The sequence below is a fragment of the Miniopterus schreibersii genome, assembly GCF_964146895.1.
Source record: "Miniopterus schreibersii genome assembly, chromosome: 6".
NCBI lineage: Eukaryota > Metazoa > Chordata > Mammalia > Chiroptera > Miniopteridae > Miniopterus > Miniopterus schreibersii.
Window position 1 is genome coordinate 74,202,244 of NC_138107.1, and position 267,683 is coordinate 74,469,926.

The window sequence follows — 267,683 nt, forward strand, 5'->3', positions numbered from 1 at the left end:
TGAAATGCAAAATTCTAAGTTTTTTAAAAATGATATTGCCAAATGCTGCCTTCCAGAGATTTTGTTCTAATATGAACTTCCACCAACTGTGTGACTGATCCATTCTGTAATCTCTTCTCTCCCCCGTCCCCCCCCCCTCTCTCTCACACACACACACACACACACACACACACACACACACACGCCCCAGGACTCTAAACTTGAATCATTAAATGGAACAAAAAAACTTCCTAAAAGTTTCACTAAAACTACCTGGGAAAACTTTTTGCAAAATCACCCACACTAGAAATTGCTGTGCTTGCTCCCACTGAGTTGAAAAGAAAACATAAAAAGTGTTCTTTCCTGGTACTTTTCAACAAGATGTCTAGAGCATAAGACTGAATTTTTGTTTCTAAGGTAGAGAGAAGCTTTTTATTTTATCACGTCTGATGGAATTCCTTCATGTATTATTTCTTTGTTTCTAAATATAAGTATGACAAGCTCAGAGCTGTCTGTGGTTACACAGGGATTTTTGGAAACAGTTTTAACTTTGGGCATACCCCTGAACGTGGGCAGCGCCCACACATTGTCATCTCAGCCTCCTCTTACCCTTTTGGGAAGTCCTGATACCCTTATGAGGAGCTTTTTTTTTTTTTCTGCTTTATTTTACTATTCTCAAATCAATGGGGGGTTTCCTGTACTCCCCAGCCCAACTTTAACTTACACAATTTTAATAGCCAGCACTATGTTGAGAAGGCATTGCACTCACCTCTGGCTCCACATTGAAGCCACGGAGTGAGTTTTTAATATGCCCATGCCTGAGCCAGACCCTGATGTTCAGGTTTAACAATTCTGAGGCGTCTGCCCAGCCATGGGGGTCCTAACTTGCGTTCTACCCCAACCATTCTAGATCATCAAAATGGACCTTCCAAAGGAAAATGAAGCTAGAACAGGGAAAGGAATTGAGCAGGAGAGAGGATGCCCACGAAGCAGGAGTGGGAATCTCCTCTTGTAGTGAAACAAGATGTTACATGAGAAGAAGGTGAAATCATGTTGGTTAATGAAAATTAGATAGCGTAAGCCTTTCTTCATTTCATCATCACGTTTGGAACATCCGTTTCAGCTCAGTAACCTGCTTAATAAATCATGAGTATCTTCAAATCATGGTATAATTTCACAGTTTATTACTTTTGATTTCCCACAAAGGAAGAAGGGAAAGGGGAAAGAATAGAGAAGAGGGGGGAGGGAGAGGGAAGGAGGGAGGTCACAGCAAACGTCAAGGGCACAGATGAGAGAAAGGAGAAAAGGTGTGAGCAGAACCAGCCGGAGAGCAGGAAAGTCCCCACAGAGGGTCAGAGCAGTGGCAGAGAGGAGACACCCTGTGAGGGGCAGGCAGGGATGCCCGTTAAGCTCCTGTTGATGAAAACTAGGTGGGAAGAAGGGCAAAGCAGAGGAAGGCTGATAGAAAATGCAGAGGAGACGCATGAGCGCCAGAGCCTGCGCTCGCTTCAGACAGAAAGAGGAGCCTCGATGCAGGAAACCAAGAAGACAGCCTTCGCCTTTGCTCCTGTGTTCCTCCTCTTATAGTTCAGTTACCTTACCCTCTCAAAGATACGACAAGCCCACCTCCAACTCTCAAGGCTAGGATTGCCAAGTGGAGATGCTCTCAGTTTCCTCACTGATCTATTTATCTCACTGTTCAATTTTCCTTAACTCTTCTTTTCTTTACTGATGTCTGTGCATTCACAAATTAAAAATAGACATTAATTATCAATCTCCTTTTGTACCACATTAGCATATATTGAAGTATTTTTCATACAACGTCCATCTGCCTTAACTCGAGCAGTGAAATGAGAAGGTGTGGGTTTAGAAAAAAAGTCAATGTGAGAAAATCTTGCTTCTACAAGCTGGCATTTTTCTTCATCCTTCTACGTGAATTAAGGATGCTCCTAATGACATACGTAGAAAGACCCATGTTTTCAGTCGAGCTGTTTACAAGAAGCCTGGAATAGGCACTCCAGGGTTCGCGGGGTGGCTCAGCGCCTGCTGGCTCCCAAGCCACGTGTCTTTCTTCCTGCTCAGCCGCCCTCAAGGTGGCTGTCTTTGTCCTCTGGTTCTGTTATAAGATGTTTGTCCTCAGTTCAGCATCTGAAGCAGGAATCAAGGACAAGGGAAACTTTCTGTCCTTTTGGTTAGAAGGCAAAATATCTTTCCCAAAAGTCCCTCTGCAAATCTACTTAACGCCTCTTCACGAGAAATGGGTCAGATAGCCACTCTCAGTTCCAAGGGAGTGTGGGAAAGAGACTCTGTGGCTGCCCTGCTTCCATGATGTGACAAGAAACAAGAGACGGGGGATGAGGGTGGCTTGGGGGAGCCAACCCAAAGGGACTTCCCCCCATTCCCCTTTTGGCTGCTGTCCTGTCTATTCTCCTCTCCTCCATCACAATTCCCTTTTATAGAAACACAAACCTATGGAATTTCCATCAATTAAAATCTATATGCAGTTTTAAGATAAGTTTTATCATACCTTACTATGTTTTCCTGGGGGTATTACTTACCTAGTAGGTTTTCCAGGTCCCTGGCCTGTTCCTTGGCATCTACCACCTTTGAAACTCCCGGCTTCAAGTATAATGTGGCTGTAGCTATTCTTGCAGCAGGTATGAACAAGTCATTGGAGGGTTATTTATTGCTTTCATCAGTTAAGCGATGCACCCGCAAATTCTCTGACTTCTTGAAAAATCTCCCTCTACCCCAGTAATCACTTTTTTTAGCAAAAGGGAATTTTCTATTCCTATCAATAAACAAAAGCTGTTGTTTTTATTTGTCAAGAGTACCCTTTATGGGCATGCAATGCCCACTAAGAAGTCTTCCATGACCCCCCAAGGGCTAGAAGGCTTGGAAGGGTTGGAAAGTGGGCCCTGGGCCCTCACTGTGTTCTCAGAGTTTCCCATGTTTCCATCTCTCAGTCATGTGTATTGTAGACCCCACAGTGCAAGCATGCTGTAGTCTCCTCGTAATCCCCTGAGCTCAGCATAACCTCCGGATTAGAGTGGGGCCTCCGTGAAGACACTGGACAAATGCTGATTGCAGTAAATGAAGGGAAAGGATCTGAAATGCTCCGCCTGGCCTTCTGACTTTCAGCCGGTTGCAGCTGATATGCCCAGACCAGGTGCCAGTCTATAGTCAGTCCTTCTGTAGCTTCAGTCAGCCACAGTCTCTCACCGGGCTTTTCTTCATCAAAAAAACTCCCCTCCCATCCAGTCACACAGAAAAATAAGCAGATTTAGGAAATGAATGAGAGTGAGGATTGATGGCTAAAGCTCTGCTCCTTTTTGGCATCTTCCCAGCTCATTTGTTCCGGGGAAACACCTTTTTGCTACAAAACAGGTCCATTGGCAAGAGGACAGGCAGGGAATATGTTAGGGAAACAACAGAATCCTGGAGCCAAGTGTCTTTCTCCTGCCCCTTCAGCTCTTCTTCTTTGGTGGCCATTCTTTTATTTCAATTATTTTCCTATTTAGAGATTCTTCCTGGGCAGGCCCTGAGGGCGTCCTAACGAACTTGTCCGGCAAGCACAATTGCTTCCTTTTTGTCAGCCTACCCGATCCTCTATCATTTTTAACTCTCTCTTAATCGAACTCTTTGAAATCATGTTGAACTATATCCAAAAGCAGTCTAGGCTTTATCAGTAGAATTGAAATGTGCCTCTCGCTGAAAGACTCATCTAATTAATCCACCCTAACTTTATGATCACCCCTCAATGTATCTCCTTAGCATTTATATTCCCACTGTCCTCCTTCAACTTTTTATTATTGGAAGAGAACCACCTATCCCATTAGAAAGTTGGCTTCTTGAGAAAAAGACTGTGTTGTGTTCTGTAATTTAAACAAAAATTTTAAAAATAAAAATTAATTAGTTAATTAATTAATTTTTTAAAATCCTTCTGACAGTATTGTTCCCCCACTAAGGCACTCACCATTCTATTAGTCTATGCAAGGAATGGTCCTGCAATGGATTTAACCTGACCCTGTCATTGACCAATCCTGACCTTGGATCCACATGTCGTAAACACTGAGTACTACTAACTGTCTGTTAGAATACAAATCAGGTCAGATGATTGAGAAATGCATTTCTTGAGTGTGTACTCTATTTATTGAGGATGACCACAGATAAATTAAAAGCTTTATTTGAGATTTAATGTAAAAAGTGTGTCCTTTTCCCTTAGTATACTTTTCCCTTCTTTGTTCTTGATGTACTCCCTGTCACTGGTTCAGTGCTTATGGATCTGTTGGACTGAGTGAACATTAACAGAATGTACCCAGATATGAGAAAGCCAATGGGCAGAGCCTCTTTCTTCAAAGTTTCAGTGCCCATTTTTCCAGCCTAGCTTCTTCACTTGGTCCTGTTGACAATTCCAGTGATCTAAGTATAACATATAGAGTCCTGAGAAAAATGCAGTTAGTGATCAGGGGGCATGCAGAATTGGAGATGGGAAACTAAGTAGTCACTATGCTAGAGGTTTTACACATGGGAAGAGGTGGGGCAAGAGATCAGATATCTTTATGAGAGGTTTCTAAGACAGGCAAGCTTTGAATGGATACATTCAACACCATTTCCCAGCCCCTTTCTCCCTCTGCCAGCCCTCCACTCTAGAGGCTGGGACATGTAAGAGTATCCAATTCCTATATCCATAGCCAATGAGATGGAAAGGGAATTCTCTGAGAGGGCCTCTGCCCCTTTCCACATCACACTTGATGTGGCAGGTGCCATCCTCTCTCCCTTTTTTCTTCCTAGACTGTAGATGTGGTGAATGGCCTGGCCATATTTCCATCTTGAGCCAACTAGCATGAGGACCAGAGGGCAGCCCACTAAAAATTATGGAACTCAAGGGTAGAGAGAGCCAGCGTCTTTGATGATGTCTTTGATAATGATTCCAAGTCTCCAGACTCTTGTTATGTGACATAATTTAATATGGGCTTATTATTAAAATATTGCCTCATTTACAAAATTTCCTGAGGTCAGCATTGGTTTTTATGGTGTCATCGTCACTTATTAACAGCAGATTTAGTAGCCTGCTTGCAAAACTCAAGCCCTGTATTTCTGCTATACCATTGTGGATCTCAATATTTTACTCTCCCTTAGATAGTTATTTCATTTCAAAATAAATTTTACTCCAACGTGGGTTTTGGTGTGGAACACAGACTTTGCAAGACCTTCCCCCAAAGTATCTTCATTTCAATTTGAAAAGGAGCACAATGTTTCAGAAAGATTATGGTTTTGAGAGTCAGACCCAAGACACATAAAATTGGGCACAATATTTAACCCTTGTGGGCCTCCATTTCCTTAAGTTTAAAGTGGGGAAAGTACCAATCTTGAAAAGTAATTATGAGGATTGACAATAATGTCCATGAAGAGTCTGGTATACAAGCAGTACTCATAAAATGAATCTAAACACAGACCTTACACTTTTCACAAAAATTAATTCAAAATGAATCATAGATCTAAATGTAAAACACAAAACTGTAAAACTTCTAGAAGATAAATATAGGAGAAAATTTAGGTGGCTTTAGGTTTGGCAATGACTTTTTTTTTTTTTAATTATATTTATTGATTTTAGAGAGAGAAAGGCAGAGACAGAGAAAGAGGAAAAGAGAAAGAGAGAGAAGGGGAAACATAGATTTGTCATTCCACTTATTTATGCATTCATTGATTGATTCTTGTATGTGCCCTGACTGGAGATAGAACCTGCAACCTTGACATATCAGGATGACGCCTTAACCAACTGAGCTACCTAGCCACGGCTGGCAGTGACATTTTAGATACAATACCAATAGCATGATTCATGAAAGAAAACATTGCTAAGGTGGATTTCATTAAAATTAAAAAGTCTGCTCTGTGAAAGCACTCTCATTGCTGGTGGGAATGCCATTCGGGAGGATAGTTTGGAAATTTCCTACAAAAATAAACATACTCTTACCGTACTATCTAGCAATCATGCTCCTTAGTACTTACCCAAGTGAGTTGAAAACTCTGTCTACTAAAAATCTACACATACATGTTTATAGCAGCTTTATTTATAACTGCAGAAACTAAGAAGCAGCCAAGCTGTTCTTCAGTAGGCGAATGGATAAATAAACTGTGGTACAGCCATACAATGGAATATTATTCAGTGCTAAAAATAAATTTTATCAAGCCATGAAAAGATATAGAAGAAAGTTAAATGCATATTGCTAAGTGAAAGGAGTCAATCTGAAAAAGCTACATATAGTCGGAGTCCAACTATGACACCCTGGAAAAGGGAAAGCTATGGAGACAGTGAAAAAGATCAGTGGTTACCAGATGATTGGGGGAAGGAAGAAAAAGATGACTGGGTGGAGCACAGTATTTTTAGGGAAACTATTCTTTCTATGTGATAGTATAATAGTGGGTACATGTCATTACACATTTGTCAGAACCCATCGATGTACAACACAAAGAGTGAACCATAATGTAAACTGTGAACTTAAGTTAATAATAATGTATCAGCATTGACTCATTGATTATAACAAATATACCACAGTAACGCAAAATGTTAATAAAAGGGGAAATTAGGTGGGTGAGGGAGCATATGAGAACTCTCGGTAGTTTCTGCTCAATCTTTCTATACACCTAAAAATGCTCTAAAAATAGTCTATTAATTTTAGAAAACTAATGTATATGGAGTGTCTGGAGCACTGGGAACACTCAATAAATAACAGCTGCTATTATTCACTGTCTCCCTCGCGCTTATGTCCATGATGCAACCACTTCCATAGCTGGCTAAGGGTCCCCTTTCTGTTTGTTTCTCAACTTCGGAACTATTGGCATTTTGGACTAGATAACTTTTTACTGTGGAGAGCTGTCCTTGTAGGACTTTAGCAGCCTCTATTTTCTCCGAAATCAGAGAGAACCTGCCCCACCCACAGCCGTCCACATTCTGTGACAAAAATGTCTTCACACATTGTCAAATGTCCCCTGAAGGGAACAAATGCCCCCAGTTGAGAACCATTGCATTAAGTGATCCAAAGATCTTAATATTGGCTTCTGTCGCTTTACAGGAGAGTTTCCAAACTCCAAATGTAAAATGCATGCCACTAGAAATAAATTATCTGCTGGGGATTATTCATTTTATGACTTTGGCCTTGGGACTAAAATAGGCTGGGGACAGAAAATAGAGGCTGCTAAAGTCCTACAAGGCTCAGGACAGCTCTCCACAATAAAAAGTTATCTAGTCCAAAATTTGAAAGCTGGGGAGCTAATCAATCTCTGCTTTTGGAAGTTTCTGTCCAAACTGATCCAAAACAAAACTAAAACCATATGGCAAGAACAGGAATATTATGCTCACCTTTTCCCCTCATTCTTTTTGAAATAAACACAGGAGCCAAGAGTGGCAAATCCCTTTGCCAAAAGATCACTTTCAGCCTAGTTTATTTTTCGTTTGTTTTGTTTAAATAACTGCTTAGTACATTTTGATACATCATGGCATTTTCCTCCCAAGAAAAAAATTTTCAGATTAATAGTATTTCTCTTCACTAATCTAAGTCTTAGCCACTAAACCTCAATCAAAGGGTCTGGAGAAAAGCGAAAGACCCTGTTGTTTGTTATTTGTTTGGCTAAAAGGGGATTTTAATGTGTGTGCCTTAATTGGGTCGGATACCCTATGACTATCTTATTGAAGTTTGAAAGCTGGGAGTTTCCAGGAGATGTGCTAAACTTGATTTGCCAGTATGAGTTTTTATTAGGTACCAGCCAAAAGATTTTATTTATTTGTTTATTTATGTAAAGAATGAGGGATTTCGGCAATAGGCGCCAGTCCAGGGGAATTCACGGTTCAATAAAGACAAACAACCCAGACAAGGCTAGTACTTCCCCCGCTCGATTTCTCTGGATTCGTTATCAAAGGAAAACAGGCCTTCTAAGAATGAACTTCAAATGAATCATTCCTTTTCACCAAAACCTCCTAGCACAGCCAAACGATACTTTAGCTAGTTTGGGGAAGCAGGAGAGAGTGGGCAGAAGATAAATAAGAACATGTATGAGATGGGGGCACAGGAACCACCTTCTCTGAGATGGAGCCAACTGATGCCATTCAAGTCCCACAGAAATTCAGCAATGTTAGAGGTGGGCCGATGAATTGTTAGGAGTGTTTAGGGTTGTCCTGGCCGGGTAGCTCAGTTGGTTAGAGCATCGTCCTGATACACCAAGTTTGCAGGTTTGATCCCCAGTCAGGGCACAAAAAAGAAACAACCAATGAAGGCATAAATAAGTGGAACAACAAATAGGTCCCCCCCCCCCTTCTGCCTCTCAATCTTTAAAACTCAATCAACAATTTTTTTTTTAATTTAAAAGAATATTTAAGGTTATGGGTTGTATTCTAGGCCAGCACTAGGCGACAGACCTTAAGCCGCAGAGCCACCCGTGTGCTCTTCAATTAACTTATATTTTGTGTGCTTGTGAAACACTGGGCTCGCTAAAGGACAGGGCCGGGATGATTCTCACACTAAAGAAGTACGTACTGTAGGTCATCTTTATCACCAGAAGACTCCTCCTCGGAGATTTCAATGAAGGCGGCAAGCAGCGACCACCTCTGGCAGAGCAGCAGAACACCTGCGGAATTTTTTATACTACGGGCACCCACCGTCTGCTCCAGCTCTTCATCAGATCTCTCGGGGTAAAGTTCAAGCATCAAAGGTAGTTTGAGGTTGGAAGCCAAGATTACGTAGGCTTTGTAAAAATAGTAGTTGCAGAAGGTCACCCAATCGTGTGTTCTATCTGGACTCCTGATGAGTAACAGAAGCCCATGTCATGCCTTGTCCCAGGTAAGGACACCAAGCAGAGAACAAAGGGTGCCTTTCTTCCTTAGTTCACCTTGGATGACCAACTGCCTCGAGCTTCCCAGGTTATATATCTTACTCTCTATAAAACTATTATCATTGTCAGTTTAATATATTAACCAGTTAAAGCAGTAGATGATTATTCCATTCTCTAAGTCCCTAGTTTAGTCTTCTCCATCAGACCCTAAAAAAATAGAAGAGGCAACAAAAGTTTGAGATTCCTGAGGGATCTAAAATAATCTCCTATGGGAAAAACTAGTTCTTATAACGGCTTATATGTGTGAAACCTGGCAAAGCCCTGCCAGAAGGTGACCTAGTTAGGGAGAGGTTGAGCACATTCAGAATTTAAAAGATCCTTCTATTTAAATAAGTATGTTATGTGAAAAAAGTTTAACTTTTTGTTTAAGAAGATTCTTTTAAAATTGAACTAGAGAAATTGCATATTAAGCAAGATCCCTTTGGTCTGGAATAGTAAAGAGCTGGAGGTGCCAGCTCTCAAGGTGACAGTAGAACCAGCCAAAATGCTTAAAATGTCTGAAGGATGGTGCTCAAGAGGGAGTTGGAGAAATAGGCACGGGAGTTACAAATATGCCTCACAATGATGGAAGTGATGGCCTATGGCTTCTAAGGCATGCACGAAGGAAATGAAAGAGGGAGGTGCTGACAGAGAAAAGAGCAAGTGGTGCATTGGTGACCTGTGCAGTGACCCACCGCTGATGAAATTGAGAGCTGTTGGAATGAGTGTGCTCAGAAGATATGATTTTCTCCTTAGAGAAGTTTTTGTTTGAACTAGTCATTGAGGCGGCATCCAGGAGGTGGCAATGGAAGTGGATGGCAGAGATGGAGTGCCATAGAAATGTATTGGCAATGAGGAGGTCATAGAAAAGAGCCTGTCAAACGAACTCTATGCTGAATGGGCCTCTGGATATCTACATTTCTTAGGATAAAAACTGGTCCAGGGCTAAAGTCTTCAGTAAGTGAGAGGAATTGACCAGGAGACTTGCAGACAATCTTCCCATGCCCTGGGGAGCCCCTAGGATCTTTGCCAAAGCAGTAACAGTATTCACAGCTCTTTCAACATTGTAGATACCACACTAGACTTAAAATCAGAAGACCCAGGTTCAAGTTCTGGTCCTGTAACTCTCTAAATGTTCCCTTTACCTTGGACATGTCACTCTGAACCTTTGGTTCTGGGTTTCCTCATCTGTGAATTATACAAGTGACCTTCAGAAGGTGGGTGGGAGGTGGAGAAGGAATGACCTGCCTCTCTAGGGAAGTACATCAGTTTCTAAGGCAGGAGTTGTCAACTCTCCTCACACATGAGAACCATCTGAATTTGGTCTAGGTTAGGCCACGCTTTGGAAATTTTTGAAAGGTCCCCCAGTGATTCTAATGAGCAAAGTTTGAGAACCACTCACTGTTCAAGGGAAACAGATGTCATTTGAGAAGCATATTTTATATACACCACTAGAATATAAGCCCTATTTTTCTCTTTTGCCACTGAAATTACTCTAGTGCCCATAATATCTGACACATAGTAGGCACTCAATAAATTGTGTTTGGGAAGTATCATGATTATAAAGTAAATCAGAGCACTGTCCCAGGAACATAAATAAAGTTAAAATTGTTGCTGAATTTCTTATTTAATTACCTAATTCTCTGGTCAGTTCTGGCCAATAGAACTGTAGATGACTGTAGACCCAAACATAATTCTAAAATATTAAGTTGGATTTGTTTACATATAATGAACCTCCTTCCTAATGCCCCCCCCCCCAACACATACATGCTCATGTAGCTTTAATTTCATGAGGGGTTTGTATCCAGGGAATTTCTTTTCATCACACCCCCTGGGAGGCTGAGGCATCTTCCACTTTGAACCTGTTTCGTCCCTCAGCAATCACATAGTGTAGAAATGATGTTTGTAAATGTGTCTCCCTCTGTCTCCTCCCTTTACATGAAGTTCCCTGAAGACAGAGAGTCTGTATTTTTGTAATTCCAGCACCCGTTGATAATGATGATGATAACCATGTCTCTGGCATGGAAACAATATTTTATCATTTAATGAATAAGTTTGTATACTGTCTGGAACACATTGGGGATTTTCCTCCACTGAATTTCCGCTCAAATAGGGAAAGAACCAGGATTACACCACAGAGGCCAGCCAGAAATGTACTTGGTGGCCAACTGTGGGAAAACTTAGATGTTTATACTTTCCTGAGATAAAGATAAAAGTGAAGAGGTAAAAGAAAGCTTTGGCGGGCATTGGCCCCTGAGGATAGGCTGGCGGGCTCAGGGTACTGGCCTCTTCCCAGCCTACACGAGGAGGTCAGCCAACAACCTTGGCACCAAAAGCACCATAGTAATAAAATAAATAAATAAGCACCATAATAAAGTTTAAAAGAAGGAGAACTCTTATGGGGTCACAGGTGTCCCTAGCTGCAAATTCTTCCACTGTGTGGTCTCCCAGAAAGAACTGGAGAATGAGACTTTAGAAACTCAGTCTCCTGTCTTCTCATGAACCAGCTGAGCGATATTGGGCAAGCCACTTAACCATCTATGGGTTAGTCTTTTTATCCATAATAGGAATGGCTAAAAGCTGTCGCCTTGCCCACAGTGTAGTAAAAACTAGGCAATACCTGTAAAACCTCTTTACAGTGAAACTCTTCATTGCTACACAAAGTGATACAGATAGCAAAGCGCTACTTCTACTTATTAGTCACTCAGGTGCCCAGGAATTTGCCACATAAGCTCCAGAGACAAAGTCCTTGTGTGTAGCCCACAGATCTAGCACAGGGCCTGAAAGTAAGAATTGGTAAAGGGTCTTGCCCATGTTGCCTGTCATTCTGGCTGTGAGTGGTGCTATTGTCTCTTGAGAGAACAGGTAAGAGCCCAAGGGAATCTCGAACTTTCCAAGATACTTTAAGCTATTCATTTCCTCCCTTATCTGAGCCCCCAGCTATAAGGTAATAATCAGAGCCTCTTTGAAAATGTTGAGTTACCTGCCCAGGCCTGCTATCTGTGAATGCCCAGGACACATCTATGAAGGACCCTGAAGGCCTAGGCATCAGCCACAGTGGCCTTTGCCTGTCGTTGTCCTTCACAGCTATCCCTCCACATCCACTTTGGTACATGATGTAGCCCCTAACTGTTCCTCTCCATCTCTCTTGATAAAATCCAAATTGCCCAATAGCAGTTAATCCGCATGAGCAATTCCTTCTTCAGAGATCCCTCCTTGACCAAGTAGCCTACCTCCTCCTACTTTAGCCCCTACAACAGTCCACTCTCCTTCTCCAAGTTAGCGGCTTCTTCGGCCTTTTCATGTCTGGCATCCTATATAAAGGCTTATTTATGTTCATCGTATTCTTGCTATTTTTCTTTCTCTGTTTTAAGGGGCCTAGATTCTCTTTATGGAAAGTGGGTGCCAGGATAAGGAGGACATGATATTTCTTATTTTCTGACTTTCTTCCATAGTCAGAAGGAAAAGGGCAGGCTTCCTTCTCTTCTCGCTGTTGTTGTTATTTAGATGGGTCTGAGCCTTGTTTAGGAGAAAAATAAAAATAAAAATCTTTTCCTTCTACCCATCTTACATTCTTCAGCTGGGGCCCTGAACATTGGGCTTACGAGAGACGGGTTAACAAGAGAAAAACAAACAGAAGTTTATTAGCATGTGCATCACACCTACATGTGGGAGCACTCAGTGATGAGGGGCTCAAAGGGGTGGTTAGAGTGTGGGACCTATGTATCTGTCTGCCTTGGTAGGGGAAAGGGAGGGGAAAGGGCACTTATGGCAAAGCAAATGATTTTTTTGGAAAGATAAATGGGCTCTTGGGAAAATAGATGGGAGATACAATGATTTGTGAGATGTCTGCCTGGATGTGTGCTAACTCTGTCTCCAAGAAGAGTAGACTAGAGTTATCCTGGAAGGAGATTTATGACAATTGATTTCCTTTGGGAAGCTCTGCTTTTAGGCAGATAAAGGATGTCAAGAGTTCAAATGCCTTTGGCTCAAAAGAATTTTTATGTCAAAGTGGCATGTTCGGAGGTGGTATATCCTGCTCCCCTTCAACCTTCTATGCCAAATTACTATGCTTTGTATTATAGGATTGACTTTTAGGACTATACAAGTTTTAGACCTTGCTTTGGGCAGGGCTGGTACTAGAATGAGACAAGTGAAACACTCACCAGGTTGCAAAATTTAAGGAAGTGACCAAAAACTCAGTTAAAATCATTATTTTAATGCAACATTTTAAAAAATATAAATAAAAAAGACCCATTATGAGCAAAATATGAAAATTTTAGATTAAGCTAGGATCAGTGTTATTGAATATAGGTCACTGGCTTTAGGGATCTATTTCTGATACTTATGTACTATACTGACTGCTTCATTGGCTGGGCGCCTACTTCCAGTGGGGATTTTCCTAACCCACAGACAGCATCCTTGAAAGTCTCCAATATGCTTCTCTTCCTCCTTCATCTGTGATTCCATCCTCATGTGCTCTGTCACAGCAGCCCACATTTCTCAGCCATGTGCCAGGCACTGAGCCAAGATCTTCACACTCATTATGTCAGGTGATCCTCATAATCTGGATACCAATAAAGTAGGTTCTGGCTCAGAATAAAGTTGTTGGGCTGGGAAAAAACGAGGTAGGGTGGGGTCTCAGCTTCAAAGAGAAGATCACTTCAGAGTTCCCATTTGCTTTCCCGTACAGTTCTGGGTGCCAATCACCATCTTTGGACTAGGACCACTACTACATGGAAAGGTCCTCCAACATCCAAAACCTCTCTTTATCCTGACTTGCCAGTTCCCTTCTACTGTATGAGCTGCTGTGACAGTCACTAGAATCAACATAAAGCAGGGGACTTACAAGTCTTCATTAAAACACTCCTAAATTCCCTCCCTCTCATTCCCAGAAGCTCATTAATAGACTGGTCAACTTCTTAGAATATGCTTTGGAAAGAATAAAATAGATGAGAGGAAATTTCCATTAGGTGAGAGGAGTCCAGAGTCTAAAGTAGCCTGAAATGGCCTCTTATTAGAGATTGGCAGGCTCAGTTGCTGCATTGCTACTGATGGTTCCTAAATTCCATCCACAGGGATAGTATGAAGTTTACCCAAAAAGACTGCCTGCTGGGAATGTTCCTGTTTATTCTGCAAATGATTAATAAGTTAAGAGACAAGAACCAGAAGACTTGTTATAAAACATTCTGTAGAAACTTGGGAGGGGGAATTGTACCATAATAGAAGGAACTGGTCATTTCAAGTGGATGGTGCTCAAGGTGACACTTTAAAATACTTGATGGAAAACTGTAACCACCAACCTGTGAATTTGGCGTCACTGTTCCAAGGAAGTGGACAGAAGGTCCACTCGCTTCTATGAATCTAGGGAACAGTGGGAGAGCTTCACCCTCTCAGTCCTTGTCTCATTCCACCATCTCCATGCTTGGGCTGCTGAGAGGCACAGAACCTCACAGCTGTACAGAAAGTCATTTGCAGAGAGGATAGAAAATAAAATGGAAACTGAATTGGGCCGACCATGTGCCTCCCAGATCCAAAATTAAATCAACCATACATGGTCTCTCTGCCCCTCACCTTGCAGGGTAACCAGAACACCAAATAACTCTTGCTGAACTATATGTGAGCTATCCTCGAACCTTCACGCAAAGCCCATCTTTAAAAATCAACCTTTCTTTATGAGGCTTTTCATTTTAAAGGGATTTTTTTTTCTTTCTAAAAATGCCTTTATTTTTACTTTTTAAGAAAAAATGCTCATAATAGAATTTTTTTTTTTTTCTTGGTGCTAGTTTTGTATTATGTGTAACTGATATTCTAGGTTACACGGAGATTCTGTGGCCTGCTGGCTCCAGACTGAGTCTTCATGGCTCCCCGAACAGGGGAACCAGGGCACAGCTTTACAAAGTCAGAGCCCCCTGAGAAACCGCTGCCCAGATCTGGGACATCTCCTTGGGTGAAAACCACAGTCTAGAAAATTTGAAAAGTACAGAGAGGCCTAAAGAAGAAAAAAGTCCCTTATCATTTCACCACTTTCAGCATTTTGATGAGAATACATTTTTGTCGGTGCAATGGTTGCTTCATACTTTTTAAGAAAACATCTTGATTTCCAATGGAACCCTGGGGCTCAGTTAGACCATCTGAAATTTGAAGACTTGTGGACCATGTTGCAGATGGACTTTAGAAGCCATGAGGGGGGAAGGGAAAAAAAAGCTTCTAAATATAAGAGACTTCCCAAAAAGGCAATCTTAAACCTAACTGAAGGCATACTATTTTTGAAAGTGGAAATCCCCTCGTTCACCACACAATTCAGTGGTCGAGCCATCTAAGAATTCAACTTCTGTGTCGGCAATAGGACAAGCTCGTCCTCTGGTGAATGCCACATTACTCCTCTTCCTTCCTGTCACCCACGGGGTCAGTGACAAGCTATCAGTGAAACGTGACACCTGGTGCCCACAGGCTGGTGCAGTTCTCCCTTCGAGGGGATGCTCCCTTGGAAACAGTTTTCAGCCCTCATTTAAGTTCTTATACTCGTTTCTGGGCTTTTGCCAACACTTCTCCATGAAACAGCGTGTACTTGCTTTAACTTTTTTTTCTAAAAGGCTTATATTTTGGAAAATACGCTTCATACGTGTCTCTAACCTTTAACGTGGCCTGCAGGAGAAATGTAGCAGTTTCTTTTTGTAAATGTTAAGCATAGGCTAGAGATCAGTCATTTTATAAAGAAAGCCAAGCTTGTTCACATCCTTCCACTCTCCCCCAAAGTTCATTTTCGCGTTCAGTCTGACTTGGGCTAGATTCAGGGTGTCAGTTCGCCTGCCCGGGACATTTCTGCGTCCTTGATGCTCTGGGCAACATCTGCAGGAAATGGTTTCCAGACAGGCCCCGCCGTCCACAGCAAGGCTCCAGCACCTTCTCCCCGCCCCTGTGGCCTGAGTGACAGGGGGTAAGCGCGGGACCCCTTCAAAGCAAGCTGCTTTCCTTACATACTTACAGACTTCCTTTGAAAAGACTTCATTTTTTTTAGAGCAGTTTTAGGTTTACAGCAAATTTACAGCTATTTCTCATCCACCTTCCAGTCAGTGTTGAAATAGCTATGCTTCATTTATTTTCACCGCTAAGCCCTGACACGATATCATAGTCTCTCAAAAGCCCCTAAGTGTTCAGAGAAGGAAAAAAAAGATCACCTTTTACATAACTGAAGACAGAAGCCTCCCACTGCCTATTAAGGCCCATCACTCTCTTTCCTCACTGGGTAAAGCGCTGTGCATTCCTGTCGTCAGACTGAGCTTCTGGCTTGTTCAGCCAAGGATCGGAAAACAAGTCAGGTGACCCCACAAGGGAGGGCAGATGCAGCCCCTCAGTCCACACTGTGTACTTTTAACAATTACGTTTTCTTCTGGACTATGTAGGAAATTCAAACTTTTGGGAAATATTTTAAAGAACATAAAATTACCAATATAGATAATCTCCCCAAAATTGTCACTCTAAACATTTTAGAAAATATTCTTGTCATTTTTGTGTGTGCCTATAAACACACGTTGCCCCTCCCCACTCCCCTAGTTAGGATCATGTTAGATGTACTGTTTTATAACATACTTTTTTTTACTTATTATATTATAATCATTTCCCCATCATTAATTTTATCTATCTGTTGTTTTATTTGTCATTATAAAAACCCAGGAAAATAGCCAAGGCAATTATTAGCCCAATTTTACAAAGTAGGAAATGAGGCACAGAAGTGACTATATTAAAGTCATGGAGCAGCTCAGTCTAGTCTCCCAACTGCCAATATAGTGCTCTTCTCCTACATCAAATTAAAAGGGCAGAAAAGCACAAACTAGGGTATCATTGATATTCCTTTGCAAGGATTAGAGGATTAACGATAGGTAGTTACTATAGTGAATTCTTAGAGAAGAAAAGCGAGATTAAAGTAAATAGAGTAATTACAGCTATAAAAATACCAGTGAGAGAAAACACAATGTTTTCATGGATTTAAAGGTATTTGGGAAATGTTGGTGAAGATGTGGAATTCTTACCCATTGATGGTGGGAGTATAAATTGGTACCACTGTTTTAGAAGATGGTAAATCATAATTAACATGCCACCTTCCTAATACCCAGCATTTCCTATTCTAAGAGCAGAGCAAGGTTCAACAGACCATGCTGTATAGACTAAATCTGGTCTTTGTAAGTAAAGTTTTATTGAAACGAGCCACGTCCATTTGTTTATGCATTGTATGGGGGCTGCTCTTGCACTATAACAGCATAATTGAGCGATTGTGCCAAAGACTATGTGACCTAAAGTATTTGCTATCTGGCCCTTCACAGAAAAAGAGTGCTGCCCCCACCTAAGAGGGAAAATGCACATATTCTCAAAAGGACATGAATGTGAACATTTATAGCAGTTTTATACACAATTTCCAAAAGTGAAGCCCACCTAAATGTCTCTCAATAATAGAACAAATAAATGTTGGTATATTTATATAATGTAATACCCATAAAATAAAATAAAAACTATTGCTACCTACAATACAACATAGATGTACCTCATACACTTAATGTTGAGTGAAAGAAAGCAGACACAAGAGAGTATCTACAAAATGATTCCATTTGTACAAAGTTCAAAAACAGTCCAAAATTAATCTATGGTGACAGAAGTCAGAATAGACTGGAAGGAGGTACAGAGAGACTTCTGGGTGCTGGAAATCTTCTATGTCTTATTCAGTGAGATAGTTAAATGGATGCTCCCATATTTTAAAATCCATCAAACTCTGCACTTGAAAGTATGTTAAATCTGAAAAACAAAATTTTTTTAAAGAAAAAATTTTAAAGAAAACTTGTAAAATATCAGAAATTATCCAAAAAGTTTGTAAAAGGAGTACAGAAAAAAATTCACTATGATATGGTCAGATGTGAAGGTTCCCACTGTATTAAGAGAGAGGCCTCTGATTAGAATAAAGTGACTATGTTTTGTCAGCAAAATTAATGGAACAATATGAATGTAATGAAAGAAGGTCACATTAGCAAGAGATAAATTTGTTGGCCTTGTAAATGTACCTCACTGAACAAAATGAAGGGCCTAGAGCCCGCTCCAGGAGTGGGCAAAATCTCCGCGCTCAGAGACTGTCTGGGGAGGATCCTGAGGGCAGGCAGGGGAGGGACTTCTTCAATGCCACTCAAACTACTGTCTTCCAGGCAGAGCTGTATGGGCCCATGGGTGATTTTATGGAAAAATAAAGAAATCATTTATCCAAATCTCTGGACTCTGTGAGTATTAATGATAGACCAAAAGTAAAACTATCTTTCTGATAATTGATAGGACCACACAGCCTCCCAAGTGTTATGGACATAGGGTCCCATGAACCGAATATATGAACGAAGGAATTCAGCAGAAAGGAAGCTATAAACCTTGGGAGAGAAAGGTGCAATCTGCATCCATTCTTCTTTTATCAGCTTCTTTTTCGTTATTGAAATATAGTTGACATATAACGTTGTGTAAGTTTAGGGTGTGTAACATTTGATCTGATACATTTACATATTGTGGTATGATTGCCATGGCAACCTTAGCTAGCACTTCTATCACATCACATGATTATCATTCCATTTTTGTGGTGGGAATAATTAAATCTAGTGTTTTAGCAAATGTGATGTTTTTCTATAATCTCATTTTATAAGATTATCTATAAACACTACACTGTGCATTAGACCTTCAAGACTTCTTCATCTGCTAGTGGCAAGTTTGTACCCTTAAACATCTTTCTTGTCCCCTTAACTTCTGGTAACACCTTTTTACGAGTTAGGCTTTTTTATATTTATATTCATCAACTACTTTATTGTTATCTATTTATATGTATTTATATTTATACTGGCTCTTTCCTATGCCTGGAACTTTCTTCCCCAATAAACAAGTGAATAGGATTCCTCCGCTTCCTTCAAGTCTTTGCTCAAATTTCACTTTCTTGTCCAGACCTATACAGACCCCTTATTTAAAACGACAGCTTACACTGACATCTCAATATTATAGATTTTCCTTACTCTGCTGGGGTGTTGTTGTTTTTTCCAAGTGTACATATCACTTGCTTATATACTATGTAGTTGGCTTATTGATTATGCCTATTATCTGTCTCTCTCCCAATAAACTGTGAACTCCATAAGAGTGGAGGCTTATTTCCATCTTATCCATGTCTGCACCCCTGGCATAAGGTGGCACACAAGAAATATTTTTCATGAATAAGTGAATTAAGATGGACAACCATCCTTTCTGACACTAGTATTTAGAATTACTATTGTGATCCATAGATTCTTTTCAAAAGGATTTCAGTAATTTGTACTCCCAACTAGCAATATATGAATACGCTTATTTCCCCATATTTTTATTAAAATTGCATGTTATCAGTCTTTTTCATCGTGGACTATTTATGAGAAACAAATACATTTCTCTAGTCTTTTAAATTTTTCATGTTTATTCATCATTTGCATTTTTTACCTCTAGAAATTGCCTGTTTATGTCATTTGGCCACTTTTACTTTGAATTGTCTTTCTTTAAACTTAAGCATCTCTTTTATAAATAAACTTAATCCTTTATTTATCACATATAGCCTAAATATTTTAGTCCATTCCCTTTGTCTTTTAAAAATTTGATTTGAAGCATTTAGAGTCTTTTCTGTTCAAAGAAATGTAAGAATATGAATGTTTCCTTTTATTATCTAGATGAAACGAAAGATGTTTATTTTATAGCCAAACTTGTGATGCCTTTTTGCAGGAAAGGATTATTTTCAGGGATCAAGGTTCTTAATCAAATTGCAGTTGTAGTTAGTAGCAAGGACAGGAAACTGTCAACAGATGACTTTGCACAAAGTCTTGCCTCTCAGGAAAAGGGAAAAAGAAAGATAAGTAATAGGCTAGGTTTTTAAATCGTTTGACTGACAGGACAACTCTTAACAAATTTGTTGTTTTTTTCTTTTCTGTTTTAGTAAAACAGAAAACCCAATTAGTTCTAGTATAAACCAAGCCATAAGTCTGTGAGCAAAGAACAATTGTATAAAAAAATAAATTTCATTTGTATAATGACTTACTCTTTCCATGTGCTTTCATAAAGATTATCTGATTTGAGCCTTAAAACAAAACCATCTTACAGAAAAGTAAATCCAAAGTTCACAAAAGCAAACTCTGGCAACGGGGACCCCATGCTGAGTTCATGCCCCAAGGCAGACCCCAAGGCTACTATGAAGGATTTCCTACGTACCTGAGTTTCAGTAAATCAAAATGTTAAAAGAAAATGATATTAGGAATATAAAGTTGAACAAGTGGGGCCTAAAAATAGATTTTCCTTTTTGCTTTAATGAAAACTTTTAAGTTCTTTTGCATCTCATCCTGTTTTGTCAAAAATCACTGACATTTACCTGGTGCCTATGGCTGCCCCGAGTCAGTACTTACTGCTCACAGAATATATACATGCAGGTCAACAGTATCTGGAGAAAAAGGCTTCTGGCGAATATTACCCTATTATTTTATAATCCCTTAAATTTTGAGCGCCTTATTTCTCTACAATACATTCTTCTTGGGTTGGTAGGTTGAAGACATTTTTTAAAAGACGTAAAAAGAATATTAACTATTTAGATAATAATCGATGCATTTTTATTTTAAAGGTATATGAGAATACAAAATAAAGCCCATAAGTGTATTTGAAGGCTCTTGATACATATCCAAATATATGTGGCAATCCTATTTTACATACTTCTATTTTCTTAAGGAAGTCAGTGTGAAAACTATAATGAAGCTAAACAGAAGTTTTCCTTTACAGATATTGCCGGCGAGGTGTTAAGGCCCTGACACCTGCATGTGGGCTACAGTGCATATTCCTGCAGGAGGGCTCATTCGTATGCTCTGAAACACTTGGTATCCCTTACTTTACTAACCAAGCTTAAATCCATGTCCACCCACGTGTTCCTCACTCGGCTGGCCCCTGCCATTCTTAATTAATCCAGTTTGTGCTGGATATTTTTAATCTTTTATGCCATCTGTTTCCAAATACTGTTTTGGTCAGGTCCTGGCTGGGTTGCCACACCATTCAACCTTTCCTATTTTTGCTTCTCAATTTTTGATTGCTGCGTTTCAGTGTTTGTTTCATTACCTCGAGTTACAAACTCAGCAGAGGCACCAACTTTCCCCTTATTGCAAATATTTCTGGCCTTGGACACTTCCTTGATATTTTGCCTGAGAAGTGAGAAGACCTTCCTTTGCCAAATAAGAGAGCTGGCGGCCAGGCTGTGTGTCCACCTCAGTCTGGAGAGCAACTCATGTCAACATTGCCTCGTGCCAATGAGAAAGGACTTGAGGCAGTCCAAGGGAGAAGTTCAGAGAATTACGGTGTTTTTCTTGTGCCGCAAATGAACAGGGGACTTTTGCTTTAAAATCACATGTGAGACTTGCTCACGCGAATTTGTTCCAGAATATCCATTTTTCTACCAGTAACACCCTACCAAAAAAATAGAAAAGACATGTAGAAGTTTTCTTAGGATGCCTACAGTAGCTTTCTATTAAAATAGCCTTCTTCTTGCATAACTTGTTTTTCTTCTAGAGAAAATGTGTTAACCCATATATTTCTGAATGGTAGCTGAATTCAATGCTAGTCTCAGTCAGCAGAAATTTTTGGGGGGTGATAGCATGGCAAGAAGGTTGAAAATAATATTGTCGTCTAAAAACCAACTTTGTTGTTTGTAGAGTTATAGCTTTCCTCAATTTAGGTCACTGTTAGCTGCCTAGGATTTTACTAGCTAAGGCAGAGACCATATCTGTTTAATTTTTTTCTCCTGAGACCTGCCCAGGACTTGGAGATATTATGTGATAACATTATTTGAATATTCAACCATAGTGCTTTTGTGCTTTATCAAATTGATGAATAGACTTCTTATATTAGGCAAGAGAACAATGGAATTTATGCTTCTATCTCTCCTTACAATGTAATTCCTTCCTAATATTTTTTACTGACCTTTTATTTAATGAGCCTCATGAGTTTCCCCTTCTCACTTCTGTTCTTCCTTTATGCAAAACAAAACAAAACTCCATAAATCTATTATCTTCATTTTCAGGGGGGATTTTTACCAAGATCAGGCCCATCTTTTTGGAACTACCTAATATACCTAGGTGGTCTCCCTGCTTTCCCTGCCCCACCCACACTGTCTCTAGCATCCCTTATGTAAGTCTGGCCCCTTGTGTCCTGCTATTGCCAATACAAAGTGAAGAAAAAACTTCAACAGGCTTATATGCAATTCCCGATCTTACCTGAAAGTAACTCTGCTTTACACTCTCTAACAGTTTTCCTAGTGGTTTACTGAGTGCAAGTGCCTGTTAGAATATCTGCAGAAATAGGGTAAATGCCCTTTCACTTCCTCTTCATTGAAATTGATCATAGAACTTGAAGCGGTTGACCCCATGTACTCATCAATAAGTCATCAGTTTTACAACTGAGACTTCTCAGCGGTTGAGGGGGACTCCTCCCACATCTTCCCTAAACCCTATTTTAGAAAAGGGAATTATAGGGGAATTCTCGTTATAACACCCCCTCCCCAATCTCCTCCGGAAGCTGCCAATGTAGTATCTCTAGAAACCTCAGACAGGTCTCAGAAACCCCTGATCCAACACCTGCCATGGTTTCAAAGGGCTCCTATAGGTCAAGTCATAGCAGGAATCTCTTGTCACTCTTTGGACTATTTGGGCTTAAACAAAATCAAGAATAAGTATCAGATCATCCTCACAGGGCCTTCACTTTCACCGTTGCTCTTATCTGGAATTGAAAAGAAATGAGTCCCGTTTCCAGACCCAGTTCAGCTGCTCCTAAGAAAACCTGAGAATCCAGGATCCCCTTGAGAGACTTTTCCTAAAGACACTACAGAAGCCCAGGAAATGAAGTGCCCCCAATACAGACAGTCCTGAATTACGATGGTTCGACTTATGATTTTTCAACTTTATGATGGTGTGAAAGTGATGGTATTCAGTACAAAGTGTACTTCAAATTTTGAATTTTGATCTTTTCCTGGGCTAGTGATATGTCAGGTCCTGGACAGTTGCTGCTTCCCACCAGCCACACGATCATGAGGGTAAACGACTGATACTCTACAGTGTATTCATTGTTAGATGATTTTTCCTAACTGTAGCTAATGTAAGTATTCTGAGGGTGTTTAATGTAGGCTAGGCAAGCTACGATGTTTGGTAGGTTAGGTGCATTAAATGCAATTTTGACTTAACAATATTTTCATCTTATGATGGGTTTATAAAGACATCACCCCATCGTAAGTCAAGGAGCATCTGTATTTAAAGGTCTCTTTTTGTTGGAAGCAACTGGGCCACAAGAGGGACACTGAATTATAGTAGATGATTCTATAGGGACAATTTTCACATCCATTCATATTCAGAAGATTTGGGGAATGAAGTGTTCTGTTTAATTATTAAACTAAAGCTTATTAGAATATTGGTTTGGCTGCAGTAACATTGAGATTCAAAATAACAATGGCTTTAAAGACATAGACTTTCTGCATCTCTCCAACATAGAAGTGTAAGCCCGGCTAGTGAGGTGGCTCCCCAATCTTTTTGTTGCTCTTTCATCCTCAAACACTGGTTTCTATGTGAAAATCAGTAATGACTGATTTAGCTCCCATCCCCACACCTGCTTCCCACCAAAGGGAGGAGCACAGAGATGGAAGGCATCCATCCTTTCCCTCTAAGGGCAGGGAGAGCAGCGGCCCACAGCACCTCCGCTCACAGTCCACCAGCCAGCCCCTGGGTGCACCGGTCTTCACGGAAGACTGCACAATGGAAACTTGAGCTGGGTGCCCACGAGCCCTTTTAAAAGGAGAGAATGGATTTTGGAAGGCGACTATTAATTTGGGCCACAATCCACCTTCCAAAGATTAAAATATAACATACATAATCAGTAAAGAGAGTGGTTCTGATATTAACTTCCAATCCCTTTTCTCTAAGGAATTGGTGAAGTCATAGTCTGGAGTTACTCTGTTTTCCTTGTGATGACTCCAAATATTTTTCCTAATCCTATTCTGTGGCCCACATGTGTTTACAAGCTGTGTTGATCTAAAAAGTTATAATCGTTTCTTTACGTATTCTTTATATACTTTTATACCAAATACAGAATTTGTGGTCTCTCAGTCAAAAATTTCTAAATGTTCAGGTTAAGGTAAGACTCATTAACTACATTTCTGTAGATACTGATGATCCTGATTTAAGAGCATCAAACAATGTGTGAACTTTAGGGAGACAGTTTGGAGGGATGCAAATATTATGAAGTTAAGACTCGGATTTCCCTATTAAAGCTCAACATTTTACTAATTGCCTTTCTCTTAGACAAGTTACTTTACCTTTCTGAGCTACATATTTTTGGGTTTTAAGTAAGGAGTTGGAAATACCGCCTTGCGAGGTTATTATAAGGATTGAATGATCTATTGCATAGATCTATTGTCTAGCACGGTGCCTGCTCGCTAGCAGGTGTTCCATAAACGGTCATTCTTTTTGCTTCACTTCTTAACACTCTTCATAAAATTCCTGCCATAGTCCTTTGCTTAGAAACGATTGCCCTCCCTCTCTGCTCTGTATCATGAAGAGTTAGACAGGCCTGACTTTTTGGTGACTCAATCACCACTTGAAGGTAGCTTATAGTCTGAAGAATTCTTTCCCAGAGCGCGGAAATCATTTGCTCTATGAAACTAAACTTTGCCATCTCTTACATTCCTTCCCCACTGGTTACAGGAGAGCTGGACTTTGCCCCTTTGCTGTTTCATGATAAGTGTGTCTGACCTTAGTGTGCTCAGGCAAGAAAATAGTTACTTACCAATTTATATCATTTCTCAACATGAACAGAATTTCAGGCAGCTTATAACGATACATCTAGTACAGTCAGATAAAAAATGATTAAAAGAAAAATTTTTTTAAAAAGAAACAAATGGAAAACAAAGAATGGCATATAAATAAAGACAGAAGTAAAATGAATGCTCAAATATATATCCTCGGAGCTCATAGGCCCCTCCCTCTGTCCTTGAACTAAACATTGTATATTATTTTGCTAGGGTTGCCATAACAAAAGACCACAAACTGAGTGGCTTAAACTACATGAATATATTATCTCACAGTTCCGAAGGTGAGAAGGCTGAGATCAAGGCATTGGCAAGGTGGGTTCCTTCTGCAGCCTGTGAGGGAAGGAGCTATTCTAGGCCTCTCATCAAATTGTAGACAGCCTTCTTGTCTACCTTGTGTCTTCCCTGTATTTGCGGGTACAAACTGCCCTGTCTTATAAGGACAATAGTCACATTGGATTAGGGCCCACACTAAAAACCTCTGTTTAATTTGATTGTCTCTGTGAAGACCCTGTCTTCAAATAAGGTCATAGTCTGAGGTACTAGGGGGTTAGGACTCAAACACATATATTTTAAGGGGACACAATTCAACCCATCATAACAAGTGACTTCCAGTGGAACAAACTTGGAGCTTGTTGTTTTGTTTCACTTTGTGTTTTATGAGTTTTAATTTTTCAAAATCTTGCTTTGGGATTTGACACTGTCTTAGGATGATTATTTACACATTAATTACTGCGTAGAAGCCTAGACTGAGACCCCAATCACGTGGGTTTGCTGCCCCTCCCTTGGTTGAATTAAGCTCCAAGAGCCACTGGTAATAGTTGCTTTCTCAGGTCTCTTGCTCTATATCTCTTTATTCCTCCTCTATAACTAACATACATAATATTTTCTTCCACCCTGTTCCATTGCACTCTCTGGTGTTCATGACTACTTCTGCATTCTCGTAGTTTCCTAGTAGTTTTTGCTGGATGCAATAATGTATCAAAATATCTATACAATTTGGGTAAATGCCCTTTCACACCACTGGGAGAGATATCAGTCAAGAATCTGTCTGGAAACCCAACAAAACAGAGAAAGGTTTGTGCCTTTTTAAATTTTCTTAGTGAAAATAACAAGACACCACAATCCAATCTTTGTGGCAGTAATGCCTCAACATTCTTAAGAGAGCAGGAAGTTGCGATAATCAAAATTTTAAAGTCAGAGGCCTTAAATGTCATCTCCTTCGTCATTTCCAGGAGAGAGAATTAAGGCCAAGAAAGACGAAATCTCCCAGCTCCCTATCCAGTCATCTTTCTATTACACTTTCTTATCCCTGTCAAACCCATACATTACTGCTTCAAACACCACCTACGGATGGAACATGAGAACACAGGACAGGTGCCCTTTATCTGAACCTTTGAGGCCATAGGTGTCTGAATTCAGAAAGCTCTTGGAGTTCAGAAAGGCAATTCAGTGCACATATCATACATCCCATAACACCCTCAGTTGGTTTGGGGCAGCAGCTTCTCATCAAACACATTAATATTTCTGCAATGAAGCATGTGAATGTTCACAATTATGTGCAATAAATAAGGATCGTACATAGCTTCATGGCACTTCATGGGTCAGATTTTTTATTCCAAAATGAGTTATGAAAATCTTACAATTTTCAGAGTTTTCAGTCCTCTTTGGAGTTCAGGATTAAAGAAAAGGGATTGTCAGCTCTCCTTCCTCTACAAGAGAAATTCTCAAGCTTGGTGTGCAGAGGAACCACTCAGGGTGCCCTAGCCCAGAAGCACTAACTTGATTCTTTGGGGTGTGGCCTGGGAATTGGGATTTTTGATGAACAACCCAAATGACACTGATGTAGAATGGTAGGGAAACACACTTTGAGAAACTCTGCCTCGAGCTCAGTGTTACAGCATGGGAAATAAGTGGGAACCTCGGCAGGGCTATTTTTATCACATGCCTCTCCTGACACCTCCCTTTGACATTAGTTTGACCCTGCAGTCAAGTTTCACAGAATTTTTCCATGACATTTTGATGGAAAGTGGGTGTCCAAAGGGTTTGTATATGCAAATAATCAAAGGTACTGGAGAGAAAAACCAAGCTGACTGACGAGAAAATTGCTATTCTAAGAATGCTTGAGCTACAATCTAGTCCCCAGATTATGTCACATCTATTCATTCATTCTTCATTGAGAGCCTGCTGTAGGTCAGACACTGGTACAGGTACTTGTACAACCACAGAATAGTTCTATATAAAGTAATCTGATTTTTGTTTTCTGTTTGCTTTTTGTAATTCTCCTTCTCTTTCCCCATACCTCTTCTTGATAATGATTATTTTATTTTATTTTTATTTTTGAGGGGTGGGCAAGAGCCACTGAAGCATATTGAGGCCCTCCAGACTATAGCTCCATCTGCTGGAATATAAGGAAATTATTCTTTGTGTGTATTAAATCATAATTCAATTTGACCATGTCAGTTTTGCTCATGGAAGGTATTTGGTTGCTAGATGTAGGTAAGCATGTGAGGGAAATATCTATTATCCCCATCAGAGAACATTAGCCTAATCTACATGGTTGAGAAGGCTTTAGTGGTAAATAGGTTAAGACCCAGCAACACTCCCCTAGTATAGCCTGCCCTTGCTGGGGGTGAGGAATTGACCTTCATTGCAAGAGCCTTCCTCTGAGCCTGGGCTCCTGAGAAAATCCCTGAGTGTGACTATCATTGCCTCTCAGTCTTGGCAATAGGAATGAGCTGAGCATGTGAGCACAGAATACCACCAAAAGCTCTTTAGTGGTCCTTCTGGGTTTAGCAGTATATCTGAATAGCCTAAAGTTGTTTTGCTGAACCCTCCCTTACACTCTGACCCATCTCATCTATTACTGTTCATTTTCTCTACAATACCCATTAGCCTCTTTAAATTCTGTTTTTTGTTTTACTCAGCAAAGCTCATGCTCCCACCCCCTCCTCTTCCGAGGACCTATTTCTCTAGGTTTCTCTGTTTGTATCTGTTTGCACTTGGAGATCTGATGATCTCTGCAGAGATTTCTCTGTTGATGTCTCTGTTTGGAGCAGGAGCTCTGTAGGTAGATGTGTATCTCTGTGGGAAGGAATGGAGGAGAGATGATGTTTATGTTCAGATACCTCAGTGCTTGCCTGTGGGAACATAACATGTTATTTGTAGACTGGTCTCTGTGGAAATGTAGGATTTGAATAAGTGAAGGGGAGGAAAGAGAAGAAGGAAGAAGAATGAACATTTGTGGAAGGGGAATGGATAGGACCCATGGAGGGACCCATAAAAAAAACCTACATTAGAGAGACCCCTCTTCCCAATGTCAGTTCCACAAGAGCAGAGGCTTACTTATTTTGTCTTCTGATGCCTTCTCAGGGGCTTGATCATGGCCTGACACACAGCAAGCTCCTAATATTTGTGAAATGAATGAATGCTATTGTTGTGGTGGTTACTGTTACCTAAAACAGTACCCCACAAGTATCTACAACTTTGTGAGTTGCAGAGTGTTTCTTAGTCAACAAATATTTAGGAACATCCTTGGTGCCAGAAATGGGTTGGAGAAGTAAGATTGAATCAATGAAGGTTGGCTTTGAATGTCTAAGGAGGAGTTTTGGAGTTGGAAGGAGCTGCTGCAGTAATTCAGGTTGTACAGAAGGGACTTTCTATGTGCCAGACTCTGCAGGACTCCTCCCAAATGTTGCATCAGTAATCACAGTTCAGCTTCTTACTAACTTGGTGACTTGGGACAAGTGTCTCTTTGCTTGTCTCTGGATTCTTCTCCTCTACCTGACCTATAATTTATAAATGTTAACGTTCCTTGGTGCTCAGATCTAACACACTTTCTCTTCTCTGTGTATATTTTCTCTTCCAGGTCCATGGCTTTGAAAACCACACATATGTCAATAATCTTATATTTTTATCTCTAGCCAGACTTCTCATCCAGATTCATTATCCAACTGCCTAAATAACCTCTTCATTTGGATGCTTGATATTTTTTTTAACAGCCAAAATCTAACTCTTCATCTCATGTCCCATTTCTCTTTCTCAAAATCTGCTTCTGCTCTGGTTCTCCCAACTCAGTTATTGGCCCTGCCATTAGCCCAGTTGCTTCAGCTAGAAACCTCTTTTTGGATCCTTCCTTGTCTTCACTTTCCTCCATGTCTACCAGCAAGTCACAAAGACTTTATCTCAAAAACAACAAAGAGCATCCATCTCCACTCACTCTTTTAGCCCAAGCCCCCATCATCTCCTGTCTTGTCAGCCACCGTGACCACCCATCTGCTCTCCCACAGTCCACTCTTGCTCCCTTATAAGCCTTTTACCCCACTGAAGCTTGAGTGATATTTTACATTTTAACTTAGATCAGTCTTTCCACTGCTCTGCTTTAACTCTCTTTAGCCCTCCTATTGCATTAGAACAACTCCAAATTCCTTACCATGGTGCATGGGATCTCCATCTTCTGGGCCTCTCCCACCACACTGTCCCCAACTCCCCCACCCCCACTTTGCTTCAGCCCTGACTGTCTTTAATCTTAAACATGCCAGCTCCTTCTAGTTTTGAGGACTGTGCACTCTCCCCTCAGTCTTTTCATGACTGAATCCTTTCTCATCCCTTACATCTCAGCTTAAATATCACCTAGTTTGAGATGCCTTCTTAATTATTCTATCCAAAGTAGGACAATCAACCTATTCCTCTCTTAGACAAAATTATCATTTACTTCATAGCACTCTTCTATAGTCTGTAATTATTTTATTTGTTGGCTTGGTTATCCCCAACGAGGCTGTAAGGTCAAGGACCATGTCTTATATACTGGTGAATCTCCAGCTCTTAGAAAAGTGCTTGGTACAGACTAGGCATTTAGTAAACATTTGTTGAGTAAATGGGTGAGCCTCTGTGGGACTCATTATCTTATGCTATAACCTAAATATAAAATTAGAACCTGCTTCACAGAGTTGTTATGAGAATTAAATGAGAAAATATTAAGAGATCAATATATTTAGTCACTACTATTATTACTAATACTATTCTTCATATTATTACTAATAGTACTAATAGTCACAGTAGTAGTACCATTATTCTTTTCAAAAACCCTTAGGGAGTAGTTAAAATTAACTAAGGTTGGCAGATAAGGAAATGAAGATCAGAAATGTAAATAGCCTACTCCAGATCCCTTAGTGTACATTAGAGCTTGAATTTTAAGAGTAAAGAGTTGGAAATGACTACAGATCTCAAGCCTGAGCGATTAAAGGAAAAGTGTTCCCAACAGCACGAGTAAGTTTTGGACAGAGGTGGCTCTAAAGGAAAGATGTTTTATACTGCGTGGATAGCTGGATGTCTAAAAGTGAGATAAAATAAACTATTGGAGATACAGAATTTTTACTAAGATGAGAAGTCAGGAGTTTGAGATTTGAGCAACAAAAAAATATAACCTCTCTATTGTGATCACAACACCATATCTTGAAAGCTGTGCAGTTAGAGCGTGTTAGCAGAAACACACACAGACACACACACACACACACACACACTCTCTCTCTTTGAGGCTGAAAGATGGTATGTTCTCCTCAGATGGGCCTCTCCCTCTCTCTAAGATACTCACCCTTTTATCCACACTGCTGCCTATTGAAATTTCCTTCAGTATTTTCTACCCCTAGGCCCTTCTTGGCAGTATCCTATATCCATTTTGGAGGCTCACTATGAGGTCCTCAAGAATGTGACAGACTTCAGGGCTCTAAAGTAGGTCTGTACTCTCTAATGTAGGATAGTACTTGGGTGTTGTGAATTTTTTAGATTGAAACAGCAAAACAAACAACAACAAAAAATCTCTTTCTCCTCTTATACTGATATCTCTAAAAACAGCTAAAGTTTATAGAGCACTTATCTTGTACCAGTCACTAATTAACTAATTTATCCCTTATCCCAACTCTATAAGGTGGATACCATCATTTTCTCTATTTTACAGTGGAGGCTGAGACAGAGTGGTTAAGTAACTTGTCTAATGTCACAAGGCGACTGAGGAAAGCTGGGGTTCTAACCCATGCAGCAGGGTTTTAGCATTGTGGCTCTAAGCCGTTAGGTCACACAGTCTCATAGTGTGGGCTCTGTCTCTCCACTCATCTCTCTAAAGACCTACTTTCCATATGAAATGAGAGGAAAGAAAAGAGTGTTAGGGAAAACTATCCTGCCACAGATGTGTAAATGTTATGCCTGAGGCCCTGAAAAGAAAGAACTGGGAAGAGAAACTAAGCAGTTCAGGAAAGGGCTTGAAAATGTTTCTGTTAAGGGATAAGGTAAAGAAAGCTGATAAATAAAGGAGACAGAATGAAGACTGAAAGACTGATGGATACAGGAGAGCATGGGTCAGGTAGTGCCCTGGAAGTCAAGCACCTCAAGAAGAAGCAGGAAGTCAGCAGTGTCAGAAGTCTCTTAAGTTGGGGGAGGAAGATTAGGTTCCCAGATGACTACAGAGGCATGATTTAATACAGTAGAGAATTTAGAAGCTGGGTTACTAGCAAAATATGTGATGAACTGTAAGCTGAAGGTATAGTCTTTTCCACACATTTGATAGCACACAGAAGTAGGCAAGTATGGTTGCTAGAGAAGACAGCAAGTAAAGGGAAATATTTGCTCCGTTTGGGAAACCTATGAAGATGAAAAGGTAGGATTCATGAGCAAAGCGGGTGGGAAGAGAGTCAGTATGTGGCAAGGGGAGAGAATGACAACAATTACAAATGCTGAGCTGAGACACAAGAGATCTAGAGACGTGTTTCTTAAATTTGAATGCGTATTGGGATCACCTGGGTGCATTAAAAACAATTGATGCCTAGATCCCACCTCCAGGATTTCTGATTTCATTGGTCTGGGGGTGCCTACTGTTCTAACATGCAGCCAAGTTTGAGACTCACTGACATAGGACACAGAGAGACCACCTCTTCTTGAAATGTAAAAATAATAACAAAGAAAAAGATGTAGAGAGAGATCGTTTAAACTAAAGAAAAGTTTAATTGATGAAGCTCACACATGTTGGTTTGGATCATCTTGGTAAAAAAAATTTAAAAATTAGGCGATTTGATTATCTACGGAAAGGGAAGAATGGAGTTTAAACACAGAGGCCCCTCAAAGAGCCACTGTGAGAACACTAAAGAGGTTCCCTCAGCAGAGAAGTGATAGGCAATGACACTGTTGTGTCTGAGCCTTCATTGAGCCTGACCTTCATACTGGTCCTCTTATAGCTGTGCTACATAGACAGACGGAAATGTAGCGAAAGTTGATGGAGGGTGATCTATAGTTGGGTTGGGCTCAGGAAGGTCAAAGAAAGAGGAAGTCAGTTGACCATAAAGTACAGTGTTGTGCTACGATTGGTTAGAAAACAAGTTGAGTAGATTTGGAAAGTGGGAGAGAAGATCAAGAAGGATGTTGTGGTTAGGGAAAGGAACATTCAGAACTGAGGTCCCAAATGGGAAATAATCCTTTGGAATCTACAACTCTTAGGGAACATAAAACTACTAAAAGTGCTAGTACCATGGGGGACCACTTTGTAAAGTATATGATTGTCTAACCACTATGCTGTACACCTGAAACTAATACAAAATAATATTGAATGTAAACTGTAATTTAAAAATATTTTTATATGCAAGTACCATGTTGCCTCTAAAGTTCAGTGAAGTTTGGTAAAATGAACAATAGACACAAATTCTTCGATCAGTGACTAGACATAGCTCTGCCAACAACCAGCTATGAGATTTTAAGCAAGTTCCTCTGTAGAGCTTCAGGGCTCAGTGTCCTCATTTATACTAGGAAGGGGCTGCCTAGATAACTTCTCAGGACTTGTATACCTGAATCACTGCATCAGCTTGTTAGGTTGCTTAGCTGCATACATCATCAACCTGGAAAAATATTCCTCTTTATCATGAGTTCCTTCCTGTTCCTTCCCTACCCCAAACATTTTTTCTCATGTCTTCTCTTGTCTCTATTTTCTCACCCCCCAAATAGTTGTAGCAATCTTGATATTAGAAATAGGCATCTTGAGGGGAAAAACCTCAAGGTTCCCATTTGTTTTCTAGCATTAAACTAGCACAAGAATTTACTGGTAATCCACTTAGAGAGATGGAGCCTTATTAAAACCAAAAACAAGCGGCTCATGGGAAAGCTTTTGTGCACTGGCGCGTAACTCCTCATTTGTGTCAGCCAAAAGTTGTGTTGCCTTATATTATCAAGCATTTTAACCAAATTAAGGTATCACATTATCATTGCAAGTTTCACAATTTGTATCCTAGAGTTTTCTTCTTTTTTTCTTTTACCCAAATGTTGAGTTTAAGGTAAAATGTTAACCTGCAAAGCAAGCAGGCTCACCTAGTACACTGTCAGCTGACACACTCATTTCATTTCAAATGAAACTAACCTTTGTTCTTAACTCTCTTTCCTGCTTTCCTCTCCCCTACTCTTGTCTGCTTCCTGGAAATGTCACTCAGGTCAGAGTTCTCACATGCAACTTGAGATGGTTTTTATCTTCCCAGCCAGGTGCAGCATTCGGGACTTTATGGTACTGTGGCTGTGATGTTTAGACACAGGTTTATGAGGTAGTAGAGTCTAATGACAGAATCTCCTAGATAGTGCAGACATCACAGAAATTTTGCTTAGTTACCAGTGAGCTTGGTTATAAAAATATGTATCTATATGTATATATCCATCCCACTAATTTGCAAGTGAAATCTACTGAAATGCAAAGAAAACCTTATTTTAAAGTTATGTTATTATGAGCAATTGCAATAATGATGATTTATACTGTGCCATACACTTCAACATATGCTGAGTATGTGTTCTTCACAGTAATCCTCAGACTGTGCAGGAGCTAGCTGAATAGTAATTCACTCATTCATTCAGTCAACTGTCCTATCTTGCCAGAGGGGCAAAAAGCCAAGCTGCCCTTCGAGCCAAATGGACAGGTAGTTTGAGGAAAGGCAGGTATTTATAAAGCTTGATTGCATCGTGGGACTCAGAAGGTCGAGAAGTGATGCACAAGGGATTCAAGAGTCTCCATCACAATTTATGCCAATGATTTGTACTAGAGTGAACAGCACAAGATTTACAGAAACCAGACAGCTGGACAGGGAGGATGCTATTTTAGAACCACCAGGTGGGCATCACCTGGGATTCACTGTTGGCAGCTTGCTGGAGCTACATATTCCCAACTTGTCAAGAAGGACCCATGTTTAATATCAAAATATTTTGGAGATCCCAGTGCTATTTGTTGACCCTTTTGTATCTCTTCATTGAGAAATGCGTAAGGATAAAAATCAGCTAGGAATCACTAAAGCTTTGAAGTGAACTTGTACTTCACTGATTCCAGCAGTATTGTGCCAGTTTTCAATGTACTGCCTCTCAGTTCCCAGTTCCTTCCATAGCTGCTCTGCACAGGTTTTCTGGTCCCTTTAAGCATCCCTCCTTTACAGTGAGTACAATGTAAGCTTTGTTGGGGAGGCCATGCACTGGAATGACTTTACAGGACAGGAGCTTCTCTTCCTGCTTCTGATTGTGCCCCATTTTGCTTTTCCTTGTTCCTACCTAATGATTAGCCAGTAGTGCCATGTGTACGGCCTTCCAGTGGTGTCCTGCCTCTGCCACATGCCCAGAGGTATGGTCCCTCAGCCACTCTTTAGCCCTAGCCTGGGCCTAGACCACCGTCCCATAGCCCTCCAACTTAGGCACTGTGTGCTCCAGGCCTCACATCCACAGAGGAGGCCAGCTCCCTCTGTGCACCCCTTCTGTGCCCCCGCCCTTGAGGTCAGCTTGCCTGTGCCCTAGAGGATGGTTCCCCACAGCTCTCCCAACAAATATACCCAGCACTCCTGGTCGTGCACTGTCTTAGTTCAGGCTGCGATAACAGAATACATTGACTGGGTGGCTTAAACAGTGAACATTTATTTCTAGGACCTCTGGAGGCTGGAAGTCTGAGATCAGGGTGCCTGCATGGTCAGGTTCTTGGTGAAGTACTTCCTAACTTACCAATGACCGGTCTTCTTAAAGGGAGGATACAGAGAGAAAGAAAGGACCAGCTCTCTTCGTCTTCTTGTAAGGATATGAATCCCATCATAGGGACTCCATCTTCATGATTTAATATTTCCTGAGGACCTCACCTCCAAATACAGTCATGTACCACATAGTGACATTTCAGCTGACAGACCACATACATAATAGTGGTCCCATATAAGAGGAACCCTCAAGAAAATTCACAGTGATGGATTTAGCAGAAGCTTATGCAGACCTCAACAAGCTCCTTAAAAGCTTAGAAAACATAGACCCCCAACACCAAGAGGTTTTCATTATAGAGAGGAATGTTCATGGTACTTTGTTTGCTTACAAGCAAATCTATGATGGAAAAAAGAGAAACCGAGCAAACCTCCATTCATATAGTTCTGAAAAGAGTGATGCCTCCTCAAGGAGAGACACAGGCAGGACCTTCAGGAGGTTTTCCAGAAGAGGGCATTGTCATCACAGGAGTTGACAAGTCACCTAATTCCTAATGAGGAATGCTCACATCTAGATCTTCAGCAAAACAGAGAGCCCTTTAGATACTAAGGTCCCCATTAGGAGGCAGTGAAGAGTTAAAAATGAGAACAAAACCTTTTTGCAATAATATCTCCAATTGTGCTTTGGCATTCTACCGTATTCAATAACAATAGTTTCTTTGTGTTATTAAGAGTTTAGAAGCTACACAAATAGCATGTGTTATAGTAACTTCGTGGTCATGACAAGCATCTGTACAAGTTTGGTTGATTGAATTGGTGTTGAAGCAAATTCATTTTGCCTTTCCTTGACTGACCTTATAAGCTATTTATTTGTAATATATAGTTTGTCTCATGGTGCTTCTTAGTGTTTTTGTTACTGGTGAGGAGAGGTTCTTGTCCCCACCTGTTACTCATGGGAGTGGATTTCTTGCAATATTCCAAGAAAAAAAAATTTCTGAGATTCACACAGGAGAATGAGCAATTTTTACTTCTGTGGCATTACATCCCTGAGTTTCCAAGGTCCCATTCCCTTTGGCCCACCAAAGAAGAAGTGCAGCTGGGGCTACAATAGTGATAAAATCAAAGCCAGTGTCCAGAGTTTCTGTTCCATGGCTACATAGTCCAATCCAGCATCAGGCTAGTTTAATTTGTGTTTCCCCTCTGAGGTCTATCAGTCCATTGCATGTGGGGTCCAAAGGGCTACATGGCTATGGCGGAAACTCGGGCAAATGCAAGGAAGCAGGAACAAGAGAGCTTCACAAACCAAGAGCCAAGAGCCACAAGAGAGAATTCCTTTGTTTAGGTAATTATGTATGTATTCCCAAATTTTCACACACTCACAGTGGCCATGCCTGTTCTGGCCAATGATGTCTGTTTCCAGGTGTGACTGACAAGCACCTTCCCTAGTCACCCCAACTTCACTGTGCAGGCATCTATCTCCCCTTTGTTGGACCCCTTCCCCTAGTGATCTGCAGGAGATGGACCAGTGGTTCCCTGGGGAGAGCAAAGTTGCAGCTTCCTGGTGAAGCTGCCCAAATGACATGCCTATAATGTCTGGCCTCCCTTTTGCTCCTTTCCTATTATTAACAACCAGCTAGTTACAACAGCATTATTTTACTTTTTGTCATTCACATAATTTCAATTCTTTAATTTTATTCAATTAAATTTACAAACATGCAGCTGTGAGCAGTCATAAACTGTTCCCTGGCTATGTTTCTATTCCATAAGTGCATGTAAAGCCCCAATTAGTTTCTGCAAAGCCAATAAGTCAAACCAATTGAAGGCTTTTTTCTTCCGAGCACATCATGGGGCAATTTTTAATTTCAAATCACAGAATTAATAATTATATAATGGGTTAAAAGGTAGAAAATATCACACACACATATATTTACACTGCCATATTTGCTTTCCTGATGTACTGTGTGAGTTGAGAAGGCAATAGATATTCATATTTCTGAATGGATTTTTATGAGGTAAAACATTTTTGAAATGCCTTGTTTAAACGACAGCAGCTGGGCAGGGGGGCAGAGATGGAAGGAGGTAGGAGATAAAGGGGGGATAAAGGGTGATGAAAGGAAACTTGACTTTGGGTGGTAAACACACAATACAGTGTACAGATGATGTTCCCAGAAAGGGGACCTGTCCCTGAGTGGGTCTGCCTCGGGTCGGCCAGTAGTGTGTTGGCTTTTGACTTCCTACAGGAAAAATTTCGCAACATGAGTCCAGGTGAATCTTAGAAGACGTTTATTAAAGCTGGAGATAGGGAAACAAAGAAGGGCCTAGGATAGTAGGAGAGGGACTAGGTGGGGAAATGAGCCTAAGCTGGGCTGCTTTTGCTCACTAAGTCAGAGAAAGGGGGCCCTTAGTGACTTCTGGGTAGAAGTTTTGTTTGAACTTGGCCCTTAGGGACAAGTTAAGGGGTTTAGCCTGGGATGAACTGCCACTGCCCATCGCTGCCCTCATTTCAAGCCTCATGGTGTCCCTTAGAGTTTAGGAGATGCATGACTGTGGTGGAAGAAGAAGGGAAAGGCATGGGTGTGCTCCCTGGAGGGAGAGTAAGCCCTGGGACTTTCCTTTTGAGGGGCTTTAAAGGCTGGGAGTTTAGGGGCGGTCTTAGGGCAGGATCTCAACAGAATATTCATTTGTTTTATGCTGATGTGCCAAAATGAGATTTATTCCCTTAACTTCATCTGTCCTTGGGTGTGGTAGGCAAATGGCACTAACTGGATTTCTGCTATCTGTCTCCCTGAGTAGGGTGATTTAAGCTATTTACCCTCTGGTTGAGGAGAAGTACTAATCATTTACTCAAGTGTCCTAGGTTTAGAGAAGATGGGATTTACTAGATGGCTGCAAACTGCTGTTTAACTATTTGTCTTATTTTCCCTATTCCACTAGCCAAGGAATTTTCCTAGCTTCTTACTATCCTTCCTCATTGTATTATAGAATTGTACACTTGAATCCCATACAACTTTGTTAGCCAATGTCACCCCAATAAATTCAATTAAAAGTTTTTAAAAACATGACAAACAATAGCAACAACAACAGATCTTAAGAAACTTAAATGAAAGTCTGGCCAAAGTTTTTACCCAGTTTTGGCTTCTGAGTTTTACTTTTGTTTGTAACTGTGGTTCTTGAAATATTTAATTTTGAAATGTGACTATCTTCTCCCTTCACATCACTTCCAGGATCATAAAGGAGTAAGTACATTATTTTATATGTTTATTTATGTCTATGATTATACATGTTTGTATGTGCAGTGGTGCATAACTATTTAATGTTTTATAAAATAATGACAAGTATTCTGAAGGTAAAATGGAATAAAAATCATACTTATATTAGCACCTAAAAAAAGAAAATATCCAGAAAAAAAAAACTTTAAAAATGTGCAAGTTTGCATGAGAAAATTTTAAAGCCCTCACAAAGAACATGACAATAGACTTTGAAGGGGTTCAGAGTATGCCACTCCAAAATATGCTTCACTTACATAAAGATTATTTGAGGCTAAAGGCAATCAAAAGGAAACAAACACACAAAAAACCTCTCTGCCTCTCCCATCTGCCAGGAAAGGTAGCACAATTCTTAATTACCAGAAACAACTCTAGAGTCTTATCAGCTCAGAGAATCTCCTCAACAAACTTTACTAACTAGCCCTTGTCTTCCACTTGTTTCTATCTTCCCACCATTTGCTGCCTCTAAAAGCCAAAATGCCTTTACCTTTGCTCTGTAACTTCTGGATAAATGCACTGTTTTCTGTAAAGACACTATATAAACTCACACTCTAACCACCCCTTCGAGTTACTCATCACTGAGGTTTCTGCCACGTGATGAGCTCAGCAAGTGTTAATAAACACTTTGTTTTTCTCTTGCTAACCTGTCTTTTGTCAGTCTAATTGGCAGGGTCCCAGCTGAGGAAGCTAAAGGGGTAGAGGTGAAGTATTTTCCTTTCCCACAGCGTCTGTGACTGTACAGACAAATCTTGGATATCAACGATAGGAAGGCTCAATAACAAAAAGGTATCAGTTAACTTCTAAATGTACCATTATCCCAATAAAAATAACAACATAAAGTTTATGTGGGAAAATAAACAAATTTAAATAGTTAAAACAAAACAAAAATCCTAAAAGATAAAAAGGAATGTGAGAGATTCAGTTTACCAGATACCAAAAATAACACAGAGACATAGTAATTAAATGTCTGATATTGATACATGAATAGAAAGACCAGTAGAATAGAGGAAAAATTTTTAAAAGACACAAATACATTCAGAAAATTAGTATATAATGAAGATGGCATCTCGTATCAGTAAAGATGGATATTTAGATTAATGGAACAACTGATTGTTCATTTGAAGAAAAGATGAAATCAGATCTACACCTCACATTTTACATCAGGATAAGACTCCAATTACAGCAAATATTTAAAAGTAAAAGTAAGTAAGTAAATAAATAAATAAATAAATAAATAAATATTGTAAAAGAACATATGGGTGAATTTCTTGATAACTTTGGAGCAAGGAAAGCCCTTATATGACTGAAATTTCAGAAGTCATAAAATTAAAGAAGGTATATTAAATTAAATAATCTTTTTTTTTAAAAAAAAATTTAGTGTGGCAAATACACCATATGCAAAGTAAATGACAAAATCATAAACTGGGGAAAAAATTCACAATTGTATCAATGACAAATACTGTTTGCCCAAACAGATACTGACCTCCTAAGGTGCTCCCAGGAATTAAGAAATAACCTAATAGAAAAATGAGCAAAACACAGGAACAGACATTTCACAGAAAAAGAAATATTCATAGCCAAATAAACAAATTAATATGAGAAATACAGATTAAAACTACATCACTTTACCACTAAGGCAAAAATGGTCCAGCCCATGTGGAGGGGAATCTCACAGTACCTCCCAAAATTGCAGGTTCAGTGGTCCTTGGACCCAACAATCCTACATCTGGGCAAATTTCCTACAACTGTATATGCACATATGGCAAATGAAAATGTACAAGGCTACTGATTGAGGTGGTTGGACCCAAATAAACCCTGACTCATTTAAATAATTAATGTACAAAAATACTGAGGGCATTTTCTGTACTGATATACAGAGATGTTCAGGCTAACACATCAAGCAACGAAAACAACATGCAAGATAGGGTATGGTGTATGCTACATCCTGTGTAATAAAATGGGAAGGGTGAGTTAGAATATATTCCATTCTTATCTATTTGCATAAGCACAAAGAAATATTGGAAGGATAGACAAGCCAGCAAACCAGAAATAACACAAACAAGTGGGGAATGAGAGGAGGTAAGGCAGATGGGGACAGCTGACGAGTGAGGCTTCTTTACTATGCCCTCTTCTATCATTTTGAAGTCTGAACCATGTAAATGTATTAACTTGGAAAAAATACTGTATTCTTTGAAACAAGAGGTTGTTTTCATTGCAAATGAGACAAACAGCAGGGCCATGAGCCCAAACAAGACGATTCTTAGTTTCCATAATTTACAGCTGATTTTTTTAAGCTGTTTTCTTCCTCGAAACAAGACATTTGGGGCTGTTTTCCCTTTTCTTTTTCTTTTCATGGCATGAGTCATGGTGTATATTTATATTTAATCTCAAAATAGCACCCTTTCTGCACACTCACACATTCATACTGTACCCCTACCAGTCACCTTTCCCAGCATCCATGCCCCCCACACTGAGTCAGTGAGGGCCCTCACCTGCCAGCTTCCTCCAGAGCTCTGACCCCAACTGTGTTCGCCTCTGTCAGATTTGTGTTCAGATGCTGAATCCAAAGCATAAAAAGCCATCACTCTCATATATGTCCAGGATATAATAATAATAAAAAACACACACAAAGATTTAGTGTAGCCCAAATACTTTGACAATGACGTAGAATAAAATTGTAAAGTGAGGGTTGTCATTCATCCTATTCTATCTCTCTTTCTAAGGACCACCTGCCACCTTGTGATGCCTTCTTCCTGGGGTACTGAGCTCCCACCTGGCACCAAAGCCCCTTGTAACCCGTTATTAGTAAGAAGAGTTCCAGTGTGTTGGGCCCCACATAAGGTAGGTGTTATTTATCATGTACGCAGTTGTTCTCTCCTTACCTTATTCCAGATACTGCTTTAGAGAGCTGGTAGAATTATGTTCCACCTTTTTGTGCAGATGGAACCTGAGGCCCAGAGAAATAAGTAAATTCCTAAGTTAATATCTCAAATGCTAAAAGTAGCACAGTCACGTTTGGTACCCAGGCATGCCTCACGCCTAAGCCCACCTCTCCTGCCTAACCCGTATACACAGGATCCCCATTTCCCCTCAGGAAGCAAGGCAGACTTCTCTCTCTCTCTCACCTGCCCAGTATCCCGAGGGAGCTGTTGCTGTGGAAATCAATCTGATGAGCTAAATATGCTCTAGCGATAAAGACTAATAAAGGCTGCTAAAGGCCTGTCACAATAGCTAAGGTTTACCAAGCACTCACGATGTGTGGGGGGCAAGGATTAGATGTAAGGTGACATCTGGCAGAGATGGTATAGATAAGTGGCAATTTAAAGCCTCAGGCTTGACCAGAAGCTGGTGAGAACACACACCCTGGAAGGCCCCGAGATCTGGGATGAGACATAGCGATTGCTTCCTTCTGCAGTCAACCTTTGATGCTCTAGCCATGAGGACTCCTGATCCCAGCTGGGTTTTCTTCTGGGAATTTGAACCTTTGATGGCAATCCCAGGTACAGACATTCCATAGATGAGGAAACCAAAACTCAGGAAGATTAAGTCTGCTCAAGTTCCCACAGGCAGTGAAGTGGTAGATCTGAAATTCAAATTCAAATCTATTCGACTCCAAAGTCCCATCTCTGTCTCTTACACACTCTACCTCTTGAAAAAGATGATATTAAGCACCAGTGAGAGGTAATCAGGCTCCTCATGCACCCGAAAAACTGAATTTAATAGCACAGGTACTTCTTTAAATGTCTCTGGTAGTGGGGCTTAATGCATGGGGGAAGCTCATGCTCATCCAATGAATTCAGCACTTTATTATGATCTTGCCCACGTCTCATAACACGCACTGCTCTGGATAAACAAAGAGAATGGACACTCCTGCTCATGTATCATTTTTCAAAGGATGGTGATGAATGTCAAGTGATATAGTACTTATTTTCCATTGGATACATTTTTAAAAGTGACATGACATTTTATTTAAAAGTCTATTGTTGACAATACATTTAGAAATTAACCCTTTGCCACTAATTAAGCTAATGATGACAAATTTCAGAATATCAAACTAAAAATACACAAGGCAGTACATAGTTTTTAAAATGATTTTAGGGGATGAAAGTAAAGATGTTTGAAGATCGATGCTGGAAGAGGAGAGACACCTATGTTAATCCCTTGGATTGGTCCAGGGAATGGGAAGGGGTAGCCAGAATGTGGACTGGGGGAGGTGGGGACTGAGTGGTACTTGGGGTAGCTACTGTGTGGGAGCTGGGAAGAACTTTCTTGAGGGGGGCCAGCATGTGCCAAGGCCCAGAGGCAAGAGAGAGCCTGGAGGATTTGGCTATGACTGTCTCAGAGCTTAAACATAGGCAAATGGTGAAGAAAGAGACCAAGAAGAATGGCAGAGATTCATATATGGGAAAAAGAACCTACCCTAACAATACCATCTTATTAATTTCCTTTATCAAGATTCTGGGCTCAGGGTGATGGTTGAAAAGAACTTGGGTCCAATGAACATGGGATTGCATCCCAGTTCCACTCCTATAGATAATAGGAGAAGATAGTGAGAAGTTAAACAAATGATCCATCCCCCCCAGCATCTCTCTGTTGTCCTGGTCCCAGTTCCATCCCCCCTCTGACCCCCCCACAATGTGTCTACCGTCTCCAGTCTAATGCTCCTGCAGTACAGTCAGTGCCTGGGGGTGTCAAACGTTTGATGATTTCATTTAAAAGTGATGCAAAAAGAGGCAACATAGTCTTATTCAGCAATGACAAGTCTTTATTGAGGGATACTCGGTACAGTGAGATAGAAGTTAACAAGTGATTTTGTTGGAAATGTATGGTTGGAATTGCTCCAACCAAAATATCTTTTAGTTCCTTTTTACTGCCCTTTTTTCTAATTTATTTTATACTGTTTAAGGGAGAAGCTTTCTGACAGGAGTGGGAGGCCTGGGAGGGACAGCCATTGCCATTAGCCTAATCCTGTTTTTTTAACACTGCCTTTCCAGTTTTTCTCTCTGCTGGCAGGGAAAGGGCTAATCGCTTTGTTTCAGGGATGGTGAGAGGGCCCAGAACCTAATATTTGTAACATCCTGACTCACAGCTCTCTGTGTCTATGCTCAGGCACAGGTGTGTGTGTTCCGCAGCAGTAGCAGAACTCATCTCCGCCCCGACAGACACCTGTGACATCCAAACTACAGCAACAAAAATGGAGAGCTAGGGTCCGAGCCGGTGTGGAGTGTCGTGGTTGGAGCATCAGCCCTGGGCCTGGAGGGTCTCAGGTTCAATTCCAGTCAAGGGCACGGACTTCGGTTGCAGGCTCAATCCCCGGCCCCTATTGGGGCCTGGGTGGGAGGCAGCCAATCACGGTGTCTCTCTCACATCAGTGTTTCTCTCTCTCTCTCTCTCTCTCTTCCTTCCACTCTCTCTGAAAAGCAATGGAAAGAATATCCTCAGGTGAGGATTAGGGGAAAAATAAAAAGGAAAGGTAGAGGACACGTTTCAGAAACATCTTAGGAGTCTGATCTAAAGGAATTAATAGCTGATGAAATGAGACAGATCAGGGAAAAAGAGATATCTGGGAAAATTCCTTCATCTCTGTCTGTGGTGACTGAATGGATAGCAATGCCAGTTGCTGACGCAGTTGCAGGAGTTCAGTTTTTTAACTTTTATATTTGAAGACTCCATGACATAGTTAAATGGAGATGGTCAGCAGGCAGCTAGACATACGGGTTTGAAGAACAGGAGCAAGACCGGGCTACAGATAAATATGTTATTGTAACTAAGGCTTCTGGCTATTGATACGCTGGCCCAGGTAGAGTGGAGAGTGTTGAGAAAAGAACAAAGGCAGATGCCTAGGAAGTGGCATCATTTAAAGATAAGAAGCCACAAAAGAATTGACACGTAATTAGAATAAAAACCAGAGAGAATATTATTATTATTTTTTTTTTTTTAAAGAAAGACATGACTGGTCAAATGTAAAACAGGTCAAAAACAGGACTCACTAGTTCATTCACAGACTCTTTCATTCAACAAACACTGAATGTCTAATATGTGCCAGAGATTGTTTTAGTTGCTGGGGACAGAGGTAAATATGAAGCTGTCTTTCTCTCAGATCACTTAGTTTATTGAGTAAGACAAAAGAAAATAGGCACTTACAATATAATATATAAGGAATCAATGAAGGTGTTATGCGGTGACATGGGTATGGCTGGGCCTTACGGACACCGCTTTCAGTGGAGTGACGAGGTCAGATACAAGTTTGTGTAGATGTCATATTCAGCTCACTTGGTTCTCAGTAAATAAGAGACCTGGGGTAGTAACTACAGATGGGCTTGGGGTGTGGAGAGGTGTTGTTTTTGTAGAAAGGTGGAAACAATTTGGGTTTATTCAGGAAAGGGAAAGATTGGAGATCAGAAATAAAAAGGAATTTACTCACCTACAAGTTCTCTGGGGGGGATCAAGGGAGGAGGGAAGGGACAGGATGGGGAGGGGATTGGAAACAGTACAGGTGGACAAACTAGACTTGTAGAGAAAGAGAGCCTGTCTTTCATAGAGATAGCAATCAAGAAGATGATAGATGGATGGACAGATGGACAGATGGGTGGATGGATGGATATGCAGATAAACTCTGGAACCAGAATGATAGGATTTTAAGTACTAAATATGATCCATTAGCAGATAGAATTATTAATCTTTCCCTCCATTCACATGAAGAAGAAAAAAAGTGAGTAAAAAGATTCACTTGAATGAGCAACTTCAAAAGCCTTTCAGAGAATCTGGTAGACTTTTCTGGAAATACTTGAATCAGCAGCCTGATGCATGGGAACTGGGTTTTCTGCTGGGAAGTGCTTGATTGCCTGGGCACAGTCCTCCAGAGGAGGGGGCTTTTCTCATGTCAGCAACCATGAGGCACAAAGGTCATCGGGCCCGAGGAAGCAATACATCCATTTCCTCCCCCACATGTTTCCTCTATACCTAACACTCGCACTCAACCTCCTGCCTGATTGCTTCACTGGAACCTGTCCCTTGAAGGTCACCAATGACATCTTTATCACTAACTCAAATGGCCTTTTCTTCCACCCCATTCTCATCACCCCCAGTGTCTATTGTTTATCGAAGTCATTTCAGGGACGGCTGACACAGTTGACCTCTTTCTGAAACTCTCTCTGGCTTCCATGACACTGCACTACTGTGATTTTCCTCCTACTCATGAGTAAAGGGTAATTCCTAGAGGCTGGAAAAATAAAGTTTACAGTCTAACTCAGTGAAGGATGGAGTTGTGTTAGTATTACAAAGTTCTTACAGTGGTCATCATGCCCCGCAAAATCTAACCCCCTTTCCTACTAATCCCCACTCCCCCACTCACTCCACCCAGTATATTGCTGTCCTGGATATACTCCAGGTACACTCTTTCCTTTGCCACACTCTGCCCGGGGTGCTCCTCCCTCTGATATCCTCCTGGCTAATCCCTTCACCTCTGTAATGTGGGTTGAAGATGTTATTTGTGAATATTCAAGTCTGCTCTGAAAGATGAGAAAAACAATGGGATGGACGAAACTCCTAAGAAACATCAAAAACAGCAAGTAGCCTATGAGACACGTGAAAGACAGACGTAGTGAGTGAGATAGGATTTTAAAAGCATGGAATAGTCAAGACTGTTATTTCTACAAACAAAGGGATGGAGGGACCAAGTAGTAAGGTACAGGGCCCGGCACCTCCAGGTGGACAGCTATGTCATCTTGAATTGGCCACCCTATGGTGATATGTATTATGGTTCCCACTCTGGGTCAATGTGTGTTCTGCCCAAGAGAATCAGAAAAAGCTCAGAGCTGCTCAACAGATTAACATGTGAGCCACAGCTGTCAGCCACGAGTACCTGGCCCTGAGTCTCCTAGATAGAGCAAATGTGTGTTGGCCCCAGGTACCTTTTGTCTGAGTCCTTGGGTTAAGTTCAATCCCACTAGCAGTGAGAAAGCTGGTGTGTGTGTGTGTGTGTGTGTGTGTGTGTGTGTGTGTGTGTGTGTGTGAAAGAGAGAGAGAGGGAGAGAGAGAGAGAGAGAGAGGGAATATATTGACATTGTGTAACCCAGGATTCATGTAGTGTGAGCCTTCTATCTGCTTATACATTATCTTAAGCATGTTAGCTTCTACTATGTCTTTCCTCTTGCGGCTCTCCATATGTTTTAAGTTGATTTGAGCATTTTAATTTGGTCTGTTAGCCTTTCTATTCCATTACAGAACAGTTTGCCTTGTTCTTGGAGGTTCCCATCGCAACAAGATTATTTCCCACAATAACCTCTCTCAAGGCTTTCTTTACATGCCACCTTCTCAGTGAAGCCTCCTCTGACCGCTCTACTTAAAATTGCAATCCCCACGACTAACCCCTTTCCTCCACTCTCTTCTTTTATCCTTCCGGATAACATTTTCTTACACATGTAATTTAATACTCTTTCTGTTCATTGTTTATTGTCTGTCTCTCCCACTAGAGTGTAAATCCTCTTCCTCTCTGGCTGCTATTCGGTGAGAGCCCCATTCATAAATCGGTGCCTGAACCATAGGAGGCACTTGAAAGTATATATTGTCATGTTGAGTTGTCACAGACCTCACGAGTGAAGGAAAGGGCCTAAGTGCTGGTGTGTACAGGTGGGTGCTCAGAGTGCACAAGGATGGGAAGGTCTCCATCAGCTTCAGCACTGAGAAAGAGTAATAATGAAAAGTCACAGCCACCAAAAAGGGCTACGCAACCAGGGATCATTTCAGTAGAGAGGACAGGAATGAAAGGTCAACCTAAGGACAATCGTTGGCTGTATGGGGAGTTATTAAATGGAGAATTAGCTCTTGTCTTCCATCTCAAGTGGACTATTAGATTTTTAATCGGTATGATCAGGTTAATTTTTTTAAGGCATCCCTTTCTAAATTTAGGTACAAATTCCCCTGCTTAAGGGAATAAACAGGGACTAAGCAGACAATTAAGTGAAGCAAGAGGAGGGCAAAGAACAGGGCACAAAGTGGGTCTGGGTGAATGTGGAGAGCCTCTACCCTACAGCAACCCTTCCTTGGCCAAGAGTTGAAATTCAGAAATGTAAGTCCAATGTTGCCACATTCAAGAATGTTCAGAATCCAATTTTTTTTTTTTTTTTTAGTTTCTCAGTTTTTAAAACTCTGAGCTAAACAAAATCCATTCATTTGGCCTGCCAGTTGACTGCATCTGGATTATAGCCAAGGCTCTCTGCCATCTGTTAGCAGCCTCCTTTCCAACCTGTGTTCCCCTTTATAGCACAGAACCCATCCTGCCCATCTTTCTAACCCATCTCTCTAATCCTCCATTCTTTAAAGACAAGCAGATCAAGACCCACCATATCCTAACAATTCCTCTGCTCACTCTAGTCTACAGCAATCTGTCTTGTAATTTTATGGCTTTTGTAATACTGCTTTATGAAATTAGACTAGATTGTAAGATTCTTAAGGGTTAGCTCTGGTACTAGAGGATACACAGTCCTTGGTGTTAGAAAGATCGAGTTTTAATCTGGCCTTTGCCATCTGTTATTAATGTGACATTGAGCTAGTGACAGAACTTTTCTTAGCTTCTGTTTCTTCATCTACAAAATATAAATAACATTTCTTCATAGAGATGATGCAAAATTTAAGAGAAATATAAAATGGACATTGTCAATGGGTAGAAAAAGTGTGTGGCACATAATAAGGATTCAACCAGCATTTATTGATTTTATTTCTATAAAAACTCTTTTGCATGCCTTACAGTGCCTGGTTGTAGGTTTTTGCTCAATGGAGCATACACAGTAAATATTTTTTAATTTGTTTCAATAGGGAAAATTATCCTGGCTCTAAAAAAAAAAAAAAAAAAGAAAGAAAAAAAACCCCGCTTTTTATGCCTGGATTTAATACTTGGAATTTGAGAACACACAATTCTCTGATGATTCAGTATGAGTTTTGCCCATGAACAAGACAATAAGATAAACAAAACTTTCAGGATTTCTCTCATTCCTGTAATTAGAGTTTATCTAAAGCAGTGGTCCTCAGATAGGGCAGTGGGGAGAAGTTTGCTCCCTGGGGACATTTGGCAATGTCTGGAGATGTTTTTGGAAATCACAACTGATAGATGTTACTGGCATCTGGTGGGTGCATGCCAGGGATGCTGACAAATACCTTTCAATGGAAAAGATAGGCCTTGACCCCACCCCACCCCACTCCACCCCCGGAAAGAATTATCTGGCCCCAAAAGCCATTAACGCTGAGGTTGAAAAACCTCAGTCTAAAGATTCTCAGTGCCCAAGATCACCATTCCTAAGATCTCTCCCTTTGCACAAGTCTCTATTATGCCAAATTTATTAGATGGAGAGCAAGTATTGAAAGGGATCAAAAGTGGGCCAAATGAGCGGTGGGTAGTCAGAAGAATCAAAGGACCAACTCTGGAAGAATTCTCCTCAGTTCAAGGAGCACTGACCGAATGCCAACCCTTCATTTCCATCTCATCAAGGCATCACTGTCAGTGTGCGTCTGAATACAGTTTATTCTCTTTTTTAACAATCTCATATTTCCCCACACAATCAAAAATGGAAACCAAGGTAAACGACCTCTCTGAAGGATACTGAGTAAAACAAGTCAAGAAATCCAAGCTGATAATTATGCTAATATAAGACTTCAAGGGACTAGAACCCTTTGTAAATGTAAATTCATTCTCATAGTTTCCCAGGGAGACAACTGCTTTTATAAGGTCAAACGTCTATCTTATACTCACATGTCGAGGCTGTGAATAAATGTGGTTATAACACTGGTCTCCTCTCTCGGAAATTTCCTGCATCAGTGGCTTGGTTGTTTTCTTTTTTCTAGTTAAGTAAAATCTAGCTGAATGTTTGTGAATTTTTTTCCCTTTGTTCTTTTACTTTCTTTTTCTTGGCCTCTCCTCTCTCCTGTCTTCCACCCTCCTTTTTTCTTTTCTTCCTTCCTTTATACTTTCCTCCCAGGCTGTATTCCTTCCTTTCTTTCCAATTACAGGGACAAGAAAGAAAATTCTTAGTTCTGCTCCCCACCCCCACCCCCATCTGCTCTTTTTCTTTTGAAAACAACATTGTGCTGCCATCTTGTGGTAAATTGAGATATTCAGGTAGTCAAAGAAATGCGGAGCTCAAGATTATTGAAACACTTGAAAACGCGTGTCCACGCACATCGATGTTATCTCACTTCAAGGTTTAAGGGCCAGGACCCAAAGCTCAGGCCTCCTCAACCTCTACACTCCTCCTCCCTCCCAAAGCCAGTGGTTCCTCCCAGGAAAGAGGCAAACATTCCCAAAATGAGTATAAAAAATCTCTAGGCTATAGGAAAACCTTTAATGTAGGTCTATGGTATGTTTTAGGGCGTTAGAAGGAACTTCCCAGGTTTTAAGTATTCAAAATTATTTTCTCTCAGGTCATCCCTATAGACGTACTGATTGACACTGGGGATCAGTGCCACTGTATTAGCATGTGCAATCTACTCGTATTCACATAAGGGAATTGCCCAGTTAAATCATGATATTGATGTTAACCTAGATTAGTAATCAAAAGTGAAATACTTCGGAAAAGACAGAAAGTAACACAAAAAGTTAGCATAATATTTTTTAAGGTCAAATAATATTTGTTCAGTAAAACATACAAATATCTATTCCCTTATTGTGGCAGGTGAGTTACACAAAATACAAAGTTGATATTCAATGAAAGCTCTAACAGTCTAGATCCCTCAAGTTATACTAAGACCTCAAACCCAGCAAGTCCAAAGTAGAATTCATTTATCCATTTTCCCATCACCAACACCCTCATTGCCACACACACACACACACACACATGCACTATGGTCTCTGGCTACAGCCAGAATTACCCTCAAAAATACAGATCTGATCATATCACTATCTTTTTTCTTTAATTGACATATAATTATACATCATAATGATTTTATATTTATATACATTTCAAAATGACCCCCACAATAAGTGTAGTTACCATCTGTTATCATATAAAGTTATTACAGTATTATTGATTATATTCCCTATGTTATACATTACATCTCCATGACTTTTTTTATTTTATAAGTAGAAGGTGTGACCTTCACTTATTTCACCACCAGTTTGTTTCTTGTATCTATGAGTCTGTTTCTGTTCTGCTTTGTTTGTTCATTTGTTTTGTTTTGTTTTTTAGATTCCACATATAAATGAAGTTATATGGTATTTACCTTTCTCTATGTGACTTATTACACTTAGCATAATACCTTCTAGGGTCACCCATGTTGTCACAAATGGCAAGATTTTACTCTTGTTTTAATGGCTGAGTAAAATTCCATTGAATATATGTATATTTATAAAATTTTATAAATATAATTATATATATATGTATAATTTTATATATATATATATATACACACACACATATATATAGAAATAAATTTGTATGAAAGACCCTGAATAGCTAAAGAGATCTTGAGAAAGAAGAACAAAGCTGGAGGTATCACATTCCCTGATTTCATGCTATATGACAAAGTTATAGTAATCAAAACAGTATGGGACTGGCATGAAAATCACACACATACATAGATGATGGAATAGAATAGAGAGCCCAGAATAAGTCCATGCATATATGGTCAATTAATCTATAAAAAAGAAGGCAAAAATATACAATGGGGAAAAGACAGTCTCTTTAACAAGTGGTGCTGTGAAAACTGGACAGCTACATGCAAAAGGATGCCACTGGACCATTATCTTACACCAGATATATATATATATATATCACATCTTCTTTATCTATTATTTTATTGATAAACACTTAGGTTGCTTCCATATCTTGGTTTTATATATAATGCTACTATAAACACAAGGGTGCATATATCTCTTTTAATTAATGCTTAGTTTTCTTCAGATAAAGACACAGAAGTGGAATTGCTGGATCATATGGTAGTTCTATTCTTAATTTTCTGACGAAATTTCATGCTGTTTTCCATAATGGCTGCACCATTTTACATTCCCACCAACAGTGCATGAGGGTTCCTTTTTCTTCACATCCTCCCCAACACTTGTAAACTCTGTTAATTTTTGCTTGTCTGGGAAACTCTTTATCTCTTTCAATTCTGAGTAATAACCTTGCTGGGTAGAATATTCTCAGTTGTAAATTCTTTCATTTTAGCACATTAAGTATATTTTGCTACTCCCTTCTGGCCTGCAAAGTTTCTGCTGAAAAATCAGCTGATAATTTTATGGGGTTTCCTTTGTATATGACTAGTTGTTTTTCTCTTGATGCCTTTAAGATTCTCTTCTTATCTTTAAATGTTGCCATTTAATTATAATATATTTTGGTGTGTCTCTTTGGGTTCATCTTGTTTGGGACTCTGTGCTTTCAGGACCTGGATATCTGTATCCTTCCCCAAGTTAAGGAAGTCTTCAGCCATTATTTCTTAAAATTAGTTTTTTGTCCCTTTTTCTCTTCTCATTCTGAGGCTCCTATAATGTGAAGGTTAGTGTGCTTGATGTTGTCCCTGAGATCCTTTAAACTCTCCTTATGTTTTTTAAATCTTAAAAAGGGGCTTTTAGGAGACACTGGGGAGAGGAGGGAGAACATCCTGTTGTTTAGAGTAAATTCAGCATTGAGAATTAGGCAGAAGTTTCCATTCTCCATCAGAGATATTGTGATTTATAATAAGAAATATATATTTGGTCTCATCCTGGTTCCTAACACAGGTTCCTGAAGCACTTGTAAATTCCTAAGTGATAAGAGTATCTTTTGTTCTTATGAGGTAACTCTGGATGGGATCCTGAGTGGGAACTGATCACCATAAGACCAAGCCATGATTAGAAGCTTGGGATTTTGAGCCCCACTCCCCAACATTTCTCTACAGAAGGGGGAAGGGCTGGAAGTTGAGTTAACAATTCATTATGCCTATATGATGAAGCCTCTATAAAAATACCCAAAATCCCAAATTATGGGGTTCATAGAGCTTCCAGGTTGGTGAATACATCCACGTACTAGAAGGGTGATACACCTCAACTCCATAGGGAGAGAAGCTCCTGTGTTCGGGACCCTATCAGACTTCACCTTATGTATCTCTTCATCTAGCTGTTCATCTGTATCCTTTAGCATATCTTTTAATAAACTGGTAAACATATGTGTTTCCTTGAGTTCAGTAAACTATTCTGGCAAATAATCAAATCCAAGGGTGATGGCATCATGGGAACCTCTGATGTGTAGCAAAGTTGGAAAGAAGTTGTGGGTAACTTGGAGATCTACACCTTACAATTGGCATCTGCAATGACGGAGGGGCAGTCTCATGGGACTGAGCCCTTAACCTCTGGGATCTGATGCTACCTCCAGGAAGACAGTGTCAGAACGGAATTAAATTGTAGAATACCCAGCTGGTGTAACAGAGAATTGCTCAGTGTGGGAAAACCCCACACACATTTGGTGACCAGAATTGTCAGAAGTGTTTTGAGTGTGACAGTCCTATGAAAGTAAAGGAGAGAAACACAGAAGGGAAGACTGGGTGGTATTCTAATTCATCATCACAAGCAGGAGCCCAAAACCATAAACTGGACCATAGTTATATAAATTTTGTTGGAATTCTAGAAGCTCTGTATTATGTCAATTTTAGTGATCTGTGGTATATTTGCTATTTGCCTTATATATTTGTGAAATGCAGTGAATCTTTTAAAATCAAAAGGGCCTGAGAACTTATCTTCAGAGATGACTAGGAAGGGGGGAAGCTGGCTCTCGGGGGACACTAAAGGTCGGAAAGCAGGCTGAGTCACTGGAGCTGCAATAAAGGAAGAATGAAAGAGCCCAGAGGTGTGTGCTTGAAAAGAGGCCCTGGAATGAGTAAGAAGTAGAGAAGCTGTACCAAGTTCTCTGACAGGTGCAGGGCTGGAGAGGGTGGAACTGGGGTTCACACCTGGGTGGGAACACTACCCAACCTCTCAAAGCCTGTTTCCCATAAAGGAAGGGCTGGTGGATGCCAGATTTGCTCTGTGAATGGTGTACTGATTGTAAAGGGTCAGGGTCATTTAAAAGCACTATTGTTCCTGTTTAAGGCCATGTGGACAATGGCATCTGATAAAGTTACAGCAACCTGCCACTAGTTGTCTGTCTTCAAAACTGAGGATTAGTGGCCACCGGACTGAGTAACTAGCTCAAAGGTGAATCACAGTAAAAAAAAGCAATAGACTGTATTTCACAGATTAATCGTGTACCCTTTGTGTATTTATTGTCCAGTACACTGTGCATTGAAGGGACGTAACTTTTGAGGCTCTCTAGTATCAACCTTTCTTCTACACCAACCTCCAGGAAAGAATAAGAACTGTGTCTCCCAACAATCTTTCTCCCTTTGTAAATAAACTTCCTTCATTTACTGAAATGCCTGAGCCACTTTCTCTCTTCCTCACACCTGCCTAGCAGAACCCAATCCTAGTGAAATCCAACCTTCTTTCACTCTGTGCCTGCAGCCCTGGAAAAATGTGGCTAGGGAAACCACCTGGCCATGGCAACTGGTAGCCCAAGCAATTATACCACACTCCCCTAATCAGCTCACTCTTGTGACCTTTTAGATGAGTGTCATACACCACATTTTCTTTCCAGTCTTCCATTATTTTCTCCCCGTGCCTCACTTTCAGCTGAAAGCTTTGCTTCCATTTCACAGCAAAAGTTGAAGCAACAAAAGAGAAATGCCACACATTGCCACCGCCACATCCACCTATCCACCCACACCTGTCCCCAAATAATGTACCTTCCATTCTGTAACTCTGGATGAACAGTCCAGGGTCTAATCTATGGCCAACTTATACACTATGTTCACTCCATTTTCACTTCCTCAAGGACACCATTATCCCCTTTCTCTCATACACCATTAATTTTCCTCTTCTACAGGATCAGTCCCGTCAGCATACAAACACACTGCAATATCTCCCATGTTATATACACACATCCCATTTCTCTTTTTCTGTCTACAGCAAAATTCCTTAAGAGTTTTTAATAGCTTCTCAGCTGGCATGGCTCAGTGGTTGAGTGTCAACCTATGAACCAGGAGGTCAAGGTTTGATTCTCTGTCAGAGCGCATGCCTGGATCACAGCTCAGTCCCCAGCAAGGGATGTGCAGGAGGCAGCTGATCAATGACTCTCATCATTGATGTTTCTGTCTCTCTCTCTCCCTTCCTCTCTCTGAAATCAATAAAAACATTTTTTTTAAAAAAGAGTTTTTAATAATTGATGATCTCCACTTCCTCTACTCTGGTGCTCTCTTGACCCCACTCCAACTGTGCTCTTGCCTGACCACTCCACTGAAATGGTTCTTGTTAAGATCAGCAACCCCCATGTGGTCAAGCTCTGTGGTCACAGTCTTCTTGTCTGATCTACCAACAGTATCTGTTGTTCATTTCTGCCTTCTTGAAACACTTCACTTGACTTGTAGGTCATGATTTCCTCTTGGTTCTCTTCTGAACTCACCGGCCTCTCTTTTATAGTGCCCACTGAGCGTCATCCTCATATAACTGACCTCTGGCTATTGAAGTGCCCCAGGACACAGTCCTCTGACCCCTTTTATTTTCAGTCTACAGTCACTTCCTCTGTGAACTTAGCTTTCAATGTCACTCTAAGCCAGCAACTCACCCACTGACATCTCCAGCCAGACCTGTCCCCTGAATTCCAGCCTCCTAAATATGCCTGCTGAACATCTCTGATAATCCATTGATCACAGTTGGCCTATATTTGGCCTCCAGAATCCATCTGTGAGGGAAGCCCAGCTCTTCCTCTTAGTGGACATGTGTGGAGAAAAGTGTGGATGTATAAAGCCTGACTCTTATTATTAGAAAGGCCATCCTGCAAGGTTGATGCTTGGGTGGGATCTGGGAACTTGAATTTCAAAAGGGTTCCCTCCATTTCCCAAACTGATCAGAGTGGCCCCTGTGCCTAAACTGTGCAAAAAAACCCATGATTGATGCGGAACACCTTCTTTCCTTCTGGGAGTTGGAATTTTAATACATCCTGGGCAGAAGCTGCTTATGTGAACAGCCTCCAAGAAAAACCCTGGACACAGAGTCTCTAACGAGCTTCCCTGGTAGTCACTTTTTGCATGTGTTGTCACAACTCATTGCTGGGGAAGTTAAGTACATCCTGGGTGAGGACTTCTGGAAGCTTGTGCCTGGTTTTCTCTTGACCTCGCCTTTTCCCTTTGCCCATTTTCTTTGTATCTTGGGGACAGTCTCGGGGATACCCAGTGCACATGTACATTTGGACAAGTCACTTCATCTTTCTTAGCTTGGTTTCCTCATCTGTAAATTGGAACAATAATGGCATCCAACTCGTAGGGCTGCTGGGAGGATTAACTGAGTAAATACATGTAAAGAACTTAGAATAGTACCTGGCTTGTGTTAAACACCCAATAAGTATTATGTTATTTCAAACATAAATGCCCAAGAATCTAAATATCCCTGACTTTTGTATTTTACTATGAAAAGTTATACTTTTGTAATTTCTCAGACATTTAAGTTACTTGGGACTCTACATTTATGTACATTTACCTATCTGAAATAATTCAATTCTGTAAGCCATGTATTGGTTTACCCATAGGAAAAAGTGATTCGAAACTCATCAGTCAGTCTGTTCTCCTGAATAGTCAGTCACACAAACTCAGTCCATTAGAATATAATTGCAAGACATGTTATTGACTATGATTTATTGAATGTTTTTCTTCTATAGGGCATTGTATTGTTGACAAAGCTCAGAGATACTGGTTTAAAAGATTTACAGCAGGGTTTTCAGTTTCTCTTACTAAGCATTTGTGATGGTTACCCTGTGCAAAGCTCTGTAAACACAACGTTGCTGAGAAAAGTCGTTCACTAGTTTAGAGAGTGACCATCATTGACCTTGCAACTTAGCAATAGGAGCTGCCCATCAGACAGTATACAGCTCCCTCCAGACTTCAGGAAATTCTAGACAGGACTTCTAGCTCACGGATCAGAGAGAAAGAGAGAGGGGTGAGTGCATAGGGAGTGAGGCTCATTAATCTTGATTAAGCTTGCCCTGGTCTTTCTCCGAGGCCCTCTCATCTTCTTGGCCAAGGCCAGGCATGTCACAGTCCACACGACCCACCTTCTCACTTCTGTGTATAAAACATTTAAGAGTATTTACTCTGTGACTCAATTCTCCCTGACACCCTTCTGTGATTAGGGGAGCAGGTCAATCAGATTCTAAAACTTATTCTCCAAGGAAACCTTATCCATGTGGTGATTTGTTCCTGCCTCTCAAATTAAAAATCTCAAGCTATGAGATTCCCTTTGCCCTGAGTTCCTCGCTTTCTCCTGCATGTGTGTTAGGCAGGTGGCTGGGTGTACAGAACTTGGGCTTTGAAATCAGTCAGTGCTGGAGCCCCTCAGTTCTGTTTATGGCCAGTAGGGGACACCTGGGAGGTGAAGAAAGGAGTTCAACTGTCAACCTGCAGATGGCCTTGTTTATAAGAACATCATGGTTATCTCCAGAACTAGGACTTTCCTGAGGTTTGAGTTTACACTACAACGGTTTTTTGTGTTTGTTTTTTTTTTCATTTTTATTGATTGATGTTAGAGAAAGAGGAAGGGAGAGAGAGAGTAGGAGAGAGAAGCATCGATTTGTTTGTTTATGCATTCACTGGTTGACTCCTGTATGCGCCCTGACTGGGGATCGAGCCCACAACCTAGACTATAGTGTTTTGAGTAATGAATCAGAGATAACTTTGTATTGGCTCTAGCAGGTCCTGATTCCTGCCTTTCTCCACTTCCATCTATTTTCAACATTGCAGTCAATGATCCTTTAAAAACATAAGTCAGAACGTGTCACATGTGTGCTCAAAGCTTTGCAATGTCTCATATTATTCTGAGTAAAAGCCCAAAGCCTTGGGCAGCCTACGAGCCCCTGCACGACCTGCCACCCCTTACGCCCTGACCTCGGCTCCGTCCTGCTCACTCTGCTGCAGCCCACGCTGCTCCTCAGGCACACCAGGCACGCTCCTGCCTTGGGTTTTGTCCCAGCTGTTTACTCCTCCCGGACCTCCTTGCCCAATGCACACACGGCGGCCCCTCACTTCTTACAGTCTGTGCTCAGCCCCTGGCACCGCCGATTCCCTTCACCCTGCTTATGGTTCTCCATAGCACTTATCGCCTCTGGACCTACTATTATCTACATGACGGATTGTTCCTTGTCACTCTTCCTCACTAGGATCTCACCCCCGAGAAGAGGGATGTTGTCTGTTTTGTGCAGCGCCTAATCCCCAGAGCCTAGAACAGTGCAGGGTCCCTGGTAGGTGCTCAGGGAGTGTTTGTCATCTGAATAACAAATAAGTGGATATTCAAACGCTCACAAATACACAATGTCACACCCATTTCAAAGTGGCCTCTTAGTCACAAATTGGTTCCCAAAATATGGTATGAAACAAGTCAGTGAAAGAGCCAGAGGAACATAGACATCCCTTGAGAATGACTTTGTATACAGAGCCATCAACATCTTTCAACACTGAGTTGGTAACTGAGAGTGTTAAAGGATCCTGAAATTGCCGCAACAGTACATCGCAAATCCAGAGAGTTCCAGCTTTATGTAGGTACCCAGGTGCTGAAGCCAAAAATTCTGAGTGCTATTTTTTTCAGTTCAAGTAGTCTCCTGTTGGAAAATCCAGCTTACATTTTGGTTAAGGTCAAGGATTTGTATGAGGAACACAAATTTCAAATACTGTCTCCCATCATTCCCATATTTGTCAGATGAAGGTCTTCGGTCTTTGTTTCAGAAGCAGGATAGTCACAACTGTAACTTCAACATGACTTTGAGGCTAGGTTTTGGTAGGGAGGGGGCAAGGGATAGAGAGAACTAAAGGAACTGTGTATCCCAAATAGAAAAAAGAAGTAGACATCTAGTTCAACAATTCTGTCTGGCTCAGCGAGCATTTACTGATCATGTTCGATGCACCAGACACCACGCTAGGCCCAGGGATAAATTAGAAGTGAGATATGAGAATAAACATAAGTAGGTCACGTTGACGTGATGGGGTCAGTGCTGTGACAGTCATACTGCACTGGATGGGGGGGGCGGGATTTCCCCAGGTGCTGTCCCTGGTGCTCTGGACTGAAATGTCATGTCCAAAATTGCTTTGTTGGCCAAGTCCTTTGCCAAGACCAACATAGACTTTAGAGTCAAAAGGACTTGGATTTGAATGTAGGTTTCATCAATCGTTAGCTGGGCAGCCTTGGGCTGTTTATTGAACTATCCTGAGTGTACATTCCTTGCCGGAGCCAGCCGGCAGGCGAACGAGGACCTGATTGAGGGGGTGAGGATTAGAAAAGAAAGACTCATAGAAAAGAATGGGATCGGGAGGGCTACAGCCAAGGCAGAGCTGAGCTGAGCTGAGCCGAGCTGAGCCCCGAGTTTATTGTTTTACTCCTTTATATAGTACACCAAGCCACAATACCCAAAACAGTGACCTTTTACCTAGTTCCTGCTCTGCACAAACATTCTTGTTTATCTAGACACTCTGTCTCCAAGGCAAGGTCTTAAATCTTTGTGTAGGGTTTCTACTCCCTAAAGCAAAGGATAATATGTAATCTTAACTAAGCTACAGGGGGCAGAGGTGCTAGCTCTGCCGACCCACCCTGCGGGTCAACGTGCCAGAGATTCCTCTCAAGGCAACGCTAGGGTCGGCGAGCCCCTGGTGTTTTTCCAGGGCAACACCCTACCAAGGAGGCTATTCATGAGGGGCAGCCAGCCGGCTCCCCACAATTCCTCGTCTTTAAAATGGGGGTAATTGACACTCAACTTTACCGGACCAGAGTTAAGACTCTGCACCTTGAGTATCTGTGTCTAAATCCAAGTTCTGTGACTTACTAGCCACGCACCTGTGTAAGTTCTTAATATGTTATGCAAATCAGCTTATGTGCCTGTAAAATAAGGATAGTTATAGTATCTACCACATGATGATTTTAAAAATAAAATTTAAATTTATGTTTTTAGAGCAGTTTAAGGTTCACAGCAAAATTGTACTGAAAGTACAAAGCGTTCCCACACGCGTGCAGTCTCCTCCACCATCAGCATCCCCCCGGAGGGGTAGGTTTGTTACAGTTGGTGAACCACCACTGACACATCATGGGCCCCTGGAGCCTGCAGTTTACGTTGAGCTTTACTCTTGGTACACATTGTATGGGCTTTGACAAATGGATAATGACGTGTGCCGCGGTCCAGCCGCAGCGGGAGTCGGGGGTGCCGGAGGTGGGCAAGGCGTCGGCGCTGGGGACAGCAGACTACGCGACTCGGAGGCGGTGTGACACTGTCCCACTTTATGGAGAATCAACATAATCTTTTATACTTTCTTGTTTGGCTACGATTCCATTTTTCGGTTAGCAAGCAAGAACTATTATTCACAGGTTAAACAATACAAGTTTCGATTTCATCAGAACGGAACAATTTTGACTTTTATTTTTTAGAATAGAGGAGAAAGGAAAAATCAGTGACCTATAGAGTGATAGATGCGGCTTTGTTTGCAGCAGTAATATATTAGTTTGTGAGACAGAAATTTTATATAATGTTTGCCTGTGGTTACTACTTCTTATGGTTATATTTTAACTATGGACCTATTCTTAAGCTATTATATTCTTCTTGCCATTTTCTTCTAAGAAAAGAGTGCCTTGTGCCATAGCTATGGATTAACTGCTTAAGAATGCTTTGCTTTGGTTTCTTGGGGAGCGAGCACCGGCGTGGCCACTGCCCTGCCGAGCGTTTCATGAAGGGCAGGTTCTCATACTGAACATGCCTCCCATTTACATGAACTATTCTGATACCGTTCTCATTGGAAGCACCTGTGTAAGGCTGAGGAGGGTCTGGTGGCCTTTCCACACTGTTAGCCCCTTCAGGGGATGCCACAATCTGCCATTTATTCTATGTGCTACCCAGGGTGGTCCTGTACAGTAGGCAAGGGGCGATGGCCTTTTCCTGTCCTCGACTAATCCTGCAACCATAGGCGGGGGCACTTGAGGATAGGCAGGTGGGTGAGCTCAGCTTTCCCTAGTTCCTCCATAAATTTCTTTTTGGGGGCGCCAGGGGGAGTTTTCCTAGCTTCTTCTAATAACTATTTGTTAAAGCATCCGGCACATGTGATGGTGACTGGACTTGGGGAAATCAGGATTTCTTCAGAAGTGAGAACACTGTTTACCATTCCCAGGTTAGTTATTGATTTTACGACCCAAAATCCCCCTCCAAGGAGAAGAGGGGATATTCCCATTAAGCCAATTGCTCCCTCCCACATGCCACGTCCTCTCCCCAGAAGACACCTTCCGTGAAGCTTCCTCTCCACGTCCGGATCTTGTCAGACGACATGGTTGGGAGAGGACGCAGCAGACAAGTATTCATCATTATAGCCTCGTACAGAATGGTTTCAGTGCCCTAAAAATCCTCTGGGCTTGGCGTACTCGGCCCTCCCTCCCTCCAGCCAGGCAACCGCTGATCATTTTACTCTCTCCACAGTTTTGCCTTTTCCAGAATGTCATGTAGCTGGAATCATACAGTCTGTAGCCTTTCACACTGGCTTCTTTCACTTAGTAATACGCATTTAAGTTTCCTCCGCTTTTCATGGCTTGGTAGCTCATTTCTTTTTAGCACTGGGTAATATTCCGTCGGCTGGATGAACCACCGTTTATTTTATCCATTCTCCTATTGAAGGACATCTTGGTGACTTCTAAGTTTTGGCAATTATGGGTAAAGCTGCTATAAACATCTAGGAGCAGGCTTTTGTGTGAACACAATTTTTCAGCTCCTCTGGGTAAATACCAAGAAGCGTGATTGCTGCATTGTGTGAAAGGGTTGCCCTCCCTCCTCCCAGGGCTGAGCACTTTATCATCACATTTAGATACGTCTTCAAACTAATAGTTGCCATAGGGAAGAGTGAGAAATATCTTTCTTTCTAAAAATATTTCTTCAGCTTAGCCTTGCAGTAGTAGTTACAGTTAATATAATAATAACTCATAAATATGCTCCAATTATAGTTTCAACTATTTTTGCTCTTCTCGGCCTGCTGCCAGGCTGCCACCAGGTGGCGCCAGAGTACGGCGGATTTTTAATCGCAAGTAGCGCGAGCGGAGTCAAAACTCGGTTTTCCTGACCTGGGCTGTGCGTTACCTACATAAAGACCTGGATTGTGGTTTGTTCATCTCTGCATTGCTTTCACCATCTTTAAAAATTGCATTTTTAGAATATTTAATAATCTAGCTCTTTTGCCCAATTTCAAGAGGAAGGAATTGTGAATGGTGATGTTTTCCTGACAATAACATCCTGTAAATATCAGCTATTCACATGGATATTTCTCATAGTCCAAGTTAAAATATAAGCTCCTTGAGGACAGGTTCCATTTTTCTTTGTGTATTCCCCAGCTCTTAGCTAAATATAGTAAGTGCTCAGAAATCCTTGGTAATTTTTAAAATGATGAAGAGAAACGACACAGCACAATTTAAAACTGAAAAGCCAGGAGCTTTTGAGATTACTGAACTATAGCAAAGTGAAATACAGGGCAGAGGTTGCTTAATGAATTTGAAATGTGTACATTGAATTATGTAATTTAAAATGCCCTTGACGTGGTGGTGGTCATTGCATTGCATTTCAAAATGCTATTTTATAGCAATGATGTCTCCCCAGCACTTCTAGAAATTCACTTTCCAATTGACTTCAAACATCCAGAGTATGTACATCCCACACTTTATACCCAGCAGTGCCCAGTGCAGAGCAGACCCTCAGTATTGGGTAGATGAATGAATAAGAAAGTCTTCAATGTTTGAATTAGGAAGGTGTAAGTTTTTTTAAAAGATATTTTTTTATTTGATAAATTTTTATTATTTATTTTTATTGAATTTATTGGGGTGACATTGGTTAATAAAATTATATAATGCACCATCTGTATATTGTATTGCATGTTCACTACCCCAAATCACATCTTCCATCACCATTCACCCCCCTTTACTCTCTCTTTCCTCTCCCCACCCCTCTTTCCCTCTGGTAAGCACCATACTATGGTCTGTCTATGAGGTTTTATTGGTTTTTTTCTTTAATCCCCTCACCGCTTTCGCCCAGCTCCCCTAACCCCTCCCCTCTGACAGCTGTCAATCTGTTCTCTGTCTCTATAAGTTTGTTTCTATTTTGTTTGTTAGTGTATTTTGTTCATTAGATTCCACATATAAGTGAAACCGTGTGGTATTTGTCTTTCCCTGACTGGCTTATTTCACTTAGCATGATGCTCTCCAGGGCCATCGATGCTGTCACAAAGGGAAAGATTCCTTCTTTTTATTACGGCCGAGTAGCCTTCCATGGTGTAGATGCCCCACAGCCTTTTTATCCACTCATCTACTGATGGACACTTGGGCTGTTTCCAGATCTTGGCTATTGTAAATAATGCTGCAATGAATATAGGGATTATGCATATATTCTTTCGTACATATTAGTGTTTTGGGTTTCTTCAGATAAATTCCCAGAAGTGGAATTGCTGGGTCATAAGGCAGCTCCATTTTTAATTTTTTGAGGAACCGCCGTACTGCTTTCCACAGTGGCTGCAGCGATCTGCAGGAAGTTGTATGCCTTTAAACAAGTTGCCAGGTGTCTTTCCTATGCATTGTTATACATACTAATCTATTTATTTATATTTCCAATTTTTTTTATATTACCTAATGCCTCTCTCTATATAGATCACATTTACCCAAAAGTCTCACACTTTCTGCTTCGAGTGGTTCATATCTTCCCAATGGGTCATATAATTAATGAGACTTTGGAAAAATTCAGGAGTACTTTCTTAAAGAATAATTTTTACTATATATCAGAGTATATTATAAAAATTTCACAGTTTAACAAATTATGCAAACATATATCAATTACACTGTGTGTGAAGCTGTATTTAAACATATTCTATCTGACCAAGCGCCTTTACAACAATCCATGGCCTATCCCTTTCTGTTGAACACGTTCTCTTAACTCTTTAAACCCCTAAAGGATGAATCGCTCCTGGCCAGCTAGGGCGGGGAAGGGCGTGGTGTTAATCATTTAATAAACTGTGAATCAGACACCGGGCTCAAATTAGCTGAGCTTTTCTTTCGGTACTGAATTGAGATTTATGCCATACTCAGCAAATATGGATGCAGCTGCCTTCAGACATTAAATACTTACCCTCTGGGATGGAACCTGAAGAAGCACTGTGACCAGCTGTGCCTCTTGGTCACACAGGTTCAAAACCGAATGAGCTTTGGGGTGGGGTGGGATGCACTGGTGGAGGGCTTCAGACATGAGACTGCATCGGGTGGGGCCACTGGGAGGCGCCGATGGCTCCTGGAAAGAAACGCATCGAAAATGAGAGAAATGAATAGGCTGTTGAGCCATCTTTAAATATTGAAACAATATTCTTATTTTGGTTAGTTTCGGGAAATTCCTGAACAATACAGTCCAATTCAGATAGAGTGATATAAAAGGATCTATAGAATATGTTCTCTAACCAACATTTCTTCCTGTTCAATTGATATTTTAATATTCATTGTATAGTCTTTTATTATTCCTTTATAGTCTTGATTTTGAAGGAAACAAAAAAAAACCCACACCTGTTACTAAGTCCTGCTCGCAATGAAGGCAGTTTCACTAGGTTTTTCAAAAGGCACCTCTCCCACAAATCATCCTGCTCCTCCCCAAGCAAGGATATTGCAAACAACCAAACCTAAGGGTGATGAAAGTGCTGGGGAAAGACTGACACCTGTTGGTGGAGGTGACTAAGTTCATTAGAATTCAGTTTCTTAAATAGGAGTGATGGGTGAGGTCGTCCTGCGTACTGTGGTCGTTCCTCCAGAATAGGCTGTTTTCCTATAAGACTAAGGGTCACCGAAAGCCTGTTAGTCAAAAAAAATTTAAATAAAATAAAATACATTCTTTACCTGAGAGAGTTTTAAAATCGATCGTTAGAATACAAGCATAAACACAGAGGTTTCCCGCGAGGGCAGGCACTCTAGTTTTCTTCCTGCCGTAGCCCCTTGTGTTGTGTTTTATATGAATCCCAGCCTTTCTCAACCTTCCCCTCTCTCAGCAGCACAGACAGTGGGTCTCACACCTGAAGGCATCTCAGACAGTTGAGGGCGCTCGAGAAAGAAGCAGATGCCGGGCCCCCCCTTAGCCCTGGGGGTGGGGCTGGGAATCTCCATTTGGAACAACCCACAGGCTCCCTTCCCAGGTCTAAGTACTAGTGAGAGCAGTGGCCAGTTTTTCCTCCTACTCTCCATTCATATGTCAACTGCCCCTGACAAAGGAAGGAGTGATTTACAGGGGTGCTTCTCACATTTTTTTGCAAATTGAATCGCTGGGAAATCTTACTAAAATGCAGACTCAGGTTTCATTGGTCTGGGGTGGGGCCTAAGCTTCTGCATTTCCAACAAGCTCCCAGGTGGTGCTGATGCTACAGGTCCTCGGGCCACACCTTGAGTAACAAAGATTTAGGGCAAGAAATCTGTGACCTTTTACAGAATTTAATCCAAACCCCCCACTCTACCCCAGTCATCCCCACTGGGGAAAACCTCATCCTACCTAATGTAACACTGAAATATGTCTCTACTTGGCCTTTTTAAAATTGTGGATTTGCTTGTTGGGCAATAAACCCAGAAGGCCAAACAGGCATTTACAGTATACTATTGTAATCAAATAAAACTTACAGCCAAATTAGCTACCATTTCACAATGTATCATCAATAATGCACTGCATGGCAATTAGGCCTAACTGCTAAGCAGGCCACATCATTGCCATAATTAAAATTGCTTTTACACAAATCACGTCTTTAGATTTTCTCTTCTCGTTTGGTCATTTTTTTCCTAATGCATAATCATGTTCTCGCTCACCTGACACTGTGAATAACTTTAAACTGGAGTACAGATGATTTTGTGATGTCATTTCGTTTCTGACATCATGCGACAAGTTTAGGAAAATAGAGGTGGTTGAAAGGTAAATCATTAAAGAGAAGAATACAGGGTCCGAGGAAGCTAAAATTGAAACTTCCCAGATTCACAATTTAGTCTTGGCTAACTTTCTCCTAGAGGGTGCCATTGAATGACAAAGCAATTGCCATGATAAATGGGCAACTTGACCATCTTCAGAAAATCAGGATCAATGGATTTTGACACTGCTGCCAACAGAGAGCGGGGTCGGGGACAGGGGTTAATGAAGAGGGTATTGATGGTGAAACACCCATATAAAAAGAAACTTTGCCCAAGCATATTTTATGTCTTACATGGATGTGCAGGGTTGGGAGGCGAGGGAGGGGAAAAGTGACCTCAGAAACAAACCCTCTAGGTTCTGCTTAGACCTACAGGGATGGAGGGATGAAAGGATTCGGGCACATCACTGCCAGGGAAGGACACTGTCAAGTAAAACCCAAGGAAGGTAAGAAAACAGTAATCTTCATTTCATTTGTAGTATTTTCTTCTCCAAGATTCTATTTCAACAACCTACTCTAGCCAGCAGATTGGATCAAGAGGAAGTGAATGGTTTATCCCGTTGAAGGACAGCAGACTATTGTTGTTGTAGTTGTTGTTATGACATGCCGTTGAGTTGGCCCTGACTCCTGGTGACCCTGTGAACAACGGTGTCCACCATGCCCTGTCCTCAGCAGCCCTGCTCAGCTCCTGCAGACTCCTGCCTATGGGCTTTTATGGAGTCAATCCAGCTCATATTTGGCCTTCCTCTTTACCTGCTGCTCTCTATTTTTCCCAGCATTATTATCTTTTCCAAAGACCCTGCCTTCTCATGATGTGCCCAGAGTAGGACAGCTTCCATTTTGTCATTGTTGTCATGTTTCAGGCTTCCTCTGCTCTAGGACCCACTTGTTCGTCTTTCTGGCTGTCCAAGGTATCCTGAGAGCTCTTCTCTAACACCATATTTCAAATGAATCATTTTTTTCCCTATCAGTTTTCTTTACTATACAACTTTTGCAACTAAACATAATAATTGGGAATACGCCACCCCAAATAGGCCACCTTGGCATATTGTTTATTTTGAGCTAAAGGCAATTAAGAAAAAACAGATACAAGAGAAGCTCTCTGCCCTCTTCCATTAGCCTGAAAGTAGGACATAAATGTATAAAGGTGTCTCCCCTCTCCTCCCTACAAGAAGTACAGAAGTTAATCACCAGGGACAACTCTAGATCCTTATCAGCCAGAGACAGCACTACAAGAACCTACACAACAAGCTTTATTAACTAGTGCTGATCTGCCATCGGTTCCCCATATCTTTACCTTCCTACACTTTGCTGCTCTGAAAACTCAAAGCCCTTTTTCTTCATCTGTCATGTCTCTACAAATTTATTGTCCTTTTGTTTAGTTGCCCCACGAGCCCTAGTTCCAACCACCCCTGTGAGTTACCCGTCCGAGGGCTCTCACGCTGCACATGTTGATAAACTTGTTAACCTGTCTTTTGTTTGTCTCGTTTACAGGGCCCCAACCAGGGAACCTAACATGGGTAGAGGAAGATTTTTTCCTTCCCCTCCACAGCTGACTACAGAGAAAATAAACCTAAGGAATTTAATATAAGATATTTAGAGAAATTAATGGCGACTTGTAACAGTACAAAAGGATTGCTAAAATAGGCCCAGGGATAACAGCTCAATGCATTTCATTTCTTTATGGAGAACAGGAAGGCCGGAAAAAAAGAAAATAGGAACAGCACCCCAGAAACAATAAAAAATACAATCATAAATTAATGGCATTTGATGGCATGTAGACAGCACAGAAAGGACACGTTTCCCTGAGGGCCCGTCTTGCAACAGGCTGAGATATTGGGTCAGTTCTTGGCCCTCTGCCTACACACTGATGAGAGGGATGTGATAACCTTTACGAGGCACTAGAAACCATTCATTACAGAGTTAAGACCTCATCTTGGAAACTTCCTCCACTTCCATTGTAGTCATTGTCTACAACACTTCCATTCATTGTCACAAAAACATTCCTTAGAAGTCTCTACTTAAATTTTTTTCCCTGCACAATATATTGTAATTCATAAGTTTATCGTTTTTTCATTCTCCCTAAGCACAGTATGTTTTTAGATAAGAAAAACATTTTGAGAGGAATTTCCTGTTGTTATTCAGGTGTGTGAGCAGCAAAGCTTAGGCAGAAATCTGTTTAGAGCATTTGAAATCACTCCAGGGCAGCCCAGCTCCCCCAAAGAGCCCCAGGGTCTGCATATAAACTTTGACAGTTCGATTGCCCCAGTCCTGTCCCAGGAATAGATCCTGCTAAGACTCCCATCTCAGCTGCATGAGTGGAGAACAGCCCTCCAGCTTCCTTCTGCTTCCTTTGGCAACGACCAACATTGCCCACCAGCTTTGAGTGTTCTTTATGGTCCCCGCATCTTCCTTGCTTCATGGGTCGTCTCTGTCCCTGGAATTTCCAGCTTGGCATGGGGCATTTCAAGTTTTCCGAATCCAAGTTTCTCCAGCCAGACTTGTACATCTCATAGTGTTGGTTTCATTTGAATTAGTGTCGCAGAAGAAGACCAATGTGACCTGAGAGGAATGAATGGGCTTTTTAAAAAAAATTTATCTTTATTGTTGAAAGTATTACAGATATCCCCCTTTTCCCCCCATTGGTTCTCTCCACCCCGCATCCACCCCCACCCCCGCATCCACCCTCCCGCACTATCGTCTGTGTCCCTGGGTTGTGCATATAAGCATGTAAGATCTTTGATTAATCTCTCCCCACCCACTCCCCCACCCCCGCCTTCCCACTGAGAGTCATCAGTCTGTTCCATGCTTCTGTGTCTCTGGATCTATTTTGTTCCTCAGTCTATTTTGTTTATTAGATTCCGCATATGAGTGAGATCATGTAAAACTGAATCAGGAAGAATCAGAAAACCTGAATAGGCTAATAACAACTGATGAAATCGAAGCAGTAATAAAAAACTCCCAGCAAACAAAAGCCCTGAATGGGCATTGTGTAGTGTGTCTCTATGATGCAGAAAAGTGACTCCGAGTTGTGAGAGTATGGTAATGTGCTTAGAAACACAGGTTCTAGAGATGGACTTTTGAATCCATTTACTTACTGCGTGACATTAGGAAAGCTACAAAACCTCTCTATGTCTAGTATCCTATCTACAAATTGAGGAAAATATATATATATATGTATCATAGAAAGAAAGAAAAGGCCGCCTGATGTGTTGTAGCTGCAGCGAGACTACCCCAGGATGGGGTGGGGCCCACGTTACTCAAATCAGATCCAGCCATGGGAGTCAGACCTAGCAAATTACACCAGACAATTATGCCTCTAAACAAGAAATTATAATCTCAGGAGTGGTAATTAAGGTTCCTAATTGCACAACACTGTTCAGATATTTCCCCCTCCTTTGATGAATTAGCATGTCTCTACTGATGCAGCCCTAAAGGTATACTGAAAGAGATTTGACTAGATTTAAAAGAAATCAAGTAGTATGCAAAGAAACCCAGTAACAGCTAAAAATGGAACCTCAGTTCTCCTCTGTCTTCTGTACCTCACCGTAGCCCAGTGACACCATGCAAGGGTGCTAACCCCCAGGCAGGATTAGGCAAAAGGAGGAACCCAAGTTGCTCTTTGGTAGGAAACTCTAGGCCACGAGACTAGCTTACTGTGACCAGTACAGTAGTTCTGAAACGTGGCTGCCCATTGGAAACATCTGAGGGGTTATTTAAACCACCAACAGTGGTGTGCCTGTGAGCCAGTCCTTGGAGAAGGGCCGATCCGTGGTTTGTACCATTTGCCCATTGCCGTGGGGGAAATGCTACATGGTGGCCGATTTTAAGCCACCAGCATAGTGCCACTAAACCCAGAGTTGGGAAGAGACGCCAGCTCCGCGCCACCGCCACTGAAGGGACTGGGCGGCCTCCCTGGAGATTTTGTTTTCAGTGGTGAGGGGTGAGGCCCGAGCGGGGGCGTTGAAAGCCAGCCCCAGGTGATTCTAATGCGCGGCCATGTCTGAGAGCCGCTGACCCAGGCCCCGTGGCTGTCTGTCCGGCTGCTTCGGCCGGCGCCTATTCCCCATCCGTTACCGATAACCAGGTCAGTACTTTTAATTTTTGTTTTTGTTTGCTTGTTGGGTTTTTAAAAATTCTTTTTAAAAATGTATCTGTATTGCTGAAAGTACTGCAGATATCCCCTTTTTACCCCATTGACTCCCTCCCTCCCCCCCCAGGCCTCCCCACGCTATCGTCTGTGTCCACAGGCTGTGCGGATCTGCATGTCAGTTCCCCAGTTGATCCCCCCCCCCCCGCCTTCCCCCTGAGACCCCTCAGTCTGTTCCATGCTTCTCTGTGTCTGGATCTCTTTTGTTCGTCAGTGCATTTTGTTCATTAGATCCACACACGAGTGAGATCATGCGTACCTTACTTTTAAAATATTGTCGCCGGGTTAAGGTAATGGGCTCGGAGGACGCTGCTCTTCTGCTCGCCCACTCTCAGCTGCTTGTTGGAGTACAGTTTGGACAGCGTCTGAAAGTAGTTCATTTAGTCAAAAGCATGTATTAAACAATGTGTTCAGGCCCCCGCTGCGCCCTCGGTGACAGGTGGCAGACACTCTGACTTCACGGCCCACAGCCTGGAGAGGGAATGGCGCCGGCTGCACTGTGTGGAGAGGGGGCAGGAGCCCAGGGAGGGCCTGGGGCGGGCACTGCTGAGGGGCTGCCCCGCCGACCCCCGGCCCCTGCTGCATTCGGTGCAGGGCTGGGAAGCTAAGTGCTGTCCCCCCAGCCGCCCTGGAAGCCAGGAGTGGCAACGACACGGTCCCACCCAATGAGAGGTACAAGCCCCAATCAACTGGGGCTTCCAAAAAGGCTTTTTCTGTTTAAAAACCAAAACCAAACCAAGGCTGGTACAGCCTCTTTGCCCACAGCCTGCCTTACTTCTATCTGGACCCTAAGGCTGCCGCAGCTGTATTGTAACCGCGAGGTAAAGGCCGAAAGAGTCACAGCTGCGGTAAGTTTAGCATCTGACACCAGAAGCTTCCTCTGTTTTAGGCGGCTCTTAAGCCAAGCTGTCTCTGATTATCGGCAGAATGCAGCCTAAACTGACAAACTGGTACACTGCGTCCCCTCCTGGGAGGGGCGGGCCGGAGGCTTCCTGGCATAAGTCACAACTGAGCTAAGTCTCAGAGGAGGAGGCAAGTCATAGGGGGAGGCGGGGAGGAAACGGTCCCGAGAGGAAGGGGCTGAGAGCTGCTCCCCGCAGGGGGAAGAGCCGGCGAGTCCTGCGAACCGCAGCAGCCGAGGCGGCCGGGCCTGCGGGGGACAGGCCTCTGAGGGCCTGAGGAGCTGGCGAGGCAGAAGCAGGCAGGCGCCGGGGCCTCGGGCATCCTCCGTGGTGACTGGAGGCATTAGGACTTTATCCTAAAGTGAAAGTCAAATTTAGAAGAATTTTAGGCTGAGAAGGTATAAGATCAAATTTGTATTTTAAAAAGATGATATGGCCCTTTAATGTAAGATGTTACTTCTAGGAATACTTTATTCAACTCCTTTTAATTTATGATAGGGAAAAAAATCATAAACAATCTAAATGTCACCAATAGGACACAGTAAAATAAATTATATCATCCTATGATGGAATTTTTTGCAACCATATTTTTAGTGACATAATAACTAAAGAAAAGTGCTCAATATAAAACTCTGTAGCACACTCAGCTGGCTTGGCTCAGCGGTTGAGCATCGACCTAGGATCCAAGAGATCTTAGTTGGATTCCCAGTCAGGGCACATGCCCGGGTTGCGGGCTCGATCCCGAGCAGGGGGTGTGCAGGAGGCAGCCGATCAATGACTCTCTCATCATTGATGTTTCTCTCTCTCTCCCTTTCCCTTTGTCTCTCTCTGAAATCAATAAAAATATATTAAGGAAAAAAACAAAAAACAAAAAAGCTATGTAGTACAAAATGTCTTTTTTTCCCCCAGGAAAAAACGTGGAGGAAAAAACTAGGAAAGAAAATTATGAAATAGTAATAGCAGTTCTTGCTAGGTAGTAAAAATACCACTGATTTTTATTTTCTTTTTTTATAATTTTTATTTTCCAAATATTCTGTGTAAGCATTTTATAATCAGGGAGAAAACTCTTACTTAAAATGTGAGACTGGCAGCTAGAGGGGGCCAGACCAAAAGCAGAAAAATCACTTGGTTGGTATGAAGTGCCCATTTGGTTTCTGAGACTGTGTTGGGCAACTCAAAGCTGGGAAACAGTATTCTAGGAAAGTCTCTGGACCTGCTCCCCTCCCGGTAGCCTACTCTGTTCCCCCATCAAGATTTCTTCATTTTCTGAAATCCCATGCTGTCCTGTACAATCTCAACACTCCTAACTAAATTTTCACTTGGCAGCTCCAGCTTTCCCACTACATTGGGTAAGCCTCCATCTCACTCACCTTGGGGGTAAGAATTCGAATTTTTTTTTTTTTTTTTTTTTACATCCCCAGGATCAATGTGATCACATGTTTGTGTTCCCACTTTAGTCACAGTTTCTGCTCTGACCACGACTTCTGCCAAATGCAGCCCCGGACAGCCCTGGTTTGTATCATGGGACTCTTTATTACATGAATGGTAACAGTTGGACTGCAGTGACTACGTTGGGCACCTCCTCAAGGGCAGTTAATCAGTGGACTGGCATTTTAAACCTAAGGCAGGCCTATCAGGTTCTTCCCTCAGAAACTTGAACTGGGAGGTACAAAGAGAACTAGCAGTCAGCAAACACTAAAGTTGAAGGGCTGCCTAAATGAAGCCAGAAGGGAAGTCCCTGGTCATGGTAAGTCATGGCCAACCAGTCATGAGAAAGCAGAAACTATGACTAGGCAGATTCAGTGATGCAGGGAAAAGGTCCATGATGACTGGTGGCTGCCTCAGAGCATCTTTTGGGAAGGATTCTGAGCATATCTGGGCTCTGTTGGGAAGAACACTGTGGTTAACTAGCAATGACAGCCATGGTCACCGGCTGGTGGAGTGGCAAGTAGCCTGTCATGGATTTGCAAACCTTCTCAATGTCGATCACCACATAGAGGATGAGAGATCCTTGCCCAGTACAGAGTAGACCACCATCGGAAAGAATGATGTTGGATGCTGATGTGCTCAGCCATCATTTAAATTATAACTTAGAATTTATTGTCCCACCTCCACTAGAAGTTTTCATATTATTTGTACTATATGGTTCCAGACTGACCAGTGTCTAAGTACTTAAGTGAGAATTAGAGAAACTGCCTGTTTAATGCCAGTCTCAGCCTAACTAAATCAGCTGGACATTCCTGGGGTCACTCACCTGGCTGGTGAGCTTCACTGGCATCTCCCATTTCCAAACCAGTGTTACACTGGACTGACCTTTGTGATTCTTATAATTGCAAGATGCCCTTCAGCAGTAACCATCAGGAAGTTTTGAAGAAAACGAGTTTATTATTTACAGTCCTTGGAGTATACAAGACATCCCAGGGGACACACAGAGAGGTCAAGGGTAGAGGGAGGGGGAGAGTGCATGGGCCTGGAGTTCTGCTTTTATTGAGATCAAGGTTGGGGGCCTAGGGTTTTGTGGGCTCACTCTTTATTGGGGAATGTAAAATATAAAAGCAGGGATTTAAAACACAGGAAGAGAAAAATACAAGTGGCCCAAATGGTTAGTTATCAAAATCAACTAAGATTTCTAAACCAGGAGATGCAGTAAGGGGAGCAGGCCTGGCTCTTCATTTAGTCCCTGGCTGGTCACGTGTTGAGATAAACTTCACTGAAGGGGAGGCCACTTTGAAATGGATGCCTGGGATTGTCAGGTACTTGCATTGCAAAAAGAAAAACCAGCTTTCAGGACTAACACTATACTGCCTGGGTAGTCTAAGTCATTGACAAGCCATTAATATGAATTATCCATTCATAAAGGATGCATTTTATAGAAGAAAATGAATCATTAGAGAAGATAGCCATTCATTATTTTGACTCTACTACAGATAGCATGAGTTCTTTTAACAACAATACATTTAGACATTGTCCCCCCCCAAAAAAAAAATTGGTTAGAAAACTTTGGGGAACCTGATATTATTTTCACTGAGAGTGACAAAATATCATTATTCAAGGATTAATATGGTTTTTATAAGATTAACCCTGTAAAAAAAATTGATTGGGCTGTAGTTCCTAGAATGGTCCAACATGCTCCTATGTTATCAAAACTCTGCTTAAAAACCACAGCTTCGAGCCAGCCATTTACAAGGCAGGCTACCTGGTATTATTATTTCTGAGATTGAGTCTGTAGTTGAATTTAAGCAAATTGGGATTAGAGCCTTATCCAAGTCATCCCAGTCATATATCTCTATTCTCACGTAACCACTCAGGCTGAAGTGTGATACACACAGGGAAAGCTGTTCCGAAGGAGACTGCTAGAGGGGCATGGCTGGGATTTGGCATTATTCAGTAACAGGAGTCAATTCCACTGGGATTCCTGATGTTTCAAGACTCCCAGAGATTTTACAAGATAAACTAGAATGTACTCGGGTGGGCCCAACACCTTGTTTATCTTTACCACAAAAGTAAATCTTTGCTGAGAAGTATGGAGTGGGACCAAACTGGCTTCCTGCCACTCTGCTTAAGACCATAGGGAAGGTGTCGTGTGAGGCTGGAGCACAAAAGAACCAGTGTGACATTGCCAGATCCATGAACATCAAAGCCTTCCTCTCAGGGTGACCTGCTAACAGTAGAACTGGGGCTTACTAGAGTTACCAAGAAACGGCACAAGTAAGCACTCCTCTCTGTTCCCAGAGAGAGAGAAATCTCCTGCTGCTTCTTGTTATAATTTTAAGTGCTCAAATAATATATGAATATGAATTATTGTAAAAATATGAATATATGGATCATTTTAAAATATCATTACACAAATTGTAAAAAGTGTACATATATAGAGATATAATTTAGGGACCCACATATCCATGTACCTCAAACATTTTAGCTGTTTTTCAGCAACCTGCTTTTTTTCCCTTAGCAGTATTATAATATAATATTTTACTTAATCATTTTTTCCTATTGCTTTTCATATGATCAGTCCCCAACTCTCTGGTGCTGAAAATGCTGCTGTGTATAAACTTCCTCTTTTAGGTCTCACTCTGACAGAGCAAATGTTGGAGAAAGCATATTTTACTTTGATTGTGATGAACACTGACTAACCACCCCCATGATGTTTCCATCACATTACCACTGGCAGTATGCGAGCGACCCTCTTCCCCTATGTACTTTCCCAGCATTTTATTTCGCCAAAGGTTAATATTTTTTATTTGTGACCCAAAACAGCATGTCCCTGTTGTTTTCATTTGTATTTCTCTCATCTGGTGTGTGTACACCTGCTAATATAAAACAGACGCATCCTTGTATGTGTGTGCGTGTGCGCAGGGTTGGGGGAGAGAAGTGCATGGTGCGTGTGAAGCACGGAGGCCGGGTCTGGAACGGAGCGCTACCTCACATTTGTTCATCTGCATTTCCTTGGCCAGAGTCCAGTTGCGAACCCCCATTAACTATAAGGGGTCTGGGAAAGAGAGTCTTTCATTGTGTCTAGAAACACACATATCAATGAGCAACAACTTTCTTTGCTCCAAGATCAGTGTCAAGACACGTGAAAAACTCTCCTTAACCTTTCCCAATGCTCAGCAGGGCTGAACCACAGGAAAAAAGAGATGCCCAGAGGCTCAGGTCGGTCTACCAACACCACCCTACAACTTTAGATATCAGAAAAAAAGAAAAGAAATTCATGCATATTATAGATAAAAAGCTGGTTAGTGGTAGAGTTGCAGCAGTAACCCAAGTGTCTTGATTCCTAGTTCAGTGTTCTTTCCACCATAACACGTGTCCTCCCAAAAATTACGGTATCGACAGGTGGTATAGAGATTTGATTGAACGTGGTATAACTCTGGAAGGAAAAATGAGAACCAGGTAGTTAAAGTGAAAGAGAAATGGTTTATGTTCAATCTATCATATAGTGCTGGTCCAAGAGGGAATGTGCTGACTAGTAAAATAACAAGTGTACCATTAATGGGGGTAGTAAGTGAAAGCTCCATGGCTAGTTCTTGGGACATTGCTGAAGTAAAGATTTATATCAGGTAAACTCAACAGTTCTTTTCAACTGTACTAGGTATTAGGGACATAAAGATATGACAAGCGTCCTAAACAGGAGGAAGACACACAATAGTTTTTAAAATATGTTTCTATTGACTTTAGAGAGAGAGGAAGAGGGAGGGAGAGAGAGATAGAAACATCGATGAGAGAGAAACATCGATCAGCTGCCTCCTGCACACTCCCCACTGGGGATTAAGCCTACAACCTAGGCATGTGTCCCAACCTGGGATCGAACCCGCAACCTCTTGTTGTATGGGACAGTGCTCAACCAACTGAGCCACTCTGGTCGGGCCAAGACACACAGCCTTAATATAATGTGCTGAGCCAAATTGTTTGTAAGTTTAGCAATACCAGCCCTGCTCCCTCCTAGCTCTCCCTGTATTTCAGGATCTGGGAGCCTGAAAATTACATTTGCAGTCCCTTGTTAGCAAGGTTCCAGTTTATATTCTGCCATTAGAGGCACCACCTGAGGTCTGGGAGGGAGGCAAGAATAAGAGGCCATTTTTGCTTCAGCAGTCGCAGTCAGGCATGACTTTGACAGATGACAGATATGACATTTTGCTTCTTCTGCAAGAGTCTTCCTGCAAATCACCCACTTTGGTGCTGCAGGCACCTAAGATAATCAGCAGTGATGGCCCACAATTCCTGGAAGTTCTGATTTCCTCAAAGTGAGCAGTGACTGGGCTTCTCCAGCCCTTTACACTGCTTTCTTGGAATTGAATTTCCAGTGTTTTATCTTGTTGTTTTTTAAATACAATGAGTGGTTCTTGTTTTCTTGACTTGTAAATGATAAGAGAAGTATAGGTGCTATGGGATTATAGCTTTTGGTCGTCAAAAATGGCTAAGGGAAGCATATATGTGGATTCCTGGATGGTGGGAAAATTGCTTGACTTGAAAGGTGTCAGGAGTTCAGCTGAGCTGGGAGACAGAGCTGAACTTCCAGGTGTGTGTAGGAGTAGCCAACTGAGCAACAAGCCATAGTTAAGAGAGGAATAAAGGTTAAGCCTTTAATCACACACTATGATAGTATAAGAATAGGCTAAAAGTAGAGAAAATACTGATTCCACCCATCTTTCCCCCACACAGAATGTTGTGTTGGCTGAGGATCAGTTGGCTGAGGATCAGCACAAATGTGAGGGTCCTCTCTCTCTTACGGGCGCTCAGAACAAAAGACTCAGCTGTTTAACAAATGGGGTGGAGGTGGGAATGGAGAGAGGGTTAAGAGCAGAAAAGTAATGGGTACTGAGAGATGGGAAAGGTGTCTTCAAGGATTCCCCTTCCTTCCCCCCTTAGGAGGCCTCAGCAGAGGCATCTGAAGAGGAACTCTTAAGTCCTCAGATAGAGAGACCCCAGAATGAAGTCACCTGGGCTAGGAATGCAAGTGTATGAAGAGCTTTACCAGCCAGAGGGGTCCAAGTCCTTGGCTACAACTTCCTTTCAGAAACTGCAGTGCACCAAGTCTGGTGTGGGGAAGGCAGCCTTTCCTAGTGAGCCCTGCTGGGTAGAGTCTTTGTAACTACCTATGGTCAAGCCTGAAAAATCACACATGTTTTTAATCAGGAACTAGGACTCCTCAGAAGAGGCTCAGAAGGAGCAAAATTGAAGGCAAAAAGTTATATAGATTGACTGATGTGAACCAAACCACAGGATCTTTGCATCTTATGTAAATGCCCATCAGAGAGCATCTATGGCAGAGTGGCACTTCACCACCAGGAGGAGAAGGTGACTGTCCTATAAATGTCAGCCAGCCTCTCTCCTTAATCACCATAGTGTTTGCAAAATGGGCCCATGAATGGAGACTCTTCATTGGCACTTGTACTCCCTCTCACAGAGCTTGCCCTAGCTACTGCTACTAATGAATGCCCAGCATTCCGGCAGCAGTCATGGATGCTGACCCCTCAGGTGGGATCTTTCGTCAAGGAGGCCAAAAAGCACTTGATGGAAAGCTAGTATTATTGGCCCCTTCCATCCCTGCACATCCTTTCTTGGTATATGCCAAGATTGCAATGCCCTCATAGCTCTTACCCAGGCTATTTCTCAGGGCACTATTTGCAGCAATCAGCCTTGAGGAATGAGGTCATGTCTCCCTCCAGGACAAAAAGAAGGCTGGCTCTAAAACAACAGGTTCCTCAAGCTGAATACCCCTCAATTTTGATGCAAATCTACTGCATCTATCTGGGCCGTAAAGTACACCTCCGTGAGACTTGGAGACAAGGGGAACTAACATCATGCTGCTTGCTGTGTTGAGAGTGAAAAGTCTTTGTCTCTGATCTAAGAGTCTTATGACATATGACAGCATCCATAAAATAGCAACAGGTTAATTTATTACCTTAAACATAGGGTAAGATTAAATCCCATACCTGAAAATTCTCACCAGAATTGATACCAACACCAGATGTGCATTTGCTTTCTCTGCTTCAGCACCATGAACCAAGAGCTTAGAGAAGAGCTGAATTATTAACTTGGTACCCTGTACAACATTGCTGTAGATCAAGGAATCTTTTTAAGTAAGAGAGGCACAAAAATGTAGCCACATGAACATAGTATCCACTGTTCTTACCATGTGCACTATCATTCTGAAGCATTTGGCTTAACAGAATGGTAATCTGTTAAAGATTCAGGCAAGGAGCCAGCTCAGGGTCAAAGCCCCAAAGGTTTTGGGATACGTCTGGAATGTGGTAGACACATTCAAACAAAGATTTATGTAAAGTTCTATATCCCCAATAGCTAGAATGCGTGGGTCCTGAAACCCAGTAGTACAAGTAGAGTTGGGCCTTCTTACCATCTCTTCTGGTATCCCACTTGTAGCGTCTATCTTTTCCTTCCTTGTAGCCTTTGGCTCTGCTAGGTTAGATGTCTTAGTTCTTTGGGAGAAACTTTAGCCAGAGAACACAATAAAATTTCCATTGAACTTGGAGCTATAACCATCCCAGATTGTCTAGCAGTGGACCAGCAACCATATAAAGGAATCATGACACCATGGAAGTAATTGTCTGTGATTAACATGAAGTTCTAGGGTTTCTTCTATACAATGGTCAGGAAAGAGTATGTTTAGAATCTAGGAGATATATTGGAGCATCTCTTGGTTATTCCATGCCCCAGAGAATGATAAATGGGCAATTGCAGCTATTATAATCCAGTGGAAGCAAGACAACCTAAAGGCTTACATCCCTTGGGGACAAAGATCTGGGTCAACCATCAGGCAAATCATCCAGGCCAGTTTAATTAAGGCTGAGTAAAAGGGAATTGTAGAATGGATGGTGAGGCAAGAAGATGATGAAAATCAATTATGGCCATAGAATCAGTTACATCTTCAGGAACTCTGATTTGTTTCCCTGATCCTCTTGCTTTCAGTCTTCTCAGAGGCTAGCTGGCTACCGCCTTGAAACAGATGCCATGGCTGATCGACCTTATACTTCCTTTCCTGAAGAATAAGTGAGAAAATCCTGTTCACGACTAAATCTGAGTGGTGCAACTCATGGACTGTAGCAAACACTTCTTAGGTGCTGCTTGAGATCTTTTGGCCTCAGCTGTCTCTGAGAACTTTACCATGTTTTTCACATCTCTGCATGTGCCCTCAACAATTTCAAGCAGCCACCACCCAACAGTACTTGTCTCATGCCAGTACCACAAAGTTTTTGCTTTCTGCCCTGGCTTTCCTGTTGAGGCTGAGGCAACAAGCACCAAGGGAACTTCACAGGGGGCTAGTGCAACCATGACCCAAAAATTTAGGAGAATTAATAATGTCCCATAGGACCAACATGTAATCAATGGTAAAAGAGAACTGAGTGAATAAATTCTTCATCTGTCTCCCATCCCCCGAGCCCTACTCACTCCAACAATCAATACTGACAACGTCACTCACTTGAGGAGAAATCCCAAATGACCTCCCCACCACCCTATGCAGCCTCAGTGGCTTGTCTCTGTCTCTGAGCCCCAAATAATTATGGTAATTACATCAGACCACAATGGTACTTAACAGACTCCAGTACTCCCTACACATTAAAGCCCCCTAGGCAAGGCAGGATCACACAAAAGAGCTTAGTGTTCAGATCCTTTCCAGCTATGGAGAATGTCCAATAGACTCTCCCCTAAATAGCCAAAGTAAATCTTCTGAGTCTCCTACGCTGTGGGAAGCAAATCAGTATTCTTTTTCTTCTAGCTCTGGCTTTGCTTGATTTATTTCAGGTTTTCTCTTGGTAGATGTGGTCCTGACGGTTAGGCAGGGTTCCTCAGTGAACACCCAGGCTCTCGGAGCCATCGGACAGGTTAAGCCTGTAGCAAGCGGTGCTTCCCAGCCCTGAAGCCAGTGACCCAGTCCCATCCAGCGGCCCCGCCTATCACATGACACCACTCCCTAGGGGGCACTCCTTGTCTCATCTGGCATGGATGTCAGGCACTTCTACTCCTCATGATTTATTTCATGTGGACCGTATGAGTTCAGTTCTGAACTTTGCATTTCTTAGCAGCTTAACCCCTACATGAATCCTAAAGAAACCCCCCTACCCCGTTCCCCTTTGTTTCCCAGAATGAAAACTGTGAAAAATGCAGTTAGATGAAAATGATGCTTTTGGGGAAGGAGAGGTGTGACCATACTTAATTATTATTTTTAGCAAAGCACCAAAGGCATCAGGAGGCTTTGCAAAGGTTGTCAGTGACCAGCTCACAGCCCAGGGTCCAATAGAATGGCAAAGTTTAAGACCTGCTCCCCCAAAATCTGTTTGGCAACTGTTTCTATAATAGTTATTCCTAGGCTAGTAAAATTTCCAAAACAAAACAAAACTTTAGGGAATGGCAGGGTTTATTTGATCAAGTATAGGCATTACAAACAAATAAACAAAAGACCCTGCCATTTATTTTCACCATTGTCTTTCATTTAACATCTAAAGATGGGACAGACATAATTGGAATCAAGGAGAGCCTTTAACCAAATTAACTCCAAGAAAAAAAAAATCTGCTTTAAAAAGAAGTATTGCCTTATGATAATGTGTTTTTAATAACAAAAACTATGAACTTACTAAGGAAACTCAATGTTAAGGAAGGTTGTTAGAATTGGAAGAGCCTCTAACAGTCGTCAAGTCCAGCTCAGCACGGTTCAAATCCCCCCACGGCACACTGCAGTCCTCACTCGGTGCCGCGCGTCTTCCTGGCCTGCAAGGCTGCTCTCCATTTGTGCCCAGCTCTCCCAAAGCCTCTGATTATAGCCAGTGCCCCTAGCTAGAATCTGATGTCTCACAGAAGAAAAGGACTAGCATTTTAGTTCCCACTCAGAATTAGAGGAAACGTGGACCTCATTCCCATGCCCTCCAACCAAGCCCTATCCCAAAAAAATCTCTTCCCTGCACCTTGAGTTACAAAATGAAACCTCACGCGTGTATCCGGCTGACAGTAGATATGGGAAAAGGAGAGGGTGTGGGGAAAGGAGAAGGGTCCTAGCCCAGCCACCAAACTTCCCTGTTGCATATGAGATTTTATATATTTTCTTGCCATAGAGGACATCCAGTAGCTAATTTCAGAGTATGAAAGAAGAGAAAATATTAATTGCAAAGTATAAAAGAAAAACAAAAGAGAAATGAAGAGCAAAGTTAGGGTTTGGGCTGGGAGTTTGGAAGGGATCATGTGAGATTGTGATGGAGAGAGGCCAGGCCGGGGAGCAGCCTGGGGAGGGAGGGCAGAGCTGAGCTGCAAAGGGTGTGGTCACTGCCATTTGAAATTTGTCAGCTGAGCGGCTCGCCTACCAGTTTTGCCTTCATGCAGAATTTTTTTAGAAAACTTGCACTTTTTAAACTTCTGCAGTAATTTGCTAGTAGTATACTTATTCTAGAGGATAATTCTGAGACCACTTTCCCATTCTTTCCATAGTATCATGAGATGGTGTTTTTCTTAGCTGAACTGTTTGTTTCCTTCTGAATTAATTGGCTCCAGTTTGTATCTGGTTGTTCTGCAATATAGTCGCTCACCAGTGCACACACTGAAAGTTTGAAAAAAATGGGTTTTGAAAATAGCCCTTCCGGTGAATTTCATGTGGAAGGAGGAAAAATCGAGCTGTAGAGTGTGTCCTAGAACCCAGCTGTTTGGCCTGCTATTGGTGAACCATTAGAATGGAAGTCTTGCTGATGGTGCACTAATTTTGAATTCCTGAGTGATGTGGACAGATACTGTGGAGCAAGATTAGGCAGGTTCACACAGCTCTTACCAGTAGGAACAGAAAGTTCCCAGGAGAAGGGAGGCGCTGTTGAGAAAGCATAGCTAAGAACAGTGCTGTTTGGAGAAAGGAAAAAAGAAGTCTCTGAAAAATCGTCAAAAACTTCCCATTCCCTAAACTCTCTAGATCTTGTGCTGTGATAACCCCAGAGAACTTCTAAGCTAAACCAGCACGTTGCAAGGGAATGGGGAAAAAATTTTTTTTCTTAATTCTCTGCCAAGTTTACCAAGAGCTAAAGCTTGAACTTTGCCAAGCTGGGACAGGACTGGAGGCCACATTCAGTGACTTGAAGGACAGTGTGTAGGATAGAAACTTTTCACGTATTGCGAGACACTGACTGGAGTAACCGTGAGCAAGACATAACCTCCGGGTTTCTTCACGTTTCCACTAACTGAGCTGTGCAACTTGGAGTGAACTACACTGAGAGATAACTGGATGATGTTTTCAAGGGGAAACAAGTTTCAGCATGAGATTGTTCCTCTGAAGCAGGGTTGGGAACCTTTTTTCTGCCAAGGGCCATTTGGATATTTATAACATCATTTGCAGGCCATACAAAATGATCACCTTAAAAACTAGCTATGAAAGAAGCTCCTAGATTTATAGAATTTTGAGTCCTGCCTACGGTTGCCTTGGCAGGGCCAGACCAAACGATTTCTCAAGCTACACATGGCCTGCGTTCCCCACCCCTGCTCTAAAGCATGTATGGCTGGGACCACATCATGCAAGAATGTCACCACCCACAGCAAGCCACATGGTGGCTTCCCAGCAGATGCTGGCTTTCAGACACCCATCATTTCAAAATCCTCCACTATTGCTCTTCCTCACTGTGTCTTTTCAATGTGTCTCCTTTGGTGTCACTCATTTTTTTCTTGCCAGAATACTGGAACCATATATTTATACTTTTATTTTTTGCTAATCCTTAGCCAAGAATATTTTTTCCATTGACTTTTTGTAGGAAGAGTGGAAGGAAGGAGGGGGAGAGAGAAAGAAACATCAATGTGACAGGGGCATAGCTATTGGCTGCCTCATGCATGAGCCCAGGCTGGGCCAAGGATCAAACCTGCAACCCAGGTACGTGCCCTTGACTGGGAATCAAACCCGTGACCCTTCAGTGCACAGGCCAGCACTCTAACCACTGAGCCGCACCAACCAGGGCTAGAATCTTATATTTTAAAAACACCCTAAAATAATGGTTTGTGATGGAGCCCTTTGAAGAGACTGAGCTTATTAAAGAACTGAAATCACTGAGAACAGGCTCAAGAACAGTGATGTCAAAGACAGCACTAGAGCAAAATACAGCTGAGCTAGAAAATTATTTTACAAACTTGCAAGAAGTAAGTCCCTCAAGCTTCACATACCTGTATCACTCAAAGAGCAATTTACAAAGAAAAAAGATTTGTTTTTGTTTTTTTTAAAAAAGGGTGATCCCTCAAAATTAATACGCTAACATAAATACCAGATTCAATTCTGACTCTAAAATAGCTTGGTCATGTGGCAGTCACCTTAGAAGAATAGACATCATTCCAGAAACACAAATTAAATGAGGCACTTCTATGGAAGGGCCAGTGAATATCTGTGGAGATGTGTTGGTGAGTGCAGGGCTCCCTGGACCCTCCAATTTACCTCCTACCAGCAGTCACTGACAAGCTCTGCCTTGAGCTAGAGCTCCTGGGGTTCTCCTCTCTCAGCAGATATTTTTAGGAACTTCAAAACTGGCTAGATTAGGGCCCCTGAGCCAGATCAAACCACCTCAGCACACATCCAGGCAAGTCGAATCCAGCCTAGCCAGGACTGTACCATGGAAGAGAAACAATATAAAGGAAAAAAAGCGCCACAGATTATACCTCTCTGCCCAGGTGGGGTGAGCTCAGTATCCATCTAGGAAAGATCTGGATGCTACTCGTGGTGTGGCCTGCCCTCCTTAAGTATGGTCAAGACCCATAAAACGCACAAGGGAAAGAATGGCTGTCTCTCCCTCTCTCTATCCCCCCGTTTCAAACCCACCCTGGTGTGATGAGTGAAGCAGAGTTGGAGAGCTCCTGGTGTTGCCCTTTGGGTGATAAGTATGTAGAAGCCATGAGTAGATAGCACAGGATATCCTGGGCCGGGAGATTTGGGTGCCAGAGAACCTCCACTCGTGACAGAAACCAAAACAGATGGTCCCCGAGGCTGCGTGTTAAGCAAGCTTGTCCACTGTGAAATCGGTCCACAGTGAATCTCAACCAGGGACAGTTTTACCCCCAGGAGACATTCGGCGGTGTCTGGAGATGTTTTTGGTTGTCACAACTGGGAGGATACTCCTGGAGCCTAGTGGGTAGAGGCCAGGGAGGCTGCTAAACATCCTACACACACAGGGCAGCCCCCTCAGCAGGACTTATCTGGCACAAAATGTCGGTGATGCCAAGGTTGAGACACCCTGCTCTAGAGAATGCCCCCAACCCACGCCAAGTAAGGAGAGGAAAGACCACAAAGTGGTCACCGGCTCTCAAGGAAGCAGAACCTTACTCATGCTGGGCAGATGGCTGTAAGGAAGTGTGTCGGGGGCTCAGCGTTTCCCAGGGGGAGGGAGACGGTCCTAATGTGGTCAGCTCTGTCCTGGCTGAGGCCTTTGCATTGTGCTTAGAATCTGCTACATCAGTCCTCGTAAACGATTATACAGGAGGAAAGAAATGAAAAGGAATTCTTGCTGCTCCCCTGGAGACCAGTTCTGAAAACCCTATTTTTTTGTTTCAGAGTCAAGAGAAAAAAATGACACTATGGGGCAGGGGGTTTTGTCTGTTTTGTCAACTGATACGCTCCAAGTTTCTGGAATAATATTTGGCACATAAAAGCATTCAAAATATATTTATTGAATAATTAACAGCCTCAGATCAACCCAGAATTCTCCTCAGGCCTCCTCCTCACTGAAGAATTAATAGCTGTCATTTATTGTTTATTAAGTGTCAAGAACTGTTTCAAAGTGCTTATAATGTCTAAATTAATTGAATTGCTCCTCACAACCACTTTATGAAGCAGACACTATTATTAACCCCATTTTACACATGAGGACGAAGAGGCAAAGGAAAGTTAAGTAACTTGTACAAGGTCACATGACTAGTAGGCAATAGAGCCAGGATTAAAACCCGAGCGGGGAAGGCAGAGCCACTTTGCCCAGGGAAGGCCATATATATGCACGGGTTCAGCACTGCTTGTCTTACCCAGCACCAGTGACAAATACCCCTAACCAAAGAAAATAAGAAAGTATCCCTTGACCTAGAATCGAGCCCTGAAATCATGATAAAGAAGCACGTCCAGAAAAGGAAGGAGTTGAAACACCCCCACGTTCTGCAGGAACTAAAGCAGTGACTGATGCTGGGAGGTGACAGATGGGGGGGCTGGGAGACAGCAATGATTCGCCTGGCTCGCCACCCAGCTTCCTGCACCTTCATCTTTTACCATCAGCCGGAGTCTCCTCTCCTTCAGCACCTACTCCACCAACTCAGTTGTGCCTCTGAACCTCATCAGAGAGATGAGAGGCCCTGCTTCAAGCAACTCAGCTTCTCTTAGATGTTGACCTGAATGTCAGGTTTGTCCTGACTCTGCGCTCCAAATGACCCCCCAGCTGCATCCCAGTTAATCTAAGCCAATAGCCTTCCTAGCTTCTGTCAGTCTCTTCTTTCCCTCCCAGGGTGAGGCCTCTCCTCCTGAATCCCCAGTTTCAGTGATATCTGGTTGGCTTCTGTTAGATCATATGCCCGACCTTGTCTCCACAGATTGGCTTCACTCAGTGACTCCATCCCCACACTCTGCTGCCCACCAGCACTCTAACCTGCCAGGACTGGCACCTGGCAGCTCCATCCTGTTCACACGCCACGCTCCACCCACCTGCCCCTCCCGCTGCTTGCAGCTGCGGCGCCCCACTCTGCCCGGCCCCGCTGGGACGGGTGTGCCGCTCCCCAGATTCTCTTTCTGGTCTATCTGGAGCAGCCACTCCTGAGAGCTGAAATCTCAGCTCTGTCGCTGCTTAGAACAAAAGCTTGACCCGTGTTGATGTCAGCAAACTGCGCTTCTGTCCTCCATCCCGTGTAGAACTGTGTTACCACCTTCCAATCGTGACGGTTTTCCTAAATTCCCCAGGACAAGTTGACTGTCATCCTTGGTGGTCCCAGAGTATGCGGGATAGATCTCTATGAGAACACCTGTGACTGTAATAAATACACACACACACACACACACACACACACACACAAGCCCTGGCTGGGTGGCTCAGTTTGTTGGAGCATCATTCCATACACCAAAAGGTCTCAGGTTTGGTGCCCGGTCAGGGCATATACCTAGGTTTCAGGCTTGATCCCAGGTCTGGGTTTGGACGGGAGGCAACCAATTGATGTTTCTCTTTCACATCGATGTTTCTCTCTCTCTCTCTCCCCTTTCCTCTCTCTCTAAAGTCAATAAAAAACATATCCTCCAGTGAAGATTAAATATATATATACCAGGGTGGAGAATATTCTTTTCCCTAGTAGCAGGTATGAGATTTCTCTTTGGGCAATAACCACTTTTGTTGGGAAACATTTTCTTAAGATCACTTGGACTGAGTGTGTTCCTGCAATAAATATCATCTGGTCGTAAGGCTTCAATGAAAAGGTCAAGATGATATCAGACACGGAGAGGCATTTGTTTGATATCACTGCAGCGCAAGTGGGGAGACTAAAAGGAAGGAGAGATATGGGCTGGGTGAGAGAGCGTGGAACCATCAAGATACCAAAGGCCACACAATCTATTTTTCTTTCCTCTGGAAAAGCCAACCAGCCTGATAGTAAGTAGATTATTGTTGAAAAGCAGCGATAAGTTTGGGTTTGGCACTAGGTGTATTTAAAAGGAATCTTAAGCAACATGTGTAGACATGGACCCAAAGACAGAGGAATCATGGAATTGTAGGCCATTTGGAATAAGTTGTATATATAAATATATCTTTTTATACAGATATACATATCAATATATAGAGCTAGATGATATTTGGGGGAGATGTAGGGTTTCCCAGTCATGAAGTGGAGGCCAAGGCACTTCTGCCTAGGTGTCAGAGGCTTGCGGAGAGTAGCCCGTGCCTCCCCTATTAAGCATTAAACTCCTTGGCAGCAAAGCTCACAGCTTATTCATCTTGGTTCAGCCTTTATTTAACACAGTGCCCACCTGGCACAGGGGAGGTGCTTAGCAAATATGTTGTGACTCGATAATTTACTGCAGCTGTTCTGAGAGCAGCTCTACCTTGCTGGGTTTGTGCAAGATGTCTTTGTATCTTCTTACATCCCCAAGAGTCTGAGAACTACCATCTGCATAATCCTCATCACGTTTGTGAGAAATCATCTCAAGAGAGTTACCACGCCAGTGAGTTATCTGTTACTGACCTGCTCGTTTGGGCAGAGGGCACAGAGCCCTGGGCAGGGGGGCCGCCATGCTCCCAGGCCTCCAGATATCTCTGAGGCCCGCCTTCCCGAGTCAGCTCCAGGGTGTGGCCCATGTGCAGGGCCCCAGGTGAAGGCTGTCAAAACCTGGGTGGGGAAGGGTGAGGAAGGGTGGAGAGGAGTCATTTGAGCTTCTGTGTGTGCATATTTGTTTAGTTCTCACAATTACTCTGCTAGACTAGAGGTTGGGTGTGAGAACTACGTATAAAAGAAACGGAGAGGACTCTAGATGAGGCAGAAGAGGGATGAGAGCTTCAGGATTATCAATCCAACATAGAAACTCACACTTGGCCTTGTTCTGATGGATACCATCCCTTTACCTGGCAGTTGAGGCCCCTCTCTGAGTCTGGCCCAATTTACCTAGCCAACAGATTTCCCAACATCAAAGAGAGGCCTTCTGAAATTGATCTTACTTGCTAATTTGGAGGACATGTAGGTTGGTTCCAATTAGCAAAATTTCCGCAGAAATCATAAGAGCAGGGACTCTGAGAGGCAAAACCCTGGTCTTGTAATTGAATGCACCACCCATTTATTGCTGGGGTTGTTAATCACTTATGCTGCTTTCTAACCGATGAGGCAGCCTTTATTTAAGGAACCAGTTCATCTGATTTGCCATCAGCTGGATTGTGTGCAGTTACACAAATAAGTATTTCTGTACTTTCTAGACCATGTCACTGTCACGTAAGAAGCTCAAACAACACTTACACATGTTATGTACTAGAATACATTATTTTCCTGGAAACAATTACAGTAAGTGCTACTTCCTGGAAACAATTACAGTAAGTGCTACTTACTCCCTCTAATGAAAACATGTCAGCCTGCATGTCATCCAGGAGGGAGGGATGACAAGGAGGTCTTGAAATGCCCTGCAGGACGGTCTGTGACTAGCTACATGGCCTCTTCTCAATCAACTGAGTCCGTGAAAAGAATAAATAATCACGCACTCTGGGTTTTCCCTGAGCCAGAGGCTGATGTCATGACTATATGGGCTGCATTAAATGTTCAAGTAATAATAACTGGAGTCATATGAGAAATATTTGTACTCTACAGTCTGAAGAAAATACCAATATTAATGAAGCACTTAGGAGTCCCTAAGTTTGAATACTACCTTGCCACCCAAACCCCCACTGTCCCCACCAGGTATTAATAACTTAGATCTTTGAGCACATGCTCTTAGTAGGCACTGAGGTTAGGGCTCCCATGTATTTACTCATTGAATCCCCACAACCTTGTGATGTAGGCACACTTACAGTCTTCTTTTGACAAGCAAGGAAACCGAGTCTTGGGCATATTCAGTAGTTTGCCCCAGGGTATAATTAATAAATTGTAGAACCTGGATTTGAACTCAAGGAGTTTGGCTCTAAGAATTATGTACCTGAGTGACATGCAACTGCAAAGTCAGAGAACAAGAAAACTGAGACAAAGATGAGAATAATATGTGAATGGAATGGGTAACTAATATGAATTAAGCTGAACTAGGAAAAACAGAACCAAAAAATTCAGAGAAAAAACCTAGTAGTTATTCTCTCCTGTCCTTTTCTGCAGTTCTCTCCATTTCAATCTGACCTTGGCCCGCACCCCCGCAGGGAAATGGAGGCCGCAATCAAATCCAAGGAGAAACCAAAAGTTTGCTGTGGAGTTTTACTGTTAGGATAATGTAAGAAACGTTCAAGGGTAATTTGATTATCCAGTGATGCTCCTTGTAGGCTGAGTTTAGACCGTAACCCCCTAATAAAAGTGGCTCCATTCAGCTGCTGTGACTGATTTGGGGCCGATCTCTACCATTTCTTTCATCACTGACTCACAGCGGTATCATGGGAACCACCAGCTGCGGGCTGGGTTGGCATTCAGGGCTGTGCTTTCTTTCCACTGCGGTAGCAAGGACTGTCTTGCCGCACCAGTCCCTGGGCTCAGTAGGCACTGCTGTAGACCTCACAGAATAATAGCAGCTAAATAAAAACAACGCCGATTTGCAGCCATGCACTGATCACAACTCCATGAAACATTTCCCCAGCATGCATAAATTGCAAATTCATAAGAACTGCCTCATGCAGAGCCTGTTAGTGTCTTCACTCAACTACAATGAAACATCTTCCCCAATACCCAACACTAATTGTCCTTCCATGCTGAAAGCCTTTTCCACTGTGCAATGTCCCTACTGTCATCCGATGCAGGCATTTTGCCAAAAGCATGTTGGGCGCTCTTTCTGATCATAATATAATGACTAATTGTCTTTGCCATGGCTTTTAGAAGCTTCTCATAAATAGGATAGCTCAAACTATTTTTGCTCTAAGAAGCTCATTTGGTGTCAAGCTTCAGGTAGAGAAGAGGGCCCAGCCAGGAAGCTGAACCTAAAATCAATGTGTGCAGGAACTGAGGAAGAGGTCAGTCTCTCTTTTAGTTTAGGCCAGTAGTTAATGACCATACTTCAGAATCACCTGAAGAACTAAAAAAACAAAAATTAATTTCTTAGCCCTGCATTTAGAGTCCTGATTCCCTAGGTCAGGGAGGTAGAGATCTGGGAACTTTTTAAGTTTTACAGGTAATTCTGAAGATCAGCATAGACAGAGCTCTACTGTAAAAACGATAGGTTCCAGAAAGCACCCTGTACTGAAGTCCTTTCTATTAGTTCTAACCTATTAGCAAACGTAATTTTTTAAAAGATTTAGTGCTTATTAAAGATGAACAACTATTTTTCTTCTTTTTAAGGTCTTTATTTCGGAAATGTAAAAATGTACTCAAATTTAGAGAGAATACAGTAAAATTCACTCTTAGATGTGCAGTTTGATGAGGTTTTTTAATTTTTATTTTTCAGTTACAATTGACATTCAATATTATCTTAGTTTAATGTATATAGCTTAGTGGTTAGGCATTTCTATAACTTATGAAGTGATCACCCAGTAAGTCTAGCACCCACCCGGCGCCATACATAGTTATTACAATATTATTGACTGTGTTCTCTATGCTATACTTTACATCCCTGTGATTATTTCGTAACTGCCAATATGTGCTTCTTAATTCCTTCATCGTTTTTACCCAAGCCCCCAGTCATAATGTTCCCTGTATCTATGAGTTTGTATCTATCTTGTTTGTTCATTTATTTTGTTTTTTAGATTTCACATATAAGCAACATCATATGGTATTTGTCTTTCTTTGTCTGACTTACCCATCCACGTTGTCACAAATGATGAGACTCCATAAAGATGAACAACTATTATTTAGCATCTATTAATGAGAGTTTAAATCAAAAGATGGACTTTTGATACAATCCCTGTGGTTTCTTTAAAAACCAAGCAGAGGAGTAGCACCTAGGAGAAACTGCACATGTGGGCCCTACCCTTGTAACACTCACCTTCCTGGTTATCCCTAACAGGTACGCTTGAAATGTACCACAAATAAGAAAGGAACATGGAAGTACCTTACATGCTCTCAGAGCCATAATAATATACAGCTCCCCCATTCACAGCTTTCCCAGAAGCCAGAAAGTATGTGGGGAATGGCAAGCTAGAATACATCATAAGCCAGCAATATCAAATGTGAATTTTATTTTTCTTGCTCTGTCCTACTATTTCCTCAGTGGTGCTGACTGTAAACATGCTGATCTCACACCAGACTCAGGAGATAACCTTCAAAAAACATTTGACCAAAGTACGGTTTCCCTCACTCTATGGGGAGATATTTAATAAATAAATACATTTATTAGTTAATTTGATTATTGAATTTTAGTAATAGTGTGTGTTGCATTAATCCAATTAGTGGCACCTGCTGAGAAATTAGGTCCTGATTAGTTTAATTCTGAAAAGAGGTTTCTTGAACTATGAAAGTAGCCCTACTATGGACATCTCTTAGTTGGATCTAAATATTAAGGATTGAATTCCTAAAAGATTGCATGATAAGATGGTGTCTGCCACATGTTCTCAGACTGGGAGCTGGAAAGGAAGGGTGCAGTCCAGGATCTGTCTTTCCTCCTCATTCCACAACAAATTCATGTTTTCAAACCAAAGCTAGGTTTATTTTATAAGCTGGGTCATCAAGGCCCATAGACCCACTCGTGTCTATTTCCCATATGTTATCCCCGAGTGTCAGTAGGCTTTATTTGAATGTTCCAGCCTGACTCAGCCAAGCTTCAGGGACTGGAGGGAAGAGTCATATGTCCACACTAACTGGATGGTCAGCAGGGAAGGGCTTCTTCTAATCCAGTCCGAACGTTTATTTGGTTTTTGTTATTGATTTGTAGGAGTTCTTTATATATTCTGAATATTAACTCCTTATCGAATATATGATTTGAAAATATTTTTTATCATTCTGTAGGTTGCCTTTCCACTCTGTTAATTATGTTCTTTGATGCACAGAAATATTTTGTTTAATATAGTTGCATTTATCAATTTTGCTTTAGTTGACTGTGCATTTGGTGTCATATCCCAAAATCAATGCCAAGTCCAATGTCATGAAGCTTTCCCCCTATGTTTTCTTCTAGGAGCTTTATAATTTCAGGTCTTGCATTTAGGTTTTTAATCCATTTTGAGTTCATTTCTTTTATATGGTCTAAGTAAGGGTCCAATATCATTCTTTTGCATGTGTATACCCAGTTTTCTCGGTACCATTTGTTGAAGAGACTATTCTTTCCCCATTGAGTGGTCTTTTCACCCTTATTGAAAGTGCTCACTGCCTCAATGTTGTTCACTTAAAAACTTATCATTAAAGCGCACACATGTTTTAGTAAACATAAGATCTTTCTCTGATGTAAATTATTTTGTTATCCCTTTACCTCTTGGGTATGCGTTTTAATGTCATTAATCATAGCAAACCAACAACAGCTTACGCATTTATCAATATCTAGTTGCAAGCTAGCGACGGGATTGAGACACACTGATGCGCCAGTTGAGCACCACAATGCCATAGTGTAGTCTCTCAGGGAAGGTATTTCTTGGAACTCTAAGAATATTTTGCCTGTTTTTACGAAGCCGAAAAATTATATAAATCATCAAAAGGTTAAGTGTTCTGACTTCTGTGGAAGGCCTTACAATTTTAAAGCAAAGTACATAAATAGGACCCAACAATGACTGGCATTTGACTCATGAATGAATAGGAAATATGTTGTTCCAAGTACCTTAATGGACTTAGCTGAAGCCTCGGCCACTGCATCTTGGGTCCTTCTGTGCTCCTCAGGAGAATAAAGTGAGTCATGAGCAACTGGGAATTGGCAAGTTTGGTGTCCTAATACTCTGGCCTAGGATGTGTTACAGGCAGAGAGGATCATCAGCAACATCTCTAATATGGACAAGGCCTTATGCGGTAGAAGTGGTGGGTATGTCCTACTCTTTGCTCTGCTGCTGTTCTTTGCCTATCCAAAGGCAGCCCAAAGGATAACAGCAGCTCTCCATTTATATGCCAGTCATTAGCTCATTCACATAGCCTCGGTGTTGATTACCTCTAGTCTCACAGAGGAATAAAACTCAGGTCCATAGAAATGAAGTGCTTGGCCGGAGAACACAGAATAAGCGTTAAAGCGTGCCACCCAAATTCAGATTCCTAGATTAGTAGCTGGCTTTCTTTACTGTGCTGTTTCCTTGATTTTAAACAATTATCTAAACATTCTTCATTAGCATTTGCCACATAGCCTTTAAATACACAATTCTTTAGGTATTAATTTTCGCATAGTATGTCATTTTTTCATGGGCTGCCCTGATACTATGCTCCCTGCGTTTTCCTCCTTCCTGGCCGGTTGCCCCTTCTCAGTCTCCCTTTGACCTCTGGATGTTGGTTGGAGGACTCCAGTCTTGCTCTCGCCCTACTTTTTCCTCTCTTTGTCCATGGAATCTACTCCAGTCCCATGGTTTTAAGCAAAACGTTTATTCTGATGACTCCTGGCTCCTCTTCGGAACTTCAGGTAGGTATATTCACCTGCATATTCAACTTCTTTATTCGATGTCTAATGGCTCCTAACTGGCGCAGTCTGTCACTGGTCCCTCTGCTTTCAGTTTATCCCAAGCACAGGCCTCTGGCCCCAGTCCATTTCCCAGTTAGAGGACAGATGATAGTCTAAAAATATAAATTAGATGCCATTCCCAGCACCCTCCAGCGCTTCCCATGCAAGCAGAACAAAATTTGAAATCTGTGTGATCTGGCTTTTGGTTATCTTGCTGGATCAGAGCCTGCCACTCTCTCCACATCCATTATTTCCCTGCCACACTGGCGTTCTGCCTGTCCCTCAAACGTGCCATGTGCGTTCCCGCCTTACTGCACCCTCTGCCAGGAACACCTTCTCCTGGGTCTCTTCTCAACATTCTTCTCTCAGCCCAAGTGCCCCCTTCTGAGAGAAACCTTCCCTGGCCAACTAAAAGGAGCCACCACAGTCCTGGCCTCGTCTTTCCTGCTGCCCAGATTTGTTTTAAAATGACTCGTTTCTGTCTAAAATCATCTTCTTGACTAGTTTGCTAACTGTCTCCACCTGTCAAGTGTTAGTTTCAATGAGGGTAGGCACTTCACCTGTCTTATTTACCCCTGGATCTTCAGAGCCTAGAGTAGCACCTGTCACAAAGTAAGTGTGCAATAATGCGAAATGGCAAAAAGGCAAAAGAACAGATATAGAAAACTTGTAAAACATGGAAGATCGTTAAAAAACATATTTAACCTCATTATCTAGAGGTAGCCACTCTATACATTTTTAGTTTTGTTCTTTCAACCCTTCTCATCTCTCTCTCTCTCATTGGTGTGTGTGTGTGTGTGTGTGTGTGTGTGTGTGTGTGTGTGTGTGTTTATTCACACTATTTTATAGCCTGCTTTTATCACCTGGCAACTATTATACATCCATATCACCTTAATAAATAGAAAGAAAAAACATATATCCATATCAATAATAATTATAGAGTTTAGATATTCCTGTTAAAAAATCAAAGACTAAAAAGTAAATAATAAAAGTCATACCCCACTCAGTCCAGTTCCCAGAGTAACTACTGTTAGGATTAGTGTGTATTATTCCATGGTTCTTTCTTTGTCTATATACACTCTCTCACTTACTCTTTCACTCTCACACACAACACACACATGCACACACACACACATAATATGTTATTTAACATACCATATAGATGTATGTGTAACTATGTATTTCATATGTAAATATGAAAAAATCAGATCACAGAAATCAAACTTGCCTTTTTTCATTTGAGAATATGTTGAGATCTGCCCATGTCAGAACATGCTGGAATTGTTAAGGGCTTTTTAATCTTTAAAATGGCTGCAGGGTGGGGAGAAAGGTAAGCCAACAAGAAGCAAGCTGACTCCTGCTTCAGAGAGGCTCGGGAGTCAAAGACAAACCGCATCTCTGAAGGCAAGGACCCAGGGAGGGGCTGAGCACAGGGGGATGGACTCCAGCTCTACAAGAAGCATGCAGAAGCCCAGTGGCCCTTTTCTACTACAGTTAAGCCTCTGCTTCTCAGCCTCTGCAGGAGACTGGCAAGGCCTCCAGAGAGTACTGAGGGCAAATCACAGCTGAGAGCAAAGTAAGGTGCATGCTGAAACACGTGGGTTCTGGTGAATTCCACATGCTCATGGTGCGAGTCCTGCTCATTTCCCACTGCCTCCGAGAATAGCAGCAGCCCGGCTCTGCCTTTTAGGCAGGAGATAGGAAAATTCTGCTTCAGGAAATCTGACCAGCCCAAGAGAAAAGATTTATATTGGCGATTTGGAGTCCTCCAAGGAAGCAGCCAGATTCACTGTCTTAACATATGGTGAGGCCCAGTAGTTGAGCCCAATCAACATACATGGAGCTTCCAAACTAGAATTTTTTGTGTCTCACTCTGAAATGTAAATGAAAAACCAAGGATCATCAAACATCCAAGAAAAGCCTGAAAATTTTAAAAGAGAGACCAAAACATATATGTAAATAACCCAAAAATGTAGTTCAAAGGAAAAAGGTACATGGATGGGACCAGAAATAAACTTTAAAAACTTGTTATTAACATTTTATGGGAAGTGAGAAAAATGTTGCTTCTACAAAATAAAACAGGTTAATAATTTTCAAAAAAAGAGGAATAATTAGAGAATAAGAGAAAGCTCTTGGAAATTAAACATGTGATAGAAGATCAATTTTTAGATTCAACAGAAAGATTGAAAGATTAATATTGAGAAGATCACTGCAAAGGAAGCATAAAAAGACAAAGAGATGGACAATGGAAGAGAGAGTAAAACAAAAGAAAAAGAGATTACAAAAAATGGAGAGAAAAGGTCAGAAAATTAGAAGATGTAACTAATGAAGTCTACCATATGATTGATAGGAGTTACAGAAGGAGAGAAAAAAGAAGTGAAGCACTTTAAGTGGATAAAAGCCAGTATGAAGGCTCATCATAAATTTAAAAACATGGAAATAAAGAGAAAATACTAAAATCTTCCAGAGATGGAGAGATGAGTTACAAGCAAAGGACTGGAACTCAGAATGGCATCTGGCTTCTCAAGAACAATATGGAATCTAGAAGGAATGGCTTCACATTCTGAGATAAGTTTCACCTTCAAATTCTGAGAGCAATATTTCTAACCTAAAATTTTAAGCAAATGAAAAATGAGTCAAGAATTAATTCCAATAAAAACAAAAAGTTGTAAGAGAAAATAAATGAAGTCATTGATCATGAAACTTAGCTGGGAACTATACTTACATGGTCATAATAATATACAATATGAATACTGATATAACCAAAAATAGTGACATGACACCATTGGGAAACTGGGAAAAGAAATATCTGAATGTGTGCATGCATGACTGTGCATGCGTGAGTGTGTGTGCATGTGTGTGTACCTGCGTGTGTAAGGGTGAGTGTTAAGAGGTTAATATGAAATTAAAAACTCAAGGAAAAAAGACACATTATTTTGAAGGATAAATGTAAACAGAAGAAACAACGAAACCATTTTTCCACAGCTGCTTCAGGATCCTGAGCGCAAAGAGTGAAGAGAGAATCGGTTGGGCCTACTTTTTTCATGATAAGCTTTTTGTGTTATATGACTTTTTAACTCAGTATATGTATCATTTTGACTTGTTTTTTAAAAGGACACAAAACCTTGGGAAAATATTTGCAATGTTTCTGGAAATGAGTTAGTAGGCACTGAGTTTAAAAAGTAAAGGGTGCTAATGTGTTTGCATTTACAGTGCTGTCAAGCTGGCTTTCACAATTTTAAAAAGTGAGAATAGCTACAAACTGTAGCAAAATTTCAGTTTTGTCTATTATAGAAACACACTTTTTACTTGGAAGCATAGTAAGGGAGTGATAAATGATACATATTATTGTATTACTGGACTATAGAATCTTTTTAGTAACATCTATTAATATCTGGAACATGAATGTTTTTTGGAACTTTTCATATGCATCCCTCTAAAGAAAACCTGACCTCTGGTCTTATGCTGAAAAAATGAGGTCATAATTCTATACGATGACTTCTTTTCTTTTTTCCAAAAGTCTTAAAGGCATTTGTAAAACTCAAAAGATAAAAAGCATCCTTATCAGTTAATTCCTGCGAATGAGAAACCTGTGTTTAACATGTCAGCTTGGCACAGAATCTAGGCCTTCCGAAGCTCCTTTGAGGATTCTCATTCTGTTTTTTTTCCCCAAACTTAGTTCAGTGTAAAAGGTGTTCCGGGACAAAGTTCTGTGTTTGAGCGTGTAGACGTTGTCTACACTTGTTCTGCCAGTTTCATGCCAGGATGACTCAGTCACCCCCAGGCTGAAGGAAGAACTGGGCTGCTGTTACCAAAACAAGCGTGGGGCCCAAGCAGTGCTTTCTCACTGACAACCTGCCCGAAGGAAAGGCCACGGGAACGGCGCTGGTCTAGACTAGCATTCTCCTGTTCCTCGTTTGTTTCCAAGAGCAGCATTAGGATTACACAGCTATAAGTTCTGAAAACTTTTCTAACCTCTTCTTAGGACAAAAAAACAAAACTGTCGTGTAAAAGAAGGTGAACAACTAGGTATATTTTGTACATATGCTGACTGGGAAGACTCAGGTGAAGGGCTGGAGGCAGGCTCTCTGTTGGAAACGGCTTTCCTTTAACAACTCAGCTTTCACGTGGCCCAAGGACAGTGCCCCCCCATGCAGACATGAAGGAGATGACTCATCCAGGGGCTCACTAGCCCCCCGGGGGCAATGAGGCTACGAGTTAGCCGGTTGGAGCTGGAAGCTTATTGTTAATCTGCCCGGTCAGGCAGCACAGAAATAGCATTCTGCACTGAGGAACTTTGAGGTGGCTTTTTTTTTTTTTTAATATGGCATAATCTGCTGGGTCTTTTTTTTTTTTTTAATATGGCATAATCCGCTGGGTATTTGCAGATGCGAGAACAGGAAAAGACAAACATGATTTGACACAGCTCCGACTTTAATTGATAATGTCTCTGAATATTGAATTTACTCTTTAAGGACATAAACTGGAGAATGGGGAGTGTGTTCTCTCGGGTCCGAAACTCCTGATTCTGAGATAAAAGCTGCCTCTGTGTTTCTGAGCATTACAGAAGAAATCTGGGGAGGCGAGGATGGGGTGTGTGCAGTGGGCATGGAGGCTTGACTTCCTATTAACAGTCCCAGGGCTCCTCTGGGGTGCCGGGCTGTTCCACGCAGTGTCTGCCTGTCCTGACCCCACAGTCAGGCGCCTGTGGGGCTGTGCAGCTGCGTCCGCACAAGGGCACCCTGCCCAGGGTACCCGCTGGCATGAGGCTGCATCAGTTCTTTTCCTAAGTTATAACAGCCTTGCTGGGAAGATCAATCCAGAATGGTGGCCAGGGGCATCCTGCATGGCTAATGTACTGTTCTGAGACAGAGGAACTTGAATTTGTTTGTGGTTGGTCAGGAACTCATTTTATCATGTTGAAGTCAACTTCTGACCACCTAGACATCAGAAGAGATTATTCCAATGGTAAATCTGATCAGCATGAAGTTAACCTTGGCAAATGCCAGCTTCCTATGCATACTTCAGTTCAGCTGTCTTCAATACCTGCCCTGAAAGTAGTTTTTCTTTTCCTTCAAAAGGGGTTAGGCATTGATTGAGGTGTTGCTTGACTAGGAGTTGGGTGGGGCGGAATTTGGAAACACGAATTTTCACAGAAGCATTTCAAATTAAGACCATCCACTGAGTAACCAGATTAGAAAGCACAGAATAGAGAAACAGGATCCAAATATGGAACTTCCTTTCTACATCCCACTCGGCAATTTACTTGTAGTAATTATATTCAGAGTTTCTGTTTCAAATCTAGCGTTCCCTCTTTAAAAGTAACTTCTTCAAAAACAGTTGATAACAAGAGGTTAATTACTGTGAATCTTCATCCTGGCAAAACTGGCTGCGCAAACCATTATACAACCACCTGTTATAATTATTTGATGAGTTATTATCACTAAGACAATCTTATGCCATTTAAATCAACAGGGTTTCAGTCCTTCACCAGAGAACTGTCTTTAAACACACACTTCTGAGTTTTCCTTTATTTATGCAGCTAAGGAGAGTAAATTGTTGAGATTAACAATAAAGCACAGAATAGTACAAGTGGAACATCATGAATATAACAGGATCTGAACCTTTTTAAATTTCCCAAACCTGAGGTGTGTGAGTCTCACCTCTGCCCCACCCAGATACTTACCAGAATTGCAACACCCAGGAACAAAGGTCGGTGTGTGTGACAAGGCAAGCCCATCTCTGGGAGGCATTATCTCAAAAGCAAAGGGCTCTGATCGTCCACTGGTTTTGAAGACAAAACCCCAGTCTTTGTCTTCAGGAATTTTAAAACCTGAGACCACTCAACAAAGTTAAGATAAAGCAACCTATATACCCCAAAGACCTGTTCTCAAAACTCCACTGCAGAAATAGCTATTGCAGAAAGAGCAAGGAAAAGAGAGTTCAAAAGAAGTAACTGGCATTGAACCTCTTCATCCCAACTTCCCTAAACTCTGCTCTTGTCCAGCAGAGGCATTGGCAGGACTTCCAACGACATCCTTGCTGCATAATTGTATGAAATATTCTTGCCCTGGCTGCATGGCTCAGTTGGTTGGAGAATCGTTCCATACACCAAAAGGTTGAGGTTCGATTACCTGTCAGGGCATGTACCTAGGTTGGGGGTTCGGGTAAACTTCACTCATATCTGCTCTGTTTTATTTGAAGATTTGTGGGGATAGAGGTGGGGGGTTAAATAATTAACTTGTGATTTTAAACATTTTTTAATTAAAATAAGAATGGCCATATTTCAGATTAAACATTTACATATATAAAATTTAAGATAAAATATAGGTGTTATGTGTTCATTTTTCTCTGCTTACAGTACTTGGGTGAAAAAGACACATGATGCATAAAAGTGAAAAGGAGCCCTTATTCCATAAATTTCTATTTCTGATCCAGAATATTCTATAGTATAACAAAAGCCAAAGGGATGAAATGTGATGTATTTATGTCTATATACTCTATTCTATGTGAATATCATGTTTTTTTTCTGTAATACATATTTCAAAATGTCTTATAAACAACAATAAACACAACATTCTGTACAGTATATGGATGATTCTAATGTCTAAAATAAGTTGCACTTCAGTCAGGCCCAGTAACTTATAACATGAAAAGCGGTGCATTTTAGACTAAAAATGCGTGCTTGGGAAAGAATGCTACTGGGTGTTTATCATGAGGTCCTCTCCATCAGCTCACCAAATCAAGACCAGACACTGGTAACTTCACCTGCACTCCTGGGAGGATTTGAAAAATGGCTCATACCTGTGATGCTTATGAAGTAATTACTTACGTGGTCCAACCACAGAAAGGTGCTCCAATAGAAGACAGTCTAATCATAAAAACTCGAAACAACGGCAACTGTTTTCAAACACTACACAGTGAGATGCGTAGATGCTAGGTTTTGAAACCCCCTGCCTTGTTTTTCTCTTTCCCATTCCCTCCTGCTGCCTTTCTTACTCCCACACTCGCTGAAGAGCCAGCCCCCGCCCAGGCCTGCTCCCTCACACTACGGGCCCTCTTTAGTTACGGACTTACTCCCTCGGTGCTTGTTTGTTCCACACTTTTCTCTGTACTGGTCAGAAGCGATTATTTAATAGCGTCCACCCCACCAACCTGAATCAGAAGCTCCCTGAGTACAAAGGAAGTTTTCTTCTAAGCTTTAGGGTTCTTTATGCTCAGCACAAGAGTCCACATTCACTTATCTAGTCCTCCCAACTAAAGGAATATTCTTTCTTTTTGAACTAAAGAAAAAATGCTATCACAATATTAAGAAGATTTTAGTCATTGATTCTAGTTATGAAAATCAATTTGAAAACACACACACAAAAAGCATCATGTTACCCCTTCTCCTTTTCCCAAGAATATGTGAGTAAATCAATGAACAGACCCATAGACAAGCACGTTGAGTCAGGGAATTTTGGGGGGCCATTTGCAGTCATTTTACGATAAGGCTCTGAGGCCAATGGGGAGGTGCACTGCCCAAGCCTGCACAGCTAGCGAAAGCCAGCGCTGGGTGAGCCCCAACTATGCTCTTTTCAGGTACGTCTAGAGAAACGGAGCGAGCCCACTCAGCATTCACGCATGTTATATTAATAGAACTGGCTTTCAGGAGTTTGTAGCAAAAATCAACCTAATTAAATTATTATGACTATATTCTTCCATTGTTTTCATTTCCTTAAAAACGGAAAGCCTATCAAACACTGTCAGTCCAGCGGTATATGGTTTTGAGACTAAAAATAATTACACCCTATAGTTACCTTGTGTGACAACGGAAAGACCTTGACATATGGCTTCTTTGTTACATCCGACAGTAAATGACACTCAGCATGTTTGGCTACTTGTAGTGTGAGCATGAGATAATTGCTTGGGAACCTGGGCCTGCTTATTTAAAGGGTGGGGACTCTTAATATAATTACAGAGCCAAAAACCACCTCAGCTTTACCATAGGAAATCTCACACAATGCACTGTTAGTCTTCAGATGGCTTCTCAGGCAAATTCTTCATGACTCTCCAGAATTCTCCTGCTGTTTCTGACACAAAGGTATCTGTCCTGGTGAATGGGCACCAGGGAACGGAGGATCTCTGCACTGGAACGAGGCTGAAAGCAGCGGAACACGTCAGCCAATGTGCCTTTGTCCCAGGCGTTTCAGGTTGAAATGCTTGTGTCACATCAGCTCATTGCTCCCAGGAAGTTGTATTTTTCCTAAATGTGCATCATTCAGATATAATGTGTTATTTATTGAAGAGGGGGAAGAAAAAGTTGTGTGGGGGGAAAAAATTCAAAAACAAGAGAGCATGTCTTAGAGAACCTTGTGTGTGAGTCATTTTCATGTACGACGGGAGACCAGTTTCTTAATATCTAGGTATCTATTGTCTTCTTGAATTAGCTTTGCTATTATTTTAGAAAAGGACATTTGAAACACTGTTCATTACCACTTCAAGTCTTCCAGCAGTCGCAGAATTTAAAAAAAATTTTTTTTGGTGTAAATAACCCAGACCACATTGTTCACATAGTATTTTGAGATGCATAGAAGAAAAATTTGCTGCCAAGCGCCAAATGGCTGACAGCACTAAGAAGAAATATCTCCCTTCTCCCACCATGCAAACTTTCTTCACATTATATACACCATAGCAGAATTAAAGTCCAACCCCTGGTGCAAAAGAAACTATCAGACGCAAAGAAGGAAAGAGACTGCTTGCTGTCCCACCACCTGGATGAAGAAGGTTCCAGCTCAAGGAAGAAGCAACTTCTCATTTTATCCAATATTCTTACTACCCCAACTCAACGCTTTTTTTTTTTTTAATTCCCTTCCCCAGATTTGAAATAAGAAAAAAGTTAAAGAACAAAACTGCAAACTAGAAACAAGATTAGAATACCTGGTTTATTTGGAAAAATTCATAATAAAAACTGCAATTGCTTATTCTGCAACTTACAAAATAATAATTTGATATATCAAATGAATTGGTTTTCGTTATGTAAGTACAAACGGTAAAAAAATAATAATCCATGTGATATATCATGTAATTCCCATTCAGAGATCTCACATCCCTGAGTTCTCCTGTTGTATGTTTGATGTCAGGTATTTTAAATCAGTTTACCAAGGAAGACCAGGTTCTTAACTATATTTAAGTTTTTACTTACAGCTGTAATCTATCAGAAGCTGTGTCTATATGACTGGAGCCTGCTCAACGGAGTTGAAAAATTCAAGCCATTTCTTCTCCTAAGGTTGTTTTAATGTTACTTTTGTGATAGGAATGACTTTCCGACTGCTTTACTCAACAACCTAATCATATCTATCAGTCACAATGAGTTAGACCCAGTCTATCTTTCAACGTAATCTACTCTGGTCCTGAACATATAGACACAAAACAATACAGATTAATATGTCATTTTCCCACACCCCCAACCCTATAGACGGCTTTTAAAGAGAAAATTTCATCCTATATTTCCCCACATAGGAAACCTTACTACTGCAACAGATCTGGCCATGAAAGAATATCTTCCTACATGACATATCAGGTTAACGTGAAGCTTAGCAAAACATCAATTACTTGGGATATTAAAAAGTCTCATAAATAATGTGTATTTAGGAAACTCTTGCTTCTTTAAGTAGCTGAAGGCTAGAAATATATTTATTTTTTTACATTTCTTTTAGAATATTTGATCTCTGACAATTTTCACCAGTATTTCCCTCTTCTCATTTTCCCCTAATAGACCCAGTCCATTTCCTCTGGGAAAGACAGACACTTGGTCAGGTTACTTAAATTTCTGGAGCCTTCTCATTTTCACCTTATAAAATGGCAGGTTTCATATTCATCTTCTTTTATACATGCAGTATAAATTGTACGGACAGATATTAAGAAAATACTGGCCTATCACAGGTAATTAGTTAAAAAAGTAAGTTTTGTTTAACTCTATAAAACATATATAAAAGATGAATATGAAACTATAACACCATTTAAGAAATATTTTGTCCCAAATTATTTTAGCACTTTGACTAGTCTAATGACATCAACCCTGCCCCCCCCCAATAGGTTGAAAGTATTCTGAGGAAAACAGTGTCTTCTTCTGGAATCCATGCGGCAGCAGGCCCCACGCCCACCTCAGGCGGAGGAGTAGAAGTACCTGGGCTTGGCGTTGCCCAGGAGGTCGTCTTCGTAGTTGGGGAGGCAGCAGAAGAAGAAGGAGCAGCCGATCAGGATGATCGTGGCCGCCCACCCGAAGCCGTAGGCCCAGTTATAGATGTAATTGACAGCGGGGTTGAGGTGCAGCGTGAAGGTCTGGGTGTACTTCACGGGGTAGATCACCAGGGAGATGATCTGGAACACAGCTGAAGGGAAGGAAACCAAAGCATGAACGCACGCCCAAGTGAAAGAACGCGCGGGAACGACAGACAGACCAGCTCCCTCTCCCGGCGATTCTGCCTTTAACTAAGTGTTAAACCCACCTAAACAAGGCGAATGGAAGAGGCTGGGGTATCTAGTTAATCACGAGCCACAAAAGGTTACTAAATATTGTGTGTCTGAGATACCTGCATTGAGCAGAACACTAAACACAGGAAACAGGGACAGAAGACAACCAGAGACCCCTCTACAGTCCACGTGCGAGTATTATACACACTGAAGTAAGAAGCCAAAACTGTGGTGTATGATCGAATGGTAACGAAGAGTCTATTTTTTCATCTTTGTATATCCTGTGCCAAAGACATGGTTAATGTTTTCAGTGTTAGCAAATAATATACATATATATATATATATATATATATATATATATGTACACATGTGCATACACACACGCGTGTATATCCATTCAAAATACACCATTGGCACAGTCATTCAATAAAGGAATTCAATAAAGGAATGATGCAATCAGTGATTGTGGAGACTCGCCAGAAAAGGAAGTGAGAATCTGAAGAAAAAGCAGAGATGGAGAGATGGAGGGAAAGGCGAAGAGCACTCCAGGCTCGGGGAATAGAAATGCAAGAGGGGCTTTGGGGAAGTGTAAGTGAGGAAATAAGAAAGAAAACATGTGTCAGGATCTCTAGCCTTTTTGCTATAAGTCACATTATTACAACTATTATTAATCATATTAACATTTTAAGCAACTTAAAAATAAAGAGAACTCAATCTTTTATAGTCTTTTTCAGTGGACACACAAACTTCTATAAAGCTATAATGATAGATCCATATGCTGTGCTATGTTCTGCATTTTTTGACTTAATATTTCATATGTGCATTGCCACGTCAAAGGGTTTTAGTTCTGTAACATTACTTTTCATGAAGAGGGGTCAGCTGGCTCTGCTCCTGGGAATGTACCGGGGAGTGTACGGTCCTCACCACCACTTTTTCTTTCGCCTTAATTTTTTTCTAATGGCTCCCCAGGTAAAACTCCTAAAGGCGTTCTCTTTTTCCTTTCCTGTTCTTTTTTAGTTGCTAGAAAGACTGTAGATGTTTCCACGTCTTGATTTGTGCTTCTATTTCTCAACTCAAAATTTCCTCTTCTCTAGCTTAAAAGTTTCTCTGCTTCTTGTATACCTTAAATGGCAAATTCTTACTGGTTAAAAGTTTGTCAGTCACTGCAAAATACTGCATAAGCAAAAGCAGTCCTTCTCTATGATGTTCTCTAATTTGCCTAGCCATTACATGTTAAATATTGCGATCCACCCATTTTGGTTCATCATACATGAAGTTCTTATACTGGTTTAGATCAATTTCTGTAAAATCTAAGTGTTCAATTTTTCTGATTTTAACCCAATAATATATATACAATTAAAAATAATTGTTGCTGTGAAATATATCTTAAACATCAAGCAGGCCTTATTGAATATTATTATCACTAAAGATGTATTGAGATTTCTAGGCTTATCATATTTCTACAAACAGAAATATAATGTACAGAAGGCAACCAATTGATGTTTCTCTCTCTCTTCTCTCTAAAGTCAATAATCACATCCTCAGGTGAGGATTTAAAAAAAAAAAAAAGTTGTTTTTTAATCAAGAGGAATTTTTAAATGTACAAGCAAGGGCAGAGCCTGCACAGGCCGGTTCTCTGAACCACCCCCTTCCTCTCAGCCAGGGCCTTTTGGCCCCTCATTTGTCCCGCCCTAAGCTCTTCAAACACCTTTCCTAAGCTCAGGGAACCTGGCACAAAGTGGTCTCCCTCTGGGCTCACGCTTGATGCCATCAACCTGTGTTGAAGGCCTTGTGCTCACTTTCTGTTTGTACTCCAGGTCTGTGGCTCGATTTCTGCTTTGCTCCCATGAGCCTAAGTTATCTTGAGAAATGACCTGTGGCCTCGCTTTGCCCTTACCAGCTTCTTCTCCTTTCCCCTCCTTAGGAAATCCAGTTTTGCATCAAAATCCAGCTCTGTGGCTGGGGTCCCGCCTCTTAGACAGACTCCCCTAGGGCCAGGTGCCCTCCTAAAATTTCAAATTACCCTTGCTCCTGGAGTCCTCACTCTTATATTCCATGAGTAAACGTTTACTCAGAGCCCTACACACCTGCATAACTAAATTTCCGGCTCCCCAGCACTGGAGATGAGGCAATTCCAGAGGTAGCCTCTTCTGGGTCCCCCATCCCACTGCAGACAACCCTTCCTGATTGCCCACATCATAATACCACAAAAGGATTTTACGTATCCTTTAATATGTAAAATGGCTCAGGGACGTTCCCACCACACCCATCCCCAGCATGGGGCTCACTGGGCCCACTGTGGACACACTGCTCTTCCAGGGCTGACTCAGCCCTGATCCCTCGGAGTAGGGGTGTCACTGGACGTGGGGTTACCTACAAGAGGTGTTATACAGAATGACAACCTTCCTCACTTGGAAGGGGAGCAGAGAGGACCAGCTGAGCCACAGAAGGAAGGGATCAAGATCTTACAACACATCCCTCCCCTGTGATTTCTGCCCTTGGTGACAAGTTTTCTGAGGACAGATCAGAAGCTGGAATTGTAATCTTGCTTGTGGACTGGCCACGCCTACGCTGATGTCCACGGAAGGTGGGAATGAAGAGTTGCTGACACGCAGTCTTACCTGCCAGGGCCAGGAGGCCTCCGATCACTCTCAGGAAGACAAGCATCTGGGGTCCGCAGAGGGCAAAGAAGGAAAGGATGAAACAGATGACCAGGATGATGAAGCCGCAGAAGAGCGTGGCCGCGGCCGCCCTGCCCCACGCTGCAGGAAAGGAGACACTGTCAACAAGGAGCCGGCCCCGTTCCAAAATCACCGGGCAGAGTACCGCCAGGACTGTTCTCCCTTTCTACTCATTGTATTTGGGTGGAAGGACGGTTTTTCTTTGGACAAACCTTAAGCATCTCCATATGCCGGGGAAATTAGGCAATTCATATATGTAGGACGCTGATATACCCATGCGCAGCCAGGCCTTGTCCTCTCGGTTTTAGGACAAATGTTTCTATCTCTGAGATGCAGGTTAAACTTCATTAAGCTGTTTCTCATGTAATAAACTGGCCACATAAACTGGTAGATTTAAAGGGTCACTCAAGTTCTAACACAACACGACCATAATAAATAGCATCTTGGGCACTGAGCAATCCAAATTACAATCTCTTTAGGACATGTTTCCAGCACCTCTCAAAGGAACTTTGTTTCGTATCACTATTTGGTTCCATGCAAAAATAACCTTTGAAACATAAACTTATGACCAGGCAGAGATATGAACTAAAGCAATTGAATTGTAAAGTAACTGATTTTTTATTTTTTTATAACACAGTTAAGCAGTCTTTCTAGATTCTTGCCTAAATTTTAACTTCTGGAATATTGAGGACTTATTACACAAGAGTTCTTAATTATAGATGTTGGCCCTAAAATTGAGCTCTGAGTTTGAAGACCTGCAGGGGCACCTCTGTGTCACACTACCCTAAACCTGTGCAAACGGAGAGCCATGAACCCAGGCTAGTGATTCCAGCCAGTAATTCTTATCGTTCGACCTGCTCTGGTTTTTAAGATTTCTTCACATACAACCTTCTCTCTAGAGGTAATAACTAACATTTATGAAGTAATTGCTCTGTGCCAGATATATGTAGCTCACTGAATCCTCACCATAACTTTTTAAAGTTCATACTAATATCATTTCTTTAGAAATGAGGCTACATAGTAAGACTTTGAGAGCTCAGCCTGCCATAGCCACCCAGCTTCTAAGTGATGTAGGCAGAGTGTGATTTAGAGCCTGCCTGAATCCAAAACATGACCTTTTTTAAAGCTATAACTTACATACCATAAAATTCACCCTTTTCGAGAATACAATTGGGTGGTTTCTATATTCACAGATTGTACAACCACCACCACCACTTAAAATTCTAACATTTTTATCGCCCGAAAAGAAACCGCATGCCCTTCCATGCCCCATTCTTCCAGCTTCTGACAACCACTAATCTATTTCCTGCTGCTATAAATTTGCCTATTCTGGACATTTCATAATAATGGAATCATATGCTCTGCGGCTTGACGGTCTTCTTTCATTTAGCATAATGTATTCAAGGTACATCTATGCTGTAGCACGTATCGGTACTTCATTCCTTTTCACAGCCAAAATATATTCTACTGTATGGATATCCCGCAGGTTTTTTATCCATTCATTCATTAATGGACAAACACGCACTCTTAACCTATTACTCTTTGTTGCATTTGAAAAGGAGTCATGCGCACCTCTGCCCTGGTTTTACTCCAACTGTAATACAGCTCGGCTGACAAATTTATCCGCACTTAATCCTAGGTGCCTTGACTGGTCCAAGTTAAAGATTTGGGGTAGCAGAAGGAGCAAGGGCTTTGGAAGCAGAGCTGGGCCTCATTTATACCCTGCCTCTGCCACCTATAAGCCACTGTCAGTCTGAGCATCTCTTGACCAAAGCTAAAAATACCTTGTTTCAAGATTACTGTAAGGATGAGAGCTTTTGCATGAAAAGTCACAAAGCTCAAAAAAGTCCTCCTGTATCTCTATGATTTTTCTCCAGTAACTCAAGTTTTCATTTTATTCTACATTCGCAAAGTTCTGCACCATCACATAAAGGTGGTTCCTCAGTTACCCACTGCGTTTTCATATCTTCATCTGTTATAAACAAACCTGAGCTCATTCCCTTCAGCAGCTCCCACATTCCCTCTAGATCTTCCTCTGGACTCATGAATGACTGGGACATAATAGGTAATGAAGGAGAGGACACATTTTTCTATGCTCAAATAGCATGTTTGTACACAAACTACCCCTTAGTGGCAGTGATGTGGATGGGGCTGAGACAGTACAGGAGTGAGCCTGGTTTTATATTTATAATTTTTATTACTTCCCTCCAAATCTTCCTCTTCGCTGAGATCAATAAGAGATTTTAGGGACAAGGTAACATAGAAATGTTTTCTTTTAAAATAGAAATGAATAAAGTCAAAATATGAAATTGAGGCTCGTTTCTCACTTTTGCCTTTTCTCTCAAGCACGGTAGCCTTCAATAGAAGAGGAACCATGCTTTGAAAAGAATATTAATTAATTGGCTCATCTCAAAGCCTAACCCACACACCACTGAGTCAAAATCAACAGGGGAGCTTATTAGAAATACAGATTCCTGTGCCTCCCTCCAGGCCTACTGAATCAGAGCTCGAGGGGTAGTGCCCAGGAACCCACATATAATCTGTGAACATAAATATAAACACAGAGCACTTTAAGAACTTTTCCCATGCTATGTTAAATCAACTCAGTTCATGTCTTGCTTATTTACAATGCTGAATCATCAAAATGGAAAATTAAGGACATTCTGTCTTGACAAAGGCTACCTTGGAAGCAGACCTGTAAAACCTGCTCCTGCAGATGGAAACACCCACACTGACTCACTGAACTATCATTTAAGACAGAAATCTTGGCATGGCTTTAAAGACTCTATTCTGACTGTTGAATGACAAGTAAGGCAAACTGCCTTCTCACATGTCAATGACTATTTTGTTGTAAAAGGATGAGATGGATCCTACCAGGTCTGAGCAGGGTCCTCCCAGGGCAATACTCTGTCCAAGAAGGGGACCCATAGCCAGGAAGACTTAGTACATTCTCCATGACATACATTTGAAAAGTCAAGTCTGTACCCTAAGTACCTTTGGTCTCAATTACCCAGAATGAGCCTCAAATCTACAAATTTACCCAACTCTTTTGGGAACTATTTATATTTTTATATTGTATCATGATCTACACTGTATCATATTTACCAACCTTAATGGAACATACTTTTTTTTTAAATTTTATGTTTGTTTAAAATATTACAGAAGTCCCTTTTTCTCCCCAATGACCCATTCCACCCCATCCCTTCCCCCTCCCCAGTCCCTCTCCCCACCATTGTCCGTGTCCTTGGGTTGTGCATATATGCATACTGACTTTTAAAACTTGTCCTAAAGCTACTTCTTCTATGATTCAGATGGTTCTCAGTTCTTCAAAGGCAGACTGTCCATGTTGATCTTTTCTGAAGATGAATCTCCGTCTTTCATTATTATTTTACACACTTTAAATTTTATTGCCTTTCCTAATTGTGTTTATGTGTGTGTGTGTAGGGAAGCTGGCAGGGTTCTCATAGTCAATTACACTCTGAATGGAGGCCACAAAAGCATACAGTACACCGGGTAAACAGTTTCCCCGTAGGAAAGCTTTGTGATTGTTTGTTTTGTATCCTTAAGGGAAGATAAATTTGGTGTTTTATATACATAATCTATTATGTCATAAGTTTATTTTCTAAGTACCACTTGGAGACGTTCATGTTGTCAAATAAACCAGCAGCATTATAAATCCACTGTTAAATAAGATTCATTAAAGATTCATTTACATAAAGAATGGCTTATCAAATTTTGCTCTGGCTTACAGACTCAACATTAAATCCACAACATGGAAACCATGCTATGGTCACTAAAGAAATTTTGAGCTTTTCCTAGGAAATGTTTTTAAGTTTTGTGCATGAAAACAAATGCTATATCTTTTCCCAGAGATTACATAGGAAAACACAATGTTATAAGGCAAACATGGCTAAGAAAAGATCAGTAGGGTCAAGTGGTAAGAAAGGAGCAAACAAAGTAAAAATAAATACCTTGAATGTCAAGCTAGAAACCATAAATCAAACTGAAGTTTGTGAAAAGAAAAAAGTAAATAAACTTTATTTTAAGACATAGAAGCATTGCTGATATGTTTCATATTGTTGGTAATATTTGAGAGACTGTCACTAATTTTTCCCTTTTAATGGTTTTGCTGCAGTCTTCCGTAGTTTTACATTAAACAGAACAGTGTGTGGTCTGGCTCCTTATTCAGCGCCCTGCAGACACCAGCCTGTTAGCCAGTGACAGTAGGGTCCCATTCCAGAACAAAGGATTCATCTATTAATAGTACCAAAGACCCCACCTCGTGAATCTGAGATTTTGTCAGATCTCTTCATATTGTTTCCATAGAATTCTTGATATGATATACGGGCAGAACTGAAAACTGGATAAAATCATAATTGAAAAAATTAAAAAGATCCTATCTACATATAAATATAAGCCTGGGTGGATGATATCTTCAAACAGACTTGCATGTTCAACGAATGAAGAAGTAATCTGCGGAATACAGGACAGTGCTTCTAAAACTTAAAAGTGCTCACGAATCGCCTGGGAATCTTGTTCAAACACAGATTCCAGTTCAGTAGGTGGGCCTGAGACACTGAGTGTCCAGTAACCTCCCAGGGAATGCTGATGCTGCTGACACTTGGAGCAGCAAATATCTACAGGACTACACCTAACAGGCCTACAAAGCAACATGCATAGGAAGCAATTCTGCAGACATTTTGGAAGGCAGAAGGAATGGCTTTAAAGGAGGAATGACAGGGTCACTGGGAGAGCCCCGCAGTTGGTGTGAGATTCCTTACATGCTCTGCATTTTCTCCTGAAGAAGCCAGATGATAACTACCTACCATTGTGTTTTGACCGTTACCCTTCATGATCTTTTAGAGTCTGAGTGTGAAACCATCCTACACAGGAAGATGTGAAATTGTAGCCTGAATTCACACAAGATAAACAGCAGCGGATTTAGGACCTACCCTTAAATATTTACAAGCCTGTCAGACAGAGGAAGGCTGCAAAGTAGAATTTACAGGAAAGCGCATTTCAGCTCCATCGGTAGAGGAGGGTATAAGAGAAGTGCTTTTAAACAAACAGCATCGTCAAGAGAACTGCATTAAGCGGCTGAATGAAAGGAAGAAGCCCAGATCAGGCTCGGGCAGTGCTGATGAGAGCGCTTGGAGAAAGCTTGAATGGCCGTATTATTATTATTTTTTTAATCCTCGCCTGAGGATATTTTTTCCACTGCTTTTCAGAGAGAGTGGAAAGGAGAGAGAGAGGGAGAAACATCGATGTGAGAAAAACACATCTATTGGTTGCCTCCCGCCCGAGCCCCAACCAGGGCTGGGGACAGCCTGCAAGCAAAGTATGTGCCCTTGGCCAGAATGCAACAGGGACCCTTCAGTCCGAAGGCCAAAGCTCTAACCACTGAGCCAAACCAGCCAGGGTGGAGTACTCTGATTCCCTTGTAATTCTAATTATCTAGGAGTCTGTATCTGTTTACAGGGAGAAGACAAGTTAGGTCACTAACAAGGGATTGAGGCTCCCAGGTGATTAATGCTAAGTGCAGCAAATGTGGAGTGCGCTGGGCAAGATCACTGGTTTCTAGACTTCTAGATTTTATACATCTATATATATATATATATATATATATATATATATCTTTTTTAAACTATGAAAACCAATTGAGCATGGCCAATTTTTTCATTTTGTCATGTAAGGACATGAACACATGCCCACAAAGAGTAATCTATCTACTAATTAATGCCCACTTTAATAAAATAAGAACATTTTAATATCTCACCCTGCCCCCTCCAAAGCCACAAGAGCATCATCTCAAAATGAAGCCCCTTAAATTGAATTCAGCCTAATTTAAACCTATTAATTTCATACTCATATTTCTCATTTCCTATGCATTTAAGACCCATAGAGCTAAAAGATCTAAAAATATTTCAGATAATACTCTATGACTCTTTGATTTATCCAAGAATGATGTCATGTGGAAAAAAAAAAAATTCACTGCATCCTGTGGTATCAAAGGGTGTCTTTGGTAAAAAGGAGGCTCTGCACTTCTGTCCAGATCCAAGGCAAACGCTCAACTCTGACTCCTCCCCCCCTTGCATTCTTGGTGCATAAATTCACTCCACTGTTCTCCACCCTGACAAGCTAAAGCTTGCTTGGGATTTGAAATCTACATCACTGATGCTTAAAATATCCTCCTGATGTATTTTTTTCTTAAAACTGAAAAAGAAGGTACCAATAGTGCAAAAATAGCATGTGTGAACATGCATTCAAGTGTAACTTTGCATTTTATTTATACATGAAATTTGAATCATTTCAATGTTTAAATCTAGATTTTCTTTTCCTGTTTTGAGAAATATACACAAGTTTTTAAAAATTCAAACAAGTATCTGTAAAGCTGGGTATTTATTTAATTGTTACTATCATGAAAAGAACATAATCAGCATGTAATCTGGCCCATTTATAGGAAAAATGAGGTGATATGGTAATCCGAAATTCTTAAAAAACAGTTAATAACAGCAAAAAGAGTATAATATTATTTTTTTACAGAATATTAAGGAACTATTTACCTTTATTTAAAACATCTATATTATTTAGTATTAATGCCAGTACTTGCCAGGAATAACCTATCTTTTAATACCAAAAATAATGTATTAATATTATGGCCCTGGCCAGGTAGCTCAGTTGGTTAAATACACCAAGATTGTGGGTTTGACCCCCAGTCAAGGCACACACAAGCTGCGACCAGTGGATGCATAAATAAGTGGAACAACAAATCAATGCTCTCTCTCAAATCAATAAATAAAAATTTTAAAATAAATAAATATTACGAATATCAATAAAAGAGACAGTCAAGCACTTCGTAATAAAAAGGTAAACTTATTAGTTACAGTGGTAAATCACAATATTTATTTTCTAATATATATATCAAGAAGTTTTTTAAAAACATGGATATACCCACTCAATTCTTTCATTTAAATTAGAGCCTTCAACCTTAGTCCTTGTGTTTACACATATGTGGGAGTGTGTGTAAACTGCTCACTACATTTTAGATAAGGTAATGTAAACATACTGTTTTCAGCAAGGCCTTATTGAGGCCATCTGAACATCTCCAGGGGTCAGAGATGTCTAAATCATTGACCTACATACAGGAATACACAATTGCAAGGCAAAACTAGCTAACAGTCCATACCAGGAGGTGGAGCAGAAGTATAATGAACACTTCCATTCATCTTTGACTACAATAGCCCGAACTGGACCTCTCCTGGTGAATTCGTATTTATTTTCTCCTTCCCAGAGTCACCTAATGACAGTGGATCCTGCCTTCATGATTTGATTCTGGTCTTGAACTAAAGGCATGTCTAACACATTACTGACAATTATTTTTCCAAAGGTCACAGAAATAACAAAAATGGGGTGTGAAGGCTACCACCCACTCCTGAAAATCGGTCTGACCACATCATAAAGGTAGTAATAGATTTAAGACTCACTTGGAAAACTGAACTTTCCAAAGACCAGTTTCTCTATTAAATTGGTCTGTATACACTGGGTCAATGTTTTCTTTACAATCAAAAGTTAATGCTTTAGACTTCTAATTTAAAAAAATTAAACAAACTGAGAAACAAAACCTGCTTACTCCCTTCCAAATACAAAGCAGTATATCAATCTGAGGTTGAAAGAGCCACACCCTAGAAAGGTGAGCTCATCCTGCAAGAAAAATAGGAAGAAGACCTGACTTGAAGTGGTGAACACACAATACAATATACAGATGCTGTATTAGAATTGTATGCCTGGAACCTATATAATTTTATTAACCAGTGTCACCCCAATACATTCAATAAAAAAATAAAGTGTACAATTCAATTTAAAAAAGAAAAGAAAAACTGCATTGTGTGTGTTTCACAAGAGGGCTCTGATCACAGCCAGAGCCTTGCAGGCCAGGTCACGCCCCAGGAATAGTGCTGCTGGGGTTCTGCCAGCACCCCAATCCCTACAAGGGCGCAGCTTCTATTTCATATGTGAAGGATTGCTGAGTATTCTTGGGGTCTGTATTAGTCTTTGCAGTGAGGTATGATTATGATAGTCTGTTTAAAAACACACCTATTTAAGCAGACCTACTAAGTCCCCTACAAGATACTGAATTCGAATGCATTTTAAGATACAGATTATATTATTTCAAAGAAATTAACTCTCTTTAAAAACCTAAGAGACTTTCCATAATACAAACCCTGGCAGGCATGCTGTTTGTGTTTTAAGGAAACAAGCAGGAATTCCGTTCAGTCTTTACCCTTTATGACCTGCTAATGAGGACCATGTCTCCTTTCAGAGAAAAGTTCACGGTGGAACTTCCAAACAATTCCACAGTGTGTAAGAATCAGCACCAAGCTCTTGACAGAGGGTCCCAGAAATAAACTGTTTGGTTGGAAGCTCTGGGCCATTTGGGGGTGGGGAGTCAAGTCACAGGTCCCAGCAGGAAATGAAAAAAGACTCGGTTGGTAAGGTCTGGGTGAATATGACTTTAAGCTTCTGATTATGTTCATACTTAAACCCCCTGTTCTTCAAATCTACCAGTTAGCAGGGGGTGGCATCAGACAAAACCACACTCCTCTCCCATCTGGTCTGTAAGCACTGCGGCTTCCTCCATGCTGGAAAAATAAAATACTCCATCTTCAGTGTGTTAACTCTGCTTCATTTCGCTGGTGTGGAAAATGTATTTGTTTTTCGATTTCAAATAACATTCAAATAAAAGTTGTTAAACAGCAAGCCCATGCTTAAACCGAGAAGACACCACCACCCACCACAAAAAATATTAACAAAAACTAGCCTGAAGCGGTAAATAATACAGTATTGACTGAAATCATAACTGATGAAATTGTCACTGAGAGCATGTCTACACCTTTAGAGAAGGCCCGTATCTAAACTACTTATATTTTAATCATAAGAACCACAGGAGGAGGCGGAATGGGAAGAAATTTCAGTAGGTCTCCAAAATTTTTTTACTTTATTCATTATATTTACACATCAAACCTTTTCAAATGGCTGAAATCCTCTTTTGCATGGAGCGGACAAACCCTACGAAAAAAACACTGTTTTCACTAGGGGCATTTTCTTCCAGTGTTGAGCCTGGACTTGGCCACTCAAAGCTGCTACTGCTTTGTTTTGTTCAGATTGGATGCGCGAAACTAAACTCTGAACAGATTTTTTTTTTTAAATCACCCATTATTTCTGACCCTGTTCAGGCCCTTCGCTTAAGGCGGCTTCCGAAGGCCGCGCACTCCCATTGCGCCGGCCTGGAGGACTTCCCGGAGGAGGCGGCGGCGGAAGGCACTCACCGTATTCCATGAGGCTCTGGCAGCCATCCGCCTCGGACCCGCTGCCGCCGCCCTCGTGGAAGCATCGCCACCACAGGGAGGACGTCTGGATGTGGTCGCTCGACTGCAGCCAGCCGCGGCCGGCCAGCGCGATGATGTCGAAGGCGATGGCGCTGAGCAGGAGCAGGGGCAGGATCCACCTGCAGCGCTCGCAGGCCAGGCCGCAGCGCAGCATGTTGACGGCGGGCGCGGAGAGAGCAGCGCGCGGGGTCGGTCGCCGGCGGAGAGTGTCCCGCGAGCTCGGGCGGGGCGACAAAAGAGAAGTGGCGGCGGGGGCGCGGCGCGCGGGCCCCACCTAGGTTCCGGTGACTCAGAGCGCCCTGCCCCGACCTGCGGGGCGGCGGGGGGGCGGCGGGGAGAGGCGGGGCCGCGCTCGGTTGCGGCGGGAGCGAGCCTCCCGCTCCCGGGCTGCAGCCCCGCGCCTCGGCGCTGCCCCGCTTCCTCCCCTGTCGCAGCCCCTCTCTAGAAATGTTTTCATTCGCGCCGCGTCAGCCTGCGCACGTTTTGACCCCCGCGGCGCCAGGTCAGTATTTCAGCCCCGGTGTCGGATAAGGGCCTGACTGTCGACAACGCCCTAGGTCACTCTCAGGCCGTCGGAGACGGGCGCCCAGCCGGTACCCGCGGCCAAGGCTGCCCTCCCGCGCGGACGCGCGTGGCGAGCCCAGGAGAGGCCCCGACCCGCCCGGGCGGGGGTGGGCACGGCCTCCTGGGCGCCACCTTGTACCTTGTACTCTTATCCGATTACGGGCCCGCCTGTCCCGCCGGGTGCCAGCCCTTGGACAGCGAGGCCCTGCCCTCCTTGTCTGTGTGTCCCCGGTGGCTAGCACTGTGCCCGGCTCCTAAGGGAGCTCGGTTGGCATTGGTTGCGTGAAGGCACTGACTTTAACAAGTGCTCGCTTCAGCCTCGGAGGCCTTCATCTGGCTTCCCCAGGCACCGTCACGGCCTCAGCGCCCTCCCTACCACAAATCCCTGCCCCTTTGAACCCCGCTCTGTCTGCTCTTTTCATTTACTAGTGAAGTTTCTCCAAATAAAAAATATGTCAGTGTGCGTCCGGAACCTAAAATGCCACCTCAGTATCCTAGCCCTGCCTCTGTCGCCGCATGGTTCCTTAGGTGTGGCAGGGAGTGTGCGGTGGCAGCAGGGCGTGGCACAGGGAGAACCGAGTTCTCGGTGTCGGGCACCTCGGTGGCCTCGGGCAAATTATGACAAGCATCCAGTGAGGGTCACGTCTCACCTTGTACTTCCAAAGATTTATCCCTTACTTCTTCTGTTAATATAAAAGAAGTGGGAAGCACGGAGCGGTGTATAAAAGTTAGTCCTCTGTATTTCAGTTCAGTGTTCTCGGTAGAAACAATACTCTTGTCTGACTCAACTCTCTGGTCATTTTTTAGGACAAATGAGAGAAAACAAAAACAAAAAACACCGAGGAAGTATCTGAAACCACATGAGATAATTTCCCCAGCCTTCGTTTACACAAACCAAGCTCACATATTTTCATCAGAGGCTGGTATTTTCACTTTCAGAGAATAGCACAAGGGGGTATTTTGGAGAGAGATCACTGCCTGCAGTGGAGATTGTGTAAGGAAAACTTGCTCTTAGGGTTTTCAAAAGTAATGAAAATATTTGTTTAATTGGCTGTGTATAATATTGTTATGAGAAAAATCATTCTCACAAAACAAATAGAGTACTGGTTATGAGAAAAGTGGTTTTGTTGGTATCTTGGGAAAACAGTTTCTTTGGTATCTTAATATCTCTGAATAATTTTGGACTAGATATAACTTCTTTTGGTTGTTTCAGTGGATTTGAGAAAAAGAGCTCATTAGTGCTGAGGCGAAAGCAAGGAAAGTGTTTCTTTAGAATTTCTGGAAGAGACTAATCCAATCGTGGTTTGGTTGCAACAATAATGGACCTAACATGACTGACAGACTGTAGAACCAGATAGCTCAAGTTCTGATCGTTTTTCGTACAAGCTATGTGACACTGGTCCACTTAATGTCTTTGTGCCTCAGTTTCCTCATCTGTAAAATGGAGTGCTCACCCCATAGTGTTGTCATGGGTATTATAACAACTAATATATGGAACCTGCTCAGGAATGTGCCTGCACGTAGTAAGCCACAACATAAGGGTTGATGACGATGATAATTTTCACATAGGTTTCTCACTTCCATAGGTTGGAAAGGAGGCTTTTCATGTTTTTAAGGAGCAAATTCTATACCAAATGTAGATCATTAAATTATCTTAGACAATGCAATCGTTCATCCTGGCCATCTTCCTCAAATGATAAATTAAGGTAAAAAGTATACAATTAAATAGCTCTCCCTGCTGGATAACATAGGGATTGCGATGCACTTGACAAATTATACCTGCAAAAAGTTTTTACTTTTATAAATTGGGGTGGGGGTGGCGGGGTGGGTGGAGTTGTAGCTGTGGTTATAAAACTAATGAATAGTACAAACAAAATACATAAATATATAATTTTAGAATGAAAATTTGTACTTGTTTTATTCTCTCACCCAGAGAAGGTCATAGTAATAACAATAGTGACATTTGCTGGGAGTTTTCTATGTGCCTGTGTTTCACAGTCATTTTGAGGTGTGCACTGCTATGATCTTTATATAGACAAGAAGACTGGGGAATAAAGAAATTGAGTAGCTTGCTCAAGACTGCACAGTCCCTGACTGGCAGAGCCACACTCCACCCTAGGCAGTTTGACACCAGAGAGAGTACTATTTACAATAACCACTCATAAGAGTTTGGGATGTAGTTCTCCAAAAGTTTCCTTCTTTCTTCCCTTTCCCTCGCAAATATCCAACCCATTACCAAGTCTAGGGCAGTCTGAGTTCTAGTTCTCACTGACCTTATGTTTGCTTCCTGTCGAATCTTTGGCCAATCTCTCTTCCCTGCCCATGCAAACTTTTAATTATCTCGACTCTTTCACCCCTTTTTCTTCCTCAGCCAACTGTAATCTCTCTTCTACCTGTGATGTGATGGTAAAAGCTTAACAACCAACTTTATGAAGAAAAAAACAAACCTTGATTTATAACAACTGCCAATTTCCATAGTGTAAACACCCCCATGGCTGATTTCCAGCTACCAACTTGATGTCGCTGAATACAGGGGTAGGAAGAAATGTGCACAATCATTTGTCTCAAGCTAGTAAAAGCACTCCATTGCATCTACCCCCATATCTTATAAAACTGCTCTATTTTTCAAAGGTTTCCAGTAAGCTCATATTTGCAAATTCAATGGACGTCGTTGGCCTCTTTGTTGCACCAGGTACTTTAATATCTCTCTACATTAAACTTTCTACCTTCTTGGCTTCCATGAAGATGTTAAAGTCCAGTGCCCAAAGACCACCAGGAACACACCTGTAGTCAAGTTAGATTTATTAAGCTCCTGCAGCAAGGGAGAATGGAAACCATGGGGCACTCGGATTGTCTCAGTGAGAGGGTGTTAGGAAGGCCTAGTGGTAAGATTTAGGCTTATTTAGATAGTTTTGGAGAGAGTGGTCTTGTTTTTGACTTGCTCTATCACAGTTACAGAATGACCTTGTCTGATGTTCATATTCTGTGAAGTTATTTATTGTTTATGCTTAACATTGGATCCTGGCCTAGCTATTGGTGGCCAGGCCAACTGCCAACTGTCTGGGATCCTTTTTCTTTCTTTCTTTCTTTCTTTCTTTCTTTCTTTCTTTCTTTCTTTCTTTCTTTCTTTCTTTCTTTCTTTCTTTCTTCTTTCTTTCTTTCTTTCTCTCTCTCTCTCTCTCTCTCTCTCTCTCTCTCTCTCTCTCTCTTTCTTTCTTTTCTTTCTTTCTTCTCTTTCCCCCCCCCCCTCTCCATCCATCCCTTCCCTTTCTCCTAAATGTGCTAGTCTTACCCTATACCCCTCTTCAGCTCTCACCCAGTGTTGTATTCTCTGGGTTTCTATCCTTATAGGACTCTTCTGTTAATTCTATACATTTTCTTTGTTACACCATCATTTTCATGATTTCAACTCCTACTTATATACTCTTTAGCCCACACTTTTCCTCTATGCTTTAAACTTTTTTTTTTTTTAATATGTCTTTATTGATTTCAGAGAGAGGGAGAGAGAGAGAGATAGAAACATCAGTGATGAGGGAGTCATTGATCAGCTGCTTCCTGCATGCCCCCCACTGGGAATCGAGCTCTCAACCCGGGCATGTGCCCTGATCTCCTGGATCATAGGTTGATGCTCAACCACTGAGCCACACCAACTGGGCTGGTTCAAACTTTTACATTCAACTTCCAGCAAGATGGTGCCACCTGGATTCTCCCTCAAACATAACCTCAACCAGTACAGAGTTCAAACTGCCCTCTCTTCTAAACCACTATCTTCTTCCTGAAGCCTCTATAGCGCCTCTAGAATCTCAGTCACTGAAATTGAACCCAAGATCACCCTTGACTCTTTCCCTTATACCCAGTTTAAATGCAGTAGTTGAGAGGCTTGCCGTCTGCCCTGCTTCTCAGCTGTTTCTACAGTGCACGCTCTCAGCTCCATCCCTGCTACTCCTGCCCTGGGTCCTTTGCCTTAACTGCCCAGCTGCCTCCCACCTGCCCCCCTGTCTGCTGCTCTGAACACTCCCCCCCTCCCAAGTCTTTCTTCCCTGAGACTACAAAACTGACCCCGCTAAGTGTGCACCTGTCCCTGACACTCCTTCGTGCACCTCACTGATTCTTCATCACTCCTACCATCGGGAATGAAATTCCTAAAAGTGACGCAAATTTCTCCATGGTCTGGCCTGTTAGCCTCTCCAGTCTCATCTCTCACCTCTGCTTACTTTACACTTTCCTGTCTTTTTTTTCTCTCTCTTTCTCATATACATGCTACTATTTTTGCCTTTACTCCTAAAGTTATTTCTGGGATATCTTTTTTTTTTTTTTTCCAGTCCCTGTCCTATTTACCTGGTTATTTCCTACTGATCTTTTAAGTTCTGCTTCATGCCCCCATGTCTCTCAAGAAAACTTCCCTGAATCTTGGCATGTTCCCTGTAGTCCCACCTCCAATCTAAGGTAATGATGTACTCTTTTTCTATGTTCCCAGAACCCTTGAAGCACATGTACCAATCACTTTGTTATCAAACAATCTTTTTAATGTTCCTCTTAGACTATGAGGTCCTTGAAGAAAGTTACCATGTGTTATTCACCTCTGTATCCCCAGAACTTTTTCTAATGTGGTGTTAAGTAATTGTTTGCTAAATATATGAATGAATGAATGAATGAATGAATGAATGACTATGCCAAAAACTATTCACCTGGGAGGTTCTCTCTCTCTCTCTCTCTATCTCTCTCTCTCTCCCCCTTATGCCTTCCCTCTCCCTGAAAAAGCAATGGAAAAAATGTCTTCAGGAGAGGATTAACAATATATGTATATATGTAAATTTATTCAGAACACTAGATGGCAGTAGAAGGTTGTTTTCAGCATAACACTTGCAAGATTTAAAGTTGACCAAATACTCATGGAAAAACCCGTAGTCACATAGTATGATTTTATTTATTTATTTCTTATTTTTTTTTATGTTTTTACTGATTTCAGAGAGAGGAAGAGAGAAGGAGAGAGAGAGAGAAACATCAATGATGAGAGTCATTGATCGGCTGCCTCCTGCACGCCCCCGGCTGGGGATCGAGCCTACAACCTGGGCATGTGCCCTGACCGGGAATCAAACCACGACCTCCTGGATCCTAGGTCAACGCTCAACCACTGAGCCATAGCAGCCTGGCCACAAGGTATGATTTTTAAAATGCCTCTATACTTTAGTTGATAACACTGAGTTTGTATTGGTTCATTAATTGTGGGAAATGTACAATGCTAATGTAAGATGTTAGTAATATGGAAAACTGGGTGCAGTATGGGGACTCTACAGCCACAAATTTTCTGTAAATCTGAAACTATTCTAAAAAATAGTTATTTTTTTAAACGCCTCTGTATTGCTTAGCATATAATTTTTCTCATACAAAAAATCTCCAATATCAATCATTTTCTTTGTATAAAATTAAGCATGAAAACCTCAATATCAATCATTAATCTTTGAGTTTTAAAAGTATGCTTTTAAATATCCAGAAATAAAGGTTATTTATTTAAGTATATAAATAAATATCATTTAAACATTTTATTCTATTGTTGTTATAAATGTATTAAATACTCATTTTAGAAAATTTGAAGAAGACAGAAAATATAAAGAAGACTAAGAGTTACCCATAGATGATTCCCCCACTTTTTTTTTAACCAGAGAAAATTGCTGCTAATATTTTGACAGGCTTTTTAGACACTTTTCCCTGTGTGTTCCAATAGCTGAGATCCTCCCTGGCTTCTATCACATTCTTCTGGTTTCTTCCTACCCTTTTGCAGGCTTCTTCCATCAGATCTGGACTATAACCCGGGGAGTTCTCAGGACCACACTTCTCTAAGCCACTATCCTTTCTCACTTGGACCACTGTAATAGTATCTAATTGATTTTCTAATTCTCACTCTTACCTTGTTAGAGCTGCCAGAGAGATGTTTAAAGATACAAATCATGAACCTACTTAAGGTTTTACCAAAACAACAATGACCATGTTACCTGGATGGAAGTTCACACTGCTGACTGTGGCCTCCAGGAGCAGGGATGGCCCCTGCCCATCCCTGTTAAAAGAATTGGCCCTGGCCAGTGTGGTTCAGTGGTTAGAGCATCGGCTTGTGCACTCAAGGGTCGAGGGTTCAATTCCTGGACAAGGGCACATACCTGGATTGCATATTTGATCTCCAGCCTTCATCAGGGTTCTTGCTGCAGACAACCAATCAATGTGTCTCTCTTACATCAATGTTTCTCTCTCTCCACCCCCCTCCCTTCCACTCTCTTGAAAAAAAAAAAATCAATGGAAAAAGTATCCTCAGGTGAGGGTTAACAAAAGGAAAAAAAAAAGAAAAAAAGAATTGGTGTGGTTTTTGTCTCCTGATAGAACTCTGACTGATCTAAATTTTAATTATTGAAAAGTATCAGGAAGAAATAAAAATCCTCATAATCCCATCACATACTCAAAGACATGCACAGTTAATATTTTGATATATTTCTTTCTACTTCTGCTCTTTTTTTAATATATCTCTCACACACACACACACTCACATACACATACATATACACATATACCTCTATATATACTATATATACTTTTGGATTTTACAAAATTAGGATTAAGCTCTAAATTAGGATAACTTTGTATCCAGTTTTTTTCACTTGATAAGTAAAATATGAATATTTGTAATTTCTTGGTACACACTGCCAAGTAATTTTTTCGATTACATTTACCACCAACAGTGTTCAACACCTGACTTCTCCTACCTTTGCTACCTTTGATAATTTTCCATCTGGATTTTTATATTTCTGTGTCACACTTCTCATAACTTTCAGTTCCTCTCATACACACAGCACTGCGCAGGGAAATAGCCTGGGAGTACAGAGAGGACCCCACAGCCCCCCTCGGGCTCAGTCTCTGTGGCGCTGAAGCCAGGGCAGTGCTGTCCTCAGGAAGGGCCGTGCCCGGGGCGGGGGGGCGGAGAGGGGGGCGCAGCATACGTGGCCCTGGAGAAATCAACACAAATATTAAGAAAGGGGACGAGACTGGTTTCAGGCCCATTTGTTCTCTGTGACCTAAGTCTACCTAAATTCAGTTCTCAACCCCTCCCTAGGACCAGTATAGCAATATTCCAAACGGGACTCACTGACAGCCTTCAGTAGGTGGGAGCAATGAACATTTGTTTAAAATTCCTGTTCCAGGGACTCCACAATGTTATATTACAAGTAGTATATCTCTTTAAATTCTCACAACTAACTGTGAGTTAGATGCTGTTGTTCATACCCATTTTACAGATTTTAAAAACCCTGAAACTCAGCAATTAAGTAAACCACCTTAGTAAATAAGGGGACTCAAACCCCGACCTCCTTGTTGCAATGTTCATGCTATGTTCACTTCATCACATTGGTGTCATGATCCCTGAGTTGAGCTAAAAGGTGTTTCTCAGGTAAGCACACCATTTGGAACAAACAAGAAAACAGAATTAATGACAGGTTAGTATAGACATATATATATGCCAGGTATGGATAACAGTTAAATCTCAACACTAATTCTAAGCTTTGAAAGTCACTAGGTAAACAGAAAATGAAATACTGAGTTTAAATAATATCTTCTGGAACCTAAAAGTCTAATTAAAAAGAATAAACACTAACATTTATTGAATGCTCTAAGGTAGTGTTCATTTCTTTATTCTCAGAATAACCATCTGAGTAGGTGCAATTATTATATGTACTTGGCAGGTAAGGACACTGAGACACAGATAGTTTGTTACTTGTTAAGGTCACTCAGCAAGTTGGGGGTAGGGCTAGGACCAGAGCCCAGACCAACTTTCATGGTCTAAGGCCTCAGCACCTGACCTTAAATAATAATAGTAACAGCTAATCCTTATATAGCACTTACAAAATGCCAGTCCCTGTTTTAAATACATACTAATTTCTCTTATTCTCACAGTATCATGAGCAATGTACAACTATTGCTTCTATATTACTGATGAGGAAGGAAACTGAGGCATGGAGATGCTAAATGACTTTTTGTAGATAACACAGCTAGTAAGTGGCAGAGCTGGGCCTCAAACCCAGACATTTTAGCTGCAGAATCTATACAACGCACTCCTAAAAAACTCAATTTTATTGTACACATTCATAAATTTATTGGAGTCCATTTCAAATGCGTAGAGCAAACCCAGCTGTTGGTATAGATTTTAAGACTGCTTATCTCTGCAAACCAATTCCAGAGTGGGCTCTCTCGCTCGCTCACTCTCTACTATAAAGATGATTATTGTGCTCCTGGGATGATCACTAAAGCTCAGGATGTATATTCTAGGGTGATTTCAGCCTGGAAAATTTCCAATAAATATTCAGCTAAGACCTAAATGTGTAAATGCATGCCTTTAAAATACACTGTTTAAAGTAAATGCGCAGGATAGGGAAGGGAATGAGAAAACACAGGTCCAGGTTGAACAGAGTTATATTAAAAATACAGAAATTGGTTTTGTTAATGAATTAAAGAGGCCATCAATGCTAAGGAGACTTTTGAATGTAAAATTCACACATTTCCATCTGTTTCTAATATGCACATTTTGCTTTATTTGGAGCTTTCTGTGCATTCTTTCCTGCTTACACCTGAAACGTATGTGAGGCCAACCAGCCTAGCTCATAATGACTTCTCCAAGGCTGCTTGGTCTTGCCTCCTGCCTCTCTCTGCACTGATCTCCATGTTATCTTCCAAACTGACCTTAAACACCTCCAGAGAATACAGAATTCTCTGTGTTCCTCTGGAACCTACTTAATTGGCCAGTCTCCATGTCTCTTGATTTCAGAAAATGTAACTGCCAAATAATAGATTGTATTGCCATCTGGATAGAGATGAGAAAGAGAAAAATATTGTTAAATGTGTGAATGTTATGTAATATTTAGCACCTCTATTGAGGAAAAAAATAGTCAGTCCTGAACTCAGAAAATCTGTGCCTAGGTCATCTGTCATTGTCACACAGAGAAAGACGTCATGGAGCACCGGTCCAGAGGCTTATTTATTTAATAATGCTCAATTAGAGAGTGTTGAAAGGAGTGTGTTGGCTCTGAAAACTCACATAGAATATTAAATAGAATATAAGCATATCTCCAAATCTTTTTGACAAATTTTCAGATTCATTTTTCCTTAAGATGAACTTAGCAGAATGTGACAGCTCTTGTCCATTATAATTGTATTGCTGTTTCCATTCATTGGACTCAAATGGAGATTTCTCTTATCTAACTGAAGCAGAAGCTCTAAGTCATTCTCTCAAGCTAGTGTTCTGTACACACACACGTATTCATATATACGCAGTATGTGAAATAAAAATGCTGTGCTTTAGTAAATCAGCAGTAAATTTCTGCTTTGAGAAATTTAATAAATTTATGAATACATAATTTATTAAATTTATAGGACTATTAATTTATCTCATATGACCTTGGCATATAGAGAATACTAGTGGACTTAAAAAAAATAGAAATCATCAAAATCTCAAATGGTAAACAAATTAATCATGGTTATTTTGGAAAGGGATTTTTTATGTTTTTATTTTTTTGGTGTTTACAAATCACTTTATGAGTCACAAATACTTTATAATTGATGCAATTTGATTATAGTTATTTTATGACAGGAAGATTACCTTTTAGTTTTTGAAAGATTTAAAGCAACGTTTCTTTTAAAATAGCTATGAGTTAATCAAGCACTTTATCAGTTGGATTTGCAGCTATTAGAAAGGAATATAGACCCCCACGCTCCTCCCACCAGGTTCCTTTGAGTTTACAAGTTAATACAAAAGGCAACCCATACTGAAATATACATGAAAACAAATAGCATTAAAAAGTATTTATGACTCAGTGCTTAATGGAAATGAGTTGAGTAGATATTCCAAGGGCAGCTGGAAGCAGAATTATGCAGTAGGCAGATGTATTAGTTTCTATTGCTGAGTAACAAATTACCACGAACTTAGAGATTTAAAACAACACCCAGTTGTTAGCTCAGAGACTTGTAGTTCTGAAGCCCAGGCAGACTCAGACGACTATTTGGACTCTTCTCTACTCAGTGTCTCCCAAGGTGAAATCAGAGGGCAGCTGGGCTAGGCTCTCATGTGGAGCTCAGGGGGAGGGTCTGCCTCCAAGCTCATGCACTGTTGGCAAAACCCAGTTTCCTGTGACTACACCCGAGGTTCCCACGTTCTTGCTGGCTGTCAGCTGGGCCCTCTCTCTGTCTTGGCTTCCTCCGTCTCCAAGGCCAGCAACAGTGCATCGGGGCTTCTCATGCTCCAAATCTCTCTGACTTCCCCCTCTGCTGCCAGCGGGAGAAAACTCTCTGCTTTTAATGGGCTTGTGTGATTAGGTTGCACCCACCCAGAGGGTCTCCACTTTGCCATATAACTAACATGATCACGGGAGTGGCATGTCTTCATATGTACAGCTTCCACCCCCACGCAAAGGAGAGGGTTCTCCAAGGGCGAGGGTTATTGGGGGCCGCTTTAGAATTCAGGGAACGGTTCACAAAGAAGGCGGGGCCAGAGTGCATCTGATTAAATAAGTACTAAAAAGTTTATCCCAGAGAGAGAAACACTTTATTCATTCAACAGATATTTATATACTGGCATCTGGTTACTGGACCGCTAGCTGTCCCTGCGCCCAGCTCATGCAGCTCTATCTGGGACCACTTCTGTGCAGCCTGATATGTCCTTGCTTACTTACTCATTGCTTGCTGACTGAGTGTCTCCTCCAGTAGAAGATGGTCCCAAGGGCAGAAAGACTTGGCCTGTGTCCTTCAGTCCTGAACACCCAGGAATTAGCCCGATGCCGGGCACAGACAGAGGCTCAATGGGTATCTGCTGAAGGGATAAATGAAAGAGTAAATGGGACATTTGAATAAGTATTTACAGCAAATTCCTCTTAGCTCATTTCTTACAGAAATTTTGTCACACTTACACGCCTTCAGAGCTTGGAAGGAAATTATAAAACGTAACAGTTTTCACAGAGAAAAACAATCCTCTGAAGTTAAGTCCTTATTAGCATAAAATTCCAAGCATTCCTTCAAGCAATATTTAAATTTCATAATTATTTGTCTTGGTGTGATAATTCTATCTAACTATGTCAGAGGTTTGAAAAATAATTTTGGCTTTGTAATGAATTTCACTTTATTGCGAAGCCCAACTTTCTCAAATTATGGTAATAATTCTGCTGTAATGTTTTCTGAAACATTTATGAATTCCTTTAGCTTACATCTCAGTAGCATCTTAATCTCTTGAACTTCCTGATATGGAAATATCTTTTTATCTAATGTCATAATTTCTTGCAATGTATTCCAGTGGAGTAAAAAATCCTTCAGTAAATGTAATAAGTCTCCAACATAGAACATTTCTGCTCTTTTAGGGAAGGGAGGGATGTTTTATGATTACATTACCTGATACTTAGCTTTTGCCATCTGCTCTGCCCACTAATTAAAAATGTCAGGAGAAGAACTCACAAACATATAACATAAAAATGATTTAAAATCTCCATATCTGTTTCTTTCATTAAAAAATGCTGCAAAGAAGACATTATTATTCATGATTATTCATGATTCAGGCACAAATTATAAAGTGAACTGGTTATACATGACAGAACAATTTGTTTCCTGGACTAAAGGTTTCCTGAAGCTAATACGATGCTGAGATATGACTACATTGAAAATTTCATAACATCTTCAGCATTATGGCACAACAGAAAGTAAATTATTTAAGGGATGCTGCTTGTGGTAGGGGTGACCACACAGAGAGAATAGTTTCAGCTGCATTCACATTGTGGTTTGAGATGAAAGGGACTGTTAGGAAAAAAGAGAACAAGATGAAAAAATATATATATATGTATTCTCTACTCATATATATCTATGCTCTGCAGAACTGCATAATCATAATCATAATAAATCATGCTGCACTAGGATAAATCTTACTATGGATAATGAATTTAAGCTCTAATTAAAGCCATAGTCTCATGATATTCACACTGTCCCTGGTTTTAAAAGTATAGGTTCCTTGCTTTTGAAAAAATCATTGCCTGGTGAGTCAAATACTGATATAGTAGACTTTATAGTGACCATATACTTTGGTAATAACAATCATCACCTGGGTGCTTATTAAAATCACAACTTTCTAGACTCCATTCCTGTAGAATATGTCTCTTTAGTAAGGAAGGGGGATATAAATTGTATCTTCCAAGTGGTATTCTGCTCCAACAGGAAATGTCCTGGACAAACCAGACTACAGGTTATTATCAATAGGTCCGAGTGTCTATTTCCCAAAAATCAGACTTGGAAATTTTGCTGAACTGGAACTGCTTCCTTAATGTTCATAAACAAGGAACTGCTTGGACCCTCCGCACTTCAAGGAAACCTTCTATGTATCCTTAGTCAGCTCTCTTTCCCATTTCCAAGCTTTTGGCCCTCTATCTGTTCTCTTCTCCTCTTGCACGCAACAGACGTCCTCCTGTTTCACAAGGAAAACAGAAGCCATCAGGTGTAGCTCCCACAAGTTCCTTTCCCCGCATCAACAAAATAAATGCTATCAAAGCCCAGCCTTCTATCTTCCCCTCCTTGTCTGTAGATTGGCCTTCATCCCCTAACTGGGCTATTGACTCTACCTCTACTCTAAATACCATCTTTCCCATCTCCTTAGGATACTTGTCTCACTCATTAGCCTGGCTGCCTCCTACCTCTTCAACCTCTGCCTTTATGTCTCATTTCTTTCATATAAATATACTTCCCGCCAATAGGCTCCTTAATCTCAAATCTGCCCCTGCTCTGGTGTTTTTCAAATTTCAGCTCTCTACTCATTAGTGAGTTGTGAAACCAAAGAGTTTGTTTCACCAAAGCATACTCTTTTTGGAAATGAAGGAGTGTGGAACTTAGGCTATCAGAATGCAATGCAATGCATATATTCTAAGTTTGAGCTGTCTCCATGGCAGCAAATGCTGGAGACAACTGAGTTGAGTGACAGCTGGTGGAGGTGATGTCAGGACTACGCACTGGCTGGGAGCCAGCCAGCCATTCACTCTTCACTGGTTTCTCATTAGATTTTCTGGATTTCATCATAATTGTATCAGGAGAGCTAATGTTTTACAGCTTAATTTATGCCAGTGTAATTAACAGTTAATTATAAAGTGAGGTTTAGAAGAATTTTATCCACTGTTGGCAAAGGCAACAAGACTTCCCATCAAGTTTTGGTTATAAGTTAATAAGTTTCAATGTGTTTTTGGATTAGGCATATTGTTAAGCATTTTTGACTTTGCAATAATTGTACATTTTAATCAAATTTCTATAAATTATCCTTAAAATAACTCATTTAATTATTAGAAAGAATAATGCTGATGTGAAAGGCAGAAGCATTTTCTGGTTGAACTGTTAGATCTGGATCCATAATAATCACAACATTGGGAAAGATGTTTCTTCTAACCAATACATTTATAAATTCGAGCTATTTTCCAGAACAATAAATGAAAGCCTTTTAAATAAAGATTATAGCTTTTCAAATGCTCAAAGCCACTGAAAATGTATTATTTGCAATGATTTTCTTACAAGTGAAAGCTTAAAATCTTCACACACGCACACACACACACAAAAGAACAAAAAAACCTTGGATGTATAGCAAGTTGAGCTTGTTGATAAGGCCCTCAAGTATTTTCAAAGAAAGAAAAAAAAATCTATATATTTGTCAACACTAATGAGGTTAATGAAAAAGTATTGCTAACATATTTAGTTGCATATACATGTCAAAAGACAAAATTACTCACATAGTTGTTGAAGAAAATTATTATCAGCATACATGGATATAATGATTATGATTCTTGACGATAAACCAGCTGAAAAATTTGAAACTTTACTTTTAAGTGATAACACATTCTCTTAACTAATGTTAGTTGTATAGAAGATACAAAATAGAATTAGGCAGATGCGAACAGACACAGATTGTATGATTCTACTTAATGAGACCTCTAATATTTATAGTATTTATCCATAAGTTACTAACCCTTTCAGTTTATGCCAAATATATGTGACAAGGGATTTATGCCAAATATATGTGACAAGCGATTTATTGTGTTGTTTAAATTTAACCTAATGCATTACTGGTTTCAGTAACCTAATAGAATTGGAAAAATACATTATTTGAAAAACATAAATTAACTGATAAATTATAATGGAATTGCAAGTGATTCAGGGTAAATAAGACCAGAAAACATAGCAGAGTAATTTAAAACATTTTTAGAAACTACCACTTACATTACTATTTGGAATCACTGTTTCATACACTGTAAAGATGTGGCATCCTAAGAATTCTACTGAATCTCTCGAACTTGAACACAAAAGTAGTTGATAGTTGTTTAATTTCATTCAGAGAAACTTTTGCTTTTTGATATGTTTTGTTCAGAAATTGGAGCCGTGGCTGAGATCGGCGGTCACCCACCAAATCTTCCTCCCTCTGGCGCAGGAACAGAGCTGCGGCGGGGCGCTGGGGGCCCAGGTGCCCTCTGCTGTACGGGGTGTCTCTGTAACTGTCTTCACCAACAGCAGAAGAGAAGCGATTTGTGTGACTTTTACATCTGAGGCCTGGGCTCATCTACTTTCTTCCTCTTCTTGTGAAATACAACATAGTCTGCCTAGAACCCACCTCTGATTACACAAATGGGAACAAAGCACTACGGGGTGACGATCTCCTGGAACTGCTGTACCAACATGGACCACTGACTCAGGACTTAATTAAAGTGAGAAATAGAAGTCTTTTTTCTACACAGTGCTGTATCGTTGGGTCTTTGTGAAAGCAGCTTAGCCTTTCCATTATCTAATACATGCATATACTGTATCACACTGGAATTCTTGGTTGTTATGAGGAAATACTAATTAAGCTTTATGAACTCAAGAATGGGAGTCACATTTTTCTGTTTAAAGGGAATCTCATTTAGCTAACACTTTTGAGAGATTTCAACAACAAAATTGGCAACAGCATTTAAAATCCCTTAGCCAATTTGGTTGATTAAAAAAATCTTATTTAATTTACAAGTTTGTGCTCTTTTGATTAACTAGTAGGTGCTTGGACATTTTTCATAAATTATAAGTCAATTGTATTTCTTCCTCTGTGAGCTGACTTCACATTCATTGCTTCTTTTTTTAGGAGTGTGCATCTGTTTTTTAATACTTTGTAAACTGTTCAAACTTTATATCTCTTAAATGGTTATACTTTTTCTAGTTTGTATCTTAAGCAAATTTGTTTTTAATTGTAAAGATAACAAATATTCTTAAAAAGAGTAAAAAATGTAAATACACACAAAATTAAAAGATGATTTACTCTCTTTTCTCCTTCAATCTATCCGCCAGAATGTCACTTGCTTTTTAATTTCCTATGGAACTTCTGACATACAGGACCTACCTATTGAAATAATCAAATCTATTTACCTTTCCTTTCTTTCAGTTTCTGCCTTAGCTGGTTGTTAGAAATAATCTTGGTGCAGTAAGATAAGTATTCATTTACATTTTCTTCTAAACCTTTTATGGTTCAGTTATTAAATTTAACTTTTTAACACGTTTGTAATTTATTTTTCTATATCATATAAAGTTGTGATCGATATTTTCCCCAAATAGTTAAGAATGTAATCTAACATAATTATATTACCTACTACAATGTTCATAATAATAATAATTATTATTATTATTATTTTGCAGCCCTGGAAACCTTTTTTCAAACAAAGTGGATGGTGAAGAGCAGGGTCTTTGGGGGCTGGGACTTTGCAAGTTTTTCCCCTCAGTACCAACAGAGCTTAAGGAGAAGTATAAACACCCTCCCCCCATCTGTGGACACCCTGCTGTGACACCCCCCTTCCTGGCTGCCCTCCCACACTTGGGACCTCCTCTTCAGGCCCACCGGTTGAGGGTCAGAGGTCCCCAACTTCCTCTCCGGCATCTGGCTCATCCCATCCCATCCACTGCCTCCCAGCAACCTTTGCCAAACCCTAGGCATCAACAGTTCTCAATGCTTGATGGCTTTCAAATCCTCATTTCTACCACAGAGCCCTGTTCTGAGTTCCCGCAGATAAGTAAAACACCCTATGGCTGTCTCATCATTTCCACCTGAACATGCTCAAAACTGAACTCATAAAATCTCCCACTCCAGAGCCTTCTCTCCCTCTCTTCTTTAGCTCAGAGGACGGGCCACCATCCTCCCATTTTCCCAAACAAGAAACTTGGAAGTTGTTGCATTAGCTACCGCACCAGTCAGTAAATCCTACTGCTTCTGCCCCTTACATATCTCACTTTTTCTTTCCTTTCCACCCACCGTTGGCTTAACTCATTTCTAGATCACTGCAGAATCTCCTTCCTGTTCTCCGAGCAGCCAGTCTATGGCTCTGCAGTGCACCTTCCTCACTGCTGCCGCAACTACGTCTACCGAAAACCACTGTGCTTCAAAGCCTCTCCCCCCAATCGCAGCTTTCACAACAGGGGCAAAGGTGAGATTCCCAATGAGGTTCCTCTGCTTTCCTCTCCCTTTCCTCCAACAACCGTCCCAGGGCCTCCATCAGTGAGCGACTTGGTCACCGAAACATGGGGCAACTCTCTCCAGATCCGAGGCCCGGGGCCCACACTGCCTTCCCCATCTGGCCACCCAGGTTGGCCTCCCAGGTTCAGCCCTGGGGTTGCCCCCTGGGGAAGCTTTCCCTGCCCACCCTCTCCCACCCCACTCAAGTCAGAGATCCCTTTGCTGCACGGGCCCCAATGTGCCCCCACCGTCCCCCCCTTTTTATTTTTCAGAGGAAAACAATCCAGCACAAGAAAGGAAGGGAAAGGGAGGGAAGAAAGATTTGATGAAAGCGTTTTGGATTCAAAAATATGCTTGAGCCAGGCCAGCGCGGCTCAGGGGTGGAGCCTGGGCCTGTGAATCAGGAGGTCACGTTAGATTCCTGGTCAGGGCAGTGCCTGGGTCGCAGATCAGTGACTGTCTCTCATCATTGAGGCTTCTTTCTCTCTCCCTCCCTTCCTCTCTCTGCAATCAATAAAACCATATTTAAAATATATGTATATATATGTATATACACACATACATATATAAATATATATATACATACACACATACATACATGTTTGAGTCCAACTCTTGTTGGTTTGGGAAGTCACTTAACCCCTCTGGCCTAGGTTTCCTCGTGTGTACAACGGGGATATTAACCTGCACACACACACACACACCCCACCCCCCCACACACCCCACGGGAGAGCGCTGCCTGCGTGCGGGGCAGGCGGTCTCACCCCAGGCAGCGCCTGGGCCCGGCCCCAGAGTGGCCCCGAGGAGCAGGTGACTAAGTAGTGACAGCACAGACCAGGGATGCAGCGGGGACGCCACCCGCGCAGGGGGGGGAGGGGTGGGGGGGCGCGGGGTGGGGGGGGCGCGGGGTGGGGGGGCGCGGGGTGGGGGGGGCGCGGGGTGGGGGGGCGCGGGGTGGGGGGAGCGCGGGGTGGGGGGAGCGCGGGGTGGGGGGAGCGCGGGGTGGAGGGGGCGCAGGAGAGGCCCCTCCCCGCCGGCTGCCCGCCGCGGATCTCACGCCCCTCCGGGCCGCTGCCAGGGCCCGCGGCGAGCCCCGAGGACGCCCGCCTGCACCTTCCCGCGAAGCCCCACGGGGCCCCTCGGCGGCCCGTCCCGCGAGCGCCCCTCCCGCCCCGGGCCCCGGGCCCCGGTACCCGAGCCCCGAGCCCCGAGCCCCGAGCCCCGAGCTCGCTGTGGCCGCGGCGCGCTCGGCGCGCACCTGACCCCGGAGGGCGGGGCGGCGGCGGGACTGACGTGGCGGCGACGCGCGCGGGCTGATTCCCCAGCTGCGCGGGCCGGGCTGGCGAGCGCAGCGGCGCCTGGGCGCGCAGGGCCGGCAGCCGGGCCCCGCGAAGGTCAAGATGGAAGAGATCCTGAGGAAGCTGCAGAAGGAGGCGTCGGGGAGCAAGTACAGAGCCATCAGAGAGAGCTGCGCCTGGGCCCTGGGTGAGCGCGCCGAGCGGGGCGCGGGGCGCGGGGCGCCTGCCGGCCGGGACCCCTGCTCGCCGCCGCGGGGGCCGCGCGGGCCGGGCTGACTCGGCCCCGTACGCGGGGCTTTCGCGGAGCATCTGTTCTGCGTGCGTTTCGCGCAACTGCGAGAGTTGCTTCGGTGAATGGATGCGCGATATGAGGATGCTGGTTCAGGTGTTGGCATCCGATCGCCTCCCTTCTGGTCTGTTTACCAACCAGCCATTAACGGGGCGCCGCTGTGCTCACACCCGGAGGCTCCCTGCTCCAGATCCCCAGCACGGTGGGTCGGGGCCCCCGTCTCGGAGGGAGACAGGGCCACGAAAGCGGGTGCGAACCCAGGGGCCTGATTCCGAGGCGCCTGCGGGGGAGAGCGGAGTTGGACCATCCACCCCGACCTGGAAACACGGCCGAGTGTAACCTGGAAGGAATGGCTGTTTAATTCGATTTCCCCGGTAGAGACCAGCTCGTTAAGGATCGGCTTTCATTTTTTTATTGTACCTGAAAAATAACTTAGGGGTGGGAGTGTGTTGCCCCTGCAGCTCCATCTGGGGTCTGCCCTCCAGGCAGGCGGGGTTGGGATTTGTGAGCGGTGCGGGCACTGAAACAAGTTCCAGGTAGAACTCAACCTGGGAGAAAGCGGGAGGACATTGCAATCAGGCAAGGATTTGGGCAGTCAGGAGTGTCTGGATGGGAAGGCAAAGAGATCAGGAACATACTTTGGGTGGTAGTAATGCTTTTAAAAAAGGAAAGGCCGAGGAGGAACCAGGGCAGCTCTGTGGGGCCCTGGCTTTGCCCAAGTCTGCATGGGATTCCTCATTTTTGCCCCTCAGTTAAAACATGAAATTGAAATCCTTTCTCTGTCAACCAAAAAACAATCAGTGCTGGTCATGACATTATACTGTGGTACAGCCTGAAAAGAGATAGACACGCCATTAGCAGGTTTTCCACTAAATGTAAAATTCTTATGGTGTTTTAGGTGACTCTGTTAATGTTTAGATCCGAATTCACATATGTTTGGGTGTGTGTGTGCAGACAATCATAGTAACATCATTTTTTTTTTCACATCTGCACATTTGCACAGTGTTTCTAGAATATGGTCTAGGAAGTTGATCTTGTAAGCAGAAGGAGAACTTGACCGTTTGTTTACTGTTAAAGAAAAATGACCAGATAAATAAGTGAGCAGCAAGGCTCGTAAAGCCACAGTCCTGGTTTTGCATCGCCATTGTCATTCAGCAGAGTGATTCAGAGCTCGACCCAAAGGCCTCTATTGAAAGGTCACAGATGGCTGGGTGGCATAATAAAGCAGGGCCAGACTGCACGCTAAACATGCCATTCCTTGTATTCATTATTTTGCTGTAATTCAAGCAGATTTAGATAAAAGGGAAGAGAAGAGCATTCTAGTATTTTTAATGTTTGAACCTTCACGCTCAGCATCTTGTTAAATTTAACTGCAGTGTTGCTGAGTTTAGGTCTTTGGAACTACCGAGGGAGACCAGAGCTGAGGCAGGTAGCTTGTCCCTGTGGAGAGCCTAGAGTCCAGTCTGACTGTAAGAGCAGATGGGTTTCCTTTCTATAGTTAGCAAGATGAGACATGAGTACATGAAGTAGTCAAATAACAGTGCAGGGCATTCACTGTGTAGGCTGGAATGAGTAAACCATGAAACCAGATCAAAGAAGAGGGCATCACTGAGGCCAGGGGTGCTGGGAGAGGGAGAATTGTTATAACCTGGTGGGACTTCTGAAGTAGATTTGATTTGAAGGACGGATAAGCTATGGGCTCCTTCTTTTTGTTACTGATTTATTTTGTAGTCATTTATTTATTTATTTATTAAGACCTCCCCTGTCCTGAGCAATGAGATTATAGGGAAGAAAAATACTTCCCTGTGGAAGTTTGTTAGAAGGCTGTGAGGGAGGGAGAATGCAGCCTAAACAAAGGCATGGAGAAATGGCTTCCTGTTCTCTTTCCAACTCCAGTCCATGTTCCACTGTTTCATCTTTTTCTTTTTTTACGAAACACTTCTTACTCCTCAAACCCATAATTCCTTTACAGATTAAAGTGTAAATTCCTCAGAACTCTTTTCAAAATCTAGGCCCAGCCTTCTTTCTTACTGCGCCCCCACCAAGGGTCCAACAGTCTGCAGGAAGCTGCACTACTTTCTTGAACACACGGACCACTGCACACCTCTCCGCCTTTGCTCATTCTAGTCCTTCTGCCAGGAATTTCCTTTCCAGCCTCCTAGGACCCAGCTCACACAGGAAGCATTCATTCCCTGAGCTCCTCAGGCTTCTGGGTTCAGAGCCCTGCCCTCATGATTTTCTGGAGCACCTGCTCCTTTGGATTATAGTTGACTGTGTGCACAGGCACCCTTCTAGGGGCCGGGTGATTGAGAAATACGTTTGGGTTCAAGAAACCAACACAACTAATTCTAACTGACTTAAAACAAAATGTATTCACTCTTAAATATCCCTTGGAAGGCTGCTGGCTGAGTTTGGTTCAGGAATTAAACACTGTTTCAAAGACCTTGCTCTGTTCTTTTTGAGGTAACTAACATGTTCTGCATGATTCTCCACAGCTCTGGCCTCATGAATGATCCTTTAGACCATCTCATGAAAAAGGGGCATCAGCACATGTAGACCATCTTAGGAGAGAGGGATCATTTCCCACTTAGACCATCATGGGAGGGAGGGGTCATCTCTACACTTAGTCCATCTCAAGAGAAAGGGGTCATCTCCCACTTGGACCATTATAAGGGAGAGGGGTCATCATGACATTTAGACCATCATAAGAGAGAGGAGTCATTTCCCACTAAAACAGTCATAGGAGAGAGGAATCATTTTTACACCTAGGCCATCATGGGAGAAAGGGGTCATTTCTCACTAAACCCATCATGGGATAATCTCAAGAGAGTGGAACTCCTCTAGTTGCTTCTGTTCAGTCCTTGGTTTCACTGTTCTTTCTTGGTCCCACTGGGTCATGTGTGTATCCTTGAACCAGTCCTATAGCTAAGAAATGGAATGGGCTAACTGGCTTTGGCCGAGGCTACAAGACCCAGTGAAATCCCAGAGTCAGCAAAGGATGGCTTTCTCAAAACAAAATTAGGTTGCTATTTCAGAAGGCAGGGCGTGGATGCTAGTCAACCAAAACAACAAATGGCAGCAATGTAGATGTGAGCTTTTCTAGCATACAGACTGGTGCTTATGCTTCTTTGTGGCTTCTGCTCCTACAATATGGGAAGCAGATATTCAATAAATAAATCAGCATGTTAATGACTTGAGTTTTAAGTGATATTCATCGTTTTTCTATTTATAAGAGTTATATATGTTAATTTTAGATTACTGAAAAATATTCAAACAGTATAAAGGAAAAATTACAATAGCCTTGTAATCTCACAAGCCAGAGATAACACCACATTTTGGAGCATAATAGTGGCATAATAACTGTCAAAGAATATATATGTGTCTGTCCTCTATTTTGAGCTATCTAGTTTGTTAGATTTTTTTTGTCATTGAGGAAAAGGTCTGACCAGGGAATAGAAAAGACTAAAGGAGGAGTCAGCCTGTGGAGAGCCAGAAAGACTAGCATTCTCTTTCGAGAACAAGCAGTCCTGGAGGACTGTGAGCTGGGAATGGCAGGGTGAAATGGAATGGCACAGCATTAAACTGGAAGGGACCAGGCCCTCATTCTAGAAATTTTTTTTTTTTACTTATATCAGGGACTCATATGGAATGGATTTGGAAAAGGGAGGAAAGGAGAAAGAAAGTTTGAGACTGGGACACCAAATAGCAGAAGAAGGATAGTCTATCGACACCCATCCTTCCCTCTATCTTCCCACCCACTTTTCCTTCCAGCCACAGTTTCTGTTCCCTTCACAGCCAAACTTCTAAAAGAGTGTCTGTAGTGAGCCTGTCCACGGCTCCACTCACTCTGCAGCTCACTCCGACCTGACCGCCTCCTCCCTCATCCTACTGGCTCTGGGTGAGGAATAACGTGCCCAGACCCCCGCCTAGCAGACGGTCCTCCACCCGCCCTGCAGGTCCTCTTGGCCCACTGAGCATGCCGGGCACCCGCTTTATCGTGGCCTCCAGGGCCTCGCCCTGTCTTGCCAGCTCCAGCTCCTCTTCCCAGCCTAAGTGAGTTTTGCAGGCGTTCGCCCTGAGTCTCTTCTCTCACTCGCAGCCCTGCTGGAGTGAACACACCCATACCCACAGCGCAGTTCACTTTCTGCGAATGTGATGCCCACGTGTATATCCCCAGCCCACACCTGTGCTCTGCCCTCCAAAGCCCAGTGCCACTACCTACTCCCGTCTCCACTTGATGTCACTTCCCTTTCTCTTTCCCCTTCTAGCTTTTCTGGCATTTGTAGAACTGGGCTCTGCTGCACATCCTGAATTAAATAGAAACCCCTTCTCTCTGCTGGGAAAAATCATGGCAATTTGGTTGTTCAGTGTCAGAACATCCCGTGGGGAGCAGTATCAAGTTGTCCTGGTCGCTGGCCCTGAGTGCTGACTGCAGGGCCGTGCTGACCTGTGTGGCCTTTGAGCTGCCCTCTGCCTTTTCTTGCTAAGGATTTCTCTATCTCGTCTTAAGGACTGAGCTCAGTCCTTTCACTGCTTCCCTTGGCCCTGTGGCCACAGCACAAATGATCCTGCCGATTCCATCTTTCTGTTTTGTGGATTGCCTTGCTTACACCTATGTTTCAGCCCATTGGCCACAACAGGACCAGATCCTATCATCATGTTTACGCCTGAGTCCCAGGGACACATTTGGTGTCCATTGCACCCTCTGCTCTCTTAGCAGGGTTGGGAGAGATGTTTCTCCTTCCCCAGTAAAAATGGGTCAGATTGACAGGGCTTGTTAACTCTAAGCGGTGAAGAGAGGAGTCGGCACAATTTGAGCTGAAAAACTGGAGACAAGTTGGAGCTTTTGAAATAGAACAGTTTTTTGTTTTTTCTTAGAAAAGAATAGTGACCTTTTCATTACCTCTACAATTGGAGGTAGCATTAGTGTGAGTATCCACAACAATGGTAAATAAAGGATTGAATATCGACATTGAATTAGTGAGATTTGGGGTGAGCCTCCCAATCAGTATTTCTAATTATAGTGTGATTAAAAAAAGTTTCAATATACTGTGTCATAAATGTGTGCAGGAATAATGAGATGTTACATAAAATGCTTCATGAACTTGTAAGTCTCTCCCGTATAGGCCATTATTTAAGGGTATTAAAGCCATAGTTTCAAGGAAACAACTTTTCTTTCTCTGTTTTTATTGCAAGAATACAGTATTTTAGTCAGTTGTAGCTAGATTAAATTGGCAGTCTGATTCAGGTTAGGAGTTTAACTATTCATTATTCATTCTGTGCCTCTATAGGGAAATATGTCCTAATTTTTAACCTTCCCTGGAGACATCTCTGGGGCTATCAGGGGAGAAGTATTTTTAAGTATGAAAGATTTGTAATCAGAGAATTGACTACTTTATAATAATAGAGATTTCTGGGGGAAAAAGAAATTAACAGTGAAATTACGTACAATGCAGATTCTAACTTTGTACATATTTATTTTTAGCTTTGTAATTTCCTTTTGCAGAAACCCTGGGTGGTGTGGATACCATTGTCAAGATCCCTCCACACTTGCTGAGGTAAGGAGACTGGAGTTGTGTAACAGTGGGAGAAAAATTGCGCACTATGTTTTCCTGAAAGCCCAGAGAACCTCATTTATTGATAGCACGACACTTGCTGACTGATGGCTATTTTGCATGCATGGACGGGGCTCTTTCATGAGGTTGGCATGATAGGAACCTGATTGCACTGATTTCCACTTGTCTGTGGAGTAAGGGAAGCGTTGAGCCGGAGGAACCAGCTGTGGAAGTCAGGGATGAAAAGGTAATAGTCAAGGACAGAAATGACTATAGCCTGAGTGAGGGTGTGGACAATGGACAGTATCTTCTACAGTGAATTAGGAAATGGTGCCCCCCTGGGGAGATGCAGCCCTACACTCTGCGGGGTGGATTCAAGCTCTCACTGGCTCCTTGGCTGGACCGATCTCACGAACTCTGCAGCCACCGGCAGCAGCCCTGAGACAGTGAGCCTATTTCCATATCTTCCTCATTGCCCTCATTTTTTTATTCCCCATGATCATGAGAAATACATGCCCTTTGTGGAAAATTTGGAAAGAACAAATAAGAAAGTAGTCCATAGTTACACCACCTGAGGACAACCACTGAGCAGTTAAATAAATTTTTAAACAGGCTTCCCCCACACACACACACATATCTTTACAAATAATTGTGAAATTTTATTTACAAGTTTGTTTCCTGCTTGTTTGTTTTTTTAGTCAACATCATATGAAGAACACTTTCTAATGTCAGTATATGTTCTTTGAATTAAAATATCGTGCATTCTTCCATTATATGTCTGCTGTAACATAATTGTGTAGTAGCTTTCTTATTATTGGACATTTGGATTGTTTCCAGGTTTTCTTTGCAATTATTAAAAATACTGAATTTACAGTATTTTGTTGAGTATAGTTTCTGTACTCTCAGGACACTATGATTTATTAGGTATTTTCTATTTTTTCAAGTAGATTGAACAATAATTATGTTTCTGTCTTTTTTAAAAAATTATTACTTCTCGTGCAGCTCTGCTACAGGCTGATCTATTGTAAGGGAATTCATGTGTTAATCAAACCAAGTGTAGTTCTGTGTGCATAATGCCTGCAAACGGACAGGCATCTGGCAGCAACATTCTTGCCTGGAGGAGGGGAATGCCAGCTGGGGTGTTGGTGCTCACGGGAGAATGTGAAGACTCTCCAAGAGACACAAAGCATGGGTAGTTTAGGGAGATTACTTCCTGGTCCCCAACTTCTGTAGGCACCCTTTCTTAAAACTGATTGGCTTCCAGATTGATTTTGCCGCATCTTTTCCGTCTCACCTCTTAAGTCGCCCTTCCCCTGCTTTACAAAGGAGAGGCACAGCTGTTACCCATCCCACCCTGAATCCTCGGTGTGTTGTCCTGGGGGACAAAACTCTCTTCCCACTAACAAAGGGCTATGAAAATATTAGTGTCTGTGTTGGTTAAGGGGATGGAAAAAGATGATCACACATCTTTTTGTAGGTTAATTTTTACTTCTTGGCCTTCAGCAAAATTGAAGGACTTAATCTGGTTGTAAGATATTAGGTAAAAACATTTTTGGATAAGTCTCCATTCAGTTCTTATTTATGTAAACAAGATTTCTTACTGCTTATACATATATAAAAGTGGGGGAAAAAAGGTATGAAATTGATGGTAAGCCCCACTTTATTATAGCTATAAGGAACACTCATCCTTATAGCTATATGAACTAATTGAGGGCAATAAACTAGTTCCATCAATTTATTTTTTTTAATTCTTACGTATTGATTTTAGAGAGAGAGAGGAAGGGGAAGAGAGAGGGAGAAACACTGATTTGTTGCTCCACTTACTTACGCCTCCATTGGTTGATTCTTGTTTGTGCTCTGGCTGGGGGTTGAACCCAAAACCTTGGCGTATCAGGATGATGCTCCAACCAACTGAGCTACCGCCAGGGCCTGTATCCATTTCTTTAGAAATGTATTTCTAATAAAATTGTCCTTTCCATGTTAACTACATTAACATTCTTAGAAGTAATTATTGATATTTTTGTATTGTTTGTGCATGCTAGTAATGATAGTGGAAACCAGAAGAAAATGGAACACTTTTAGCTTTATGGCCACAGGAGATTTTTAAAAAATCAGTTGTATACATTTTTGTTATAGAAAAATATAATGAAAAGATAAATGAAAGCCTCTCAAGCATTAAAACATAATATTGAGAGAAAATTCTGTGGGGAAGGGGATTGGAAATAGGAATTCAAGGAGAAAAAAGAACAAGGCAGCCTTTTTACTGTTAAAAGAGAGTTTGTTCATGTATTTTTTGATGGATGAAGGTGGTTTTCAAATGGGTGTGTATTTAGATTTCATTACAAACATTTAAATAAGTGATATGGTTTAATTAAAATTTTTAATAATTTCAATATGCCAGAATTATAGCCTTTGTAATTAATTAAAATTATAATTAAAAATTTAAATGTTAATTTAAAATGCGTGATAACCAGAATCCTAAAATTTTCTTAGAGGCTACGAGAGCAAAAATTTTGATGACACTGCTCAATAGCTTGTTTCCCAGTCCAAAGGGTTGTTGAACCTGTAGCGAGTCTCCTGGTCCACTGTTTGGGAGTGTTCCTCAAAGGACAACTGGCATTTTCCAGTTCCTGGTGTGTGTGTGGCCAGATGAGTTGGATAAAATACAGTGTTAATGGGCCTCAGGGCTCGTATGTTTTGTCCCCTGGTTAGACATTTAGCTTTATTTTTGTCCATGGTCCTGAGATGTACCCCAGCGCCAGGGAGCGATCTTACACAGCCCGTAGGAGGGAGTCAGAAACTTGGTGGGCAGGGTGCCGGGTAGGGAACTGTGGGTAGATGTGTACAGGCGTCGTTCACCATTAGTGGGCATATAATTCAGAGTTTTATTCTACGATAAAGAGCTGGTTATGCCGTCCTTGTGTGCAAAGGAATGTGCATTATTCTGTTCCGAGCATGTGGTGAGGTCTGTCTGGCATCCATATACAGTGGTACCTGGGTTTTCTAATGTGATCCAATCCGGAGACCGTTCAAGTCCTGAAACGTCCCAAAACCGAGGGATCACAGCCCACAGCTGGGCCTCAGGATCTTGCCCTCAGCGGAAGCCGTGTGGCCTGTTCGACTTCCGAGGCGAGTTCGAAAACCGAAGCATTTCCCTCCGGGTTTATGGCGCTCGTAACACGAAATGTTCGCCGACGGAGACGTTGGAAAACCGAGGTGCCACTGGACACAGAATGAGACCTTATGAACGAGACAGCAGATGGGAGCCTTGCACTGGGGACTTTTTGTACCACAGAGGCGAATGCAGCATACATAGCTGGGAAGCACTGTTACAAGGGTGTAAATTTATTGAATTACTCCATACAAGGAGGTTTCGGTGTGACCGTGATTAGAAATAGCTGGGAGCCTTTTAAAGCCTCATTTAGAGTATAGGAATAAGCCATGATAGGAATAAAAAAGAGTTATTGAGTCAATAATGGTCTGATTTACTATTTTACTTTATTATCAGGGAAGTGATATGATGAGGAAATATCCTGTAATGGGCTTTTTCTCCCTCTGTTGTGAATCAGTCCTTTAATCCTTCGATTCGTCTTCCGAGCACTTTTAAACCCAGAGAGCACTTACTCTGTCCAGTCGTTGTTTTGTTGTTTTAAATTAAATTTATTGGGCAGTTATTATGTTTAACACGCCATCTTCTTACTGTTTGAGCACCTGCTCAAAAAATCTAGTCATTGTAAATATTTGTCTGCTCATGAGAAAGAATTTGGATAGGTTAATTATTTAATTTTTCCCCTCAAGTATATTTAGTTTATGAGAAGGAAACCAGATTCATAAACTATTTCTGGTGTTCTTCTGATTTTATATTCAGACTTGGAGTATTTCATTCTAAGGAACTAAAGATGGTGATGGAAGGAGACTTGACTTGGGGTGGTGAACACACAATACAGTGTATAGATGGTGTGTTGTGGAATTGTGCACCTGAAACCTATATAATTTTCTTAACCAGTGTCACCCCAATAGATGCAATAAAAAAAGAAAGGAAAAAGAATTAAAGAAACTTCACCCCCATCCTGCTTTAACCCAGGACTTCCCCTTGCTCTTAGCCCAGGTTAGTTACTTACAACAGGTCTGGTCCAGATGGGATAAAAATGTCAAGGGAATCCATGTCTATCTTGTTAAAAGGCAGCCATTGTCAGAGAATCTCTTTCTGGCATTTCTGAGTGCCCTTTGGGGACAGTCCCAGCCATTATCCAGCCATGGCCCAGCTGCCATTTGCTTACCTTCTTTGTGATTCTTCAGAGCCAGCCTCAGCCTAATTACTTTTCTTCTGCCAGTTCAAGTTCCCAGAAAGATTCTCATGGCCCTTCTTTCCACTCCTCTCTGTATGTGTCCCCCAACCCCCCTGGCTGAGCCTCTGCCCAGCCCTCGGCTTTCTTTTGCCTGCCTGATCTAGAAACTGCTTTCAGCCCAGATACTGACATGTTCCTCCTTGTCTTGATTTGGGGACCTTACTGATCTTTCATGCAGGATGGGAGCACATTCATCAACATTTATTCTTGGAGAGAACCATCTGTAATAGCTTCCCATTTTTTGGTATGGTTTTGTTTTAACAGATTTCTGCTGCTTTTTATCTATTTCAGTGCTTTAGTTCTGTGCTTTGAACTCTGGAGCAACTTCTACAGGATGTCCAAAGTTTTTGTTTGGTTTTTCGTTGAAGAAATAGTTACACCTACATCAATTGGGAAAGATTATATGTGATTTAAAATGAATGAGGACAGGATACCTCAATAGCAGCTTTTGGCAGGCAGGTTAGCCCTCCTCGTGGCTAGTTCTGCCTTTCTCCTGTCGTGGAGAAGTGTTGGGCCCCCCTTGGTCCCTCCTGCTGTCCAGAGGAGGAAGCACAGGATGCCGGGTAGAAGGTCTTCAGCTTGTGCTGACTGAATGGAGGACATTCGCCTAAATGCAGGGCACATGCTTCTCGTGAGGCTTCTGCACGATTCCAGGCGAACTGCAAACATCTGTGTTTCTCCTGGATGTAAACTCACCTCGAGGTCCCCTCTCTCTCCGGGTCCTGCCTTTCCTCCCTACCACGGCTGACTTTTCTTTGCAGAGACGCACAAGTGTAAGTGTTGGCTCTGTTGATCTTTTGCTGATTCTGCACCAGAACAACAAAAGGAAAAAAGAATAGAGGTTTCAGACCCTTTGGTTCCTCTAAGCCTGGCTCATTTTCAGTGTTAGAGATTTTTTTTTTTTTAATCTCAGCGAGCTATGAAAGGAAATTTCGAGGGAGATGTTGGCAACCTTGCTGGGGGTCAAGGGCACCATCTAAGTGAGCAAGGGCTTGTCCTGGAGTCACCTGAACTGTTCCAGCTTCCGGAGATCAGGCTTACCCTAAACAGGTGAGCAAAACCGACATTTTTGTGTTGGGTAGCCTTTAGCAGAGGGGATGCAGAGGTCTGTGTTAGAAATCAAGGTGTCCTGAAGATGTAGCTTCTCTTTTCCCTCTCCCTACTGCTATGGATGACAAAGCATAGTCCCGTCACCTTTTAACATAGCATAAGCAACAACGCTATACTATTCCTAACTTACAAACAGCTGTTTGTGTGTTATTTGAAAGCCAGTCCTAATGGTTTTCATGTTCTGTTCCCTTTGATAAGAAAGACCTACAATTAGTTCTCAATTATAAAGCTTCTCCTTGTTAATAGCCCCTGACCTGAAAGCACTTTTAAGTGATGCAGTCAATTAAAGAAGCGCATAACCCGCCCAAGCTAGGATGTGGGGGAGATTGGGCTTGAGTGATATTTTGTGATGTGAGCAAGATATTAATGTTCACAAACCAGCCACGGGCCGCTTATCCTTCCTTTGTGACAAGAAGTTGATGTCTTTATTGTATAGCACTCAGTTGGCTATAAAGGGAAGTGTTAGAAAGAACCATAAGTCCATTTTGAAAAAGTATAATAATCCAATCATGAATTTCCTTTTTTCAGTCTCTTCCTTCCTCTCGAATGGAATGTAAGTAGGAGTTTTGATGGGCAGGTTATTCTGTGCTTGGTTTTCATAATTAAACTGTGACGTACAGGCAATGTAGGTCTGAATGTCCTGCTTCCATTTCAAGCTCTACCTCTGAGATACTGTTTGTATTGATGGGTTATAAAAATGGACTGTGAGAGATGGATAGGGACCTGAGCTCATCGACTCAGTGATGTAAGTGGCTCAGTGAAGTGTTGGTATCTCTCTTTTTCATCCTCTAGGACTTTTCTCCTGGGTAAGGCATGGTGCAAAGACTAGCGTCATACTTAGTTGCTTTGGACATCTTTGTTTATTAAATAGTTTATATTTTATTGTATTTTTGTTTCACTGCATATCTATGTATAGTTGAACTGTTTATCAATCAGTAGCATTGTGTAATTACTCAATACCTGCTATATCTTTTTCAAGTTAAGGCCAATAAATTTGACACAACAGATCTCCCTTTACCACTTAACCTACTTCTATAGTCCAGTACTCTGTTAACATGATGCTTCTTAGCACGTATAATAGCCTGATAATTCACATTTTCCCAACTAAATTTGGGACACATTAGAACATAAGCTACCATTTTTGAAGCCTTTACTATGTCCCAGGGGCTTTCTTAGGTGCTGGTCTCAGTCCTGACAGCACTTCTTGTGAGGCTGGGGAAACACTGAGGCTTGGAGAGACCCCTCAAGCCAACCCAGGATAGTCAGAACTGTTGGACTCCAAAGTTCACCGTCTTAACCCATTACAGACTATTACCTTTTCCAATATAAATTTAACACAGACTTTTATTTTTTCTTACTTGTAACTTATGTGAAAAGCTGAGATATATAAAGCTAAATTTCATGCAGTAAATTACTTGATGAAGCACCATTATTAAAAAGAATTCTTGAGGAATCTGCTATATTTAGCCACTGCTCATTCATGAGTGCAACTTACTAATGTAGAAATATGGGTAAGATCACCTTGTATTGGAATAACTTTAAATGCAATTTCCAAGGAGCCAGTGCTCTTAAAAGGGGAATATGTGTCCTGTATTCAGATTTAGGGGAGAGCCATGAATTAGTAGAGCTGTTGTGATTCGTGTGTATACATGACTTTGCCAGGAAATGACCTCAATTGATTTTTCCTCTCTGTAAGGCAGAAGGAGACGTTCAGGTAAAACAGACGCTAGCCTAGAATTGATGTGAATTCCCAGTGGCGGAGCCTGAGCGATTACGTGATTAAATAGCTAACTCTACCCTTTCCAAGCTTCTGACTGAGGGAAAAGGCCAAGTAGCAGCTAAGGTGCTATCTCTAGGGAGGGTTAAGACGAGCAAACCTGCAGGACTGCCAAGAGAAGATTCACGTAGGCCTCATTTTTAGGCCTAACCTAAAGGAATGCATCTAGAATAGCTAATATTGTGAGTAGGAGCAAACCTGGTTTAATTTTTAGTTTAATGAAGTCCAGGTTGTATTTCAAAGATTTTTATCCCTCCTGAAACTCTAACTTCCCCATATGCCTGCTTTATTTTGTAAACCCCTTTTTGTTTTGCTGTATTTATTTACCAGCTGCCTGGAAAATCCTTCAAAGACAAAAAAGATTTTGTATGCTAATTTCAGGACTGTTGGTAGAAAAGAAACCAGGAGCCTGCCTTCAGCTGTGCGTGGGTCCTGGGGGTGAGGAAGAAAGGGCAGGGGGAGGGGGCTGGGCACAGAGCCCCTCCCCCCCAGGGTTGAGCTGTGGGACGGCTGCTGCAGGACCCTACGGGGTTTTAACTCCAGCTCTGAAATCAGCCTGGATGTGGAAAACAGAACCAGTAACATGACATTTGCTGAAAAGGGGGAGGGAGGCACTCAAGCATTTCAGAGATAGTAAAAGTATAGATGTAATTGAAAGTCAACAGGATATTTGATTATGAAAGAAAACGATTGTTAGTTTAAGGTGTGTGCACCCAAGTGTGCAGTACAGTGGACGCCTTTATAAATATTTGTTCGTGATGATTGCCTTGAATGTCGACATCTTGAATACTCAGTCTTGAATGTCGCCATCTCCACTGGAGACTGTGGAGGGGGATCTGGGCTCTCATGGAGGAAGTAGTGACAGGTGGGGACAGGTGTCCAGGGTTTGGGGTCAGAGCCAAGCAAGCAACAGTCTTTGTACTGTGAACACAGTGGAGAACCAGACACAAACTCTCTCCCCTCCAATAGCCACCACTTGCTGGGGGGAAGTAAACAGCTAACCGAACTACACTGAGTCCTGGTTCTCCCATGTATGACCATTGGGACCATGAGCTACTCACATTGCTTGTCAGCTTCTATAAAGGAGATGAGCACTGGTGAGGTGCCTCTGTTTCCCCAATGTGATCACTGATGGACCAGGAGATACAGAGGAGATAGATCTAGAGAAACCCCATTGCAGATCACAGAGGCAAACTGGGTCTCTCCTGCAAGGCTCCGCATGCCTGTGTGCCACCTCCTGTCTAAAAGAGCCTCTGCTTTAGCTCCTCCGACAGCTTTATTGAGATATAATCAACATGTAACATTTTGTAAGTTTAAGGTGTGCAATGTAGTGGTTTAAGTATATATTGTGAAATGAATTCCACAATAAGATTAATTAACACTTTTGTCAGCTCACATAGTTACCATTTTGTGTGGTGGAAACTTTTAGGATTTACTGTCTTAACAACGTTTGGGTTTACAATGCAATGTTATTAACTAGAATTACCATGCCAGAACTTACTCATGTTATAGCTGAAAGTTTGTACCCTTTGACCTCCTTCACCCATCTCCTGCCCCTCCACCCCCAACCCCCGCATCTGTGACAACCACCAGCCTACTCTCTGTTTCTATGTGCTCATTTAAAAAAAATTCCACATGTAAGTTAGGTTATACTGTATTTGTTTTTCTCTGACTTCCGTCACTTAGCATAATACCTTCAAGTTTCATCCATGTTGTCATAAATGGCAGGATCTCCTTCTTTTTATAATGGAATAATAGTTTGTTGTGTGTGTGTGTATATGTGTATGTGTGTGTGCATATATATATACATATATATATGCACACACACATATGTATATGGTGTCCCATACACACATTGAATGATTATAAAGTCAGTGTTTATTAACCTCCAGTTCATTTTCAAAATTTAAAAGAATCTACAAAAATGCATACTTTTTTTTGTCAGTGCCTGTTTTCTAACTAATGACCGTTCTGGTCCAGGCACTGCTGATAATGGGAAGCACTGGAATCGCCAGCATCAAAAATCATTTCATCCGGTATTTGTGCGTCCTCAATTCTTCAACTGTTGCCGGTTTTGTACTGTAAACTGTATCTTTTATGTATCCCCATAAAAAAAAGTCTAGTTGCACTTCAAGATAAATTTTCTTTGTTCAAAGCTTAGTCTCGCTTCACTGATTATTTCAAATCAGTTAAACCTGAAAAGGAGTGAAAATTGAGTTATCAGCTGTTCAAGTGTGTATACATTTTGGGGTGAATATATACTTTGAGAAACATTTCTTTGCCATTTAAATGCCAGAATCTCAAAACATTCTTCCTTAAGAGTCACCAGGCCTTCCTCTTACCTGAGAGCAGGAGCTGCTCTGAGCCCTGCCTTCTCTGGGCCTTGCCTTGGGCTCCCCAACCCTAAGACCCACGTAGCAGTCACGCTTTTATGCTTCGGAGGGAGGGGCCTCCCTGTTCTCTCTCTCACAGGCCTGTGGAACTGGGTCATGTTATACTTCAGCCATTCCCCTCACTATGGAAATAACCCTATAATAGTCCAGCAAATAATGTACTTCTTACTGGGGTCATATGAAGATTCTGTAAGATGTCTCATAATGGAGATGGTACTTTGCAGAATGTGCGACAAACCATAAGTGAAATGTCACCGGTCAGGTAGCTCACTGTGTTCTGGTAGTTTGCACCATGATTAAGGCTTGTTTTTCCCCCTTAAGTGCTGAGTGTCCAAGTGTGAGTTTACATAGAACTGGGCTCTGAGAACAAAGGAGCAGATAAGAATCTGGATTTAAGTAGTGCTATTTGTGATTCCTCAGAATACAAAGAGGCCTAATTGGTCCTTGGGAATCAGAAACAGGTGAGCCGGGCTACAGGGTCTGGAAAACTTCACTGGCCGTTCTGAACGTTCTGTAAAATAAATCCTGGCATCTAAAATGAGGGAACTGTAATTGAATGCCCCCATCAGTGGATTCTTCCATTTTTACTTACAGACTCAAGACTTTTCTTTCTTTCTTTTTTAAAAAAATGTATCTTTATTGTTGAAAGTACTACAGATGTTCCCTTTTTTCCCCATTGACCCCCTTGGCCCCACACCCATCCCTTGCCAGGCAGAGAAAGACAAATATCAAGACTTTTCTTTAGCTGGCCTCTCTTGTGGCAGTCCACGGTGAGGGTGGTAGTTGATGGGGTGGGGGAGGACACCAAATTTTCAGAGCCACAAGGGAGGCTGGAAAAGCAGGAAACAGGATTGTTGGGAAAGACTTAGGCCAATCTTGATCTCCCACTTGAGGCTAACTACACCGTCAGCTAAAGCACAGTTGGAATCTAGCTGCTAAGACGAAGGCTGCTAAGACTGCTAGCCACCCATTTCCAAGTAGAGGCTGTTAGAATTGGAAGAGGCGATGGAGAGATCCCCATCTGGCAGGGAAGACGCTGAGGCTTCTAGAGAGCACAAGTGTCTGAGCCAGGACAAAAGAAGAGAGCTCATTGCCTTAGACTACTGCTCTTCTCACTGGCCTCCCTCGTATTTCAAAAAGTGTTTGCTTTCAGAGCTCTTTCATATGCCTACTCAGTGTGTCCTTCCCATCTTTTTGAAGTAGCCTAGGAAAATCAGAACCGTCCTAGTATCTTGTGAATAGAAACTACACTCCAGAAAGAGCTAAGTAACATGCCCAGGGTTGTACCCTTCATTTGTTGGCCAAAACGAAACCACAAACCTCTAAGTTGGGCCAGAGTTCTCGTAATAGGCCCATTGCCTTCTGTGACGCCGTGATCTTTCCTTATTGCTGTCACACTTAACCAGAGCAGGGAAGTTGTGCTCAGACGCCCTGAGCTTTCCGCTGGGCAGGCCCAGCCGCCTTGGCACCCAGCAAGGATGGCTCTGGCTTTCTGGGGATGACTGGGTAGAGCCCGGCCTGAATATGGATATTGGGTCCCTCTGTGTCTCCAGAGAGAGAGGACAACCGCCTCCTGAGGCTGTGAACAGTGGTGACGAGTAAGTGCCCGTGAAGTTGAGAACCTTCATTTCCCAGGTTGACTTGACCCTGTCTTTCAGCCTTTCAGCAGCACTGTTCCTGGTCATCTTGGCCCCGCTAGTGTGTCCCTGCCTTCCCAGGCTGGAACGGAGAGTGCCTCGGTGCCTCCTCTCACACGGGGGAAAACAGCAGGATGCCACTAGGATGTCGCGTCACCCTGGTAACAAGGCATCTGTGCAGCCGAAAGAGTTTAGGTGGCGGAGCCAATTACTCCGTTTTCTGCAGTTCAGGAATCTCTCCCACGGATGTTAGGAGAGAAAAAAAGTGCGGTTCCTTTTTTTTTTAACCTTTTAGAAGGAGAGACAGTTTCCTTTAGCTAGAAGCATCTATGTAGTGGGATTTTACCAATGAAGATAATCATAGCAGAATAACAATTACAGTGATTCAAATACTTGAACACTTGATACATTTATTGACACATTTCTCCTTCTTCCATGTGAACATTTTCAGCAGCCTTCAGGATCCCCGCTTGCCATCACTGAGTTCTGTGGGCACCCACACATCATGGACTTTGCAGACTCACTAAGGCGCTGCCTGGATTCAGGGCATTTACAGCCCAGCCTGTTGGAAATGGCTGTTTGTGGTCTCGGATGGATACGAATGCAGAGAATGATAATATCAGGCCGACTTATGTTAACACCCAGGAGACAGGATCTAGACAGTCCTCCTGGTTGAGTCAGAGCTCTCAGTCCTTTACTGTCCCATTTTCGTGCCCTTGAGTGGATTGTTGTCAGGCAGCTTGTACTGTCCAAGTTCTACCATCTTTTAGTCTTTAATTATTCCAAGTGACTAAGAGAACCGTCTGCTACTGCCTTTTCAGTGCATAAAAAAAAAATTGTGGGCCTATTTGTTTTTCTTCCAGTCCACGTTTCATGTAGGAAGGTCATGTGATTAGGTAACAGATTTGATATTACCTTGAGAGGAAGAAAGTATCCTTTAGCTGATGTATTGTTACAAATACAGCTGCCTTAAGGGCGACTGGGCTGCGAGGCGGTTTCAAACAGGCTGAAGGGTAACTAGTGCCCAATGTCAAATCGAGCCTTTAAAACTCACCTTATCCTGAGAACAGCCTGGTCTTCACATCAGATAGTGCCAGAGCTGAAGCTGTCGAGCAGCAGATTAATGTAGCTCTTACTCAGCTGACTCCTCAGGCTGGCAGAGAGAAATTCAGATTCTGGAATATGTTGAAAGCAGACAGCAAATAAGGAACTAAAGCAGCCTTTCTGGCTTTCACCCAAGGCGTATTTTACAAATGCGCTTGGAGTGCAGAATCTATTGGGATAGTCAGTCGTTGAAACACCACCGACATATTACTGCTGGGAAAAGTTGCTGTTTATGGGAAAATAAAATTTTACATCATTGTTCTCTATCTGATGCTTTCTGCCAAAAGGAATTGCTTAAGGGGAGTGATCTCTATACGTGGAGGGCTGAACGCAATTTTCAGTGCCCACGGAGAAAGAATTGTGAGCTCTTCACAGGGGACAGAGACTGCAACTTCAGGCTATAAAAAGGTGTCTTCTTTTCCCCAGTCATATTGAGGTATAATTGACAAAAAAATTTGAACCTGTTTAAGGTGTGCAGTGTGAAGATTTGGTATTTGTATACACTGTGAAATGATTTCCACCATCAAGTTAACACATCCAGCACCTCGCGTAGTTAGATTTTTCATGTGTGGTGGGAACACTTGAGGCCTACTCCCTTAGCAGATTTCAAGTATACAATACAGCAGTGTTAACTGTAGTCACCATGCTATGCCCCAGAACTCACGCATTTTCTAAGTTTCTGCTGGGAGTACAAACATTTCCGCTTTCCCCACACACCAGCCTTTGGCAACCATTATTCTACTCTCTCTTTCTGTGACTTTGACTTTTTTAGATTCCACATATGAGTGAGCTTATACAGTATTTATCTTTCTGCCTCTGGCTTATTTCATTTAACATAATGTTTTCTGGGTTCATCCGCCTTGTTGCAAATGACACAGTTTCCTTCTTTATGGCTGAATAATATTCCGTTGTTTATCTATCTGTCATATCTATCTGGAGATCTAGGTGATAGATGATAGATAGATAGGTAGGTAGGTAGATAGATAGATAGATGATAGATAAATATCACATTTTCTTTATCCATCCATCTTTTGATGGACTTAAGTGGTCTCCGTAATTTGGCTATTTTGAACAATGCTGTGATAAACATGGGAATGTAGATATTTCTTTGAGGTACCGATTTCGTTTCCTTTGTGTATATACCCAGAAATAGGATTGCTATATTTAATTTTTTGAGGACCCTCCACAATATTTTTTTATAATGGCTATGCCAGTTTACATTCCCACCTACAGTGCACAGAGGTTCCCTTTTCTCAACATCCTTGCCAAAACTTATCTCTTGTGTTTTGATAGTAGCCACTCAAACAGGTCTGAGATGATAACCTCACTGTCGTTTTTATTTGCATTTTCCTGATGATTAGTGATGTTGAACACTTTTTTTATGTACCTGTTGGCCATTTTTGTATGTCATCTTTGGAAAACTATCTATTCAGAGTCCTTGCCCATTTTTAATTAGATTATTTGTTTTGTTTTTCTGCTATTGAGTTTTATGAGTTCCTTATATATTTTGGACATTAACGTCTATCAGATATAAAGTTTGAAAATAATTTCTCCCATTCTGTAGGTTGCCTTTTCATTTCGTTGATTATTTCTTCTGCTGTGCAGAGCCTTTTTAGTTTGATATCGTCCCAACTTGTTTATTTTTACTTTCGTTGCCTGTGTTTTGTTGTCATATCCAAAAAATTGTCACCAAGGCCAATGTCAAGGAGCTTTTCTCCTATGTTTTCTTCTGAGAGTTTTATAGTTTAAGTCTGTAATCCATTTCAAGTTAATTTTTGTGAGTGGTGCAAGATAGGAATCTAAAAAGTACAATTTTGGCCTATAATATAAATACAATTAAAAATTATTTAGAAAATAAGAGAATACACAAATAATACACCCTGAGAAACAAAGTAATGTTTTCACATTGTGAAGTATGTTCTTTCTATAGAAAATTCAAAAGCCTAGAAAATACAGTTGTTGACAGACAATGCCATGTTACTGGAACTATGAGCTAGGTTTTATTACATCCCTATTTTGTAGATAAGATTGAGGCCTACAGAGGGTAAGCCCAGTAATAACTGGTAAAAGTCTGAATTCTAACTCTTAACAGTTGGCTGTAAAAGTCAGAGCACCTGGAGATAATAAATCCTAATATTTGGATTATTGTCTTCTGAGTGTATGTAATGAAAATTAGGTCACATCCTATGTAATATTTTGTAACTTGCTACTTTCATTTACTGTTATATAAAACTTTTTTTCATTAAGAGTTCTTTAAAAACATTTTAAGAGCCATTAAAATTCCATCAAATTAATGTACCATAGGGAAAAAAAAGTCATGTTAATATTTTCCTCATTCATAACAGTTATGATTCTACCAGTTGGTCAGAAATTGGCATAAAACCCTGGAGATCTCCTCTTTGAAGGTATGGTCTCGGGTTTTTAATTTAATATGCCATTGTAATACTAGTAAGGTAGTCTACTTATTTAGTAGACGATTTCACAAGGACATTCATTACCAGTTGATTGTGAGCCAAGGAGGGTTAATAAATTGTCCTCCACAGTTATTTGTCAATATTCCTAACCACCTGCGTAAGCAGCCACTGTACCCTGCGTGATGGGGGTGGGAGGCTCTCGCCCTACCAGGAGGGGTGCTGGGAGTGCCAGTAGGGTCCCACGGAAGCGTGAAGGAGGGCGGCATCTGTGCAGACAGTGGACGTGAAGACAGGACCTGAGCATGTGTGCGATGAGCTGTTCTTAGCCTTGAATGGCGCAGTTTTCCTTGGCCCTGAGGACTCAGCTTTAGGTACTGGCCTTCCCCTTTCCGTGTATTCACACTAGCCTGATGCTTAGCTTCTATATCTTGGGCTAAATTTGACACTTTAAGGCTTGATGTTTTATTGCTGTAGATAAAAAGTCAATAAAAGAGTGAAGGATACAGACTCTTACATTTTCTGGGACCTGCCGGCCTGCACATTTTATGTCTGAGTTTGCTATTCAGACGGAAGCAGGTCTTGATTGTACTTGTCCTAAGAGAAGGGGGGGGGGGGGGTTGCACTGGCTTTCATGTGCTGGGTTGTTTTGGGGGAGAACCTAAGACAGATGGGAGATTAAATTTTTTTTATTACTTTGGTTAATTTTCAGGGATGCCTGTGCTTATTTCCATGTTGTAAATGCCTTTCCCTTCCCTTTTAGCTTCTTGTGATGAAGGTGCTCATCTTTAATTTTTTTCAAAGACAAACAAGTTCTAGGGATGTAATGTTCAATCTGGTGACTGTAGTTAATACTATATTGTATGTTTGAAAGTTACTGAGAGAGTTGATCTTAAAGCTCTGTGAAGTGATGGATATTAATAAGCTTATTGTGGTGCTCATTCTAAAATATTACGTATATGAAATCATTATGATGTAGACCTTAAACTTATACAATGTTATGTGTCAATTGTATCTCAATAAAACTGGGGGAAATTTTCAAAATGAGTAAAAATTTACTCTTTTTTATAAATTGTTTTCTTGACCAATAGTATTTTGTATTTTTTAAATATTGCAAAAATATTAGGTGAAAATTTTAAAATAAAAAACCCGTTCTATGATAATGTAACAAAATATTTTTTATATTTATGTTACTTCTATTCTTTTGCAGCTTATTTTTAAAATTGGACACATTAAATAGAAAAGAAAATCTAGATAGTATTTAAAATTTTTCAGATGATTGGTAAGCCTACTTAATTGCCAGTAGTTGTCCATTTGTTACAAAAACAAATGCATAACCCATGGACACAGACAATAGTGCAGTGAAGGCCTGGGGAGGGGACAGGAGCAGGGTGGAGGGGTCAATGGGGGAAAAAAGAAGGACATTTGTAATACTTTCAACAATAAACATAAATTTTTTAAAAATCTGTTAGAACAGTGAAGTCCATAATGTAACTGAAGGTTGGTTTTCTTTATGGACAAGAACAGCGGGTGTAATAGCTATAAAGAATGCCTAGATCATCGATGTAAGTACCAGAAAGAAATGGAAGAAAGTGAGTTCCATATTTTATATTTTGTCTCTATGCATGCAAATTCACTTACCTTTTTGAGTTGAACAAGAGAAGGAAACAATTTGATGGCTATTTTTGTGAGGAGCCAATGGCTTTGTAGCTTTAAAATATATTTTCTTTAGATTATGCTGGTATTCTCTAGAGTTATTATATAAAAATTGATACAAATAGGAAGTCTTAAAAAAAGAAAAAGAAAAGCTCTCTCACGCCACTGTCTGGAAATACCCATCATCAATATTCAACCCAGCTCTTTCTTAGATAGTGCCCCAATTGATTTTCATTGCTGTATATCCCTTGTACTGTTCAGATTTTTTAATGTATACATATGCCTTTTATAATATAATGATAGATAATAAAAGTTTATATCTTGAGGGAAAATATGGGCATAACCATGTTATATTATTTAGGATTCTTTTCAATAGATTGAATCATATAAAACTGCCAATACGCAACCCTTTTCAATCTACAAAGATGGGAATTTCACTTGCTCAACTTAATAATTGCACTAGGCTTGTTAAGGAATCTTGAAGGCCTGCAGGAGAAAGGGATTTTATGTCATTGACAGCTGTATCTCTAGGGTCTAAAACAGTTCCTGAAGGATAACGCTAATCTTTGTTATGAAAAATAATTTTTTAAAAACAGAGTTGAAAATAGAAATGAAATGGAAATATTTTAACTGTACGGCAGAGAAAATCAATTAAGGAACCAATTCAGTACCAATCCTCTCGGTGGAATGGCTCCGGCAAAGCTTAGTCAAGGAAAATCCATCAGTGTCGGTACAAACTGTTTAAAGCTTCAGTATTCAGAAGCATGCAAAATAACATCTGTAATATCACAACAAGGAGGTGAAAAACCTTTTGTACTCAAGTTAGGAAAGGTCGTGACGACTAGGAAAATGATGGCTGTAGCTTGAACCCGGCAGCTGGCTCCAGAGCCTCACTTTTTCCACCCATCTAAACTGCCCATCGGTTCTCAACTGCATACCAACTGTCAAATATAATGCATCACTTCGTGCAGGACCAGTCAAAATAAGATAATTTACATGACTTGTTCGATGCCTGTCCCCAGTCTTTTCACCTGGAGGACATTTGGATTGCTGTTATTTACTTATTTTTAAAATTTATTTTTAAATTACAGTTGACATACAATATTATGTTAGTTTCAGGTATACAGCATAGTGACTGGACATTTATATGCCTTGCAAAGTGATCACCCCAATAAAGCTAGTACCCATCTGGCATAATTACATAGTTATTACAATATTATTGACTATACTTCCTCTGCTGCACTTTACTCTGGCTTGCTATTTTTAAAGCAGTGTGCCATAGGGCGGGGGGCATGGTGGAGGGGAACTGACTGCTGGTTTAGACATTGTGGTGGAGGCCTAGGATCATAGGTTTTGAAGACAGGTGGTCTAAGTTTAAATCACAACTCTAACATTTACAAACATGTGACCTTGAGCAGATAATCTAATCGCTTAGTTTTGTTAACCAATCTTCACTTTCAAAAGTTATAATTAAATAAAATAGTAAGTATGGATGTGTGTAGCTTGGCACTTTGCACATAGAAGCCACTGGTTTTCAACCAGAGTCATGATTGTTATGTGAAGGAATTCAGCTATTGAATAAATGGCTTAGATAACTGAATCCGAGACTTGGAGAGCATCAGCAGACCTTAGAAATCGAAGGTACCTTTGCGCTCCTTCCCATGAGGTGCGTCAAAGGGGAATCAGCCTCACATTCAGGAAAGCATTTGGTTTTACTTGAAGTCCATGTTTGTGCACGTATTGAAAGGTAATTTTTGGTAAATCCTGACTTTTCCCCTGTTCATCTATTTTGATTTCCCTTTGCCCATTGGTATCTTCCGGCCCAGGGAAGCTGATCTGTGAACCGTGATAATGCAGTTAAGGAAATCGGCTCAGTCTCCCTGACGTGACCAGACACCGTGTCTCAGGATGCCGTCTCCCTTGTCCATGTGCAGCACTGCTAATCCTTCTTCTTTAGGAAGTAATGGCATTCAGGACATGAAACCTGGGGCCCCTGCCTTTATTAAGTTAGGCAAGGCTGAATTGGCACATGCCTGTGCATAAAAAACAATCGCTTAATGTAATTGATTATTGGTTTTTCGTATTCCCTTTTCCCAATGAGGTAGCATCTAGAAAGATCAGAAAACGGTGTATTCTAATACAGTATGTGCAGAGGGCACTGAGTGTGTGCCATGCTGCCTCTTCGTTGTCAATTTCATTCTTAGACCCGTTGACAGGCGCTGTTACTCTCGTCTGTTAAAATCACCTTTAAGAAATCAGGCAGCAGGGTTTTCATGGTGTCACAGAGCATGCAGTGGAATCAGTTGTGCTTCATTCATTTCCTGCATTTGTTCCTTTCCCATCGAAGTCAGGATCTGAGGCTTGTGACGCTGATCTAGGACCACTAGGCCTGTGGGGATGAGAGGCCTTGGATCCTGAGGAGAGTCAGCATCCCCCACACCTTCCACACGCATGCATGCACTGCACACACGCACATGAAGCTACCGTCCATCCTAGCGGAACCCTAAGCCCGGGGAACATGGCCTTCTCCTCTGAGGCAGACACTAAAGTTTCTGCCATGTTGGGCAGGGTCCTTTCCCCTGAGAGGAGGGGTATTAACACGGGATCCATGTGGAGTTGGGATTTGGCTGGTGGGGCTGTGAGTTGCCTGAAGTTATTTTCATGGAAATGGGTCTTTTGCCAGGTTTTTGTGCATTTATAATCCCGAAAAGATTGAGAAACAGCTTTGCTCTGATCTTTTGAGACCAGAGTGTATTGGAAGGAATTTGGTCTTGGGCGTCAGATGGATTTGGGTTTGAATCATTTCCAACAGATTTTAGCTGTGTGGCCTTGACATGACCAAAGAGGCTATGAAATCTTTCTGAACCCCCATTTTCTGAACCATAAAACAAGGTTAAGAATGGCTATTTTAAGATTGTAATGACAGGTAGACTAAATAGAGAAATGATCAATGTTAATTTTCTTTTTCTCCCTTTCATTTCACGAATAAAATGAAAGCAGCTATCTCTTATTCTTTGCCAGATCTTCCTGAGCATCCATCATTCTTTGCACACAGTAGGTGCTCAAATGTTGGTTGAATGGCTGGTTGAGTGGGTGAGTGCCTTGGTTCAGTGCCCAGATGAAATCTCTCAGCCTGTTTCCTCAAAGCACTTATTTTCTAAGAGAGGTCTTGGTGTTATGATTGGTTTTGCTAAGACAACCCTCCCAGTACAGTTAACCCATGTCCTGTGTAAAATCTTTCTGGATATGATGGCAAGAGTAGACCTGCTTATCCTGTGCTGAAATCATCATCTATGCTGGGCCTTTGCCTGCATCAGGGCTCGGCAAACTACAGCCAGTAGCCCAAAGCTGGCCTGTTGCCTGTTCTTGTAAATAAAGTTTTATTGGAACATATTTACGCTCATTGATTTATGTATCATCTATGATTGCTTTTGAGCTATGGCAGAGTTGAGTAGTTAGGGCAGAGACTATAGATAGACTGCAAAGCCTAAAATATTTATTATCTGCCTCTTTGTGGAAAAAGTTTGCCAACCCTGGCTATATATCATCTGTACTCCTTACCATAACTCTGAAGGATTGGTCTTAAGATACCCTTTTTATGGATTGAAAAGCTAAAACCAGAGCTAAACATCGTGACTGAGATTGCACAACTTATATACATGGTTAGGGTTTGAATCCAGGGCTGTGTGATTCCCCAGCCCCTATTCTTTTCACTAAACACTGATACCTTTCAACTTAGTCAAAACCTAGCTGAACCGGTTACATCTTCCAGTCCTGCCCGGTGACCATGACTGTCATGGAGAGCAGTTCAGTGATGTCCCCTGGAATCATGGTTCAACCCGGCAGTCCTGGCTTTTGTCCACAGCCTGGCTGTGTGAATGTGTGAATGTATAAATAAGTAGGTGAGAGAGTGGAATGAGGGTTTCAAGGACTAACACTGCAGATGGCAGAGTAACACGAGTACGCACCGGCTTATATGCGGACTTAATGCTGCGTCCCAAGGGTCAACAGGTGCAACATTCCCAGGAGCGTCCTTGTTGCTGCTGAACGTGGCTTCTTCTCTTGTTAGGTGCCCTTGGTGAGAAATATGCAATATTTGTGCATTTTCAGCACATAGCCACCCAGCAGAGACTTTCCCTGCTCCCAGCTATGGGAGTATGAGAGCGTTGGCCCTCCACACTTGCTCGCTGGCACTGTGCCCTCACTGGCAGGTCTCACTCTAAATCTGAGATGGAAGTTCTTTCACAGTGAATTAATCCTCATGGAAATTTGACTGTTTCAAGGGTTTACAGATGAAGTTCTGTGGTTCTTTTGTTAATACTCAGTCTGCCCATTATTCCTACTTCTCACTCGACTTCACTCTCCCAATTAATATTTCCAAGCTTATGAACTGGTTATGATTAAGTAAAAGAAATGAAATTGGAAAAATCAGCTGTTCCTGCTTTAATTGACTGCATAGCAGTGTTTGCCCCGTAACTGTTACAGGCTGATGATAACAATAACAGTGATAAAATTCTAGCCACCCAACTGGAAGTCACACAGTTGGATAATTTATCCATCTGTCAAAGGATGTATCTAAGGAAAAACGGAGGTAATGCTAATCAGTTGTCACATAAAACTGGGTGTCGTAACATCCAGTCAGTGAGGGGGGAGGTAAGAAGGATTAGGAGGGCGAACCCTCTTTGTTCTGTCTTTGTGACCAGCTTTAGGGAGTGTCTGTGACACTCATTCCGTGTGTCTTGGAGCTGCTAACGGAGGATTCCCTGGGAAAGCAGCGGAGCCGCAGGGTGGACAGGAAGGAATCAGAGCTTCAGTTAACTTCTGCTTCATTGTGTCCTACAGCCGTGACCCTTATTTCTCCGAAGGTGAAATCCCATAGTCTGACGCTGTGGTTTTCACACTCCGTAAAGTCGATGACCCTTTCAGTTTATGGCGAAAATATAAAACGGGTAATAATGGGGCTGCTCTGGTTTAAGTGAGGAAAGAAGAACCTGGTAGAATTAAGTTACATTTCGTTTGTTGTGCCGCTGTAACTCCATGGGGAAATAATGGGTTGATTAAAATTCTTGGTCTGTTGTTTAATTATTTAGAGGGAATGCTTCCAACAGATATGTTTCTCTTTGTAGTCCTTTACTAACATGTTTTAGGGTACAGGGTTTTTTTTTTAGTCTTCACCCAAGGAAATGTTTTTATTGATTCCGGGGGGGGGAGGGGGGGAGAGAGAGAGAGAGGGAGGGAGAGAAACAATGATTGGTTGCCTTCCTTATGTGCCCCGACCAGGGATCAAACCCACAACCTAGGTAGGTGCCTTGACCAGGAATCAAGCCTGCAGCCTTTTTGGTGTACAGGATGATGCTCCAACCGAGCCACCCGACCAGGGTCATGTGTTTTTTTTTTAAGCTTTAAAATATCCAAGTAGCTCTTCATGTATTTTGTTTGTTTCTTCCATGACACCGGTACTTCCCATTGGTCAAAGTTCTTGATGGTTAATGTGTATTTCTGTCCTGGAAATGTGTTTATTAAGAACCCATCAGAAATTCAGATATACCTCTTACTGGAGACGAAAGAGAAAATTTTAAAAATTATAAATGATTATTGAACACTTTGATTTGGGGAGAAATTGGCAAGTTAACAGAATTTCAGTTTATAATTTATAATTGATGCGGCAAGTTAGTGGTGGTGGTGCAGCCACCTCCTAGGTGAGCGAGGGGAATGAGCAAGGCATAGAAATCCGTATGCACGCTGCTTCCTAGGGTTGTCCATCCCACGTGTCCTCGTACGAGCAGTTCTCTTAATTTGGGAAAGAGCAAGGCATGTTCATGGACTGGTGAGGGTCCCATCATGTAATAACTGGTGCACCAAAACAATTGTTTGACAGTCCTTGTGTTTGCTCTTTTTGGAGCCGTACTAAGAAGGGAAGCTGCAGCTGTGCCATCATTTCTGCACAGGTTTTTTTTGGCTGTATTTTTTTTAAGCCCGTGTGCATTTTCATGATTGGTTATAGTTTTGTATGTGTGTGCATGGCAGCACTTGGGGGGTGGGGGGGTGTCCATAAGGCTTCTATCACTTGACTGCCAACTTAGCTGAGCTCACATGTCCTTGTTTATGTGTTTGCCAGGGAGAAATGCCTGCTGCCTCTCCAGTTGGCTTTGGAATCCAAGAACGTGAAGCTGGCCCAACATGCCTTGGCAGGGATGCAGGTATGGCTGTCCCTGAGTGCATTGGGGATGACAGAAATTGACAGGCTGCTTTGGCATGGAAAGAGCAAATAGTTAATATTTTAAGTATTAGCTGTTTAAAGACCCAGACAGAATTTGGATTGAACTAGGTAATAACCATAGAGGATAACACGATTTTTAAAAATATTTATCAACATTTCTCTGTGTGCCGCATTATCTTATTGATCCTTTGTCCTCACACACTGATTCATGGGACCCAGCTAAGCCCACACAGAAATGAAATATTTTATGTGATATCTAACTTTTAGGGGAATAAGGGATCCCAAGAGAGACACCTCAAGTTCCATACAACTCAGAACTTGTATACGCTCAACATCTGTGGTTCTGTGTCATGGAAATTGATGGTAAACCTGAAACATTCTGTTTTGTTTCCTACTCTACACTTAGTTTGGGAAATGTGTTAATGTGTTTTAGTTTCAGAGCAAGATTGGGAAGAAAAGGTAAATTTGGTCTAATAAGAAAAGTTAGATTGCTTGAGCACATTTCCTTCTCTGAGCATTTGTTCGTTTGTGTTTTACACATTGCATAATAGATCTCGTTCCAGCAGTGCGAGGGAGCTGGCTGTCTAAATACATTGACTTTTTAAGTGGTTTATGTTCTAAGTGACAAGCACTGTGAAGTTCAAGCCTGCGGGGGTTACTAGCATGGCCGTAGATCAGCAGCATTTGTAGGATGTCTTTTCACTTCAGTATGTACAATTTCATTGGTAGCTCCTAAGTTCAGAGCGGTCCCTAATGACTTTTGAGTTAACACATAAAAAAGTAAGAAACGTATGCTTCTTTTTACCCCCAGTGGATTGGAATTAGGTAAAGTATGTTTTAATATACAATAGCATTAGAAAATTTTAAACATCGTCCATAATGTTATGAAAAACTTTGCTTTTCTCCAAGGTGACTGGGCCAATGATAAAAATGAATGGGAAGTTGTTTTGACCTGCCAGTGATGTTCCTTTTTCTCAAGTCTTGCATAAATTTTCCATTTAGTTACTTTGGACTTACTTACTTTTGATAACATCAACGATGTGGTAGGCAATGAGCTTTCTCTGACCATTTCTTTTTACCTCCCATTAACTCTAGGCATTTTTTCACGGCTTCCTAGTCTTTATCACTGTAATTAATAATGGGTTTGTATATTAACTTTAACTCCGGGCTGCCCTGCATGCACTAGATGATAGTGAAAAAAATCTCTGTCCAGAGAATATAGGCAAAATGTCAGAGAGTCCCGAGAAGATTCTCCTGATCTGCAGTGGCATTCAGCTAAAAGAGGGCTGAATCTGAATCCAAAAGTTCATCACAGCAGCTACTCTACACTGAATTGGCCAAGGACAGATTGAACAGGGATTAATATAAAGCCCTTCACTGGGTTTCAAGGATTCCACTGCCCCGGGACAGGATGGAGGGAGAACAGCTTAACATGAGCCGTTATGAGTGAGAATTAGGGGTTTCTGGGTGAATCAGCACAGAATATGCCGTGACTTACAGCTAAGCTAAGTTGATCTGAGAATGTGATTAAAGATACGAATTACTGTTTGTTTGTTTGTTTGTTTGTAGGCAGCAAACACATTCAATTATTTTACATGACTAAAATCCTAGAGGTGGGCCATTTGGGGTTTGGTACCCGCAGCTGGGTGGATCCACCAAAGACCCCATTTCTTTCTCTTATTTTCCTCTGCCATCTTTTTATTTGTTATTATCTTTAAAAGACTTTATTATTTTAGAGCAGTTTTAGGTTTACAATAAAGTTGAGAGGAAGGTGCAGAGAATTCCCATGTACCTCTGCCCCCACACACGCATAGCCTCACCGTCATCAACATCACTCACCAGAGTGGCACATGGTCTTTTTTAACCAAGGAGGAGCCTACATTGACACATCCTCGCCACCCACAGTCCACAGTTCACCGTAGAGGTAAACCCCTCTTTGGTGTCAGGCCACCCTTGAAGGCTACGTTCCCGCTGGAGTTAAGCAGGAGAGCACCTGTGAAGCTGTGTCACTGAAGGTGCCCAAGGAGTTTAGTGTGGAGGAGAAAAGACGTGGGTGGATGTCACAGCTGACTAGATATTTTAGAAGCTTCATCCATGTGGCTCCGGGGAAGGATGGGGGAGCAGAAGCTGCGGGCATGCGGATTTGGGTACAGTCTAAGGAAGGATTTCATGAAAAGCAGGAGTTTTCCTGAACAAGGAAAGGGATGTCCTGTGGGGGGTAACAGCTCCTGGAAAACCTGGTGAAAGTGCGTGTCTTCTTTAGGTTTTTGTAGGACTTGTTTTCTGGTGAATATACATTAAGATTTGTGGATTCATGAGAAATTCCTGGGTAAATGACAGGTCACAGTGGTAAGTGGAAAGGTAAACATCTGAGAAAAAGGACTTGTCTACAAGACCCCTCCTTCCCTGGGACCAGCTCCATTCAGAAAGAGCCTGTGTGAGCTCGACCATTGGAGGGATGGATTCCCCTCTGCACGCTCGTCCTGCACCTCCGTCACCCAAAGAACCTTTATGCCACTTGTTAGAATGTCACTTCATAAAATTTGTAATGAATTATCTATTAGCAGAAAAAAGACTTGGCCCAAAAACTGTTTACCAAAGATTTGGTGCATTTTTTTCTTTTCAATGGCACATAGCAGGAGCTCTTTCCTAATGGCCTCCAGCCATTACCCTCCATCCGTACTGAGAAAAATGACCCTAAGGTACCGCAGAATAAGGCGCAGGTGACCCCTCTCTCTGATCACTCCTTGTGCCTCTGCAGAAGCTTCTGTCAGAAGAGAGGTTTGTATCCATGGAAACGGACTCTGATGAGAAGCAGCTGCTCGATCAGATCCTGAACGCCGTGAAAGTGACGCCGGCCCTCCACGAAGACCTGCAGGTGGAAGTGATGAAGGTCGGTTTGATGTGGCTACCAGTCTGCGTCATTGGCACAGGGACAATCTCTGACTGCCCCCCCCCCCCCCCCAGTTCTCATTGTTTTCTGGAAAGTGCATATTGGTCATGCTAGCTCACCGTGCGTTTGGAATGTATGGTTGTTATCCTTGCTTATGGGCCCCCAGAGTAACCTTGATTATTGAACAGAAAGGGCAGCTAAGTAAAAAAGTACGATTTCAATACATCTGTAAGATTTTTGGCCCAATCATGCATATCAAGTGTTAGAAAACATATTGATCGCTTTTCGAGAGAATGTATGTGAGCAGTTCTAGCTTGGGATCGATCTGCTCATTCTGTGCATGTTATAACAAAGCAGAGACCTAATGATGTTTTGACATGCACGAAGGTTTTAGAGTAGTTGGTTTAGGGGAAGGAAGACCATAATTGGGAGCCATATCAGAATCACATCTTTTTTTCCCCATGCTCAAATTTTGTGACCCTGTTTCTCACATTCCAGCTACCATCTCCGTTTGGGGCTGGCATCTCTCCTTCCCCTTGCCCTTTCCCTCCCTTGAGAATCACCGTGATTGATTGGGAGCCCCTTACACCGACTTTGTCTGCTATTAAGTCTCCAAATACTGGAGGCTGAGCTCTGGTGTCATACTGAGAGACACACCTCGCAGATTTCATATTATTCTGGAAATTCTTGCAGGCATACGGCTTTTTGTAGAGTACAGGAATATGTATTAAAAATTAAAATGAGAAAGTACCTGAAGTGTGTCATATCCTGTGAAGAGTGAGCTGGGCAGGAAAGGATGGAAATCTCTTCCCAGAACAGCACCTTGGTCAGAGTCACACAGCTGGAACCACCAGGCTGGCTTTAATAATGCCACCTGCCTGTTTTCTCCCTAGAGGAATGTTTAAGAATAGCTGGTGTCATATAATGATTTCTTCCTGGAAGTGCACTGACGGATTTTTGTCTAGAATAAGAGACTTCCCTCCTCTGGGCTCCAGTTTCTCCACTCAGAGAAGAAAAGCTTGATTTCAGTCATGACATTTTCTTCACGCCCTGGGACTCACCCTAACCCTGTTGATGAGTAATTTAGTGTAGAGCTCTGAAGAGCTCAGACTCCGAGGCCAGCCTGTCTGGGTTTGAATCCTCACTCATTTCCTACCAGATTCATTTCCTTGGACAGATTCCTTAACCACTCTGGCTTGGTCTTCTCATCTGTAAAATGGGGGTAATAGTAGCACCGACCCAGTAAGATTGCCATGAGGATTAAATAGGGTGATATTTGTAAAGAGCTCAGCACAGTATCTGGCACAAACCAGGTGCTTTCAGAGTGTTCTATGTTACCACTACTCTTCCCACTTCTGCCACTGCTGCCCACTGCTGCCGATCAGAATCGCAGTGGAAGTCTAAGAAGAGTCCTGTACACGGGAAACATTGAGCATCTCAGAGCTGGCTGGTCTTGAACCGCTCATTCGTCTTCAACTCTCTTAGATTCGGTAATATACAGGTTTGCCCTGTCCTTTGGCATATGTTTGTCAGTTGTGCAATTATAGGAACCAGAGAGCACCCACCTCTAGACTTGTACTTCTCCACTCCCTCTGGGCCACTGTTGCGAGAGAGAAGCAAGGCCAGGTGCCGTGGTAATTGCTTTTATGAATTCCTAGCCTAGCCTGCTGAGTCCTTCATCTGCTACTAAGTAAGTCTCCAGATACTGGAGACTGAGCTCTGGTGTCATACTGAGAGACACACCTCCCAGATTTCATATTATTCTGGAAATTCTCCCAGGCATACAGCTTTTTATAGAGTACAGGAGTATGTATTAAAAATTAAAATGAGAAAGTACCTGTTTTTCTAGGAGCTGTGGAGAAGCAGGATGTTTAAATGGTTATGTCCACAGTAATACCTGTTTTGAAACTTATACTTGCTTTAGAAAAATAACAGCCCAGTGGTGCCTTCTGCTTGCTTTGCTGAGGACAGGAGTTGACACATGTTAACTCTACTGGAAATCCTGGAAAACCATCTTAATGGACTTTTTAATGGCACCATAATAGACCATGGTATTTGTAGTTAAGGTCTGGAAAGAAATCAGCCGTTGTCAGAAAAAAGAAAAACAACAATCTGGGCTGCCATTCTTTACAATTAGATTTCCAAAATACTTAAAAAGATAAGGGCTTTTGTTGCATGCTATTATTTTAAACTAGTTCAACATTGAAATTGGAAAAAAATATTTTTAATGTAAGCAATAATTGGTATACAATACAGTGTTAGTTACCTTAGTTTCAGGGGTACAATACAGTGATTAGACATTTTTATACCTTACAATGTGATCTCCTCACTAGTTCTAGCATTCATCTGTCACTGTGCAAACTTATCACAAGATTATTGACTGTATTCCCTTTCACCTTTTTCACTCATTCCCCCACTGGCAACCATTGGTTTGGTCTAAGTTTCTGTGAGTCTGTTTTTGTTTGGTTTTGTTCTGTTTATTTCTTTGTTTGTTTGTTTGTTTTGATTACACATGTAAGTAAAATCACACAGTATTTGTCTTTCTCTGTCTGATTTATTTCACTTAGCATAATACCCTCTAAGTACATCCGTGTTGTTGCAAATGGCAAGATTTCATTCTTTTTTCTTGCTGTGTGATATTCCATTTTGCATATATACCATTTGTCTTTATATTTATCCATTTGTCTGTTGATGGACACCTAGGTTGCATCCATATCTTGTCTATTGTAAATAATGCTGCAGTGAACACGGGTGCATATATCTTTTTGAATTAGTGTTTTCATTATCTTTACATAAAGACTCAAAAGTGGAATTGCTGGGTCATATAGTAAATCTATTTTTAGTTTTTTGATGAATCTCCATACTGTTTTCTATAGTGACTGCACCAATTTGCAGTCCCATAGGTACAGTGCACAAGGTCAGTTCACAGCAAACCTAGCCTTAAGCTGATGTTTTTGGTACTACATTTTATTTTAGACAGACATTTTTGGCATAGAGCTAGAAAATTAATGATGAGACAACTATACTTTAGAGTGGTATGATTGTTAGCATCAGATGAAACTTTGGAGATAGTGGCCTGACTGTGATTGCCCGCAAGTGAGTGCTCTATGATCTTTCCAATTTCTCAGATTTAGATTAGTTGTTTGGGTATGAAGAGATATATCCAAAGTATAGCACTTCTGGCTTAAAGATAATAAGTTTTACACCCATTCTCTATGAAGGAGGAATTTCTATATTTACTGTAGATCATCTGCAGAAGTGTGCACCCCTTTAACTTGTAATTCTGTAATACTTGTAATGACCCAAGTAAAAACTCTTAAGTCCTTGTTCTGCTAATATCATTATGACATTAAAATGCCTTATGACCCAGCGATTCCACTTCTGGGAATTTATCTGAAGAAACTAGAAACATTAACTCAAAAGAATATATGCACCCCCATGTTCGTTGCAGCGTTATTTACAACAACCAAGATTTGGAAGCAGCCCAAGGGTCCATCAGTAAATGAGCAGATAAAAAAGCTGTGGTACATTTACACAATGGAATATCACTCTGCCATAAAAAGGGAGAAAATTTTACCCTTTGTGACAGCATGGATTAACCTGGAAAACATTATGCTGAGTGAAATAAGCCAGTCATAGAAAGACAAGTACCATATGATTTCATTCATATGTGGAATCTAATGAACAAACTGAAATGTCAAGCAAAATAGAGACAGACTTAGAGATAGAGAGCAGGCGGACAGTTCTTGGGGGAAGTGGCGGGGGGGGGGGGTTGAGCTATAAAGAAAAAAGAGAACTCATGGAGATGGACACAGCAGTGTGGTGATTGTGGGGATGGGGGGTGGAGGTGGAAGGGGCTGTAGAGGGGATAAATGGTGGTGGAAAAATAAATTTAATTAATTAAAAAAGAAAAAGAAAAAGCTCTATTGTGCATTTTACTCATCTATTGCTATCTAGTGTTTATAAACATGAGAAATTGGGCCATGTCACACTCTCAATAGTGTGTAGCAATTGTATTAAATTCTTGGAGAGAACATAATATGGCTTTCTCCTTTAGAGATTTCCCTAAGATTAAACAGACACTAACTAATAATGAAATTCAAGATTCTGAATGTACTGTTCTCATATAGAAAGAAGAACCTAGACTTTCAATTGGAGGGTTAGAAAGAATCAAAGATGCTTGCTGCTGACAAATTTAATGGGAGTGAGGTTGGATCACTTAGTTAGGAGCTGTTCTACATGGTTTACTATCTAACAAGAGGGGGAGAGAAGGCAAGTTTGATTTATTAAAATGGCTATAGAATCCAAATAAAAATTCATAGCTCAATCAAATAAAGCGTCAGAATTGTAGAGAATCAGAAAGTAGGTTCCTCTGAAGACAGAGTACCTTTGAAATGAATTAGTAGATAGCACTGAGCTACTTAATAGTTAGGTTAAGTACTTGTCTGCTTTGGTAGTATTTTCCCATGGTGTGTGCCATTTCTGTGAATGCCGTGCAGAGTCAATAGGCTCCGGGTACATAACTAATGACATCTCTGACTAGAGCAATTGGGACTTTCCCCCTTTCTTTCTGATGGATAACCTTTAGCAAGGTTATTAACTGATACCGCTGGCTGAGTCTTCAAAGACTACAGGGAATTATGGCTGGCCTTCTGCCTCTGTAAGCGTCAGAAATAAGAGCACTTTATCTGGGAAGGGCAGGCCAGCTTTGTGGATAAGGCAAGATAGGATACTGGATACTGAGAAAGCATTTGATAAATATTCTATTATCAGATGTCTTATTTTATGTGCATCTTTGGGTAATAGACATGAATATTGGTGGAGGGCTTTACAGTTTTCAAAAGAGAAATGACAGGAGCTGATTATTTAACATTTATTGTACATCAGACACTCTGCTAAGTACTTAAACATCCATACTCAGATCACACACCTAATTAAATGACAGGGACAGTATTTGAACTGTAATTCAGCCTGAGGACAAACCTGTATTCTTAAAGAATGGGAACCCTTCTAATTCTATCCTTAAAGACATTTTAAAGTTGATTGAACAGAAAAGTTAAGTCACAGGCTAATGAGGGACAAAGCTAGAAGTGACTTGAAGCCCTGTGTGTTTTCTGTACCCTCCCATGACATTGTATTTCTTTACTAGTTCAATTAGCTAGGTTCATATATGAAGAAAGAATCAAAGTCATTTTATCACCAAACTAGCTAATGGCCCTGGTGTGTGTGTGTGTATGTGTATGTGTGTGTTTGAGAGACAGAGAGAGAGAGAGAAGGGAGGGAGGGGGAGAGAGAGAAGGAGAGACTGAGAATGTAAATTGGGGGAAGGGCAAGAAAATGTCATTTACTGTAGAGCTATTTTTATATTTTATAACAAAAGCCAACCATATGTCTACAGAAAATGCAAAGGTGAATGATTCATGGGAAAAGAACTTACTGTCTGTAGAGCTTGTAGACCTAAGCTCCAGGGTGTCCATTTAGAACTCTGGTCTTACAGTAGGGAGGAGAGAGTGTTTTTATACTATGTACCAGCATTGCAGCCCATGCCTTGGTCTGGGAGTAAGAAACAGGCCAAATGAAAAGATCTTTTCTAAGCCCCTTCTCAATAATATTTTAATGGCAGAGTCTCATATTTTGGTTTTTTAACTTTGGACATGTGACCTTCTAGAGTGCCTTACGGGAGGAATGATCATTAGTGACGTTTGAGGGTGAAATGGCAAAATTGTCTTGCCTTCTCATACAAGGAGAAATCCCTTCTTCGTCTAAAGCTCTTAAGACATGTTAAAGATTTTCAGCAATCTCTAGTATTAAGGGAAAATCCAGTGTTTGATGAAAAATGTTTAATTTCGAATGTACAGTCGTTGGCGATTGATCTGTCATGATTGCAAACATTATTTCTGTGGTTAATGCAAGGAAGTGTCTAAAATATGTGGTTCTGCTAAGAAAATGATTCTCCAACAGCTCTCCCTCTTCCTTCTGCAAAGATTGAAGAAAGTTTTTTTCTACTTTGTATACACATTGATAAAATTCTTACTGTTTTTCTCCCAAGCTTCCTTACCCCTTGGTGTGACTGCATCAGGCAGATAATAAAAATACGTGAAAAAGTGAGAAGAAAACATTGAAAGCTTAGAAATGTAATTTTCCTTTAAATAGTTTATGTATTACTTTTTGACATAAAGATATTTTCACATTATCTATTCATTTCTTTTTATGATGCATCACCATTTCCAAGTGCCATACCACTTGAGTACGTCTGAGAACTACTCTAAGTGTTTTCAAACTTTTCCCTGTGGTTTTTGTTAAGCAAGCACAAGTGCAGAGGCCTGCCACGTTTACTGTGGATGTTTTAGAGTCCCAGTAGAGTGGGGGAGATCCTCCAATTTTTTTCAGTCATTTATTCTACAAATATCTATTGTTTCCTGTATGCCAGGTACTGTGTGAGGCACAGAAGATCCTGTGGTGATAAAAATGAAACCAAAATGAAACAAAAACAGAATCGTTGTCTGAAGGCCAGTGATGGAGAAAGAAATCAATGAAATACATAAATACACATAAACTGTGATAAATACAATGGAAGAAAAATCTAGGAAACCAAAAGTGTATTTATAATAGGGCCTGATGAAAAGGGCAGATGAAAGGATCAGAGAAGTCTATTCCTATGAAGTAATATTTAAAGCAAATAGATCTAAAGCATTAGAAAGAAACAGGCAAGGATTGGGTTGGAGAAAGGGAAGAAAAGATTACTGTATTAGTTAGGATTCATTTCCGCTGAAACAAGGCAGGAATTTATTTTTCTTTTGCATAATCTTAGGTCATTCTTAGCTGAACCACATTATCGGAGATGCCTGTTTCTTGGATTTTGTTTCCCCACCTTGTTGTCCATGATGGTGCCCCATCCTCGGTCACCATGTCCCCATTCCAGCCAGCTGGCAGAAGGAAGGGGAAGGAGGACACTTCTGCTTACGTGCCATTGGCCAGACTTGGTCATATGGCCGCACTCAGCTGTAAGGATGGCTGGGAAGTGCAGTCTTTTTTTGGGGGGGCAGCCATGTGCCTGAGTTCTATTCTTGAAAACGAAGAGGATAGTGTTGAGAGAGAAGTGGCAGTCTGCCACAGTCACTTGTCACATGAGGATCATAGTCTGATTTATTTTCCCCCAGTGGGAGGCAGCTGGCACATCTCCTCTGCCACCTCCTGCTCTTTTTTTTTCTTCTTTAACTTCACTTTTCGCGGTGGAAAGGGATTACAGTGCATTCAGAGAGGAGTGAGGTTAGCTGAGACCCAGGGGGCTACCTGCCATGGCTTGTTCAGGGAAACTGCGCATTATAATCTTTCCAACTAGTCTGTCTTCAACTCTTGATTCAGGCATGACTACAGAATTTCACTAGGTAGTAAGTGAGAACTAATTGCATTCTGTTAGTATTGTGTTTATCCCTTCGGTGCCTGGCAGAGCGTCTGGCATATGGCTTGCTAATTGCTTGTTAATTCAGTTATTGACTAATGGAGAGGAGGAAACACTTGTGGCAGTTTTCAGAGGCCCACCAGGATAAACAGCAAACAAAAGAAACCCAAGTTGTGATTATAGATAAACATCTGGGTGAGTTCAAAACTGAGAAAGACCAACATGGATTTGGCTTTAGAACTGAAGCAACCTCATACATCACCAGATCCTTCTTTTTACAGGAAAATTGAAGTTGGAATGGTTCAGTTACTTGACAGGACTTACACAGTTGTTGGTAGCAGGTTGGTAGTGACAGGAAGGGTCCCTTGCAACTGAGGGCAGAAAAGTGCAGCTGACTGCGCTAAGCGGATTTACAGAGACCAGGAGCACCTGGCGATGACAGTGACATAGGTAGGTGTGGAGAAAGGTGAAATCCAAGATGATTACAGGACTTGGAGCAAGAGTTCCTCACTGAATCATGGGTTTGAAGAGACCATCTTAGGAGAGAGATAGTGTGAGTTCATATGGTCAGATAGTAAAGAATTATATTTTTAAAAAGTAATGTAAAGAAATACAAGAGTTTGACATTATGGGCTAATACTAACTGTTTCCTGGCCCAGGTCCACTTTCGGCCGTTCGCTCCACGTGCCCCGCACGGAAGAGAAAGGCGTATGGTGTCTTGCTATTCAAGGCTTGCCACTGAATTTTCTGCCTCATTCTAATGACTTTGACAAGTAAAAAAAGAACTGAAATGTTTCTAAAGAGAAGGAATTATGCAATTACTTTTCATTTTTATAAAGTTTACAGCCAATATACATGAGAGACCAGAAAGAGTTTTAAACAATAAAGCTAAATTTTCTGCCAGAATTAGAGCTGGGGTTTGAAATGTGTCTGGCAGTAAGGATTTCAAGAGAGTCAACTCCCCTCTCTGTGCCCCAAGAAAGACAAGGCCTTCTGCAGGCTGGGCTCCAATTTTTAGATACTTTTTTGAGCTCTGGTAGATTACTTTGTTTGGTTTGACCTACAAATAACATCGGGTATTTGGAAAAATGAAACTACAGTCACCTCAAGAAGCACTCATATATAAATTAAGAATTTTAATAGTTTAAGAAAGAGGGAAAGAAGAATTCCTTGTCCATTCAGTGTGCCCCCATGTCCTCCATGTGCCTGTGGGTAGGTTGACTCAAGTAGACTTCCATGAAAAGATAAAAACAGTATTACAACTGGTGTGCTATGTGTTGGACCCATAAGTACAGAGTTCAGTGTATTTGTCCAATCCTGATGCTTATAGCAACTTATTATAATCTCTTATTTTATGACTGCCTTCAAAACCAGAAGTTAGTTCTGCAAGGTCAGGGATCAGGGTATCTTTTTTGTTCATTGTATGCTCAACACCTAGAGCTAGATCTGACCCCCGTTAACACCTCAGTAAATATTTGTTGCATAAATGAATGAGGGCCCGAAAATGCAGCACACAGGTAGACATAAAGTGAACATACAGTTGCTGTCCAGTAAGTTCAAGAATCACTTCTTTACTCCCTGGAAATGGTCCTGCTGAGGACTTATTTGGAACTTTAGCAGAAATGAGATCTTTGAAAGATAAATCTTAGGCGAGTTACCATTTGCTATGTTAAGTGCCAAGGACAAGTTCTCAGCAGAGCAGAGCAGAAGATGTCAGGGAGGGAGAATGTTCCATAAGTCTCATGGGAGATGACCTCTGGTGAGCAGAGGTGGTTTTTTTTCGCTGTCCAGAGTGAGGTCCTGCCAGATGGCTGGACATCCTGAAAGGAGGCTTACTAATTTCTGATTGCCCTAACCAGGCCTCTGAAACTTCAGTGTGTGGTTGCAAAAACTGCCTTTAGCCAGTCATACCACCTGGATCTGACATTCAGATTCCCAGGGCAATTTCCTTCTGTACAACTGGGCTGTCTTATCAGATTGTCTACACATTTTCCACTAATGGCTAAGCACAGTCCCACTGACACTCTCTGAGGTTGATTACTCATGTGGACAGCGCATAGGAGGGACTGAGCCTGGGCCAGGACTCACCATGTCTCCTAGGGCCCAGCAAGGTGCTGTAAACTTGGTGGGCATCAAAAAGACCTTACTACTAAGAAGCTTATGAATCTAATGGGGGTGGAGAAGGCACACAGATTTAAGTATCACATCTAAATTGCTCCAAATAAATGCTGTGGAAAAAACCTTTCACATTTTCTGCCCTTTCTGTGATTGTCACATCTGTAGCAGTGATGTCTGTATTATGCATTTTGAACAAGGGATACCATTGTTCTTAAGAATGTTACTTTATTACTGTCTAATATAAAGCTTTGGAAGCACATGGGAATGGAGGAGGTAACAGATTTTAGCCAGACTGGCCGGAACATGAGGGACTAGGTGGGGAGAACGGTGGTAGGATGATACCCAGGTTTCAAATACGGTGACCGTTGTCTTCCATTTTGGGAATTCCCTGCATCCCTTTGCCAAATGCACCACAGTCAGTCCATTTCTACTGGAATGACTGTTATCTGTCTTCAACTTCACCAACATCTTATTGTCTCCTTTATCACTTCGATTTCCAGTTTGCCTTAGTACAGTTCATTTTAGTTGTGATTTGTTGGCCTGACCAACCCTAAAATAATACACGCAGAACACTTAAATAGGGCATTTAAATCGACGTGCAGTAGGGTTCCATCCTATCCTCTAGCATCATCTCTAGCCTCTACCTTCACACTTCCGTACCTTTACTCATGACATTTCCTCTGCTTGGTACACCTGTCTCTCCTTTTTCTCTCCCGTATTAGTGCTTTGCTCATAGTCATCTCATCTGCAAAGTCTCTCTTCCCCAGTTCAATGTCTTCTAACCTTCAGAGTTATTATATACGGTAGTCCCCACCATCACTTATTTGTGGGGGATGTGTCCCAAGATCCCTGGTGGATGCCTGAAACCCTGGATAGTACTGAACCCTATGTTTTTTTCCTATACATAAATACCTCTTCACTTAAATGAGGCACTTTACAAGCTTCTTTTTGGCATATCTGAATTGCCAGATCCTGTTCACTTGTGCCAGTTCTTAAAATAAATCAGCTTCACTTTCCCCTTTCCAGGGTAATTTTATTTTAATCCAGGGTTTCTGTACACATTTTAAATTGCAGAGTTGCTTCTTGCACATAGTAGCTCTTCAACTACTGTTTTTTAATGATTGAGAATCTTGTAATCTTTGTAATGGTTTTTTCCTTTTCATGGAAGATCCTGAGCCTTTTTGCCCTGTCCTCCTAGCTCATTTATAGAGGCAGTGCCAGCAGCTAGATTGCAAGACACTGCCTGTCTATCACTCAAGTTCCTGCTGTTCAGTGATGATGTAGGCAGTATGCTTTCATGACCCCGCAAGGGATGTATTTTTAATGGAATTGCCCTCGATATTTAGGTGTTCCTGTTTTTCTCGAGGCCAACGTGCTCAGAATGTGAATTTAAAGTGTTTGCCCTCTCATTATGCAATGGAAGTCAGACACTTTAAATTAATTTGCTGTTGCTCTACGTTTCCTTTCACCCGGCCTGTGTTTTAATTCAGTGAATTAATGCTTGCTGGCATTGGGCACATCAACTGTTTCTCCATTTAGCCTGCTCGCTAAGTCATTTCTGTCTGCTGCACCATCCTTGCTAGACCCTGTGTGCCCTTTATATATCCTGTGAGCCATGGGGGACCAGGGCACTGTCAGCCCTGTAATTAAAACCTGCTGTGTTTCCAACACAACACACTGCGTGGGAGCGTAAGGAGCTGACTTCATTACTGTGCTTCCTTTTCCTTTCATTATTGTCTGTTGCGCTCACTTTTTGGGTGTAGCTCAGTGAGCCTTTAGGTGTTGGTGGCCAGGCATCAGGTTTGGAAGCCTTTCTTCAAAAGTCTTTTGAGCCAAATCAGCAATGGATGGGTGCAGGGAGGCTGTTTGCCGCAGACTCTTGCTGCAAGGCCTCCCCGTACGCTTCCTGGCTTCCCTGGGGCAGAGGGAGTTGAGCCTCCCCTGTGCCCCTGAGAATCGTGATGACTGAATCCCACCGACTCAGCGCCCACCATAGGCCCTGCTCCCCCTTCCTCCAGACACTGCCACCGAAAAGCAGCTCTTGCTCGCAGAAAGCTGGGTTGGGTTTTTTGATCATTTCTTTTCAAACCTTCTTTTGTGCACCTTGTATGAATGAATGTACATAGGCTGGAAGGGTCAGTGCTATGAGAAACACTGATAACCATCATCATTTTCAGATGGTAAAGAACTGCCAGTCGTCAGTCTTTATTTTATTGTGAATACCTAAAAAACCAAGAACCCAGATGGACCGGTACTCACCTCCCCACCTCCACAGAACGATACTCACCTCCCCACCTCCCTAGACTGGTACTCACCCCCCCACCTCCATAGACTGGTATTCAGCCCCCCACCTCCATAGACTGGTACTCACCCCCCACCTCCATAGACCTGTACTTACCTCCCCACTTCCATAGACTGGTACTCACCTCCCCACCTCCCTAGACTGGTACTCACCCCCCCCACCTCCATAGACCGCCGCCTCCACCAGCCATTTATTTTCTCAGACCCTCCCTCCCGCCTACCATAAACATGGTGGGGGGACACACTCAAGAAAAGGAAGCTGTGCAAAGTACAAAAAACTAAAGTAAGAAAGCCTCCCACGAGAAAGCCTGAGGGCCTTTCGCATGCTCATGGATGTTAGTCTAACGGGGAGACTGGTACAGGCTGGGCAGTAACGGAAGTCTATGGCACATGCTCTGGAGTAAATGAGACAGAGGTGTGTTGGAGGCCATGTTAGAGGGGGTGTTCAGGGCAGTCAGCATGCCTCTGAGGGGGTGACATTGAACTGAGACCTGAAAGACGCCAACTAAATGAGTGACATGAGGAACAGTCATAGGAGGAGTCAGGGACCGGAGGGTTTCAGGCAAAGGTACAGCCAATACAGAGGTATTAGAGGACGTGACCTCTCCCCAGGCCAGATAGGCCCTGGTGACTGCTGTCCACAGCTTTCTTGCTTACAAAGCCCAAACCCGCAAAGATAGTCATTAAACAAAAGAAAGGCTTTTCCCTTGAGGCCATAGAGCAGTTGCTCCCATTATGCCTCTCTTCCAGCCCGCATGGCATTGGGACGATTTTTATCTGGAGTCGACTCCAGGATATCAGGCACCTTAAGAATCCAAGACTGAGGAACAGGCCCACAATGAACTTACCTAACCTTGTGACTAAAATGGGCAAAAATGTACTTTTCCTTTTTAAAAAAAATATATCTTTATTGATTTCAGAGAGAGGAAAGGAGAGGGAGAGAGAGGGAGAGAGAAACATCAATGATGAGAGAGTCATTGATCAGCTGCCTCCTGCACGCCCCCGACTGGGGATGGAGCCCGCAACCCAGGCATGTGCCCTGACCAGGAATCGAACCCCAATCACCTGGATCCTGGGTCGATGCTCAACCGCTGAGCCACGCCCGGCCAGGCCCTTTTCCTTTTCTAATTGCATATATATTTGCTGTCTCCGAAGGAGTGACTGTACCCAGGACTGGCCTGGCTAGTGACTCAGAATGAGAGACTAGGAGCAAGTCTTTGTTCCATGTGACAGTTGCACTTGGGGTGCTGATGAGGTATATTTCCCATATTAGGTGAATTTGCTAGGCTTCAGTGCTCTTCCAGGAACTGGGCAGGACCAGGTGAGAAGCATCTTCAGAAGGCTGCCCCTCACAGACCAAGGTGCAGGCGGGACATGGCTGTTGTGTTTGGGAGCAAGGAGCAGACACCAGCACTTTTATGTCTCAGGCTACCAGCGGAGCAGAGTCACAGCATCAGGAGCCAAACGGACAGGCGAGAGTCTGGCGTCTTACCTCCAAAATTAGAAGCAATTCTTAAAAGCCACAGGCTTTTATTGATCTGTTCTCTAATAGCTCTACAAGTAGAAAGTAAGATATTTAATGGTTGCTAAAGATTCTGCATATGTCATCGACTCGCTGTCTATAGATCTTGGAGAGTAAGGAGAACCTGGGACTAATAAGTAAATCCCAGGCAGCATTCTGAGGGAAGTTATAGGAGGGAAGAGGAAAGTGCCCATTAAAGAATTTCCAGTCCCCTGTGGATTTGGGAAGGGGACAGGAACAGGGAAGTAGACTGATGCTTGGGTCTAGGAAGAAGTAGAGACAATATTGCAAAGGTGTTCCGGGCATGGAGTCAGATTACTTGGGTTCAAATCTCAGCTCCACGACTTGTCACCTGACTGATCTTGGGCGGCTTATTCAGTTGTCCTGAGCCTCAGTTTCCTTATCAGGAAAATAGGAACAATAATAATGACACTTACTAAAAAAGCAATCTAGGTCATTCGCGCACAGTGTCTAGCACTGAGCCTGGCCACTTGGTTTTCGACCTCGTGGAGTTGTTGAGGAGCGCCGCTGCTGGCCTGCCTTGCAGTGGTCCTTCCCTGGGGGTGAGGATAGCAGCCTTTACTTTTTAAAGTATTCTTCCCTCTTGTATCGGACAGTGTGCGGCCACCCGTTAGAGAGCAGTGGGTGGAACAGCAACATATTTGATAAAGCGAAGAACAAAGGAGTCGTAAATAGGACTGCCCGAAGGCCGTGTGGAATAAAAATTACTTTCTAAATTTTTACCCCTTCTCTCTCCCTCCCTCCCTCCTTCGCCTCCTGGTTGGTAAAGGTTTTACTCTGCATCACCTACGCCCCGACATTTGACCTGAATGGGAGCGCGGTGCTGAAGATCGCCGAGGTGAGTCCCGGCTGCCCCAGCCCTCAGGTGCTGCTTGCGTTTGTGCTGCTTCATCCCTGCTGGCGTAAATGTCGGGGTGGAGCGGAGCCCAGCGGTGGGGTGAGCCCTCCTCTTGTCATGACCATGGGGAATTTCCACTAAGGACTGGGTCTGTGGGAAGTAGGCTGTGTGGCCCATCGTCCTAAGTCGCGGTGCTCTGCATGCTTTGGTTTGCTTAACTTTACGCTTTAACCATGGAAATAACAGTACTGGTTCTCCCCACCTTGCCACACTTTGGTATCTCATCTCGGATTGCATTCTTAGTCTGTTTCTCCTAAGCTTAATTGAAAAGCATTTGATTTTTTTTTTTAAATGGTTTTTAAGAAACCAAGTATGTGATTTAGAGTGATGTTTATTGATCAAATTTCATTCCTGTCTCCTAAGCCCTGACGAATGCATTTTGTAGCTATCATCGGAAAGCCTTTTCTTTTCCATTTGTATTGCAACTCAGAGCAATAGGTACCTTCCAGCACTCCCACAAGTGTGTCCAACGGGGAACTTGGCTTCTTGACCATCGGGCATAAGCCTTTGGTTTTGGGAAACCTCATCATTCCAGAGCTGTACTTTAATATGCTTAGAATAATTTCCTTCCATTTCTTGAAAACAGTATCTTCAGGATTTGTGTATTTTGACAAGAGTACACATTCAGACCTTAACGAGGCATTGATATTGTAAATTCTAAAATTATGGAGAAAAGGAAGCCTATTAGTGCTCACGGGTTTTTGTTTTTGCAATAATGATTACCATTTATTGAGTATGCCAGGTAGATGCTAAACACTTTGGGCATGTTTTCTTTTTTCATCATTATTGAGGTATAATTGACAAATAAATGTATGTATTTAAACTGTACAGCTCAATGTTTTGATATACGTATACATTGCAAAATAATCACCACAATCAAGCTAATTAGCATATCCATCACCTCACCTAAGTAACATTGTCATGGGTAGTATTTATATTGTCTGATTCATGAGCTTTTACAGTATTTGTGCCATTAAAGAGTGAAAATTAAGAGAAAATTATTTTTGAGCACACAGAACATTTTTGAGTCTATCAAAGTAAAAAGAAGCAGATAATTAGCTGACTTCTCACTACAATGTAAGTCAGTTCTTGAATGTGTATTTCTATAGGTGGAAAGGAAACTTTTTTAAAAAACACATTTATATGCTTTACTCTATACAGGTAAAGAAAGAGAATAGCTATTAATATTTTTTAATTTGAATTTTGAGAGCTACCTCTGAGTACTCCTAGTATTTGCAGGTTTGCCTTTTTTACTGCAGTAAGAACACTTAGAATGAGATCTGCCCTCTTAACATAATTTTAAGTGTACAATACAGTAATGTTAACTATGGCACAACGTTGTAGAGCAGATCTTTACAACTTACTCATCCTACATAACTGAAACTTTGCACCCACTGAATAGTAGTACCCCTCTATTTACCCCTTCTTCCGGCCTTGGCAGCCACTGTTCTACTCTCTGTTTCTCAGAGCCTGACTGTTTTGGATACCCCATTGCTTTTAAAATGACAACTGAAGTTTTTGAGCAGAGCAGGAAGCAGGGTTGGATGTGGGAGGCAGGCCTGTTAGCCCTCTGCCCTGTGAAGGGCGGGAAGGGACATGCAGCAGTCACTGTGCAGCCAGGCCCCGGGGAGCTGTGCTGGAGCTAGGGGTTGTTGCAAAACCCTAAGTTGGAGGGGGGGTGGCCACCAGGGAACCCAAGCGGAGAGGAGCAGTAGGCTGCCTTTCTCCTCCTCTCAGGAACCGCTTTTTAAATAAGAATCTGAAAGATTTGGGATGCGATTCCTGAACAGTGGACACGCACTGCTGTGGACCACCAAAGTCAAGGGTGACAGCTGCCTTGCCTCTGTCATGACTAATCAGACCCCCCCCCCAAAGTATGGAGTCCCGCCTAGCAGCAGCATTCTCTCGATGGTGAACCCCCAATAGGTACAAGCTTGTGGTTCTTCTAATCCGCCTTGCCTTTCATCTCCTGCCACATCATCTCCACATTTTCTCCACATTTTCTCCTTCCAGTTTGTCAGTGCTTGATATATATCAAATGTATTTCTTCTTTTAAATTTTATTCACTGATTTTAGAGAGAGAGAGAAGAAGGGAGAAGTAGAGGGAGAGGAACATTGATTTGTTATTTCACTTATTTATGCATTCATTGGTTGCTTTTTTTATGTGCCCTGACCGGGGATCGAACCCGCAATCTTTGCATATCAAGACAGTGCTCTAATCAGTTGAGCTACCCGGCCAGGGCACAAACGTGTTTCTCAAATCCTTTACCAGTTGAATCTGCTACAGAGTTATCCCACTGTTCCTTCTGAATATGTTTTCACCAATAAGACACAGAGTGAGCCTTTAAAAAAGAGGGGTAATGCCCCCCACTCAACCCATATCTATGTAATCTGGTGTAAAAAGAGCATAGAGCAGATCTGTTTATAGGAAAACATAGCAACAACTTATATTATAAATGTAAGTATATGAATCAGTAGTTATAGCTATTAGGTTATTAAATGAATAATGTATAGATAATTTAAGAAAGGATCATAGTAGAATCATCTGAAATCATTGTTTATTTCAGATGTACAAGATAGGAATAAACATCTTTCTTACAGGCCTTCCTTTTCTATTTTTTCGAATTTGCAAAATAGCTTACAGCGTTTGGTTTTCACCATAGTAATCACTTAAGAAATGCTTTTTCACCACTAAAAAATATGAACTACAAAAGAGAATTACACTCCCACTCACACAAAATAATAGTGCTCTGTAGACTTACTGAAACCCAGGATTTTTGCAGGCTCTCAAGTGCTGGTAACTTAGCATTTGAAAATCTGCATCTCTGTTTTTAAAGCAGAACATTTCAGCCTAAAACTACCACTTAGCGCCAGGAAGCTTTCTTGGTTGTATCTGAACTTTCTATAAAAATAAGTCTTTAACTTAAAGAAGGAAAAAAAAGACCTTTTCTCCTCTTGTCACTTTTAATCTAGCTAGGGAAACAATTTATAAAAACACCTTAAAATAAGCCATTTAAAATGGCTGTGGAAATGTCGGGAAAGAATCCAGACTTTGTTTTCTTTCATACTCTGGGCTATTTTGACCATTACTCAAACACAATGCTTAGCCTGAAACCTGTTGATCAGGAAATGGGATGTGTACTTAAGTATGAAAAATGAGGCTATTTCCCCAAGGTACTGCTGAAACCACACAAGGATCATTAAGCATTTAAAAGTAAATAAGAAGGTGGCAGCCTTCGTTTATGTGTCTAACTTAACTTGCTTAATTAAACTGCAGTAATGAAAGTTTATTCAGTACAGGGTCTTCCACAATACACAAGGAACTAGAAATACCACCAAATTTAGAAACAGACAATTATGAAATGTCCAATGTGTGTTTTCTGTTCAGTTTTATGAATTATCATTTCTAAAACTCCATATGGATACATAATTCTTCTCTTTATTGATCGAAAGCTGGGCCTAAGATTTCTCTTCCTGTGGTGCCCAAATTAGCAGATATGTTGAGCTGTCCAAGGTTAGTTATCTTAATATAGGAAAAGCTGTGGGAATAACAGTTGCCCAGGTCTTGGGGTTAAGGAGGGGGTGGTGCCATAGCCAGAAGCTCTCTGAAGCTAATTCGAAGATGGTTAATGATATTGCTTCGTTGGAAAGGTTTGGGACATATTCTCATGCCTGCTAAAGGCTCCTTTATGGAATTTTCTCAAAATGAGAAAATCTTGTTCGTAAATGTGCATTTTCTGGCTTGATCTTTTTGATTCATGGGACGCTTCTAGACTTTGATTCTATGGCCTGCTGTCAGGTTCAAGCAAAGTCTGTCTCTCAAACACTATTGTTTTATTTTTTAAGATTCTTTCAGGGACCTTCCCCTTTCCCTTCATCTATCCATCCAACCCTCAATTCCAAAACACGGGTTAATAATAGTAGCTAAGAATAATTGAGTCTTTAGGGCATTTTCCATACATTCTTTTTTAATCTTTACCACAACCAAGCTAGATAAAGAATCCCAAGGAAAGTGAAGTTAATTTGCTTGTCCAAGGTTCTGTAGCGAGACATTCAAACCCAGACTTTATATTTCAAATATGTGCTGTTGGCCAATATGCTATATGGCTTCCTGGTAACTTCCTTCTTAGAAGTAGAATCTTGCCATAATAGTTTTGGCAACTGGCTGAAATTCTTAAGAGTCTTATCCACCCGGGATCTTTACCAAGGCATTTAATTTGGTAATTGCTCTATGGTGTTTTTACATGTGAAGCAGAAGTATTGATGAATCTCACCTTTTTTTGTGGCCATAGATTCAAGAGACCATTAGGCATATGCCACTTTCTTGGGTACTGATGCTCAGTTTATCTTTTCTGAGCATTATGTTACCATCACAGGATCTGCAATTTAGTTTAGTTTCACTTGTTATCCCAGGGAGCTTCAAAAACGTTGAGGCTCAAGACCTGCCCCAAAGATTTCAATTCACTATTTATTTCACTGAGTTGACTTACAGCTCTTGAAATGTTCAATGGTACTTGTTTTTTAGCCTAATTATTTCTGAGACACACCTCAAATAAAGTCTTCTACAATTAAGGAGCAGATAGTCTTCAGATATAACCCAGAAGAAAAGTACACAGATGACCTGATCCATTTCTCTTGGAAGCATCTTATTTGCTATGTTTTCTGTAAAACTGGGAGGAGTAACCATACCTCCTGGCAAGAGAAGTGGCCAAAGGAGCCCAGACCATTGTCTCAAACCAGCTGAGGCCATTGGAGTAAGAAAATATCATTTTAAGGGACTGCCTTCTCCACTGTTCCTTCTGAAAACCCTTTTCTTCTTCTTGGGCCAGTGTCTTTACTGACTCTGGTTTGACTCCTCTGAGGTTTCGGTTCTTTGGCTATTTATTGCCACATGGACTTTGAGCAAACAAATTTTCTTGTGCAAGGAATTTCCACATTTCCCTTTAATCTCTGACTTGTATGGCTCTGGAAGAACTTATTTGGAATTAGAAGACACAGAGCAGTGCAGAGATCCTCTCTACTTCATTTCAGGCTGGTTTAGAGGACAGAGGCTGGAGTTGAGTAGACCCTGTGTAGACCAAGCAGAAGGCTCTGCCTGAGATGGTGCAGGAATTGATGGGCTGAGATGTCTTAATCCATTTTAACATGTCAGCTAAGCCAAGAAGAACATGGAAAAGGAAGAGGAAAGTGACAGTCAGAGTTGTCCATGTATGCCTGGCTACTTTAAGAATTTCCTTTTAACTGGGATCCAAAAGGAAAACCAGCAAATTTCCCTACCCCAGCCTGGTGATCAGACTTACAGTTCACCGTGTGTGTGTGTGTGTGTGTGTGTGTGTGTGTGTGTGTGTGTGTGTGTGCGCGCGCGCGCGCGCGCGCGCACCTGTGTGTTTGCATCAGCAGGACCCATTTGATGAGGTGTCTCCTATTTCATACTCACCTGTTATTGCTGTTCACCTGGAAACAGCCTGGTCACCGAGTTGTCGTTGTGATTCAACACAGAGTTTAGACTTGTAGTGTTAATCAGAATTTTCTTTGGTTCCAATGTGATCAACAAGCTTTCATAGTCTTCTCTATATAAAAGACAGTTCTGCTTTCTTGTAGCTTAATCTCCGATCCTCTTTATTTTTATCACCATAAATTATTTTTACCTCCATAAAACTTTTTCAGTTGGACACCTGCTAGCTCTTCTCTTTATGGAACTTACTACTGAGTATCAGGTGCTGTTTTGACAAAGCCCTGCCACTAACCCCATTCAGCTGGGAAAGAGAAGGTAAATGCACAGTCCAACAAAGTGAAGCTCATACACGTTTTGAGAAGTTAAGCAAATTTCTACTGTGGAAGCTTTTTTAAAATTTATCACTTTGGCCAGTATTGAATATCTGCTACATTCGTATTAAGTAATAATTCCACCCTGGGCTTAACTTAGTACTGTTATTTATCAGTCTACTTACTCAATGATATAAAACTTCTATTGCTGTGTATGGCTTACAGACTTGGGTTTTTTGCTTATTTTTTCCTTCTGCTATTGGGGTTCGTTCCGCTTCACTAACAGTTTGTTTTTGCTCTTAGTTGTGTCTAGCATGCCGTAAACCTGGATGTCCACAGTTGCATGAAATGATCAAAATGTCCATTACGAAACTGCTCACTGCCCTGTGTCTTCGTGCGCTCCCTGGTGACCAGGGGCCTGTGGCTTTTCACAAGGTATTGGACTTGGTCCTTTGAGCCTCTGGTCCAAGACTGAGGCTTTTTAAGAGTCATTTCCATACTACGAAAGCAAAGGGCATGGGACGTAGAAGTGACATTGGAGACACAAAAAGAAGAAATTGATGAGCCGTTTCCCAGAAACTCAGCCTGCATTTGGACTTGGTACTCTCCTGGTTCTCTGATTCAAAGTGCTCATTTCAGCACTACCCCATGGTAGAAAAAGAAAAACATTCACAAGTGAACACTCATTGTCCTTTTAACACAGTGGTCAGGTTTATCAGGAAACCCTAGTTCTACGAACCTTACCATTTTACCAGTTCATTATTATAGCAAGTGGAAGAAACTTTTCTCTAGAAGGTATCAGGATAGCTGGAAGCATTTCTTCCTGGTCATCTAGAGATAGCAAGATTATCATGCACATGCTCATTTTTACATTTAAAAAGATCCCCCTTTGTCACACGCAGTAGTATTTATTCTCCCAGCTTGGGCGGAATGAGCTTCTTCCATTAATTCTTTTTAAAAAAGCAGAGTAAACATGCTTACCTTTTTTGCCCCTTAATAAAATGCCTCCTGCAGTAAGTCATTTCCACTGTTATGCCTCTAAACACTGAAAACGTTGGTGACATTATTAAAAGCTGAAGAAATACATCTGGTGTTTGGGAAGTTGTCTGTATGCAGCACTGTTTATGTTACTTAAAATCCAGGTCCTCATGTGTGCTTTCTTTCATGGATCTAAAGTGACCAATATAATTTTTTAAGGAAGGTTTTATAGCAGGTATGGCTGTTAGTATTCAGTAGAAGTGTGTTTATATTAATATAAAGTATGTAGTTTAGCTCTCAAAATAGCTACTCTTTCATCTTTAATGCTTCTGAGACCTCAGATTTCTCCTGAAATTTAAGCTTAGCAATCTACAAGGTCAACAGTTATCAAGATTTCTTGGGAAAATGTAAGATTTAAAGAAATTTGAATTCTGCCGTATAAATAGTTCTAGAGTGCTTAATTACACTGTAGAGAATTTGGTTTCATCAAAGTGAACCAGCGCACTCATTTAGATGTATTTTCAAGGCTTTTAAACCATTTTATCACATGCAAAAATAAAGGCCTTTCAGGATTAAAACACCTTTTTTCTAAGTATATATAAATAGTACCTTCAAGTGCATTACAATCCATGATCATCTGAGAAAATGAGTTTGAAGTTAACATGCCCTAAATGGTAGCTTGAAAAATAAATATTTTGGAACTTGCTCTTACTTTTTTCACTTAAGACAAATAAACCCAAGCCAACTTCCAAATACACTTTTGAGTTTTAAATGCTCATTTGGAATATTAAGCATTCAATAGGAGATAAATTAAACTGTTAGGAAATATTTACTTTTACCTAGTTAATTTTACCAAAAAGGTGATTATAAAGAGAGGTCTGGCAGAAAACTCTAGCTTAAGCATTAGCAGCAACAAAGGTTAACATTTAGTCTCTCTCCCACCTCAGTTATCACTCATCAAATTAAATTTGCCATTTAGGTGAGGACCCCGTATTCTCAATGTATATAGTCTTGGAGCTAATCCTAGAAAAATCGTTTCGGTATACTGCATCCCTTCCTTTTCTTTTGGAAGGTCTGAATATGCTTGGTGACATGGGAAGGATAACATACCTCATGGAGAGAGAAAAGTGGGCCAGTTCAAAGTATGCATTTATTGCCATGCCCATCCCTATACCTTTCAGAGAAGTTAGAGGCAGTAAAACCTGAAGTCATGACATTGAGTGTCACCATCTTCAAATGACGGATTTTTCCCCCCCCCCAAAATTGGGATTTCTCCATGCTGTAGCCATCAAGAGCCTCCTCAGGTTCCACTGGACATTCCGACTCAAAAGACCCAAATAGGCCATAACTGGCGTTATATTCCCTCCACAGGATATAGGACAGGGAACAGACACGGGTCAATGGCAGGCGTTTGTCCTTCACAGGTGTCCTCACACCAATACCGAGCAGTCTCTAGCTCTCAGTTGTCAGCTTAGGAGCAAGAGGAAGAGAGCACCTCGTGGGTGCAGGCACCTTGGCTTAGGAGCCCCATGTTTCAGCTACAGCTGACTCTTGAACAACGCGGGAGTTAGGGGCGTCATCCCCTCACGCAATAGAAAAGCCACGTGTAACTTTTGACTCTCCCGAAACTTAACCACTAATAGCCTACTATTGACTATAAGCCTCCCCAGTGGCATAAACAGTTGATTAACACATATTTTAATGTTATATGTATTATATACTATATTCTTACAATAAAGTAAGCTAGAAGAAAAATGTTGTTGATAAAAATCATAAGGAAGAGAAGGTAGATTTAAAGTACTATACTATATTTATCAATATCATAAGTTTAAAAACATTTACATGTAAGGGAACCCAGGCAGTTCAAACCTGTGTCATTTGGGATCGACTGTATGCAGGGAACGATGTCTCTGTACCCCCATGGGTGGCGCTTGCGGAGTTCCCTCAGAGGACATGATCAATGACAAGAGTCACTCGGGGACGCTCAAACCTGTGACTCCTTACTGGATTTTTACAGTTCCTTCACAGTTTTCCCAGTTCAGATACCGCTTAGTATTCGGGATGATTTACCACGAGCCATGCTGCCTAGTGACACAGCTGACGTCCACCTTTCTCAGGTTTCCAGGAGAGCACAGAGAGAGGTAATCCAAGGTCACGCCTGTTTACAGAGCAGAAGACAGGGTGCCACTAATCCTCTCTGCACACCTCATAACTCAGGAGTTAATAAATTCTTTCAGTTTTGTCACGAAAGGAGCTTTTCCTGGTTAATTTCCAGCCACCTGAGTTTGTTCTCAACAGAATTATTTGGCATATCTAAAAACCAATGACACAAAAGAGTAAGCTTCTAAGAGGGACACTCTCTAGGCAAATATTACTTTTCCTACACGCTTAAAACATAAATGCCCAGAGATTTTAAATCTATGAAGGATCACTGGTAACTGGCTCTAAATCAGGCTGACTTTCGACTTGCGGGGGATTTCACGCCCTCTCCGGGTAATCCCGGAGCCTGTTGGTAACACGCTGACCCGTGGAGTGCGTATGTTGCTGTCTTGTTTCTTTACCAGGTGTGCATTGAGACATACACCTGTAGCTGTCACCAGCGCAGCATAAACACTGCTGTGCGGGCAACTCTCAGTCAGATGCTGAGTGACTTGACCTTACAGTTGCGACAAAGGCAGGAGAATACGGTGAGCCTCGCGACATCCCCACGGTCACACGGCCGTGCCAGTGTCTGTGGAACTGCATGCGCGTGTCCCGCACCCCACCTGTCCCCCACCCGGCTGCCCCCGTCCCACCCGCCAGGGCCGCTCCTCACGGACAATAGGAAGGGCTGGCTTGGTTTGGAAGAGCGTTTATTTATGTAAATTAAGCTCCTTCAATGTACATTTATTTGCCTGTTTCACTCCAAAGCTTTGGGAGTTGTTTTTCCTTACAGTTCCTGTAATTTTTTAGTCATTATTTTGAAATTCACTTTTTTTTTTCCCCAATCATTTTTTTAAAAAACTTCTCAGATTAAAAAAATTTATAGGCAAGTATTGCGACCTATTACCAAATACCAGAAGTAAATTCAAAATTAATAGCAGTTAATTCCATGCTTTGAGGTTTGGTATTTGTGGGGGTTTTGTTAACTGAAAGATCACGGCTACAGACCTCCTCCACCTGCTGATGCTGTCCAGGCAAAGCTGGATTTGTCTTCCTTCTGTCTTCAAAGCCTGGAGCTCTTTGCTCTAAACTTGAACAGATTGTCTAAAATGAGCGTTCTTGGGAAAATGTAAATGTAATTGGCTTCTTGTATAAATTATCTTCTGGGAACGTTAATGAGGAGATTATTCCTCTTCAAAAAAATTTTTTTTTTTTAAATCTGCCTCTGTAATAATTCAGATTAAAGTTCTTTTAAAATCTGCAAGAAGTATTCTGAAGTGAACACATTATTGTTTTTTAGAATAGGAAATCTCATGGCAGTCTGAAATGTCTCAGAAATTAATTTTATAGAAACTAAGATTCATGTTTAACTTCAAATATTGTTCTTGTTTAACTTCAATTATTATGTAATTATTAGAAAATCGTGGGGCTGAGTGGAACTTTTGAGATTATCTGGTCAAATTCTTTTATTCCTCATAAAAACAGATGAGGAAGATGAAACCCAGAGAGATGAAATTGAAATCTAAAATTAATGAGCTTATCAGTGAAAGAGCCAGAAGTAAATCCCTGCTCTCCTGACTCCCAGCCCAGGTTATTAATATGAGCTTTTGCAGCTAGTGTTGGAAAAAAACAACCCTAATCAGATAAAGCTAATATTGACTTTTTTCTTTTGTGTTTGCTATATCCAAAGCCCAAGTTTCTTTTTAAAAAGTTATTGTTTTAATTTTAGGTATTTTTATTATATTAGCTTACTCTTTGTTAAAAATGATTTCATTTATGCTAATAATTTGAATACGGTGGTGTGGCAATACTAGTTTAAAGGAAATTCAAATCTATGAATAGAAAACATATTGAGAGTAAAAGGTATTTTTAATGGAAATAAACCTAAGATGTTGAGAATCCTCATGTTAATATAGTCAGTTGTATTCCATCCTTGCTAGATGGCCACATGATGAAATACTGTAATAGTAAGGATACCTTAATGTTTTGAGATGAAATATTTAAATAAAACTTTGTAGTGTCAAAGTGATTCCAGTTATATTAGTCATTTAATCTTATTTTTAAAATTTTAAGTAGGAGAATATTAGGTTTCAAATGACTTAGCCTTACAGTTCGTGTTGCTCTTTTGTGAGAGCAGTGACAGGAACAGTTGTAGAGGGCTGGGTAAAACCCAGGGGTTATCTGCCTTTGTCTCGTGTACTGAGTGGCTAATCAGCCTTCTGGTCCGGCTCATCACTGACCATCTGGACTCACCCCAACCGGAGGCAAGATCCCAAACTAGATAGAAAATTAGTGTTTCCTGTTATTTCCTTTCCATTACTCTTGCGGCCCCTGGAGATGTTTCCACATCCCAAGAAGACCCAGTGTTCAGTATGCTAATATTTGGGGCATTCGTGATGTCTACTAGAGAGACTATGTGTTGCCACCTAAGAGTGGTTATTTTAAAAAACCCATTAAAGGAGAGTGGTCCAAGGAGGCTGTGTGTTCTCCGTGGGACACTTAGCATTATCTGAGGAAGATGTGTGGTGTATAGCATGACTCATCACTGGAAAGACGTTGCAGGCCATCTCAGAATTAGGAAGACTTAAATACAACGGCAAGAAACTCAGTCTAGACTGCCAAAAGCGTTAGCATGAACTCTACCTTCCATCTAATGTCTATCCACAGCCCAGCCCACCTCCCAGTACCAGTTAGCATTTCACCAAGAATGTGTGGAAGCAGCTGAGCTTGCAAATGAATGAGCAGAGAATAGTAGAAATATATTCCTATAACAAGTTAAAAAAATGTCATGGGACGATTGATCTGTCTGGTAAGTGATTGGCATGGAAGTGCCCTCTCACCATCTACCAGCGCTAAGAGGGAAGGAGACCGTAGAGCCTCCTTCCTGTTCTCTGTTCAGTCGTCCCTGAATTCTCCCAGCAACGGGAAGTCAGTCTAACTATTTGTCAATAGATTTCCCTTCCTGTTCTCCCTTCGTTCAAGGTTCTGTCTCTACCTTGATGGTTCTGGGTCTACCAAGTGACAGCCTAGCTTGGTTGGAAGCTAATATGCTCCCCCCCAAACAGGAAGCTGGTGCTTCTGACCAGCAGTCATCCTGGGACTTGGACTTTGAAGTCCAGAAACCTGATCCTTCTATGACTAAAGGTCTATATGCTTCAGGTGCCAATCAGAGTGTACTCTGTGACCTTGGGAAATATTATCTGTGCAAAGGTAACTCAGCTGTTTAGAGGGGTATTGCCACCAGTGAATAGCTCAGCACAACTGGAGTGATAAAGTGGACCATGGGGCTTAAACTCCCAGCAAGTTTGTGGGCTCTTGAATGAATTATTTTTGCAACTGATAATCTCAGTTCCAGACATCCTTTCATAAATACCATGAATAATGAAATGCTGTCAGGACCTGGAGGGTGAGTTAGGTGAGCCCAGAGCACTCAAAATGATGTTTTGTTTCCAAGAATTCTCCATTGTTTAAGTCAGGATTTTTCTTGCCTGAATCTACTAATTGTCCTGTGTGTGTCTCCCTTACTAGATAATTGAAAACCCGGATGTCCCACAGGAATTCGGGAATCAAGGTACTGAATTTGATTTTTGCAAGTTCAGTTTAAAAAGCGGGTGTTAGCATGCCTCCTGCGTGCTTGGTGTTGGGGCTGTAGGGATGAGCAGTGCTCAGGATCGTCCACCACTGTCCTTGGAGCTTCTGCTTAGCTTTGCTTTACGGGGCATGATTTAACCACTGTTGTCTTCCTTCTGTTCCTGCACTGTTATGCCAACCACACCTATTCCTGTTCCAACTGTGTGGGGGAAATGAACTCTTCATAGACCTTCCTGCTGGAGGCTTGTTTTTTTAGTTACTTTGTTCTTTGTGAAATAAGGTTTATTAAACGTTAAAATGAGAATGGAATAGAGGGTTGTAGAAACGTGATTGGTACAAAATGCTATTGCACCCGAAGTATATTTATGAAGTACCAGTTTTTTTATATGGAAAATGAGTCATCTCACAAGGAATCTTGCAGAAGGACAGAAATCAAGGTAAGGGACTTTCATTCTGACCCAAAGGAAAAGAGCAAACAGGTCTACATATAATTGACAAGCAGTCTGATTTTTTAAAAGTTTGGTAGTATTGTTTTCTGAAAGCGATATGGAAAATTCAGGTAATCTGATTTTTTAAATGGAAATGTAAGTTTATTTCAGATTTCATTCAGTGATTTAAAAATATTGGAAAAACTGCTTTTTAAAAATATTTTTGCAAGTTAATAGTAGGGAGAAGGGGTGGAGTAGAGGGATGAAAAAGAGAGGGAGTGAAAAGGAGAGAGCTGAACAGCCACAATTTAGGAGAAAGGGGGTAAATGAAATAAATGAAAGGTATCTTGTCATTTTCTAAAGCATTGCTTGAGTGTGTTTAGTCACATCTCACTCTATTCTTGGGCTGTGGACCAGAAGTGCTACAGAATCTCTTCACCTTCTAATGCTCCCAGTGATAGGCTCCAACATTTTCTACCCCTCTTTCCTTCTCTTTTGGCAATTGCAGTTCCAATAAAAATCTTCCCTTTAATGCAGAATGATTTTATAAACCAAAAAGGAGGTCAAAGTCCTCTTGATCAAAGATACACCTTTAAAATATATATATTAGTAAAAAAATTGATGGACTCATTTAAAATGTATCTAAAATTGAGTTTAAGGACCACTTATGGGTTTTACTTATTTTGAACTATGTTTTATCATTGTACCTTACCATTTCTCATTTTTTCCCCCTGAATTTAAGATCTTAAGTTCTGAGGATCAACCATTTCTCTTTCCCCTGCCCTCTCCCAACTTCAGTTTTCTCTTTTATACTCTGGCTAGTTTTTCCTCCATCTTCCTTGACTTCATGGTCATCTATTCATTTATTTATACATTCATCAAATACTTGGCCACATTTGTATAGATCTTTACAGGTTTTTATTAATAAAAAACAAATGCTTCCACTTGTTACTTCACTTGGCCCAATTACTCTGTGTAATTGATATTACTTATCTCATTTTGCCAAAAGGAAAACTGAAGCTTACCCAAGCTCATGCAGTCAGCAAGCTGATTCCAAATTTCAGCCCTTTCCCAGTACACTCCAGTGCTTCTCTGGGAGTTTTGTTGCTAGTTTCTGCACATGAACATGTTTTTATTGTTTTTTTTCTGATATTTGCTATTACTCCATTAAGACCATGTGCTCCAAGGATGCTGGACAAATAGTTTAAGTGGGTGAAAGTGGTGAGCAAATTGTTTGGCCCTTTTTCTGTAGCTTCCTAGTTTGAAAAGCCCGCCTTTCTTCCATGCTCTGGTACCCCATTTTTTGTACCCCATTTTTTCTCTTTGGGGTACGATCCTACTCACAAAACCCAGAAAAACAAGAGGTCAGAATAAAGGATACATGTATAGTCTATTGGCCTAAATAATGAGAAGATCATTGTCAGTTGTGTTGTTTCTTAACCAAATATCTTTTCATTAAATATGAATGAATTTTATAAGAAACAATCCATTATTTTCTTTCTGGACTCACTTTTGAGTGTTTTGCTTTAGAAAGGAATTATTGTATTTAAAGCATTACATTTTGGTGGCCTAAGGAAGGCTCAGCATCTGAGAATCATCTCTTCAAGTCCTGAAAACATCAGAAATGAAGGACGAGAAGGGCTGTGGAGGGAGCTCCAAGTGGCCCTGCCCATGTCTAATGCCTGAGCCTCCTCTGTTTGCAGGGTCAACAGTAGAGGTCCTCTGTGACGACCTTGTGTCCGTGCTCACTGTTCTGTGTGAGAAGCTACAAGCCGCCATCAGGTCAGTGCCTTCAGCATCGGTGTTACTCACGGTCTATTCCTGAGGTCACTTGGGTCTGTAGCATCATGTAAAATGGCAGAGTAGAGGGACAACGGTTCTTCCCATTGGCATTCATTTCTGAGAAATATATTCAGCGGCCTTGGGCAAGCCTGTGTTACCCAGTACTGTTGCTGATGGATATCATTCCCTGATGAGAAAATGCGAAGAGGAGTCCACCCCTCGAGCACGGGTGTGAATGGAAAGGCTGCCGGCTGAGAGCTGGTTGCGGGGAAGGCTGGTCCCCACCCGGACCTGTCCCAGCTGTGACTCTGAGTCTTCTCATCAAACTGTTGCACCTTTCTCCTCTGTGAAAGGCGGAGTTGGACTCTGCGGTCTTTTTCTGTTTCTTCCAACATTTCCTGAGCCTCTGAGCTCACATGCATATCTTTAAAAATAGCACATTACTCTGACTTTTACATACATGTCATTTTTATGTCAATTTAATCAGCTGTCAGGGATGCTCCTCCCCTACCCCACCCCTCCCCCCAGGTCTTAGCATTATAGGGAATAAAACAGAGGCCACCAAAACTCTGCAAAATACAATGGCTGTGTTTATCCCTCTGCAGGAAATAAGGGAAAACCAATAAGCTAAACGTTTTTTTCCTGAGTAGTTTGCTAAGGGAAAACTCTACAGTTTTTAAGTGCTAGAAAAGTGTGGGAGCTTATGGTAATCATGCCATTAATAACCCAAAACTAGCCATCAGGATAAGTCAGAATGAGTCTATGGGTCTACAAATGATAAATTTAAAATGTGTCTTTGTTGATTGGTTGGGAAAGAGTCTTCAGCTAAGTCTGGTAAGGGCTTTAAGTTCATGGATGGCTCTAAAACCAGCTACAGGGTCATCCCCTCCCCCATGCGTAGAGTGACCATGTGACCTAGTGTACCTGGGACAGTCCAAGTTCATGCCTATTGTAATTATTATAAACAGTCAGTGTTGATACCTTCTCAGAAGTACTGGTGTAAGTGGAATTTTTCAACTGCACAGTGCCTAGGGTATAGTAAGGACTTGATAAATATTAGCTCTAAAATGGTTTCTTTACTTTCAGCATTGCCAGTGCTAATTATAGTTCATGATGCAGTTGACATGAGCTTCTCACATCAGAAATTTGACTGTAGGTTGTTAGGAAGATACATTGTACGAACATTTCTTGCAAATGTGCACATACACAGATTCTGAAGGTCATAGGTTTCTGTCAGCTACTAAAAAACAACACCACCATATGACTTGAGAATTGACTTTAAATGGGGGAAATAACTCATGTGACTACATATGTTTTTCTAGAGTTTCTGATTGGACATTGGATAAAGATACCTTAGGCATATTGTTATCTACAGTTTAATAGTTTTTATAGGATTCTCATCACCTTGCTTGGTTTCCCAATGCACTTCTCCAGGAATTCTGCCTCCCAACACTGTTCACATTGTTTGAATCTGGTTTTTCCCTTCACGATTCCATTACCCTAAATGGGGGTTCTGTTGCTAAATGGGGGATGGAGGATGCTTACTGCAGCTTAAACTGGAGACCTTTAAGCCCACCTGGTCAGGTGGTACTATGCTCTTGGTGCTGTCACTCTGATGGTTCTGTTAATTCTCCTTGTTAAGTTTTTACATTTTCTACAGTTTCTTTTATTTTACTTCCTTGACTCCTTGTATTTCTATTAGCTAAACTTGACACCTCTCTTACCATCTAAACACCTGCCTCTAAAATCACGCTATGGTCAGTACATCCCCTCAGCAACCATCTCCAGAAGTGATGCTCAGATGCCTCCTAGGGCGTTAGCTCTGTGGGATTTGTATTCATGATACGCTCAGTCTCTCAGGAGGATCCAGAGAATGCATTCAGGCTCTCAGAATAACTCACCTGCCTCGGAGATACGGTATTAATAGAATTCTATATTCGGCAAGTGGAGTTACATGATGTTTAATCCAAGAATATTTGGAAGGATAATTGGGCTTAGGAAGATGCTTATTCATTCCCTCCCTGTGCCTCTCCCACCCCCTCCCCTCACCGCACAGAATGTCAGGGAGGAATCTGTACCAAAGCAGCCTTGGAATCAATGAGGCACAGTTAAGTGTTCATCTCGTGTGTTCTAATTCCAGCCCACTGCTTACACTGTTACTTAAGTCCCTCTCTCCTTTTTCTAACTAAATTTGGACTTTTTAAGGAAGCAGAATCAAATGGTTCAAGGTAAAATTCCGGAGATCCAGAATGTGCTGCCCTACTGCCTGGCGGAGGCCTTGCTGGGAGGGCGGCTGCTTAGCCCCCATGGCCCCTGCTGCACTCGTGAGACTTGCTCTCCATGGATCATGCACCTGGGAGGAAATTCAGAGATGAGCAGAAAATGAGACCAGCAGATACTCAGCCTGCCAGCCATGAAATGCTCAAACAAAAGACCAGGCAACGTGACTCACACCCTCCTGAGTAGACAGATTTTTCCCTAGTGTGTTTTGAAAGAGTTGGCTGGTTTCTAGGCTCTTATGTGCATCTCACATAGTTGTCTGTCTAGAGGCAGACAAATATGAAACACACATATACACACTGTGCACACATCTGTGTGTGTACACTGAGGGGCATGGTGTGGATGGTGCTTACATTTCCAACAGCTCCTCTAATGATATGACTCATGTACGGTCACGAGCACCTGTTTTTCCAGACTGCTGCGACCCACAGAAAAGCTGCCACATTCGGTCTCCAAGGAGACTCCCAGGCCAGTTACCTTGGCAATGCGTTCTCCCTGTCATCCAGCCTAATGCCTTGGGCTTGCTGTGGCATACTTTGTAGATACTCATAGGAACCTTGACTGCTCATGGTTTCTCTATAGGTTTATTTCTAGTGATTCCAGAAGTTGAGAATTTTTATTGTCTATAATTATTTTATCTATCCCCTGTCCACCTCTCCAGCTTGTGTCCTGCTGGTGACATCCTCACATGCTTTCCTCCAACTACAAACCTCCCCATCCACCCCATGCTTTGCACACAGCCTCTCCCCAGGGCCTCCCTGCAAGACTCCAACTTGAACTTTAGGTCTCTGCTGATGTACATTTCCTTTGGGAATTCTTTCTGAATCTTTCTAAGGAGGGTCAGATGCCGCTCCTATATGCTCTCGTAGAACCTTGTGTTAAATTACCCACAGCACTTCCTGCACTGGGCTTTACCTACTTATCTCTCCAGTCCCACAAGAATGAAGGATGTGCTGTTTCCGGTCAGGAACTATGTTTTGTTCAAAAGTGTAGGGAAGCTTGTGTGTGTGGTTGTATAAACATGGGAAGTCTGTACCTGGCCGGCCAAAGACTGGCTGATCATGTCTTGTCTTTCTTCCTCTTGCTCTTGGCAAAAGAGGAATAATTTTTGAGGAAACTCAGCCTTGACCTCTGTCTTCCTCCACCCTCAGAGGTGTAGAGTACATCCAAATAAAAGTGGAATTCTCTTTTTCAAAATAATCACATTATTTTCATCACTGTACAGTTTTCCCTAAACAAGGGAGATCTGTAGTCAGCTAATGTTTTCCATGAAGAGCCACATACCGTCTCCGTTTCCTGTTCATTTTTGGTTTGGTTTTGTTTACAACCCTTTAAAAATGTAAAAATCTTTCTTAGTTCACAAGTCATGGCAGGATTTTGCCCTCGGGTTGTAGCTTTCCAACTGGTTTTAAAGCTTAATGTCAATTTTACTGAGCCATGTCACCGAGGTGTTTAAGGTAGCACTTAAGTGAGGGTCCCCAGCCCCATCTTCTGATCCCTTGCTGACAGCTGCATAGCCTTTCTCAGCCTGGCTAGTGGATGGATGTGCCCTTCTGGGCTTTGGGATGGTCTGCTGTTAACTTTGCTTCCTTCCTGTCTCCTTAAGTTTCAGGTCTGCCTGTCACTGGTCATCTTGCCTTTTCCTTTTGCCTTCTTCCACTGGGACTTACTTGAACTCTTAAGGGCATTAAGCTTCCTTTGGGCATTTATTTACTTTAAATCAGGAGAAAAGAAAGGCAACCAAAATTATTTTTTAAAGTAAGTTTCTCCTTTCACTAAACATTCTCATTCCATTCAGGATTTCTGAATGAATTCTCTTAAAAGTGTTTATTATACATTTGTAGTAAGTGTGCCCTTGATCATTAAATTCTTCCTTACTTAATTCTGGTGGGGTAGGGAGCAGACATAACCAGGGCATAGGAATGTGCTTGCCAGCAGCCCTGGCTGGGTGGCCCAGTTGGTAGGAGCGTCGTCACGGAGCTGGTTCCTTCTCAGGGCAGGGGGAAGGATCTACTCCAAGCCCCTCTTGGCTTGTAGGTGGCTGCCTTCTTCTTGAGTCTCTCCACATTATCTTCCCTCTGTACAGCTCTGTGTCCACATTTCTTCTTTTTATAAGGACCCTGGATTTGGCCCCAGTCTAATGACCTGACTTTAACTCTATTGCCCATGTAAAGAACTTATCTCCAAATAAGCTCACGTTCTGAGATACCAGAGGCTAGGACTTCAACACATGAGTTGGGGGTAGGGACACAATTCAACCTGTAACACTACCCCCCCCCCCCAAATTAACATTGCTGTAATGCCTGCCAAATGTTTCCCACACGTCGCCTCTGTAACCTTGCCTTTGTTTTGTGTGCCTCTGTCCGCGTGTGGCCTGGCTCCGCAGTGACAGTCAGCAGCTGCAGCTGCTGTACCTGGAGTGCGTCCTGTCGGTGCTCAGCAGCTCCTCCTGCTCCATGCACCTGCACCGAGGCTTCACCGACCTGATCTGGTGAGCGCCCTCCTGCCGCCCCACGCCAGCCCCAGGGCTCGCTCGCCCAGCTGTGTCTGTGGGTCCTTCCCGCAGCCTCCATGACCTACCAGTCGTTTCATCTGGGTGTAAATGTTTTTGAGGGAAAGTAGGAAGTTGCTTTGCTTACATGCACCAGAGAGAAACTGATGATTACTGTGACAAAATAGGCCCCCAAGGCCCCCTTGCATTTTGTTTACATCATAGGATCATAAGACTCAGAAATGAGGAAGTTATTTTCTAGGTCATTCGTTTGTTCTAAAAGCATATAAAGGCTCCAGAAAGTTATGAAGGGGGGAGGGACAAGAGATATTCAACATTATTCTTGGCCTTACCCTGGTACGTTCTCTCTCTCAACCTGAAAATACTAGTCACTTAGTCATAGTCAAGGGAGTCGCACGAGTGACAGGCATGCAGGCAGCCAGCTAGTTGTTCTGGGTTCCTGGGCTTACCCACAGGGAGGGATATGGATGATATGTGTCAAGATTTTAAATTAACTTCTCAAAATAATTTTGTTACTTGAAATGAAACTTTATAACTGAGCCATTTCGCAGTTTGAGTCTGGTCTCTGGGTGTTTCTCTTGATATTTTATTTAGTTAACCCTAGCTTGACTGATGAGAAAAAAGTATTTTATTCATATATCCAGAAATGATGGAGAGATGTGGAAAACGGGGGCAGGACTTAGCCAAAATAGGAGTAGGGAAGAACCCAACTGTATAGTCGTTTGTGTGGCATCTGGTGTTTGCACTCAAGATTGTATTCACATTTGATCCTTAGGCTTGTAGTGAAACTCATTTTTCTCCCCATCTCTTTCCCAGGAAAAACCTTTGCCCTGCTCTCATCGTGATCCTGGGGAATCCAGTTCACGACAAAACCATCACCTCTGCTCACAGCAGCAGCCCCAGTGCCAGCGCGGAGTCCGACTCTGCGTGCCCAGGAGTTTCCGACCATGGCCGGGGCTCGGGCTGTTCCTCCACCGCCCCTGCCCTGAGCGGGCCCGTGGCTCGGACCATCTACTACATTGCAGCCGAGCTGGTCCGGCTGGTGGGGTCGGTGGACTCCATGAAGCCCGTGCTCCAGTCCCTCTATCACCGCATGCTGCTCTATCCCCCACCGCAGCACCGGGTGGAAGCCATCAAAGTCATGAAAGAGGTAGGGAGGCACTGACGAATGCGACCCCTGTGGGCGTGGGGGTCCTGAGCACTGTGTTTTCAAGCAGGAAGCACTCAGAAGATGTTTGCCAGTCACCTGCTAGGACTCAATTGCTACCACACTGTATCCAATAATGGATAGTCTCTCTAGGGTTGAGGGGTGTACCAGGTCTAGCTAGTCTCTGTCTCCTGCTTGTTGCCTGCCTTTTGTCTTTCTGGACTAAGGTTCATAAATCACCACTGTTGACAGTTTTCCCACTCTCCAATGACTCCTGAGTGTCTCTCAAGTCTGAATTAATCTGCCCAGTTCCTAGACGGTTCTGTCTTCATTCTCATTTCCCATCCTTTCCCGGGATCACCCTGATTCCGTCTGACCAGCCCTGCTCTGTTCAGTTCCCACCTTCCCGCGTCTATTCAGAGCCCTCCTCCCCGGGTCCTGTTGGCCACTTCCACTTCACAGAGCTCAGTGGTTGATTACAATAGGCCAGACACTGCTGGCACCTCCCTTTAGCTTATTTACAGCCTCCCTTAGGAAGATAATATGCCAGTTTCCAGGTGGACAACTGAGGCTCCATGAGAAGTTGCTACGCGCCCCAAGTCCTTGTGAGTAGTGGAGTTAAAACACGGATCCAGGTGTTCTAAGTACAGCTGCCTCTTTGCTGTCAGAGTCCTCCTCTATGGCCCTGCTTCCTCAGACCACTGATTCTGCTCTGCTTCAAATCCCACCCCACCACTTAGAACTGATTCTATGCAGCAGCACACTGATTGGTTTGCAGCTCAGTGTGGAACAAACTTCTGGTCTCCTAAATATGTTTCTGTATATGTTGCTTTTGTGTTTCCCCTGGTACCTGACACTGCAGTGCTTGAATCAGAATAAGCGTTTAATATATTTTGACTGTGACAGATGGGCCTGAAAACAGACTATCTGCAAAGAGAGTATTTTGTAAGCAGCAGCAGCCTCACAGTTGACAGGCGCTGGAGTTGTTGCTGCCCGTGGTAGAGCCACTTGATACCTGAATGCTAAAAATACTTTGCCTCCAGGGTGTGTAGGTGTCTAAATGCATTTTAAATAACTATTTTACTAGTGCAAAGGAAATGAGTTATGCTGTCCCCTTTTTCATGGGCGATGTAGCTTCCCAAGGTTATTTTGCAGGCAAGGCTGGGATTAGACGCTAGCACCTGAGCAGCAGGTCCAGGCAGTGCTGCCCCAGAGCACAGCGGACTGACGTGGGCCGGGTGGTTCTGAAAAGCAGTGCCGGTGAAAGCACCGACAGTTTGGGAAGCTTGGTAACCTAGAAACCAAATGTGCTGGGTTTATGTACACAAAGCCACCGGGCATCCAGGATGTTTGTTTAGCCTTTTGGAGTTTGAACCCTGGCGCGTTATTTCCTGTTTTCTTTGTAATTTGTCACACTGCCATGTGCACCCTGTGCGTTTTAAAGACATGCAGGAAAGTTTGTTTTTCAAAGTCTATTTTCTTTTCTGTTTCCATTTCCCCCCCAAATGATCGGTAAACAGAAAGCACACCTTGCTTCCCTTTCTCTCTCCCATAGTTTGGCTTTAGAAGGAGTTTCCTCATCTTTATCAGACCTATGACACCCAAACCCTCATTTCATATCCCTCATTCCCACCCAGAGAAGCTGACATTGAACATGTCTTCCCTCTTGTTAACTATTTGTTGAGGGTTCTTCATAAGCCTAATTATTCAGTCCCCTTTCCCTCCACATGTTTTTGGAAACAGCTGAGTAATAAACACAAGATTAATGTAGAAATTGATATAAATAATCTAATTTATTAGTGGTAAAGCTAGATTAGAGAATGTAATGGATCCCAAGAGAAAGTGATATTTCCCACTCCATTGTTCCTGAAATGCATCTGCTCTTCTAGAAGAAATGGGCCAGCTAGAGGCCACTTCATTTGGATGTAGGCCTGGCAGTGTGTGTGTGTGTGTGTGTGTGTGTGTGTGTGTGTGTAGGGGGGATTTCAATGTCAAAGAAATAGAATGTGGAGAAAAAAGTGGAAGCTTCATTTCTTTGCTGCCAGGAGAGCAGAAGTTCCCAATTTCTGGGGTAAAAAAGAAATATGGAAAAAGGGGAAGAAGAGTGCCCCTTAAGATATAACTTTTTCTACTTAATATACTTTTCCTGCAAATATAATTCACTTTGAAATTAATGGACATGGCATAGGATACTAGTTCCAATACACTTAATTAACCAGTCTTTTTTTTAGTTAATTTAGCCTCAAATTGAAATTTTCCATAAAGAAATTTCTACCATATGGAAATAAAAATTAATACTGAACAATTATGAAAATTCTATACATGAAAATTTATAAGATGCAGCCAAAGCAGTGCATAGAAGGTTATTTATAGCTTCAATTGCTTATATTAAAAGATAGTCTAAAATTAATGTTCTAATTCAGATAAAGATTTGATTAAATTAAAAGAAAGCAGAAAGGAAAAATAAGAATAAAAGCAGAAAGTTATGTAATAAAAAGCAAATGTAATATAGTAGATCAACAAAGTGAAAAATCCCAGAACTCTGAAAAGACTAAGAAAATTTAAAAACTCCTGGCAAAGCAATCAAAAAATTCCAGAATTGTTAAAAACAAATGAAAAAAAATGCATATAACTATAGATGTTATAAACATTAAAGAAGGTATTAAGACAACCTTAGGCCAGTAAATTTAATAATTTAGATAAAATCAATAAATTTCTAATAAGTAACACAGCCTTTAAGGAGTTGGCTCATGATGAAATTGATTGACCTAAGTAGTCCCATTATCTTTAAAGTAACTGAATCGGTAGTTAAAATCTTTCCATTTAGAAAAAATTACTGACCCCGTACAGCTTTAGAAACATTCCAGGAATGGGTAATTCTAATATGGGAACTTTTCCAGAGAGTAGGAAGAGGGAGTACTTCTCAACGCAGTTTTTAAAGCTAGCCAACATGATAGCAAAATAAGACAGAGAGAGAATAGGACAGTTAAATTACAGGCCAGTCTCTCTGAAGAACATTGATGCAAGTGCTTTCTAGTTCTGTGCTGTAAAAAAATTTGAAACAGTCCTCAGAGCATTATCTTGGTCTAAGCCAGTCCTGAACTGAGGAGCTGGGAACGCATGTACACTCTACGTCAAGAACACCCAGATCAGTTCTATTAAGATTTGACTTCCAAATAGCGATGTTTCTCCTTACACTGTATCACTCAGTGGAGAAAGTACATGTTCATTTGAGCTCACAGTTTCAAAACCTTTTTTCATTTTATTCACTTTTCCATTATTTCCCCCCCCCCTTTTTTATTACAGCTACTTGGGAGCCCACAGCGTCTCTGCGATTTGGCAGGACCCAGTTCCACTGAACCTGAATCCAGGAAAAGATCAATTTCAAAAAGAAAGTCTCATCTGGATTTTCTCAAACTGTATGATACCTTCTCCTTTTTAGGTCTCTCTTGCTTGGCAAAGACTGCTTCTCTGAATACTCTTGACTTTGCTTTGAAATCCCTGAAGTTGTATGAATCTACACTATATGAAATGTGACTATTTAATAACACACCCACAGGCCATATGAGAAGGCTTATCCCAATTTCTTATAATCATATAACTTTCCGTATTTTCATTTGACTTAAAAAACCCAATGTACAAAATGAACTATATGAAAATTATCCATTGGGCTTACTTTAGGGAAAACCTTTTTGAATAAATTACAGTAGCTATAGGATTCCTCTTTTAGTTATAGGACTCCTTTCAGCTATAGGATTTCCTTTTCCCCCTAGAAAGTTAAATAGTATCTGATTTGTAGGAACTGTATTCTCATGCATTCTCATGTTCAGGAATATGTTTATTTTATAGAAGATGTGCACATTATCATAATCATAGCCATTATAACTGTTTTCTGTTTGAAAACTGAACATAATACAGTGGTGAGATGATTCATTACCTGCCCTTGTGAAGATGATAAATTCCCACCTGGAATTTTGTTTCTACCCAAATAAACCGGTCAACCCCAAGAGTGTGATTCGAGGAGGGCCACTTTCCCTGGAGGTTTTCCTCTGCCAGCCTGAGCATGTTAGTTTCAGTTACATTTTGCCCAAACCATTCAATTTCAGGTAAACTAGAGTATATGTATTGAATACTATGCTGTTCACCAGCCTGACAATCCTTGTTCATTTTGGAGCATTTTGCCACGTTTCATGTATTGATGCCACTTTCTCCTTTGAACACTTTTAGCATCATGGATGGCATGACCGAAGCGTGCATCAAGGGTGGCATTGAAGCTTGTTACGCCGCCGTGTCCTGCGTCTGCACCTTGCTGGGGGCCTTAGACGAGCTCAGCCAGGGCAAGGGCTTGAGCGAAGGCCAGGTGCAGCTGCTGCTCCTGCGCCTGGAGGAGCTGAGGGACGGCGCTGAGTCCAGCAGGGACTCCATGGAGATCAACGAGGCCGACTTCCGCTGGCAGCGGCGCGTCCTGTCCTCCGAGCACACGCCGTGGGAGTCGGGGAACGAGAGGAGCCCCGACATCAGCATCAGTGTGACCACTGACACGGGCCAGACCACTCTGGAGGGAGAGTTGGGTCAGACCACGCCTGAGGAGCCCTCAGAAAACCACAAGAATGGCCTCAAGTCCCCGGCCATCCAGGAGGGCAAGGAGCCGCCGAGCAAAGCGTCCGAACCAGAGGCGGGGGACCAACCAGACGTCGTTCAGAGGAGCCACATGGTTGCCTACCCCGACATAACGAACTTCCTGTCGGTGGACTGCAGGATGCGCTCCTACGGGTCGAGGTACAGCGAGAGCAACTTCAGCGTGGACGACCAGGACCTCTCCAGGACGGAGTTCGATTCCTGCGACCAGTACTCGATGGCAGCGGAAAAGGACTCCGGGAGGTCTGACGTGTCGGACATTGGCTCGGACAACTGCTCCCTGGCCGATGAGGAGCAGACCCCTCGGGACTGCCTGGGCCACAGGTCCCTGCGAACCGCCGCTCTGTCCCTCAAGCTGCTGAAGAACCAGGAGGCCGACCAGCACAGTGCCCGGCTGTTCGTGCAGTCGCTCGAGGGCCTCCTCCCTCGGCTCCTGGCCCTGCCCAGCGTGGAGGAGGTGGACTCGGCCCTGCAGACCTTCGCCTCTACCTTCTGCTCAGGTGGGCAAACAGTTTTTCCTGCGTAGTCACCGAGAATATTCGGAGCAATTTGCCTTAACGGGCAATGATTGTCGTGCTTGTTTGAGGTGCTTCTAGCGTCTTAATGAACCTTTGGGTTTCTTATATTTAAAGAGAGTGAAGAAATGTAAGGCTTACTGGTGGCGGTTTGTTTGAATTTTAGGCAGGTGATGGCTGGAACACATACTCTGAGGGCGATAAATGCATAGTGTGAAATGACGGACAAGAGGTAACTTTCTAGAAAACTACTGCCGACTGAAACGGGCAATCTGTGATTCCCAAAACACTGGATTCTTTTGTTTGTTTGTTTGTTTGCTTGTTTGTTAATCCTTCCCCAAGGATATCTTTCCCATTGAGTTTTAGAAACAGTGGAAGGGAGGGAGGAAGGCAGCCCTGACTCCCATAAGTGTTGCAAACTGCTCAAATTTGACATGTCTATAAAACGTCCCATCAGACCCAATATGTTGTGACATTAATTTTTACATGTAGAAATCAATACGTTGAAAAGAGACATCAGAATCTTTTGATTGTTTCCAAATACAGTTTTTAGTGATTGTCTGTTACTGTGCTAGTCGTTTGTCTTTAAATTGTAGTGACCTCCACAGTGTTTTCACCAATTAGGAGTTGGTCTGTTTCCAAATTACAGACCCATCACTCTGTGGTCTTGCTACCAATAGGCTAATTCTCCTCAGTGTCCACTGTGGTTTAGTGGATCACGTTGACTGTCACTGTGGGTCAACCAAAGCCACCAGATGCTGGCCTAGGCCACCTCTGGACTGAGGCAGTGCTTTCCCTCCCCTTGCAAGTGTCACCTCCAAGATGGAAGATTAGTAAAAGAGAAACATCTATACCCATTTGAGGCAGGGAGATGGCCAATTTCCTTTGTTCACCCAAGAGAAAGTTACAAAAGTGAAAACAGGAGAAGGGAAGAAGACAGTTTCCCTGAGTCAGAATCATTATTTACTTGATGTCAAAAGCATTAAACCTTGTTTTGCCAAAAAACCCCATCGAGCATTTGTCCCTGACCAGTCACCAGGGCCTTCCCTCTTGGGTGAAATCAGACTCAGCATTTTCCAGGGACCCCCTGTTCTCAGACAGCTGACATACATACACCTGAAATGAGCCTCCTTATTTCTGTGTGATTTAAGGGAGCCTGTTTTTGGAAAGCAAAGACAGTTTCTTGTGGTCGGGGAGTTTGAAAACTTTCAGACCAACATGGGTTTTATAAAGATGGCAGTGGGCGTAAGCTGCTGTAGCTGCTGAAATGCCTCCTGATCCTGTGTAGAACAGTGGCACCTGCATAAGGTGGCTCCTTGGGGACTAAGAACAAGAGCTAACCTCACACAGCGATCGATAGAGGGACCTGAGCACCTGGCTTGTAGATCGCAGTCCCTTAGGTTCGTGATGTTCAGTTATGATGGAGAGACCTACTCTGCCCGAATGCGAGCCTTGCTGCGAGCTGGGGAAGCTGACACGCCACTGAACCCTGGAAGTCTACACTAAGGAAGCAAACTCAAGCAGAGATCGTATCAGAATGCATAAGGTGGTATCATTTCACAGCAAAGATGTTAGAAATAACCTAAATGCCCCCAAATAAGGGAAAAGTTAAATGAGTTATAGTTCAGTGGTACCTGGGTTTTCGAATGCAATCCGTTCCAGAAGACCCTTCGAGTCCTGAAACATTCGAAAACCCAGGACTCCGCAGCCCACGGCTGGGCCTCAGGATCTTGCCCTCAGCGGCAGCCGCGTGGCGTGTTCCACTTCTGAGACGTGTTCGGAAACCGAAGCATTTCCCTCCGGGTTTACGGCGTTCGTAAACTGAAATGTTCGCCGACCGAGACGTTCGAATACTGAGGCACTGCTGTACGTCCATTTATGATGTCATGTAGTCATTTAAAATGAAGTTTTCAGATAATATTTAATGATATGGATAATGGTCATAATACAATTTTTTTTGCTTTAAACATTTTTTTATTTTTAATTTAAATAATTTTTATTTTCAATTATAGTTGCCATACAATATTATATTAGCCTCAGGTGTATGCCCATGATTAAACATTATGTAGCTTACTAAGTGATCATCCCAGTAAATCTAGTTATACCCACCTGACACCATACATAGTTATTACAATATTCAAAAGGATTCAAAATTGACATCAGAATGTTAATAGTTATCTCAGAATGGTATGATTACAGATTATTTTTATTTTCTTCTCTGTAACTCTTTCCAAATTGCTAAAAAAAATATTCTTATAGCGTCTATCATCAGAAAATTAGAATCATAGACTTAAAGAAATCTGTTATCAAGAAAATCACATAATGTGATTACAAAGGTTTAAGAATTTGACAATGCGCAGCAAGCTGAGTGGGTAGAAGAGTGTTCTTGCACATAGTGGGTAGGAGGGAGGATTGGTATAGAACTATTTGGAAGGTATTTTGGTTGCATCTATCAAGATATGTCTTTATTCTGTTCTTGGGAATTTAATCCCACGGATACACTTGCAGAAGTGCTAAAAGTTACTTCATCCTTCCAGCTTTTGTCGTAAAGAACATCTTAATAACAGAAGGAGAGAATGAACTTTATAGAACACTGGGAAAATAAAATAGTGAGAATATGTTAAAGGCTGTAGTTCCTATAGTTGGTCACCTCAAATTTGAGGAGTACTATTACTTTTAGAAAAGTATGTAACTATGAGTTACTGCACTGAGTATTCTCCATGCATTATTGCATCTAGTTCTCATAGCAAACTTATTCATTCAATTCTTATTCATTCATTCAGCGACTATTTTTGAGGGTCTACTATATGCCAGGCACTGTTCTAGGCACTGAGGGAGTGGGAGGAGAGAAAAGGGGGAAGTTGGGTTTTCTTTTATTGTGTAGGAAGTCGTTGAAGAGTTTGAGCAGGAGATACACATAGCCAAATAGTCTGCCCATTTCTGGGTAAAAAAACTAAGACTTATAGGATTTAGGTGATTTTACCAAAGTAGCTGGTGAGTAATGCATCAAGATTTGCCCAGGTAGACTGATTCCAGACTGTACGCTCTGCCCCACCAGGCTAGAGCTATAACTGTTCCCAAAGATAGGACTTGCTGGCTGTCATTGCTTTACAGAAATGTCCTACGCGATGCATGTTCCTGTCACTGGGCTTGCTTCGTGGCTCTCCATAAGCCAGTCTTGCCAAGTGCGCTGTCTGCAGTCCCTGAGGCCTCTTGGTCTTCCCCTTAGGCATGATGCACTCCCCAGGATTCGACGGGAACAGCAGCCTCAGCCTGCAGATGCTGATGAACGCGGACAGCCTGTACACGGCCGCGCACTGCGCTCTGCTGCTCAACCTGAAGCTGTCCCATGGCGACTACTACCGCAAGCGGCCAGCCCTGGCCCCGGGCACGATGGTGAGTGTGGCTCTCCACCCAGACCCTCCCGGGACAAGAGGGGGCCTCTGCTGGAAAGCCGAGTGTCAGTGCCCCGCGAGGGGTGGCGCTGTGGGGGGTGGAAAGAGACATGATGGAACCTGTACAGCGCGGTGAGCCCAGCACACTCACCACCTTGCTCCGGAGGGTGCAGGACCCCAAGTGCAGGGCCTGGAAACGGCTGCCTGCCAATGGCCCAGGAATTTCAGCTGGCGGCTTTATTCAACACACACATAGGACACATTCCAGAACACACGATCAGCAGGTTACGTAGCAGCAGAAGACGTGCAGGGAATGGTCCCCTTTGCTGAAAATGAAGGTGTCTTTTATTAAAACTTTTCATCGTCTTCCAAAATGTACCCAGACCTCCTCGAGACCCAGAGCTAAGCTTACTCATTGTCAATAACAAAGCACCTCCTGTGAGGTATGGGGTCGGACGGACGGTGCTTATCCTGTGGCCGGCTCCCCTGCCCGAGCTCAGTTCGTGAGCCTAATCCATGGAGCTGCTCTAATCCATGGAGCTGCTCTGATCCATGGAGCTGCTCTAATCCATGGGGCTGCTCTGATCCATGGGGCTGCTCTGATCCATGGAGCTGCTCTGATCCATGGGGCTGCTCTAATCCATGGGGCTGCTCTGATCCATGGAGCTGCTCTGATCCATGGGGCTGCTCTGATCCATGGAGCTGCTCTAATCCATGGAGCTGCTCTGATCCATGGAGCTGCTCTGATCCATGGAGCTGCATCAAGGGTGTCAGCGGTTGTTCATCTGCTTGATAACCTGTAGATTCCCAAGGGTCAGTGGTGGCTTCATGAGTATAAGTATCTCTTGAAACACCCATGTATTTTCAGGGAGTGCATTTCACCTCTGCTGCTGCTGTTGAGCAGTGAGGAAGGGCCCTATTCAGTATTTCTGTGCAGTTTATAATCCTTCCGCACATCAAGAAGTAAAAAATATACAATGTGGTATCCCTAATCCTTCAGCAGTGTTTCTCCAAAAGATATAAAGGAAAAGAACTTCATGAAGTTTGGGGCTTCTCCATCTCAGTTCCCTCCTACCCTCAGTCAGCAGCGAGGTTTTGTTTTTCCTACGAGTGCTGACTCGGGGGACGTGGGGAGTAAAGAGGCAGCGGAGGAGTGGAGGAGCCTGTGTGCTTGCAGGGGTCAGATTTGGTCACCTTCTCCTGCGATCTTCTCTGCAGAAAGAGTTCATGAAGCAGGTGCAGACCAGCGGGGTGCTGATGGTCTTCTCCCAGGCCTGGATTGAGGAGCTCTACCATCAGGTGCTCGACAGAAACATGCTGGGAGAGGCTGGCTACTGGGGCAGCCCTGAGGACAACAGCCTCCCGCTCATCACCATGCTGACCGGTCAGTGGCTCCTGACGCGGCTCCGTGCCGCTCGGTGGGGTGGGAGTGCTCACTCTTCAGTTCCCCTTTCAGAGATGCAATGGTGTTTAATTCAAGCAGTCTTCCCCGGCAGTTGGTGACAATTTCAGAGAAGTGTCATGAATTCACCTCACAAGAGTTTTCTGAACTTTTTCCGTGTGGGACTCTGCGGAGCTCACTGTGCCCCATTAGATTAGGACTTACTTAGGCCCTGTATCTGTTGGTGGCAAACTATAGGCCTCTTCTGGGATATGAAGTACTTTCTGGGCACAACACCCAGAATTATTCCTGGAAATTCTCATGTATTAATAGGTAACTATTATCTATCCTACTCTATATCACTCAGTACTCTTGGAAATTTGCCAGTAATGTAAAATGATTGATTTTAAACTTGGCTTCATTCCCATTTCTTGCCCATACCAGAGGTTCTCCCTTCCCTTCCCAGCTGTACCAGAAATTAAAAATAATGTCAAGTAGTTGTCCAGCATCTGTGTCTTCAGTGTGCAGAGTTTTAAAAATCCCACTTGACTATTAAAAATTTCACATGAGAGCACAGAGAGCATCGTGGGGTGTGGTCATGAAGCAAATTTTTGGCAAAAGCAGCCATTCATGGCTTTGCATCGCTTAACCATGATGTCAGGTAAAGATCAGGGAGTGCTCAAAAGTTTGGTCATCAGTAGCCTTACTAAGTGAGCTCTGCAGGCTTGTCCTCCATTTGATCTGAGCTCCCAGGCTGGTTTCTGATCTGAGCGATGCCGTCATGGCTTCAGCTCATAGGTTATGTGGAGTATGGCCCTGTGTCGACACCTTCCCTGCCCTCTGTGTAGTGCCACACGTCCTCACACAGCTCAGGGTGGCTCTGCCCCAGGCAAGGCACACTGACAGGAAGGAGCAGGACTGGGGAGGGGCAGCAGGGTCCAGCTAGGAGGCAGGATCTGTTGTCCAAAGGGGATGTTGCGTTGCCTGTGGTTGGTATTGGAGGCTCTTACAAAGTTGGCAGAATGGGCTACTGGCAGATGACATCCAACAATGAGGAATTTGGGGGCCAGTTAGGAATCAGGCAGGAAATCAAGGCGTAGAGTGAGGTCTCTCCACAGCAAGCCACATCCTGGTCATTGTCTGGTATTTGGGACTTTGATTCTGGAACTAGGAAGGAATTTGGGGGAAGCAAGGCTGGGTTTTAAATGTTGGGGATCAGGATCACTGGACAAGTGACCAGTTTATATTTTATTAATCACGGTAACATCTGCATCCATTTGAAAAATACAAATTCTCTCATGTGTGAGACCTTCATTCTACCTATAACAGTCCTTGGATTCCTTCTGTCTTCATAAACTCTCTTCAGTATGGATTCATGGTACTGCTCAGAGCTTAGAAGGGCCTTGGAATTTGGGTGGGGATCTTAAATCTGCCAGGTTTAATTTTAAAATACCATAGTTTGTGCCAAACTTAATCTTTTACCTGAAGCTTAATAAAAGGAGTCATTCGGCAGATGTAAAAATGTACAAATAACAAGCTCTTATAGTCGCCATATTCATCAGTCATCACTGTTAGCCAGCCATCCCTTTTCTAATAGAGCTGGAAGCTCAATTGCTACGTCCATTGGTAAGTCATCTAACTTTAGATTAATGATAGGAAATGGACTTCTCATAAGAATTAGACAAAATTAGGCTCTGTGATTCTCTGTAGCAAATTCCAGTTATAAAGTGACAGGTGAATTTGAACAGCAACTAACCTAGAGCTTGGAAACTTCCATCTCATCTTTTTACCATGTGCAAGGAAACACTATAGCAGCCATCGGAGCATCAACACTGTCCCTGTCCTAACTGTGGCCAATCCTGATGTCACATCAAAGTGTCTTCTAGAACTGTGGAATCTCAGTGATCAGATAAACTTTGCATTATTTGAATTCATCCGTCCTTTACCTACATTATAACTTTGATAAATGGCAGGTTTTGGTGCTCTTTTTCCTCGACAGATATCGATGGCTTGGAGAGCAGCGCGATTGGGGGCCAGCTGATGGCCTCAGCATCTACAGAGTCTCCTTTTGCCCAGAGCAGGAGGATCGATGACTCCACGGTGGCAGGTGAGGGTCTTGAGTGTACGAATACACATACATTGCATGTGGCACTAGCAGTTACATCATTATTGGCAGTTTCCGGTGCTGACATCGGTGAGTTAAGGTTTTGTCTTTGCAGAGCAAGTGCCTGGTGGAAGTTACTTAGCATCATCTGGCTGACGAAGGAACATTCATTATTTATCAGCACAAAGTGAAATCCATTAAATTATTTTTCCTGTAGTAGAACTGCACACCACTCAGTATTGCTGTTTTGATGGTTGAAGAATCCCGTGCCATCATTGATGGCCAGGTGTTTTTTTTCCTCTGGAAAGTGACCCATGCCCCATTGCATTCTAGGTGTGGCGTTTGCCCGCTATATTCTGGTTGGCTGCTGGAAGAACTTGATCGATACTCTGTCAACCCCCCTGACCGGCCGCATGGCGGGGAGCTCCAAAGGGCTGGCCTTCATTCTGGGAGCTGAGGGCATCAAAGAGCAGAACCAAAAAGAACGAGATGCCATCTGCATGAGCCTGGATGGGCTGCGGAAAGCGGCGCGGCTGAGCTGTGCCCTAGGTACCGGCCTTGGGGGGGTCCCTGGGGAACACACTGGGAGCGGCCCTAGTGGGAAACAAGTCTTTTAGGAGAGTTCTGCCAGCTGAGTGGTTAGAGAATAGACTCGGTTAAGGGGTGACTCGTTTGTTTCCTCTAAAGGAGTCGCGGCCAACTGCGCCTCGGCCCTTGCCCAGATGGCAGCGGCCTCCTGTGTCCAGGAAGAGAAAGAAGACAAGGAAGCCCAGGAGCCCGGCGACGCCATAGCGCAAGGTGAGGGCTGAAGGGCCTAATCCACCCGGTGGTGTATGTGTGGTGTGCACACACGGGCACGGGCAAGAGCAGACACTTGTGCCCGTTCCATGTGAGATGCATGGCGTAGGTTTTCCACTGATCGTGGGATCCCACTGGGTCATAGGCTTGGGTCTGTTTGCCTGGATGGTCCAACAGATTGCTGCAGAGACCTCTCTGGACCAGAGAGACACAGGCCGCTGGCCACCAGGAAGGTTCACTTGGCTGCTCACAGGCGTTGTGTGGGACACCAGGGTCCAGCGGCTGGGCTAGTCACACCCCTGTCGTCACCTGGCCACCAGCTTTGGCACTTCCCAGAGTGCACATCTGAGGGTGTTGCAGGTTGCAGCGGGGAAGGCCGAATGGCCAGGTTTTTGAAGGGGGAAATCAAACAGATGGAGGAAATCCCTGAGAGGAGGCGCAGGAAGACTTTGCTCTTGTCAGAGAAAAACTTGAGCTTTGTGAGCTCAGGAAAGAGTTGATTTTTACTTGTTAAAATCAGTCAGTGAAGCGGGTGCTGATGTAAGTATACGGAAAGAGAATGGCCTTCCTGATGAGGGTGAACGGGAGCAGCAAACAGAAGGGAAAGTGGGAAGCTTGGCCCAATTTATACTCATGCTGTGTATCAGGTATGTACAGTAGCTAGCAATAGGAACATTGGGCACATTTTTAAAAGCTGAGAGGAAAACAGGCCAGGCCACTTTTCCTCAAACTGGAAAGATTTAGAGACCCACGTGGAAGCAAAGCAGGGCTCGTAGATCCCAGTGTTAACCAAAAAAAGGGCATCACAATTTTACTTAATATGTACAACCATAAATTATGTAAAAATCCTTACATTTAAAGCTTTTAAAACTATAGAACCAAAACTAATCTTCAAATTATATACAAATAAAAAATAAAATCAATATCACACCCATGTGACAAATGATGCTTTGCTAAGAATCAGCTTGCCCCTTACAGCAGGAGTACTGTTCACCTTCCTCTGAAGTGAGTGTGCTGTTAGGGTTAGAGCTGGTGCTGTATTTCTGGGCTCTGGCCCATCACTCATTGCCCCACCAGGCCTCTCTTCTAATGCCTTGACACCTTTCTTCATGGAGGACGTCGTTGTTTGGCCTCGCCTTGGCATTTTGCATAATTGACATCTTAAGTCACCTTCTGCATCCTTTCTCATTAGTGATCTACAATAAAAAATTATTATTTGAAGGTCACAATATAAATGTAAACTGGGGCAGTGAAATGATATGGTAATTTTCAGTTATAAAGCAGTCAATGTGGCATTCAGAGTGAAATACAGATGTTGTTTTAGGCAACCATCATCATGAATATGTAACCTTAAATCTCAGAACATGTAGAACACCAGGAATTCTTCCATGTTATCAATTTGAGTATACAGGGGCAGGGGAAGGATCTGGGCACAAGTGGCTTTACTGGGGTCAGCACCTGACCCAGCACTGAGGGGTGGGCCTAGGGGAACCGTACCCACCAACTCAGGTTCCATCCAATTTCTGAAGCCACAGAGCTGGAGTCTCCAATGTCTGTGGGGCCCAAGGGCTGGGGAGTTTGCATGATGAACCACAGGGACCTGCCATTGAGACACTTGCTGCCGGTGATGCCTACTGTTTCCCTTTGCCCTTGCATGATAGCACACTCTTTCCTTTCCATCCTTTCTCCCTTTCCGTCTCCCTCACTTGGAATGCTATTTTAATGAATGTCTTTCTGGCACAGTGAAACTAAAAGTGGAGCAGAAACTGGAGCAGATCGGGAAGCTGCAGGGGGTGTCGCTGCACACAGCCCACGTCCTGTGCATGGACGCCATCCTCAGTGTAGGCCTGGAGATGGGGAGCCACAACCCGGACTGCTGGCCACACGTGTTCAGGTGCATGGCGGGATCCCCACCCCGCATGGCACCCACCCCGCCATGGGAGCCTGGGGGTGATGGAAGGGGTAGACTCCAGGGTCTGCGGCACGCAAACAAATGATGATAACTCACAGAGTGTGGATAAACCCCAAGTGAGAGATTAAAAAGAGAAGAGGGACCAGGGGCCCAACCGAATGTACGACTTAGAGAAGAACAGAGTGACGGAGTTTGATTTAGGGAATTCTGAATAGATTATTGACATAGTCTGTGAGAGGCAGATGTGTTATACAAAGGAAGAAAAAACACTTTCTTAAATAGTGGATGATAAACCATGTAAGTTAAGTGAATAGTATTCAGATCTGAAAGCTGGTCATGTGTCAGCAATATAACAGTGCTGCATATTTATTAATTTCCTCTTCATTTAAAGAAGGATTTTGGATATCCACATGGATACACAAAGTGCAAGAGGGGAGAGAGGGAGAGAGGTGGCTATCCCCAGAGGAAAGAGGAAATTGGGGAGCACTATAAAACTAGCTGAATTTGCTTTCTGTCTCACTGTGGGGTTTGCACAGCTGGTCCAGTTGAGCTGCAGCTTTTACCAGCTGTTTGTGTGTGACTCTCTCTAGGGTGTGTGAGTACGTGGGCACCCTGGAGCACACCCACTTCAGCGATGGCACCTCTCAGCCCCCACTGGCCATCAGCCAGACCCAGAAGGCACCCGGAGGCCCTGGACTCCTTGGGGAGCCGGAATGTGAGGGCTCACCCCCGGAGCAGAGCCCGGAGCAGGAGAGCTCCCTGAGCGTGGCCCCCGTCATCCAGCCCCTCTCCATCCAAGAACTCATCAGGGAAGGCAGCCGAGGCCGGGCCTCCACCTTCCGAGGGGGCAGCCTCATGACCGGGAGCAGCGCTGCCAAGGCCGTGCTCACGCTGTCCACGCAGGCCGACAGGTGTGTGCGCCCCTCACGCACCCAGAAAGGCTCCGCACCACGGAGCACCCACCACCAGCGGGCAACACCACACCCATCTCTCTGGTCTCAGAATTACTCCTGGGATAACTTGATTAGTTCTCCAGTCATGTAAACCTCTTAACTTTTTTCAAAGAGAATTTCTGTCTCCTGCCACGCCCCACACTTAGGATGAACCTCCTCCCAAACTCCTCCTAGAAGTCTGTGCCTGGCTGGGTGGAAAACAAAGGAACCTGGCAAGGTCCCTTATGTTAAGGAGTGTTCGTTATTCCAGGAGATACTGGAGCTTCCACGGGCTGTGTGAGTTGGAGGGAATGAGGACAGTCCCTGCCCTCAGGGCGCATACAGGATGGGATTTACTCTCCCTTTGTATTCTCAGAGCCCTTCCCAGCCTTATATTCATCAGTTGTAGTCCATCAAAAGCCTGAATTCATTTTCTGGGTTTTTCTTTAATGTAGCTTATGAAATTGAAGCTAATTCTAAGGAGTCCCAGTCATTCAGTTTCTGGGAGCGATGCTTTGCTATCTTTCAACTTCTTGCCAGATTTTTTATGAGGACCTGCAATGGCTGAGCTACTCCTGGGATACAAAATTTTTGTTTTTTTAAATATGGTCTGTGCCTTTCAGATTAAACTCTTGGAGGTAGAGCGTACTGTATACAGTCATAATCGATATAATAATCCCGTATGTTTATTTACAGTGTTTATACAACATTTCATTAATCACATCTAACAAAGTTACCGTAATCATTCTGCGATAAAGACTTTGCTGAACTATTTCCAAGTAACAAATCATTTGGTTTCATCCAGGCTCTTTGAAGATGCTACTGATAAGCTGAACCTCATGGCTTTGGGAGGTTTTCTTTACCAGCTGAAGAAAGCGTCGCAGTCCCAGCTTTTCCATTCTGTCACGGACACAGTAGATTACTCGCTGGCAATGCCAGGTAACTCTTTCCCCGAAGAAACTGTGCCATGAGGCTAGCAGGAAACAGCCCAGGCCTCTGACACCAACACCCTGCCCGAAGGCTCAGCTCCGCATTCCCTCCGCACGCGGCCGCCCTGGCTGATGTGTCCCCCAGTGTCCAGGCGTGATGTGCGTGTGCCTGGGCGAGGGGTGGGATTCTGCTTTGTGAATGGAAGTGCAGCTGCTGCCACTGGGGCGGGTATTACCACTAGAGCTGGGCTAGGTTCTGCCAGGTTTTGGGGCGGTGATGATAGAGAAATGATGTGGCTACTCAGGGTGCAGATAGCTCTCCCGAGGGTGGAACCCTTCTCCATATCGCAAACCACACCACTCGCCTCAGGTCAGGCAACTTGCAGAAGCTGCTACTGACTCCAAGGTGGACGGTGGGAGAGGAAAATGGAAGGGCCAACAGAAGCCTGGCGCCACTCCTAGGAAAACTGCCGTCAGGGCACACCTTTTTAATGACCGGTCGGCGCCACTGTCTTCACACGTGAGGCCAGATAAAGGCCAGCTGTGGAGGAAGGAATAGAATTGTACTGAATCCTTCACTGGTCCCAAATGGTGGCAGCTGCTCATAAAGGCAGCCGTCCGTCAACAGCTGGGTTGTGCCGGAGCAGTGAGCACCGGGTCCCGATGAGCTCAGGCGGAGGCGTGGGGCCCTGTGGCGGGTTGGACTGCACAACCCCTGAGGTCCCTTCCACTTTAGGAACCTGACTTTCTAAGTGTAATGTGTTTGGCCTTTTGACCCTTACTGCAGATTCTAAATGAGGACCACTGTCCTTTCCCCACTAGTTTTGAATAAACTTTAGAACCTTAGCTGTATAAATCCAACCTTCCAGAACCATTGGACCTCCAGGGCATCTCTCAGCCCAGGGCAGCCTTCTGAGTCTAGTGCATTGGAGAAATCCGCAGACGCTGAGCTTACAAAAAGCAATGACCAGGGACAGGAAGAGACAGCAGGCCCAGGAGGAGGAAGCATTGGCTTTGAAGTCAGTCAGATGTGAGTCAGGATGCGGCCTTCACCGTTTACCAGATGCATCGTCTTAGATAAGTCAGTTCACCTTTCCAGCACCCAGTTTACTAATCTGTAAAGTGGCAGGAAGTACATTTACTTCTTAAGGTTGGCTTTAAAAATTAAAATCGTTAAAAGACGCAAAGCACCAAGGCTGATGCGGAGCAAACATTCCATAAATGCCAGTGGTTATTATTACTGTCATTTTGAAGTTTATTGGATACAACAAGACTCATGAGAAGCATTTGGTTGGAAGAGCCTGATCATAGTCAGCGTTCTGTAGGCAGGAAAGGGGAGGCAGCAGGCCATGAGCGAGAAGGGAAAGCAGACGACTAAGGTGATAGCGGCAAAGAAGTAATAAGAGATCAGAGTGGGCAAGGACGGCACTGAAGTGAAACACAGCAGGCTAGACAGCATGTTGTTGGGTGGCAAAAGGGCATGACTTGCTTGGCAAGGGCTTCGGAGGTGCCTCTAAGGATTGGCAAAGTGGATGGTGACCACGGAGGGTGATGACCCCAACAGTCATGATGATAGCTGGGAGTGTAGGTCAAGTAGTATGTGTCTGTGAAAAGCACTTTATGAGTATTAGTACATTTAATCCTTAAGTAACTTTAAGAAATAGGCCCTATTGTCCCCATTTTTACAATGAGAAACTGGATCAGAGATGTAAATCTCCTGTCCAATGTAACCCAGCTACTAAACTGTGAAGAGAGGATTCGAACCCAGGCAGCTTGACTCCCCAGCCCTCCTACTTAACCACAAATCGTTCTCCTGCATCCACAAGCATTGTTCACATTGTCACGGCGGCCCTGGGAACGGAGCGGTGACCAGGGGAGGTGTGCCCGGGCCTTGCCGAGGGAGCCGCCTAAGACTCCCTTGAATCCAGCCCCTCTCCTCCCCCGGTTAGCACTCACCCCGTCATCCTGCTGGCCCAAGGACTGGTCTCTGATTTCCATCCTACCTCTGTGCTTGAGCAAGTCAAACTCTGAGCTCGCCCTTATGGCTTTTATGGTCTTCTCTTCCCGTAGGAGAAGTGAAATCCACCCAGGACCGGAAGAGTGCCCTCCACCTGTTCCGCCTGGGGGATGCCATGCTGAGGATCGTGCGCAGCAAGTCAAGGCCGCTGCTCCACGTGATGCGCTGCTGGAGCCTCGTGGCCCCGCACCTGGTGGAGGTGAGGGCCTGGGAAGGGAGAGGCTCGGGGAACCCCTCCGTGGAGCCCGCACAGGGGTCTGCAATCAGTGTGGGGACAGAGTGCTGTGGCCACAGCGCAATGAGAAGGTTCCTCTCACCCAGTCACAGCATCATAGATCTGTCATTATTCCTCATGGCATCTGAAGAATCATCCCAAAGGGCAGCACTGCCTTGGTCTCAGGACCCTCCTCCTCTACAGTTTGGCTAGTGCCTCACACAGCCAGTTTCCATTCTTTACCGCCTGGTATCAACCTGAGTCTGAAGCTTTATTTATTTATTTATTATTTTTAAAAATATGTCTTTATTGATTTCAGAGAGAGGAAAGGAGAGAGAGATAGAAACATCAATGATGAGAGAGTCATTGATCAAGCCTGCAACCGGGCATGTGCCCTGACTGGGAATCGAACCCTGATCGTCTGGATCCTAGGTCGATGCTCAACCACTGAGCCACGCCCGGCCGGGCTGAAGCTTTGTTTTTATACAGGACTGTAACAATGCCTTTCGTTCCTGCCAGTCTCTTTTTTCTCATAGCTAACTATACTCTGAGCAGTACCTTCTAAGAAGGAGAACCATATGTCCTGGTTTTCCCAACAAAATGAATACTAGAACCTCCTTCCCTCTCCAAAGGAAAGCAGTTTGTATGATAATTTATATGCTAACTCTCCATCTTAGCATCTCAGTACATGATGCCTGGCTGCTTCTAAGTTGGCAGGAAAATTGTTGCCCTGTTTTGCAGTGATAACTATTCTTAATAGCTCTGTAGTGCTTATCTGGTAGAGATATGTCATATAGTGTTTTTGGGGAACTTAATTCACTAACCTGAGAACATTCTGGTAAGGAAAGGGAGTAGAAAATAATACCTTAGTATGGAGAAACAGTATATCAGTTATCTATTACACTATAATAAACCATCCCAGAAACCTAGTGATTTAAAACAACCACCATTTATAACTCATGACTCCCTGGATCAAAAATTTGAGTTGTGCCCAGGCTGAGTTGTGCCCAGGTTGGCTCAGCGGTTGAGCATCGACCAGTGATGCAGATCATGGTTTGATTCCCCGTCAGGGCACATGCCTGGGTTTCGGGCTCGATCCCCAGCAGGGGGCGTGCAGGAGGCAGCCAATCAATGACTCTCTCATCATTGATGTTTCTGTCTCTCTCCCTTCCTCTCTCTGAAATCAATAAAAATATATTTAATTTTTTTTAAAAAAGAAATTTGAGCTGGGCTCAGCTGGGCACTTCTTCCGGCTTGGCAGATCTCAGCTGGCCTCACATGTCACCTGTGGCCAGCTGGTTCATGATGGCCTTGACTGGGAAGGCTGGACAACGGGCTCTCTCCTCCTCCGGCAGACTAGCCCCAGCTCGTTCTCATGGCATTTTTAGAATTCCAAAGGCAAGCAAGAGGGCAAACCCCAAATTATGACAAATTTTAATTCTCTACTTATATAATATTTGCTGTTCTCCAGAGAAAGCCACACATCCAAGCGCAGGGTCGGGGTGGGAGAAGACTACGAAAGGGCCTGGATACAAGAAGCTCTAGACCAATTAGAGCTATATTGGTGCAATTGGCCCACCTCACTGAGGGACAGATGACCCCTGATCTTCATATGTTTGGGGCACAGCTAAGAATGAGACCATGGGCCGCTTTGGTGTCTTTATAGTCAGCATGTCCCATATCATCCAAGAAAACCATCATGTTACATTTAAAAAAGAAGAAGAAATGACTAGATACTCTTATTTTCCTAGAAACATTCAAGTGAAATTGGAGTTGTGTCTGATCAGTTTGTTAGACCATTACGAATACAGTTTAGTGTGCTGGTCATGTATCCATATCCCTTGAAATGTTTGTTACTTGAACAGAATTGCTGCATCCACCTGCCTGCAACGAGGTGGGTTAGGAAAACCTTCAGAAACCAGATTCGTACTTGCCTGAAGGCCCTGACGGTGTTCTGTTCTCTCACGAATGTCGCAGGCTGCCTGCCATAAAGAAAGACATGTGTCTCAGAAGGCTGTTTCCTTCATCCATGACATACTGACCGAGGTCCTCACTGACTGGAGCGAGCCACCTCATTTCCACTTCAATGAAGCACTCTTCCGACCCTTTGAGCGCATTATGCAGCTGGAGTTGTGTGACGAAGATGTCCAAGACCAGGTCAGTGTGTCACGGTCATCACCAAATGGGAGACAGGTGGCAAAGAGACAGACTGGAGACTTCATAGCTAGCATGACGATGGTAGTCTGGGAACATGGATCCTCTCTGGAAGGGGAAAATGTTAAAGGCTTAAAAAGAATTTTTTAGATGCTTTGACACTCTGGCAAGAAAGTAGAGAATACTAAGAAGCCCACAGCAAAGTAGCAGTGGGAGGCCAAGGAGGTAAGCAGAGCTCTAAGACTGGCTTTGCCGTGACAGAATTTGTCATCAGGTGAAACTGCGTCCTGCTATCACATTCCTGAGGCCAGAAGAACAGGAGATAAATTTCAATGCAAACCTTTAAGACTGGTGTTCATTCCGGCCAAGGTTGAATTAGAAATGAACCCAAGCAGCACCCTCCGTGAGGAGAGCGTCAGCCTGTTTCTAACACTGGCTCTTAGTAGAGAGAAAAAATAACTCTCCAGGATTGAAATGACAAGGTAGCCCTTCCGTGGGGTCAGCGCATGAAACTGCGCCACCTGGTGGTCGTAGAAACGACACGGGCGCCGTACAGAGCAATCCCTTCAAAATCCAAGCAGACTTTTAAAAGATATTGGTAAGATGGTTCTCCAATTTATATGCATATTCAAGAGACCGAGCATAGAGAGAACAAATTTGAAAAAGAACAAATTTGGAGAATTTACTCTCCCTGATTTCAAAACTTCATTAATCAACACAGTGTGGTATTGGTATAAGGACAGACTTACAGATCAATGGAACTTAATAGGAGTACAGAAATAAATTCTCACATTTATGTTTAATTAATTTTTGACAAAGATGCCTCTGGAATTCAATAGAGGGAACATATGCAATAAAAATGACCTGCACTTGAACCTCTCAACATATACAAAAAATAACTCAATATGGTTCATAGGCTTAAATGTAAGAACAAAAACTACAAATATTTCTAGGAGAAAGTATAGGAGAGGATCTTTGAGACCTTGGATTAGGCCAAGATTTTTTAGAAATGACACCAGCATGATCCATAAAAAGAAAATTTGGTAGTGCTCACTCCAGCAATCACATATGAAAACTGGAACAACATGGAGAAGGCTAGCATGGCCCCTGCTCAAGGGTGACATGCAAATTCATGGAACACGCAAGTCCATATTTGAGCAGTTCCTGAGCAGCCTGTTGCCCTTTGCTGATTAACACAAAAACACATACCAAAATTTTTTTTGATGAATTGGGCTTCATTAAAATTTAAAACTTTTGCTCTCCTAACACCATTAAAAAATAAAGACAAGCCTGAGGCTACGAAAAAAATATTTGCAAATTATAGATCTTGGAAAGTTTGAATCTAGAATCCATAAAGAACTCTAAAAATAATAAAAAGACAATAATGAGAAGACAAAACCCCAATCTAAAAAACAGCAAAATATTTACAAATGGCTAATAATAAGCTTGCGAAAAGTTGCTCAGCAACATTAGTCATTAGTAAAATGCCAATTAATGCAACATGACTGCTTATTTAGAAGATCTTTGCGGGAGTTTGTCCAGATTGTTTTTTTCTCTTTAGTGAAAATTAACCTGGAAATAGGGAACAGAGAAATACATCACCCTTCCCAGAAATTCTCCTGCTTCTAGTAAGAAAAGGGTTTTCATTGCCACCTCCTTTGCCTCTGCCAGGTCGTCACATCCATTGGTGAGCTGGTTGAAGTGTGTTCCACCCAAATCCAGTCTGGCTGGAGGCCCTTGTTCAGCGCCCTGGAAACGGTGCACAGCGGGAGCAAGTCCGAGGTAAAGGAGTACCTCGTTGGCGATTACTCCATGGGTAAGACTGTGTTGGTGTTATATCCTGAAACTTTACGGAATTCCTTTTATTACTTCTGACAATGTTTGTTAGAGTGTTTTAAGATTTTCTGTATATAAGACCATGACATCTGCACACAGAGAATCTTACCTCTTCCAATATTGGTACCCTTTACTTTTTTTTTTTGCCTAATTGCTCTTTAGAGGACTTGAATAGGAATGGTGATTGTGGGAAGGATGTGTGGTCGATTTTTGCTATAGAGCATTAGTTCTTTATGCCAAGTTTCGTGCTATCAAAGGAAATTGAACTATGGGGACGCCTGATATTCAGACCTGCTTTATCAGCAGGAAATAAGCTGGTGTTGCAGGGACATAGATGGGTTCTGAGTTCCGCCAGCAGGTGAGGGCCCTGAGCATTGTCAGGCCCTGCTCTTGCTGACAGATTGGACGAAAGGCTAAGAGACTTCTGTTGTTTTCACTTTTACATGTCTGTATTGAGCTAATGCCTAAAGCCAAAACAAAAAATGTTATCCTCTTGCTAGAGAGAAGCAGAAAACTATCATAACACAGGGGAATCCAAATTCAGGAAATTGGGTCTGGCTGGAAATGGATGGGTACCCATAAAGCATGCCCAGCAACCAGGGGTGTTGTGTCAGAGGTCTCAAGACACCCCCACATTCAGAGACCCACCAGAAGGACTCAGGACTTAGCATATAATCATGCTAAGTTTTATTACATGACCCAGATTTATTACATTGCTCACAGCTAAGAAGTATTATGGTGAATAGTAAGGACAAGCTAGATTATGAGGGGGAAAGACAGACAGAATCTGGGGGAATACCTGTTCAGGCTTCCTTGTGCTCTCACTCCCCACGATGGGTCCCACGGAGCACACTTTTTCCCCTACAGTGAAAAATGCGGCAATATGAGTATAATGTTTTGGCCCAGGAAAGTGCATTGGAGACCTAGCTGAGGGTGGTCCCAGAGGTCCCTCCTAGTAGATACCAAAATCCCAGACTTCCCGAAGAAAAGCGGGTGTTCAGAATAAACCACATTGTTTGCACAGTTTAGGTTCAGAAAACTACCTTTAACCATTAACTGTTGCCCAGAATTATTCTGAGAGCCAAGTTCCCAGTCTCCAGCCAAGGGCCAGGTTTACAAGCAGGCCTTGAAGGACGGCAGTCTCAGGCCTTCTGTGTTAACTGTTTCCTGCACAGATATAAATAAATTAGTATATGCCATCAGGGATTTGTCTACACCTTTCCTTCCCTATAATTATGGTGCAGAAGAATTCCAGAGGCCCACGGTTCACTGTCCTATAGACACACATTCCCTCAGCCCTGCTTTGAGCCAGCTTTGCCCCCACCTCTCCACTGGGCTCTCTTTGTAGCCCTCCTGCAGCTACAAAGCTAAGAAGCACAGCATTGGAGCAGGCCGGCTGTCCATTCCCTGGCTTTTCTTCAGATTTTTCCAAGGCCCTGTGGAAGGAGCTGGGAGTATGGGCGACCTGAAGGATAGCGACTTAACTTCCTTAAAATCCTATAATCTCCCTCCCTCAGGAAAAGGCCAAGCTCCAGTGTTCGATGTATTTGAAGCTTTTCTCAATACCGACAACATCCAGGTCTTTGCTAATGCAGCCACTAGCTACATCATGTGCCTTATGAAGTTTGTCAAAGGACTGGGTAAGTGGAGTCCTCCTTTCATGCCTGTCACAGCTGGGGACCCTTTCCTGGGTGGCTCTGTGTGGAGGGCCCTGGAGACAGGCCCACTGACGGCCTGGAGCAAGCAGGCATTCGGGACGGGGGCAGATGGTGTGTACGCAGAAGCGGAGAGCTTACTGTAAAAGCAGCGGCGGGTTTTGTCCAGGGTTGATACTTTTCATTGTGTTCATGGAATAATCTTGTAATGAAGCATGTTTTCTACTATTTCACAGACCTAGATTTTATTGAAGAAGCATTATTTTGGGTTTCCTGTTGTTCAGTAAAGAGTGGGGTGCCTGCTACATGGGCACAGACATAGTATGGGATGTAAAGAGGAATAAAACATGCTTCCCGCCCAGGAGAGGCTCGCAGCCTGTTCTGGGAAACAGACACATACATCAATAATTACAGTTTGGTAAGCTCAGTGCTTTCACAGAGGCTAGTCAAGAAAAAAAGCCATTGATTTGAAGTGAACAGGCAGCCAAGAGGAGGAGCTGGGGATGGCTACCAAGTTTTTTGCAAGGACTGGTGTGACCCAGAACGGGGATATCCACAAGGAGAGCAGGTCTGGAGTGGAGGACAGTTTCAGTGACACATTTGTGTGGAGATGCTTCTCAACATGTTAGAAATTTGAGATTTTATCTGAGGGAGTTGAGCCCTGAAAATAGAGATGCAGAATTATCAGTGTTCACATGGAGAATATTTAAAACAGGTAGGCCCTATTTTTTCTGTGAATCAGAAGGTGGAATTATTTTTATTGGGCTGGGGGTACTGGAAACGTCTGAGCCCCCAGCATAGCCATGCCGGCTGAGGACTGCCCCTGGCTCCAGGGGGCGCTATTTGCATAGACTTCGACGTGTACCACAGCAGCCTCAGTAAAAAAACTTTTAAATACTCACTGTGACCACCAAGCTAGGAAATGAATTTATTTTTAATTCCCGCTTGATTATTTCAACGTGAATTTAACCTGATCTGTGTCTTTATACTGGAAGGTGTGTTCACCTAAACCAGGAGTTTGCAAACTATAGCCCACAGGCCCAATCCAACCACTGACAGTTTTTATAAATATGGTTTTATAGGAACACAGCCGCGGTCATTTGTGGCTGTTTTCGTGCAGCAGGGGCAGGGGTGAGAAGCTGCAGCAAAGGCAGTATTTTCTGTCAGGCCCTGTACAAAAGGCATTTGCCAGTCTCTATCTAAAACAAGAAATGTTTATCTTTCCTTTTCTAAGAAGAAAATGCCTCTTTGTGTGCTTCTGAATTTTAACTAATGCCTAGTAATTATGTCTGTTTACCCACAGGGGATGGTGCTAGTTGCTACGATTATAGACAATTAGAAACAATTACAGTTCTGTGCAATGATTTTATTAAAAGTCAAGAAATGGGTTCATTCCATGAGAACAAAACTGATCATTCTCAACTACTGTCTACCTATGGAAAATCCAGAAGCCCTCTACAGATCTATTAAAAAAGAAAAGAAAAGAAAGAAAGATAGAATTTCATTTCAGTTCAATTACATAGCCTCCAACCCCAAACCCCAGATGTTCAGCATCTTCCCAGAGCCTTCATTTATCATCACTATTTAGTGCTGAGCACCGGCAGCGAAATGAGGTCCTGTTCCAAATGGAGAGAGGCCTGGTGCTTCATGCCGCACAGCGCATGGCTGATCTCTGGGATCATCCTTGTGAAAGCTTCGGAAGCCGCACTGTCGACAGCAGGGCCCAGGGAGGTGAGCTAGGAGCCCAGGTACAAGAGAACAGTGTTCAGCCACTGCCAGCTCTGTGGCAGAATAGAGAAAGGGCTCATTGTTAGCAAAACAGGGAGTTACCAAACAAAAAATCTCAACCAAATAAGATGTGCAGCGCGATCCCAGCTGTATTTAACGTGTACAGATGCATGCAGGGAACAGGATTATTTTTTTTCAGGGTTGTACAAGTTGGAGTAATTCTTTTCTTTTTTTCTCTGCTCCAGCAGACATTGGGTGAGCTAATGCCGTGTGAGTAAACAGGTCTCTGTTGTGAGGGCGTAAACAAGAATAACTGTGTCTGTCTCCCCGCGCTGTCCCCAGGGGAGGTGGACTGTAAGGAGATTGGAGACTGTGTCCCGGGACCAGGAGCCACGGCCCCAGATCTGTGCCTGCCTGCCCTGGATTACCTCAGGCGCTGCTCTCAGGTACCAAGCCCCAGGCCCTGAAACCTGATTCCGGAGATGCTTGCAAGTCACATGTGGGTGTCTTTTGCTGAGGCCCGAGAGAGAAACTGTCTGCTGTCTCTGAGGCAATTGGGACTCAGATTTGGAGTATTAATTGTTGTCCCCACCCTGTCCACGAAGGAGAGGGAGGAAGTAATAAGTGTGCTAGAACACACAGGATCCTGAGGTCTCTGGAACTTCTTATTTTTTCTCAGATGAGCTACAGAATCTGTATTTGTGTCAGGCTGTCGAGAGTGGAGTCATGAGGTTGTGGGAGATCTTCCTGATAAACCAAAATGCGGACTGGGGGCGGGTGCAACCAGTGAAGAGAGACATAGGAAAAGTAAGAGGGATGTATTCGATCAAGAGCTAGTAGAGAAATCCAATAAAACATCGCCTGTCAGTGTGGACAGTGACCTTAATTATGCTCACTTCAATAATGCTCTGTCCTTCCCCATGTCACATGCCTGTGGAACAAGATGATATTCCGTCCTTGAAGCCCTGTCTCCTCTAGGCATCAGTGACACCCTCTCCCAGATAGGGTTTCTCCTTCCTTCTCAGGTTGTGTCCATAAGGCCCCAAGTGACATGACACCAACTCCACTTATTACACCCAGGGCCATCACTGTTCTCTCTGCTTGGAATTTTCCTCCTCAGATCTCTGTCTGAGACCCTCATCTTCCAAATCTCACCTGAAACATCACCTGTCAGAGAGACCAGGGCTTTGGTATCCACCGGCTCCCTGCCAACGTTCCCCATGCACCTCGGTCACTCTCTGTAGTACCATGGGTCTAATTTTCTCTGTAACATTTACGTCAGAAATGTTATTTATTAGGTGTGAAAGGATTCTTGTCTGTGAGACCCACAGGACAAGAATCTTGTCCATCTCGTGCACAGCTGTTTCCCTGGTATCTAGAACAGTCTGGGCACATAAGGGTGAAGATATAAGGGTCTGTGGGAGTTTGTTTTAGTAACAGGGATCCCTGGGGGACTGGGCTCAGTGGAGAGAGGGTAATAAAGAGCCCAGGGCAGTCTGTCAGCTCTGATTCTCATACTCCCCTCGATGACCTTACTCACAGATTCCTCATTGCCCCATTGCCCCCTGTGTCTTTGATGTGGGGTCATGTGAGGGGAAATCGAGGCTGGTATCCGATTGGCCTACAAGACTCTCTTCTCAATGATCCCCAGAGAACACCTTTTCCCATAGGCAAAAATCCTTGTCATGTGTCACAGTTCCCTTAGTAGGTTTATAAAAATCTATAAAACTCATAGTCAGTTGAGATGCTGAAAACGTATTCATTGTGTTTTTCCCCCTCTACTTATTGGTTGCCACTGGATGCTGTTTCATCTGCTTCCTGAGATAAATGCCTCTTGCGAGCCAGCTTAGGAAGTCAAATCACAACCAACCAGCTTTAAACCTTTCATACAGTGGCAGCCTTTCTGGTTTTCTCTCCCCTTTCTATTACTCGTATATAATTTTGTTGTTTTAGAACACCCAGAGTGTAGCTTTTTTCAATATATAACTGAAATTTGGTATTTTTTACTTAGTTATTGGCCAAAATCTACAAAATGCCCATGAAGCCAATATTCCTTAGTGGGCGACTTGCTAGCTTGCCTCGAAGACTTCAGGAGCAGTCAGCGAGCAGTGAGGATGGAATTGAGTCGGTCCTGTCTGATTTTGATGATGACACTGGTAAGTTAATCAATTAGACTAAACCAGGTTATTGGCCGTGTACATAGTCTCAAAAGCTTAAGCCATGAATTAAGTAGCTTATAGATCATGAATGATCATCTTTTTATGTTGTTATTGTTTATGATTCTAACAGAACAGGTCTACCCAATGTTTCCATGGGTGCTCCTAAAACATTTTACAATCGACGCCTCCATCTAAAACCAGTGCTGATTTGCAGATTCTGCTAAATATAATTTCTAGCTCTGATTCTCTTGAATTTAGCAAATTGGAATGTGGCTGCATTGGTGCATTGGTACTTAAATTGGCTGATAATTGCCTTTAATTCCTTCTAGGAAACACGATCATTATATAATTACTTCCTGCAGGACTATTTGGTTAGAGACTGGAGAAATTAAGCCATTACTGAAGAGAGAATCTATTTGTGACTGGAGAAGCTAAAGACTCATTAAGAGAATAATTTTAAAGAATGTGTTTCAAATTAGTTCCATGTAATTTCCTGTGCATTGGAGTTCAGTCTGGTAACTTTGGCGAGTTTTCAGACTGGTTAACTTGTGCTCCTGCTTGATGACCCTGTCCTGTTTCTGGATGTAGAAATGGAAATTATGTCCTTATAGGGGTCTGATATCTGGGAATGGGTTATTTCAAACTCTCGCAAAAGGCTTTTTAGGGGAAGCTTCTTAAATTTGCTTTTGTGTTTGTTTTACATTTTTCTCCCATTTTATTTTTTTATTACAAAATCATTTATGGGGGTGGTCAGAAGATTTACAGTTTTCTATAGAGATTATAAACAGTAAAACCTCACTAGTTTAAGACTAGTTATGAGAAAGAGCTATAGGAATACCTAATGTAGAAGACAATTAAAATACTGGAAATTGGCTAGATGGTTGCCTAATAGAGGTTTCATTTGAATGGTTAGATAAGCATAATTTTTGCTTAGCAATGTAAACCTCCAACCCAGACAATTATAAGCAAGAAATTTGAGTGTTTTTTTCCCTTTGACTTTGTCAAAAGATGTAAATCATAATCTGTCCATTTATAGGCCTTGAGGCTGCTTTAATAGGGGACACCCATAGAGGACATGGCAGTTTACAGACCTCTTTTACACATTTTATCTTGCAATGATTCTGTATTATGTTTAACCAAATTCCACAGAGGTCTTATTTTTGCCTTCCAGGTCTGATAGAAGTCTGGATCATCCTGCTGGAGCAGCTAACAGCAGCTGTGTCCAACTGTCCACGGCAGCACCAACCACCAACCTTGGATTTACTCTTCGAGCTGTTGAGAGATGTTACCAAAACACCTGGTAAATATTTCTATCTCTATCATTTGGGGGCAGGTGTTATACATACAAGGTTTATCAGGAAGGTTTTTCTGTAAGTGCCTACCTGTTTTACTGCTGTAACTCTAGACAGCATAATAGGTGCTCAATAAATATTTGTCTTATGGCAATGATGTTTAAGATATGTTCTATGATTGTTTACCACCGATCCATTTAGAAATAATGGGTGATGGTCGGTTGTCTGAATGTGTTGGAGCCCCACAATAATCAGGCTGTGGTATCAACGTCCCCGTGAGCCGGTTGGCTTTACTCTGTTCCATAAATCCAGCCTTCCTCTTTGGCCGGGTTTCCCATGCTCTTAGCCCCAGAGCTGTCAATAGGGTTCACAGTGTCTACCACTGACATAAATAAACCGCTCAGACATACATGCAGGATTAAGACAGCAGCAACTTGATTACATAAAGGTCACAGGTGATTAGATTTGTAAAATGACATCTAGTGATCACCTAGCACCCTGATAGTACAGGAAAAGAACGTCCCTTAGAAATTCCTTTCTCGTTCTCAATTCAGGTTCATGCGCACACTTACCCAAAGCTTCTCAATATTAAAGAAATTTATATAGAAATGTTAGTTTCCACTAACCATCAGAACCACAAATGAAACCACTAGTTTATAGTAATAAGAGGGTTTTTGTATTCAATATAAACTGATGAAGACCTGACAATTGATACTGTTTTAAAATCTATTGCAAAGTTTCTATCAGAATTTTTTTCAGGAAAATCATCGTAGCTACTCTCGCATGTTAAAAAGTTAAATGCAAAGAATAAGCAGGTATTTTATAGAATGAATTATATGCCACTTTTTCTAAATCTGTTTTATTGGTCAATACCATTTTCTGCTTTCACATTGAGTGCTACTAAGTGTGTGAAGAGAATTTAACCCACTAATTCTACTCCTAGAAATCTGTCATCAAAGGAAATTAATGGTAATGAAGACAAAAATGTATGTATAATGATGTATGCTAAAACATCTTAATACCAAAAAAATTACGAACACCGAAGTGGGTTAATTGTGATAAAAGCATATAAATATTCTACAGACATTAAAATGAATATTTGTGAATGATATGAATAATTGTTTATAAGGCATTATATTAAAATGTATGTACATATATATGAGTATAATCTCAATTTTATGAAATTTTGTACATTTATAAATACACAACCCCCCCCAAACACACATACATTCAAAAAGCACTAGAAGGAAATACATCAAAATATACTTTTTTCTTCTTTGTATTCCCATGTGTTTTCTGTGTTGATTATAAAAAGGATGTCTCACTTTTGTTTACATCTGAGGATTAAGTGGCCAATCAAGTGATACTTAAGCTTTATTACTATTATTTGAATTTTTATGGATGCATTCATGTATTACTTGCATAACTAAAATAATGCAGAAACAAAAAAGAAAAATGCCATTGGAGACCTGTATTCCCCAGCAGTGGTAAATTCTCCTTCCTTGTGCCTTCTCAGAGAACGGGAAGCTCCTTGAAAAGAGGTTGTCGGTGCCAAGAGATGGCGAAGAGCTCCTCTGTTTCACAGGAGAGTTGCTGACAAGATCACGATTCTGATGCTGACTTTTGTTTTTCAGGACCAGGGTTTGGTATCTATGCAGTTGTTCATCTCCTCCTTCCTGTGATGTCCCTTTGGCTCCGTCGCAGCCATAAAGACCATTCTTACTGGGATGTGGCCTCTGCAAACTTCAAGCATGCCATTGGCCTGTCCTGTGAGCTGGTGGTGGAGCACATCCAGAGCTTTATACACTCAGGTATCTGTAGCGCCCGGGGAAGCTCGCATGGAGTATTTCTTTAGGAGGCAGCACCGTTGTCTAAAAGTGCTTAGTAAACCCTAATGCAAATACCAGTGCGTGGTTTTTGTCCTGAGAATTATTAAAACGTAGAGTGTCCCCAAAAAATGTATACACACACTTTGAATAATTATAAAGGCAGTGTTTGTTAAAATACATTTCATTTTCAGCTACACATTTCATTTTCATAACAACTATCAGCTGTTAAAGCATGTATACATTTTGGGGGGACACCCTATAGAATTACATGGTCAATGCCAACCTTCTAATAGTAGATTGTCAAAAAGAAAATTAGTACTTCTGTGTCCTGTACAAAATTATCAAACAGAATATTTGAAATATATGTACAACCAAAAATAAAATACCTAATAAGGTCTAGGATATCTGTGTATTAGGAGAGGGGAGACAAGTTCAAGTATGTAGTAAGTGTAGCCTGGGGGGTGAGGGAGGGGTGTATTCTATTGTCCTGCTCCATCTGGGGTGGCGAAATGGAGGAGGCAGGGTTTTAGAACAGGCTGAAATTATGGGCAAGATGTTGCTTAATAGGTTAGGGGTGGAGTGAAGGTACCTAATATCTGTGGCACTTTGAAAAAAGACTTGAAAGTGTGGGGTGTGTTGAAGTCAGCAGACAGAGAGGGAGCCAGATGCAGGGGAAATATGACCACTGTGGTCCCAGTGAAGCAACATTTGTAAAATATAGATTCTTGCTTATGACTCTTGCTGCGCAAAGATCTGGAAATTTGAGAGAAGAAATATTGCTGCTAGCTCTAGAGGTTACAAAGAAGAGGGAAAGGCATGCAGAAGTATAAAGGCAGAGGTGAGGTGAGAGGCTCCCTCTTAGGAGGGGTTAGAGAAATTAATGAGAACTTAACCCCAAGGGAGAGTGGAAAAGCAAAGATAAGAAATGCTGTCTCTACTAAGCTTAGTAGAAAGATTGGGGGGGGGGGGCTAATTGAGAAAGAAAAAGAGTGGGTGTTTGCACATGTAGGAGACAAGTGTATCCTTAGGGGTAGGTGTTCCTGACCAGGTCATTGCTTTGCACAGCAGGGGCCTTTGCCGATTATACTGAAAACTGCTTCTGTGGCATCACAAGGACTTTGAGGAAAAGAATACTGACTGTTCCTTGAATTGGGCAAACAGAATGTGATTTTCGGAAGTCTTATTTTCTTTAGCCTGGGGACAGTGTGGAGGCTGAAGCCAGACTGGGTTCAGGAAGTGGGAGGGCGAGAGATTTTTTTTGTTTTCTAACAGCACTTAATCCAATTTAATTTGACTCTCAGCAGTAAGAAAGTATGTCTTATTTTCCCCCCTTTTAGTATTCAGGCTATATGATATGTTCTACTTAGGTAAATAAATTATATACTTAACTTTGAAAAATGTACATGAACACATAAAAGTGAACCACACATTTCATTTTGCTAAATAAAAATGAATATTATATACTTTCATCACAGATGTTTATTTTCCTATCACTCCCACGTCCCTCTTTGCTACAGTTGCCATTTCAACCCATTCATTTATCATAGCGCTGAGTGAAGCCTCGATTTGCCTCTTCCCGCAGACATCAGGTATGAGAGCATGATCAACACCATGCTGAAGGACCTCTTTGAGTTGCTGGTAGCCTGTGTGGCCAAGCCCACGGAAACCATCTCCAGGGTGGGCTGCTCCTGCATTAGGTGAGAAGAAGGCTTCTTGGCTCTCTACGAAACTGGAGTTTTTATTATGAAATCCAAGGGCACTAAATTATCTTTTGTGGTAACGAGCTACTTTTTAGATTGGTTTTTAGAAAAATGACTGTGCTAATATTTCTTCATTTCGGTGTTCAGTCGGCAAATATTTATTGTGTAGGCGTTACACAGGTACTCTGCGGCACAGAGAGGTGTAGGCCAAGGTCCCCACCCTCAAGGAGCAGATATCCCATTCCAAAGGGCATAACAGATTCATGCAGAGAATCATCACACGAAGGAGTTACCATAAGTGCCAAGAATGGAAAGGAGGGGAGCAGGGTGGTCAACAGGGCTTTTTGTAATGACACTGATCAGATCTCCCAAGGTGAGCTTTGTGACAGGGGGGGACTTGGCAAGCAGGAGACCATCATGAGCAAAATACATGGAGATAAGAATTACAAGTGACAAAGAGGTTTTTTAGTGTTTTGTTTATTTGTAGAGGAGCAGTGGACAACGGGGCTGGAATGGAAAAATTAGTACAGAATATACAGTCTTGCATGCAAGCCTAAGTTTAAACATTGGCCTGTTTGTAATGGGGATCACTGATATTTTTACACTAACATGGTTCAGGAAGTAGTAGTATTGACAACGAACCACCAGATGGATTGAAGGCAAGAGTGATGAAAGACAGCAAGACTTGTAAGGAAACAATGGAATAAATTGTGTATGTGTCCGTAAGGGTCTAAGTGGTGTGGCAGTAAAGGTATGGATTTAAGACTTCGAGTTTCTTCTGGAAGGTACGTCCTCGTGACGGCGGGCCCTGTGTTCACGGAAGAAATGTGGAGGCTGGCCTGCTGTGCCCTGCAGGACGCATTCTCTGCCACCCTCAAGCCCGTGAAGGTAAAGTGCTTGGAGAGAGCCAGAGCAGGGTCCAGTCCTCCCTAGCTCCCTGGTGCCCCATCGAGTTGGCCACGTGGATTCCACCTTCCTCCTCATAGCAGGCGGTCTCAGTTAAAACCGTGCAGAGGGTGAGAAAGGAGTAGTGGCATCATTACTTTTGTCCCAGGCACAGTGACAGTGTCAGACCCGAGACAGAGTCTGGAGCCATGAACCCAGATGCAGCCGGTGAACGACGACTGTGTCTCCCCCTAGGACCTGCTGGGCTGCTTCCACAGCGGCACCGAGAGCTTCAGTGGGGAAGGCTGCCAGGTGAGGGTGGCAGCCCCCTCCTCCTCGCCCAGTGCCGAGGCCGAGTACTGGCGTATCCGAGCCATGGCTCAGCAGGTAAGGGCTGGGCCTTCCGATCCCAGGGGCTCTGGAGCTTGGCATGCTGCTGGGGGTCCCCCCTGAAGGTCCTCATCACCAAGCTGCCTTTCATTCCCTTAGGGACCTATGCCTGCTGTCTCTGACCTCTTGCCAGGACTGTCCTTTACCGGAAACTTCTGGTCCTCCCAGCATTATGGTTCTCCCCGCCATCTCTTGTTTGTTGCATCCTGCAGGGTCCAGATCAAACAGAGTCCTTTCTCACCTGGCCATGCCCTTCATACCCAGCTTGATTTGCTTGGACCACTTCTAAGTATTTGCTTAAATATTGTTCTTCCTGCTAGACTGTGAGTGCCTAAGGATGGCAAACTTATTCCATATTTTTCTCTTCTCCCATAGAGGACAGAGCTTAACATTTACAGGTTTCTTAATAAATTTGAGTTGAATTTGATCAGTAAAATTAAAATGTACTTAACCATGCAGGTTTGACTGTGCACTTTTTCTTCTGGCGCATGTCAAAAGTAAGTCTGGCTAGGAATGATAACAGAGAAGCCAAAAGGGTGGTCCCCCAAAGGGGTGGCTCCTCCACATAGGAAGCCATCACACCTGGCTAAGTAAAGAATTTTCCTATGTGCATCCCGTGGTCTCTTCAGCCACATCCCACCACACAGTGAGACTGTGAAGGTGCCGGTGGAATCCTCTGAAGTAGATCGTGCATGGCAAAGAACAGCAGAGAATCTTTCACTCCCCAATACTTAGTGAATCTTTCGCTCCCTATTATTTCTTTCTTCCTCAGTCCCAAACCTTCCTCCTGTGTTCACTCTGCACATAACCCAGTATTCAGTAATCTCATCATTCTTACAAACGTGGAAAGAAAAAGTTCCTTAGACGTACTCGTACTTTCAGAGGGAAGCAGCGAAGGTAGTTAAATCATGTAAAGTGAAATTCCGTGGCTCAGAATCCAAGCAGTGGTTAGTCTTCTCTTAGTCACTTCTGTCAGGACCAGAGACGTGGCCATGCTACTCTACTAGACAGCCCAAGGAGTCCTGATTAACTTCTTTTATTTTTCTGTGTTGGGCAGAATATGATACCAGAGGTCACAGAGATCTTTTACAAGCACAGCCTCTCTTTATTTACTTTAAATTAATATTAAACATCAGCGCCTGCCCTTAGGAGTGTGATGAATTATCACGTGCTAGAAATAGTAGCATTATTAGTGTCAGCAGCTAGCACTTATTGAATATTTATTTGCTCTTCTCATGCTTTGCCTACGTACTACACACGTGTTAATTAATTTAATTCTCTCGACAAATATACCAGGCAGGAAACCATTATCAACCTCACTTCATAGGTGAGAAAATGAGTAGAAATAAGCACCTGGCCATGGGCAGCCAGCTAACCTCTGGAGTCAGGTGGACGATCCTGGAGCTCTGAACTGTGCCTTTGTGTACTTGTACAGGTGTTTATGTTGGACACCCAGTGCTCACCAAAGACTCCAAACAACTTCGACCATGCGCAGTCCTGTCAGCTCATTATTGAGCTGCCTCCTGATGAAAAGCCAAATGGACACACCAAGAAAAGGTAAGCAGCGAAGCTTAAACACGTGCGAGGCTCACAAACAGGAAAGTTCATTCAGACCCGTCCTTGCTCATTGTGATCCCAGCTTTCTCTAAGAATACTGAAGTACAGGGTGTCCCAAAAAATGTATACACACTTTGAATAACTGTTAATTCCAACGGGTTAAATCTGAAAAGAAACATCAATTTAGCTATCAAAAAATAAATAAATAAATGTGTATACACACACACACACACTTTTGGGGGGGGAAATCCTATATTTGCAGTCATTTAGCAAAGGTTGTCATACAAAATTATTAGCCTTTTAACCATATTTCCCACATTTCAGATGTATTAGTTTGCTAGGGCTGCCACAACGAAGTACCATAGAGTGGTTGGCTTAAACAACAGAATTTATTTCTCACAGTCCTGGAGGCTGGAAGTCGGAGATTGAAGTGGCACCAGGGTTGGTTTCTTTTGTGTTTCTAGATGGATGTTTTCTCCCTGTGTCTTCACGTGCTCTTTCCTCTGTACCTGTGTCCTGATCTCCTCTTCTTATAAGGACATCAGTCATATTGGATTAGGAGGTCACCCTCATGACCTCCTGTCTTAACCTAATTATTTCTTTAAAGACCTTTCTCCAAAGGTAGTCACATTCTGAGGTACTGTGGGTTAGGACTCAACATGTGAATGTGGGGGTGGGGGTCACAACTCAGTGTGTCTATAGCATCATACAATTATTTTTTAAAAAGTTATAATATGTAATTTGATGTGTGATTCATATTGTATCACTGAGAGATACACAAAAAGACCTGTGCCCTGCCACAAGAAACTTGCTCTTTTTAAGTACAAGCATAGCTCACAGATATTGCAGGGTAAGTTCCACACCATCGCAATAACGTGAGTAGCACAAAAAAGCAAGGCATAATCTTTTTTGCTGGTGGAGAATCTTGCCTTCAATTTGTTAAAAATCACATTTGTGAAGTGCAATAAAATGAGGTGTGCCTGTCCTACCATCCTGCCTAGAAACTCTTCTTGAAGATGAAGGCAGTGACTCAAGTTTTCCATTTTTAAACTTGCAACAAACTACAAGTAATGATGATAACTATTTGAGCACAATATGTGAAGTAGAGTGGCTAGACATTTCCACTCCCATTGATCTCTGAGGAGATATTCAGAGAGACTGGGTCACTTCTCCAGAGTCACATAGCTGTGAAGTGGGGGAGCCAGAATCGAAACCATTTCCATTTCTGGGAGTGTGTGATTGTCCAAAAGTGAGCTGCTTAGTACGGCCATTTGATTAATGCAACCATTTCAGTGAAATTCCCAGGCACAATTTTTTTAGTCAAGTGTGTAGTACATACAAAAGAAGATGAGGAAGGCTCAAAAGTTATAAAGAATAAATAAAAACTAAAATAACTATGAGCTGTAAGCCACCTTCAGGAATAGAGTTTTACCAATACCCCGCTTGCTCCTCCCCAATTCTATGCCTGGTTTCCCTTTACTGCCAGTCACTCATTTTTATCTGTGTGCACCAAATGTTGTATACTCCTTTTCATATCTTTGCAGCATTGATCTATTTCAGAATTCCAATTCTTTTCCTACCTGTTTTCCTTTTATTATTATTTCTAGTTTCCTTCCAACCAATTATTCTTGCAAAAAGTAGGAAAAATGGGGAAGGAATAGGCTAAATTCATATTATAAATGAAACAGGAAAAAAAACAATAGCCCAATATTTCTGTGCTATTGGTTTAAAGGTTTTAAAAGGTTAAGATTTTAAAATATATCAGCATGATTCATCAGTTTACTTAGTACTTTTAATGGACAGTTAGCCTCTCAGTGAAATTAAGTAAAACACAAAAAGCATACTAAATTTTTTAGCAGTGGCCATTGTGCCCAAAAGCATTCCCTAACCTTCTTTAAATATTTTACATTCTTGGATTTGATGCAGGGACAGTTCTTGCTGGTCAGTTACATTCTCAAAGGTCCATGTTGAAATTGCCCATGGGGAAAAAATAAATTAATTAAATCCAAATTACAACACTTAAGAGAAATCTGGGTTTTGTTTTTAAGTCAGTTTGACACAATTCACATAATTGTAATGGAGCTTTACGTTGTATAGTTGACCCTTGAACAACACAGGTTAGGGATGACAACCCCCACACAGTCAAAAATCTGCACTTAACTCCCCCCAAATTTAACTACAAATGGCCTACTGTTGACCAAAAGCCTTACTGATAATATAAACAGTTGAGTAACACATATTTTGCATGCTATATGTATTATGTACTGTATTCTTACAATAAAGTAAGCCAGAGAAAAGAAGTGGTATTGAGAAAATCATAAGGAAAATACATTTACAGTATTTATTGAAAAAAATCCATGGGTAAGTCTACCTGCTGACTCCAAACCGGTCATTCAAGGGTCAGCTGGACCTTAAACTGTGAATCTGTTTATCTCTGATACTGACTTAAATCAGCCACTTGTTATGCAGCTAATTCTCAATTATCTAATCCCCCAACTTGCTCTCCTTTGCACTTTGCATTAGAAGCAGAAAAGGAAGATGTAGGTTTCAGTGCTTCACAGCCCCCTTCTTAAAGGGTGTGCCAAGAACCAGGTTGAAACACCTGGCTACCACAAATGGAAGGATTATCTGTAGACTTTTGTTTGCTTCAGATCTTTCCTGTCTCTGACCAGCGTGGATGACTAAGAGTTGTATATCTATATACAGTTACTTCACTTTTGGATATCTTTCTGAAATTTTGATCTCTCCACCATTTGCTTCTTTGTCCACTGTTTTCTTATTTAGCCTGAACCTAAAGTAAGGGGATTTTCTGTCCCTCTCACATGCAGTTAGCAGTTTCACATCCTAAAGTGTCAAATGGAATATCTTCTACTGTTTTTCTAAGGCATGCAGATAACTGTTAATCAGTATCATAACTTAATTGTATAGATCCTAGATTTTGAAAAGTGTCAGGAATGCCATTTATGATGAAAATGGTTTTTGTGTAATGCCCTTTTCAAAGGAAGGCATTAAAATACACGTAATTTAGTTTATAATTTTGCGTATGTCGTTTTGAAATGTGTTAACACTTAAAAAATATCTCGCAGAAGGCTACTAATCGATCCCTTTCCCTTCCTTCAAAGTGTTTCTTTCAGGGAAATTGTGGTGAGCCTACTGTCTCATCAGGTGTTACTCCAGAACTTATATGACATCTTGTTAGAAGAGTTTGTCAAAGGCCCCTCTCCGGGGGAGGAGAAGACCCTCCAAGTGCCGGAAGCCAAGCTGGCCGGCTTCCTCAGATACATCTCCATGCAGAACCTGGCCGTCATCTTCGACCTGCTGCTGGACTCCTACCGGACGGCCAGGGAGTTCGACACCAGCCCGGGGCTGAAGTGCCTGCTGAAGAAAGTGTCTGGCATCGGCGGCGCCGCCAACCTCTACCGCCAGTCCGCCATGAGCTTCAACATCTACTTCCACGCGCTGGTCTGTGCGGTGCTCACCAATCAAGAAACCATCACTGCCGAGCAGGTGAAGAAGGTCCTTTTCGAGGACGAGGAGAGGAGCACCGATTCGTCCCAGCAGTGTTCGTCGGAAGATGAAGACATCTTCGAGGAGACGGCCCAGGTGAGCCCCCCGCGGGGCAAGGAGAAGAGGCAGTGGCGGGCGCGGATGCCGTCCCTCAGCGTCCAGCCCGTCAGCAACGCCGACTGGGTGTGGCTGGTCAAGAGGCTTCACAAGCTGTGCATGGAGCTGTGCAACAACTACATCCAGATGCACCTGGACCTGGAGAGCGGCCTGGAGGAGGCGCCCGCCTTCCGGAGCGACCCCTTCTTCACCCTGCCCTCCTTCCCGTCCGAGTCCTCCACGCCGTCCACCGGGGGCTTCTCGGGGAAAGACACCCCTTCCGAGGACGACCGGAGTCAGAGTCGGGATCACGCCGGCGAGCCCCTGAGCCTGAGGGGGGCCGGCGGGGACGCGCCGATGCTGCCCCCGAGCCCCAAGGTGGACAAGAAGGACCCCGGCCGGAAGAAGGAGTGGTGGGAGAGCGCGGGCAACAAAATCTACAACATGGCCGCCGACAAGACCATCTCCAAGTTGATGACGGAATACAAAAAGAGGAAACAGCAGCACAACCTGCCCGCGTTCCCCAAAGAGGTCAAAGTGGAGAAGAAGGGGGAGCCCCTGGGCCCCCGGGGCCAAGACTCGCCGCTGCTTCAGCGGCCCCAGCACTTGATAGACCAGGGACAGATGCGGCACTCCTTCAGCGCGGGCCCCGAGCTGCTGCGCCAGGAGAAGCGGCCGCGCTCGGGCTCCACCGGCAGCTCCCGGAGCGTCTCCGCGCGCGACGCCGAGGCGCAGATCCAGGTGGGGTGCGCGCGCCGCCGGGGGGGCGGGGCGCTTTCCCAGGCGCCGGGCAGGCTGGGCTTCCAGGGATGGACACGCCCCCTCCGGGAGTTTGACTGACAGCAGTAGGAGACCCGCCTCCCCCACAGAGTCCCAGGGCTGCCTGAGGCTAAGACGCAGGGTCCGCGTGCATCGGGGTGTCGCTGTGAAACCGACGTGTTACCATTAGATCATTTCAGGCATCGTTTTTGTGGGTTAAAACAAATATTACTGAGAAATAAGATGAAGCTAAAGCTTATGAAATGGGTGTGCTTTAGCTGGCACGGAGTCCCGAGTCTCAGGAAATTCTGTAGCGATGAAGCATTAAAGGAGAAAGGGAAAGCGCACAGTACTCGGTGGTTAAACCAATGAATTGTTTGCGTCTCAGGTTTTTCTGACCCACCCGGAGCACATACAAATTCTCATTCTCCGGAGGGCTGTGAGTGTGCCTCGTCCTTCCTGTATTTAATATTCGTAATCCCGCCGTACATCAAAAAATGAGCTTGAAGGGAAAACACCGTTGGTGCTGTTTTGTTCAATTTAAGAAAAGATGAGATGGGGGGGGGGGGGAATAGTGGGATCTGGAGCCATAGAGAGCCCTTTAAAAATAATCTGATGTTTTCCTTAAATTTTGGATTCCTGCCACAGGCATAATAATAGTAAGACTGTCCTGGGCCCTAGGATCCCATGGACTATAATGTATTCTTTGAATGACTCTACATTTAAAATTAGTATGAATCCCTTGCAAGATGCGTTATTTTCCTCTAAGGTATCTTGAACATAGAACTCAACTTCATAATTCAGAATCCACAAAAACCATAGACTAGATTTGCAAAAGTCCAATCAAACTGTGATGTATGATTATTCTTTAGCAGATACCTTCTCAACAAATAACATATCTTAATAATTGTTTTTCATATCTTGGCGATTTGCTTATGATTTTAAAAGTTATCCTAAATTAAAGTAGACCTATTCCCAGTTTTCTAGGCATTATTAGAGTGACTGCTGATTAAAAGTGTTATACATCCTGTAGAAATCTCATTATGAAAAACAAGAGAGTTTTTAAAACTGAGGAGTAAATAAGATTTGTGTAGTTTATGAAAGCTGAAAGTAAAGTACTTGTACTGTTAGATAAGTCCCTGTATATATGAAGTTAAAATGACAATTTATTAGTAAAGACTAATTTATTACAGCCTAAAAGCCTGAGAAAACTCATTTGCAAATTGTCAGGGTTAGCCACTCCTGAGAATTCAAACGGAACCACAGGAGAAAGCCGATAACTCTCTTAAATCCTTTCCCTTAGGCGTGGACCAACATGGTGCTAACAGTGCTCAATCAGATTCAGATCCTTCCAGACCCGACCTTCACGGCCCTCCAGCCAGCGGTGTTCCCGTGCATCAGCCAGCTGACCTGCCATGTGACGGACATCAGAGTTCGCCAGGCCGTGAGAGAGTGGCTCGGCAGAGTGGGCCGCGTCTACGACATCATAGTGTAGGGGACTCACGTGGGAGTTCAGCAGCGAGGGTTAGAGGGTGCCGCCTGCCAGTCAGCCCCGCTGAAACGAGAGGCCCAGAGAGCCAGAGCCGCTCCCTCGCTGGTCAGCTTTGGGGCCGTTCTGGATGCTAAGGCTGCCTCTAGATGACACAAGTGATACTCTGATTTTGCGCATCATTTCAAGAGATTCTTCATTCCTTGACACATTCCTAAATCTTGAAGTTTATTTCCCAGTGCTTTTACCTACAATGTTATTGCCAAATGGGTCCCTCTTCAAAGACCGTTCCTTTGAAAACTCTACATTGATCCATTTGATTTTTTTTTTTTTTTTATGCAATCGCTAAGAAAATATCTGCTGGTAAGTCAAGCTGATGTAGAAACACTCAGACATCCAACACCAAACATTATTCATTGGAGAAAGATTTATATCATGATCGCATTTGGTGGAGAACAGCTAGAAAAGTATCTTTTTTGAGGTGTCATAATCAAGAAAAAGATGACTTTCTCTGTAAAATATTCCAGACCATTTCAACATTGTCCTAAGTTGTCAAGATTTTCTGGTTGGTACTCACCAGCTTCTTTGTGTAAGGTACTGTCGTGCCTTTATTTCCCTGTTTCTAATGGAAGAAAACGCTTTCCTGGCAGAGGTTTCCGTCTGTGTCATGGCAGCCTTTGACACCCAGTGCCCAGGGATATTTGCTGATACAGGTATTGCTGAGATAGAAGATGGACAGCCACCTGGGCGGTCCCATTAATCTTTGCTTTTGCTCCCAAGGCAGAAAAGAAAAGGGAAAGAAAAAAATGGTGCCTTAGTCCCTTGTTGCACAGACATTTCTATGCTCTACAGTTATCTGAACATAAATTATAACGGTTTTTAAGAAAAAAAAAAACACATTAAAATGCAACACCCTTGGAGGAAAGGAATGAGAGTCCTCCGTTCAGTGAGCAGACTTCTCAGGGAAGGGGCAGGAAGTGTGGGGTAGGGACACAGCTGGAAGGGGTGGGAAAGGACATTATGATGAAATCATTTTAATCGTCAGCTGTTACGCAGCAACCATATGAAATTACGGTGTCAGTTACATAAGCTCTAGTCTCCGAAGAAAACTAAAGGGGAAGGGATAACAATGAAATCCAAGAAATTAAGTTTTTCAATTTAAAATAGTTCTCCTTTCTAGCAAGTCAGTTTACCCCATGCCTGAGGTTCTTTTATTCAGGCTAATATTTTAAGTGGATATTTCTTTTCTTAAATACTACTAGAAAATTAGTCTGGAACCTTTATCTTACTATGTATAGTATATTTAATATTTCTTAAATTGTAATAATAATGATTGAAACTCAGTCAAGCGCATTCATATATATTCTAGAAAGTGGAGTTTAGTTGCTATGACATACATTATAATTTTTCTAGCCCCTAAAAATACATTCATAATGTCATCTTTTAAAAAGAGAACATCAATGTTTCGATATTGAAGTAAGGATTTGAAATGGACAACTCTACTCAGTGCTGGTATTTGTAAACTTTGTCTTCCTTGAGACTATGTAAGCTTATCTACAAGGTTAATAGGAAGACAGAGCAGATTTATTTAGGCAATCTAAAAGAAGGGATTGTATCTTTCGATACGCCACCTAAGATCACCACAGAATCCAGAAGACATTTTTTCAGTGCTATAAAGCACTCTCTTTGCCTTCAGATTTTACTCATCAGATAATAACTTGAGTTTAGAAACAGATCAACCATGTGATCAGAACAAGCAGTGAATTGTTGGGATAGCAATGAGCTGTGTTTGTGCTTTTGAATTTTTATATTTTGTAAGTAGAATGGAAAGTTAGGTACTTTTTTTTTTTTTTTTTACAAAAGTAGTACACCGTGGTTGTTCTGTTTCTTTTTATAGCTTGTCTTAAGTTCAGTTCTCCTGTGAGTACTACAGAATTTACTGGGGGGAAAAAACTTCTGTAGAGTAATTACAAAATGTTTATATGTTGCAACCTTCTATAAAGTATAAAAATTCAAAGGAAGCTAGTCTCAACTTATGAATGCCATGTTCCAGAGTATGTTCACTAATTATTTAAAAGTCACAATTCATTCTCCCACCAGATTCTCTATTCTGGGACCCAGAATATGAAATTAAGTTTGCCTCGTACTCTATCCAAACACTGCTCTGGGACTCACCTGATTGTGGGTACCAAGAGTGGAGAAATGAGAGAATACACAGAGCTCTGTGCCTATATTTTTTAAGAGGTTTTGGTCCCCTCCTGCCTGTCACTTTTTCTGTAGTCTGCCTGGACCCACATTGTCTTCAGCCCACCTTCATTCCCAGCGTACTCTGCTTGGCATCCACGTCAGAGTTCAACCAGAAAATTAACTATCACAGCAACACTTCCCAGAGGTATTTGCATTTTTCAGAAATGATGTTGCTTCATGCCAGTAATCTCTAATGAGCAGGACTTCAAGTGACAATGAAATCAGCTGAATCCTCCCGGGGTGGAAAAGAAAAGATCATTAGGAAGCCTCGGTAAAGGCAGACACGGGTCCCTTCCCAGACTGGCCAGGGAGCCCCTCCCGCTCCTCCCGTGTCTCAGTTTCTGCCTTTCCCCAAGGTCTCCGAAAGACCAAGGTCAAGGTGGCCTTTGCAGTTCAAACAGTCACCACATATTTACAGATCTAGGGAGAATAAGATTTTGCACGTAGCTTTTAGTTGCCGGTATTTACTGCCAAAGATTTGAAGAGAAAGATTGACTCTCTTTCTCTAATATTTTGGTAAAGTGCACATCATGAACACCTGGAAAACTCAGTGTGCAAGATTCCTGATGGAACAGCTCGGCCCAGGATATCACACTCTTCAGACTTCTCCTTGTCATGAGGGCACCGATTTGATGGAGGGCTATGGAGTGTTCATAGGATCTCTCCTAGTTCTTGCATCCCCTGACCAGCTTTTAAAGATGCTTGGGCTGCCTCTCTGTACCATCTCGTGCCCTCTCCCCATGAGATTATTCTCTCGCCTTCTCCATCAGTACGAAACTAGGCACCTTTTACCATTTTTAGACTATTGAATGACTAGCCGAGGCTGATGCTAACATGCATAACAGCTCAACGTATTTTCAATCAGATATGAAAAATGGTAACAGAGTTCAAAAGTACCTTTCCATGGAAACTTCTTTATAACAATACCACTAGGCTTTTGGTTCTTGTTGCGTCAAGGAGAAGGCTTATACAGAGTCATTCGAAAGAGTGATAGAGCCTTAACTGCAATTACGTAGTAGATACCTTTGACTTCCCCCAAATACATCACAATACTGCTTATATAGGAAGGTTTTTTCTCAGAAAGGAACATCATGTTGGGCCCTCCAAACTAACTGTTTGGAGCTGATGACAATAGCAGGAAGTTACAAACAGCAGGGAGGAGGTGACATTTGTCGAGTGCCACTGTGAATGTACATTTACCTACATTACCATATTTTATTTTCACAGTAACCTTGTGAAGCAGGTATTGGTCTCCTCATTTTTTAAGAGGAGGACAGAGACCCAGAGAGGTTAAGAAATTTGCCCAAGATAACCAGTAAATGGCAAAGTTGGAGGCAGGAAGTCTCCCTGAATTCAAAGGCCATGCTCTAGATACTACACTGTGCTCCAGCTGCACCAAGGAAACGTTTCAGTGTCTCAAGGCATTAAACAGTTAAAGTGAGTTAAAAACACTTGATTGATCTCCCAGATCTATAATGTTATGGGGATTTTTCTAAAAGGGCTAAGAAAAGGATCGTGTTTATACACAGAAAGATCATATGCGACAGTATTTTGAGTGTTCAAAAATAAACAAAATCTGAACTTTAACCTGAAACCAGACCTTCAGTAGTAATTTAGAAAACCTGCCAATTAGGTGGAAATGATGGAATAATATTGTTCATGGCCAGCTGTTTAGCAGGAAAAACATGGCAGTCTGCTTCTGGAACGACATGCACAAATTGCAGACCTTTTTCGATTACCATTTAATCACTCAGAGTGCCCCGTAGCCAACAGTGCCTCTCTATCTGCTTCCCTGGGAAGTATACAGAACTAAATTTGTAGGTCGTCATCTAAGTTTGAGAATATGCAAAATAAATGCTAACCATTTTCAAACGCACACTGGAAAGAGGAAGCACTGGGTAGGCAAAATCATTTAAAGATTCAGGTACCGAGGGCATCAGATCAATACCCACAGTAACCGTGTGCATGACACCTAAATATCCCTCCTTACTCTGCAGACCAGGAAACGGGCAGAAAGCAAATTCAGAACTTACGTGTGCTTGGGCACCGCTTAGGTGATCCTAGTGAGATTTAGTGTGGCCTTAAAACACAAGAGACTATTTTAAAGCACTTTTTATTGGAAATATGAGCTTGTTGTTGGACAAGACTTATGAAATTGGTGAAGAAACCATTTATAATTATGCCTCATCCAAAACAAAAAAAACAAACTCTGTTCTCCTCATTCGTTAGTGGACCAATCTAGAAAAGTGTTTGTCTGCAAGATCGTCTTGTATTGTAATGTTTGTATTTGACGTGGAAGTAACTAATAAAGTGTTGGACTAGACACCATATAGGTTTCTGAAACACAATTATTACTTCAGGGAAGACAGACCAAAAAGAAAAAGAGAGAATCTCCTGGGATAGTTTAAGAGAAACTCAGTTGAGAACAGTGCTCGATGTCTTTATAAACAGTGGCACCACTTATTAACTGAGGAAAAGCCACCACCACTCCACTAGCGCCACACACAACGTTCTTCTTCGTGTACAAATGCAAGGCAGTTCCAAGGAGAGACTGGCTGACCATCTTAGTGACAAAACTGCAGTTGACTGCTGGTGAATCCCATCCAGTTAGGGTCCTTCCAGCCTGTTCAACCACCAGGAATTGTTTGTACTGTTAGTTCTCCCGAAGGTTTAGGTCATGGCTGTCTAGTACCTTCTGACTTTAGAGTAGTGGTTCTCAGACATCAGCACCCATCAGCATCACCTGGAGGGCTGGTTAAAACACAGATTGCCGAGCCCAGGCCCAGAGTTTTCTGATCCAGTACGCCTGGAAGTCTGCATTTCTAACACGTTCCTAGGCGAGCCCAATGCTGCTGGTCTGGGGACCACACTTTGAGAATCACTATCTTGAAAAAATTTCCAACTCTTTTAAGATCAGCTTGACTTATCAAGCTCTAGAGAAAAACTGAACTCAACCTTGGGCAGACAGCTTGGGATTGGATTCTCTACAGCATTCCTGCTCAATCTTCCCAGTTTCCATGGTTTATTATACCAACAATTGTTTTTTTACAAGCTAGAGGACAATGAATGTATAAGTTCTATGGAACAGTGAGATCAGTGTAAGCTTCTCGTCTCTGTATTTAGAAACATTGACTCTGTGGGTGATTATTTGTATCCTGTTGGCCCTTTGACTTGTACTGAGGTGATTTTAAGTTTAAGTATGTGGTGTTTGCATTTCTCCTGTCCATACAACTCTAATGAGGTGTTTCCATGTCGACTCCCTTATAACCTTGGCTCCTGGCTTCCAGATGTTGTTGAGTAGCTGCTTGCTTGCCAGTAGTTTTTATCTCCCTCATTAGTCACCATAATGTCAGCACTTCAAGATGACATTACACTACATGATGTACCTTCATCTTTCACTTGTCTGGTGTAAATTAATATTTTAATTTCCTGTAGATCTGCAAACAGTCTACCAAATGGCTTCATGGAAATTTCCAAACATAACCAACTCCCTTTTGAGCAGTGTATGTGCCTGTTTTAAAGACTTCTCAGTCAATATGTTGGGTTTGCACCCAGATCTGCACAAGAGAGGCCATATTCATTATTTCATCTTCCAGGTGATGGGAGGAATGTGAAAATGCATTAGTATGTGCTGGGAATACAGTGATACCATGTTAGCTCAAAGATGCTGGCGCCTTAGTTTAGCAATTAACTCTTTATTCAATTAATTAGCTTTGGAAATTCTTTTTACATGGAAAAAAAAAAGGAACATAGAGGGAATAATTCAGGAGGAAAAAAAATAAGTACCTTAAAGTCATCGCCTGTGTGTAAACTATATTAATTATACATAATTCTTACTGTTGTAATAAAGTTTCTCTAACTACATCTTAAATACCCTGATACCATTTAAATTACTTTATTCTTTTGTTTGAATAGAAAGTAATGAGTATGTTTACTAGCATTAATGAGATGAGAAAGCATTACAAAGAGTTAGTGGTATCAAGGATTCAAATGGAAACTTCAGTGTTCCCATTGGATGGAAATAAAGTTCTTTTATTCATTTTACTTTTGTTTTCTGTAACCTTTTTTGGAAAATATATATGAATTTAATTCTTTTAAGAATAATTTATTTTCAAATTAAATTTTAAAATTAATCTCTAGGAATAATTTATTTTTAATTTATTTTACTGACTGGTGCCAAAAGGGGAGGGGGAGATCTCAAAGCCAGTCTCTTGAACCACCACATAAAATATGTTTTCCCTGAATGTTAGGGAAGCTCCAGCCCTGCCACTACCAGCTGCCCATGGTCATCCATGGCTACCTCGTGATATGCGCAGGCTATTTTGTATTCCTCCCTCCGCTGTTCATTCTTCTTGATTTTTGTTGGAAGTGGTTTTCTCTAATAAAAATAAGTGTCCTACTAAATAGGCAAAGCTGGACAAAGAGAAATGCTTTTGATGTTTTGGTTTCAACTCCACTGAAACCACGTGGTAGAATATACGGGTATGGCGTGATAGGGGCAGGAGGTGCCTAGAGGGAAAGGCTGATTTGTTTGTTTTTGCTTCTTGATTTGTGTTTTGGTGGACGGGTGGGGGGAGGGAGCTAAGAATAAAATATTTATTGCCCTAGTCATGCCAAACGACTATTACTCAAGATTATTTTTATGCTTTTCTAAGAGGATTAAACTTAAATAAATTACATTATAAACAGTTCCCCTACTACCATCTCCCCACTTTAAATAAAGCCAATGGGTGGTAAGGGTCTTTTTATCCTTTCTTGTATTATGCCAAAGAATTGACTGGTTTTCATTGAAAACTGTAAATAAATGAAGCTTGGTATAGCCATAATGATTTGAGTCAGTATACCATTTCATCTCCAAAGTGCAAAATTCATCACTGCAACCCTACTCACCAGGAGCCTTGAAGCATTTCATTTATTTAAAAGGACTTGTCAAGGAAGTGCAGTTTTTTGTTTCGCCTTATTATTTTGTCAGTTTGGTCACACTTATTTAAAAAAGCAAACTGAAATCCACCCCCCTTTATATGTTGATATAACTGATTTGATATAATCTGTTGTTTAACAGGTCTCTGTAAGCAAGCTTGCAAGTGTATTTTGTGTACATTTTATCTGAGGTGAAAATGAAAATTCTAAAGAGAAAATATTTTAAAAGATCTTGTATTTATGTTGCTTGTGTTGTAGAATAAAGATTCAAGTGCATTTAAAAAACCTGATGTGTGGAACAATGTTTTACCTAATAAATATATCAAATTAATTTATGTAAATATACTACATTTGCAGAATTCTGCCTAAAGAACTAGGTTCCTTTCCATGCATTTCATAACTCGGAATGAAGAGCCCCCCTTCGAATTCTGTAACATAGAGCTAGTCACTGCTGAAAATTTGGTACAGGCCTAGAAAATACATTTGAAGAAATGTGTGTGTATGTGTGTGTGTGTGTGTATACCATTGTTTCCTTTTTTTTAAAAAAAAAGGGGGCTTATTTTACAATATTGTTTTGGTTTTTTCATAAGAATGACTATTAAATTCATATCAGCAGATACTAGTGTAATTTATTCATTTAAAAAACGGTTCTCTTTTGTTCACAAATAACAAATTCCCTCAATTAATAGGAATATGATTATTATAGGGGAACATTCCAAATATAATACAACCACTTGTAATCTTATGACCTTATTGGATTGCAGTTTTAAAATAACTGTCTCAAAAGCCTATTAATAGTATAAGCCTAAGGATCCTCACGCCTGAATCATGGAAAACTGCTGTTTGGCCAACAGAAGGACAAAAGATGAAACAAAACACCATAGAGATGGACTCTGTGAATATGACCTTATATCACGACTAGATGATTCTATCACACACACTGGTAATCTCACAGTTGTATATTACTAAGACTTGGTCATTTCCATATTGCAGACAAAATGAAACTAAAATAGACACTAATATACTTTGCATAAGGACATCACAAACTTATTAAACGTAAGTGACTCATGGGTGGAGACAGCTGGGGCAGACTAGAGAAGGCCTCAGGCCTTCGCCAGGAAAGCAGAGTGCACATCCCAAGCTTTGCCCCTTCCTGGCAGTGGGGAAACCAGACAACCCTCAGTACAGAGCTCAAGGTTCCTGCTCTGCAAAATGAATATAACCCCTTACCTCAAAGGGTTGTTTCAAGGCAGCATGAGAGCCCCAATGTTGCAGTGTTCTGTACACGGTAATGCCTGATGAATGCTAACTACTATATGCTGGAGGATAACGTATTTCATAAGTAGTCCCCCTATTTTGCAAGATGACTTACGCTTGAGATCTAATGCATACATATCCTAGATATTCATATCCATGGATGCACTACAACACAGAAAGCTTAACATTTTGTGCCAATGATTTTTTAAAAATTAACTTTTAGATAGATGAAAGGAGAGAGAGAGAAACATTGATGGGAGAGAGAAACATCGATTGGCAGCCTCCCACATGGGCCCCAATTGAACCCACAACCCAGGTATGCGCCTTGACCAGGAATCGAACCTTCCACCCTTCAGTTATGGGATGACACTCCAACCAAACAAGCCACACTGGCCAGGGCAGGGTCAATCTTATATGAAGATGTCAGCAGCTCAGATGCAGATGAGTTTAATCAAATATTTTGGAAATAAATTCTAGGTCAATAGCCAATTCTTCCATTATTAATACCCAGCAATGAATATAATATGTGACTAAATCTATATGTATTTGGCTTATGATCAAAACTTGTATTATATTTCAGCTTTGATAAATATTTCATATCACTCATTAGAAAATTTCCTTTCCCATCCTGCTTACAGCTAGGTGCAGTAAGCAAGTGATGATAAATTGAAGCATAATGCAATATTGTGGCTTTCACATATTGACCAAGGTTCTATTATCTCAAACCTTTGAAAGGGCACTCTAAGCATGCTTTTTATCTCTGCCTCGTTTGTTTTTATTTATAGATTCCTAGTTACAACATCCAGTCACTGGTGCCCCAGTCTGCCCTGTTAACTTAATCTGATTGCACAAACTGTTTTGTTGTCAGAGAAACAAACCACCCAGTTTAATGATCTCATCGGAACTCAGAGAGAGCAACAACTTAATTAAATCCCGGAGAAGTTTATAAGCACTTTCCAACTCATAAAAGCAGTACTATTTCAACATGAAGGGATCAAATTCACAATAGTTTAGAGCTGAGAACTGAAATGTTGAATCCGGTTGACTCTGACATAGTTTCCTTGTCTGTCCTACATCAATGCCTCGCCCTATGTGCTTCGCTTTACTGAGCTTCACAGATACTGCATTTTTACAAATTGAGAGCAAGACCCTCCACCAGCAAAAAGATTACAGTTCACTTTATTGCGATAGTATTTGCTTTATTGCGGTGGTCTGAAGCCAAACCCACAATGCCTCCCAGGTAATGGCTATACTGAGTTATTGTCAACAGTACAAATAACATAAAGAAGTAAAACAACATTCTTTGCCAGTGTCCCTAGGAGAGAAGAACATTCAAGAAAATAAACTAAATGTTAAATGTGATGCAGAGGGCTCCATTATAACTCAACTTGAAAAATAAATATTGAAGTTAATTTACCAATTACAAAGGAAAAGATACTGTTGTATGTATTATAGTTGAAAGTTCAATATTCCAAGGTTTCTTTTAGTCTGCTCCTAAGATGGCCTTTGAATCGGTAAATACTCGATGGATTTTCTACTATAACAATGGGTTACAAAAATAACATTCTTCTAAAGCCTGAAATAGATTTATTTTTCAAATGGGAGGAATACATATGATTACAGACCTCTCAGATCAAAGCCATTTAGAAATGGGCTTCTTAGAAGACAGCGTATTTCTAACTGAGCGTATCTGACATCTGTTCCAAGCCCTGCCAACTGGAGACACAGACAGTATTTACATTACTGCAGATTTAGAGAGTGAAATTTTACACTGGTAAACTGGTAAATATAATTTAGCTTTTATTCCTTTGGGGAGAAAAAAAGTCTATAAAACCTTTGGGGATCAGAGCGTTGGATGGGGTTAAAAGAACATCTCCTACTCTCCAGGAGGCCCTGTGAGCCCCCGCTATGCTGGGCCAGCAGCGCCCCCCCCACTCGGCTGAGCACAGCAGCACACTGCCGCCTGCTCCTGCTCATGCTATTCCAAGGATTGGTCCTTTAAATTAAAAAAAAAAAAAAATAGAGTAATTCTCATGTAAATTTTAAAATTGCTTTGAATTAGCAATATTTCAAAAGTCAACATTTAAAGATGAAACGGGTGAAGTACAAATAAATAAATAAAAATTTAAATTCCTATCTAGATTCAGCTCCCTGTTAATGAATGTACCAACCCTTTAGATGTGTGGAATCAATTCGACTGCTAATTACTAGGCTAATGTTTTAAAATATTCAATAACTAATACTGGCAATGATTTTACCAAGAAAACCTGATGGATAAACAAACACATTTGTTATCACAACCCCACACTATTAACCAACAGACTATGAAATAAATCTGGGGGAATTTTGCCCATTGCACCAACAGTGTGGCACCCACTGTTAACTCTTTAATCATTTCTTCATTCACTATTTCCATTTTTCAACTGAATTTATAAACCACTGAAGAAAGCATTTTCTTAAAGTTGAGACTGAGAGACTCGAACTTCCGAAGAAACAAGAGTCTCCGCTCCTCCACGTTTAAACTGTCACAGAAAGACTATTTCCTGTGTGAATGGAGCAGCAGGGTGCAGGAACCTAAGCAAGCCCCAAGTCTACATCCTCGCTTTCTCAATACTCAGGACTGGGCTCACAGCTTATTTACATTAAGCCCTCCCCTTCTCACTGCACTCTGCAGGGTGGGTTTCTCAGACGGAGGTGGCAAAGCCTTGGAGAAGTGGAAGGGGGAATAAGTCGCTGAAGGTCACATGGACGGCAACGGGCAGAGCCACAGTTCAAACCAGGTCAGTCTGAATGCAAAGCCAGGCTCTCTCCACTATACCATGACCCCTCAAGGTAGAAATTAAAGTGAAATTAACAGCCTGGGTGGAACCTTACCCAGCACAGCACCTCCAACCTCAATCAGTTGAAATCACCCACAAACTTAAATTCAAACCTTTTTTAAAATCTGTATTTTCAAAATAACTGTGTTACACTGCTCCCCACAATAAAACAAAGTCTGGTGTCGGGTCCACGGAAAATCCAGAGTAGATCCATCTGCTACAGGAACAAGCAGCACGAAATCCAGCTCATGGTAGTATTCAACCCAATGATCTAGAATTTGCCAAGCGATACGTTGAAACAGCTGATATTCAAGACAAACTGAAAGGTCATTTTAAATGTCCACGATTTTTAGAATTTCTAATTTTATTTCTGTGTTAGGCGATGCTGTAGAGAGGCTATGTATTCAGAGCAAATTATCTCAGCTTCCTTTAGAAATGCCTTCACTGAATTAAGATTTAATGCCCTCAGCTTTTAAAGAGGGTCGATATAAGAAATTGCCAAATCTGTCTTCCATAAATCTGTATTAATAGTAGATGCCCATTACATTACGCATTTGTCTTATATAAGGAACGATGAGGCCAATTTTTCCAGAATTCAAAACCAGGGTATTTGGGGACAATTATTTGATCTTGTATTGGCTATTGACTTTTTTTAAGTGGGTACTTGTTTGTTTTTGTTTCTGCCTTAGCTTCCAGGAAACTGAGGGCTAAGTTCAGGCTCACATAGACATGAGTGCTATGGAGTAAGGGAAGAGCAAACCACAGGCACCAGGCTGTTTACCACGTCTTAGCTGGCCTCCTCTACTTGTCATGACAGTGCAGCAAGGTTGTCTCGCTTCATGTCATCGTATGGCAAGGAATTGTATAGAGATAACTGTCCTAGGGCTGCCCGGCTAGAAAAGTCAGCATTCAAGCTCAGGTCGATTCAAAGTTCAACTCTCCTAACCATGTGGAAAGAGCTGTTTTACCCTCACTCCCAGGTAGCTCCCATTCCCCTTCCCTGTAGTTTTGTATTGTTTTTATTTACGAACAACCTTAAAGCCTTTTTGTGAGCAGGCAATTTATAAATCACATGCAAATAAAATATTTCCTCAAGAAATATGTGACCTAGCTAACTGTATGGTATCACTAGCATGCTAGCATACCTACAGATTCTCTTAACAGTCCAAGGGCCGCCCAGCCGGGCGTGGCTCAGCGGTTGAGCGTCGACCCAGGATCCAGGCGACCAGGGTTCGATTCCCGGTCAGGGCACATGCCCGGGTTGCGGGCTCGATCCCCAGTTGGGGACGGGCAGGAGGCAGCCAATCATTGACTCTCTCATCATTGATGTTTCTGTCTCTCTCTCCCTTCCTCTCTCTGAAATCAATAAAGATATATTTTAAAAAAAAAAAAAAACAGTACAAGGGCCACACCAGACAGCCGGTGTTTCAGGTCCCCACTAGCCGGATACCGCTCAGTGGCATCACCCACAGAGCCTAAAGCAGGTGTGCCTCAGTCCCGCGTGGGTCCGTCAGCACTCCTGAAAGGGGGAAGGGCTACAGGGTCTTCCAGTCTCTTTCTAACACATTCTTGTCTAAAGAGTTGAGACCAGCAACAATAACAAGAGGAGGATTGTGACCCAAGAACTTTTAGAGTTAAATTTCTGTTAAATATGCCAATTCTCCTTTATAATAGAAATAGCATTTCCTATCATCACAGTAGCTACTACTGAGCATTTACTAAGTACGAAGCATTTCACATGGATATTTCATATAATCCTCAGAACAGTTCTGAGCTAGGCATTATCCCTATTTTACAAAGGGAGAAACTGAAGCTTAAAGAAATGACCTAATTCACCCAAAGTCATTGACGTTTAAATGGTGGAAGTAGGATTCGGACCAACCTGGCCACAGAGCCTATGCCTTGTACTACTGGCCTATAGGCTTATTCATAAGCCCATCAAAGCAAAGTAACCTGAAAAATTATAAAGCTTATCAAACAATTACACCCACGTAGCATTTATGTGTAAATTTTTAAAATTGATATTAATCTTGCCCTGGCTGGTGTGGCTCAGTTGACTGGAGCATCATCGCAGGCACCGAAAGGCGGTAGATTCAGTTCCCGGGCAGGGCCCATACCTGGCTGCGGGTTTGAGCCCCAGTCCTGGCTCATAGTGAGGCAACGGACCCATGGTCCTCTCTCCCATCAATGTCTCTCTCTCTCTCTCAACCTCTCTCTCTCTCAAGTCAACGAAAAACATATCCTCAAATGAGGATTTAAAAAGTTTTGATATTAATCTAGAGTAGGTAAGGGTGGGGGGACTAGGTAAAAGAAGGTGAAGAGATTAGCCAAAGAACGTGTTTGCATAGCCCACGGACACAGACAGCGTGGTGAAGGCTGGGGGAGCGGGGGCACTGGGTGGAGTTGGGGAAAGGGTGAGAAAATGGGGGGGAATCTATAATAGTGTCAACAATACAAAAATTCAGTGGGATATAGTAATTGAATATTTAACTCTCAGAATGGCACTCGATGATCTAAATACTTTTCAAAATAGCAACAAATTAAACCTTTCTATTAAATAGCCTATTTCATCCTTAGACCCAAAATCTAATTTAAAAACTTGAGTTATTGCTATATACTGAATGTCTGTGTTCCCCCAAAGTTTATATGTTGAAACCTAATCCCCAATGTGATGGTATTTGGAGGTGAGACATTTGGAAGGTAACTGGGTTATGAGGGTGGACCCCAGAGAGTTCCTTTGCCCCTTCTATCATGTGAAGACGCAGCCGGACAAGGTCTATGACCCAGGAAGCGGTTTCTCACTAAGTACTGAACCTGTTAGATCCTTGATCTTGGACTTTCTAGCCTCTACAACTGTGAGAAACAAAGTTTCTGTTGTGTACGAACAACCTGGACCACCAGTTTTCAACTGGTGCGCTGCCAAGAATTTTTAAAACATGCAATACCTGACTATTTAGTCAGGGGCACCAACCTATTTTTCCTTAGATTGTCAAATAAAAAAATGATAACAGCCAACACAACAATAGCTGTCCAATGTGAATGAATCAAAATTACACCTATTGTTTAAATCGGATTGGTAAAAAATATATTTTTTGGTGTGCCATAGAATTTTAGTAACTAGCTTATGTGTGTTATGAGATGAAACATTTTGAAAATCACTGACCTAGGCTTTAGTGTTTTGTTATAGCAGCCCAAATGGCACTAAGACATCCTCTAGAATTATACTTATACTATACTTCTGATTTGTGCATGTGCTTGTGTGTGTGATTGTATGTGTGCAGATTTTAAACAAATGTGAAGGTTGGATTTACACATTTTTAAATGGGGAAATCGCAGTTTTGGAGGTTTTAAGTAGCTTCTGCTTTCTAGGCTAGACCTGCCCTTTGTGCTAGGAGATATCCTTCATTCTAGTGCAAGTCCTGAATTGTAAGGAATTAATCCAAGCACAGAAATTTTAGACTAAATGTTGTGTTCTTCATAGTAAAAAATTAATAACTGGTGGTAATATAATTTGTCCCTTTATACATCAAGATATTTTCTATATACAATTAAGAATTTAATTTCCTTATGGCTGAACGTGATTGGGCATAGGCAAGGACATTTGTCCAAGTCATTGCTCTCAGGGAGACGGTAGGCAGTGGTTGCTTACCAGTCAGTGTGACTTGAACTGAACCAGACCTTGGGGAATGTTCTCTGGATTCTGTCATTGCCATGGACTAGCCCGAGGATGAGACTACAGCCTAGTTGCTGTTCACCTGTCTAATCATCCTGGGACAGAAAATGAGGTAAATAATAAATAAGGGGACAGAAAGATGGCAGTAGTCTGGAGAACAAAGTGGGTCAGTGGTTTCAGAGGAGGGGGTCGGTAAGAGCCAGACTAATGGTCTGCAGGCAGAAGGGGGGGACCTGGAGGGCCCTATACTGCTCGCCTGACTCCTAGAAAGGACCAAGGAATGTGGAATCGTCAAGGAAAAGCCAGTTTTCTTACAAGGTGAGGAAGTGGAGAGAGGTGTCTAGGAAAAATTGGTTAGGAAGGGGAGTTTATTGATAATAGAGTGGTTATTGATCACCAGTAGCTGAATCATAAGCAATATGGATGGGGCAAAATAGGTTTGCAGTTGTGAGTGCATGAGAGTTTATTCCTGTATTACTATTTATTAATTATTGTATTATTTTCCATATGAACAACTAAAATCTACTTTTGCCTCACCCTGTATATTTTATCTCTTGGGTAAAAAATACCTAGTAGTGGCATTGCTCTCTCAGGGTAAATGTAGGGTTCACTTTTTAAAAAAAACCTGTGAACCTTTTTCCCTAAGTGGCAATACTATTTTTGTGCCCAACGGCTGGTATGAGAGTTCTTAATTGCTCCAAATCCCTGCCAACATCTGTACTGTCAGGGAGATTAAAGTCTTTTTAATCTCATTCATTCTAAGGAGATATGTGGTGTCATTCCTTTTCATTTTAATTTGCATTTTTCTAATGACTAATAATGCTGAGAATTTTCTCATCTGCTTATTTTCCATCTTTACTTTTTTTGCTAAAATATCTGTTCAAATCTTTTACTCATTTTTAAATTGGGTTACTTGTCTTATTACTGTGTTGTATGAGTTCTTTTTATGTTACATGGATACAGTCCTTTATCAGATATAGGCTTCGCAAGTCACAGCCTGTGCCTCGTCTTTTCATTTTCTGAACAATAAATTGAGGGGAAAAAGTTTTAAATTTGATGAAATAAAAATTATCACTTTTAATTTTTTATGGTTCATGATTTTTATATCTTATCTAACAAATCTTTGCTTAACCTAAATTCATGCACACACAAAAATTGTCCTTTGTTTTTTAGGTTATTTTTGCTACTGCTTTTTGGTTAATGATCTACTTTTATTCTTTTTCCATGTAGTATGAAGTAAATTTTGTTTTATTTCATTGCATATGGATGACAAAATGCTCCAGAATCACTTGTTGAAAAGATTATTGTTTCCCTATGGATTCGTCCCTATAAAGCAGACCATGGACTGTGGATTTATTTCTGGATTCCATTCTCTTCAAGTGATTACATGTTTACACTTACACTGTACCACACCCACACGGTTACTGTACCTTAAGAGTAAGCCTAGAAATCCCATAGTATAAATCATCCAACCCTTCCCCCACCCCCAAATTGCTTTGATTATTTCAAGGCTTTTTCATTTCTATATCAATTTTAGAAAATCTTTGCAATTTCCTTTAAAAAAATCTGCTGGAATTTAGGTTGGGATTGCATTGGATTTGTAAATCAATTTGGGGGACAATTTACATCTTAGCTCTTCTGATCCATAAATATAGAATACCTGTCCATTTTCAAGTCTTCTTCATGGCTGCTTCAGAGAGAAAACCTGAGCCTAAGAGAAAAGAAGAGGGACTGGCAAAGGACTTAAGGAGAATGGTGACTGTTTGGAAGGAGTGAGAAAAGAGCTGCTGGCAGTCATTCCAGAAGGCTGCTCTTCACATCTCACGGGCTCAGATGTTCTCTTCAAGGGTTTCCGTTGTTCGCTGAGCATACAGCTGACCAAATGCTTCATGTCCTTTAACTGTTCGTTCGCTGCTCTGTCTGATGCACAATGCCAAGCTTCCTTGGGCAGGGACTGTGCTATATGCACACGTCAAAATGCCTAGAACACAGCAGGTACCCAGTAGAAATGCTTGCTCAATAAATGACAAAAATATTGCCAAGCAGTAAGGGATCTACACTACTTGCTTGGTGGTTATTTCAGAATTTGAGACCCTGAATTTAGACTCCACAACCTAACAATCCTCCAAACTCCATAGTCTGTAATTCAGTGAGTGAGAGGTGAAGTGTTTCAAATTTCAATTCAATACTAACAACAATGACAATGACAACAAATACCTACTTGCAGGTCTTAGGTATTTCAGCAGAAGCCTTAAAAATATGTATAAAGTATAAACAAAATATATGAAATTGAAGTACAAGAAATTGAAGTACAAGATTCAACAAAACTTTGAGTTATAAATACTGTTCTTTTAAGGCTTAAAATGGGAATGCAGATTAAAGTTGGCATGTCCAATCCAATGTCCCCAAGTTAAATCATCAGTTTCCCAACTGTATGTCAAAGAATAGGACTGTTAAATAATGCATATTTCAATTCAAAGGCTTTCATCTGATAAATTGGGAAATGAACTTACTATTAATGCCCATCCCCTCTGTGTTTCAACAGAAATACCCTAGAGTATACAAATATCTCTGTAAGTCACCTAGCCTAACTACGAGGAAGCTACACAGCATATGCCCTTAACCAAGAACAGCTTTTTATCTATACTTTTCATTGTCAATAACATCAATCTCACTTCTCCCTTACACACACACACACACACACACACACACACACACACAAATCTAAGATTTTATTTATATATTTTTAAAAATATCTGCCCCAACATAGTTTTCAGAAATGTGTCTGGGGGAGACACATCCCATACAGGTACATTTTGCCAGGGAAGAAACGGCTGTTCCACTCATGGAACTTTCCAGGGTTAGAAAGCACTCTGGTTTTGTGACGTAAAGGATTTTTCCCTGGCTCTGACACGGGCTCATCAGGAAACACTGCACCGGCCACATAGCTTCAGTTTTCTCGCCTATTAAATGAAGAGGTTGAGCTAGAATAGCATCGCTCAAAGAATGTCTGCTGGAAAACTAGATCTTAAAGTTAGTAAACAAAAATATAAGAAACTTAATGATCAAATAAGATAAAAAATTCTCTACTTGATAGTAGCACATAGCACAATTCCTAAGAACTTGACAAGCAGGGCGAGGCGAGGCTGAAACCAGAGCAGAGAGCAGTGAGGTGGAGTTGCCTCTGTCGCCGTGAATTAGGAGCTGAGCCTGAGGTTTGCAGCAAGGTGGGCCAGCTGAAGCTTCAGCGCCCACATTTACTCCTGAATTCCCAAGTGTGACTGAAGTGACCCCAGGTTGGTGGTGGCCCCAATAGTACTGAGCGCAAAGCATCTCCAGGGAAAACATCTTTAACTTAGGATCTCAGGATTCCCACAGACCAGATTCAACTAAACATGAACTCTCAGTTTTAGAAGTGACCGGGGGGAAAAACCCACTCTCACTCAGACTTTGACTCTAAAGGACTTGTATTTAAATGCTCAGATAAAGAAATGAAGCTAAATGAAATATTTAAAGAAATTAATAATAGATTCCAAAAAATAAAGGGTTCTAGCAATAAGAAACTCTAAATATTACAAACCAACTTGAAGGGGGAAAACCCCTAAAACATCTAGAAATTAAACATATCATTGTTAAAATGTAAAACTCAACGATGGATGTGTGTCAGATTATTCCCCTCCACAGAGGAAAGCATTACTAACTAGTAGATAAAAGCAGAATGTAGCACAGAGTCAAAGAGATGGAACATGGGCAGTGGAACTGAAAGGACGTTTTTCCAAAGAAGACAAATGACCAACAGGTACATGAAAGGTGCTCTAATGTGTTATATGGCGACTATGGTTGATATGCTAAAAGAATACAACTCAGATGTTCTCAAACACAAAAAGATAACCATGTGAGGTAACAGAGGTATTGCATATGGGTACTTATGTAGTTTTAAGTCTTATAATTTCTCATAAAATCCAAAAAGAAAATTAGTTTTCGGTTGTTACTCAAAAACTAATTACCCAGATTTTGAATCATTTATTTTTTTTGTTATTTCTTTACTCTCCTGTTGTTTCCTCTTGGTTAAAACCTCAAAGAGAAGGCAGGCTTAGGAAGAGGAATGTGGGCCCTGCGTGAGCTCTCCTGGGAAGCTGTTGCCTTATTCGCACTCCAGGGGGAATGATGGGCTGGCTACGCAGATATATGACAGGTTGGGTGTCATTTATGTCCAAGTGTGATATTAAAGAGATTCTAGTGAAACATCACTACTTTGACTATTTTCCCATGTTTGTATTTGATTGAGAAGGAGTCCCTTGATGAATTATTTGTTCTTTTATTTTGACTATGAAGGACAGATAGAATAAAGCCTATTGTAATAGAGTACAATAGAAGAGAAGAGGGGATAAATGCCTTGAGGATGGAAATTTTCTCCTTTGGTTTTTGCTGAATTCTATCTACCTGATACTATTTAGGATAACTAGGACAACATTTTAGACATGTGTGTGTGGAAATATTGCCAAAAGTCCCTGATTATTTCTTGCATATAAAGAAGTTCCAGAAATGAGACAATAAATGGTTCATGAACCATAAAAAGTGAATGAAGGACAGTATCGATAAATAAAATTCTTAGACAATCCAAAAGGTCCTCCCAAAACTAATTTCCCCTGAAATGGAGTTCCCATAATTCTATCTGTAATCACAAACCCACCCAAGATTTTATTCTCTTAGCAAACACACATGTTTGGGGGGTGACAGGTGTTTGTTTAGTTTAGTTTTGTTCTTGTCTGGACAAACTCATGTAAGTATTAACTGATGTCTATAAGGTAAGAAACATTGGGGACCTATAAATTGTGACTTTATATAACTACTTCAAAATTTATTTGTTGAAGGAAGATATTTTTGTCTCAATTATCAGACTTCACATGAAAATAGTTATGATGTATTTGGAATTCATTTCTCTTTTATTTCAAATGGGGAAATCAAATCCATCAGGCATTTTATATTATAATATTTCTAAGCAGAGGGAGAAGACCTTAATATAAATGAAGACTTTAAAGCAGGTATTGAATTCAGAGTTAGTAGATGTTCCATTTGTTCTTTTTGATGTCCAACATAAGCTACTGCTGATTTGTAAACGGCAATATATCTAACATATGTCAGTTATATTATTTGTTCCATTCCAAACTAGTATCTAAATTTCTCACTCAGATTAAAATTTTCCCAAAAGTATTTGGGATCTTTTACACAACATTGCTTAAATGTTTTTTATTGGGGACACCTTTAGGGGGATTCTGATGAGCTCAAGTTAATGGCAGCACAGTGTACAAGCAGCTGCTGAAATGCCAGCAACCGCTGAGTTTGAACGAGCAGAGACCTCCACAGAGCAGGGATCGGGTCCAGGGTCTGGGTGTAGTTCCAGCAGCTGACAGGACAACTCACAGGGCCACCTGGCATGCTCCAGGTACCTGCAATCCAATAAGGGCCTCTGGTGAGGTGATCTTCCTGACAGTATTTAACAGTAACACAGATCACACAGCTGCTCCAGTACTTCATCCTGCCTGAAGATTTTGAGTGACTGCTAGATATAAAGAATATAATTTACAAAGCAAGTCTTTGTCTTCTATCAGTGGGGTAAAGAAAGACTTTCAGATGATATTGACCCCAAATGTAACATGTGAACTAATGAAAGCATGTACATGGCACAGCAGCAGACCAGAGGAGGGGGTAGTTCACTGTATCTGGGCCCAGAGGCGAGCCAGGGGCAGTTTGCAAAATAAATGATGCTTCAGAAAGAGTAAGAGTTCTAAGGCAGCTAATTCTTTCTACGAGGCTTCATGTTTATAGTCACAGGGCATTGCCTCCTCTAGGTTTTTGCACCAAACATAGGCTGCCATACCTATTAAAAGAGGAACAGCCTTCTTTGTCATCTAAACATTTTTTGTTTCACAGAGAGGGATAGTTACATCCAGACCTGGCTCCTGGAATTGTATAATCTTGGAAAATTACCCCTGAGGGTGTTTAATGCAAGCCTTAATTTACTAATCTGCAAATTAGGAATAACTGTCATAATTTAGAATTGTCGTAAAAGTTAGATTATAAAACAATATATGGCAATTTAGGTATTAAATAAATAATAATGTTCCTTCACCCCACTTGATCCACTTCTTGTCACACATGAATAAAAATATATATAAACAAATTACATGAGAATTTTTAACTTAGATATATTTGCCTACTAGTTCCTATTAAAATTCAAAAATATCAGTTTGAGCCCCAGCTGGTGTGGCTCAGCTGGTTGGAGCACCTTTCTGCACCAAAGGGCCGCAGGCCCATCCCCAGTCGTGGTGTGTACGGGATGTAACCAACCGATGTTTCTCTCTCCCTCTCCCTTCCTGTCTCTCTAAAATCAATAAAAATATATCCTTGGGTGAGGATTTTTTTTTTAAAAAAAGAATATCAATTTTATTTCCAAGCATTTGTGGTTATCCTATTTTAAATATACCAAGATTTTCCTTGATTCCAGGTATAGAAAACCAAAGGTGAAATGTTTGAAAATATCTGAGTTCACAACCAGAGAACATCATAAACTCATAAATTTCATATCCTGTTCCCTGATTTTTCTAAAGAATTGAGATTTTAAAAAATCCTCCTTCATTGTAGCTAGAAATAAAAAAGTAGTTGACTGAAAAAGAAGAAATTTGTGGGGTGATAGAAATGATTTATTCTCCATAAATTATTTTTAACTTTTCTGTTCAAACCTCCAGTTCCATAAGTGTTTACATTTTTCCAAAGTAAACTTCATATCAATAATTTTTAATTTATTGTTATTTTCGGTTGGTTTTTAAAAAATCTTAATGGGGTATCTCCCTCTTTCCATCTATATTGCTAGTGAATTTAGTCAAACTGTTTGTCTCTTTGTTTCCAGATTATCAGCGCCAAAGTTGAGCAAAAACTAAGGCCAGATCTGCTGACCCTTCCATGAACCCCTGGTCTCTAAGGAGCTATGATTCAGGCTGAGTGATCTGTCACAGTGCTGCCTGCAGGCCACTGATTAGTTTTTCAGTCATCCTAATCAAATAGAAGCTTATTTAATTCTTATAATAGCATCTTGAGAAAGTACACTGACCAGTTTGCTAAAATTCAAATGTATCTACTGGTTTAGAAATTAAATATGAAAATAATTATATTTTACCAGCATCTTTAGTTTATTTGGATCTTCCCAACCATTAGTTTTCAGGGACTTTTCTCCATTATTGACTCAGATGAAATGTTGAACACAACAGAAACAAAACTCCCCTATGGCCAACTGATCCAAAACCAGTAGAACCAGAAAACCTAGAAGTCTGGTAATTCTTGAAATTACAGTAGCAAATTAACAATGTTGAGTTCAAGGGAAGTAAGAAAAAACAGCAATCAAATGGGTGAAGACACATTGATATTTATTTTTAAAAGAGCAAGAGGCAGAGAAGAATTAAGCAGAACATGAAAAACCTCTTCTCTCAGCTCTGAAATACTCAGAGAAGTTTTAGGGAAAGCTAATTAAACTTAGACTAATTGTAGTTAGTGTCTGTAATTAAAATCAAGCTCTAAAAGTCCTAAACAGGAGACTCTTAGTTAAAAAGCCCATGGGAATAAAGGAAGTATGGGGGAAAATATTGAAATGATGAAGACAGACGATGGAGGCCTTTTAAAAATATTTTGATTATTAAAATCTACACAGGTATAAGTTTTTAGAGTTGAAACACTATAGCATTCCTGTAAGTAGTTAAAGCACATTCGGGCTGTTGGCTCTACAAGCTAAGTGCATGCTAATATGTTGAAAGTCAGGCCAGAGATCATTATTACATGCAACTCCTTCGTGGGTCCTTTTTTAAGTCACCTAACATCCCCCAACCTGTTTCTGAAATAATATAAAGCTGACTCAAATAAGTGCTATAATATTGGAACACCTAACATGCTGTAGGAATCCAGAGGAAATTGTGATTCATTCCTAATTTTAGTGGTGATCAGGAAATGGCAGAATTATTATAACAACGTGGACTTTACATGGGCCTTCAAGAATGGGCAACTCTTGGAAATTATTACGTCTTGTTTATCTGGCACATATTCATAGAACAATTACAAAATGTTGATCAGTAAAAAGAAGAACTGTAGTCCATAAAAACAACTCATAATCCCCTCACTTAGGAAAAATACCATTGTTAAGATCAATTTGCTTCTATATGCAGAGACATAAACATTTGTAATATTCATAATAAACATGCAGTTTTCTGACAAGTTCCTCTTAATATGTGGCATGTTTACAACCTTCTGAGATTTATTTTCAGATGATAATGTCTTTATGTGTGTATATCTTAACTTATTAAGTAATTATCATTTTGTGGAATATTTTTACTTCTAGTTGTTTGTTATGATAGACATTTACAATGTGCTAAAGCATCTTTCAACAATATGTATCTTTGAGTACTCATCAGATTATTTCCTCAGGAGGAATTCCTGGGAGTGGAATTGCTGAGGGTTGACATACTGATGTTCTCTTTCCTCTACAACCTGCTAACGTACTGTTTTACTACATAACTCGTGACTCCATTTCTCTGTCCAGCTATTGCATCATTTCTTTGCACCCCTTTCAAGCAAAAGAATTCAAGAATTGTTCATAATCACTATCTCCAATTCTTCACCCTTTCCTCTTATAACCATCCCAGTAAGGTTTTTTTCCATCCACTCCACCAAAACTGCTCTTGCCCAAATAATCAATGTCACCCCTTCCCCACATTTTGCTAAATCCAGTAGTAAATCTCATTTATCATCTTACTTGATCACACAGTAGCTTTTGAGATAGAGATCATTCCCTCCTTCTAGAAACATTTCTTCCCTTCAATCCCTAGACACCACACACTCTTGGTTTCTTGTCTACCTCACTGGCTCTCCATTCTGTCTCCCCATCCCATTGATGTTCATTCTCTTGGTGATCTCATTAAGTCTCATAGCTTTTCTATTTTTTATTTCTATTTTTCCATTACAGGTGACATTCAGTATTATTTTATATTAGCTTCAAATGTTCAGCACAGTGGTTAGACATTTATATAATTTACAAAGTGATCCCCCTGATAAATCTAGTACCCACCTGGCACCATAGTTATGGCAAAATTATTGACTATATTCCCTATGCTGTACTTTACATCCCTGTGACTATTTTATAACTGCTAATTTGTACTTCTCAATCCCTTCACCTTTTTCACCCAGCCCCGAACCCGCTCTCATCTGGCAACCCTCCATTTGTTCTCTACGTCTAGGAGTCTGTTTCTGTTTTGTTTGTTCATTTATTTTGTTCTCTAGATTCCACATATGAGCGAAGTCATATGGTATTTGTCTTTCTCTGTCTGATTTATTTCACTTAGCACAGTACCCTGCATGTCCATCCATGATGTTGGAAATTAAATCTAGTAGTTTTTAAAAATATATGTTTTAATTGATTATAGAGAGAGAAGAAAGGAGAGGGAGACAGAAACATCGATGAGAGAGAAACATCAATCCACTCCCTCCTGCGCCCCTGAGGATGGAGCCCACAGCCTGGGCTTGTGCCCTGACCTGGAATTGAACCGCCGACCTGTGGTGCATGGGACGGTGCTCAACTAACTGAGCAGCACTGGCCAGGCTAAATCTCATAGTTTTAAATACCATCTCCCTGCCAGCAAATTCAAACTATTCTCTGTGGTCTAGCCCTTACTCCTAAATGCCACATTCAAATATCCAAACTCATTGCAAACTTGCCAGGTCCGAAACTCAGCTCCCAAACTTTAAAAAATAAGACAATTTGCCCACTCCTGTCTCTCCTCCTCTCTGCAAATGACAATAGTCATCCTTCCGATTTCTCAAGCCTAAAACAGAATCCTTCTTGATCTTTTTTTTCATCCTACACCATGTTCGGATCAAGAAATCCTGGCTCTGTCCCTAAAATATATCTAGAATCAAGAATCTCACCACCTCTACTGCTGCTACTCTGGGTCCATTATTTCTCTCCTGAATTATTAAAAGCCCTAACTGGTCTCCCTGCGCTTGCCCTTAATCCCTACTTCTACTTAGGCCTGTGTGATCCTTTTAAAGTGGAAGTCAGATCTCATCACCCCTCTGCTCAAAACTCCGCACGGCTACTCCATTTTACTTGGAGTAAAAGCCAAATTTTTCACAACGTTCTATGAACTTTGCGCTCCGTGCTGCCCTGCCCCTCCACATATCCTCTCTGACCTTCCTATCGTCTACTGTTTTCCTGGTTCGCGGCTCCAGCCACCCTGACCTACTAGCCATTTTGAGAGCTTACCAGGCATGTGTGTGCCTCAGGTCCTTTGCACTGGCTGGTCCCTTGGTCTGCAGTGCTCTCCTCCTATCTTCTTTGCTCACTCCCTATGAGATGCTAACTCACTTCCCCCTCTAAAGGTGCTCCCCTCCCTCTAGCATTTATTTTGCTCTTTCTCTGCTTTTTCTCTATAGCATTCATCACCTTCTGACATATTGTATTTTTTATTTGTATAATTTGTTTCTCTTGGTCCCCAAAACATATGCATGAAAGCAAGAATTTTTGTCTTACTGGTTCAGTGCTATAGGAGAGTCAACATTACAGATGTATATTGAATGCTTCTGATGCACAGTTCCAATTTGAAGATATTTAAATAAGTAAATAAGGAGGGGAAGCGTAGTACAAACTTTTGTCATAAATAAGAAGTTTGGCAAAGTGCCAAATTGTATCAGAGGAGAGCAGCTATTTTTGAAAAAGTGATGAACACTATGGATCCTTCCAAGAGAGTTGGACGTATCTGCAAAGTTCAGAGTTCGCCACACCCAAAACCTACCCATAGACCACCATGGGACAATGGCTGAGAATCCTAATTAAGAAACATTATTGCAGCATCAGGACAATCACGTGGATGGCTGATGCTAAATAAGGGTGTGGGTGGCTGCAACACTGAATTGTTACAGTTTGGGTAAAGATTGGAAACTTAGGTTTACTTTCCTAAAGGAAAGAGAAGCCAACCAGCATGCCTTAAATATTTTTTCAAATAGGTAGAATTAAACATCCCAAAGTCACCTCGGCGAACCTTCAAATGGAAAGTTTCTTATTTTAAGCTTGATA

The 267,683-nt window shown here is 42.0% G+C and overlaps 2 protein-coding genes and 1 long non-coding RNA gene across 4 annotated transcripts; 2 read left to right on the forward strand and 1 right to left on the reverse strand.

The window, feature by feature from the left end:
- Window positions 1-101,514: 101,514 nt before the first annotated feature.
- PERP (p53 apoptosis effector related to PMP22) lies at window positions 101,515-115,553 on the reverse strand. The gene is made up of 3 exons (XM_081140791.1): window positions 115,067-115,553; window positions 105,681-105,821; window positions 101,515-102,977 (listed from the first exon to the last, which is right to left on the reverse strand). Exons 1-3 carry the CDS (start codon window positions 115,278-115,280, stop codon window positions 102,751-102,753), a joined length of 582 nt encoding a protein of 193 aa, XP_080996917.1. The 5' UTR covers window positions 115,281-115,553; the 3' UTR covers window positions 101,515-102,750.
- On the forward strand, window positions 115,461-131,035 carry LOC308558820. 2 transcript variants are annotated; one of them, XR_013999055.1, is made up of 4 exons: window positions 115,462-115,628; window positions 118,322-118,382; window positions 120,660-120,850; window positions 130,101-131,035. It is a non-coding gene; the product is annotated as an uncharacterized lncRNA (long non-coding RNA). The 2 variants fall into 2 exon arrangements; XR_013999054.1 differs by lacking the exon at window positions 118,322-118,382 and having other exon boundaries at window positions 115,461-115,628; window positions 130,101-131,024.
- A 2,449-nt stretch (window positions 131,036-133,484) lies between these two features.
- Window positions 133,485-242,532, forward strand: ARFGEF3 (ARFGEF family member 3). The gene is made up of 34 exons (XM_081140141.1): window positions 133,485-133,685; window positions 139,294-139,345; window positions 161,898-161,979; window positions 164,761-164,892; window positions 179,026-179,094; window positions 188,463-188,585; window positions 191,569-191,611; window positions 193,763-193,841; window positions 198,508-198,612; window positions 199,450-199,783; window positions 203,087-203,199; window positions 204,008-204,918; window positions 208,163-208,329; window positions 209,547-209,712; window positions 211,709-211,816; window positions 212,147-212,362; window positions 212,501-212,611; window positions 214,355-214,505; window positions 215,114-215,434; window positions 216,261-216,394; window positions 218,455-218,600; window positions 220,593-220,772; window positions 222,441-222,585; window positions 224,123-224,245; window positions 226,331-226,434; window positions 228,000-228,144; window positions 229,319-229,447; window positions 231,074-231,250; window positions 232,851-232,965; window positions 233,754-233,856; window positions 234,109-234,240; window positions 235,679-235,800; window positions 238,923-240,144; window positions 241,466-242,532. The coding sequence occupies exons 1-34, from the start codon at window positions 133,601-133,603 to the stop codon at window positions 241,655-241,657; spliced, it is 6,537 nt and encodes a 2,178-aa protein (XP_080996267.1). The 5' UTR covers window positions 133,485-133,600; the 3' UTR covers window positions 241,658-242,532.
- The last annotated feature ends 25,151 nt before the right edge of the window (window positions 242,533-267,683 follow it).

What these genes read in the sequence shown, in the direction of transcription:
- ARFGEF3 (XM_081140141.1), top strand. Translation starts at nt 133,601, where the DNA reads ATGGAAGAGATCCTGAGGAAGCTGCAGAAGGAGGCGTCGGGGAGCAAG. An exon ending in TGGCCCCGCACCTGGTGGAG is followed by an intron (nt 218,601 to 220,592) that starts GTGAGGGCCTGG and finishes CGAATGTCGCAG; the next exon opens with GCTGCCTGCCATAAAGAAAG. An exon ending in GTGGGCTGCTCCTGCATTAG is followed by an intron (nt 232,966 to 233,753) that starts GTGAGAAGAAGG and finishes TTCTTCTGGAAG; the next exon opens with GTACGTCCTCGTGACGGCGG.
- PERP (XM_081140791.1), bottom strand. Translation starts at nt 115,280, where the DNA reads ATGCTGCGCTGCGGCCTGGCCTGCGAGCGCTGCAGGTGGATCCTGCCC. An exon ending in CCAGAGCCTCATGGAATACG is followed by an intron (nt 105,822 to 115,066) that starts GTGAGTGCCTTC and finishes CCTTTCCTGCAG; the next exon opens with CGTGGGGCAGGGCGGCCGCG. An exon ending in AGGCCTCCTGGCCCTGGCAG is followed by an intron (nt 102,978 to 105,680) that starts GTAAGACTGCGT and finishes CCTTCCCTTCAG; the next exon opens with CTGTGTTCCAGATCATCTCC.